The sequence below is a fragment of the Takifugu flavidus genome, chromosome 12, assembly GCF_003711565.1.
Source record: "Takifugu flavidus isolate HTHZ2018 chromosome 12, ASM371156v2, whole genome shotgun sequence".
NCBI classification, from domain to species: Eukaryota; Metazoa; Chordata; class Actinopteri; order Tetraodontiformes; family Tetraodontidae; genus Takifugu; species Takifugu flavidus.
In genome coordinates, this window is record NC_079531.1 from 5,193,129 (window position 1) to 5,447,589 (window position 254,461).

Sequence of the window (254,461 nt, forward strand, 5' to 3'; positions counted from 1 at the left end):
CTGCTAATAATAGGCTGTGCGGCTCAGTGAGAGTGGAAAGCAAATGTCTGTTTCACCGTGGCGCTTAAACGTGTCCATGATGACAGATACAGCCGCAGACGCGGCACGCCTGCATCGCCGCACGTGGTGCATTTCTTGTTCGTCTGCAGGAAAGGTTGATTTTTAAGTGTCTGGTGTGCTGCGAAGCAAAACTATAAAAAAAAGCAAGCTGCGTTCAAGGTGGCTCATGATTAAAATCAACATGTTGGTGGGGAGATGCCAAAAAAGCACTCTACTTACATAACTCTGATATTCCGCCCGCCTGTCTCCACTTGGACGACATGGAGCAGAAAATGAGCCGGCCTGGATGAGAGACAATAGAGACAGATGGAGCAAACGGGATGACAACTCAATCAGAGGCCCCCAGTTATTGATTCAGCTGAAATTGATTATGACTCTGAAATTATTTTCCAGTAAAATGGAAAAAGCAGCCAGAAGAAATGTACAGATTGGGTTGGGATGGATAAGGGCTCATTAGGTTCCAGTGTTGACATTGGTCCCGACACGGCTCACGCACAGCCATCCTGACCCAGAACCCTCCATCAACACGCGTGTAGCTGGTGATTCCTGCGTGTCCGTGTGTGGCTGGAGGCCTTCCTCACCCCGATGTGGCGACAGGAAGGAACTGAGGGAGGATCTTGAGGCTAAGCTAGCTAGAGTAGGAAAATGGTACTTGCAGGCAGTGGCAACAATGTGCATGATGGTGCAGAAATACGAATAATAGGTTAAAGGTGGGAAGAACCTGCAGGATACTGGATAATTTCTGCTTTCCTCTTTGAGCGTGACCTTAAAATCCAGATGTGGTTGATTTGTAGCTCTCTTTTTCCTGCAGGTGAGAACGTGAGTGTGACTGTCTGCCGGTCCCTGGATGCTGGCCCAGTGTCAGCTGGGCTCGACTCCAGCCCTCTCCGACGGTGCACAGGATAGGCTGCAGCGGCCGATAACGGCTGAATGACTGTCATGCTTTTAAATGAACTTGTCTTGTTTCTGCCAGGGAGGATTCGGATTATTCACCTGACAAAAACAAACAAACAAAACAACAACAACAAACTTTTGGAAGAAAGTGGGTTGTTTGCCTTCAAAAATGAGGGAAAGCACATCAGACGTTTCCTTCTTCCTTTCCCAGAAATGGAACAGAAGATATATTTTTGTTTGTTTTTAAATTCAATTTCCTATTTGCGTCTGCGGGAAAAGAAGTTAATCCTCATATTTTTGATGTCATGAGTCCGTGAATTAAGGAGAGGTGGTGTTTTTGTGTTTGTGTGACTCTGATAGGCTATAAACATGCTTTTACTTCCTGTTTACACAGACAGGGTGCAGTTCTCGCCACGGACCACAATGCAGTTCACTGCACCATTGCCATTTTTTTGGTATTTATCCCCTCACATCAGCCAGAGGGCTGAACGTCTCACTGGGATTAGCATCACGATTAGCACATATTAGCCTCTCCTGACCCCGTTCGTCCTAAACGGGGCACGTTTGTTATTGTGAGTGGCAGAGTTGACACCTCTCACCCCTCGGTCGGGGGCACCTGCCATGATGAATTCATGTATTTCGCGCCGCACACTGACAAAGGCTTTAGTGTTGTGTCAGAATACGGAGAGACTTTCGACCCGGTCTCTGTCAGCGCGGCGCTGAGTCAGGCTGCCAAGTGTCCCCTCGTGTCTCTGGTGTTTCAGTGGGGTGCGCTGATGTACGGACTCAGGACAAACTGGCTGCAGGAGGTTTCCCCTCTCCCATCACACCATTACTGTTTAGTTGGTTTAACCTCATTAATTTCTTAAGTCTCCCTGGAAACTCCCCGTGTGTTTGCTGCATTTCCCCGATACCAATAATAAACAGATGCTAATAATTTTAAATAATGGGTGATAATATGTGTCGATAATGAATGACAATGTGTCATCAAAGTCCTTGTTACGCAGGTGGGATTATTGCTTTTGAGGGTGTTGCATCAAAGTTTTAACTGCAATTTCATTTGAATTCAAAATGCACAAAATCTTGTATCAAACTGTTCCCAATGTTTTGATTACATCACCTTCACCAGCTTATCCTATTTAGAATCTGCTCAAAGACTACGAGTGATAAATTAATTCTGTTTCATGCACCCCAGGTTGAGAAAAGAAACAAAAAACAAACACAAAATGACAATATCTGAGGCCCCGTCTCCGTAATACGCGGCTGTCTATCTGCGCTCTGTCTCCGTGAGAGAGCAGGTGCTGTAAAATAAATGTTGAGTTATGTCGGCAGCGTGTATATAAGCTGATCAAAGGATTCCAGGCAGCTCGCTGGACTGTGTGCGTGTGCAGAACCAACACTTGTCTGTAAATGTCAGCTTCCCTCCCCTTGCCATAAATTAAAGACATCACCTTGCTTTCCCTGTGTCCTTGTGGGGAATGTCAGTGTGTGCATGCAAGTGTGTGTGTGTGTGTGTGTGTGTGTTTTGTGAGCCTGTTTGATCTGACAAGCTTGTGCTGAACCAACTGTGATGGCTGGAGGACAGAAGGAAAGCTGGACAGGATGAAGAGGTGGTGTCCATCTTAACCCTTTTGCTTTATAGTGTTGATTATAAGCACAGATAGATCTTTTTTCCCCCCTTCAGGATTGTCGGGGTCAGATGTTCTCAGCAAGGCTTGAGCATCACTTGTTGAGTATCATGTGTAACCATAACCCCAAACCCAACCCCAACCCTAATACTCATGCTAACCCTAACCCTATCCCTATCCTTAACCCTAAACCTTAACCCCTTAATCCTAACCCCTTAACCCTATCCCTATCCCTAACTCTAACCCTAAACCCTAACCTGTTAACCTAACCCTAATGCTAATGCTAACCCTAAATCCAGCCTATATTACAGCCAAGTGGCTCATTGTGACCACCAGGATATCCTGAATAGCTTCAGCCTTTATTGAAAAGGCCAAGAAATTAAAAGAAAATGCCACCATTCCGTCTGACCGAGCTCCATCATGTTGTGTTGAGGAGCCAAACGTGTCTGAGCTCTTGTGATCTATTCCGCCTTTTTTTGACTACATCACAGTCCTGTAACATCTGCCTGCTCCCGCTTACAGGAGGAAACTGTAATGATCTGTTTCACCTCAACTGGGTTTGAAGTTCTGCGGCTGTAATAATTCCTTCTTTTTTTTTTTAGATTTCAACTGTTGGACCCAGAACTGTTTGTCGGATAAAGGCGAGCTGCACCAAAGCCGGCTTTATAGCCGTATCTCTGCAGAATGAGATGAGAGACAACCCCCCCCCTGCTGGTTTTACATCTTATTTTTAACGGCGCGGGGAGAAGAACGCGCTCACGAGTCACCGCACCACCAGTCCCCTGTGTTTCCAGTGACACTCCCAGTGCTGCCGTGGTTTCCTGTCAGTGGAATGGGATGCCAGACTCTCCTTGATTCTTTGGTTCAAACACTGAAAAAAAACCCGCCTGCTTTTTTCCTCCCCCCTCACTTGAATAGATAAATAAATAAAGGTGCCACGTCACTCCCAACAACTTCATTACTCTGAGGTTAATGCATCGTCTGTCGCGCTAAATAAGAGCATATACATATAAAAGAAAACAAAATAAAGTGTTTAAATATGCGCAGGCTGAATAATACGACTTCATTACACAATGGAAACCAGCATAAACACTGGCCAACACAGGAACCTGGATAAATTAAGAAGTGATGAATAAATCCTTCTGTGACTGTCTTAAATGTGTTATTTTATCCCCCCAAAATGGTGTTCATCCTCACAGCATAAACATGGACCGGCAGTGTTTCCAGGGCCCCAGCTGTGGCCCCCGAGGGCCTTTCTCCTCTGGGTTGATGTTCATCACAACATTAGGATGGACTCCTACAGCACGTGGACCTGTGACGTCAGGAAGTGGCCCCACTAATTTTGGTATTGAAGATTTCATTTTGACCTTCTGATGGAGCTTCGGTCAACTCTCTCTTTGGATGAAATCCTCTACCCCCCCCACACACACACACACACATTCACCCATTTCTCATGACCTTATCATTAAAGGTCACCTCTGTTTGTTGCTTTACTGGGTTTTGTTCGCCTGAATCTCGGCTTCTTCTAATGAACTGCAGATCCTCGTTCACCGACTCTGGAGAGCTCCGAGCAGTTTTCCGTGACAGCTTGCATCGATTTTTCTGTTTCATATTTCCTCTGACTTGCCTGAATCACGTTATTTGGACCAATGAACCACATTTTAAGGTCATTTTTTCTGAACCCATCTTGCACTCATGTTATTTTTTCCAAAGATCCATCAAGATGATGTGGAAGCCACGTCAGGAAAGAAGTTTTTTATCTCTACTTTTACGCAGTGATGACTTGAAGCAGCTCCTTTTTTTTTTTTTTTTTTACAGGTAGTGACACCTGGCTAAAACGGGGAGGTGTCATCCGGCCGGGTGCTGGCAGGCCTCAGCTGCATCGGGCCTGTGAAATAAAATGGAGGACTTCAGTGACTCACCCCAGCTTTCCTGTCTTTGACGCGTTACAGCTGCAAGTTGTCAGAACTTGGCACCGCCGTCTTCATTTCGCTATTTCTTGCTCAGCACAGCTCGGGAATTTCACGTAATTCCGTTTTCTTGGCTTCTGGCTACATCCTCTGAGTCTGAACACAGCAGGAATCTGGTACGTATGTAGGTGGCGAACAGGCTTCCTGATATAGCATCACATGTTCCTCGCAGAGAGGGCGAGAAACATCAAATGGAGACAATATGCTTCCCCAACTGTGCGTTTTGTGGTTGTCTTTACATATTCATGTATATATAGTGCTGCGGTATATGTAAGTGTGGGTGTGTGTTTACCAGAAAGAGGCCTGGGGGGCCAGGGAGCGAGGCATATGGGCTTGAACCCGACCCGCACTCGTCCTGAAGCTTTCATCTGATGGAAGTGTGTGGATACGAGGGGACACGCTGGCGGCGTCCGCTTTAGAAGAGGCATCAAGCGCGTGCTCGCACCAGAGCGACCGAGGAGCAGCGGCGTCGGCGCCTTTGAGGAACCGTCGGCGGCGATCTGCTGGAGGTCATCCGAATTGTTCTCTCCGATTCTTTATTTAGTGCTGATGTTCTATTGCTGTGATCTTTGGAAACAGCGGCCGTGCAAACGAGCGCCGGGGCCGCCGGGACGTTCGCGGAACGCAACGTGATGATTGGACGCTGCTGGCCAACAGATCAGGCCCATCAGCCGCCACATGGCGTCCTTTATTGTGTTTCAAACAATGGCGTGCCGGGGCTCAGGGGAGCGTCCCGAGTGCCAGAAGTCTGTTATTTTTCCGCACTCACTGTAGACAGAAATGATCTCTAAGTGCAGAAAAGAACCATCTGAGAGGGGCTGCCGCTGGTCCGCCTCAAGGTGCGTCAGCGTCTTTCATTCGCTTTGTGCCAGAGAGACACTTTGTCAGCGAAGAGAGTGCCAGTCAAATTAAAGATCCGGTGTTATCTGACAGGGAAGGGGGGGCGGGGGTTGGGGTGGTGTGGGGGGTGGGGGGGATTCCCTACACAATAAAATAGCCCATCACTGCTAAAAGGGTCCGTGGTGAATAGCCTCCCGCGTCTCCCTGCAATGCAAACGTATCTGTAATAATGAAACTTCATTTATTCATGCAGCGCTAGTTGAGTGATGGTGGAGACGACTTTAACACCAAATGTCCAAATTAAATTATCTTTGGTTACATGTGTGTATTTTTCCACTGTATGTGGCTCCAGTTCTGAACCTTATTTTAAACTCTGAATAAAAAGACAATACCTTCATTTGTGTGGTCAGTGAGGGGAATTATTCCTTAATGTCCCGGAATGACCATTCCCCTCTACTGGTATGGGAAATTTAGGAATGGTTTATTTTTGTATTCAGAGAAGTTCCCTAGAAAGAAAAGCTGTTGTGTAGAGGAATCTCTCCTCTCACTGATCTGTCAGAGGAGTGATTAATTAAGAGTGAATGTGTGTGTGTGTTTGTGTGTGTGGGGTCGGGAGCGCTGCGCGTGCCATTAGCCTCCTGACTGGAGCGCCGATCCCTCCGGGAGAGGACAGGTTTCATGGCTGTTTCACACTCACAGGATGACTTCGCCGCTCATTAGGCCACCTTGATTGATCGCGTTCATCGCCGCCATCGATCAGAACCAAGAGAACCGGAGTTTCAAAAGCACAAAAGGGAAATACTGTAGCAACATTTACACTTCATACAAACCCGCTGGCCTGTACTTGGGACACGCTGCTCCTAATCTAAGATCACGTGTATTTGAACTGAAGCTTTTAATGGGCCTTTGGGCAAAATTAAGGTTTGCAAACATAAGGCCTATATTTGTCTTATTATTTTAACCCAGGATGTCCCGCTGGATTCCATTAGCTTTCAAAATTTAGATTTTTCCTCTTTAATAAAAGACCAAATCTCATCAGTAAAGGTCCTGCTTGGTGTTTTTAACAATAACAATTATGTAGAATTGTGATTCATGAGCAGGAACCCCCGGTCCCACCTGGAAAAAATTACCCTTCCATACTGTTATGGGTGAAAAAAATCACACCGGTTTATACTTTTATAAGATTTTTTTTACATAGTTTGTCCAACTTAAGGTCAAACATGAGAGGATAAGCGAGCCTCTAATCCACACAGGTGTCGGTGTGGCCTCGGGCTGCTCGAGAGCTCCAGGTTTAGTATGCAGACCAGCTGTTTGGCAGAAAAAGAGGGAGGGGGTTTAAGCTGCATAAATAGATCCAACATCATGGAGCCAGCTAATACAATGAAAAGGTCTTTTTCAGAAAGAAAAAGGTGATATTAGCTGTGCAATTGAGTGGGGAGCCTGGGAGCCGAGGAATTGCGAATAGCTGCTGCGCAATTGCTGTGGTAATTTGCAGCGTCTTTGTTCTCAATTGTCTCCCCAGTCCCTAGTCCCCCCCTTTTATATATATAAAGCTAAGATGCTGATGAAAGGTGGCTCCACCCATTCCAAGGATGGGATTTAACTCCATGTTCTTGCCCTGTACAGCGGCGGCGTGTTTAAACCCTTCACTTGAAGCTCACGTAGGTGCAAGGTGTCACCTCAAAGACACCACTGACACCTCACTCAGCCCCGAGAGGAAGCACCTTGGCAAGTGTGATGAAAGTTTGTGCGAAAAGTTACTAAGCACGCCCGAGTTTGCACTTTAATGTTTGGTGTGGAATGCTAAAAAAAGAGCCCATCATCAAGCAGAACTGGTTCCCCTAAATCAAAATCTTGTGATTTCCTCGCAAAAATCTGCGCGATCGAGGCCAAGACATTACAACATTAGAAATGCTGGGGTTTTTTCTTTTTAAGGAAAATAGCAAAATAATCTGCTTCTCGTGAGCCCATGCACAGATATTGCTGGCGAAAAGACCAGCTGGGCTGTCTGATTTTGTACCTGTTCAATTCTTTTTAGATATCAGAGCCAAAAACTGGCCACAAAACAATTACAGGGGTTTTTGAATACTCTGAGCGTGTTCATGGGTAGCGGTGCGCATGGAGACACAATGGGTGAAGGTTATCAACCGCAAGAGGGACGTTGAGATTAGCAGGAATATATTTTACAGCTTTAATAATTTTATTTTCAGCAAACAGTCACGCATCTCTTGCCCTTTGTTGGCTGGGGGCAGCGCGAAAACAGTGAAAAAGCAGAAGCTGGAATTACAAAACCTCTGTGTTTGAAGCCCTCGTCTTGCACACCGCAGAAAGGTTTAGGTCTGGAATGAAAACAGATGGCTGCGTTTCTGTTTTTCCCTTTGTCAACATGTAAAGAAAGGCCACTCAAGCGGTGCAGGTGATGGGTACACAGCAAGTTTAAAGCCGCTTTAGACTAAGAAGGTTGCATTTTCATTGCTGCTACGGGGCCAAAACACGATTTCATGTGAGCCATTAAATTTTATGGGCTTAAATGCATACATATTCCTTTTATTCCCCTCCAATGTTTATTCCAGCAGTAAATGCTTGCAAATGTTAACATATCTATTAGCAAATTAGCACCTTAGTAATGGCGCCACATATTTTTGGTTTCATTTAGCAGAATGGAAAAAAAGAACATTGATCACCCTTCACTGTTTGGGACGATCTAGAATGCTGACCTTGCTCAGGGCTTTTACAAAAACAGAAGAAAGAAAAAGGAAAACATTAGGAGGTGGCCGGTAAACGAGAGAGGCTAAAGCTGCTGGTGGCTCATAGATGAGCGTCCCATACCCGATGCTGGCACCGTTATCAGCTTAGAGATAATTACGTAGCACTCTCATCCATGCATGTAAGCACTCCTTTTGTGCTCATTTATCATTTAACAGAATTTTATGGAAAAAAGGTTTATGGAACACTAACTTTAAGATCAATTCCTATCATTGTGTGTGAAAAAGAAGGGGAAATAGAATTCATATTGCAAAGGCCTATTAATAATAATAATAATAGCCCGCAATATCTACAAATTCCAGCGACACTTTCATTAATATCACTTCAATGATTTATCGGACTGCAATGTATCACGCGTGGCATATTTGAAATTTCTTTTGGTCGGTATATGTTGAGTTCTGTTCTTTTTTCCCCATCGCACCCATAATTCACTTGTGTAGGAAGCGTATAGGTTAGCGGGATCTGATCAGGGGAGAAATTACAAAAATGCACACGGACAGGAGGGGGAAATGGAACGTAAAAAAGGCTGACCGAATCAATTCCTCGAGTAAGTGATGCTTTTTGCATTCGTCAAACAGGCCCGCGAAACCAGAACTGCAGGAACAAACAGGCTCCGAATGCAATGGTGGACATAGGAAGATATAGCTTTTAATGTCTTTATAAACATTTTGTACTGTTGTTTTTCCAATGATAACTTATTGAACAATGCAATTATGCGCCCCCCCCCAAAAAAAATAAATCAAAGGAGAACGTAAACAGTCTGCACACCAGAACATTAGCTAACTGATGAACCGCGTATTAACAAATGAATGCAAAAATATAAGGTGGAAAATATATGACCACATAAATCACTGTGAAATAAAAGAAGAAAAAGAAAAATTAAAGAGTCCTCCTGACATGAGGAGCCGAAAAACCCTGTTATCATCATCATCATCATCATCATCATCGATGTCACTGAAGTTTTTTTCTCATATTGATACAGTAAATGATTAATATCAGCACTGTAACAGGTTCTGCTCTCCATTATTACAGGTCAGGTCACCGAGTCACAAGCCATTGTAGCTATAGGTGTAACATTGGCCCAGAAGTCCAGCAAGATATCACATAAATGTCCATCCCATCATGTCACGGTTACTTCAGAGTCGATTGTCTTGTCTCCAGTCCTCGCCTATAAACAATATTGTGGTGTATTGTTTTTTTTTAAACAATTTTGGTGGGTCACTTCAGCTACACCAACGGTCCTTTTTCTGGTATTCGTCCTTTTAGTTGAAAAATAAATGTTCCTCACATTATCAATGAGGATCTCTGTCAGGAGGGGCCAGTTCACCGCGGCCTCGCTGGAAAGCTGAGGAAGCCCCGCTCCGTTTTTCACCTTTAAGGCTCCTGCAACGGGGTTCCACCGCTAGGTCCAGTTTGTGTCGTCAAAAGAAAGAAATTAAATCATATAAACAACATCTGACACAAGATATAGACAGACTCTTCAGTATTCACAGCTTGAGCTCCCAGAGACACCGAACAGTCTTCCGAGTAGATGTAAATAGCGTGCGGAGTCCTCGCCGCAGTGAAGTAATTAGCAGCTTAATGTTCAGTTGCACAAAGGGAGCGACATCATGGAAATGCAGACAGGATCCAAGTTCTGCATGGAACTGCAACACGGATGAGCAAGATAGTACCTGAAAACAGCATCATGTCAAGGATTGGATGTTTCAATTTGTGTTTGGCCTTTTTTTGCTCTGTATTAAACATTTGTTGCAGAGGATTTCCAATTTGCTCAAACAGTGGATAAACCAAATGTTCTACTTCTGAGGGCACAGGAAAGATCGATTCAAGACTGCGAGAGAAAGTTCTAAACTTGAAGGTTTTATATCAATTGCTAAAAACTGAAATATTAAAGCCGCGCTCGCCCCGGTTTGTCGATAGCGACGCTAGCTAGTTGGCAACTTTAATCCAGATTGCCTGGTCATCTTTTTCTCCCCTTAACTTCACCCAAAGCGGATGTTTTCAGTTCCTTTTGTAGCGCTTATGGAGATGAACTCAAAATGGCAGAAGTGGCAGTAGAAGCTCGGTATGTGTTAACTTTTCATCATCCCCCTTCAGTCCTTCTGATTCTTGTGCTGGGAGTCTTTAGATGTTTGATGCTTTGATGCCTGTTCGAGCCTGAACAGTAAAGGTCCCTACACAACATTTACACACTCACACACGCACATAAAAGACACAGGCCTTGTAGTGCAGGAGCAATAGAGGCTCTTATTTTTTTGGGTTTTAGCCTTTGCCAAACCCCCTACAGGTCAGCGGAGAATGCTGCCAATGTATGTCGTTATCAAGGCCACAAAGATGGCGTGGACGTGTAGTAAAGACTGAGATATGGCCGCCCTGTTGTTGGCTTGCTGAACCCCACTGGGGGGGCGCATAGTGGTCCGGGGAGCGCACTTGTGCTTCCTCCTTGTCACTGTGCCATCTGGAGAGGTGTGGTCATGTTTCCCTCCTTCTGTAAAATCGGAGGAAGAATTGTCCTTGTCTGCCATGACCTCCTTCGAGTGGTGGACTTCGTTGTCCTCCTTCCCCTTGCTCAATCTGTTCCGGGGCTTCGTGCAGTTCCGAGAACGGCTGGGCCTCGAGGGCTGGACTACGCTGGTCTGATCCCCGAAACCTATCACCACACCGCGATTCATAGACGGGTTCACGGTGCTGGATAAGTTATGAGTCTGGGCTCTGGACTCTGAATTCGGTGCAGTCGGTGAACAGTTGGGGAAGTCCTCCTTTCGCAGCTCCTTGAGATCTTTCCCGACCATATTAACTGGTGCCTGGCAACCCACCGAAGATGTGGAACCGCGGAAGCGTTTCAGCCATTCCCACAGCGACAGGGCCTTGCAATCACATGACCAAGGGTTGTCATTGAGACGCAGATATTCCAAGGCGGGCAACATGTCCAGGCACTGTCCGGACAGCTGTATCAGAGAGTTGTTGAACAAATAGAGGGTGGTGAGACGTTTGAGATCATGGAAGGCCAGGTGGTCCACCCACTCGATCTGGTTTTGATGAAGAAGCAACCGATCCAAAGCCCGAAGGCCTCTGAACGTGTTCTGATTGATGCTCCAAAGACGGTTTCCATGTAGGAAAAGATGGCTTAGGTTGTGGAGGTCCATGAAAATGTCATCCTGGAGAAACTTCAGATGATTTTCCTAAAAAGACACGGAGAGCACACAAGAAAACTATAACACAAACAAGTGTCCAAACTTGTTCATTAATCTGTGGACCTTTCAGTTGTCTACTGTACCTGCAAGTAGAGGTACTGCAGATTTCTGAGGCCTTGAAAGATGTTATTAGGAAGTGAACTCAGCCCACAACGGTAGAGATGAAGAGCATTAAGTCGAGCCAGCCCGTGAAAAGTGTCTTCGGCCAACGAGCGCAGGTGGCGGTTGTCCCCCAGGTCCAGGTCCTCAAGCAGAGTGAACCCATGAAAGGTGGAGGGTTCGATGTAGGTGATGTTGTTGGAGTAGATCCAGAGGATGACCGTGTCGGAGCTGAAGTGGCCTCGAAGTAAACGGTGGATCTTGTTGTTCTGTAAAAATATACGCTCGCTGTCCGGAGGGATGCCTTCAGGGACCGTCAGAAAGTTGTGGGCCTGGCACGAGACGGTGCTGGGCGCGGTGTAACAGATGCAGTGACGGGGGCAAGACCAAGACAACTCCAGCCCGCAGAGAACCAACAGGAACTCCAGCCCACAGCCTGCAGGGAGGACACACAACCAAAGGGATATTGTTGGGAGATGAATTAAAGATAAAACACAGACAAATTTCATCACGTCTCGATCAAACAGACTTTCCATCGTCGCTCTAACAAGTTTGGCTAACAGCATGTGGATTTTGTCGATAACATTTTCAGGCCAAGAGTTTGCTGAGGAGGGTCAAAAGTGACACCTGCTCAGCTGCATCACAAGTCAGATTAGAGCGTTTGATTAGATCGCGGTTGCTACGCCCTCATCTGGGACACATGTGCGGCAATTTCAAAAACAATCCTTTCGAGCAGGCCGTCGTCTTGAGGGAGATGTCCTATTAAGACCCTGATTCCACCTGTCTGCTGCCACCAATCTGCAGGTAGCATTGAGTTGGCGATCAATTTTTATAATGCTGCTAAACAGAGCGTGGCAAGCTTATTTAAACTTGTCGTTAGTGTCTCCGAGGCACTTTCTGATCCATGACACCGCTTCCTTCCTTCGTTGCCACATGAACACAAAGCCACGGCTCACCAGGAAAGTTGCATCGGAAGAACCCAGACTGGCAATTTATTATTCGTGGCGCAGTATTGTCTTAATTCACCGGCTCTGATCAATACGCCACCATTGCCTCCTAACTCACCTGGTAACTCTTTACCCTGGGTCTTTAGTATTGTAAATTCAGAAGACGTGCGCTTGTTTCCGACAGGGGACAGCTGCTTTTATCTTGTGTTATTTTTCGCCAAAACTGTGGCTAAGCTGTGGCACTCAGCGCACGACTCCTCCGACCTTTAACAGCAATTCTTGGTGTCGAGCTGCAGAACTATAGTATGGAATCGTGCATCACCCGAACAGGCGTGTGCTCTCCTGGGTACAGATCTAATCCAATTTGTTAAGCCTTGCCACTGGGCAACAATGCGTGCATCCTCCTCACCCTGAAACGTGTCACCAAATAAAGTGATTCATCACGGTTCAGCATTGTTCCCGACATCTGAATGGGAGAGCGTTGTGTACATGCATGTATTGTGTTTAAGACCACAAGAGCGCCTTTAATTTGTGTTTCCTTTAAGTGTGCACCATGCCCTGGGTTCTTCAATGCTGCAAACACGTCTATTAAGATCAAACAAGGATGCTGTTCCACTGTCAATGCTGATTTCATCTCAATTTTCTCTTTACTTGCCATATCCGATAATAATAATGATTAAAAAAACCCAAAAACACACAAGACACCACAGATGGCACTGGCTGGCTGAATAAATACAGAAAAGCCACTTTGCATTCCTCAGGAAAACAAAGGCTTTTTCACATTATCAGGCAAACAAAAAAGATAGGACAATAAATATTCTCAGCTTCTACTAAATGACTTTTGCATAAATGAGCAGCGATAAGATGGAGCTATTTTGATATTTAATATTAGTATTTTATCATGCAGTGGTTATCCTAGAGTTTAAGTCTAGCTCCAGGCTCTCTATGCGGATGGTCTCCCTGTGACTGAGTGGGTTTCCTTCAATCCGTTCCTTCTTCCTCGGAGAACAAAGGTGTTTGTGTGAGTCAGCCGATCGACCTGTCTAACCCACCTCTAGGTAAGACAGGAAGTAGATAACATGGAGTGAAAGTGAGAGAATCAAAATGAAAGTGCTGCTGAACTGAAGACCATTAGAATCATGTGCTGTTCATCAATCAATGAATCAATCTTTATTTATATAGCGTCTTTTACAATCAAAATTGTTTCTAGGCACTTTACAGAATCCCAGGGCCTGACCCCCAACAAGCAACAGTGGCAAAGAAAAACTCCCCTTTAACAGGAAGAAACCTTGAGCAGGACCAGGCTCATGTAGGGGGACCCTCCTGCTGATGGGGAGCTGGGAGGAGGGGTAGAGGAGAGAACACAATGATCTTCATCTCTCACTATTATAGTTGTCAGGTCAAAATTACAATAAGCTGCCTTAAAACGTTGAAAAAAACTTTTTTATATTTTTATTAAAACTTAACATGGTGTCATCAGCACGGTGCTGCTAAATGGTCTTGCAAAGCATTTATGGTGCAGCCTAATTTAACAAGCTAAACAATGTGGTTCAGTCTGGTGTCTGAGTGGTTGAGTCCGTCAATGAGAACGTTCACAAGCGTTCATGGGAGTGAGACGTACTTTAAGACAACGGAGATCTACTCCATCGTGCCCGCGGCAGGAGCTTTCAGCAGCATGAGGCTGGATTCAAGGTGTAAAATGGTTCTTTTTCTTCTCCGTGAACAAAATCTTGCCAATCAAGGCTTTGGAAGTCAAAGTGTAGCTGCTTATCAAATCCTCCAGTATCTCACATTCTCTCATTTGCATGCGGGTTCATTTGCATCTAGTTTTTCCACCGTTCTCCGGAGATGCGCTCACTTTTTCCAACCTGGCGTTAGACACGCATTCCACTGGAGGCCTTATCACCTGCCACTTTACTGATCACAGCAGCTGATATCTTCACAGTAACATGCTGCACGGACAGCTCTGGAACAAGAACACGTGTTTACAGGCTGAAACCACATGAATCAATGTGACAAGCCTGATTGTGTCGATCGGAGGGTGAGAAATAAGTGCAGGACAATGCAAGAACTGAATGTTTCCTAACTGTATTGTGCACTTATACAATGAGCCATTCTTCTCAGCCAGCCATTCTTTTAGTCTGTAAGTAGCGTTCTTGTACAGTATACCAATGGAACTATTGGCACAACAAAAGACTATGAAAATGGGATAATGGGTTTGGGGGGAAAAAAAATGCTATTTCTGGTTAGAGGTATTAACAAGGTTGTGTGACTTTTGCCCCCACAGACTTTCCTTTTTAACTGCAAATAAATAAATAAGTGAATAAAACATATTAGCCCGGATCTGCCGACAGCCTCAAAAGTGACTCAAATTCGCTGAATATTAGCGAGGCATAGTTCACACTGGGTCTACCCTCATGAATAACACATCTGTTCTAATAGAAGGAAATGCAGAGCTGCACGACCGTGCCCATCATTAGACTGGACAAACTCAATTTCCCACATCTCTCCAAAGACCCTAAGAAGCACCCTGGAGTTCTCGCTCCTGTTATTGGCTGGTTGATAATATTGCTTCCACTCATGCCCGGTGTTAAAGTTACGTATATTCTGCCTGTTTCTGGACTATCGACTGTTTTTCCGAGGATCATTATTTTGGAAGCAAATTTGCGAATGTGCAATCTAGTTGGTAAAACATTAAGTTATGGATTGTTAAGTTCTGATCCTTATGCGTAGGCATTTAAGAATGACTGTAAAATGTGTTAGTTCTATATATTTTTAATCTATAAAGGCAGGAAAATGCTTTAAATTCTGAATAGGTTGTAGGAAACTTAATTACAAGTGTAATTCAAGCCTCGTTCTAGAAAAGGAAATCAAAATAACCCTTTTTAATTAAAGTGAAGAAAAAAGGCACTTGTTCCTATAGGAAAAATAACATCGAAGCAGCTGCAATTCTCCTCAGGAATATACATTTAGGTGTTTATTTTGCCCGACTGCAGCAGAAGACAGTTCTGTTTGCCGGTTCTGCTGCAGGCGGTGTTGCCTCATAAGGTTGCCACACTATTCTTCCAGGGAATGAAGAGGGGAACAGGAATAGCAGGATAACATGAAAGCTCCTGTGATATTTCCTTGAGATGTTGGCGTCTCCGAAGATTAATATTCAACTTAGAAAACACCGGTTTTCATCATATACGTTAAAAACAAATGATGCTGCACAGGTGACACTGAAAATAACAGTTGCCATTTTTTCAAGCCTTTTGAGAGACGTTCACGCGTCATCTCATTACTTATTGTTAGGACACATCTTCTGATCTTAATTGTTGTTTCAGGCTTGTCTGTCTTGTCCCGTCCCTCCCTGCTCGTGTCAGTCTGAACCCTGATGACGCTCACGTGTCTCACCTGTGTCTCATTATCTCCTGGTGTATTTAAACCTGCTCATCTTTCCTTCTGGTGCTGGACTGCCATTTCTGAAGGTGTCCAGTCAGTTGCTCGCTCGCCATGTTGAGCAATGATGGTTTGAAGTTTCAACCTGGTTTCCAGTCTGCTGCTTCACATTTGTTGGCCTGTTTGGTTAAGAATGGTCCAAAACTGCACACTGATCATTTAGCACTTGGGTCCTGGTCCATGGCAGTGCAGCCTAACCCTCCTACACTGACTGAGAACCTGTCCCACAGTCAGTCCATCCGCCAACCCCAATTCCAGATCAATTCTGACGCTCAGTCCTCGAGTCCGTACCAGAACCAGTAGCAGCGTCTTTGTTGGGAACGGTCCTTGAAACTGGGGGTTTTAATGTGACTAAACTGTTCGTTCCTGCACAGCATGCGTGTGAAATCATCCACACGTCCTACAGATTAATCATGTTTGCGAGTTCTTTTTACAGCTTGGCTGTGCATTTCTGTTTATATAACTGCATCTCTGCCAGAGCAAACCCAACAAGCTTAACTTGACGGGAGCGGTGAAACAGAGACTGGTCAGGAGAGGCTGACGTGCAGATTGCCGCGTTATGATGGGGATTAATGGACCTGCCTGTCCCGCACATTAGCGATATCTATGTTTGCTGAGCGCGATACCACAGGAAATCGCACGCCGGTCCAACCTCTCAATAGTTTTTCAGCGTATTTCCAGTTCGGAGAGTGGCAGAATAAAAGAGACAAGTGGGGCGTTTTTCATCTGAACTGTGGAGATGGTTGCTGCTGCAGGAGGATGAATTTCTCTGGAGATCTGCGCAGCACAACGCTTAGAAAAGCTGCCAGAAAAGCAGAGTCACATGAACTCACAGGAACTTTTTTTAATAAGCGGCGCCATATGGAGCATATGCAAAATAACACCTACGGTTCGTCAGAAGAAAAGCGCGTTCCCTTCAAAGACGGAACCCACATGAAGGACATTGACAATCCAGACGGGCGGATGAGCCCATCTACAGATGTTTACTATCTCATTTTAATTAACCGATTTAATTGATGCGTAGCAGGTGCCAATTCCACTTGCTTAACTGGCACATCTGCACCTGCTGGTCTTTTACTTTCCACATTCTCGTGGCTCAGAGTGGATAGATTCTATAAGCCCCAAGTGCACGGAGAAGGAAGCACGCAAACAGACGCAGAGCGCCGCCACTCAGAACTGTTGAGAGCAACAATATCAGCTAGCGACTGCGTCCATTCATCACAACAGCACGAAGCCGAGCGATTCAAATATATTGCACCGCCTGTGGCAGCATCACAGTGCACTGAGAAAGCTGAACTCATAGCTCTGCAAACCCGTATGAATCCTCAGCGCTCCTTTATGTAATTTAGCGAGCGATAGAGAACATAAGAGGCTATTCTCTTCAGCGGAGTAGCTGATAATTATCGGTCATTGTTGCGAAGGCTTCCAACAATTCTTCACAGCCTGTTTTTCAGCATTCGAGAGCAGAGTCCTTTCCTCAGTTGGTGGTCCTTACATGCGTAGCAATCTGCTGGAATAGCAGCGGCAAATAGTCATTTTTGGACATTTATAGATTTAAAGTGTATGTGACGTGCTTGTTTAGGTACCTGGGCCCCATTAGCGTTCCCAGTATGCCGGAGAACATTGCAACTCTCCTCCATCGGTGGAAAAAGTTGAACCCTCACCGCCCAGCGACGCGAATCACACCCGCCCACATTCGGCCTCCCGTTTCCTGCAGCCGAGGTGCCTTTACGCTCTGCTGCCGAGCGCCGGGGCTGATTTCTTGTCCACCCGCCAACCCCAATCTGGGGTCTGGCAGTCTGGACATTTGACACTCTGCCTGGTCATGTGTCCTGTTCAGTCAAGCACCTGTATGTCAGAGAACTGTCCCAGTGACGAGAATGACTAAAAACAGTGAAATTTCCCCAGTGAGACAGCATATCAACAGTTGCAGAGCAAATGGCAAAATCGAGTCTGCTGTGCTGAACATTTACCGTGCGGGGAAATGATACGGTGAAGAGAAAAATAATCATACAATAGCGTCCTGATGGAATGCACAATCTGTCTCCATCTACTCTTCATTTTTATCTCGGCGCCGTGGACTGGTAACTGTCTGCTCAAACACATTATCTGCATAAGAATGGTCTAGGAAGAGTTCACTGCAGCTCACAAATGTGTTAGCATGAATAATTTACCAATATGATTTACAATTCTCATTATTTTCATGAAAAATATTGGATTGGTTTTGCCTCCCGCCATATTATTGTGTCGCCGCTGGGTTATCCACGGAGTCGTCGTCTTCCCATTGTCAACAGCCGGTGTTCTGCCAGCCCAGCTCCGGTTCAGCCACTTGAAGATTAAAATTGCATCGTGTTGACCCGTGTAGAAGTGACCACCCCCCCCCACCAACCTCAGCTAAAAACCGCAGCACGTTCTGGTGCAGAATAGACTATAAAGGCTTTTATCTATAAATGATTTACTGTAGAACCATCAGGTCACTACACACCTGTACCTGCGTTGAGAGGAAGGTATTTTCCGGTTCAGCAGTCTTTACCTTCCGCCACTCCGTGTTTTGCTTTAGACAAACTTTATGGCCCCCCCCCCATCCCCCGCTTACACATAATGGCCCACCCAAGATTCTGCGGATCATTTATTGATAACAGGTGGGAGTTTGGTGTTCTATGTGCCCACACACACATACTTGTGCAGCTATCTTTGTGGGGCATTTCCATCCACTTGTGTTCCTTCTGTCATTTGTAAGCTAACCTGAACAAATTAGAGTTGCTATGGTTAATTTTAATGCTTCAGAAGGGCAGGGGAGGGGGGGGGGGTAGACGCTGTTATGGAACAGCTTATTGGGTATTTAGAGCTACAGGGAAGCACAAACAAGCTGAGAGGGAAGCATCAGTGAGCTGGACTGGCCTGTATGGAGGTGCTGTGTAAATTATTATTAATAGGACTCTGGCACCCGTGGGCACAGTCACACATCTTTGGCCTAAGCCAGGCCAACGGCACAGACCGCAGGGTGGGAGCCTGAGCTGAGGACACTGATTTCACTTTAGTTCTTCGGTGAGGTTTTAAGAGGAGGAATTTGTGTGTTTTCAGTAAAAGCTGAGAGCTTTAACGTCGATCTCAATCTATTATCAAATGACAAAGCGGCCTATTATTCTGACGCCCACCAGCAAAACCGGCCCTCATGATCACAATTGTTCCTATTCTGTATGTTGAGTGACTGTTTGGGTGACAGCAGAGGGGAGAAAGTCTATGGTAATTTCAGCGGCACCTTTGCTGCCCCTGGCAAAGATCCGCACACTCCTTGAATATGAAATAAACCGCCGCCTTCTGCACTTTCAACTCGTGTTTTTCTTCAAGCCGCACAGTTCCGTCTTCATTCACTCGGTTTTGAGCTGCGGCATATGGTAACTTATCTTTCTTGTGCCACTTTTGTTCTCTGCAGTGAAGTGGAATTGCTCTTGAGCGACTGCTGTGACTCCATCAATTTGGGTAACAATTTACCAGCCTCTTTGAATTAACAGCCAATCAGTAAAAACTTACAACTTTTATCTTCCTGATGTGCCAAAACGCCTACATCCACCTTGTGGATCACTTTACTTTCATTCTTGAGACAAATGAAAGATTCATCGCTCATAATTGTCTTTTATCCCCAAAGGATGCTGACAGGTGGCTGAATCCCTTGAGCTACATATCTCGCGGTTTGCACACATTGTGGCTGTGCCTGCTCGCTCGACAACCCCGTTATTTGAAGTTCCTCTTTTGCTTTCCATTGTGAACATCGACCCTCTGGAGGCGAACCACACAAACTACTCATCTGGGTGAGTGGCTTCCCCTCCTTCTCAGCTGCTTGTCTGCATGCTAGCACCGCACGCTAGGAGTGCTCCCAACCCCCTCCCCTTACAGCCAAGTGCCTCGCTGCAGACAGTCATAGATAAGTGGTTTATTTTCCTCCCCCCCTTAGTGATGGCCTGAGACTAATCTTTATTGTGTGTAATGACTTGGCGTGATGAACTTGCGCCGTACGACCAAAGAAAGGGGATTCGGCTGAACTGCGGAAGTCACAAACAACAACATCTTTCTGACGGGGGCGGATGTTGGGCTCCATCTCGAGCTCAGTGATGAAACAGGATTCCCTCCGGCCACTCCCTCCATCTCTCCTTGAAGATGGATAACAAGTACAGCCAAGGACAGAGAGAGAGACAGAGAGAGAGAGAGAAGGATGCAGGTAGCATAAGAAGAGAAATTACACACAGAGCCGGAGAGATCTTTCGCTCCAAATTACAGTAGAATCTTTTGTAGACCCACAGCGTTTCTGTATGTCACTGCGCTAACATTAGCGCAGTAGCTACTGCTGAGATATGTAGAAGCCAATCGTGTGTTGCAGCTGACAGAAGAACAATCAGAGTGTGTGAACACGTCATTGTACACACAATCTTGTTTAAAAAGTGTGTGACAGCTATACGTGATCCGCTATGGCTCCGCCCCTAAGTGGTCTGGGCATTTGTCCTTCTGGGGCAATTTTGTAAAATCAATTCAGCGGTATGCATAGAGACCACTAAGCAATAAGTCTATGCAGCAGAAAGCCATCCTCCCCTCTGATTGGCTCAATAAAGAGATCATTGCTTTGCAAAGTCTCAAATATAACAGCGAGGATAAAGCGCCAACCAAAGTGTCCCATGAGTCAGGCTGACACAAGGCTGGTCAGCGGCGCGGCTCTCGCACAATCTGCATCAACAACGGCCGGAGAGAGCAGGAAATGTCCAAACACCTCGGGGCGTCTGCTACAGCACAAGAACCATTTTGCATTTAGCACCGAACAGACAGCTAAGTGGCAGAATTACGTAGACGGCGAGACTGGGAAAGGCAAACGCTGACTGACTGACTGACTGACTGACTGACTGACTGACTGACTGACTGACCACAGACTAAGTAAAGAGATGGGCCAAAAAAAGGAGAGCGGCCGCACTGCAACTGCACCTCAGGACACGTCACAGCCATTAATATCAGCTTGAGACTCGAACTACATTTGAAATAGTTTTGGAGAAATTAAGTATTTATTTTGGTAAATTCTCCAGCCGGAGCGTGCACTGTAGGACTCCTTCACAGCAGACTGACCAAGCCTCACGGAGCGCCCCTGACTTGCATATCTCCCGGATGGGGTTATTATCTTCACACCTCTCTGCTCTTGCCACAGCGGCAGGCATTGCCTCCACAGCAGCCGGCCTGCCCGTGCACACCTATGCAGCTCTGCCATTAGGACGCAGTGTTGTTGAAGTCAAACTGGGTCCCAGTCATCCGTGGGAGTCTGGAAAGCCCAAAGTTAAACACTGAAGTTTGCCTTTTGGTTAAAGTTGTGATCGCATGTTTACAAATTTGATGTCTGTATGAAATGAGACGGAATCCACTTTGCAGAGAGCAAATATGTAATAAAGTTGTGCAAAGGTGTGCGTTTGTGTTGTGTGTTTGTTCAGCCCTTTCCAAGTGAGTTGGGGATTGATAAATCTAGCTTTGTGCAGCCCGGCTTGTCTTTAGCATTAGTGAATGCATCAGCTGCTCACTTTATTAACTCTAGCAGAGACTCAAACACAACTGAGGCTTGAAATGAACTTTTATAGCTATTGGGAAATTTGTCTTGTGAAGTGCTGAATGATTTCAAACGCCCACGCTACAACAGTTTAGAGAAGTCTATCTCACAGTTGTGATTACATGAAAATGAGGTAGAGTGAAGAGGCTGTTTTTGTAGCACAAACGTGCTCACGGTGTCGGAAATATAACCGAATCTGACGCATTTTACAACCTTGTGTTTTAAATCCTCAGCTGACGCCTGCCCCAGGGTCATGATATGATGGCGTCCTGTTGTCCTCCCTGTAGCAGAGGCCGTGATCACTGAACAAGAGGCTTGGTTTCACAACATTTCCTAATTATTTCTGTGTAAACGTAGATGCTGCCTGTCCAACTATGGTCCTACCAGCTTCTGGTCACCTTATAAAGCATCATTATTCATTCATCTAATGGCATTAGCAGAAGATCCTGACAAAAGGTGATGCGAGACCAACATTAGATGGCAAAACATTGACTATGGAGTCTGAAAATAAAGTGCCGCTGCAACAAAAATGGATAATGCACTTGGTGCTGCCCTCGACTGAAGGAGAAAACATGGACTATTTTGCTTATCTTATTTCAGTTTAGGATATAGAGACAAGCGACAGAAGGGGAGTGGAGAATACTGATTTTCCTGCATTTTTCCTCCTTTTTTCCTGCCTCTGGCTCTGTCACACATGCCGTCTGCCGCCCAGCATGGGACTCTGGCTGATTGCTGCAGTTAGAAATAACAATAGAGGAAATGGAGGTGTATCTCTCTGAAGAGCAGCACAGACCGCATCATGGCTGCGGGGTTATGAAGTGAGTGCTTGTGATGTGCTGGCAGGACATGGCGCTGTAAAGTCTTTCGAAGGACTTTTACACCCCTCCTGCCCCACTGACATCAGGAAGACTGCGAAACTGAATGCAGAATTCATGTACATTGTGCTTTAAAACCTCATCCCGGGTCCTCATAGTCGCCAAATAAAACCGGTTATGGGGCATTTGGTGGACTCAGACACAGAAATGGACAAAGCTTGCTGCTTTCTGCAATTTTTGGATGACTTGTAATACAACGATCAGTTTCCATCAGCCTTCAATCTGACAATGGCGTCCCTGCCGTCCACCTTGATATATTCACTCTTTCCACCCTCCGTTTTGTCATATTCAGTGCACAGAGCTCACTAAATCCACTTTTGAAACTCCAGACTCTCTGTCTCCTCATCCTGTCATCACTGCCAGTAAATGGTGGCTTCACCACCACCATTAAAACGTAATAAAAGCACAAATGGGCCCATGGACAACAGAGGCTCATATTTCACCTCCCGTTGTGTATTTGGCCATAAAAAGACTATTTGTTCTCTGAGAATGTAGTATCCTCCTGAAGGATGGACACTTCTGAGGGGTGCCGAGGCATGGATGGCTCTTCACGATCAATGATTTCTCATTTCCCATTTGTGATATTGGAAGAAAATGTGGTTATTACATACAAACCAACTGTATACACATAAACACAAGGTTATTGTTCTCAGGCAAAGGTAATAAAGTTATCCTTAAGCTTATAATGCACAATAAAAATAAGGCCAAATTACCTTTTTTTAAAATTGTATATAGCTTTTAATTTTATAATTTCTTGATGGAAACAGTTTTGTTATGTAAAAAGTTGGTGCATAATAGTGTAATAAAGATTTTAGACCCTATGTTGTAAAAGGTTTGGCACTAGAATAAACACAGTCAGACAGGTGTCACGATGAACAGGAAAATGATTAAGCAGAGAATTGTGGGAAACTTTTGGAAATACAGCATCATTTCATGTGAGCTGCTTGGTCAGTGGGTTTACATTGCACCTAAAACTGAATTATAATGTTACTCTGGCTTAAAATGGAGTTTAAATGTGGACGTTAACATGTTAGCATGACTGAAATAATCAAGCTAACAGCTGGATGATGAGAAGAAAGCAGATCCACTCCTGTATGTATATAGACCAGCTGGACTGGAACAGGACCAGATGTTCTGCACATGTGCTAGTGCCAAATTCTGACCCATAAATGAACAGCTTAGACAGAAGAAGCTGGCTGTCATGTAGAAAACTGTTTGGGTTTTTTTGGACAGCGTATGTTGTCTCCTGAGCGAACTTGCTAGTTCACTACTGGCTATTTCTGTGTCAAAGATCAAAGGGAAATACTGGGAGAGAGTACATTTGAGTGTGTGTAAAGTGACGCTAACCTAATCATGACAAAATCAAGACTTTGGCTTTAAAGTGTTACTGCCACCTGCAACTTTTCACAGCTTCCCACAGCAGTTTATCTCTCTCACAATGCACAGCTTTTTCTGAGGTTCACTCGTTTCCAAACAAACAAACCCTACTTCCATTGTGCTGAAAAGAACAAGACTGATGTCCTTCTCGAAAGGACATTTTAGCTGCGATTTTCTGTTTAAAAGACCATTTCATGCCGTCTGCTCCTGCTGGAAAGAGGGCAGATAAGTGAAATAATGACCAACCAGCCATGCCTATTCAGTGCTTATAAACATCATGTAATAACTACACAGCATTGAGTCAACATAGTATACAGCTTTACCCCTCTCACTCTGCAAATCCTTGCTGGTCGCCATTGCTGGTAACCTTGCATGGTGCCATCTTGTGCTGCCAAAGATTGCATTGCATTTTTAATAATTTGAGGCTCAGTCAATCTCCTGTTTATCATCAGAAAAGCTCATTCAAGTCTGATATGCTAATTAATCCCCTTTAAATATTATGGCGACATCTGTCCAAACATCTCTCTCCATCTAACATTTGCTTTTTGTTTACATTTCAGAAAGATCCGAGGGCTCATTTGCACATTGACAAACACTCTGACTGATCTTTTCAAGAAAGCAGGAGAGCCAGGAACCTCATAAGTAATGTGCCTAAGACAGGCAAGCAAAGGAGATGGTGATGAGCAGAGTGCCGACAGAAGTCCAGATAAGACAGCAGAGTCTCAGCAGCAGCTTTTGTGATGGGAAAAGTTTTATTTGACTGAGCTGGCGGCTTCCAAAAACATAGCGCTGCACAGGACCAGCAAACTGTCTTCATTTTCCTTCACTTCTACATTGTGACCTGTCAATCACTGCTCATCCAAGACTTGTCAGATGCTTCCTCTAGCTTGATCCCGAGCCGAAGCCTCTGGTCACATCAATAATTCGTCAGGGTGGGGCTTTAGAAGATGTCAGACCTCACACGGGCCAGGTCCTCCTCTGACAGAAACGACAAGGCGACAAACGCGGCCCTTTGAAGCCATATTAGCCACACTGCCGTCCTCTGTGTCTTCTGTGCTTTTCATGCTTTTCCCAGGTTAATGTGCAATCACAAATTCAAGCTAATCACATCAGTAAGTGAATTTAGCCGTAATAAAGGAGGAACAGCAGGCAGCCTAAAAAAATCACCTTCATTTCTTATCGCATAATAGCCTGGATCTATGTGTCGCAATGCTCTGCAGCAGCTGCTACAGGTACATTTTGATGGATTTTTGCCGCTTGTGTTTGTCTCTTACTGCCCGGCTCGATGATGATGATGAAGTAAAATCATCTGCATTAACCGGCAGTCAGACAGCAGGACCATCAAGTGACGTTTGAGTGGAAAAACTGTGAATGGGTGACATTTTAAAAACTGGAATCATCCACATAATTGCCGCCTTCAAACGTGACAGACTATCATTTTGCCTGGATGGCGGCTCTCTCTCAAAAGGCGCTGTCATTTTCCCTCTTTTCTCTTTACGAGATAATGCGGCTCAAAAAGGAGCATATGCCATCCAAAATTGTTGGAAGGTAAAAAAAAAAACATTCACACATTTGCGGGATGATGAAAGGAACAAAATTCTATGTTACACAGTTTTATTTAAACCTAAATGAATCCTTGCAACCTTGTGAGGAGGCAATATGACTGCCGAAGGAGGCAAAGCAGTGGTTTTCAAACTGGGGGGCGGTTCCCCTGGTGGGACCAGGTGTCATGATAAGATGGACACGGGATTACAGCAAATGGCGCTAATTTTACTGCTGACCACTGTCAAAACGCCAACAAGGAGGGATTTTTTAAAAATGTGAAAAGGTTTGTGACAGGACGACCCACTAAATTCAAATAACCTGCAGCACAATGCTAGCAGAAATGCCCGATTAGCAATTCTAGCGAAAGAACGACCTTAAAAATAACGGTTCAGCACCACTGATGGCGAGGATCTCACACATTCATTGTATTTTTGACATGTTCATCAAGTGCCCGTGTACGTCCCGCTCATGGCGGGAACATGTGAGGGACACGTGGACGTTTTTTCTCCATCCGTGCCGCCCGACGTTAAAGCGGATTAGCCGGCTCCTCGCCAGGCGCCTTCGCAGCACTGGAATTTAGCGCAGTTTTACTGCATCAAAAAGCACGTTCTTTGTGGACAGATTTGTCAACTTTCAGATGAATATTTCATGGTGGCCGAGGGAGTCTCGTGGCAGAACTCGGGAGAACGTGTGATCCTCACTTTATTGGCGCGGCTGCAACGAGGAAATCTTATCTTGGGTCGAAGCGCTGGTGATTGTAAGTTTAGCGGCGGCGGCTGATTGACTGAGAGGAACATCACCCCTGTAATTTCGAGTAATTGCATGTTTCCCCTTTGCGTGTTTACACGTGTTGTGTTTAATTAAAGCCCGAACAATTAAATCATTTCCAGCTCTGTCATAATTAGACCACAGCGAGAATCTGAGCAACTGGAAGAGAGTTTTGGTTTTGTTTGCGAAAAAGAAGGCTGCATATTTCTTCTCTTGCTGCTTTCAACCGATGGGGACATGGAACCCGGTGAGTGAGCGACAGCCCCCTCATGTTTTTACTGCCCGTCTTTGGAGGAGGGGGATGGGATATTTAGTCCTGCCAGACATGTATGAACACATCTCGAGGACAGTCGTTTTAAAGAAAACTCCAATTAATTTCCTCTTTAATGAGCTCCCGTCACAGCGGATGTACTCTCCTCATCGCCGTTACTGGAGGGACAGCCGTCACGGAGCCGGGCCTGACTGGCAGCTTATGCAGACCTGCCCCCCTCCCCACCTTTCCAACTGACGGCAGGCTGTATAACCTGACAGCCAGAAAACAGCCTCCTGGACCACAGCTATGTTTGTATTTATGTGTTTCATTATATACAATATGCTTTCCAAATAAGCCAACACATAAAATCCAGTACTTTTTCATATTTATCGCATACGCTTTTCTTCCTCATTGGCTATTAAAGATGATTCAAGCGCTGTCTGACTATAATCTGTGACTATCCATTTTTTATTTCCACATGTGCTTCAAGCAGCGTACGAAGGCGATATTTTTTTTGGCTGAGTCTCAACTTCTCCATTTTCTTTTTTCTTTGATCATCACATGAAACAATTCTAATCTCTGAGTGCCACAGACATGAGCCCACCAAGGGTAATGCTGCCACCAAACAACAGATTTGAGCTTGTAGAAGCTTCAACTGGCACATAAGTATTGAGCAGTTATCAAATGAAATGTCAAACGCCGAGAATTCTCGGGGTGGATTTGGCTCTCGCCAGGCTCCTTTTGTGACCCGAGGTTAGCAGCAATATACGGGAAAAGTGGCTACAAAAGGCAAGCTATTAACCCAGCATTATGTTGCCAATTTATTGGTTTAAAGGTCGGTTTTTAAATGTGTTTCTGATTATGCAGGACGGGTTTCACACTGACTCTGTCAGACGCCCGACAAAGAAAGGCCAGTTGGAGAAGATGTAGAGAAACAGAGGAATTGAGAATTATTCCTCTGCACAGTTCTGTTCCTCAGATGAAAGATCGATCTGAATAAGATTGTTACGCAGAAAGAACACCATGGGAATGACTCCGCTCTGAATGTTGATGTTTCAGATGGAGGCGCCTGCCGGTTTCTCTTAAGAGCCTATAAACATTGTCTAACAAATGAGACGATAGAAACTGTGCTTTCACCCGCTTGTTCGGCCAGTCTGAATTTGACATTTGCTGAAATTTGACCCTCCAGTTCTACCTACTACGTAACAGCTGGTCCTAGGTCCCCTACAGGATGGAATAGGGCCCATGTCCATTAATATGGCAGAACTGGGTTTGCCACACACCAGCCAAATCCTGGATTCTAGTTTAACAGTGCAGTGAATAATCTAAAAGGGTGCCCGACGCTAGAAAGTAGATATTATATCAACTAAAAGGCATTTTACCACAGATAGTCTACTTGCATGTTCTGATCAGGTTATGCAGCGCTCTTGTCTATTCAAGCCTATTCAAGCGCGAGGTAAGTTGATTAACGTGCGTAAAATTGCCTAATTCTGCTGCGCGTACCATCATATTTATGTGATGCTCTGTGGAGATTTTGGTGCTCCTGGAGCCTTGTTTGTTGCTTTTGTTTTTTGCTGCCATTACATTGTGCTAGTGAGGCTGTGGGTATTTGTTTGTTTATAGGATTATATATCGTCATCACTTGGGGACTCTGGGTAATTATACAGTAGGGTGAACTGAAACTGTAATTGAAAAAGTGGTTACAGTCACAATTCCATGCCTAATCTTGTCAAAACTGTCGATTTCCAAATGCAAACCCCTAAAGATTGCTTTGCTAGCCTGCAACATTAGCATATAAGTATCTCCAGCGGTGTCTTACAGTGGATCTTGGCATACAACTGATTTCAGTTGTGATAATGAAGTCTGGAATTAGTAGGCAGGACCGTTTAGCTAAAATAAAAAGCCTTTTAGATCAAAGGGAAAATGACTTATATAGTTAATGTGCAGCCAGTGGTAGGAGGAAGAGGAATAATGTGCTCACTCTGTTTTTCTAGGGCTTCTTTTTCCTGCGGATGCATTATGGGCTGGCTGAACTAGCAGTAATCGTGGGAGGAAGAACTCAATGCACAGTTAGCAAACTGATGGGGAAACTAAACGAAGCTTCTTGAAGCGCCACATCATCGCAAACATTTTTCACTATCCCACCTTGTGAAGGGTAACCAAGAACTTTTGAGATCCTGGGAGCTTTATGGCAGCAGGAACTTTGTGCCTTGTTCTCCCCTCAATAATTCCTTGCGTGACGCTTGGCGCTTAAATGTTCAGGAACTTTAAAGCTACTGTTGTCCTTTTCAAACCTTGTAACATCGATGCCTTGTAACACTTTCCCCCGAGGCTAGCAGGAAGAGCAGGACAAATCCGCATTAAAAACAATTGCTGAGGGATCAGAGAGGTGAAAGTCTTCTGCCACAGGGTTGGACAGATAAAGCCCCCCCTCAATGAGAGGGCTAACTTCTGGATATGGCCCTGGGTCAAAGGCCAGAAATACTAGTGCCTGTGGATATTGGATTCTCCAGGAGTGAGAACAGTGTTGTATTGCGAGGCAATCCAGGGAAGGAGCTCAAACTTCATTTTTTTGATGGGATCAATACTGATCCGTGTGGACTAGCGTGGTTGGCGAGCTGGCGTCTATCCTAAAAGTCAACAACAGGAAATTCGTCCAGGGCGATAACGCAGTAGACGTTTGTCGAATTTAACCTCGGTTGATGGCAAAAACACAAACGTATCATCAAATTTATTAATATCACTGCAACTAGGTCAGGAGAGGTCCGTAGCGTTCTCATCGTCTCTGGAGGAAGGAACTCGCGCCAGATGACTTGAACACAGTGACCTTGAGAGAAAAGCTCGACAGAAAATGAAGACTGGCAGAAATATAATGAAGTGTTGGGAAATATTAAGTGCCATTTTCACCGACATTGGATTGCAGTTTAGAGGGGATATTATCCCACAATTGCCCACTGTAGCTTCCTCGATTGAGAAGTCAAAGTCACCTATAAGTGACACGGGGAGGAAAACAAATGGCTGGAGGGGATCTCGTAACCTTGTGACAGTCGCTAACTCCCTCCTTTGCTGTGATTTATGATAGCGGGGACACTGTTGCCGGCCATCATAGCAGACTTAAATTTAATCACCGGCAGAGGTGAAGCGCTCGTGCTACTGTATAATTGCCCCCGAGGCGGAGGTTTTATTTCACCTAATTTTTCATCAAATCTTATGTACTGGCAATACACACAACTCCGTCAATGAGATGGCGGGAACGCTGGTCCTTTATCTCAGACAGCCATTTTTCAGGCAGCCGTTTTTTTTCCCCGTGGCTTATATCCCCCCTTTCACTGGACCGAGATTGCTCCTCGATAACAATATTTTCAGTTCTCGGTCCTCTCCGGCAGGATAAAAAAAAAGCAGGCAATGTGAAAGATGTGTTTGAGTGCAGGGAAGGGTTTTCTTTATTTTTTTCTCTGTCCAGCTGTTTCATGAATGAGAAGAATGATGAGAGAGAATGATGCTGCATTCGAGAAGATAACACACTTAAAGGTTTGCTGCCGATGTCCTCTGCTGTGTGGAATTCTACAGGTTAGCTGGCTACTATTGATTACATCTTCTTAATAAAACGGATCTAACAGACAAAACAATCCATACTTGCAATTTAAAGTATACGAAGCATTTTTGATTCACTCTGCGTCTTGTGGATTTTCCCAATCCTGAATGAGAAATTCTCAGGAAATTATTGTTTTTTTAGGTTGTTTTTTTTAAAGGATAAAAGCACCTCGTGTTGGATGATGATGGATGCGGAATATTCGCATTCTCACCAGCCCTGCCAAAAAACTGACAACACAAAAACACGCCGGGCGTCAAAAACTCTTCAAAGCTAACTGGAGGGAAATGTCATCCAGAAAGAAAGAAGAGAAGAGAAACTTCTCTTTGTGCTCCCTGCTCCGTGTTTGGAAAAGCAGAATCAGTTCACACGGCGTGCAGACGATGAATCAAGTCGGCAGGTGGTCGTTTTGCCCTTTGATGCGCTGACGGTTTTTCCAAACGTTGCTCTGTTATTGCTATGTAACACAAATCAAATTGGGAGCCATTATGTTGGTAAAATTGAGGAAAAAGAGCATTTGACCACCTAGACTGTCTTGTATTGACTGTTATTAGCGTTAGCACGCACCAAACGACAGGTTGCTAGGCGAGGTATCGCCGATCTTGACCATTCGGAAGATTCTTCTCCTTGGGAAACTGCCAGCAAAGTTTCAACGCCGCCTGATTTAAGTAGGCTAGGAGCTAATTTCAGATTAAATTTGTAATCCTAATACTCCAAAGGCATGGAAGGATTTTTTTTTCCAAATTAGTTTTCCAGTTAAATAAGGATTGGGGACTTTGGTGGTAATAATAAAACTGTGCGACAGGGACTTGTGCTGGCCTGTTATACCTTCAAGACAGGATTGAATTGGGAGGAGCCCCCATGAGGGGAGGTGTCCGCGGTAACACATCTTAAAAGAAAAATGGGTTACACGACTTGACATTATCCTCTGCAGTGGCATTCAGGAACAGTCGGCCCTTTCATCCCATGGAACTCATCTTCACACAACTGCTTTCTGTCCCACTTGGGCAGCAACACAACACAGACGCGCCCACGTGCACACGCAGCTCTCCTCACTCCATGCGCAAGATTTCCTGATTCCCTCAGTTCTTAAAAAACTACAGCAAACACTCGCTCTTCATCTCCATTTATGTGCTACTAATGCACTTTGCATTAATGCTAATATTTGTGACGGACGGGAGCGACGTCTGGTGCTCTACCTGTCAGAGGGTGCACGATCGGAATAATTAGAGGGAGCAGAAGTCAGGAAGCACTGCTGAAGGTAGCTGGCATGGATGAAGACTAGACAGGTGCAGCTCAGCAGTTGTACCTGAGCACACAGAGGTGCTTTTGTTTCACCGTTAAAAATGCCTTCCCGGTAGTATCTGCGATAGTTTTATTGCTGATCCGGGAGAGTACCACGGATAATTATCGGATAATGATCCGCAAGTAAATGGAAATTCTCTTGTTTATGTTTTTTCTCCGCGTTCAACATCCCTGATCTTGACTCATGAAACTGTGCTGGATTAGCGCTTTATGACCCGTAATGTGGTTGTCGTGTTAGCCTGAGCCGTGCTTCCGTAGTCATACATTACTAACAAATCTCTGAGGAGTCAGGCACTGCGGCAAATCCCGGGAAGGCTGCAAAACTGATTCTGCATCCGTAGATTTGGAATAAACTTCCACCGTGACCTTTAGGTTATTGCAAAGCGTAAATCAGGAATCTCAAACAATTATTATGAGATACGGCTCTTCCCTCTCCCTTTTTTTCCCAATAAAATATCAATGTTTTAATGGGCACTTGGCAGTGACATTTGTTTAGCCGAAATATCACCATTGCGCAAAGGAAACCTTATAATCCGAGCGATACATCTTGATCTCATATGATCTTTGACACCGTCACCGTGGATCAGGCTAAACCTTTTCATCATTTAAAATGTCGCCATCATAATCAAACTCTCTGCATCTTGATATGTTCTCCATCAGCTGCAGGATGATGCAAAAAACCGCAGCGAGGAAAAGAATATTGCACTTCTGCGGGGCATCAGGTTGCTGCCGGGACATTGAGAAATGCCCTGTAAACATCTCAAGAGGAGATACAGTAAATGTTGCTAGCAGACAGATGATCTGTGGAATGGATAAGGGGGAGAGGGGAGCTGCATTGAAGAATATGATGAATGTGTTTTTCTCTCTGGATTTCGATCGTTAACGAGTGTTTTTAGGGTTTTTCCACTTCCCTCCCCTCTGATACATGACTTGGCAAATCCCTGGAGGGAGGAGGCCTTCAGAAAACTGACTGCAGCGCTACCCTAATGTCCAGAATGTCCGTCTTTAAATGGCTCGGGTAAAAACAACCCGATCGTTTGACGACATCTGTTCTGGTTCATTTTTCTAAAGTATGAGGCGTTCAGGAGAAAAACAAATGACACATCTACATAAACATTTTCCCATCTGCAATATTTGAGAGGTCATTTACAATTAAATAATGGTTCCTTCGTCTTCAGAGACTCTAAGTGGCATCCAGACTGAGCGATTGCCGGTCACCATAAATATTTATTTGTAGTAATGCTTCCCGGCGATTGATTTTCTGACAACTTATTTCTCAGGGACAACAGCAGACAGCTGGGGCGGCATTGTTAAACGTGGCGCTCTTGAATAATGTCTACCACGGCAACAAAGCCGTGACACGGGAGTCTCTCCGCTTGTTTATTTTATTTTTTTTACATGCTGCCGCCATTGTCCTCAGAATGCAGCAAAGCCAGCATGAAATTGCAGATGCATTACTCTGGCTAAATTACAGCCCACGGGCTCAACCGGCACTTCCCAAAATAGACGAGGGAAAGAGGGGGGGGGCAGTTACAGTTTTGCCATTCCGCGAAAGAAGCTGCTCACTCCATGTCAACAACCAACAACTCCTGCATGTTTGATATTTTATGAACAGATCAATAAAGCTTCCAGCTTATGTGTCTTTATTGACCTTTGCGAGCTTTTCGCGTGTAGATATTTGAGCAGAGGAGGGAAAACACGACTGGGAGCCTGAGTGCAGGTGCCGCACACCAGCCGTGCATCTGGGTTTTCGGAGGATTCACGGAGACGGAAACAGGCGCGCTCATATTATTCAATTATTATTATTCAATTATTTGAAAATCACTTTATCTCTGGATCTCACTTCTGCGGCTTCCTCTAACTTCCTCTCGCCTTACAGGAGCCATGCGGGGGCACAGTAGAGGCTCATTGAGACGTGATGGCTCTCTAAATGCACCACATGGCCACACCTACTAGCATTAAGCGTGCCATAATGTTTGAGCCTCCAACCTATATTTCCGTACATGTGTTGATTTCGCTGCTGCCAGGTTAAAAGAGGGGCTGTGACAGGTCCTGACAGTAAGATAGACAGGCCTAATGAGAGTTGGACAAGAGATGGATTTGGTTTAGTTAATTGAAGCATAAGACCTTAGAAGCTTTCAAATGATCCAGACTGTGCTCTGTTTAGCTCTTGCAACTATGTGCTCACCATCATCAACCTTGATATTTATGCAGTCTCTGTGTTTTAGTTGCTGCAGTGTTGAACAGCAAAGGACGCTCATCGCTTGCAGACTCTCTCGCGCTCACATAAACCCAACTGGGTTTTTTTTTTCGTGACAGGTCGATGAATCTTTTATGTGTTTATCCATTTTAATTTCGTGGCTGGTGCATAACCAGAGTGGTAGCGTGCTTGCATTAGCCCTGTGGTGGGGCAGGCCCGAGCTTGGACAGAGCGAAGCATCCCTTGTTTTTGCCATCCTCCGTCTATCATCATCCGTCCATCTGCCTCTGTCTCTTTACTAGCATTGTCTCTGTTCGTCTAGATCACTCCTCCCAGCAGCTGTCAGATAGGCCTTCTTGAGCCCCGGCGAACCTTTGTGATGTTCTCCTCTCAGTCAGCCCTACCTTCGATCCCTGCGTGAGAGTGTGTGTATATCTTTGCTGTCAGCGGGGCTCTTACGGTCTCTCCGGGGCTATCCATCAAGGTGGACTATCTTTGTGTCTCCGTCCATCTTTTTCACCCCGCATCTGAAGCGGCAGAAAATCTCGTCCTTCTCCTTGATGGCATGTTCGAGGCAGTCAGAGCCTCGACCCGGGGATCTCTGTCAGAGACTTTAGAGAACCTGTCTGGAGGAAGACGGCGAGGGGAAATTGACAAGGCATCGAAGAGGTTACGAATCCCCATAACAAGTCCTCTGTTGACAGTAAGCTCATCCCTCCAGCTCAGCGAGGACGGGGCGGATGGAAGGGATGGACGGGCTTCAGCTGTGGAGACTTTTGCTGGTGAAACAACACCAACTGGAGATAAAACGATGAAAAGGGACAAAAGCGCGAGCCTGCGGGGTTAATGAGTGTGTACAGCTGCGTGTTTGTGTTGATTTCTGCCCATGTGCGTCATGGAAAGACAAGGTGGGGGGGCATGATTAGCACAAGATGAGCACGCAGAGGGGAAAAGACAAGAAGTCATGTTGGACGACTCTATTTCAGCCTGAATGAGCACGGCGCTTCACAAACTGACCACTGAATCGACCTTTCTGGCACCTGTTTGTAGTTACGGCCCATTCCACCTGGAGACTGGTAAAACACTTATTCCCACTGCAGACCAAGGCCAATCGATTGCTGTGTTTGGGGCCAATTAACCTCTCACTGGAGTGGCAACAATGAGTTTACTGGTGTTGGCTTGCAGCACAGGAGCTCTGCAACCTTTTAGGTGTTGGCGCATTAATGCCAATAAAATGTGGCGACAATTTCAAACCTAACAACAGGATGAAAGATGAAGATCGTTCGCTGATGATTAAAGGGTGCAAATGAGTACAAACCTGCGATAATCCAGAGAAACACCTTGCTGAGGAAGTTTTACGGCTAGTCCCCAGAGTTATGGCATCCATTAGCTGCCAACCTCAGTTTTTTTTGTCCCTCGAGAAGATCACTCAAGTGTGCTAGCTCATTGAGATGCCATTAAAGGAGGAATCGGTCATTACTGGCCCAGCGTCAACCACGCTGAAGCACGCCGCCGCGCCTCAAAGGCTTGTCAGAATCAGTTTAGCATCCATGTTGATGCCTCAACCATATAGCTCTGTGAGTAATTGATGATGGAAGATGAAATGGGTACATATTGAAGGAAGCGATTAGCCTTTGAGTTTAATAAGAATAGGCTATATATGGGGCACAAATGACAGGGGAAGGGCAAATACGGTGGCAGGAAAGAGATATTTACAGTATTTTCATGCTGAAGGGGCTCCGAAGAGCAGAGTGATTGTAAAAGCACAAATTTCATGTTTGACACTGCAAAGTGTCCCAAAAATGTGAGTACGGATGTAATAGTGTGGTGAGCAGTCACTTGAGTTGAATTTAAGGGAGGCACTGCAGGCAGGAGCTGGTCTGCAGTCTTCTGTTTGATCTATTTGCAGAAGGCTGAATAAACTGGGCTGTTATTGATGCAATTAAAGTGTTGATTCTTCCGACTTTAGGAGAAAATCGGCAACGTGAGACAACTGCAAGAGCTACGGGTAACATTTATACAGAGGGGAATGAGGACACCCTGGGGGTTTCTGGGGGAGGGCGGGGGAAAGACTTATAGGTGTGGGAAAGAAAAGACGGAGAGACGAAGTGGAAGTGGGAGAAGTGGGATGCCGTCATTCCGCCTGAGAGGACAGGTGCGGACCATGATTAAGACCGAGTTTTTCCGGCAGCCATCTGGAAAGAGCCCTCACGTCAGCCGTGAGGGACGAGACGTTTGTAAGCGTCCCACGTGAGACCGTGCGCGGGCACGCACGTGTTCACACATTTCCTAAACAGGCAGCAGCGGCGCCGTTGGAGTGAAACTAACGGCCGTTGCATTCAAGGCTGGAGGGCTGCACGGGACGAATAATGAATGCAATAATATTTCCCTCCATTTTAGGTCTTCGCCCCTCACCGCTGGGGGGCTCATTCAGAATGGCCACACCGCTACGTCTCAAATCGGGTCTCTTCCAAAATGAGAACCTTTGTACTTTATGATATTTCATAACTCTTGTCTGTTTCAAGCGTCTGAGCCGTCCCAGATAAACCATCTAATCCTATTGTCTGATTGGAGACACCAAGGTCAATCCCAGGATGAACCGCGTCGGGGTCAAGAGTCTCGATGGCGTGAAGTCACTTCAAATGCAATTGCCCTACAGTCAGGTGGAGGAGGGGTGGGTAGGATGGCAAACAGTTCTTTTTACCCTCCCATTCACACACATACACACACTAATCCTTGGGTTCCATTAACGACGGAACACATTTGCTGACCCGTTAATCACCACATAATCGACATTTAAGTGGACACGATATTCTGACGGAGCGTGTGTCCAGTATTAAAGACCACCTTTGTTTCGATCTGTAAAGGCGCCACAAACATCAACGAAAATTGTTTTGCTGCAGCCTAAAAAGACACAAATAGTGACGCTAATGGCAGAGTGGGAAAAGTGCCATTAAAAATCCGAGCTGTACGTTCAGGTTAAAGCTTTATTCGAAACCCTGCTTCTATAATTAGGTTTCACTGGCTGCTGCTCCACCAATTAATGGAAAGCTCATCATCGCATCCACCTGAAAGGCTGCTCATGCAAGTCGCTGAGCCAGAGGACAACGATTCATCAGAAATGAATATTAAGCACTTGTGGGATAAACGATAGCTTAAAAAGAAACGATGAGACTTATGACTTTGGATGTTGGAGCAAACGAGCACACCTCCGCTCCTGATACTCCCACTGATGGACCTGCAGCGAGGTCTCTGTTCTCTCACTCAGCAGCCTTTTATTTGTGCCTGCAGATGCACTCAGGAAGGCATTATGTTTCCCACCGAGCAGGGTTTCACTTGTGCTTTTTCCTAGGTACACAGTGTGTGATAATGACATGCACATAATCCTGAATATCCCCGCGCTGCCCTGGTGGACACGTCACTTTTATCATTATTGTGAATAGATGAATAAATGTTCCTGCACACTGTAGATGGGACTGGCTGCTGCAGCTCTAAAGTCTTTTCCCCATTTTAAAAGAAATTGGTGTTGAAAACAGTTTAATTGATAATTATGAAATCTGTATTTCCTTGTTGCTGTGGGAAGCTAATGTGTTTAAGGAATCACATTATAAAATATCCTCATAACAATCATGCTCATTATTATCGCTTCTTATATAAGCTGTTATTCTCTTTAATGGTCTGCAGCGTGCACATGTGCTCGTTGGTCCATGTATTCCCTTGTGCACTCTGTTTCCAAATTTCTTGGTTCGATAATCACAAGGTAGCGCAGCAACATTTAACTGAAGTTAAGTATCACAAAGTACCCCGGATGAAAGAGCGGAGTCGTTCATCATGTGTTTATCTCTGACCTGTTTCACTGCTCCGTTCATTCCTGAAGCACCTCCTGTAACCTTAGAACCTCTCCGCCAGAGTGCGTCAACTTGCACGGGTCGGCTAATGGCCAGCCGTGCCCTCCTAATGCTCCAAACTGAGCCGCTCTCGTGTGCGCTGCGAGGGCACTCAGAAATCCAACCCCAGATCATATTTTCTACCAGTGCTCGCCTGAATAAATGAGCAGCGGCGAGTGCGGCCTCGGCGCCATGACAGGCTGAGCTTATTTGCTACAACCGTCGCCGAACCTCCCTCCGTCTGCCGTCAGCGTTGTTGGCCAGATAATTCGATCTTCTCAGGCTGGGAGATTCTCACTCCGGCCCACATTCATACAACTCTATTGCATCCAGAGCCGCTTGCCTTGAGTCAGTCCTACACGCTCGCAGGTGGGGTGTGCCGTTCAGTCGTAGCAGATGGGGGAGCGAGACAGACTGTGCTGATGCTCCACAGTCCCTAATCCTATTGGAGGAAAGGCCTGCTGTTTGTTTCCCCATGTTGGCTCTATCAGTCACACTTAGGTAAAGCCTGAGGGGAGGTAATATGGGGAGATTGGACCTGAGTGGCACAGAGAAGTTGCCAGGGCAGATGGGAGATGGCAGTGTAATACGGTGTGACGCACCACAGCCAGAGGTTCCGTTCACCGTGGATGGAGGCGTAACGGTAATGAAGAGAGATGATATTAATCTCACATGGAGAGGCAGGGAACACAGGCAGACGTTGATAAACATCATCCGGTGCGTGCTCATTCTGCACGGCCTCCACTTTTACACAGATGGGGGCAAACACTGAAGAATGGAACTCACAGGTATAGAGAACGAAGGGAATATGCTAACTTTATACATCCTCGGGTTCTGAAATGGTTTCTCATTGGCCCGTCGGACGCGATGGTCTCTGGGTCTAACGGTGGCTGGGATTACGCAACTCCAGTCGGTGGGAGGATTCCAGGCGCCTCTATATCCCAACACGCGGAATGTGTTCTGATAAAATATGCAGCGATAAATGTCCCAGCGAGTCAGAGATAATGCTCATGGCAGGCACATTAAGTGTGTGCGATCTATTTATCAAATCTGTCACCCTTTTTGTCTGGAGCATTTGAAATAAGCCGTAATAAAACTGACAGCCTGAGAGGACTTTTAACAATGCCTGTTATCTTGTTAAAAGATAAGCAAACACACCCAGCGGTTGAATCCTATCGGGCCTTATAATGAGAAATAAGAGGAAAGGAGAAAACAACAACTGATGCGAAGTCTGCATTTCCTCCATAGATCCGGAAGCTAATTAGCTCTGAGTGTCCCACAATATCTGGGAGAGAAATGATGGCGCTGTTTGTTGGTGAGGGGGTGGTGAGAGCAATCAATAATACCTTTTAGTCATGTTGCAAGGTGCAAATTACCGTTTGCAAGAGATCTATCTCCATAGTCGGCCAGCTCTTAAGTATCATAAAACAGCTCCCTTCTCTTATTTCAACCCTTAATGAAGATTTATGGCTGAAATCACAGATGATTTACATAAGGGTGGGGCGAGAGCGAAAGAGCAGGGGGAGCTTTAAGGTGTTCCGGCGACCTACCAAGCTTCATTAATGTATGCGCACGTGGAGGCGTTGAATAATCATGCGCAAATGATGATATATCAGAATCACGGAGCGCAACATTGACAATCATAATTGTGATGAATAGTCTCGCACCCCTGCAGACGGACAAGCGAAAGCGAGGCGCGGTTGTTATTTCGACGCGCGAAACGTCGATATTAAATCTGGGATCTGTGACCTCTTTAGCAGCACTTGGTGATCGCCAGCGCAGAAACCGACATCGGCTCGCCATTTTTATGTTGGTGTAGTGTGAAAAAGATGTTTTCTTTCAAGCTCCTGATGAAGCCACTCTCATCGGACTTTCAAAGGCCAAAGATGCAGGTGGATGTTTCACAGCCCGAAGCCTGAAAATCAAGAACTTCAGGTCCGCGCGGGGGCTCCTGTAGAGTTGCGTGACCCAGCACAGGTTACCTTTAATCATCGCTGATCCCTCCGTGCCATTCAGAAGCCCGCAGACCCCACCCCCCCACCCCCGAACCTCTTTGATATGGATAGGTGTGAAAGCGGCTCACGCCGCTGATCCCCGCCGCAACCGGTCTCACACTTCCAGCGATTTGCTGTGCAGTCGCAGGTTTTTGAATTGATTCCTTTGCTTTGCCCCATTGAATCGGCGTCTCGGAGTGCACGGCACTTCCTCTTTTTCTCCAAAACCGTTTCTATTAAATCCGATGGGAATCTAATACAGGAAAGCTAATGGGAATGTTTAGCGGGCGCCCGGCGGTTCTGCTCGATGGCAGATGGAAGCGGGGATGAGTTGATAGCTGGCTGTATTGTTTCACAAACCACCGGGACCGGGTCGCAGGTCAGACCTGTTCCCGACAGAGAAATAATTACAATACCTCCTTTTTATTCTCACGCCACATCTCAATCCTCCCGCCGCCGTACCTGAGCAGACCTCTCCAGGGCTGACTTTGGTGCACCTGAGCTCACATTTTGATTACACGCTCCGCGGTGCTTGACGTGTACGAGAGAAAGAGCCGTGCGGCTGGAGGTGGGGGATTGAGGCGGCTGTATGAATAATTAGACTATGCAGGCATTTGTGGGACTCGTGCACGTTGACCTTGCTTAAGCGCCCCAACTACACGGGCTTCTTTGCGCATTCATCACACCTTGTCCTCGCCGCCCTGGCACGTCTGGACACTCACAGCCGAGGCGCACGTTGCCATATCGCCGACTGATTCATTACCCGCATTCAAACGTGGACCGCCTCGACTAAAAACTCGCATTTCCTGGACACGCAAACACAAAACTGAGCTCTGAGTGAGCTTAAGCAGGTTAGTTCATCATCTCTGCTTAGTAATCCGTGATGCACAAGCAACCTCTGCCTACGCTGAACAAATCAGAATGCGAGGGCTTTCTGAGGCAAAAGGTCATCTGAAGGTCAACCTTCCCCTCACCAGGAAGGAATGAAAGCTATGAATTACTTATGATGTTGCTGCTGCGAAACCCATTCCCCACATTCTCATGCCAAAGCCGTCTCTTCCCCGTCTCTGAGTTTTTTAAAAGACAGCGCTTGGCGGTAGATGGGCCCGAACCTCGCCCGGCCCGGGTCAGCTGGTGGGCATGTTGACATGCAATTAAATGCAAACAGGAATGGCGCGTAAATATTTCATCGCTGACGTGAAAGGAAGCGCAGGACGGAAGCCGGCTCCATCACATATTCTGAGGGCTGAGGATGTTTTTGTGCGTGAGGAAGAGGCTGAATAAGGGATGTAAAAGGCAGGGTGGAGATTGATAGATAGCCTGGCCAAATGTGACAGGACAATGGAAAATGGGGAAAGTGAGCGTGAGCGTAAACAGAACGGACAAGTCAATATGTTACTGTTCTCTGACTTGGAAAAAAACAGACTTGTGGGTGCACGGACATCCTAGCTCAACTACATAGCATATAAAATAATAATATAAGAACCCCTATGGAGCTGATTAATATAGTGATATATGCAATATTAATCCACACGGTTGAAAATGAGTAAAAGGTTAATGAAATTAATTCTAAAACCAAATAAAAACTGGGCATACTTTGGGAACTTGTGTCAGCTTGTTGTAGGGAAAATGCTAAAGTAAATAGAGCGAAATGGTACAACATTAACAAGAACATGAGATAATACATTCAGAGTTTTTTTGGCAAAAGAAATTAATAAACTTTACAAAGCCATGTGTTGTTAGAAGAAGTTCCAGCTATTGCATAATTTGAATGGGCCTTGAAAATGAGAACAAAATGTTCAAACTCCAAACAAGTCTCTCCCTTCTCACATGTGAAAACATATTTCCTAAGTTCGTCTTCCAAGAGGAGACACGGAGAAATAAAGCCATAATTAATAACCGCCTGGAAAAATCCCCAGAGATCGTTGAGTTAACCGTGTGCCGAAATGTATCCTAGATTAGCTTCTCCAGAGACTGGTGTCTCCACGGTGGATGTCTGGTCCATTCCCACCCGGTTCTTCGTCTAAAACATTCATCATTCCTTATCTCTCCCCTTAGGTGCAAGCTTATCCTATGTCAGACACTCCAGCAGTGTGTGGTTGAATAATAGTAAGCTTTTTAATCACATTCAACAGTCTTTGGTCAATAAGCTAGGTCAAGAGCAAGGTGTGTGATTTAAAACCCAAGTTCTTTAACTCACTTAACCTTTGCCATGTTCTCCCATGGGCTTCGGGAACATTTTCCAAGTCCTTTAAGTTCTTGAATATTTCCACTATTATGCTCCAGAGCTTCTCGTTCTCTTCAGTAAATGCTACAGTAGACACTCCCCTCTCATCAGGGTCAACGTAGCATGCAGGACGGGTCTGGCTGTGGCACGTGGCTGCTGAAGTCAGAGCTCCCGTGTTCCGCGGTGACCAATGTGCACATTTTCCTCTGCCACGGCCGCTAATCTCGCGCCGCCATAAACAGATTTGTATCTTAAATGAGATCAATAGGGAACAAGATATACACGCAGATAAAAGTGCTCGCGACAGTGATTCTGCTGTTGTTGAGACAAACGAGGTCCTTCACGTCTATCAGTCTGGAAATTCATAGAACCACCTCCCCCTCAGCATGTATTCTTATTCCATTTGAAAATGCGTGCAAGCTAATGTTTAAAACAATGGAAATCCCCTTTTCTGTTAGCTTATCGCATCTTCTGGAGTCGTCTGAGGATGAACGGGCATTTGCATGTTGCGGAAGCAGCGAAAAGCTGAACTCTCTATTGACAAACCGATGAGTGCCCCCCCCATCAGGGAGAGTCCAGCTAATAGAATTAATTGCACTCCACATTCTGTTTGCATTTTCAATTGTTCCGCTTATTATGCACTCTATTACGCTCCCCGCTCATTAGTCTTAATTGAAGTAAATCTCAATAAATAAAAGTCAAACAAAACAAACAACAAATGCTCTTGTTTCACAGCAAACGTGGATGAGGATTTGTGTTTGACACATTAGATTTCCATGTTTATGGCTCATTTTTTGTTGTCATTATTAAACTGATATAACTGATTATTTGAAATTGAATTCTGCTAAAATTCGTATTCCCGAGGGTGAGTTTCCTTCCTGCTGCTGGGAGGAGGATCGGCCTCAGCGCTCAGCTCCATTTGGACCCGGATACATTTTTAAAGTTGGATGTAGCTCAAACTATCATGGGGGGATTTTCATGGACATGAGAAAGGGAGGTCGGCACCTATATTATCTTTCTAACTCCGGGGGCTTTTTGAAAGGATGTTGATTTGTTCCTGGTGGCATTACTGGATCAAGTATTCCACCAGACCTCACGTAAGGCAACACACAATGTGACTTGCTCCCTCCCAACTCCTAATAACTACTAGCCTGGCGCGAAAACTCCTGAATATTCAATGTTTTTCCTGTTCCCGTGTAACTGGCGCTTGTTTTCATGATGTTTTTATCCAAGCCCCTGATGGCCGCCCCCTCAGCATGTCAATATTACAAATATATGCGTGATGTCCAGTGTTTATTCTGTGTCTTGTGTTAGAGTCAGCGTCGTTTGGCCTCATGAAAGGGGCTCACAAAGCACACACGACACATCTACATGGTAGTCAGGGGAATGCGCTGGAAAGCAATCGACAACCTCTCGCTGGAAAAATGTATTTTGTTTTCTGTTTAAAGTGAGTAGTGTGTGTCTAAATGTGAAAATTAAAGTGACAGAATGAGACCATCATCAGAGGTACCAATCTTCTCCTCTGCCCCATCAGGCTAGCAAATCCACTGAGAGGCTGTAAGAGCATCGCTCGTGCTAAAAAATAATCAAACCTGAAATGGCTCCGCGGTTGAGGATCCCTGAGGAAGTGGAGCTAAAACGGCTGGAACGTGACATCGCGCAGGCACAGTCAAAACTGATTTAACAGCAGCTTTCAGAAGACAGGAAGGCCCAGCAATATTACAATCATGCCAGTCAGAGGTATCCAGTTACAAGAGTAATAACGCAGCCATATTGAAATCTGAATCACAGAATGTCCTATAATGTGAACAAAATGACTGCTACCTCCAGCCATTGTTCAATTAGGAGCCTATTTGAAAGGGATAATAAACCTTTCTTCTGAAGTTCAAGGGGGAGTCGAGTTCATTAGCAGCTTTGACAGAGTGGGTGGTGTAAATGAAACCTGAATTAGCAAGACACGAGCGAGCCCCCAGCAGGAATCAAAGGGGGCAGCTCTTTGGTTGAACACAATTACCAAGGTGGTGGGAGTTTCCACTCGGTCGAAAACAACCCACAAAGGTGAGTGAAAAAGATCTGAAAGGCTCAGGACAACAGAGTCAGGACTGGCACGTTATCAGTGGATGTAAAAAATACTAAACTGGAAATCACCTTTCAACTTGTAAGCAAGCATAAAAGGCCTGTAAAGAGTTTTTTAAGCCTGACCAAATTTAAAAACAAAAAAAGACTGCTCACAGGTGGTGATGAAAGGAACTACTTTATTTGCAGACATTTGTGATCAATTAAAAAAGCTAAAAAAAAAGAGAGCACAGATTGCCTGTCAGTTTGTGCAGAACACACAAGGTTTCAGTACTCGCTGGTGCACGAGACGGCTGAAAAAACCTGGGAAATCCTCCAAGACGTGCCATCGGGTCCAGTCTGGTAGAACCCAGCACAGCCTCAGCCTTAGAAGTCACTCAGTCTGTGTGTGAATATGCTCCAACTGGCGTCACTAGAAGGGGTCAGACGGTTCAAGGCTGCAGAAGAATTGATGTGTGCAAATCTTCACCTCAACCAACGTGTGTGCACTCCACCCCCCTCCTCCTCCCAACAAATGTCCTTCACTTCCTGTTATCCTACTGACTTGATGTTTCCTTGGAATACTGAAAAGGACTCCTTTGTGTCACCACTGGAGTTGATGTCTTGGCAACGTAGGAGCGAGAAAAGAGCGGAGAAATTGGGGGGTGGTGGTGGCGGGGGGGACGGCTCTGAACAAATGAGCCAATCCAAATGTCGACAGTAACGACTGGCCTGGAGGAGAAGCCATTTTAGGTTTTCTAGATGCGCGCGAGTTGGCGACGAGATTGATAACGACACGGAGGGAGCCCGTCCCATTACGGCTAAATGCCTCTATTTAAACACTCGCGCTGCTGCCAACGAGTGCCGAAGTTGAACAGAAGTTTCTTTTATTGATTTTCCTCACCTCCCAGGCAGCACTTCAGTTCACTTCAAAAAAGCAGCTCATAAAAACTTCAGATGGCTGTTTTAAATAACCGAGAACAGAGGATTTGTCGGCATCACTTCCCTATGCAAATGAATAACAACAGTAACCCCTTTATTGGGGATTTAAAGGCTCTCCCAGACAACCAGAAAAGAGCTGGTATGACGTCGTTATCGGGGAGCTGGTGGGTGATGGGTTAAGCTGAGAGCTGATCGTCGGCACGAAGCTGTGATTGTCATTTTTTTTGTGTCCCAAAACCCAACCGAATGTCAAGTCAATGACACACCAGCTCTCATCAGAGGTCATGGAAAGTTCAGGAGAAAGTTCAGGAAAGCATAGAAAGACCACTGTCCTCTGCAGCCTGATTAGAAGAACTCCTAAAATGCATCCAGCAATCTATCTGGAGGGGAGAAAAAAAACTTTCTGACCCTCAAAAGAAGAGAGGCCTCACGAATTTTCTGTATGAATGTGCCAAAGCATGGAAAATGCATAATCTCAATCCCCGGGGACAACATCTACATTTAAGGCTTTTCCTGCAAATAACCAGCTTTCTTTGGGCCCAATTACTATCTATTCATTGAACAAGGCCTGCGTGATTGATGTACTCTCACAGTGGGCGATCTGTGATTCAGAGCACTCAGTTTTGAGCATCATGTGCGCTCCACATGTACGTTAATGAGTCATGGTCATAATTAGGTCAATGAATTATTCATATTTTTTAGTTTTTCAACAGTTTATACCGGCGAATGATGCAGGCACCGAGCACACAAGAAGAGACTTTGTCGTTCAGTAAAGCCCTAAAATGACTGGCTGCAGATTTTCTTTCTAAAGCTGGTTAACCATTCGTTGTTCCGCTTAAAAACAGGCTACAGCTGTGACACATCTGTCCACATTGATGTGCTATAGTATGTAATAACAGTACGCAAATGCTGTGTTTGGAGCAAAACAATAGTTTTGTATCTCTGGCTATTGCTCTTTATGTTAGCTGGTCAAGTCCTGGTCTAATCCCTCATTTATTGCTGTGATAAGATACAACAGCAGGAGATCCACGGGCTTGAGTTGCAGAGATACTCAAAGATCATTTTTGACAATGGTAATCTCTCCTTCTGAAGACATAGACAAGAGCGCAATGGAGCATGTGCACCGAAACCCCCGTGCGCATGGACTGGCACCCTTTTTGTCTCATCTTTCTTCCACTTTGCCCTTTGCTCCTCTCATTTGCTGCTGTTACATTTCAATCCTCCACCTGTTTCTTCCTCAGGATGGAGAGCGGTGGGGAGAAAAGCTAAGCGATTACCGTTTGAAAGAGCCAATCCCTTGCATCATATCTCTCACAACCTTCTCTCCTTCCCCATTACTCTGTGGGAATCCATTTCTGCCTCCTCTTCACATGCAGCTCCTCTTTTCTCCATCTCTGCACCACTTGTATTTACTTCCCCTGTCTCCTATTGTTGTCTCGCTGCCTTTAATCCTACTCATCATCCCGCCGTTCCATGCAAGCTCTTTGTTCATGCATCCAGTCTGCGCAACTCAGGCAAACGTGCAAACCCTGATTTAAATGAAAAGCGACAGAAAACACAAATTAGGCAAGAAATTGTTGCGTTTTTTGGGAATCAACAGTATCTTTAGAGGCACCCTTGGAGTTTCTGTGTCTGGAGGATACTTCCAAGGGTGCGTCACGAGCGTGTGATGTTAGCTGCTCCAGGAGGCATTTCTTCTTGTCTTATCTGGCTGAGAGCTGGTGACTCCAGCAGAGAGCCGTAGCCCACCGCTCTGGCGGAAGAGGGCTAATCCATCCTCTCCCGGCCCACTCCAGTAAACACCACTTCTGCAAATCCATCCATGCATACCCAGCTGGACCAGTCGGCACCACGGGTTCACTTCATTCTGGAGGACGTCGGATCACCCCTTGTTAAAAGTGGAGGACAAAGCTGCTTTGGTCCGACGTTCACCACGTATGCGCCAAGGAGGCGTGAGGGGAAAAAAATGTTACATCCGTGGGAAATTGCGGACAGTTTGACCCAGTCACCAGCTGGAATTGGATCAAATTTCCCACCGGGAGACAGCAAAATAGGCTCCGCTTTAAAGGAACGGTTCAGCACAATATGGCATTACGGCCACAACCGGCGCGCTTTAAGGAGCTCCGCTGCAAGAGGGGCTGTTGATCGGGTGTATTTGGGTCATCGTATTAGAGCGATTTCTGTCACTGACGCGTGCATTTGCTTTGGTAAAATGCTTAGTTATATATTTTCTTTCTTATTTACAACTTGCCCCAGTGTGCCGAGCTCGGTGGTAAATTTTTTCTGTGGGGCGTGTGGAACGAAAACACTTTTAATTAAGAATCATTTTCCATCTTTTGTTTTTGCGGAGGGGGAAACGGACCTCCTTGAAATGCATGCCTTTGGGGTACAATTTAATTTAATAGACAGAGAGTGCATCTTGAATTAAAAAGTGTGCAGAACGTAGTCGAGTTGTTCCACAAGGAGGAGTCAGGCAACAGAAAAGAACATTTTTTTTCTTTTGGTTTATGGTTCTGTCATGCCGGATTACTTCCCCATGTGCTGCAGACGAGAGAATTATGGGAGCTTCCCTGCCCCGGCGGTGCAAACGAAGGCCGTTATCTGCTTAACTTGTTGCCATGAAACAGGGAAGGTCAGGGGGTAACATGGAATTCTGCCGCCAAGGCTTTGATGAAGAAATTAATCAGAATCGCTGCAGCTTTTGTGATATTTTTAACCGTAACAATTCCGCTGGCCACAAGGGGTTCATGTGAGGGTAGGTGGCGGCTAGTTGCGGGAAGAGAGTGGCTAATAGAAACTCATTAATGTGAGCTTTGCACATGTGCACTACGCTGCATGGATGGGTTGTGCTCCGCTTAATAATGGCCTTTGGAAAGGAATTCCAGACGGTTCTCCAATACAGATGGAACACATGATGTGACGTAACTTTATTTTCAAAATATGGGAATTACGCAACCAACAGCGAGTTCTTGGAAGTCACTGTTTAGAGGCGCTATTGGACTTGGGGTGACATAATAGTTTTACAGAGGTTATTACACAAAGTTAAAAAGATGTTTCACAGTCCAGAAATGTGCACATGCTGATTTAATATTCCATTTGAAATGCAGCCAAATGATATGAATAAAAGCACAGCAACTGAAAGTCTATAAAAATGTGCTACTGTGTCCATATTGTTATTGTTGAATTGGGAAAACCTCTGGCAAGGTCACGCCGTGCGCTTCATCTAGTGGCACAGATGTAAATGTAAAGACTGTCACTCGGAGCTGGATGAGCTCCAGCCGGGTCCATTAACTTTCTCCTGAACGTCTGAGGCCGCCCCGCACTTTAGCTACTCATCAATCTTTCAAAAAGCCGGACTGTTAAACGGCGAGATAGCTCTGGAGATGCGTCCAATGCGTCCAATGTCGCGCTTCGCGGCGCTGTAAATGGGCCCAGACCAGCTTCTCGGCGGACAGGCCGAAGCAGCTCCGTCTGTTGGCGTGTGACAAAAACCAGCTCGGATCAGCTCAACCAGTGCTCATACTAACGGATGCTAACAGAGGTCTGCGGTGAGCAGGGAGGGCCCGAGAACACCGATTTGCTCCCTGAGCGTGCGCCGTGCTTGGATTGGTTCTTCCTCTAGCTCGTATCCTCAGCTGTCAGAAGCTACAGTGAGACTAAGAACTTTCATTTTCAGGCCTCTTCTTTAGTCTAGTATGTATGTATGAAACGTAAAAATAAAGAAATGAAAGCGCGGCCCTCTGGTGTTGCTGTCAAGATCGACTAATGAGCATCAATTGTCATTCATGACTTTTTGCAAGTGCACAGATGTAGAGATTCTGGCCCCGCCAGACGAGCGCATACTCCAATTCACGGTGGGAGCCAGCACTTTATGTACCGCTGATCCTGTTTGTTTTGATGGAGTTAAGAGTCCCCGGGGCACAGAGGGAATATTGTGGGCAGTCGCTGTGCACAAATGATCTCAGCCTTGCTTTTTAGGCTGTTTTCAAACCATGAAAAAAAATCCAAACGTAAAGAGAGGGAGGGAGAGTTTACATGGCACCTGGTTTTTATGCCTTTAAACAACAACACACAAGCATTTCACAGCATTTTCCTGCACAGAAAAACCTGAAAATCCTTTTGCCTCCCTCAAAAAGATGGTCAGTTGTTGTGAGTAGTCTCCATTAACCTTTCGAGGGGAACTTATTGGAATCCATTTTTAATTCAATTAGCATCGACTCTGCGACATACTTGACTTTGCTCAATCGGCCGGCTGATTCACTCCGTCTTTTTTCTCCTTGAGTCAATAATTCTTTTGATTAGAGTTGGGTTTTTGAACAGGGAGATGTTGACCAGGTTGTAGTCGGCGCTGCGCCAACAAAGCACATCCAGGTGTCTAAACAGATGAAAAATGTTAAAGTACTACTAAGAAAGCAATGGTGAGATATAGATTGTACCTACCAAGTTGGTGTATGTTACTTAGCGTAAATCTTAAGCTGTTCCCTGTATAACCTCAAGAGAGCCGATGAAAACTGCAGGTATGTGTTAAACATGACTGAAGCCAGGTTGCTTGGCTGGCTTTAAAGTATTTTTTGCTGCTGTAATCAGCTTGGAAGGCAAGTGAAGCTACAACCAGCCACCACAATTGCAGCGAAATACCACAACTGCTCAGGCCGTTGGACAGCCTTTGAACCACCGGACCGTATAATGTACTGGTTCTGACATCCTCCGCATACATGTTTATGGAAAACATCCGTGGATCTGGAAGGAAATCTATTCCCTTGCGTTCTGCAGCTGCGTGATGCAGACAGACTTCCATTCACGTCCTCCACTCGGCCTGCCTCTCCTTTTCTTTCACAGCCTAGCAGACCCATCTGCTGACAGAAATGGGTTTATTGATTACTGATTAGTTCCCCTGATTTGTTTGTGGGCCTCAATTTTTACCCCCTCTGCCGCTGGAGCACTTCAATGACCCGGTGCTTGGATTCCAGTTGGCATTAAACGGGATGCCAGTTCCACAGGTTTTCCAAGGTTCTGGGAAAGCTGGTTAATATTCTAAGCAGCAACACTGAAGTGAAAATTCAAAAAATGGTTCATTTATCTTTCGCCTTATGGGAACAACCCCAAGGAAGCGGCGGGGAGGCATTTCAAGGCTTCTCTACGGTCATTTGCTAAAAAGCAAAATTGCTTCAAATCGTGTCCTGGGAAAATACGAGTAAATACGGTCGGTGCGAATTGGACCGTGACGGAAAAGTTGCGGTCGGATTTCACGGCGGTCGCACAAAGAAAGGAGCAGGGTTTTTAGCCCCCAGCCAAGGAAGGGTTCCAGGCATCATTTGAATCTGGTGATGAGAAAATGCAAATAGTTCATCTGAAGAGGGGCTTTTACGGGTGCTTGTAAAGGTTGGAATGAGCGCCGGCGAAGAACGGATGTCAAATTCTTTATACCTGCGCAAATGGCTTTAATGAAGTGAGGCAATTTCAAATTAATTTCAGGCGGGGGAGGAGATGCGAGGGGGGTGAGGGGGAGGCGAGGGAGGGAGGGGCGGGGGAGATAAACTGCTGAAAAGCACGGTTTAAAACAAAAAGATCATTTACAATCCGCTGCACAGCCAAGAAGGTCAATTTGATCATAACAACAGACAACTGTGTTTAATGATTTATCCGCTTAGGCTGATGCAGATCATTAGGTAGGAGCCCCGGTATCACCAAAGCAAGGCAAGCGTGAAGAACATCAGGGATTCTGTTGTCTTAAGCAAAACGGGCCGTTTCTCTGCAGGGCGCGAGTCGACGCAGAGATTTTTCGTGACGCAGGCTTCCTCTGTCACCTACGTCTGTTTATTTTCTCCATTACCTCAGAGGATATGTGCGCCCGCGGGACGCCGATTAGAATTTCTTGTTCGCCGTGATCGATCCAGGCGGGTCTGGGCAGCAGGTGGCGGGCTTCGAGGGAGAACCGGACCACGTGATATGCCGGATCACCGCTGGGACATCAGCAGCAGGACAAACATGCATATGGAGGGCGGAATTTGCGTATGGGTGTATGAGCACGACTGCGTGGGACAGCCAGACCGGGCCCGGGGCAGATGGGTAATTTGGGACAGCAGTTTGTGGAGACCGGCTGTGTTAGCAGAGGGGGTGGACTGGTCTGGGTGGCATGCAGCGCCACTGTACAGAGCGACGTGGGCGCGCTTGGAACGGCAACATCACGGGCTTCTCCCGTCTTTGATGCAGACGAGCGGGCGTAAACAGGCCTGGAAATGCAATGACATTTTAAATATTGATCATGCTTTGCTGCAGAGGGAGAACGCACAGGCTACAGACACAAAGACAGATGAAACGGAGAGAATGGTACAAGAAAATATCTGTCTTGAAGAAATCACCTGGGATCTCACAGAATAAACATGTTTTTTATAAGTTGAACTGCGCCTGGAAAATTCCAGGATTGCAGCAGGTGATGGTGCAATAACCAGAGTTATGAAGGCAAAAGCAGCATCAACTGGGACTAGATGGTTAGAAAACAAATTCAGCCAGTCCTACCAAGACATGGAGGTAGGGACAAATGAGCGTCATGGCACACGTGGCACCGGTAAGTATGATATTGTTGTGAGAACAATTAGCCCGATCTCCCACCCTCCACCAGCTAAGGTGTGAGGGTGGAGAGGGAAAGTTAGACTCCCAGCCAGGAGGGGGAGGAGGCGTCACGGGAAAAAATAAAAGCTGTGGACTTGTGGAGGGAAGTAATAAGAAAGAAAGCCAAGGCCTTCATTTTTGTTTTTCTTTGCCTCGCTCTAATTAGACAGGCCAGTGCGCGTTGAATCATAATGGCTGGGAAGGAGGAGATGAAGGAGATGGGGGTGGGGAGGGGGTAATACACTAACCTGGGACCAAGAAGGAAGCGGAAAACCAGATAAATAGTCTTTTCCTCCAATATGGGTGGAAGCTAAGCTGCAGTAGAGGGGTTTTAAGTCACGTATGTTTTCTGTTTCAGAGAAATGGCAACAAGCCCATTTAACCATTAAAGGATGGCTGATGTGAGTATTATAACTCACGCCAGGCACAACACTGTTGTCAGATCACAACCGAATGTTAGAGACCGACAAAGACGACTGACAGAAGTCATAAACAACGTCTCAGCTGAGCCTGGTGATCCATTAGGACCTGCGTGAGGATCAACAATAGACTGTGACAGAACCTCTGAATCCTTCGGCACGCGACTCCTTTGTAACTTCTTAATGAGCGACACCCACACGGTTCTTCAGCAGAACGCCAGCAAATGTGGCTGTCATCTATGACGGCTTTTAGCATAAATGCGGTACGAGGGAGACGTCTATATTTGTGAAACAAACCGCTCATCAGGATCTGACTGATTCATAACTCCACAGAAGACACCTTCCTGCGGGGCTTTAAACGTCTGCTTGATTTGTGCCACCGTCGCCCTGGACCGGACCGCTGATGAGCCAGTTGGTCTGTTTTTCTTCGGGAGAATGTTTCAAATAGTTTAATTAGGATAATAAATGGAAATAAAAACACACGGTTCCATATTTGAATTTAATTTATGCTGGTGTGTGTATTCGATGATTAAAAAAATACCCATCCTACTAGCAAAGTGAGGACATTTTGGCAGGTCCTCACAGCTTCAAAGGTCTGTTTGAGGGACTTGGTTAAAAGATTGAGGTCAAGGTTAGTTGTGACGGTTAGAGTAAGGAGCTGGAAAATCTTTTATGTCCTCACAAAGATAGCTATATGAGTGCCAGTGTGTGCGTTGGGTTATATTAAATGTGGGAAATCACGATATGTCCATGTTACAAGAATGATAGCATGAAAAGGGAGGGATGGAAAATATAGTTTCAGAAGTGCCTTACTTAAGGTATTTCTATCATTTAAAGTGCAACACTTGTTCTCTAATAGCAGAGCAAATGGAATTGCTTCAAAGAAAATGAACAGGTCCACCATTAAGGCTGCACAGTTCAGTCAGTCAATGTCAAAGTCAGCTTCTGAACCATTAACTCATAAATTTACACTGGAGGGAGAATTTCCACCACGCAGGAACTGTAATGAGTTTGTTTATTAGTCCACTTCCACTCTGCTCTCAATAGAACTGACATTTAATCTGACTTTAAATAACTCATGCTCAGTTGTTTCTTTTTGGCATTTTACAGTATTCACTTCATTTAGCATCTATTTTCTTGTATGATGGTGTGTGAAACCATGTCAGTAACCTGCACAATAGCCATTAATACCTTTGAAGGCCATGTTCTAGCGCAGTATCGAACAGGCTCGTCCATCATTGTTGTCTAAATCCTGCTCCTGAACGAAGCCTTACGAGCTTTAACACTGCTTAACACAAATTTCCTGGACATGTCCTCCCAGCCCTCCCAGTGTCGTGGCTACCGCGGATAATCCATCTGATTCAGGGCTCTTTTATTCAGCAGCTGTAATTAAATTTTGCAACGATCCGGGTGGTATAGTAGAGGGGGTCTGGACACTGAGTGGGACTGAAGTTCAGAGGAGCGGGACCTCAATAATGAAGCTTATTAGTTTAAAGCAAATTGCGCGCTGCCAGCCATTGCTATCGCCCTTTCTCCATGTAGCCACCAAATGACTTGACAGAAGACAATGATAAACAGTACTGTACACGGAAAAAGCCTGGTCTGAAATGAGACCCCGTGCCGAGATCCCTGGGACACAACACGTGTTTTTGTTTAATGAGGCAGCCAATTAGAATGTAATCGTGTGAGATTGTGTGCACGCAAGACTGTTAATTTCAATTACAGGGCATGCGGGTTTTCACCTGCACTGTCTCTTTCCTCCTTGGAGAACATTCCGGAGCTTCAGTAGTGAGACAGTGTTTACGTGGGAAGAAGATCAGCAGCACCGTGTCGAAGTTGCAACACTGTAAATGAGGAGAGAAACCCTTTTCGCCTCTTAGCCACAAGGCCTCTTCACGTGGATTTTCCCAAGATCTGCCTCTAGCTTTCACAGAGGGGATGCTCCGCCTCATCAGAGGGGGGGCCAGTGAGCATCTCAATGATGCTGCCACTATATAATGATGAAATTTGCCCTGAAGAAAATGAAATCAGATCTTTAAATCTCATTTCTGATCACTGCTCTGGTCTGTATTCACCTCCAAACGTTGGTTAGAAGAAGGCTGATCCTCGGGGATCAAGCTCCAACTGCTGCTCCTTAGCATTTACAAACATTATCAGTTCAGTTGAGGTGGTCCAAGCACCTGATGACAGCAGATCAAATGAGGCTTCATTGGGAGGGAGTGCATGATTATGTGAAGACTGACAAGGAGAAGTGCTTTAAAGTATATATTTTCACACCTGGAATGATGTGGGCTCCTTATCCCATTAGCTAAAATGGCTACTGGCGCTACTGCCTTCCAGGATAATTCACACCTCACTGGACCAGCTTTAACCGGCAGAACATCACAGTTCGGGTCCTCCAGGAGCAGACGCCGGGGGACAGTCAGACTCAGCATTCACCTTCCCGTGTCCTTTTCAATAACATTTTGTTTGTGCAGCAAGCATGTGCACACAGGCTCGATATTCCCGTCTTTCACCAAACGAGACGAAGGTGAACGCTGGCGAATAAAAGTTAAATTTAACTTCCCCGTCTTTCTAGGGACAGCCTGTCTTTTAGTCCTTACTCGCCTGTGACAGAAAGGGATGATAAGATTAATAGGGGGTGTCAGCGGCGTTTATTGCCGGCGTTACCGGGGATACAGGTGAGCGAGATCGGGGTTCTTCATTTGCTGCTGTTAATCATCTACAGTTACATGATGACAGGGAATCAAAGAAGGTAAACAGAGGATGTCACCGTATCCTCAGAAAAACAACCAGTTGGAGGAAACAACTACGGAAATGTTCCCGTAGTGGTGTCACGCCCCTTTAAAGTCGACATAGAGGGAGAATTAAATGCAGTGTGATCTGAAACTCCACTCAAGGATGGAGGCAAAATAGCAAGAGCATGCCCTGTAAAGGCAACGTCTGCTCGAGTGCAGAACCGTCAGTGTAATACCATCATTTCTGGCGACAGGGCGTCAGCTTAAAAGCAATGATATGGTGCGTCTCTGTTCATATTTCACAATTGGACGACGGCGTACCCAGAAAAAAAGGGGAAACAAAATCAATCAAATGAGCTTTTGCTTGTTAAGTGCGTGCCCCGTCTCCGGCTGAATGACAATGACAACACACATCCCATTGTGTATAAATGGGTGTGCGAGCGTGCCGTGAAACAAAAGGAAACCAGAGAAATTAATCAGGGAAATGAAAAGAAGCCTGTGCTGCCAGATAAGCCGCGCGGGTCCACGCGGCGAGGTATGAAACGGGACGGCGCTCGACCGACATGTGACAATCTGTCCGAGCGGCGTGCCGGCAGCTAAGGCCAGAGCGTCCCTGCATTGTTAATTCGGCGTCTTCCTGGCACCGTGGTGTTTGGCGTTCTCTGCATATGGGAATGCCAGGACAAGCAGGAGTCGGGAGACCCAGCGAGGAATGAATGAAAACATACTTTCAGAATGACTGTTATAGGGGGATATCTGGTGAGTCTACACCCGGATCCTGCCCAGATACAGGAGGGAGGCGGGGGTGCCATCATGGCAAACAAACTTAGAATACTTATTGTGACTCGATCTAATCTGCTTGTATCGTAAAATAAATCTCCATGTGCCCTTACATCCCCCCTCTGATGCACACATGTAGCTGGAGCACATCAAGCTAAAGGTGTTAGCATTATGATAAGAAAACCTTTGTGTCGTCTCCATGCTCGCCTGTGCAGAAGAACTGTGCGGTCAGAAATGGTCTCCTCAGCTTTCCTCAGCATGACGCTGCCTGCTTATCTTGATCACGACGTCTTTGCGGATACATAAAAAAAACACCACCCGGGCATGTTAACAAGGTCAGAGCCGTGATTTTTCACCTAAATTATACGCTGCAACGAGTAGCTCTGAATGCTGATAAATTAAAGTGCCCTTGAATCTGATTTTTTTTTGTTTCTATTCTGCTAACAACTAAGCCAAACACTTCAACTGGCTAGACATTCATTTCATAATCGACAGAAGCTTTGATTCTTGCTGCTGCTTGGTAAACGGCACGAGACAGATTAAATGTCTATATGAGGAGGGGGGGTGTAAAACTCTTCTATAGAGACTAACAGAGGCAAGGCAAACATGAGGACTTGGCTTAGCATAGGACACCCTTGTTTGATGGAAAATCCTTTATCACTCAGTTTAAACACCTCTGGTTGGTCATGGTTCTAATAGGGTGTAAGGTCAAATACATGACCTTCGCCCAGGACTGCTTGCTTCATTGTTACAACAATGAGCCTTCAGGTCCTCTAAATCGTGAATATACCGGCACTCACGGGGAGAAAAAATATTATTTCGTTGCTGCTTTGGCTGAAAAAAGGGAAAAAAAAGGAATTTTTCCATTCAACAGATACACAGAAAAGGTATTTAAGCACAAGAGAGCTGGAATCAGCCAAAGCGGCAGAACAAAACGTCAGAATTTCTTTTACTGCGTTTGCAGGTGACCTTGAATATATGCATAAATGTATGAACACACTGAGGTGATACAGACGCATTTACATTTACACATATTTACATTTAGATATGCTTAATGCAGTTTCCCAGTTTGGTGTTGATAGAGTAGATCTATTCTAATCTATTCTAATGGTCAAATCTGAACTTTTCTTTCAGGATGTAAATTCAGTGTTCTTTCTCAAGTGTCAATTAAACCATCCTGCATACTTTATAAAATATCCAAAACTTGAAACAAGAGCTTTTGTTGCCTCAGTCTTCACACTCCAGCGGTGAATGTTCAAGGCAGCATGTTCAGATTGCAATGCCAACGAGTCTCATAATTAATCTTTATCTCCAGTTCTGAATTAAAGCAGTTTATTACTATTAAAGGAATTCACTGAGACATTAGGCTGCACAGTTTCAAATACAAAACACACAAGATGCTTCCATGTTTTCAAGCTTCTCCCTTTGTCTTGTCCAACAACAGGCTCTTTGACTTTTTTTTCAAATTCTGTGTAAAACGTGACAAAAATGTGTATTCCTGCAGACTCCGGGTACCCCGAGGACGCTCGGACGCGCGCGTGTGCTCGATGTAAATAGTTGCAGATCTGGCTGTGTATTACAGCAAGTGCAGGATATGGTTGAGTGACCCCGGGGGGAGCTAGCCGAAGTGGTAAACTCCCACAAGAAATCCGACTTCGAGCAACGCCGTGTGGCCACGAAAACGAGAAATAGTAAAGGAAAGATAAAGATAGCAGGAGCGAAGCAGACGACAAAAGGTGATGTGATGTGATGTGATGTTGGAATACTGAGTAGCCGGCTCTGCTGCAGCAGCTTTACCTGTTTAAATCTGCCAAATCTGAACCGCCTTTGGTCAAACTACTGTTCGCCTGTTTCATCCCTAAGTGAGCAACAATGTTGCGTGAAGCGCTACGACGCCACGTGAACCCCCTTCGTGCTGAATCAGCTCTTTCGCTGGGAAAAATGTGCCCAACAGCATAATTCCGTTGCACAAGCGTTCCTGTATAATTTAAGCCGTGCGCAGATGCACGTAATGATTGTAACTTATGGCTATTCTTAGAGACAGCCGGTTCTGCTTATATAACTCCGTGATGCGGCTCTGTTTTCTGCTGTTCACACTTGACGTTTTTAAACATTTATTTAACAAGAGAAAGTTGACGGAGCATGGCGTAAGCTACACATATTTACACCCCAGACGCGAGGGGGGCTGCGCAATAGTTCATTAAGTCACTGGGCTGCTCCATCGATGACGTCTGAGCAGCAGATGGTCAGAAGAAGCTGGTTTCCTGATGTGTTTCTGCTCCGTTGTTCTGTTTGGACAGTCACTCTGGGCAGTTTTTTCACCGGTGTTTAAGGCCTGATACAGGCGCAACAAGGAAACTCCTAATGGTGTCAACTGGAACAATTCTCCCCCCCCCCTGTCCATTATCTCTATTGCATCATGTATGGAAGCATCTAAGGCTCAACAGAGTCGACATTCAGCCCACGACTGACTGCATTAACCTTGGTGCATCAAGTTGCAGTCTGGTGGGGGAGGGCTCTTCTATGATGCTGGAACTTTTGGTTTCTCCACGCACGCTTTTATTTTGAAAGAATGTGCATACAATATATAGAAAAGATTTATAATATAAGGCGTCTTGCAGAGAAGAATAGAATGGCTGTGTTTTCTGCGTGACAGCCCGCATTAGTACAGCAGCAGTGGTGGTGGACGTCTCTGCAGGCAGCTTTTAATGGTTTTTCAGACAACAATAGGAGGCTGAGAAGGTGGCCAGAAAATGTGAAGGGATAAAAGTCAGTCTGCATATAGAGTATTTGTGACTATTGTCAGTATATTTCACTCATGGTTGCATTTGTGTCAGTGCTTTTTTTTATTATTTTGGTTTTAATATCTTGTACTACTAACGTGTATGAGGTGGTTCAGGATGAAATAATGCACATAAAATGTTTTCACTGGAGTTGATTTTAATGTTCCACTTCTGTGTAACTGTATTTAGTGATGTAATTAGCTTAATATTGACACCTTTTATGCTTTTGGTAGGGTTTAACGCAACAGTTCCTCCCACTGACTAAAGAAAATAAATTGGAGCAGCCATCGCAAAAGTTCGAACACAGCTATAAGGATGCCGCCTCATTCATATGTGTTGTTTATGCCCATAACATGCGATAATACAAAGATTCTGGAGCCAAAAGCTGTGATTTGCTCCCTCAAATCTCCACCCACAGTGATGCAGCAGAGGTAAGCTGTACAGTCAGTAAAAGGGTGAACAGCCTCCAGGATGAGCAGCAAATCTAAACCTGCTCCAACAGACCCAGAGGCACTGGACACGAGGCCACGGCTGAAGAACACTCCCCTCCCTTCCCCTCCCCTCCCCTCCCCTCCCCTCCTCTCCTCTCCTCTCCTCTCCTCTCCTCTCCTCTCCTCTCCTCTCCTCTCCTCTCCTCTCCTCTCCTCTCCTCTCCTCTCCCTCCTCTCCTCTCCCCTCCCCTCCCCTCCTCTCCTCTCCTCTCCTTCTCCCTCTCCCTTCTACCTGGCCATGCAGCCACATTTATACTGCGCTTTTTTGTTTTGCTTTGTTTTCTTTTAGTAGCCTGGTTTGTTTCCATGCACCTATGACCTTGTGCATTGAAGGAATCGAGCATTTATCTCAATTATTTAAGTGGGCTCGGTCAGCTGTTGGAGGGGAAAATAGAAGATGATTAATTCATGTCAAAAACACAGAGGTTTGTAGACTGTGGGGGTCATTTTATTGATAGCATTAAGGTCATTCTTGTGTTTGTATCCCTATATCCGACACTACAACACGCCTAAATTGCAAAGGGGAAATCCTCTCCAAGAGGCTCTTTCTCCGTTAGACATCACTTCTGATGAAATGTTGTCGCTTCCACGTCTTTTCTGCCCATTTGCTGCCGACCCGCCTCATGTATTTTTACTTGAATTGCTGATTTCCCGCGGTGATTTCAGCCAGCTGCCAGAGAGGAAGCGGCGTGGCTTTGCTTCTCTTCAGGTGAGGGGACAATACAAAAAAATTCATAGCCAAATTCTTCACGTCTCTGCTCAGTATGATAAAACAGCTGTTTGTTTTTTGTTTTTGTTTACCAGGTTTTGCTTTTTAAGCGGGATTCTTCAAGTGTGAATATATGTTTATTATACGTTTAGTACACATTCTGAAGTGAGAGCTAATATCTAAATGACGTACACGTAAGACTTGAACACCATGTTGAATATCGAAAACGTCTGAAAGTTGCACGTTCCAAACAAAACGGAAGCATATTTGCATCTTGCTGACTTTGAATGAAATGTGATGTGTTTTGACGATGCGTCCCAACGCTGCTCTGGCATTTAAGGCAAGAGCGACACTGATTGGCCCTGTGGGGACAATTAAAGGTCAACATTTTTGCATTTTACAACTCGCAGGACGGGCCGCGTTTTCCCGATTGATCTGAGGGGGGCACCCAATCACTTTATGGGCCGTCTGAAGTCAACAATAAAAGTGCCTACCCAGAGGGCATTGCGCACTGTCAGCACTATGCGAGCGCTGTCCTCATTAGGTGCATTTTATGGTTTTGATGAAAGAAACAAAAAGCCATTTAAAGGAACAGAGCGGGTCATAAATCTAAGGACGGCTCTTCAAACTGCAGCGTGTTACACAGATGGCCTGGAATCGTTTATCACCTTCCTGATGACTTGGGTTTGTTTGCCGTGTTTTACCTCTGGCGGAGTCAGCCGTGTCATTTGTGTCCACTCTTTCCCCATCGCAGTGCAATTACAGTCAAGTGTACAGACATAAATCTCCTCCAATTAACGATGACAGTTGAGGGAAGTCAAGGCCCGTTTTCCTGCCGCGTCGTCTGTTTGGTGTGAGCAACAGTGGCGTGCGCCGCTTAAGATTTTAATGGCAGTCTATCAGAGAGACGGAGATACAACAGTGCCTGGGTGACAGGCAAGGATGACATACACTTTTATCTGCTCTAAATGGAATGCAAATCAACTGAGTCATCTGGATATGTTTTATTTTTGTTCATTTACATTCACAGGACTGTGAAGAAAACAACAAATGGCAGCGTTTTGTAAAGCCGCCACCAGTCTCTCACACCAATACAGCATTTCCTGTTTCTGATATAATCACATCATCAGGCCCAACCCACTAGAATATTCTAGAACTACTAGAATAGTTATATGTTCCACTCATAAAAGGATTATTAATATAGAATTACAATTCCGTTACTCTTTACCGGTAGGACAGTTTCTAAGACCTTGGAGTTCCCAGTGATTACTAAAGGAAACGGGAACTTCACCAGAAGCGCCACAGCTGAATCAGCCAGCCGAATGAAAGGAAAATCAAACATTTTCCACTTCACCTGATACCTTCCTCAGTCCAGCAAACACTGCACGCAAACAGAGAATATCAGTGTTTCTCCACACGTGTCCTCTACACAGAAGAGAGGTGGTTAAAATGGCCTCTCTGACCTCGAGAAAAAAAGAGACAGAGGTGGAAAAAAAGTCGTGACTTCACACGAAGGCCCCTGTCTGACTGACGGCCAGGACCACGACTACACCTCCCAAGGACGAGTGGCGTAACAAACCTATCTCTTGCACACACATCAGCCTATAATCCCATGAAACGTTTGCATATGTTACTAGGGATGCAGGATAAGGGAAGTGTTGAGCGGATAAGGATACCTTTAAAGTTTGGATGCAAAGACGGATCAGTATATGAAGTCATGTGACCTGACTGAGCTGTTGTTGAAACTTCTGCGCATCGCTCTGACAACTACAAACTTTTTCGGCGAGCTTTAGATCACTGTTTTTCATAAACCTGAAGCTTTATTGAACTGGGGATTTGTGGAAACCAGGTTAGGCTATCGCCGCCCATACAGCTCTATTTATTGCAGTGGTGATTACAATCTTTACATGCTTTGCTCAAAGTGGGCCAGCAGTTGTAATTCCCTTATTAATTCATTGTCTTCTTCCCCTCGGTAACACACACACGTTGAGATGGATTTCATAAAACCTCTTGCATCTTTTTGTCACTTCTCCCCATCTCTTTTTGGTGGTCATTTCCCATAAACCCTATGAAACCTGTCTCTGTCCCACTTCCACAGATTCCTGCAGCTCAGACACCCAGTGAGCCTGATTAGCAGCTTTCCACTCTGGTTCAAGAATAACATTAAAGATAATAAATGCACAGTGCTCACAGGAGGATACACACTCACATGCACCTCTCAAAGGCTCCTCTATAAATTCAAGTTCACAAACTCACAATTAAAGTCCCTTGCTGTGGAAGAATAACATGCTTTTAATTCTCTCTCTTCGCTTTTGCTCGGAGCTCCAGCGGGCCACAAGGCTGTAAGGATGCGGCGTGCTGATCATCAAGGTCTCTATTAAGTGCTTGCTGGACTGGGCTATGAACCCCAAAGGCCCAAAAGCTGCCAGGTTCCCACAGTTCTAAAGTGCAGTGCAGATTATATGCAACCCCCTCTGCACTGGCCCAAAGGCCTGATCAGATCATAAAAATCCAAAATCAGCCAGAACACCTTTGGACCCCAGTCTACTCAGTCAACATTTAAAGGTGAGCACGCTTGTCTTGAAACCTAAAGGGAGATGTTAATTGATGTCACTTGTGCTAGCAGCTTTTAAAGTAACTCAAGCCAGTCATATATGATCAATCCTTCGTCATCCATCCTGCCGATACTGAAGAGACTGTTTCTGGGTCAGGTCCCAGTGAAGAAACCAAATGAAAAGCCAGCCACCAAAAGGCTGAGCGGTTTCCATTCTTCAAAAAATAAACCAAACACACACACGCACACATGTGATTATAAATTCCCAGTGGTGCAAATATGAAAATGAAGACATTCCAGCGGTTCTGGAAGCTGTTTGTTTTTTAGGACCTCCTTCCTCTGGCTTTTCCTTTATTTTCCTTCCCACGACCCAAACCCCCCACCACTTTGAAGAAGTGCTGCACACAAGACAAAGTGGGGCGTTTGTAATCTTGCCCGGCGTCTGCTGGCCGACCTGTGCTCATCAATTCTGGCTACAGCAGGTGGCAAAGGGGCAGGGGGAGAACAGAAGCGGCGCCTCGCTCCTGGGTCACTTCATCATCACCCTGCACCAACCTACCACTGCATCTCTCACCTCTACTGCCTTCACATAGCTATAAATGTCAGTGGTGCCCCTTTTAAGGTCCATCTACACTCAGAACCAAACCCAATTGATTTGATACATGTGTCCACCATTGTGCTTCCCCCAGGGCCCCTTGGGCGCCACAATTTGCTTCAATAGGGTCACCTCTCAAGGAAACTTCAGTAATCGGCATAAATCATGGTTATTTTGACAGGTATGAGAAGAACGACGAACCCAAATCTCGCATTATTTTTTTTTTCTTTCCTTATTGAGAAACAGTGATATTTAGGTTTCCCTGCCCTCGATCTGGACAGGAGCTATTAAAACAGCCGACCCAAAGAACAGTGAAGCGGTGAATAAATCTCACCACAACAGCGATAAGAGACTGTTCCCACTAAAGATCTGCCATGCATGTGGCAGCTCCCATCGGGCCGCCGCTCATCTCCCCCACTTCTCTTCTCGCTGACATTTACTTACTGCCCGGCCGTGTCCCTTCCTAATATCTTTTGAAGAAACGTCCATCTGTCACTTTTTTATCTCTCTCATTCTCCTCAAGGGCGATGGGTATTTTTAAACCGAGCAGAACTTGCTCGTATCATTTTCCTTCTAGCTAAACAATGAAAAAAAAAACCCTCATAGATTTCTATTCTGTAACGCAATTGATTTGAACAGTGGGACTTTGTGAAGTGTAGCCTTAGTTATGTTCAAGGATTTCTACTTTCTTCTTAGATGGGTTTTTTGGACTGGCTTAACTTATACAAGAGGATTCTGCCAGAACACTGATAAAGGATGAACCAGCCTGGACATTAACCCCACTGAGTTTGTCAACAAATGGGACAGATCTACTGTCCACTGCCTTTGCTGGATCTGCAGGTGTCACAGGAGAACGTTAGTGTTGAAGTTAAGAGAGATGTGTTGATATAACTGCTGCAAAAGGTCGACATCATCTGATGTTCACATATTTGCCTAATCCTTTTCATTCATACATATTTATGTATATTTATATACAGTAAAACCAAGAGTGACCTGAATGTGTCGGGTTCAAACGTCACTTTGGATGTTAAGATGTAGGGCAAAAAGCAGAAGCTTGGAGACGCTTTAAGGGGGTGGCATCAGCCATCAGCCTTAATGGAGTCTGAGAGGCAGCCATGTACACGTCCTCGCTCTCTCCCTCCCTCCCTCGGTTGCCTAAACATACATTTTAGAGCCATTTGAAAATGCGGGCGGGGGCCAGAGAAGATAAGCGTCAGAAATATTCATTTTTACACCTGTATTGCAGCAAGAAATAACCCAACTGTCCACTTTTATAATTTAATACTGCCATAGCTTTCTCTAACTTAAGCCTAAACCCATTCGCTCCCCTCCTCCTGCATTAAAAAAAAACTGACACATCCGCCATCACCGTAATGATTCTGCATCCGTATCGTCCTTCCTTCTGCTTATGTGGAGGAAGAGGAAGCAGGCATTGTTTGGTATTGTTTGTGTTGGAGTGTTGTTTGGTGTCCTGGGTGCAGCTTGCAGCTCGAAATGAAAATAAACATATCAGCCTGGCTTTCTTCCTGGAGTACAGACATCAACTGCAAAGCCTCCACGGGGGGACGAAAAGGCAGAGAAAAGGAAAATTAGCTCTTTTTGTCACGACTGTGGCAGTCAAACAGCGAATTGTTTTCTTTCTGCCACACAAAACGGCTGCTTGTCTGAAGATTGCATATTGTTCCACTGTGCACAAACAGAGAGGGAGGCGGTTAACATCAGAAACTGAAAGCAGGTGACCTTATGTCAGTCCTGTGACATGCTGGGAGGTCTGAGGAGAATACTCTTGGTTAGTCGTGTTAAAATACCCGTGGTTGGTTATTATTCGCCTTTGATTTTCTACAGAAAATGGCCGCTGTGTGCAGCATTGCTCGCTCTGATGGAGGCAAAGCCAAAGATGACATGAATAGTTTATCATTCTTTGAAAATATTGGACATGCTTTCAGTTTAAGCTCTGAAGCTTAGCGTGCTCCTTCGGCAGGAATGTAGGATCGTATTCAGAGAGGCAGGGAGAAGAAGTCAAGGACAGAGGAGGAGGAGAAGGAGGATATTTTCACCACTTCTAATATGACGGCATCAAATTCACCGCGTAGACCTTTTCCGGGAAAATGTGCAGATGGAAAATTGAGCATAAACATGCACAATTAAAGATGTGCTGTGCAATCCTGCGTCACTTCTGTTGATGTTTGAAGTAAAAACCAAAAAAAACCCTCCCCCGTGTTTCCATAACTGTCACAGACGCGCTAATTTAAGGTGAAAGGTGAAATCCAGAGATTTCTTCCTCCCTTAGGTTTCCTAACGGTTAACATGTTATAATTGAAACACATTCCATGTTTGCTGTCAATAGATGAGAGAGTGCTGGGCAGGAAGCGGTAGGTTGCTGGTAAATGGTGGCGCAAATGCAACCAGAAAGATCTCAGGGGAGCTCCTTGAGTAGCCATGTTCCTGCAGCAGTCAGTGCAAAAGACCCTAATTTAAACCCAGCAGAGTAGAAATTAAAAAGTCTATGTAGAAAATCCTGCAAATGCCTGGCCAATTCTTGACAAAATGGCCACCCAATTGGTGAAATCTTGCTTTAAAACAGACCTGAAACCGACCTAAAAGTATATAAATTGCAACAATTTTAGATTCTGTCTGTGCAGAAAGCATAATCCCTCACACAGCGTGGCACTAGATGAAAAGGATTCCTCTCTACATACAACATACAGTGGAGGCAAAACGCTCGAGGCTGCAGCAGCAGTGGTGTCTGGGAAACGCAGTCTGGTTAATCACAGCAAGCTCCGAGCAAACACAAGAGCTGTTCTGGGTCAGATGGTTTACACATACTGCTGCGACAGATACAGAGCTGGCCCCACGCTGCTGCTGCAAAAAATACGTAAATAAAGTGTCACGATTAACTCCGCCGGAGTCCGGGTGAAGGAAACAGGAAGGTGTTCAGCATCGTGCCTCGGGCCAGAGCCATCATCAGAATGGAAGCTTCGACAAAAACAAGAAAACCTTGGCTGGAGGCGTGCATACATTTACTCAGTGTCCAACAATTAGCAGAAACAAAGCTGAAGGCGTTGAGGTGGCGCAGCGCTGCCGCGGCACCGAGACGGGTGTTTCTGCGACTGTGATGGCGGATCACACCCCTCCACGAGATGGATGCAGAGGGACGAGTTGCTGGCAGATGTGCTGTGCAGCAGGGACACAGGTGCAGACCAATTTAATGAGCAAAGGAGGCCGCACGGACTAAAATCCCTCATCTGTTGCCGGCACCTATGATTAATCCATTTTGGGGTCACTTCTGCTTTATATGCCCCCACCTCCTTGACTAACCGGATTTCAAATCTGGCCATATGGAGCTCAAAGCGAGAAGGTGAAGCCTTGAGCTCTGACCTGTTGAAAAGGAACCGATGCTGGATTAATCCCTACCAGCGCCGGTTGGGGTGATTATACAAATGCAGCCGATCACTAGTCCTGCAGGCAGCTGTAGGCTTGTATCTTTCAAAGATGAATACTGTTTATACATGTATGAGGAAAAATAAAGACAGAGCTGTACTGAATCCACCTCCCTGAGTGTATCATCCATAAACCAGCACAGTTAGCTTTAAACTTTTATTACATCAACATCATTGCTCAAAAGCAGTGCCTCCATCGCCCAGGAATCGATACAGCAGCTTTTTCATAACACTGTTAGTGGACGTCGTCTAGTTTTGTGTTTGCTATTTATGTCCCCGTGCAGGAGGAGTCCTCCCCAAACGGCCAGTGAACAAACAAGATGTGAAAATTGCAGACTGAGGTCATATAAATTTGCAGGCCCGTGTTCGGTTTTCCGTCCTCATAAATTGAGGATGGTCTAAATGATTTGCTTGACACTTTTGCCACATGCGTCTACAGTATTTTCTCACCTCCAGCACCTGGAAACAGAAGCCCAGAAATCTGATCGCGATTCGTGTGCAACGAATGTCAGTGAGGCGCGTGCTGATTATCAGACTGGTGGCCTCTGCGGACTGGAAAACGCAGCCCTGAATGCCGAAGAGGGAGGGTGACACGAGTGCACTTGAGTGGCAACGTTCAGGCCGGTTGATGTGAGTGCACATCCCTGCGGATGTCCCCTCAGAAGCTAAGAAAGACATTAGGAGATTCATAAAGGGACCTGTATGTCATATGGCCCGCTCTTTAATCAAAGTGAACTTCTCATTACATCTCGACAAGGTTTCCAGATGCTTTCAGATGCTGACGTGCACCTACGTGGGTGCGTTAGCCGACTCTCCATGTACAAGTTGTTTTTGTTCTGTTCTGATTTACTAAATATGTCCAGAACAGGAGTCTTAAAAAGGACACAGCTCCATCATCTTTCCAAAAGGGTGAGTAGTGGGCTTTTGGACACGAATGAAAAAGAACCCACACACAATTCCTCCTCCTTTTGAAGCCCCGCTCCACTTGTTTAGCTGCTACGCTAGGTTTGTACAGCAAACACACTTGTGGGTTGGGGTGGGGTGCATGTGGGAGATGGCGCATGGGCACGGACAGATGAAAGGTTCTTGTGCCCTGCTGGTGACAACGGCGCTCCCAGATCTCCGCTTTGATGGCTGCACCCTGTCGTCAGCACCTGCCTCATCCGGCTAAAGCCTCTTGGCGGTCTTGATCGGGCGAGCTCTATCAGCTCTCTCTCTCTCCCTCTCTCTCCATCCCTCACTTAAACATCAGGTGCTGTGCTGTTTTCCACCCCAGCCTCAGCTTTATGTGGCTCCTTTTACAACGAACCCATCAGACACTGCAGATATGTGAGAGTATAATGGCGGCGAGCGGAGCTGGGCAAAATTTGGTCAGCATTGATTACAATGGCATTGAAACCGGAGCCTGCTGCCTCTTCGTTATCGCAGTCATTTATCAACTTCACATCTTCGGTCTTGGGTCAGGATGTGCACGTAGATTCGCTGGATGATCGCCATATTCATAATTATATCAACTGAAGTGACAAACACAAAGCATTCCACAGTTTTACTGGAAGAGTTTGCAAAACACTTTTTAGCACCGCCCGCTGTAAATGCGGGAGGTCACGAGGCTCCTTTGTGGAAGCAAAATTGGCCTTTAAGACCTTTTTAAAAGCTGGAATGCGGCCACTCTCCGGGAGCGGTCGATAAGATTCGGGATCGCGCAGATGAATCGGCCTTGATGGGATGTGCAGAGTTATGAGAGGAGACACAGCGGGTCTATCCGGGGAAATGAGAGAGGAGAGTGGCTTTCACCACTCTCTGCATCAGACCTCCAAGAGAACGGAGAATTCACCACGGATGGGCCGGCTGCACCTCGATGATCCTCGCCTTTCCACCACTGTGATGAAACCAACACACACGCACAAGAAACAGGGCCAACGAAGAGGCCCTGAAGCCCCCACCAACCATGGGGCTTTACCCCAGAACAACTGAGGGAGATCTGACCAAAAATAGTTTCACTGTCAACATACATTTACAGTAAAATGGTTTAAACTGGTGATCCAGTCCAGTTAGCAAAGGACAGTTAGTCTCCATGTACACGCACATATATCAGTGGAAAGGGTGGAAAGAAAAATCTAATTTGAGTCACTTGGGAATGAGACTCAATGACGCTGTTACATAATGTATCTCTTAAATAGACTAGTGTGACTCACATCATAGAAATTCATTCCAATTTCTGCAGCTGCAAATTAAATTCAGGATTGTATCGAGCTATTTTTAATAGCCTTTGAGGTGCCGCGCGGTCTGACCCGTAGTTATATCACAGAGCTAATAATTCTTACACTCCAAGTCAAAGCATGAAATCTTTAACACTGAACTACTGAGGGAAATGAATTTGAGCAAAATATGTTGGAGATTTGTACTGTCTCATGAATAGAACCCTTTTTTTATCAAACCGATTGGGTGTGTTTTAGGCAGTCGTGTTTTGGATTGAGCTCACTATTTCCGATCAATAGTTAAATCAGTGTTGCAGTTTGGAGGCAGATGCTTATTTGTTTGTTTGTTGGGGTTTTCGGTAGCCTCTGATTGGTCTGTTCTGCTGCCAGGTGGCTTCAGAGCAGCGATCGCACCGCCGTTGCAAATACGCAACAAACAGCTGCAGCATTCCGCTACAGTGGATCCGGCGAAGACAAAAGTCTGCCCGGAGGCTTTAAAATACGTGTTTGAATCAACATCTCCACCACCTACACAAGCCGCCTGGTTCGCAAATAAAGCTTGAGGATACGCTAATGAATAAATCAGTTGTTCAAACCGCAGCGTAGCTTCTTACATTTAAGTCAAGGTTCAAGCTACAAGGATTTTATTTGCCATTCGCACCGAATCTAAGCCGCCTAGGCACATCGGAATCCTTGTGCAGGTGCTCAGAGTCCAGGTTAAGAAGAAGGGACACATATAAAGTAAATGTCAGAGGAAAATGTTGTACGAGGAGATAAATATTGTGAGGGGAAATTCTGTATTGCACATAACGCAGATCATTTTTTCCTTGTGTCATGGAAAAGAGCTACTGAAGTATCGTGTGTTGTGTGTGAGTAGCTGTCCCCTATGTTGTCTGTGTCTGAATAGGGGAGGGCTGGGTTGGTGGGGGGTGGGGGGGTCTCTGGTGATTCTTTCCGACTTCGCTGCATGTACACAGTCCACAGATGGAAGTTGAGACCTTGTGATTTTCTCGGCGGTCTTTGCGGCCCTTTGAAAAGCTTTCTTCTCTGTCTGTGTGGTGTAGCAGGCTGTTGCCTGTGGAGACACCCCTACGTAGCAGTTCTTTATAGGCCCGGGTCAGAGGGCACAGACGAGTCCAGCCTTCCTGAGCAGTCTGATCAATTGAAGACCCTGCTGGGTTGTCCCCCTCCCGACTGTGGCAGGCATTTTCAAAGTCTGGCTCAGGTCCGATGTCAACTGTAGTCCCGGGAATGTGCGGTTGTCAGCCTTCTCCACCTTGGCCCCTTTGATGGTGAGGGGCTGCAGAGGGCAGGATTCCTACTGTGATTTCTTTTAGGTGGGTTTTTTATATATTGTGGCTGAGGTTCTTTTCCTCCCCATAAGACAGGATGTCACTTATTGTTTTCCTGCAGCCGCCCCCTACTAATGAGGCCCAGGATGGTGGTGCTGTCCTGGGTGGAGACACAGTCGTGTGTGTACAGGGTAAAGAGTTTGGGGCTGAGACAGCAGCCCTGCGGTGCTCCAGTGCTCACTGTGAGCTCGGCAGACACCCGCCTTCCCACCCTCACCACCTGCGGCCTTCCAGTCCGGAAGTCCAGAATCCAATTACAGATGGGTTTTACATTTCTTAAATTCAACTTTATGAGCGAATTGAAGTCAATAAGAATGTCTAGTGCATACATAATGTAGCAATAACAATGAAAAGAAAGGGGGAAAAAAAGAGAGATTTTCTGTTTGTTCGGCCTCCATCAAATGGGATTTTATGTTGCCTTCTGCTCCCATTTTGTATTTCCTTCAAAACATTCCCCCTTGATGTGCGAGCCAGACAGTGCAGTCAGCAGAAGAAAGCGTATTTGCAGAACGCCGCTATTCAGCTTCGGTAATTAATGTCAACGGCCCGCAACGCGCGTGTGCAAATAAAGAAAAACGCAGAGCTGCAAAAGTGAACGAATCTTTCAGGTTATCATTAGCCCCCCCACCGCACTTCACGGGCCAGAGGAGAGGCGCTGTGTTTCAGATGTGGCCTGCTGGGCGGGTGCACATGTGCGAGCGCCGGCCGCTAATGTCAGCGGCGTGGAGGCTTGTTGTCTTTGAATGGCTGAAGAGGACATGAAAGGGCTCCGTCTCCTCCATGCCCGGCCCAGCCTGTTACCTCTGTCCACCTTCTCTCCCAGCATAATCCAGTGACGTGCATGCGCTCCCTCCTCTGTGGCGCTCTTATCCGTGCACACAGTGCCGTATTGACATGCACGGGCCATACGGCTCTCTCGTCTTTAAAAGGAAAATGGATTTTGCTGGAGCGGTGAAGCACTTTTGGTGTGCTGAATGTCCCACAGGGATTCTGAATGGATAGATCTTTGCTCTGGCAGGTATAAAGGAAAGACTCCCCCACGTGCGCACACACACAACACGCACAACACAAAACTTGCAACTTTCTTTCCAAACATACAAAGGCCCACGGAGGACGAACATTCGGACAAAAACAGAAATATATATATATCTCTATTGCGCATCTTAACTAAAAGTATTTTAACTAATGTGAGCATGTTGTCCTGAAATTCCAGCTGTTGCTCAGGTGTGTAATGTTCCAGATTTAGAAATCCTCGACATTCAATTTGTTTAATATAAATTCAGGCAGTCCCGATGATCCCTGACCAGATCCAGGAGGTTTAAATTGGATCCCTGAATGTCTCACATTGTGCGGATAATTGATTCCGAGCAACACCGAGTCTCAGGAAGTTGAAATTGGATCTGGATTCATCTGCAGTTGTCTGAGCCAAACTTGAGTTTGCGGGAATACAAAAGTATTTACCTCAAATACGAGTCAGTAAAGTGCTCAAGATGCAATGAAAGCTAAATAGGAGCAGTGCAGCAGGGAGGAGCAAAGCTGAACTTAGCTTAGCATAGCTTAGCATAGGTTAGCATAGCTGCACTGCTCAACACGATACAGATGCCATTTACAGCTATGGCATATGTTCTGAGCATTTATCTCTCTGATGTAAATTACAAGGAAGAGGAAGGAAAATATAAAAAAAGAGGTGAGCGAAGATTTATCCTCTGTTTAAAAGCACTCCCTCACCCACTCCTCTTTTGGTGAATAAGTCCTGTTTTTTGGTGATTGATTAAAACCGTGAGAGGTCCAAAACTGTATTCTGACACATTGAAAAGCAGCTCTGACCCAACGGTCTCCATCAAAAACACAAGCCATAGTGCGGTTTCTCAAGCTACTCAAGAATCAATCGAGCATTTCTCAATATTATGGAAAAACGCAGCCAAGTGAGCAGAGATTTGTCTCTTTTCCACGTGTTCTGGGATGTGCTACTACATTAGGTTTCTCTTCTTTTCGAGAGTCAATTTCAGCTGCTCAATTATTCTGTCACTCAATAGACAACAGCATTAGTGTGTGTAAGACGTGACTTCATGCTAAATTTCATTCACGCCGTGAATGGGTGTCTTTTTAAAATTAATTCATTTTTTTACAGTAGCATTAGCAACCGTAGCAGCAACCTCAGTGTCAGGGAGGAGATTAGCAGGGTGCCGGTCATTTGTAGCCCAAAATGAGATAAACCATTGCTGGGCTTTGAGCAGTGACAGCTGATGTGTCTCATGGACTAAAATCGTGGCATCGATGGATCATTTTTGCCCCGTGGTTTTATATTTTGCACCTCTGTGGGTGCAGGTGTTTTACAGTCAGGAATTCCAGTTTATTTCAGCAAGATGATGAAAATTGGTGATAACACGCACGCACAATTAATTCCAAACCCCTTGTGTAATCTATTCTATCGCAATGTTGTTGTGATTCTGCATTAAGGATTTAGGAGAGATAAATCAATCAAAACGTATCAAAGGTGAAAGCCGTGATCAATTTCACTGACTGGATTATTGTTCCGGCTCCACATTGGACCTTCACAAAACCGTTTTCAACATCGTACTCTCATTTTAACAGGTTTTAGAAGTTTATTTTAGACAAATGTGGAGGCATATGGAAGCTTTAGCCACTAAAGCATCGGATAGATGAGATAATAGTCTCGTTTCATATGCGTTGCACAAAACAACTACAGTCAGATGTATTTAACGACAAAATTGATTAAATTCAAGGAGCCAAAGCTTTTCAAGGACATAATAAACGTTCCGATGGCTCATTTACAGTATACCCATGGTTAGTTGTGATGTATACCATTCAGTGGTGGTGCACGTAATAGCCTCTTATTTGCATGCAAAACTAGCAGACGACATATTCACGCTGTGGACAACAACATCTCTGTGCTTTAGAAGTGACGGGTAGACAGGAAAATGTTGGAGGCAAAGTAGCTGCGTGGATAAAATAAATGAGAGGATTCCATCTGCCGACCAGGGCGCAGATGGTGCGATACAGCCAGAGGATTTTGTTTGCGTTGGAAACTTAATCAAGTCGTTGATCTGACCCTGACAATGACCCCGACTGACGGTTGTAGGAACAAGTGACTAATGGCTCGGTTGTGTTGGTGCGTGGTAATCTAGCTTCAGCGGTAAACAAATGGAATCAAACACAGTTACAGCGCACGAGAACTTCGTGACAACTTGTTCGGGTTCCACTCGTAGATACACAAGGTAAAGTGAAACGAAAGCAACCGAGCGCTAATATTTTCTTTGCGCTATTGTGCACATATGGAGGAAAGTGTTAGGTGGCAACCTTAAAATGCTCAGACCACCGACACTCACCTACAGATTCATCCCCATCAACCAGGAAAAGAGAACCGAGGACACTTCTGAGGACACCCAAACCATGCTAACTGTCCTGCTCCGAACAGGTAATTTTCTTAAACTCCTCCCGCAGGTAGAGCGAGCGTCCTACCTCATCCACAATTATCTCCCCCCAGCTCCATATCCATTGTGATTTTACGGCCTAAAGAGGTATAAGTTGGGCTCATCGCTCCTGAAAATTCATTTCAATTTAGCGGGTAAGCTGAAATCAGATATGACTACGTGCGATCGGGCCCGTGAGCAGTGGTAATTAAGGCTCAGCGGGAGCTGCGGCGGTGGAGGAAAGTGAGGTCTCTTCAGGCAGGCTGCAATCAGCATCCTCACACGTGGCCCCGCCGGTCTCTCTCTGTACCGCCCAGGATTCGGAGCTTCGGGCCGGTCACCTTTATTATCGTCTTCCTAATTGGGAAAACACACTTTTTACTGCCTGGGTAATGAATTTATATCTTGTCCAACAACGAGTTATTTTCAATTACTGCGCTGAGCCGACTCACACGTGAGTAAATTCAATAAACGAGCAGTTTATAAAATGGCTGGCTGATGTGTTTTACCCTGTTAATTTGGGGTTTAAAAAAAAAGCTTTCTGTGCTCATGTTGGTACATTTGGCCAGTTAATACAAGAGAGGCTGACAGAAGGTATTTCAAAAATGAAGTCTTGAAAAAAAGATGCTCAAAACCGTCCCTAAACTGCCCTCCGCCACGATGGGGGCTTTGAAATCATAGATTTCACGAAGCCATTAGGCCAAAAGTGTGCCCGTGGGACTAAACACCACTTCGGGGACATTTAACACTAGTTGGGCTGTTGTAGACGCTCGACCCAAAACAGCAGGATCTGCCCTCGCCGACCAGAAAAAAGGATTTCCCTGCAATCGCAGCTTTTAGAGTTTTGCAGCGTTGCTTTCCTGTTGTTAACTGTTGGTTATCCACGAATCCATCCCAGAGGATAACATCCAGACATGGGGAGAACATGTAAACTCCGCAGATAAAAGGCTTATATCAAAACCGCAGCCTCCTAGCTGTCAGTGCCCGCAATTCTATTTTTTTTCATTCGTCACTTTTGTTTCTATTTTAATACTTGTCTTTACCCACCTCCTGTTTCTTTAATCTCTCCTCTCTATCCAGTTCTAACACATCCAGCTTTCAGTGCTGTTTCTCTTTCCATCTCCCACTTTCTGGTTTATCCCCTGGGGGCTGAACTCACTATAAATAGCACTGAAGAAGGGTGACAGGACAAAAAGTAAAGCCTGCACGACAAGATTCTAATTCTGAGGAGCCGACATGGTCGCCTGTTGCAGGGCAGAGTCGCACACTTTCACCGCTCTTCACAGATCCCAACGTCACACACACACACACACACACACACACACACACACACACACACACACACACACACACACACACACACACACACACACACACAGCTGAGCCTCCCACCCAAACCCCCTGAAGGCAGCCTGCGCCAGAGCCCTCCCATTTTAACCTGGGCGGGTTGGATAATGTGAACTTGGAGCTTTAAATTCACAATTATGACACACAAGAGACCTTTTAAAGAGAAAGGAAAAGGCGTTACCACCCTAGTGCACGAACCACAAACATGTTTACTTTATTGGATATTTATCTCACGAGAACAGACGTTTTGGGTTTTTCTTTTCCCCCTGTCCCTACAGCAAGAATTCTGCTGTTTCATGGGAAAAGCTATTTGAAATGTAACACGCAGTGAAGCAAGAGTAAAGTGGCAGACAGTGGTGATTATGTCTGCAGGTCAGCGCAGCAGGGAAAGAAACTTTTTTCAATCACTTGGACACAGATCAAGAGCGGGGCGAGCCTGCATTTCTTGCCTTGAAATTAATTGGTTTCATTTTCTACTGGGGGCGCTGGGGGTTGGGGGGGGGGGGGGGGGGAGTGGAAGGGTTACCAAAGGGGGGGTGTCTCACTGTTTGTGCGCAGTCGCAGTAAATGAGGCAATGCTGGGTCGCAACACGTTTATTTGTTTTTTCCTTGACCTCCATTGCCCTTGTGGCGTGACGGGGAGGCTGCGAACGGGCGAAGGCAGCGTACGCCCCCGGGTGAGGGGTCTGGATTCTCCGAGCGATGGGAGTTCGGTACCATGTTCAAAGGTCCCCTACAGACTAGTTACGGTGTCACTTAATCACAATATCACAGCAATGGTGGCTGATAGTGATAATTGTTCATGGGTTCGATCTGCTTCAGAAACAATGGAGATTGAAACAGACACTGTATCAATAAGGCTGAACTGAACTAAACAGGCGGTCGATACCAACCTGTCTATCAATAATGTGCAGCCACATGACTTAAGAAAGGCTGAAATGCAGTGAGGACAGTTTGATTGTTTGAATTTAGCAATAATGGCCAGTCAGTAAATAGCCAGCTTAATGTCCATTCATCTCTTGGTTGTCATGGCAATAGATTTTCAAGGGACTTTTTGATCACGCATCCCTATTTATATGTATTTCATAATGATGACCTATAATTAAATAGGTAGAAATGCAGCGGTTTGGTCTGACTAAACATTTATGATGTTATTTCTGATGATATTTTATTATGTAGTGAATTTATGGTGAGGGAGACCTCGCAGATTCTTTGACAGTAAGAAATCAGGAGGAAAAACGGGATGAAATGAGCATGTTTAGGAACATTAGTGGCAACAAAATTCACGAATCCATTCATTCAAGAATCCACTTTTCAAAACAATGTTTCAGGTTTTATCATTTTATCTGTAAATTGCTGCTTTTTCTGGTTAGATGCGGTCATATTTTAGTCAGAATGGCTCAAAGTGCTCAAAGCCCACATTCTGGGCTCTGTGCAACTGTTCTGACTTTTGGGTTCAGGCATTTGTTTTTCTCCTTCAGTGCAGCTGTTTTAAATAAAGCTTCTGCTCCTACTGCAGGAGAAAAAGCACCAAACACAAAAGCTTTGCAGTAAAAATCTGCAGACCTGCAGCAAGTAGGTATCATTCAGAAGAAAACAGTCAAAATGTATTTGGGATCTGCTTATTCCGTGTCTGTGCAGCTATATCAAGTCATCTATACAAGCTAAATAGTCACAACATGGGCAGTAAACACAAAAACACACATTCCAACCCAAACCTTAAAACCATGTCCATCAACCTGTTCTCATTTCCCCAAAATGTCCTCACTTTGCTAGTAGAATTAGGATTTTGGTCCTCAGTATGTAGGAAGTACAAGAACACACATATACACACAAACACAAACACACACACACCCTCCAGCTGGGGAAAGGACACGGCAGTGTAATGCATCAAGCCTGCTGGCATGGCCTTTTCACACTGTAGCTGCTGTAGGTCTCTCATCGCCCACATTTCTTTCATGTGCGCTGGCAATATTTCCACACTCAATGGCTCAGATATAGGCTGCAGAAATGTTGCAGTCCTCAAGGACCGGGAGGTAGACTCTCACACAGGGTGGCTTTCTCTGCCACCGGGTTAAAGAGGAAACGGTGAGTCACGATGAGAGGAGAGGAGAGGACGGCTGAGGGGCAGTGCTCGTGCGTTAATGCTGTGAGATGTGAGACGTATTAGCTTCCGTTTCAACGTGTGCTGAAGTCATTTCATTGGCATCGGCGTGTTTTAGCTGTTACTTGAGGATTCTTCCCACTCCTAATGTGCCAAACCTTCACTTCTAATGACCTTGCATCTATTTTAAGTTATTCCAAGAAGGAAAAATAAAATCTATTTTCTTCCCTCAAGTCATACTATTCATAGACATCCCGTATTTGTGTAATTTTATATTCCATTTATTTTTATCGGCATGCCAACATCACCCAGAGACCGAAATAAAAAAGCAGACATCTGATAAAGAGAACACAAGGAGACGTCCCGTGTTTCATATCCACAGACCATCCTCCTTGAGGGTCGTCTGGACTACTGAAAGCAGGACTGTCTTACTGCTGTGTCTTTCATGGCCGCCACACATCGCCTCCCACGATGTCGTAGACAGACACGTAGTTGGCCACCATGCTCGCCATCTGCTCTCTTACACCCGACAGACTAAATGCTTCAACAGGGTCGACAATCAGTCCAGTTTATTCGAGCAGTCGGAGGGAGGTGAGGGCACGGCAGCCTCCCTTTAAGAGCGTTAACGCCTGTTTTTAACGCCGTAACCTTAATTAAATGACCTCTGGGAACTCGGGACTGGCGCTGATATTCATAAAATTTAAATCGCTCAAAACCCTGCAAGGTCAATGCTAAAAGCAAGCAGGTTCCAGGAGCTTCCCCAGCACCCGTCCTTGAGCGGGGGTGCGCTCAAAAAGTGTTGCGATATATGTAAATTTGAGGGGGCACTCTACTTTTGCTAATCCTGCTCAGTTTTGTAAACAAATTTTCAGACATGTGGCGCGGCATGTGGTGGGAATCAAATCTGTCCTTTATTAAAAAGCAACGATGCAATTTCTGACACTCCCACTGAAGAGCTGCTCTCAACTTCCCCAAGTCACTGACTCAGCTGCAACCTACACTGAAACTTTTATAAAGGGCACTTATGCTCCCAGTGACTGTCCAAGCTCCAGTGGACAACGCGTTCCCGGCATGGACGCAGACATCGGGCAGCTTGGCTTGTAAGCTGGGTTCAATCTGCTGATTCCACAACACAGAGCTGCAGCCTCTGTGCTGTCTGGGATGCTAGAGCAGGCTAATAGATGTGTTATTAATCTTCTCTTACCTTTTTATTGTGAAAGTACCACCACTTACACTACTGACTGAACCAATAAATTGGTAATAAATTGGTTGAAAGTTAATTCCAGCATAGTTTTATGAAATGTAATAAAATAAAATGTCTAGGATTACTGCTAAATGTAATCAAGTACTCGAACTACTAGTGTGGTTGTGATATGTATTATTACTCCTCTTTAGCATAACCTTGTAAAACGCAGTGATTATTACTAAGCTTATTGCCACTACTTATTACATTTAACTACAAGGTAGTAAAAAAGAATTAATTGTACTGATGACTATTGATGAGTACTCCAATATCATATTTCAATTTAATAAATTGTATCTAAGCAATCGCTAGCAATCAGTAGTACTTGGTTTAATATTTTGTAAAAGAAGTACAAAAGAAGGTAATTACTTTATAGCAATAAATAGTACTTAGTAATGTAACTCTGCAAGGGAAAAGTGGGTAGAAGAAGGGTGGATTAAGTAATCATAACTACTTAATTACTGTGAGCAATTAGAAATTTCCCTTGAAAAATAGTTGTAAATAAAATTCTTCTTAATTACAAAGTGCACGGTTGTAAAAATAAAAGATACTAACCTGTTGTTGTTGTTTTAACACACGCCTGCATGTCGGAGGAGAGTGAATTCAGCAGTGCTGCAGTTTCTAATGGGACACGTCGGAATATAAAAACATAAGATTGGCCCGACAAAGTCAGAGCTTAAGATAATGTCTGTGTCCTTCACGACAGGCTGTGAATGCTGATTGGCTACTGAAGTATTTATCAGCGGTGAATGCAGGTTGCTTGTAAAGGTCATGACCTCATGGAATTACAAGCGCTACAATTGAGTAGCTGATCTATGGGAATCCTCAAGGAGTGTTTTCCTGAAAGCCGGAGGAGGGAAGGTTATTGACAAAAATATTGCCTGACTATACGACTCCCATCAGACGGAAAGCTTTGATGCTACGCACATAACCTTTTACGAGAATCTCTCAAACTAGAGAGAAGGCGGCGGGCGTTCTGACGACGCCAGCAATCTAATACCAGTCAGAAGCGCTTTGCTTACGTTTCAAAGGGGCCATATAGATTTCTGTGCAACGATTCTGATCAAATTTGCAATGCTGGGCTTTTAAAAACTGCACAGCTAAAGGCAACCCTGAGGAAAAACAATATAAATTTGTTGTTTTTGTGGAACAAAATAGAGGGAAACCAGATATTTATCCAGGAAAAGCTATTTTAGCTGCTACTTTACAACAAAAAAAGGAATAAGAAGTAAAAGGTAACTGATGCATCTGCAGTGATTTACTGAATATGGCACACTCCAACGTACCCGCTCTGCTCTTCAACACTTGATCACACCCCGCATCTCTGCCACAGACACAACAGGATTCTGGGAGAAGCTATGATGCAAAGTCTCCGCAGCCTTCGCTTATAAATCACAGCGTTCCTGCAAACTGACACATCACTTGCTAACAGCCCAGCGCCAAGCCTTTATTCATCACACAGCTTCCATTACTCCTTTATGGCCCCCCAGTGTCGCATCTGTGGCTAAAAATGGACATTTGATCTCATGGACAGCAACAATTGGACAGTACATCTGCAACAAGAGGCCACTTGACTTTGGATCCTCTCTCATCTGCCACGGTTCCATGGCTTCTGAGAGCCCATATTTTTGTTTTATCTGTTTTACACGCCCATCGTCCGTTGTTAAAGTCGACTGAACAACCCGCCAGACTTTTTTTTGGCTTGTTTTATAAAGGCATCATGTCAGTACAGGACAAATTCTGAGTTCAAGCAGGAAAGTTTGTAGACAGAAATGTTGATTAAACTTTGACCTCTGGCAAGTCATGAAGAACGGAAAGTTTTGGCAGTGAACCCATCTGACACAACACAGTTTTAATATTCTCCCCAATGCTGCACTGAATGCGGCGATTATGCTGGTTCTTTTTTTTCTTTTTTCGGTCTTGGTTTAGTGAGGAAGCACATTTTAAAATAGAAGCAGCTGCCAGATTCAGAAATAGAAACGCTTTTTTACGCCGATGGAACATCCTGAAATGCTTCCCAACACCTAAAAAAAAAACCTTCTTTGTGGATCAAACACCGCGAAAAACTTCAATGAGAAAGTTTGTTTCTTTCAAACGCTTGTCTGGTTGAATCTCAGCGGATTCCAATGTACAATTCAATACCACAATTTACTATATATAATATAGGAATGGAATAATATCATCCGGGAGGGATTTGGAAAAATTTCTCCATCTCCACAGATGCTATATAGATGCACAGGGTGAGGGTTATTCAAATAGTTCAACATCTTTCTTTAACATATAGAACATACTGGCACACATGACAGGCCTCGTTGGTCTCAGCTAATAGGCTTCCCCTCTGTATCCTGAAAATCTGTATTAATAGGAAATCATGAATTAATAGGACATCGTGTATTAATAGGAAATGTCTGTTTGTGTATCAGTAATTCCATGTAAACATAAAATTGCATTCTGCCACTGGCCTCCCCCATTCACAACAGAAAGGATGCATTTTAAAAGGTGATTATCCACATATTGAGTCTGGCTTTATGACACTCACGGTGGAGTGCGTTTGATTGTGCAATTCTATTATTAAGTGGAACAGACACATGCGCATGCACGCACGCACACTCGGATTTGCATGCGAGCGACGAATCGACAGCACGAAGGGAAGAATAGAGACCTCGTTCATCTTCCTGAGCGGCTGTAGCTTCGTGTGTGCACGCAACTGCACGTCTAAACATGCATATCATTGTTCATATAGCCCACCCGGAGTGAGACAGGGACACAGGAAAGCAATACACACAGCACAAGGACACACACACACACACACACACACACACAGCAGTGTGTAGCTGGGAAGAAGAGGAAATCATATGCAAAGATATCCAATACCACACTGCAGAGTCTTTCTTGCAGGTGCATGACATTGAGCTCTTTATCACTGGAGTCAAACCAACATGTTTTCTTCTCTCTTTAAAGTGGGACAATTGATGGTGCAGAGGAGAGACACAAGGAACGACATACGGAGGGAGAGAATGCCAAAGCAAGGAGCCAGGAGCTGGAAGGTAGTTGCTAAACCTGGGGGGGGGGGAGGGCACTCAAGCAGGGGTTGAAGTATGTCAGCGAGACTGCACAAGCCTGCTGGTCCTGCACCATCCTAATGCCACACCCTCTTAAAATCACCTCTGCTCCAATCACACTCGGTACTCAGGAAGCAAGTCTGATTACAGGCTGCCTCACTGCGGACACAAGCAGCCCTGGAGGGGCGCTTGGGTCTCTGGATTTTATAGCCGCGCTCCGATTTAAGCATCCCTCTGATGGTAGAGCTCAGCATTCCCTGCACCAACAGCGCAGAGTTCCAGCAGAACAGAGTTTTTCGAAGCATGCAGACAAACCACTTGATACGTGCCGCACGGTTCCGCTTTGAACGTAAATCCTGCAAGTGTCTGTGTTACTAAGGATGCATTCTGACTGTCACTCAAAGTAATGAAGCCACCGGCTACCCCCACAGCAAGTGAGAAGCATCTGACGATAGCAAAGAGCTCAAAACGCCATCTTTTATTACATCCCGAACACGAGTGCATGATGAGGCGTGGCACAGGAGGGTGCTGGCACGGCCATGAGTCTTTTAATAAGCCTGCAAAAACCCAGTCATTAGGTTGCTAACTCCCTACTTCAGCTGCCATAACAACCACTAACCCTTTATTACTCCCCCAGTATGTCTCATAGAGAAGGTCTGCTGCTTATCATTTTGCACATATAAATCAGAATAAACCAATCAAAGTCCACCTACTGTTTCTGTGAACTACTATTCATAAGATCTAATACTGACACTATGTTGACAATGATTTTTTTTAAAATATTTCCCATAAACATACAGTGTAAACGAGGAACAGTAACATGAAAAGCAGAAAGACGCCCCACATCACGGTAGAAGGGCATTAGCTGCTGTGTGTATCAATACAAGCTCAATAGGTTAGTCCACAGGTCAATACCAATAAAGCCTTACAACTGGCTTCTGTCGGCAATATCGATGCCTCTGATGTGTACGTTTGTTTTGTTTTTTTGTTTTAATATTTAAAAGAATCAGCGTCATGTCCCATGCAAAGATCATTTTTGCCCAACGTGCATGACGTCAAATCCACCTGCAGGGTCTGTGAGCCAGTTACACATGCACTTTCTGTCAGGAAGAATCTAATTTGAACATATCTTTGATCTTGTAAAGGGTGAATTGTGGGAGTAATTGACATAAACGTTCGTGTTTCGGTGTTTGAACATTTCAGTGTTTCTGAATTGATCCACAGTGATTTAAATTTACTAATCCAACATTTTTCCCACAGGTGAGTCACTGGAAACAGGAGGGACTTCTTGTTTATTGGAACACATAACGAACACACTATTGTAATACATTCTAAGCGAGGTGTGACATTCAAAGGCCAATAACTGGTTTATTATAACCGCTGAACAACTCAGTATGATGGACGATTCATTAAACTTTATGTAGCCACCATCCTGCAGCGGCTTCTGTCAGCAGGGGACCCGCTATAAAAATACCGGCAGCAGATCATCTTCTGATTGGTTATCACATGTTCATCCACGCACACACTTTTAAATGAATGGAGACATTCATGCACAGCAGACAGGCCTCCCACTGTGCAAGTAGTGAAGGGGGCGGGGCAGAGCGTACACCCATGCAGCCCAGTGACGAATGATAGCAAATGTATCCTTGTGTGTAAATCACTGTCCGATGTGTCTCCCCTGCACAGGAAATACAAACTCAAGATCGGCAGGCAGAAAATGTAGCTTAGATTCAAGAATTCAGGCTTAATTTTCAAAGGAATATTTGGTAATCGTCACTTTGGGGTTCTTACAGAAGTCCGCAGTCATAGTCGTGCAATATTAATGTGCTTCATATCCCGTCTTTGGATTTTGTTGCTGTTGTTTTTAATAAAAGGGGGTTGGTTGCGTCACAGTAATTCAGAGCGCTTTCTCCTGGCCCGATGCAAGCTGTTGAGCTCATTAAATGAATATACTGGAGCCTGCCACGGGCCTGCACGGGACAGAAATCTCCGTTCGGAGGAAAATGTGCTCGGAATAAAGGCTGGAGAAGACATAAGCATTCCCCGGGTGTCGCTCAGCCAGTGACACAGAGAAGAAAACAGCTGCCTCTGGAAGTTCTTGGCAACCCGGTCCTCTCAGTTATGTTGGTACAGGAAAAAAAAGCCTTCTTCAGTCATCCGTAGCCCGGCCTTGTCCTGCTTTTCATATCTTCCCTTATCCTGCTCTCCATGGAGCCCTTCTTTCTGCACAAGCCTATTAGAGTGCACATTCAACCAATGCCACATTAAAATCCCCACAACCCAGTGCCCGTGGACTCGATGAAGATCCCACTTTTTATCAAACAGTTTGCTCCATCATAGGCAGCACACCATATTAAAATCCCCCCCCCCCCCCAGATGAGGCACAAAAGCATCCTTGACCAGTGCTTTGTAGTGACTGGTGTGTCATCTGTGTATCAGCCAGAAACAGAGGAGGGAGAGGATGATGAGGATGAGGCGGCGACAGTCAAATACATGGTAATATCGCATCAATTTTTCATTTCCCAGCAGCTGTTTTCATAACCTTTTCTCCGAGCTGCCGCTCCACCTTCTGCCGTGTGGCACATCCAGCTTGGCTGCCGCAGAGTAGCAGCAAAGGTGGCACCGTTGGCCGCGGGGGCAGATGAACCGTGCCTGCGATGGAGGCGTTCACCTCTTGGGTCTTATTTTACATTTGAGAAGACGAAGGAGGCGTGCTGGATGCCCCTGGCAGGTTTGTCTTGGAGGGAGACAGGATGCTTATCCCTGGAGAAACTGCCCAACCCTCTGTGCCAATTTGGGTCCTGTTGCTGGTGCATGATGGGAAAGAAAAACATCCCTCCCTCCCTTTTCTATCCCCTGTGAAAAGCACCCTGACCTGAATTCAGATTCAGATGAATAATATCGAGTAGATGGGGCAGACACGACTTTTTGTATTTATCATATCAAATTTCGTTCTTAGCCATCCAAGGTGAGATTTTAGTGGCTTGAGGACGGCAGCTCGATGCTCTCTCTGTACGGACCGGGTGTGAAAACTCTAGAAAACAGGCGGCGAGCGCCGAGAAGACAGAGGGGAGAAACAAGCAAAATGTGACTGCGCAGTTGAGAGCTGCAGCCCCAGATTCACAGTCATACAGGGAATCACAACACTTTTTAATAATTCAGGACGAACAGTGAAGGCGAGGCGGGAGGGATGGGGGGGGGGACTTGCAGCAGACTAAGAAGGCCCATGAAAATGACAGGGAGGAAAAGAATTTAACAACACGCCTCTCACAAGAGTTTAAATTCTGGAGATGCGCTAAGATGGTGCTTTACATCAGCGCAGAGAGCGCGATCTCTTCTAGCGGAGAAAATCAATGTGCTGCTTGTTATTTATGACCTTCGCTTGCTCAGATATTTTCTAGCAACCGTCGACCTGGTCAAGAGGTTTTTTTCACATGCAGCCATGTTTACATATGCGGGGAATATTACCTTGCCGGCCTATAAATGAACAATTATAAACATGTCGTTAAATTGACTCTTTTGCAGTCAGGCGCCTTTTAAGGACTAAGGTGAACGTTTTACTCCTCGTTGACTGATAAAAATTACGCTTTCTGTCAAATGGATGCACAGCTTTGACCTGGCTGTAGCCACAACTCACTGTGTTCTACTGTCTTTCATTTCCTGTCGCCGCCAACGAAGAAGTGGAAAAACAAAACAAACACCTAATTATTCTGACTCGTGTGAGTCTTTCTGACTAACAATCCCAATTTGCATTTTTTATTCATTTGGAGATCGCACACGTGGTGGTTGCCGCCAGAAGGGCTCGTAGGGGTGGAAGTATCGCTTGGAGACTTGATAATATTGTTGATGTTTCCAAAGAAAAAGAGCCACTGACTGCACTTAAGTCTATTCTAGGAGGAAATTGCAAATTTAACATGGCTGCTCCCGTCTGCTTCTTACAGAGCCTTCATGGTGACTGCAGATGGTCTGTGCTCTGGAGCAGGAAGTGTTTACTGGAGGCTTGAACATGCTGAGCTGCGGGATCAGAGAACCGGCGCTGAGAGGTCACAGCTTTTTATGTCCCGACATGCTCTTTAGGGAATGCCATTTTACCTAAACACAGAGGCAAACACCCCCACGTGAACACACAGGCACGCACTCGCCGCTCCTGAGGCATGTCTTATTAATCACAACCAAACAAAATGGAGAGAATTGAAATAAACACAGCAGAACCCTTGACTGCAGGGGAAAGGCACAGACCTGGCTGTGAATCAGCACCAGTCCAGATGATGCTGCACAAGCAGGGAGGCTGGAAACAATGTCAGAGGCTGCTTTAATCATCAGATTTCTGAGCCCAGTATTAAGACGGTGAAATGGACCCTTTGAAGAAGCTTGTTTTTTTGTTTTCCATGCTCAAAAGTGCCTTCATGAGCTTCCCACGTGCACACACAACCATGTGTGCGTGCACATCTGTATCCATGTCCCCCGAGCCGCTTCCACAGAGGGGAGCATTTGGGCTCAGCAGGTAACATCATCAGAGCGGTGTAAGAGACAAGGTACACCATGCAGAGATGAGAAATCCACTAAATTGCACGTGTGTGCGCATGTGTGTGAAGTGTTGACAGATAGGACTGTGGGCACGTCTTCCTCACGCTGGCACATCATGTAACTTGTGCTGCAGAGAGATTCTGGGACAAGAATGAGGTTTCCATCATAAAAAGGTGTTAATTTCAAAGGTTTTTCCACAGATGTGCTCTTTTGAAGGTGAGGAGGACGCTCTGCGACACTTTCCAGCTCCTCCTCAGTAAAGATTATTATCAGAATTTGATTTAATTAAAGAAAGAAAACTTGGTTAGTTGAATGCTCCCGGGTTACAGACAATGAATCAGCAGATATCTTTGTGGAAGTGTGGAGTGAAAATCCTTTTAAATTGTGTGCTTTGAGATTAACAAAGAGTGGTTCAGTGTCGGGGAACTGGGCCCTTGGTCTCTGCAGGGCAACAATAAAGTCTAAAGTTGAGCAGCTGAACTACTTGAATAACACCGTCCCTTCCCTCCGTACCTCTTTGTTTGTATCCGTGACTCCTTTGTCTTTGAGAGATGAGCGAAATACTCATCACAACAGCGTAAATCAATAGGGATGAAAGTGAGGATCTTATTGTGGCCTCAACACATGAGCAGATTTCTGGGAGTAAAGGTGTGCAAATGAGCGCCACACATCACGTGACACCTTCTCTGGGCTGTTGTTTTGCTCCTTTAAATAATTGACAAGCCTCTGTCTGAGAAGACGGGGACAAATCTACAGGCCGGAGGTGTTTTCAGCACCAAACGCTATCAATTCTGCAACACTACATTGTTACTGCCACGGCAGTTCATAAATCCATAACCTCCGCTCAAAAACTGCCACTATTAACAACAGAAAAAGCTTTTTGTTTTTGTTTTTTGAATTGCTTTTTTCGCTGTTCAACAAGCTGGCAGAGAGTGACTGGGTAATATTTACCCTCTGGTTTATATTTCATTTCTGAACAACACTCTAAAGGCTTACAAGATCATTTACTTTTTTTGTTATTTGTCTCCTTTATTGATCTAATGTAATGTGAAAAACGGGATTTATTCTGAATCATCCGCTAACCGAAGGGAGGCTAACTGCCAGATTTTAAGATAGCTAATTAACAGTAAAAAACAGGTGACTTTTTCTATGAAGACACAGTTAAAACACAGTCCACCACAAATAACATTAGATGCATTAGCATGATTGTGGACATTGTAGGCTGTTCACAGCCATCTGTGGGATGGAAAGAAAGAATCTTGTTTTATATGTGTTGGAGCTGTCAAGGGTGCCCACATGGCTTAGACAGTGATCTTATACTGGACTGCTAAGGGAACAGAGCCATGTGGCAGCGTTCAGTGTCAGACTGTTCTCCCCACACTCCTGGGAATTTCGAAGGCTGTGACTGAAGACCTTGACTGGGAGCAGAAGCTACAAGATGCAGCAAACATGGCAGAGACTATCTATTAGCCTGACAGCTTTTTTTCCCCCCTCCCTGCCTCTTTTCAGTTTTGTTGAGTGCGGCAGGATGCAACTCTCTCCTCAAGGTACCTTGCAACTGCAGCAGATGGGTGGAATCCACGGTTTCCGCCCACCCGATGCAGGAAAAAAAAGAGACAGTTTTTCCATATTGCTCACTGTTAAAACGCTATCCGAAAAGTTTGCCAGCATTCCCAAAGCTAGAGTGCTCGTGTAATACTGTGTTGCGATCGTCGAGAACAGGGTGAGCGACAGACTTTCAGCACGGAAGCAATTTTATTTTAAAATCGGGGAGGGACATGAATGAGTGACATATAAATCACAGTGTTCTATAATTCATGAGCAATAGCTTTAAAAACAGCCAGTAAACACGTGTGTGTCTGATAAGTACTGCAGTTTTCAGCACAAGATATTGCTGGATTCACTTATGATGAGTCCTGTTGGGCGAGTCTGAGCCCTATGTCCAAGGCCACAGTCACCTCATCACGATAAGGTTCTGGGTTCGAGTCCTGCTTGGACCACTTAAATGGGCTTGGGTTAAATGGGTTCGTCTGAGTCTGTGTGGATTTTCTCCAGGTTAATTAGAGCAACTAATAATCATTTTCTATAGCAAATCAAATGTTTTTTCATTAGGGAAGACATTAAAAATGTCAGTGTGCTATATAAATAGTGGTCGGCGCATTTTTTAGAATTACGCCATTAATATGCAAATGACAATTCTCTGTCGCATAATGATTTTAGATCTTTTTTTCCCCTCTATAGACGTATCTCTGGCATCCAGGGGGTTAAGAAATATCTGCAGTGGGACTCGTTTCAGGGGAAAAGGGGGCAGAACTCTCAATGGCAGGAAGGGCAGATGCCCAGGTGCTGTTGTAGCTGAATCGCTGTCCTCAGCACACAAAAGGCAATGTCGCCCGGGGATGATGGCTTTGGGAGGAGGGGGGAGCTGACAGAGAAACACAGGAGCACCTGGGATTGCTGTCATCATTCCTCCAGATCTCCAGACACCATACCTGCCTTCCAAGAGCCGAGCCATTCTCTTCGACTTTGACCTTTAAACTCCAATTAGCCACTTAATCGCAAATTAATTATTAATGTTAAGAAAGCCATCGGGGCTGGGTTGTTTTTTTTTTAAATTTTCGTCACCGTTGCGCTCATTATCATCCACTAATGGCCGCCCTTGCCTCTCATTTCCACAACAAAAGGTAGAAGATATGACATTTGTGGGAGAGTCGGGTGATTTCCCTTCGCACGCTCTTTAAATTGTTACCTCCGCTTTCGGGCCCCGACGCCTTCGGAATGTAATCACGGCAATTTCTCTTCAGGCTTCATTAAGAAGAGTGTCCTCAGTGGCAGGAGACCAGCCCGTCCACTTCTGAGCGCAGTAGTTCGGAGGGTAAGACCATGCCAGAGGATTTCACACAGAATTGGCCACTAAACTGGCCGCGTTTGCATTTGAATAACCTCCGCTGGCGAAAGATTATGTTTCCAGAAGTGGGTTGCTGTAACAAACGTGACTCAGCTGTGCAATTATTGGGGGAGATATCTCGTCTTTTGACTCAAAGAAAAGTTTGATTCATTACAGCGGCCTGTATTTAGTTTTGACTGTTTATTATTTCCAGGCTTAGTGAGAAACCTCAGACAGACTGACTCCTCAGACAGCGGCTGAGCAGGAGCTGAAATGCTATCCTCTGCTCAGATTTGCTTTGTATATTTCAGGTGGCTTAAAAAGATTAAGGGATCAGTTTGAGATTTTTCTCCCCCCCTTCCCTCGTCGCGTTATCCTCTTCGAACTTTGTCAAACCCTCCGCCGTCAGTCCACACCTCTCACCCGCACGGATACGCCAGCTGGAAAGTCGAGAGGGAGCGATAGCGGAAGGCCGGCGCCGTGAGAGGATTAAGAAGATGAAGGAAGGAAGTGGGGAATTTTTGAGCCTTCGACTCAATCGCTTCCTGGGAATTGACAATAGCAGAAAGTCGGAAATTTATTATGGCGAAAGATGAGCGCTCATTGTCTGAAATCATCTCCGCAGCATCTGCTGGTCCCTTCCGTTTGTTAATATGATCAGCACTCTGCTTCGTAATCATCACGATGGCACTGAGAGATCCTGAGCTCTGGGTAAAAACGTCTTCCCGAGTGGGGCCTTTCAAACATCTGTGGTTGTGAGATACTGCGGGGAGCTGAAGTGAAGCTCTATTGGCTCAAGAGCTTCTTGTAAACCACAAACACACGTCCGTGAGATGCGCCCAGCACAAGAGGGCCGCCCAGAATTTAATGCTACAAATGACAACAACATGAGCAATTTAACACAATCAAGCTAATTGGGATTATACACAAGTTAGTACCTGACACTGCTCCACAGGAAAGAAGAGTTCATAAGAGAAACAATTTGATCCAGCAGTGACTTTTTGATACATGGAGGCACACACACACACACACACACACACACACACACACACACACCACACACACACACACACACACACACATTTCCGGTTTGTTGGTAAGTTGCGTGAAGACAAGTCGATGAGCATTCATGTACGTCTGTACGAGGCATTGAAGCGGAGCGAAACACACTAATTTGTTTCGGGGGACCCCCGAGGAACGATTTTTCCGATGGCTTCAACCAAAAAGGAAATTCCCTGTATATTGCCCATCACTGTGGCCACCACCTTGTAGGGACAGTGAGTCCGGTAGAGTATCAATTCCACTCCGTGCTGCAGAAAAGCAGCAAATATCTGCGTGCATGTAACATTTTAGGGAGATTCGATGTGTTTATTTAAATTACGAGGTGGATTTGAGTAAGCGAGGCGATGAAAAGTGGAACCGCTGAGCACTCTACAGCACCCACCAACAGCGGGTCACGTGGAAAGCAAAATTAAAGCAGGAAAAAAAGAGGAAAAAACGGTCCAACCGCCAAGTAACCCCAAAGGAGAGCGGAAGTAGCTAAAGCTGCAGTTGTATCGTTCGCTAGCCCCCAGTAACGTGTGACCCCAGCATTGTCTCTGCGCTCTTCATCTGCTGGAAATTCAGCCTTTCCATCTCAGGGCTGCTCTGACGGATCATCCCATGTGCCCACTCCATGGCCGACTGGTTTACACAGAAAAGGGAAAGATAGCCAAGGCGAAGACAGATGTACTGATACCGAAGCGGCGACAGTGATGGAGGGTGGATCCATAAAGGCGCGCTCACCACGGCTGCTGTTTAGGCTACAGCAAAGCACGTTTTAGGTGCAGAGGCGGCGACGCAATCTGACTGTTCAAACAAAGATTTGAGGCTGGTGTTTTCTCACCCATGCTGCAAACATCCAGACTTATTTAGCGATAGCGTGGACACAACAGTGCCCGGTCGCGGCGTTTGTGTACACGCTCGTGTCCTACGAATAAAGATATCAGCCGCCGGCAGACCGGACGTGAACCCAAAGGCCATCACGACATCTACACCTGTCTACACCTCATTATCATGGTAATTACAGCCGCCACCTTGTCTCGCTCTGAGATTAAACTTCGACTCGCTTCCAGCGCCCCTCGGCGACGCCGTTTGCACCTCCGCGCATTTGTGAATGGCAGATCTGACACAGCATGTGTCGTGCCGATGAATCAGCGCGTTATTTTAGGTGCAAACACAAATTTGGAATTCACGGGAGAACTTCTGCGCCGTGGCTGCCAACACCGATGCATCTCTGCCTCGCCGCCGCACTCCGGGAGATGTCGGCATACTAAGCACCTCTGGCTCACCGGTGAAATCTATACTTTGAAGTTGTTTGTCTCGAATTAAATGATTTTCTGCCGGGCGCTATACGACGAGGGCCATAGATGCACATGTGAAAAACTTTGGACTCGTCAGGAAGCATTGATAAAAACCAAGTGTCGACGGCGTGTTACAAATTAGCGATGGGGGAAACCATTCTCCAGGCCGCTAAATCCATATTGACGCTTCTGGATCACCTCAAGGAGGACAGGCCTAAGACAATGTAGACATTTTGCTCCGGGGAAAAAACTGGTAAGGATGTGGGATTAAATAGGCCCCGTCGCTGCAGGGGTCTATCTACACTGTTTAAACAACAATAATCGATCGGATGGCAGCAAGAAAAAAAGCATGTTGACTTTCTCTGCTCCTGAGACGCGCAGTAGAGACGCTCACTCGTGCACGCTAAACAGTTGCCTTTTCACAAGGGAGGCTACCTTTAGGCGAAATAAACTGAGCAGCGAGGGTCTCGCAGACCCCACGGAGCACGCATATGTGTTTGTTCTCACGATGTGAGGCAGGCAGCCTCTGTAAAATGGTGTCCGGGAGGCTCCGGGGTGTCACCGTAGGGGGCCTCGGCAAAAATGAAGAGCATTTTAATTTCACTATTATTTGACTCCAGTGATAACAGCACAGTGGGGGCATGTATCACCCTGTTATCTATTCTCATTAGAGGCTTTTACCCTCTGCTGTCACTGAAGCCAAGAGAGGCATCACGGGACCCCCACAAGATAAGAGCGTACTGAGGGTGAGATGATTTCAAAAGTTGAAACAGCGCTCCCCTTTTCATCCCATATGAAGTGCCAAAGGTCTTAGAATTGTGCAGCGGGGGGTAGAGTAACCCTGTGAACCGCGGTTCGGTCCATCACATTCAGATACTGTCACGCAGCCAATAATAATGCTCCAGCAGAGATAGCCTGGTGACCCGGGTACAATTCATAAACTGCAGTGCGGCATCAGCTGGATTAATCTCGCAGTCTTCCCGCTGTATTCCGATGAATATTTAAGTACCGCAAACCCTCCGCGTCTGCTGGGCAAATTAAAGATGCGCTCCAAATGACGCATCGTGGAATGTGTGCACATTTGCAGGTCGATACGAACCGTGATTAGGAATTTGAACATTTCTTTGATGATCGTTCAGAGACGCAAGCTTCGGCAGCAGGAAATCAGCATTACGCGTGTTATCGCACTTCAGTGATCAGGGTTTTCGTGTTTGTTTAATAATAAATAATAAATAAGTCTTACTCACCCCATTTGAACATTTTGTAGATCTAAGTGTATTTCGTCCTCCTTCCTCTGAGAATCATGTATTCTTATATTCCAGACTTCCAACTTGAGCGCTTCAGTTTTGAAGTTGATCCGGAGCTGCTGTTAGTTTTTTTTTCTGTTTTCGGTCCGTGGTGTGTCAGTTGTCACTTCTTGGGTTTTTGCATCCGATCCACTCGAGTCGCGTTCAACACAGACACCGAACAAGAACCTCCGCTCAGTTTTGCACAAAGTGCCGCGCACCTCGCAGCCACGCCGAGCGGGGAAGCGATGCTGCAATCTTGTCGAAGCAAACGCGCAAAAATCATCTCCTTAGTCCGAAATGGTGATAACTCCCGCACGCAAGTCCGACCCGAGCCCGGCTGGTCAGACGCTTCTGCGCGTTAATGACAGTATGGGCTGCACATCGGTCCTGGTAGGCAAGGCGATGTTGCGCACAATCACCCCAAAAAGAGAGTGAAAAAGATATAAACCGCAGATGTTTAGGCTACATTCAGGTGACTATTCATTTCTTTTTTTCCTTTTTGGGTTTCGGAGCCTTTCAAAATCGCATCGTATTCGTTAATATCTCTAATTAACATAAGTTATTTGGATTCACGTTCCTCCTCTGATGTAGGATTAGAAACGCGGACTCCTCAAATCCTCCTTAATAATGTTGACTTTGAAGCTTTCGGTTCCCTTTAAATCCCCCCTTTTTCCTGCACTCCGCTCCTTTCGCAATTGTTACATTTCTGTGATCTTGTCTGAGGAGATCTCTCTGCTTTCCACCTATAGATCAGAGCTGCGTTCGTGCACTTGGTGATGGAGAAAGTACGCTGCAGGCAACTCAAGGGCGTAGATTTGCTTTGGAAAAGTGGCGGGGACGTTTGTTTGAGGAGACCTGAATGAAGGCGCGCCGCGTCGCGGTGCTCGACACGCCTACTACATGAGACACATGTCGCAAAGCAATTTACATCAGTCTTATCAGCTGGAGCTGTCAAAATAAATCACCCAATCGAGGCATCATGTTCTGTCACAGTTAGTGAGGTAGGGTATTTTCATCATAATGATTAACGCCATTCAAGAAAACAAGAAGCATTAAAATCTGTGACGTGGATTGATCTGACAAAATTAGAGAGCTTTGGCTCACATCCTGCTTCCTTCACCTCTGCAGACTACACATTTCTGCTCCATTTTGTTTTGATTAAGGAGGCTGTAACCACCGCAATCAACAGTATTAAATCGGTAAAAATCAGTATATTTTCTTTAAGAATTCTTATTGACCTAAATACAAAATCTTTACCTCGTCTAGAGTGAGACTTCCCGGATTCTCACACTTTTAATGACACTTATTTTTCTTACTTTTTTATTGCGCAACGTGTTCCTTCGTATTCTACGTACCAATATATTGATATTTTGCTTTGTCATACTCCTTATTAACACTGCGGCAGTCATAGATCGCAGCTCGAGCTGTCAAGTTTTTAAGAGGTATTTTGGCTGTTTTGGTTTGCGATTTTTAACTCATTTCCATTTTAATCCCGTCCATGCTTATGCATATCGATTAGATCGGTGCTCGGCTTCTCTCCCCTGAAGTCTGCAGTTGATTAGTTTTCACTTCTCTTCCCCACATGTTTGGAGTTGAAGTGCCGAAACATGGCGGCGCCCTCGACTGATGTCCAAATTGTTCCTGCCAAGAAGCCTACAGGTAAACGTTCAACCCCATAGTTTAATAATCTCTTGCAGCCATATGATTTTGTCGCTTTATGGAGCGGCATTATTTAGCCATTAACGACAACGTTAGCTGAAATTCAGGTTTAGCTGAGCTAGCCCAGTCACACCACCATTGTTTTGGCGTTGACAAGCTGTCAAACTCCATTTAAGAAATTGTTAAGGACTTAACTATTAGTGATTGCAGTCAGACACCTTGGGAAGTATGAGAGTAACCTGGGATTTTTCACTGAATTCAGCGACGCACTCGCTAAAGTTAGGTGTTTATTTAGGGAGAACATTTTTTATGTCATCACTAAAACAGCACAAGCAACAGATAAATCACTGCTGATCACGCTGTTTTCTTTATGGATTATAATTTATTTATATAAGTTTTAAATGTTATGATCTAGCTGTGTGTATTTATTCAACTCAGATTCTAACTTAGATCTTTTGTTAAAAATAGGAAAACTATACATTTGTAAGTACTGTATAGCAAATATTGAAACTCTTGGCCTTGTTCTGATCGGCGTCCTATTTTTGTGGTTGACCACCTGAGAAAATGGATTTTATTTAAAGATGTTTCAGGGTCTGGGAAAATAATAGTTTAACTAACAGTTCTATGTTCTTAATTGATGAATTATTTAACGATGGAAACAATAATTGAAGGTTGCTATATGTGTCATAGCGTCACCTTGATGAAAGTGAAAAGATGGATGCATGCGCACATCTTTAAAAAACAGTTTTTCTCTGAAACAAATTGTGATTAAAATAGTTTTGTCTTTATGGCACAATATGAGATTTTCCCAGCCAAAAGATAACCTTAGCCAAATCTCCATAAAAGCTGTCAGCATTTTCTAGAAAATGTAAAAAGTTAGACATTTCTTTAGGGACAGACTTGTCATGTCCATTTTGGTGATGACTTCTTTAAGCTAAAGTTTAAGGGCTGCTTTATAGGTTTTACACTTTCACACTTTGTTGGAATCTTTAAAAAACTTACATTTGGCCCATCCCTGTGGAGGTGGGAGAGATATTTGGACAGTTTGAAAGATCAAACTGACATGCCTGAACTTTATAGTCCGTCTCCACATTCTGTAGAACATACCTGAAGCTCATTATAAAGCAGGAGTCCAGCATCATTCAGCACCAAGTGATGTACAGACAGATTCTACTGAACGCCTTCACCTCTGAACATGCCGTTACAGTTGTTCCTTTGACGTGACCTTCCTGCTTCCTGTGTTCATTTGCGAAAAGCTCAATCAATCATTTCACTTCCTGTCCAGTTCGCGGACCGCGCCGGGTAGCCAATCAAATCCCGGATGAAATCCTGCAGGACCCGGAGTTACAGGAGGCGATCAAAGCTCTGCCTGCAAATTACAACTTTGAGATCCACAAGACGGTTTGGCGGGTGAGACAAGCCAACTCTAAGCGAGGTGAGTGAGGTCTCATTCCAATATCACTGAATATCAAGCATCCCGATCACTGTGTGACTGATTTCAAGTTTGAGACACGTGTTTATTATGTTTTATACAAAATCCACACTAGTTTTATGCAATTTTTTAACTACAAAACTTGTCGACTCAGTAATGGGTTGGGGTAAGGAGTTGAGGACCTGAGGACATTGAGGTGTGGTTGAGGTGTATTTGCTGCTTTAAGGGTAGAATGATGACTACTGTTATATTTACAGTATTTCACTACATTCCCTGTCCCAGCCGATATGCTCAGTGTTGTCCTTCACCCCGACCCCCCCATCCCCGTCCCCACCACCACCACCAACCGATGTAATGAGATTTGTGCCCTTGGCTGTAATCAAATGTCAGCCACCAGCCCGAAAGGAAAAAAATAAGTCCTTCGCTAATTTAAATGTCAAAGTGTGTAGTTGTTCAGTCATTCTTGTCCTGGGTGGACCTATGCAGATGGCATGACGATTGAATGTGTCTGTGTGGAATGGGAGCCTTGCTGTCTTTCTGTTGACTTCTTTCTTTTAAAATATCAGAGCTTTTCCGTCTCTCACTGTCACTTCAGCAACACAACTCACCTGCTGCTGCACTGTTTCGCACCTCTCCTTTCTGTCCATCTGCTCTGTCATTTCATTTGCCTGAAGTTATAAATAGTGGGACGGTTTTTCTTTGTATGTGTGTGTGTGTGTGTGTGTGTGTTTGCCCTTTTCTTTGAGTCTGCACTGATTGCAGCTCTTTCGACGTGCTGCTCAGCTCTGACCTTCAGAGGAGCAGCCTGCTGCAGCCCGTCTCCCGTCTTGATTACCGTCACAAGTTCTCCTTAGAAAATACAATGGAGCTAATTAAATTTGATGATAAGAACTAACTTAATCCTTGTATTTTCGCAGAGGTTCTTCCTTTGAAAGCTTTTGATGATTGGTAAATACTTTATTTTTAATCAGATTGATGATGATGGGGGGGGGGAATGAGGGGGAAAAATTGTCATTCTCCTCTACTTTTAACTGCATATTGTCCATAGTTTGGTTAAAAAAATCTTTTTGAGTAAAAGAAAAGCTTTATGTTTTTTGCTCAGAAAGCTGATTGTTAGGTTTCATGGATATAGTTTCCTGTTTGTTTTCCTTCCTGGGTTATTAAGATTTTGTCTGGACAGTTTCTGCAGACTTTCACACCACTGCTAATCCTATTTCTTGTAGAATTAGATAAGATTGAGATGGTAATAAAGCTAATGAGACCATTACAGTCTATAATTATTTTATGGTTGTATTGACCAAAATTAAATGTGTTGTTTTTACCTAAATTCAGACAATTAAAAGGCTACAAAAATTAGCTTTCTCTTTAGATGTTCCTCTGACCTTCTGCACTTCTAAAGCTTTTAGTTTCTGTACTTTTTCATTTCCACAACCACATACACGAAGAGGCAATTGGTTAAAATAGAGATACGGGACATTTACGCGATGGTTGAGCTGTAAATTTCCAGAAACCTCAATCTTAAATCTAATTGTACATATCCAGCCACAGAGAACTGTCTCCATTAAACATGTATTGAAGCTAACTAAAACTAAACTGCAGTACCGGTACTTTCTTTCTGGTGAGCTGAAAACTAGATTTCTAGCACTTCAGAATAACGAACCATCCATTTTTTATATCTCTTGCAGCTCTTCCTTCTCTTTGATTTGCTCAAGTGTTCCCACCTAGAATCTGCTGGTTGTTTGTTTAAACTGATGACTGACAGTTCAGACTGTGAGATCTCTCCCACAAAGGAACAACCCTTCATTTCTTAAACTTTTGCAACCTTCATCAGTGAAGTATTCTGTTTTTAATGCGACTTGGAGATGTCGAGCTAGAATGGATTCCACCGGGACTCCTTTAGCTTGTTTCAATGGTTCGTTGAAGAGATTAAGACAATTTTGGAGCCCACAACCCAAGTGCTGGCTGGAGGACCTTGTTCTGATTACAATTGATTTAGACGCGCTATTCAGTGAAAATATCGCATCCCTTCCCTCCGCGTGCGTCAGCAACAGATGGAGAAGTTTCTCACTTCCGTCAGCCGCAGCAGCGGTGTGCTCCGACACCTTATTCTGTTAATAAACTTGCCCTTTTCTGGGTAATGACCTGTCTCTCACTGTCTGCACGAGTGCTCGGTGATCCCCTAACCTTTCATCAGTAGGAAACGCTTGTGCTCCCCACATCTATCACTCCATCTCATGACCATCCTCGCTAGCCTTTTGTCCGACTCCTATCTCATTGCTTGGTGCTTTCTGGCGCTGCTGTCTCAGAATGGTTTCAGACTCAGCCATGTGTAAATATGTCTGCTGCATGGACTGTCCACGAATTCCGAGGGTTCACAACAGCATCGATTTTTATTTTTTCGACTTAAGGTGTGATTCAATTTGACTGAGAGAAAACGTCACCATCGATCGAAGCCCATGCCCACGTTTGTCTCTGTCCACAAAAGATTGATTTGATTTTTGTCCGTTTCATTTCTGTGTCGTTAATAGCATTGATCAAGGGCAAAAACATTCAATTTTTCCTGCAACAGAGAAACTACAAGCTTTGTCTTCTGGTTTTCTGCTTTTGTTTATCCAAATTGCATCTCCTCGAGCACCCTAAAAGCTGCTTTGCACCCTTTCACAATTCACACATCCATGCAAGGAGTCATTCGCTTATAGAAGTGTTATTTTTCTCGCTTCTTGTGATGTTTTCTTTTCCCGGGCTAGGTTTTGTGTTGCCAGTTTAACTTACAACATATATTCACCATTAATTACCTGCAGGATAAGATCACAAGTGTTTTTTGTGTCAATATGATGCTCATACACAATGTTAATACTGAATATGTGTACCCTAATCTAAAGTGTGTGGAGATCATAATGTCCAATGCATAGACAGTAATTATGGACTTATCCCTGGTGAAAGCTTGGATAATGGTGTAATAAGTGTTACCAGCTTGGTAACTGCTTGGAAAGAAGAACTCTTAATGCAGTGCTGCCACCGTATCCTCTCAAGGAGGGCCAGTGCTTGATTTTGATTTGAAAGCAGTAGCATCACTTTTTCCATGTTGAATTTTCATCTTTGAACTCTGGGGATCTCTCTCCCTCTCTCTGTTCTTCAATTACAGAGAGAAAGTCCTCTCACAGCTGGTGACAGGCATGTGGACAGACAGAATAAAGAGAGTTTAATGTCTCTGTACAAGCCACGAGCTGTAGAGCCAGACCTCTGGTGATTGGTTTGGACTATATTTCCAACAGTCTGTCACTTGCTAAAATGAGCCAACAGTACTGCAGTGGCAGATGGGAAATTGCCAAGAAATGTAACTTTCAGCTGTCGGCAGAGCACTGCGGAGCAGTGGCGGGGCCTACAGTATGTGTGGTCAGTCATATTGTCCAGGATTTATTAAATAACATATTTCAGTCACTTCCATGTAACTTCCGCTGCTGTCTTTCTCCCTTCAGTGGCTCTGCAGCTTCCAGAAGGCCTACAGATGTTCGCCTGTGTCATCGCTGACATCATTGAAAGGTACAGTGAGTGAAAGAGCAACTTTTCTTCACAAAGCACCTCAGAGTGTGGGAGTGTGCAGCAGGTACAGACGGAGAACCAGAGCTTCTCCTAATTCTCTGCCTTTGGCTCAAACCGAGAATCCGCAGCAGCGAGAGACGATTACGGTGTTTTGAGAGGGAGCGGTTATCTCATTTTCTTTGCTCTTTGCATGAGGGAAGAGATATCACTCCTGTTAATTACGTCTCATTTGATTCCGCATGTGCTCTATTAAACACGGGTGCTCGATCCCTTTTTGTTCTACAGAGAGACTCGTTGCAGCGTTCGTCTTCTCCAAAGCTAATGGCTTGTCTCTGTAATACACTGTGGTTTGAACCGCGTGCTAGAAGAAAAAAAAAAAGATTCTGGATGTGGAGTTTTTGGAAGCGAAGCTTCAGCTGAAGTTCAAGTATTTTGGCTTTTGTATTATTTTCACCTTCAGTTGACTGTTTTTCACACCGTGGGAGGATTTTGTTTTCCTTCATGAAATGCTCTTAAATTCTTGGGAAATGATTTTTAATAATTCCTCATCTGATGAAGAATAGTCAAATAATAGCCTCTCAAGATAGGAGGAAAAAATCGGCCTGTCTTGCTCCCTCTTTCTTCTCCTTGTTACCAGTATTTTCACCAGCAGTGTGAAGCCTCCATAATCTCTTGATCTCTCTGTCAGTCTCTTTACAGTCATTCCTTTTTTTTTATAATCACAACAAGATGATGGAGGGGAGTCTTGATGAGGTCTGGTCTTATCTTGGTCCTGCTATCAGTTTTGGCCATTTGCTGCAAAGCTCTTTAAACCGCACGCCATCACACTTCCCATTTCTGTCTTCGACTTGTCCATCACAGAGTCGACCTAATCAGCCGCATCTCGGCTAACGACAGCAATTAGCGAACGCTAATTGGTTGCCTCACCACCATCTTTGCCCTCTAATGCTCATTTTGCTTTATTTTTTTTATTTTTTTTTTTTTTCAAATTCTTCATTACCCACGTGTTGTCCCCCATTGCTTGCAGCAGAGAGGATGTTTCCCTTCATTAGGTCCTGCTAGATTGCTTTGCTGGAGCTATTTCACCGCTGACAGAAATGTTGGGAACCGATAATCTGCAGACTTTGTCTCATAGCCACAGCAGAGCGCAACGAGGTGAGACGAAGAGCCGATGGACAGAAAGGTCATGTGTTTTACAGAAACAGAGTTTAGGTTATCTTCTCTTTTGGATTAAGATTATTTCTAGTGTACTAAGTGTATTCGTCTACAATGTCTCAATACAGGTCAGTGAATAAACAAAAGCAGCCAATTTGTGTTGGGATTAGGCAACCCCTTGTTAAATTCTTTGGTTGCTTTTTTTTTTTAACCCTGCTAATGGTCAGCATCCCATAAATGTGCTGTAAATGTAGCTTTAACTTTATATTAAAACAAATGTTGCCACAGCTAAATGACATTTACGAGCTCTGTAAAAAGGATTATTTATTCTACCCTTACACCCATCCATTATTTAAATGTTGCTTATTTTTAATCGGGGTCAGTATTTAATTCATCTTCAGACCAACTTATCGAAAAGAAACCCAAGAAAATTCAGGGGAACAAAAGCACCGATTCAACATAAGTAGGACATTCTATAACGACACACCCAGTCTGAGTTCATGCAGTTGTCATGGCAAAGTTCTCTCACCAGATGGGACTAATCATTGGAGAGAAACCAGGATTTTTTTTTTCTCCAAGCTTTTTAATCTACCAAAAACCGGGAAAACTCAAGTATTTCATGCACGATTTGTGAATTTGAGAGCAATTTGTTACTGCACCAAGCAAGTTAGTTGCTGAGGAGATTAAAATGTCACTGGTACATCCATCCTAATGTGGATGGAGCATGAGAACGCTGGGCTGAGACTGGAGAGGGTGATTGACAGTAACCTTTGGGTGTTTGGCTCAGCGGACGGTTGACCTCGTGTCACAGGAGCTTATGCTGAGGGTTATCGGAGATCTCGGAGGCTGGGTGGCTCATCCGTCACCATCACTGCCGTAGCACCTTAGACTCAGGAGACGGGGCTGAGGTCCACATCAAACTGGGGATAAAAGGACTGAGCTGGCTTCAGTGGAGGGAGCTTGAAAAAGACTTAAAGAGGAGAATTATGCCTGTGTACTCACAATGCGCACCCCACACACACGCTACAGACATGTTACTCTTAAGATGTAGCAAGACCTCAAATGATTGTGTCTGTCGCCCTAAAAGAACTGACATATCCACACTTTTAGGAATTCTCCATTGTTGTTTGTACCAGGCAGTTTCAGCCTTTGCTACCGTGACACACTACTTACGTGGATGATGTAGCTGTTTTCATCTGTCTCACACACACACACACACACACACACACACACACACACACACACACACACACACACACACACACACACACACACACACACACACACACACACACACACGCACACACTGTTAAAAAAGCAAGCACAATTAGGGAGTGCAGGATAACCTCTCTCACGCTCTTATATAACAGCAACTGGGTGATATTCCAGCAGATGTTGCAGGCTGAAAGCCTTAGTGCTCTCCGAAGGAAGACCTCTCGTTAGATTCCGTTGACTTCTGCCTGCAGTCCAAAAAAGACATGTAGACATGTGTAACCCAGTCCATTTATTCCCCATCTTGCTCGATTCTCTGCTTGCCATTTCATTCTTCACTCTCCCGGTGTTGTCATTGTGATGTGAATTCAAGATGGATGCAGGTAAACAAAGATGGTGGGAAGGAAAACAAAAGAATAAAGGGAAGAGGCAGTGATGCATACCTCGCCAGTGCAGCTGATGTTTTATCGTCTTTGATGCCGCGCCAGCTGTCTCGTTTGAGCTTTGAAAGATACTTTTATAAAGTTACTTCAGTCTTCACGGCTGCTGCTTTGGTGACAGCGGATGAATATGAAGAGAGGAGCAGACGGCGGGGTGTGTGGGACCGTCGCCATGTCCTAATCCCGAGGACAGCACCGGCATTAAGTGTAACATCTCTGTTCTCTTGGCACCAAAGCAAACCGTGAACCTCGACAGGGAGATGTTGGCCTTTAATCTAATCCATGGGCTCGCGCCACAGCTGTTGGTGGTCGAATTACAAATTTGCCACACAAAGCTGGCCACGGGGTTCCTCTGACTGCATGTAGACCAAGGTAGTTGTGGACAAAACGAGAAAACTCAATGCAGGTGTGCATCGTGTTTTCTTTGGCCTGTCGATTACTGGATTTAAGGATTTGTCTGTTTGGCTGGAATGGATCCTTCAACATTGTTGTAAGAGTAGAATTGACTCACAAAAACAACTATCGTCACCTTTCCACCAATATTTCCAGGAACCTTTAATACCCGGGTAAACAAGTTCCCGGAAATGTGTTCAGACAGCTGCTGACGTGTGGGGGGGTGGTAAAAGATCCTACAAGGAGCTCAAGATCTTGCTTAAGTTTCTTCAAATTATTTGGGAATTTGTTCTGCATTTGTTCTATATTTGTCAGCTATTTTCCCACTGACCCACGAGCTTCTTCCTTGGCATGTATACTTAGGAGCGGTTCCTGTCCATATTCTCCTCGCAGGTTCTTTTCTTCATTTTCCAAACATTTAAATCACAAACGAAGTGAAGCACATTGAAATGAGGTGAAGGCTGCCAGTGCATTCCAACAATCGGTGTAATTCAGGGCGTAGCTTCCCCCCTGGGAAGTTTCAGGGGACCCAGAGCCTCCTACTAGGTACTTTTTATGCAGACACCAGGGTACCTAGGTAAAATAAAGAGATGCATCCTTCAAACCCACCACAGGAACCTTTGAAATTACCCAGAAATAATAAACTGTTGAGTCATTACCGTGCTGCCTCACTCCAAATCCACCCTACTTACACCAAATATGGAGACCTTGGCCATTATTTAATGTTTGGAAACACAGGGTCCAACGATGAACGAGGAACAACCGAGGTTAGGAACAAAGTTCCTGATTAATTTGATGATGTTGTAATGGTTTGATATCAGATGTAATGGAACAAGAAGAGACCAGAGCCCCAGAGGTGGGATGTATATATAGGTGAGCTATGGGTGGTAGAGATCCACACTGATATTCCACCTGCGCTGGACTCCTTGACGTCACAAACATTCCTAGATTAGAACCCAACACCTCCGTCATTCACCGCTTGCATTATTGTCCCTATAAAATACCAGTTCCCAGATATCCTTGAGTCCTCTGCCTATTTATGATTAATATAGAAATGAGAGCAGGAAGGAAGCTTTCCTAAAAAAGGTCCTCATGGCTAAAAATAGAACAGTGACTAAGCCTGCAGAGATGACAAAACCAGCCCCGGCAGAGAATGTATACTGTGATTAGTCTGGGTTTTGCAATGCGTAGCAAGCAGAGATTGTCGTCTTAAATGGTGTTTATCGGTCACAGACGGAGGGCTGAGGGGGTAACATCTGATCACCGTCGTCGGCTGCTATTAATATGCGAAAAGAACCTTTTTCACTAAAGAAATAGTCATTTTGTCTGCTTGTTTTGAGCTTGCCAGCAGTTTCTCCAATTGTGACAGCATTTACGCTAACGGTCTGAACTAAAACAGCACTTCTGGCGTCATTCTCGCAGTATTATAGCCAACTTGAATACGTGCGCTCCAATTTGGCTACAAGAATTCACCTGATTTGGCATTATCTCTCCCTAAAGGCAGTTCACACTTTCCCTCTTTTGTTTGGCCTCCAAATCACATCTTCCCCTTTGTCAACTTGTTAAAGCTTGTTACCAAGGCCTCAGAGCAGCCACACCTGCCTCAGGTAGGAGTCAGCTGTGTGGCTGCAGAGGGACTGTAAAGGTTCTACTACAGCAGCACCACATTTGGATGGTTTTCTTGTATTTTTTTTATCCACCCTGACGTGCCAGATATACGTCACACTGGAGCGTTGCTGAAAAAGTAGCTTAAACACATGCAAAGTTAGCACAAGAAGTTAGCTTCAAGTTAGCCCCGTTAACCCCAAGTGTCGGGACGACACCAGAGCAAAGAAGATAAGCCTGCGAATAACAGAAATGGTCTCCAGAGATCCGCTCCCAATAAGCCTGGTGGAAGGAGAAAGCTTCTGCAGTCTAATGGAGTTCATAAAGGTAAATAAAGTACTTGAGCACTGAAATGAGTGAAAATGCCCAGATTTAATTGGAATAACTCCCAGCCTATGGGAAGGATTGGGGGAATATTACTGCTGGCGGGAAAAGTTTCCTGATATCTTTATCCCTCCTTTGTAAGCCTTCACAGGTTGACGCTTTGCAGATTTACTAAAATAGGCTGATGCCTTGTTCATGGACATCCACAGAATGGGATATATGTTCACGATTGTTGAGAAGACACCAATAGAAGTGTTTTCCGACTTTCCACACGGAAGGACGGTGAGGCTGTAGTTCAGATTTTTAATCGTCTCTTTTAAAAAAATGTATATTTCTACAAAGAAAGACCACAGAGTTGAGCACCGGAGGTATGGCTGCCAGGAAAAGAGCAGGACTCAGTCAGGGCCGATCAGGAGAGAGTGCTGGCGAGGAGGCAGGCAGCGTCGTGCTCACAGTTCCATCTTTCCGGAGGTGGTTGTGCATGCGTGAGTCAACCACGCGTGTGCTGAAGACTCGCCTCGCGAACCTGCGCTTTTATGGGTCGCAGTTTCCTTTCTCTGTTCGTCGTGCCTCAGAAAAAAAACAAACTGTCAACCCGTCCACGAGATGGCTCAGCCCGCGTCAGACGAGCCCACGGCCTCGCGGAGTAAATGTCAGCTCCGCCATTGGCAGGAAGCCCGGTACAGGCCTCCGACACCCCGTCTCCCTCACGCGCCGTCACCACGCGGCCCCCACAGCGCAGCCGAGCTCTCACAACAGATCCAGATAAGCGAACAAGCGATTGTCTGCGGGGCCGTGCCTTTGCATGAAATGAAAACCCTCGGATTTGCTCATGTTTTCCTTTTCTCCGTGATGTCCCTTCTGCCGTGCACAGATACAGAGACCTGCTAGCAGTGAAAACGGCAGGTGGGAAAGATTCCCCCTCCCAACTTTGAATCTGTTTGAACTTGAGCGTTAGGCCGCATCATTTCTGTGCCATTTACATAAAATCGGCAAGTAAATTCGGGCTCAGCCAGCTCTCGATCCGTCTTTCGTGTTCAGTTTTCTCCACGCCGTCTTTGCTCTTCATATCCCGATTCATGTGTTGGGGATAAGGGGTAGCGAGGGGGGGAGGAGTCCCAGGGAGATCTCATGGTTATATGAGGGAGCTTCACCTGAGCCGATGCCGGCCGCCTCTCGGCGATAAGCTGACAGAGATGCTGTCACAGGTGAATTTAATTTTAGGATCAGGAATTGCTCCGGGAGGCTGTGAAGTGAGCGCCCCCACACCTTCACCCCGTTCACCTTGCAGTCGGAGGAAACGCAGAGATATCCAAACGGTTCCGTCTTCCCTAATCACAGCTCATCTAAGGGGACATGTACGGGCCGAGTGGACGTCCTAATACATGCTGGCAGCGTGTAATGTGATGTGTCGGGAGATAGCACCGCGCTGGCGTCAGGGGCTGCAATGAAAGTACAATTCCCAGATACGGAGAGGCTTCGGCTGCGTTATTTACGCGGGATTTGACTTTTGATGTCAAATTAAGAGTAATGGTAGAAAATTAAAGCTTTCTGCGTAATACTTTTGTTTTTATAAAGCAGTCACGTACACAATCCTGTCGGCAGTGCTGAGCGATAGAGGCTTTTTTGTGCACGGCCTATCCTGCAACTGAGCTCACTCGAGCCTGCGCATTCATGCTGGGACCTCTGGAATCTGTACATCCTGCAAAGAATTAACAGAAAAATGTTTTTCAGGCACTCTGCCAGCAGTCGAAGGACACGCATGACAGGTTGGCACATTGCTCTAATGGGAAAGAGAACAAACACGGTGCGAAAGCTTTGAATTTGAACTACAACACTTTAGTTTCCCAACAGCCAGCGATATGAATAAACGTTCAGCCACGGACCTGCCCCCGCAAGCTCCATCAAAAAACAATAATGAATAACACCGACGATGACAGGGGGGCGAGGAGAGAGTGGCAGGGAATGGAGAGAGGCCTCGGGGGCTGAAAGACGGCGAGATTACATCAAACATGCAGGGAAATAATTTCCATTGACGGCAGTTTGGTATCGATGCTAGTTTAAATCAAGTTTACGGGAGTGTTTCCGTTTAAAGTTGGATTATTATCGCGGTTTGATGAGCGTACATTAAGCGGGAGAGAATAAAGGAAGAATTAAACGTCTCAAACCCGGGCTCGAAGAGAGCTTTGTTCCTCTATTCTTGTCGCGGCTCAATCCCACTTAATACCTCCGTTATCTGTCCTCTCTGGTCCCTTATCTCACTTCCTGTCTTTACACACTCGCTGATCAGATAAGCGCAGCATCAGACTTGATTTAGGCATCCATGTTTTTTGTTAGAGACGCGGCGATTAGATCGCTTCCTGGTCGTAGGACCGGCTCCCTGTGCTCACCTCCTGCAGCAGCATCAGTACAGCTGCAGTTTTTGCCCTGTTGCTGTTTTGTTTAGCAACTTGGATCGCGGCCCTTTTAGCATGCCCCCGCAATGGCGTGCATTTGTTGGGTCTATCTTGATAAAGCCGCTGGCTTTTCTGTAATGACCTAGGGCTCAGGCTTTTGAATAACTGCCATGACAAATAGATGAGACGCTCGCACAAATAACACTAATGATCTTGTTTTTTTTGGTGTGTGTGTGTGTGGGGGGGGGGGTTAAAGGATTATCTAACGCATTAGCCAAAACATCTGTCTGAGCATCAGCGCCTCGTGTCTCCCCGTGCACGCGCTCCTGGCAGATGTTCAGCTGCTGCAGTTAAACTGTCATATTTTACAGGAGGGTTTTAGCTCCCAGATTTTCTGGGTGACAGACAAGCATCCCAGAATTCCTGCGTCAATGTGATTAAAAATTTAGCGTACAGGTCTGGAAGTGTCGCTGACTTAAAGTGCAGCGCACGCGGGGCGACAGGAGGGCGTTTAATCTTCCTGCCCGGTCCCCTCGTGCCAAATTTATGTTTGGAGTCCACCAGTTTGTCAGGATGCCTTTTGTTATGTGTACAGAAGGCAGATTATAGAGATCAGATTTGGACATTTTTCAAATCCGACAGCGATCAGTCATCTGTCAGAAGTAAAACCCCCGGACGCGTACATCATTTTCCTCCCCTGACGATTTCTTTCTTTTATCACTGCATTGAAACCATGACAAGAGCTGTGATTTCAAATTTCCAATTCTCCTGTCTTCAGCTCCCTCCCCACATATCATCTTTCCTTCCATTTACAGCTCATTTAGTGGGGAAATAATAGCCCGTACCTTTGGGAATCTCCTCTTTTTCAGAGCCGGATTACTCCGCCACACGTGAAAGTCCACTTAAAGATTAGAGGGGAAAAAAATCCAACTTGCATGCAAGCATCGATTTGCGCAGGCCATGACAACTGGGGAACGAGCACCTTGGCAACCCCCTCGTCACCTTGTTTCCCATTAGACCACCCTGCTGCCTTTGCTGTTCAGACACCTCAAAATCTCGGCTTTAAGATAAAAGCACAAAATAGTGGAATTGTTCGTACAGGTCAATAAAACAAAGCATTTAACTTTGGCCTGTTTTTGACACATCATTGTTTAATACGAGCTCTAATGCTAATAGCTCCTCACAGGCTTAATAGTAGGATATTGAGAGGAACATAAACCACAGCCTGCATGCTGATCACAGGTAATAACATGGTTGACACCAGCTTGTATTGATAGAGACAGATATACTGTGTCTTTATCAAATATGGCAACAGTCTGTCTGGTATAGTTTATTTGATTTGATCTTTGCAAGTCGGAATCTTGTTAAAAATAACGACTGTGCAGCCCTTGAACACAAAGCAAACACACAGCTGAGGCACACGGGCTCCCCTGCTGTGGGTTAACGCCTCTATAACCCACTTTTACAGAAAGCCATTTCACCCTGGCCAATTTGCCCTCGTCGCATTTCACTTTTCCAGCCAGCTGTGCAGCAGCAGCACCGGTGCGGACCCAGACAGTCATGGTGAAATAACACAGTTTAGGCTGTCTGGACGGGACAGAGCTGCGACCTTTTGACCTACCCTGGAGGAATCCACACATGGTCACTGCTGCCAGTCAGAACTGACTTTGTAGGTCCAGAAGATCCAACAGAACTGCTTTTTTTTTTTTAGCCACAGACACATTTCAGCCGCGGCTCATAAAAAGGAAACGGAACATTTTATCATTCCACACATTATTTTCCCTCTGTGGGTTCTCATTAGCATATTTGCAGTAGGGAAATTAGTTTTTGAAAGTTCATCACGCTCCTCACAATGCAGACCCAAATAAATGCAGTCCTGTTTTACTTCACACACTCTTTTTAATTAAGTTGTGGACACGTAGGCGCTGTGTGAAGCGAGTTAATGCACGCGGCTCGCTTCTTCACAGGAAGACAGGTGATAAGACAAATTATGTCAGTGGAAAATAACTGGTAAAAACGAGTGTTTGAGCATTTCTATTTACCGTAATTTCTAGACTACAGAGCGCACCTGATTAAAAGCCGCATAATCTAATTTTAGAAAGAAAATCAATTTTGTACTTATACAAGCCGCACCGGATTTTAAGCCGCAGGTATCCCCCGTAGTAATATGAAAAATTAGAACATTCAGTACCGGTAGATGTTTTTATTACCGTAAGAGACGAGTCACTGACGAGTGACCAACAGACAGGTAAGAAACAACAGCCACTCTTTGCACTTGTATGTTTAAACAGAGGCCTTGAATCCAATTTTTATCACGTTAGGATTTTTTAACTTTTCTTTTAATTTAATCCGTTTAGCAATATAAACAAATATATTCTACCGGTAAATACTTTTTTTTCCTAACGGTGTCTGTAACGCAGCTACCTTGAAATATACGTTTGTATCAGCTACACACAAATTACGTTGTTTATGCTTTTTTACTCAAACAATGAACAATCTAAAACTCTGCTGCTCTTTGTGTGTTGACCCAGTCTTCCAGAACGTTTTCATGCTCGGGCCACCTGCGAGGTTTACGTCTAAAAGCTTTTGTCGTCTTTTTGCTTTGGATCAGTTCTTTATGCTGGCGTGCGCCAAGAAAAAAAACATAAATAAGCCGCACCGTAGAATAAGCTGCAGTGTTTAAAGTGTAGGAAAAAAGTAGCGGCTTATAGTCCGGAAATTACGGTAATTTTATTGACACTCGGTACAGGAGTGACAAAATATTTTTTTTTTTTTTTTTTAAAAGAGATGAGATAAAATATTAATTTGAGGACTGCACGTAAGGCCTCGCTTTTTTCTAGCAAGGAGTAACACACAAATACATTTCTAATTAGTCAATTTTTGGTGCACGCATTCTCTCAATTGGCCCAACAATGTGTAAGGCACAACAAAAGGTTATGACTTCTGAACTATTATGGGTCCTCCTCAAGGATTAGCTTCCAGCATGAAATATGGACGGTGGGATTCTTGTGGTAGACAGACCTTAATTTTATTGCCTGTTTAGATAGTAAAAGCCTTGATTGCATCGAGAAGCTGACAAGAAACATTTAAGTACTTGTACACTGAGATTACAAGGCATAAATGACAAAATGAGGCAGGTATAAAACCTACCACGTGTTAAACTAAGCTCAGCAGAGTCTGGCCTTGATTTTATTTGTAATTAATTATAATATGAAAGATGATTTTTCAAAATAAGGTACAGGAAGGTAAATGATAAGGCATTGTTGCACAGCTGTCATGTCTCCGTCCAGCATTATAAATGAGCCATTTTTACAAACTCTTTGAATCCACATAAGCTCTTTATACTGTTACTGTTTTCTCAAGCTGATCTAAGCCCCAGAGTAAAACGTGTCAGAGTGAAAATTACCAGCCATGTCCCAACCCTCGCCGACAGCTGTGGGCGGCTAAATTTAGACCGATATTAGCAGAGAGTGCCTAAATGCTTCTGCCAGGGAGAATCCGAGGGTTGATGTTGAGGTTGCAGGATCTGCAACCCGACAACTTCCTGTTTAAGGAATCCTTATCCGTTAGACGAGGACCTCCTCTTTTTAATGAGCACGGGATTGTGTCGCAGCTCAGCAGCGCAGACGCAGGAATAAACGTGTTCACGTCCCAAAGATTCACATCGGCTGGCGGTTTCTCACACATATTGAGCCATACGCTAAAGAGCTAATTAACAGCGGCCCTTAAAGCTTCTCTGACATCTTAATTAGATCTTAATGACATTTTAGTGGGCTGAGCTGAGCAACACGGATGAGGTAAAAATTGGTGCTGATATGAGGGGAAACGGGAGAGCGACTGGTGTCGCAGACGAGCGCTGAGCTTTGTTTACCACATATCGGGACATATTAGCTGTTAGAAGGGTTTGATTAATCCTGCTTCGCTCCATTGATCATTTCATTCCTTTTCATAGCCTGATTTAGGACCATGTGTATAAATATGCTATTAATAATTACTCTGATCCTATCTCCAGTGGAATACTTAATCGAATTTATAGCATTTATTCCTATGAACTTTCACTGTATTCACTTTAGAAATGCCTGGACCGAGCAGCACTGATACGAGGATAAATCGACGGCCGATCAGATAACATAATCTCCTTAGTTTTGTGTTTTGCACTGCAGATTCTGAGCGCACCAAGATTATGTTGCTAAATAGTTCATCAAGTGGGCAGAACTAGAAATGGACGCACCCCTGAAAATCAGCAGCCTGACAGGGAAAGCGATTGATTCACGTTTCAAAAGCAAATATTTATATCCCAGATTAGCCGTCACTCTGGGCTCAGCTGACCGATTTCCAGTTTAGAGCGGCCGTTAGGGGAGCGGGGATAAGAGGAGGAGGAAAAGCTGAGATTACATCAGAGAAAACACGGAGAAAAGGCTAAATAGGAATTTCGTCTGAAGCCCCTTGTGGGGAGGAGAGTGAGGACTAGACCATGTTGAAAGATCGGGCAGCGGGAGACGTATTATGGAGGGCGTTGTTTGCCATAGATACCACTCCGCGTGCGGCCGCATTCATCGTTTCCCAGCTACGCGCCTCATCGCTATTCTGCCCCTTCTGTCTAGCCTAAATCTGTCAGATTACAGCCACAAATACACGGGAACAACAACGATTTACAACCACCCCCTCGTCTCCCCGTGGCTCTCCTCAACAAAACCTCCAGCTGCTCATCTTTTTCTTCTTTATCTGTTTCCTTTGTGGGTAGACTTTGCATTTTATTTGCCTGTGAATGTCAATAAAAGGAGGGAAGAAAGGGGTGGCCTTTATTTAATAGGATGTAGAATTTGTTCCTACAGATCTGAGTGGATGGATCACAGATTTTTCCGCCCAGGGGGCTTTCAAATACTGTATCTAATTTCATATTCTGCCGCAACGCTGGAATTCATTTCAGGGCTACAGGTGCTAACCGGGGCTACCAGCGCTAGCTCGCATCATCGGTTTCTCCTTCCCTTCCGCGCAGCCTTCTGTCTGGTCGAGCGGCGACCTATTGTGGCTCGTCTGGCAGGGCTTTAACTGCCAGACAGCTTGTGCCACCCCTGGGCCTTTCACTGGTGGTGATGGGGAGCAAACGAGCTGCGCCGGGTCGCTCCGGCCCGCCGCCAGTCGGTCCCTGACTGACATCGCTGTCAGATGGGAGCGAGCATTCTGTCTCCATCTGAAGCAGCTAGAACTGATCTGATCCCCCTCATCACCAGACTTTATGTGTTGATCACGTCGTGGGTCATTTTAAGCCTTGGCTTTGTGTTTTCCAGGTTCACAGACGCCGACACCATCGTGATGGGGGACGTGACGTACGGCGCCTGCTGCGTGGACGACTTCACCGCCAGAGCCCTGGGAGCCGACTTCATGGTCCACTATGGCCACAGTTGTCTCGGTGAGTGTCCTTTAAGTCGTGAGATGTGAATGAGAAACGGACTTGGAGGAGCCCAGTTTGAAGCTGTTGCTCTGGAACACACAGCAGACCTTTGGAGCCTGGACAGCATATTTACAGGGCGGATCAATGGAGGACATGCATTAGGGTCGCACTTTGGAAAGCTCGCGCAGCTCTTGAGAACGTCCGCCCCACCCGTCTGCTAGAACATGAGAGGAAATGCTAAATCAATAGTTCTGATGCATCTCTGGCAGAACGGCCTCACTTCTCCCAAATACCAGCACCGACCAACAGAATTTTAATACTTTTAACAAGCTGGTTTCTTTGTCTGTGCGTCTCCTGCACAAGTTTGAACTCGGAGGAAGCTGAAGGAGATTTGACATAATCGTGGCTGAGGATTCCATTCTGAAGAGATTTAATTTTAAATCCACTAATGGTTGTATGTTCCTGACCTTTAGCGCTCTGGCACGGGAACATCAGTGGGTGACGAACCGGCAGGAGATTAAAGGAACTCCACGTGCGTCCACGTGCACTGTCATGTCCTCTTTCATGTCCTTTCATACTCAAAAGGATGTCAGCATCTTTAGAAATCTTTTTGCTTTTTCAGCGTCAATACATGTTGGACTTTTATAGGACATTGTTATTATTTATGCTTTATATATATATATATTATATATATATATATATATAATATATATATATATATATATAATATATATATATATATGTATATATATGTATATATATATATGTATATGTACATATATATGTATGTATATATATATAATTCCAGCGTTGCGGCAGAATATGAAATTAGATACAGTATTTGAAAGCCCCCTGGGCGGAAAAATCTGTGATCCATCCACTCAGATCTGTAGGAACAAATTCTACATCCTATTAAATAAAGGCCACCTCTTTCTTCCCTCCTTTTATATATATATATATATATATATATATCTGATGTGTGTATATATATATGTATGTATATGTGTATATATATATATATGTATATATGTATATGTATATATATATATTAAATGTTTGGCCTTCATCAAAGCAAGTTGGGCAAATTGACAATGCAAAAAGCAATCATTGTTTTCATTTATTCCACAATCTTTAATAAAATGTGTGACAGGAGTTCTATCTCCACTTAGCACACAGGCCTATGTTGTTAATATTTATTGAAGATTTTATATCAAGAACATTGCAGCTTAGCTTTCAAAATAACACTCCAAAAGCAACAAAGAGAAACCCAAACTGCGGCGCTGTAAATAACGCTGCGTGTGTGTTTACATGGGTGGCAGCAAGCAGCTTGTCTCGCTGACCCTGGCTCAGAAACACAGGCTGAAATCACTGACGGTCGAGCGAGTCCCGTCCTTCTCATCGCCCGGGGGCCCTAATTGCCGCCGCCACTCGGGCTATCGCGCTAATGTAAACGCTGATCAATGTTGCTTCGTAATGCCCTTTGTGGTTTGGCCACGGATCAAGCGAACAGCTGTTTTTCCTTTAACTCCTTCCACTCCTAACAGAACTTGAACCCACGGCGTTTTAAACTCAACATGTGGCCTGTGGCAGAACCACCTTTACAAACCCCCCCGCCGGCTTCCCTCTCTACCCATTAATCACTGCTTCTGCCAGTTAATTGACAGCCGGGCCCCCACACCGCCACCCCCCCACACACACGCAGAGTATCCAATTACTTTCACCACTCTTCCTTTTACTGCCCTTTATTATGTAGTACATTATTAGCTCACCTGCTGCCGCCCCCCCCATCCAGCAGCCGTATTGCATTTCCCCCCAGCCTACTGTCACAAGAATTTCTAATTTTGCCTTCTTACATTCTGTCTCCTTCCTTCTCCACGCTCTCCGTGCTCGCTGCTGCTCACTTCTTCCCAGTGTTGCAGGATTCTGCCCCCACAGTTGTCATCGAAAAATAGTCCCCGCTGTCCTCTTCGTCAAATTCGAAGTCATCGGGAAGACTTATTCCTGTGATCATCACTACTCACCTTTCCCCTCATTTCCTTCTTCTGCTTTTTCCGGTGGCTAAGTCGCTGCGTCTCCAGCTGCCTCAGCTGCGTAGTAAATTGAGTGTGAAATTAATGGCATTAATAGCATTCGCACGTGTCCCTCTGCTTCTCAATAATTTAAACCTTTGCATCCACTTCTCCTCCCTGAGACTTTAGTTCAAACTGGCCGCATAAAACTTTATGTGCGTCTGTATGTGTGTGCAACATGTTTCAGGCACCATTATCTTTATAACAATGGGACTCTCTCATCTTTGGGTCTCTGCAGTCCCCATCGATTCCACAGAAGGCATCAAGATGCTCTACGTGTTCGTGGACATCCAGGTGGACAACGCACACTTCCTGGACACGGTCAAGTTCAACTTCACTACAGGACAGTCGATGGCACTGGTCAGCACGGTCCAGTTCGCAGCGGCGCTGCAGGTGATCGTGTTGTTTCAGAGCCGGCTAAATGAACTGAGGCCTAACCCTCCTGTACATTTCTACTGCACGCTTTCAGTCCATGTTTAGGCTCAGCTCCCGTGTGGGTTTCAGCATTTATTTTAGATATGAAAGCAGATTTGATCTCACAAGGCTTCTCGGTTCAGCGTCGTACACATGCGTGCTCCTTACATAAGCAGCGGCGGCTCTGCAGCATTAAGCATGTACATTTTTATTTTTTATTTTTATTGGGCCGGTTGCTGTTCTATAATACATTCTGATGCTTTCACCACGTCAGAACAACACGGTTGTTCACTCATGCAGCTGCTGTTATTTTTATGCTGCACTCACCTCATGTGGGTCACCTTTCATGTTGCTGCGTTCGAGTGCACCCGTATGCGTGTGCGCTTATAAATATGATATAAATCTCTGCGCATAGGCTTGCAGAGGTCAGATTGCATGGGCGAGAGACGCGGAGAGTTCACCCGTTCCCCCTACAGACTGGTCTTAAATTAGCCTCAGAACGTTGAGCTGACCGGTTCACCACCTCGTCACACAAGCGTCTCCATTAGAAACTCTGCTGCTCCATTCAGGACTAAAGTGCACGTTTTCTATTTCAACTCTTCTGACCTTTTGTTACATTTTGATCTCACTGTCAATCGCGTTTCTTCGCCACTGCATGAAAATTTAGTAGATTTAGTAGATTCTGTCCCGATTGCCTTTGTGCCTCTGCGTCTTCCTGCTTGCCTTCCTATAAAGACAGAGATCAGGGGGATTTCTCTTAAGTACACATGTTTTATAGAAGAAATGGGGCTAACTGTGTCTGCAGAGCTCCAGACTCCCCCACACCTTTAAAACACAAAGGCCCCCCGGGACACTGACACCAATAAACGTCTGTACACCACTTAGAGATATAAAATAGACATGGCTCACGCCTCCTGATGCAGGTTTAACCTTTTCAGGTTTAAGCTTTATAATCTGGCCACCAGCATTTTTTTTGACTGAATCGATAGCGATGTAGCCACCAGCATGCTAACAAACAAAACTCAAACGTCAATATTTATACTTTATTCATTTTCTTCCCATTTTAAAGCAAGTAAAACTATTTTATGAAGGATTTAAATGTCAAATTAATAAGAAGTCTCTTAAAATTTTCAGAAGATTAATCCTAACCCCCCCACCATGCATAATAACATCTTTAATAGAGATTTAACAGGCCATTAAGAAAAGTGAAGCTACATTTTATGGATGTGCAATCACGATAATGATGAAGGAAAAAGTTCTGATCGCAGTTTAATGGTGGAAATGGCAGAAGATTAAAGTCAAAAGCAGATTGAAACTCTTTTTGGTTTGGTTTTGGCACATCTTGCAGCAGTTGTACAAACAAACGGATTCTTCATCGCGCTCACGATTCCTCTCTGCCTCCTTCCTTACTGCAGGCTGTGAGCGCCGCTCTCACCGCAGAATACGACGTGCTGGTCCCGCAGTGTCGACCTCTGTCGCCAGGAGAGATTTTGGGTTGCACCTCTCCGCGTTTGGACCGCCGAGTTGACGCCATCATGTGAGAACGCTCGTCCTCTCCCTGCCCCTCTTTGCTCCTGCTCATTTAAAGAGAAACAGGCCACCAGGCACCACCCAGCCTTCCCCCTTCCCGACCTGTCTGTCCTCCGCCGCCGTAATTAGCCCTGAACTTGTTACGCTCATCGACGTGAGGAATTGTCGTTATGACGATATGTCACCCCGCATCAAGCGACAGTAGCCATGATGTGGGGGAATGATTAGCAATCGATCTGGTTGATTATTTGAAGTCAGACAGCCTGTCAACAGCCTGTCAAAGCAGCGAGACAGTGCAGTGAGGTGTCTAATTACAGATTGTTAGCGTGCTGTCACCCATTTCCGTTTGTGTTGTTATTTTCTGCTTTATTCTCCTGGAAAACAATCTCTGAAGCTTCGTGTGTCCCGGGAGACTCTCTACACTGCTTTTACATTAACACAGACACCGTTGAAGACTCATTAAACCAGCTCGTCGGCATGATGAGGCCGGTGCTACAGCAGAGTAGCAGATCAGGCACAGCCGCCCGTGTCTGTAGGAACTACAGTGGAGCGGATCTCAACACCAAGCTGATTGAAGTAATTCCCCTGGTATGATGATCAGGAGGTGCATCACCAGGTTAAAACTGATCCACGTAGATCAGTGGTCAGACCCCTCAGTGCAGGGGATTAAAATGTCTGCAGAAGGACATGTGCCACTGTGTGCACAAGGCAGGCCCTTTTGGAGGGAAATGCAAATGCACTCATGTAAATGCATGTTTTTGTGCATGTGATAGAAGGAGAAGGTTGAGGACGTGCTTCACTTGCTAATCTCCTGTGTTTCCTTTGATGTTTAAAGGTTTTTTTTGGGCGCGGAGGGGGTGACGTGAAAGAGAATCGATTAGGCTGCCTGAGAGTTGGCACTTTTCTCTCTTTCTTTCACTTTCTCCGTCTCTCAGGGCGACGCGCGCTCAATACAAATGAGTCGCACGCGGGCGTGGCTGGAATTTTACTCCGTCTTTGAATCAGAAACGCAAATGGCCCAAAAAAACATCCTTCATGCTCCAGCCGTAACCTCAGTAGCAGGAAAACGCAGCCATTTTAGAGCTTTTTTTTTACAGTTTAATGGTAGGCGTCTGTGTGATTGTGAAAGATAGCAAAAAATAGTTGAAAGAAATGAAAATTTGAAGTAGAAAGTGGCTAATATTAATAAAGCAAAGAGGATGAAGACTCTTATGTCTGAATTCAGCCTAGTGCCACTGAGGTTGTGGATGCTGCGTTTGCTTTATTCTTGCTCTTCTGTCAAGGTTTTGAACCAAGGCTGTCTTCTTTATCCACTATTGCACTAGCTCCATCTGCTATTAGCCGCGGCTAAAGTCACAGCTAAGTCTGGCTATTGTGCAAGAGGCAGCAAGAACGTGAGTATTTAACAAGCTGCTCATGTCGCGACGCTGCCGGTGGTATTAGCCTCGATACGGTGATGATACTCAGTAATAGCTGTCATTCTTTGCAAAGATGTAAACTGAAGGCAGGCACAGATTCATGATCCTCTGAGCTTTAGAACACGTCAACCTCCCGCTAAATTTACCAACTTCAGAACAGAACACGCGTCTTTCCTGCCTGCTGAGTATCAGACTGGAATTAGCATCATTGAGAAGTTCCGAACAGCTGTTCCAGCGATTATTAGCTGTCACCCTGGCAACGGGAAGATCAGTGTGTCTGCTTTGCTACATTTTTTTTCTCCTGGCTGCAGCTTCTCAGCCCTGCAGAAACGTGGCTACCTTTTGTAAACGTCTTTCAGATGACCTCAAATTCCTTAATTGTTTAAATTTTAGACAATATATAACAATAAGCAATATGTGATGATGTCCATCTGCTTTCAAAGGGTAAACTGAAATTTACCACTCAGCTTTGTGCCCCACTGGAGTTAAATTTATTCCAACTTTTCAGTTGAAGACTTTTTTTTCAGGTTAGGGTCTGACCTGTTAGGAAATTAGGAAAGGGGAGCAATATCCAGCTATTTACCTTAGCTTTGAGCTTTTTCTGCGAGGTGAAGGAGCTGTGATCTGTAAGACCTTGAGTCGCAGCTCGGGGCTTTAGAAATCTGAAAAGCACACTGAAAAATGCTCTTTGTAATGATCGACACCCCATTTCTACCAGCCGCCCTTTCACCACATCAGTCGCAAAAGAGCAGTATAAAGATGTAAGGTAATGGATGGGAATGCAAAGATGTGCCACATTAGCATTTAAAGCAGATGGCTTTTAAAAGAACGGGAGAAAATGGACGATTATGGTATGGAAACAGAATCGTAACGTTCACAAAGTGCCGTTGATGGTGGCTGGAGTGTTAATGTCTTCTTGTTTGAACCGAGAACACGGTGATAGGAGGGCTTTCAGCTGCTTTACTCCGTCCCTCCCCAGGTAGTCTCGGTGGTTAAAGGCTCACCTCCTGCTCCAAAAGCTGCTCTGTTGCAGTCTAATTGCAGGCGCTGTCTTATTTAGGCCTACAGGGACCCTTTAGTGGGGGATCCTGAACTGTGCTCCCTCACATTGCAGCAGGAGCCTCCTCAAACTGACCCCCGCAAGGGGCTTTTTATCAACTGTCGCCACTACGAGCCTTTATGCACTCTAGCTTTGCAAACCTGTCTGTACTGTGGTCCCAACACGGACCCCAGGTTAATGGAAGGGGCGTCCATTCTCTGAGAACAGCCCAGTGCCGTCGTCGGAGTCAGAAACGCCACTAGAGGAGGCAGGAAACAGACCCCACCGTTTGGTCCTTTTGGTTGGGTTTTCTTTAAAAGACAGCTGGAAGGAGGGCTGGACGAGGAGATAAGCCAGAGTTTCTGATCGCAGTGCATTTTATTTAAATCGCCTAATGCTTTGAATGCTTTGATGTGTGTCCGCAGATACCTGGGAGATGGAAGATTTCACCTGGAGTCAATTATGATCGCTAACCCGGAGATTCCTGCCTACAGGTATCGTCAAACTAAATGGCAGGTTGTCTTCCGCAGTGTTCTTCCAGCCCCGCGCCTTTCACATCAAAAATTCACTGGCGGCCGCAGTCGGTTATCTCGTCAGCAGCGCCGCGATAAGATCGCGCGAGCTCCGCTTTGATGAGGCGGCGTTTGTATTCGGAGCGATGCAGCCCTGTTCTACCAGTACGTGGCGCCAAACAGATCACAGGTTGCTCTCATAAACAAGATCCTAATCTCATCGTAAAGCTCTTGTACCACAGAAAAGGAGATTAGATGTTGAGAAATGCGCTAACTTCTGCTGCACCTGATAACTTTCAACTGGCGCTTTTATCTTTTGTGGCGTTTCTGTCTCAAAGTTAAAATGAGGTAACAGGTTTAATAGATTTCAAAGAGGGGTAATTAAGCTGGAATTAGTATATTATTTTAACGTACTTTTGAGCACTGGTTTGGTCAAAGTTGCTGGAAAATGTTGGGATAACAATGGGATTAAAAATGGTCCTAAAGCTGACTGGACCGTGTTTCCTGACAGATACGACCCGTACAGTAAAGTGTTCACCAGGGAGTACTACGACCACGACGCCATGCGCGCTCTGAGGCTGAAAGCTATCGACCAGGCTCGACTGGCCCAGACGTGGGGCCTGATCTTGGGCACGCTGGGCCGGCAGGGCAGCCCCAAAGTCCTGGAGGTAAATTTGCATCTGCATCCGGGCTTTTTCACGCCCTGAGACTCCACCATATTTACAACAATTACACACCTCTCGAAGCTTCGGGACGCTCTTATTTTGAAGCCGATTAAAACAGACGTGTTCGGCATTTCCCCGCCACAAACAGAATAAATAAGTAATTGGAAGAAACAAATAAACAGTTGCCGCTAATTATCAGTATGAATCCAGGCTTAGATAATTAAATTACGTACTATATTTTTAAATGGAAAGTCCCCACGTCGTGTGTGTGCCGCGCAGCCGTACCCACTCTGAGTGAGGATTAAGTCATTTGTAAGACGGCGCGAGTGCACGCTCTGTTAAGTGTGGACACTTGTGAGAAACTGTTTGCAAGTCCGAGTTGTTATCCATTAGCAGCGCACACACGGGCCTGCGGAGGGTTATTATTCGATGGACTGACGAGCCCCATGTGGGCACGCCTGACCCCCAGCCACTCCCCGCTTTCCCTGTTCTCATGACCTTTCACCTGCTTTTCTCATGCTAACAGCATTTCTGGTCTATATGTGGTTTTATTACAAAAAGGTAACGCAACATTGCTCGAAATTTCCCCATTTTGCCATGGCCATAAATTTGAGAATGACACATTCTGCAGTCTTCTGTAGAGAGTCGAAGGTATAAAGGTGGGTCAGCCTCTCACATCAAGGAGCAGAACTGTCTCTGACGTGTCTCATAATGGGAATACAAGTGTGTGTGTGTGTGTGGGGGGGGGGGGGGGCATTAACAAACTGACCCTGACTTAAAGCCGCGTCGTTCACCTTTCTCTCCGCAGCACTTAGAATCCAGGCTGCAGTCTCTGGGCAAGTCCTTCACCCGAGTGCTCCTGTCAGAGATTTTCCCCAGCAAACTGGATCTGATGCCAGACGTTGACGCGTGAGTATGTTCATCTGTCGCTCCGTCCGTCCGTCCGTCCGTCCAGCGAAACACAAACTTGCATCTGGAACAATGAAAAATCCATATTGATTCAAGCGCATTGACAAACTAACACGCCTTTGTTGCAATCAGCGATATTTCCGAAGCGCTCCCGTCTTTCACGAGTCAGCGAAATCTGCGACGAGAGCTAATTATCAGTCAATACGATTTCCTCAGTCCTGTAACACACTGAATGATTTATTTTTTCGACTGCTCACTTCCATTTGGTCATTTATTTTTTGTATTTTAGTCTTTTTCGTACCTGCCTCTGATGCACTGAAGGATCTTGTCCTTGGATCTTTTCTTAATAATATAAATGAAATAACATTTTAGGCTATAATGAAGCTTGAGTCTTTTATCCAGAAGGAGAGAGGTGAAGTTGCGCAAGGGGTTAGTGACACACACAGACACTCTCCCTCTGATTGGCCTCCCACTGTAGAGTAATAAGAGGTGTGATATGTGAGGGAGGAGTGGGTGAGAGAAGGACAGAAGGTCCGGGAGAGATTGAGAGCGAGCTGGAGAGATGCAGAGGTAGCTGAGTGGGATGGGTTTTTTTCCCTCTTCTCTTCAGGCTGAAATACCAATGCAACTCCAAAATTATGTAAGTCGGGCACGATTCATCCAACCCAACCAAAACAAAGCTGCAGACCAGACCTGAATGTATGTTTGTGTAAAGGAAACAGGCCTCTTGTGACAGCTGGAAATCCGACAGGAGCGCTCGATTTCATTTGATAAGCAGTTTGTGTAGGTTTCAGGATGACGACTTGGTGAAGAATATGTTTAAATAAAGCCCAGCATTAGCTTTTTTAAAAAGAATTACAGCTATTTCTGCACATACGGCTCCATTCTCAGAGGCCCAGGAGTAATTGGACGATTAACCGTCACGTCATTTAATGGCCAGCTGTGGTCTATTCCCTCATTATTCCCTGACTATTCAGGCTGATAAAGGTCCTGCAAACCAAAGGAGGATGTCCAATCACAGCCTGGTATAAAAGTCTGTATCAAATCTTGAAGAAGCCTTTTTTAAAGGAGCAAACTGTGGCCGTCGGGTTCTGCTGTGGGTGGCGGTGGGTTTTATTTCATTTAATAAATCATTTAATTCCTAAATTAATGAAACTGTTGATGATTATACATGTGCATGGCCGATTAAGGCCAACATTTATACATTTGCACTATTCATTAAAAGCTAAATCTTTGGAAAAGTCACTTCATCCTTCATTTAAACTGGCCAAAATAAATGTGCAAAACAAAAGCTAGAACAAGAACTGGCTGATTCGTTATGTTCAGACCTTTAATCCTTGTTTATTGATGCAGACTCAGAAATAGCCCAACTGTGAGGTCATTAAAGGGAGCTCTGACTCCCTCACAACAGTGTTTGGATCATTTGTCATAACTACGTCGGCCTCTGGATCTCCTTGGCCTCTCTATATATATTTTTCAGCTGCTTTTTATTTTAAAAAAAATCTCTGCAGAAAATTCTGCAGCAGTCAAGAAAGGGAGCAAACAAGGCGGCAGGATGAAGCAGCGACGAGGCTGCTCGAGGATGCATTAGCCCTCCCTCAGGCTCTCTGTCATCAGACACACACATATGAAGAAAACGAGCCATTAGCATATGCTCTTAAGTGTGTAATTAGGCTGTCCCTAAGCAGATTTTAAACTCTACAGATATCACTCCGCCACACACACACACACACACACACACACACCACACACACACACACACACACACACACACACACACACACACACACACACACTCCTCTCTGCTGGGCTGCAAAAGCAAAACAGCCTTCTATTATCTGACTGCCATTCATTAATTGAAATGAAAGTACTTGTTTAATTCAGCTAAGATGTGCGTTTCAGCCGTTTTCTCTGTCCCGCCGCTCGGGGAAGTTAAACGCCCCGGCTTTTCAAGCTCCCCGAGCGTAGCCGCGGAGGAGCCATGCAGGTGGAGGTCCTCCTAACAGTGTCAGAGGTGTAATGGGCCGCGGCAGGAAACGCTGCGCGCCAGGACTGGAGCTCACGGTGCATAATTTAAAATGCCACAGTCCCCAAGAGGCCGGCATTCCGCTTCTCTAATCCACTGACGTCTTTGTGTTTAAGCAACTCTGCTTTCTACTACAAAAGCAGAGACTTCAGTTCATCTTTGTTTCTGAATAAATGCGAGGGAGGCTCCACGCCCCCTCCTCCGACTCTGTTTTGGTTTCACTGCACTGCATCATATCATCCGTGCAGACTGGATTCACGGTCCAACAAAGCCTGGAAGTAGAGGCTCCGCTATTGCTAATGCTAACGCCACAGATGACACCATGTATCATTCAGCATTAGCAGATCTTCCGCGTGCCGATCAGCTAGCGGCTCCTTAGAGGGGATCCTCGCTGCTTTACTTTCATGCTCTTTGTCTGACTTTCCTCCCAGACCCTGGTTTCAAAGCCAGCCCCGAGGATTTAGCTGAGGAGTCTCGGTCTGCGTATTAATCAGCCTTCCCTTTTAAACCCCTCCCAGTGTTCTTTTAAGCTCATTACGCACGTACAGACACATACAGCCGAATGTGAACCGGAGCAGTTTCGCTCCATTTGCATTGTGTTTGACAAAGTTGCACTAGCTCGCTCAAAGGTCAAATTATTGACTTTTTTTCTTTCAACTCGGCAAGCCTAAAGAGATCTCAACGCAAATATCTGACTCAGGAAATTAGGAAGGGTGAATTAAATTTCAGGAGGGGGTGGGGGGGTACTGATGGAAAGCACTGGTGACAGGAAGCAGCGTGGAGCAGCTCCGCCGTGGAGAAAAGTGCTCCTAAATTGTCGAATAAACCCCAGACGTGGAATTTTTTTGCCGCAGTTGTCAAAACCCAAACATCCGTCGTAGCCGATTACAACAGAACCGAATCCGTCCCCGTCTCTCTCTCTGTAAAAGGGTTTATTTTTGTTGATGTTTCCCGCCTCTGACGTTATCTGCGCGGCGTCTCTCCGCACCCCAGCCCGCTTCCAGTCGGTCAATATTTCAGACGGAGCTCCATCAGGATCAGGGGACAAGGACGAGATGGAGCCGCAGATTGCATTGATCTGCGAAAGCTAACCTCCGTCACCTCGGCCACTTCTCCCCGTCTCCATTTTCACATTGTGTGTGTTTGTTTTCCTCTCCCTCCAGCTGTTTACTCTCACATTCGTGCCCTCCCCTCGTCCCTCTTTCATACATTTTCCAGAGTAAACACTTTTCTCCCTGCCAATCTTCCCAGCGACTCCTGCCTCTCTTCTCACTCGTCTCATACCCCCCCCTCCCTTCGGTGTCCTTCCCTCCTCTCACCCCTCTCTCCCATCCCCAGCTCTATTTTTCACAGCCCGCCCTGCCTCACCCCTCTCCACCACCCTGTCTGCCTGCTATGTAGGCTACCTCCGTGGAGACCAGGCTGGTGCAGGTTTTTTTTTTTTTTTTAATTCACACTCACCTCTCTTCTGCCTTTAATTTCACCGTGTTTCCTTGTTTTTCCGAGTCTGTTCAGGTCTTTGCCTTTGTTTTTCTCCCCTGATCACAGCTTCTCTGTTACTGCCTGCTCGCATTCAGACGGTGTCGCCTGGCCGTGTTCAGCGCTGTTAAAAATCAGGCAGAGCTCCTCAGCAGATGCTGGAGATCAGCTGGAGGCGGGCAGCAGTTGTCTCGTGCTTCTGCAGATGTGCCTCACCTTTATAATTGGACCTTGGACTCCCGTCGCCTCTGCCCGCCGCTATCCGGTCTCTCACCTCTTTCCCCTCCGTCCTGAATGGGATTGTCTGTTTTACAGGTGGATCCAGATAGCTTGTCCACGTCTGTCTATCGATTGGGGCACAGCCTTCTCCAAGCCCTTGTTGTCCCCCTACGAGGTAAACGCGCAGCTCTCAACACGTTTAAACAATATCCCCGCTCTGCTAGGCGATGCTCATAGATTACAGAGAGACCTTTAATTAGGCTTAATGAAGGCCTCTGTGTGTTTGTGAACCTATCGAGGCCTGCCACTAATGCTCCATCTTCCATTCCCTTTATTTTTACTGCATGGCATTCCAACACACAAGCATCAACATCAGCAGAGGATCAGCCCCCCCTACTGGCCACAGTTATGCACGACACATCCTGCTTTCAATATACACTGGTTTTATTTATTTATTCTGAAGAGGTAAATTGGACCAAAAGCCCATGAAGATCCAAACCAAGCCTCTTAGATTTGCTATGGGTTTTTTTTCCAGGTGATTATGTAACTTTTTCAGATGGTATTTGATGTGGACTTCCATGGGAATCGGCTATAAGGTGGTTTTCCTCCCATAATGGTGAACCGCTTGTGCTGCTTTAGAAGGAGCCATTAAATGTTCACCTGACAAGGAAATCTTTTACTTTTTGCTTATGTTGAACTATTCCTGCTTGGAAACAGTGTTGTTTAATTCATTAGGATCTGTATCTATAGGTGCATTTGTGATTCAGCCCAGCTAATAGTGATGAGGGTTACATCTCCCACAAACCACACAGGACTTTCTCCTCCGTGGCATCTACAATGAAGATGAAGGGGAAGTAGACGGGAGGGTATAGTGAGTGGGGGGTGGAAGGGTGGGCATTTATTTTCAGTGTGCCTCATGTTATATTTATACTCAATAAGACACACTTGGCTTTTCTGTCGGTGCAGGGATTAGCAGCAGACGCTAGCTCGCAGAGAAGCGTGGTGGGAGGGGGTAAAAGCTGAATCTGAGCCTGGTGGAATAAGGGCAGAGGAGAGGTGGTCGGGATGGAAACGCTGAGTTTTTGGGTTGTGGGACTTGGTGAAGAAATTGTAGGTTAATTTCATCCCAGATGAATTTTGGGATGAAATGACTGCAGCGACAGCAGCCTCTTGTAGATCCACATATGGTTTATGAGTGCTGGACACCCAAAACACACCCGTGTCGCTTATTTTTAGAATTTTGATTGAAAGTAAAGTATGTAGCATCTTTGAATTAGTGTAAATATGGTGAGGTCGTATTCAGTTTGAGACAAATGAATGTTGATTAATTTATTCTGAAACGATCTGCTGCTGCTGTCAGAATCAGTGTTTGGAGACATTTTCCCTCCATATGGAGCGCTCCACATCATCAGGCCAGCTCTTTTCGCCCCTCCTTTAACAGATGTTTGGTGCTCTGACAATAGAGCCTGACAGTGACGACCCCTGCCTGTCTGCCAGACTGAATAAACTTACACCTGTCATCAAGTTCTCATCGCTGTTTTCCTCTGTTTAGCCACAAACTATAAGTTAAAGGACGGAAGAAGCATCACTTTAACACATTGTGCCAACAGACACCATTGTCTTTTCTATTTTTGTTTCGTATTACTTGTGAATCTCCTCCTTCTTTTCTCTTAGGCAGCTGTGGCGTTGCAGGAGGTAGACTGGAAGGAGGTCTACCCCATGGACTTCTACTCCAATCAAAGCCTGGGGCCGTGGGCACCCAACCATCCTGTCAACCAGCCTGCACGGCCGACTCGGAGACAGGTGAGTGAGGGCTGCTGATAAGGAGTGAATGGGACTGGAATTGAGAGGAGAGGGTGAGAAAATGAGAAAATAATATCTGTTCCGTTTGAGACTTTGAACAAGGTGTCTCCACAGTGCCACCCAGTGGCGTTTTGGTGGCACGACATGTAGGCATGGTCTGCTCTGTGAAAGGCGTGTCTATGACCTTGATTACCTTTCGTAAGAATGGGATCGGTTGTGCTTGTTTATGATGCAACAGCTCTTTTTGATGCCTGTCATTGGTGTGATCACTATCCCACTGACCTGCCTGCAGAAACAAAGCACAGAAGCAGCACTTGCCATCAAGGAATGTTCGCAGAGCAAGTGCGCCCCCTGTGGCTGCGACGGGAAGTGACGCATCGTGACTGTTGTGCAGCGCCCCTCTGCCTCAGCTCACCGACACGGGGAAGGTCAGACCAACCAAGGGAGGACACACACTAGTCCACGCAGTCCGTGTGCGGCCACAGCTAAATCCAGATGAGCTCTCGGCCCCTTAAATGGATCACCAGCTATATATAATCCCTCATTTCACCACACAGCAGATCAAACCAAATTCAGTGCTCTCATTCACGTCCCTCCACATGCGTTCTCAGAATGCACGCAGCCGCCGTTTATGTGTCGAATTCCTGCAGAGAGGAGGCTCTAGGTTACACACAAATGAGTTCTTCCCACACAAAGCAAACTTGCGGGTCTTTCTGTAATGCTTTTGTGATGGCAGATTAGAACTGTAATTGTTAATTTTGAGATGACCTTGAGGACGTTATGTGGAATTAGAGGGGCTCGCTAATGTGGGCGGCTTTAATCAACCGAGATCCTCTTGACGTTGGATGAAACAGCTTTTCAGACACAATCCCTTTGACGGCGAGGGACGCGTTGTGCTGAAGAACGCAAGATGAAAATTCCTATTTTTCCTGTTCATTTCCAAAGCTTCCGTCCGTCTTGACGGCGCGTTTTTACAGCTTTATTGATGTGCGGGCCGCTCCAGTCACGACTGTTTTCTCTCTCCTCGTTATTTATCTATGAAGGAATCTGTCAGAGCCTAAATAAATAAATAAACACGCTGCTACTCAGTTGATTGGCAGCGAGGCACCTTTGCTCTGACTTATCCCCACAACCTTTCTTTCACCGCCTTGCAGCACGCCGTCTCAGTCGGTTTCCGTGCTTCTGGGAATTCTTCTCCTTGAATGGTTTTTTTTTTTGGGTCTGATCACTCCCGTTTTACATCGCCGTTTCTCCCCGGCAACAGAGACCGGCGTGATGCAGCTCGACACGCCAGATGTCCGTTTTTCTCATGTGCCTCACGTGTTCCTTCAGCGAAGAGCGTCAGTAGGTGCTAGATGGCGGCGTGCGTTGCTTGGCAGTCGGGAATAAATTATTAGGCAGCAGAACTCCTTCTGAGCTGATGTTGAATTGTTTTCTTGGATTCAAACCATCAGGGAGATGCGGCTTTTCTTCATTTAATGTGTGCACGTTTGGAAGTCACGGCCTAAATATTTCTAATTACTGATCTTCGAAAAGTCACCTCACAACAGGAGACGGTCCCTTCAGATGTGATTCACAGTGCGCCGCAAGATCAGGCAACAGCTTTGGCATTTTAGATACTTGCAATATATTTTTGTTTTTTCCACTCACAAATGTTCCATTATTGTGAATGATGTTCTTAAAATGACAGTCTTTCTTTGTAAAATTGAAATTAAAATGAAATTTCTGCTGTTTCTTTTTTTGGTGAAAATGCCTTGTTTTTTTTCTTCGCATCAAATCAGGTCAGCAAGTTCCATCATTTGTAACCACATCACCATGGTAACAGCAGGGAAATGATACAATTGATGCAACAAATGTAACGTTTATCTTGATCTGCAGCATTTCTTAGCCCTCTTCAGCAAAACTTTGATGTTTTCTGAAAGGATGTAAACTCAGATAGATTTTTCTGAATCTTCCTAAAACTGTGATGTTTGATGGAGTTGTATTTAGGTACCTAATTTTATAATTCCAGGAACTGAAAGTCTCATCCATGTTTGTTTAATTTGACCGTGCTTACCGCTTTGTGCCCACTAGGTGGCACTGTTTGCAGGTCATTTTTCATGTCACGGCAGTGCGTAATTATGCAGCGTAACTTTCTCTTTCCACATGTTTTCAGAATCCAGCTTCACACGCATCCATCCTTTATCTGTTTACCATGTCTTATTTGCTCTTTAGACCTTTTATTTTTATTTTTAACACATTTGTAGTGTGTGTCAGATCTCCGCCTGCGTCGTTTCGAACCATCCAAAGGTCACAGGTGGATTTAGTAGATGTTTCCTAAAATTTTGCCTTTCATAAAATTGCCTGCACATACATCATTTTGAGCGTCTTAAGCCGTTTTAGTTCCTGGTAAATGATGAGTCATGGCAGAAACCTTTTTTTGTGAACGCATTATCACGTTTTAAAATAGCCCTTTGATGATGTGTTTGTTCGAGCATTTCTTGAAATCTGCAAATGCACCATTCTGACTCATTTGGAAAGAGAGAAATCTGGGAACATATTGTTCATCACTGTTTGTCTTTCTTCAGTAGCCCCGAATTCCATTCAAAGTCAGTAATTTGGTGTGATTACCTGGACCAGGAAGTGCCAGAAATGCTGCCCATCGGGTGAAAAAGGGTTCAGGAAAACAGTTCTGCTTCTCATTGTTTTATTTTACTTCTTCTTGAGCTCATTGGGTGAACGTGAGGATTATATATTAGATTTCATCGATTCCATTTGTCGTTTAAGCTTAAAGACTCGGGCGACTAAGGGACGTCGGCCGGGCTGTAGCCGCCATCCTCGCCTCCTTAAATGATTCCAATAGAGGGTCGATACACCTGATGTAAAAATGAGCCAAAGTGACAGTTCTGAGAAGAAACCCGGTTCCTCAAAGTTCTTAGCCATTTAACGAGCGGTTGATCTGAACCTGGAGTGATCACGTCTTTAGGCTGCTGCCTCTGTGTGGGAGAGAAGCAGCCCGGGCGGCCAAACAACACTGCACACGGAAAATCATTAAGAGGTTGGCGAAGTCTTAAGTGTGAAAAAAAGAGATGGAGAGAGAGGAGAAAGTTCTGTAAAGAGATGACCAATCGTGCGTGGGAGGTCAGCCCGGCCCTGGTCATCGGCGTTACATTTCATATCGCAGGAGAAAGCCCAGACTGAAAGGTCAGCATCTGAAGGGCCCGTTGCTCTGAGCCAAGATGATGGTTTTTCTCTCCAGAACTTCAGACGCTTGAGTGCTAACGAACATCTTTGTCAAACCAAACCTTCGGGTTAATCGGTTATCGTGTGAAAAATGAAGTCAGTGCACCAGAATGTTCCGCATCTCAAAGTGTTTATTGTCATTTGCACGCTCTCGCTTCCCCTTCAGGGAGGCTTTCTTCCTCAGCTTCACTCTGAACAGACCATCATGTCCCACCCAAAGATACAAAGAGTCTGGAGCGCTCTCGCTGGATTCATCTGTGAGATCTGACACATTAAGCAGGGGTGGAATTCAGAGGAAAGCAGTTTCGGGATGTCCTGAACCAACAAATGAGTCTTTTCAGACATCGAGTCCTGCGTCTTTGTCCTCCTGGAACGGGTGGAGCTCTTCGATGATGTCGGCGTGTTTTTTGCATCCCTGGAGTGTCAGAAATGCCTCCTCCTGCGAGCTCACGTGTGTTGGGTTCAGAGAGTTCAGTTACATGTATCTTTAGTCAACCCAGACTCACTACGCAGCTACAATCAATAAAAAAATAAAGAATCTTCACACGTTACCTTGATTAATGAAGCCTTTCTCTGGCCAGCGTCTCACCAGTTGTGTCTTTTGCCCCCTAGCGACCATGGCTGTAGACTGTTACCACTGGTGCAGTTGCTACAGTAACAATCTAATGCCACGGTAACCATGGAGACAGCTGCGGAAATATGATTGGCTGCGGTCGGCGCTGACGTTGGCGGGCGTTTGTGTTGCTGATGCAGCCTTCAGTAATGCTGCTGGGGGGGGCGGGGGGGTACAGTAGAGCAGCGTCTCGTCCCTGCTGAACTGTCACAGGGGCAGAGGTTTGTCAGGCGTCAGTAGCCATGACTGTAGACTGTTACTGTACTTGGGAGCGGTTTTAGCAGTAAGCAGTCTAGAGCCAAGGTGTTGATGCGCTGACCTCAGTGGTGAGTCGGCCTGCTGAGAGAGCACAGGAGGGGGTCACGGCGTGCGTGCACAAGGTCACGCGGGCCTTAAATCTTTACACGTGTTGTCAAGGAGAGAGGTGTGCGCGCAGAGCACCCGCCGATACCCGCGCGTGCTGCACAGCCGCTAGCCAAACGGTGTCCGGAGCCGTGACACAGCTCCCAGGGTGACGCGCTCTCCCCCACCCACGGCCTCCACGCCGCTTCCATTGCCCACTTGTTGTGTTTGTTGTATCGATTTACATGCCGATTATCTGTGAGTCAGCCACAGGATACGGGCAAAACGGGAGCTGCGGGCGCTTTGGTGGCTTATGCAAGCTGAAGTGAGTAACTGTGGCGCTGACGTCAACAGTCGCACAATTTGCGATCTCGGTTGTTTTAGTGATTTCTGTAGGAAGGGAAAAGACAAAGGGTGGCTCGCGGGCGTCCCGGAATGCCCTAAACCTGTTGCTTGGTGGCGATTGTGTCCTTGTCTGCTGGTCTTCCAGGCAGTTTATCTGTCTCTTGTCTCTGTCCAGGGTCCTGAAGGACTGACCCACAGTCCTGACCCAGATTCTCCCCCTGCTGTCCTAATTATCTTTCCAGCGGCACCCTTTTGGGGTTATCTTTGTGCCTTTCCGTTTGGTTTCCCCCACACGCGCAGGTCAAAAAGGATCAAATATTCACATTCTGCTGAAGGACCAGATCACCTGAAACCTGTTCTAGCTGTTCCATTTGATTCAATATGAGTGATGACCGTGTGACAAGGTCAGAGATCTCTAGCTTCAGGTTGTGACATCGAAATGCAGGCGCGAGCGTCACCGCGCGCCCTCAGGACCGCGGACAGCGCCGCACCGCTCGGACGGCAGAACGCGTGCGTAAAAGTACCGGTTTGGGTACTTTTGTGATATTCTAATTGTTATTCTAGTCATAACGTCCTTTCAGGAGTCACACTGGGGACCTTTCATCGCATCCCCAGGCCTTTCCAACGCCCCCCAAACCCACCCCCCGTCAGATTTCCCCCCACTCCCGACGCGTGGGGACACATAGCAATGAAGCGCGTACGCGCCCGGCTGTGCCTTTAAAGCCTCCGGACGTGTGATTGGAAGTCGTCGACTTGTGCGCAGGAATGACGCAAACTTGACTTCATCTCAGGAGCGCGTCACGATGTTTCAGCGATAAGACGAGACCGAGAAGCGACCTTCGAATACACAAATACTCGACCGTTCTTACACCCAGTATTATTTTCCCGCGTTTCGATTTGGGGGATTTGCCCCCCTGCCACTTAATGTTTCGCCACTAGCTTCGTATCTCGGCTGGTATCACGGCCTGGACCAGAGCGCCCAGAACACACTGCCCTGCCCCGGTCGCGTTAAAGCGTTACGCAGCCCCCGAACCACCGCAAGCGGCGGACCCCCACAAGTCAAGAAAACCGACAAGCAGGTCGTGACTGACTCCTGCTGTCCGTGGCTGCAGCCTGGTTAACATTCGGTCAGCGCAGCCTCCACCCTCCACCCTCCGAGACACGCTCCCCCCCCCCCCTCCACAGTTGTCACTGCCCATGTGCGCCAAAGTGACTCACACTGCAGTAACTTGGAGCTTCTGTCTTCTACCGTAGATTCTCCCAATGTCACGCAGGGGGAAAAAATATCCAATATCTCGCGTTGATTTACCGAAACTGGCTCCTCTTGTAATTTGGTGCGCGCACGGATCATCGCGGATCGAACCGAAAGATTAAATGTAAGTTTGGGAAAAAATAAATAGACGGCGCAGTGAAAAGGGAAGGGAAACTCACCTGCTCTTGCGCTTCATCCGCTGCTGAGGCGTCTTCATTAGTCTTCAAATGAAGAATTTTAATTGGGTGGGGGGAGGAGGGGGCTCAAATTCAAACTTAATTCATTTGGTCGCCGCCTTTCCCTCCCGAATCTGCCAAATGAGCCCAGGTTGGCGCGTCACTTTCATCAAAAGGTTGAGGATTCGTGCTCCCAACCTGCCCTGTCGCTCCTGCGCCTCGACGTCTCGTGAAATTCAGCGGGTCGTCCCGGCGATGCGCTCTTATAGAGCCGCCGTAGTACTAGTAATGGAGATGGGAGGGGACACTCATTCATTCAGAAGCATCACCTCCATGGGCCATCTACGTGCGCTCTTACGTCATCAAGGAAACGTAGTCAGCACGAGGACACTCAGGGTTCCGCGAGCGCAGGAAAGAGGAAGAGGGTGGGGGATGGTGGGAGTGTGACGTAGTCATGGGATAATCTTTGACTTTTTAGTGTTTATTTGTCCAAGTTTATTGTCTGCGGGCGCTCAAACTTCTCCGCAAACAGAAATCTTCTCTTTCATTTCTGGTTTGATTTTTTTTTTCCCTTTTAATTATCACTTTTCTGTGACACAGAAGCCCTGAATGAGGGCGCTCATTAGTCATGTCCCAAAATGTTGGTCCATATTTCCCACAATGCAACTGGTGACTCCTCATCATAATCTCAGCTACTGTTCAGAAAGAAACTTTTTGCAGCCCACCTGTAAATGTGACGTTACACCTCGTTAGAAAGAATCTTTGGGCGTCCGAGAGGGCAAATCCAAATTTGTATGTATGGATTTTTGCCCTCAGCGAAAGTTTTGACCTCTTCAAGCTTATTAAATGTTTCTCCTCATCGACAGGGAAGCCTGGAGTGAAAAAACGAATTAAAATCGAACTGGAATCCATCAGGTCAGGAATTTTAGCATCTGGGTTATTCCCACCTGTCAGAACTGGTTAAAACCAAAAACATGAGACATCTTCTAGTAGATCAATCAGAACGCAGGTCCTGGAAGGCCTCGTGGTGTTGGGTTTTACTTTGCTACCATTATAACCAGCAGATCACACACACCAACTCCACATAAAAGTTTAATGGAATCTGTAACACGTACTGAATCGTTGTCAACTTAAAGGTGAGGCAACACTTTTCTGAATCAGCGGAATCTTTTTTTTTTTTTTGATGTTCGTAGTCTCAAGGATCTACAGTCGCACACGTCAGCCTCCACAGCCGACCGATGTGAGTCAGAACAGAGGCCTCCTGGGAAATGTCTGTGTGTTACGTGCGTGTGTGTTGCCCACCTGAGTCTTAATGTGGACCCAGTAGGGCGACCCTTAACCCCAACCCTCTGTTTGACCCCACCTCGGCTTCTCTTCTTCACTGTTTTGCATCTTACAAGTGGGAAGATGGCAGATAGCAGAAAAGGGAGGAGCAGCGGGGGATTCGGATGTTAGCGGCGTTTCAAGGAAGTGCTGAGGGCCTCCGGGGAACGAGAGCATCCACATATGCACGGTTCCAATCAACCGCTCGCCTAATTAAGTCTGTGACGGCGCGCAGCCCCCCCCCCCCATTTGTCCTGGAAACGCGTGAAAAGATTCCGCCATTGACGTATTCGCTCTCGTAACATGAAATACGAGATACATCACGTCAGTGGGAGCGAAAGAGTCTCAGCACAGCACACAGTTGAAGGCTGATGTCCCCCCTCCCACCCCGATTCTTTACCCTAAGGCTGTGTTTTGAAGTCTTTGCCTCACATTCCATCACCCCCATCTCTCCCCGCTTCACCATCTCAAACCACCTTTAAAAAAAACAAAAACCCACACATGCATTCTGAGGCAGTTTCATGTGTCAGAGATGTGTGGAGACCCCTTTAGATGTGCACCATTGGTATTCTACACCTGTAACCCCCCCCCCCCCCACCCCCCCCCCCCCCACCTCCATTATTCCCCCATCCCCAACACATTTCATACTAACACCCAAAAATTCAATTCTCTCTTAGTTGACTGTGAAACCAGGCTCAATATTCACCTGTACACCCCCTCACACACACTAATCTGCATCATCACCCTTCTTTAACCCCCCACCCCCACCCCCACCCGCACATATTCTCCTCATTTCTGTCCCTCATTCTTCCAGTTTTGTCTTGTGCTGGGGGGGGGCACGATGAGGCACCTGATGCATATTCATTTAGGGCTCCCCTTTGCCATCGGCACCTCCCCACTCCAGGGGACTACGCCAGCACTCATGAAAGTTTTATCACCCATCTCTGGCTTCGCCATCATTAAATAAGAGAGCGGGGGGGGGGGGGGGGAGATTCTGATCAGGTTCTAGACCTTCCGGTATCTGGTGACTCATCTGGACCAGGTCGACGCTCTGACTCAGCTGCTGATCACGATCCAGAAATCCAGAAGAGTCGCTAGCGAGATTTCGCATTTGCGCCCCCCGACGTCGTTTCTCTGGTAGACATCTGCGGGATGGGGGGGTCATCGGTCATCTTTGAAGTGATCCTGTCTGTCAGTGGAGGAGGGAGGAGTTCTGGAGAGACAGGAAGTCATCCTGGAAAATGAAAAATTCCTTCCTAAAGCTCAGCTTGTTGCCCTCCGGCTCATATTAATGATGCAATGTTAATGTTTCTATCAGTCGGCCCCACTAACCCGCCAAAGCTCTCAGTAGCAGCTGTTGTATAACATACGTGCACGTTACATAAATGTATCCTCATGTCAGACGGAGTTAACAGGCTTGTTCTCTTAAATTTTCGGTCCCAAGGAGCGCTGCGATACTTCAGCTATTCCAGTCTCTGCTCCACCCCCAGTCTTCAGCTCCTCATCCATCCTTCCCTGAGTTGTCCACACACACCACACATGACTCATCCAGATGACTCAACCCTACCCCACCCTCCTCTCTCCCCCCACTACACACACACACACACACACACACGCACACACATCTTTGTATTATCTCTCCCTGTTAACCTTGACAGAGAAACACAGAGAGGTGCTGGTATTGTAAGATGGAGCCGGAGATCTGCAGCAACCTCCATGTTTTATATGCTGTAGGACCACCCCCCCCTTTTTTTTTTCTTTATTAATAAATCTCTTGAAATCGGCATAACATATACCACACGCCCCTGCTATGGAGACGACAAATCGCTCTGCGTTTTACCAACTTTCAGATTCAGGGCTCTCTTCTCTGCGCTAAATGTTGGCGGATGGAGACACCAAAGGTGCCATTTTCTTTCGCTGTATGTGCGTGAAATTGCAGATTTGAAATGGGCACAATTATGCACTTTTACTTTTGCGCAGTGGGTAAGAGACGAAACAATATCCCCATCAACACTATTGTCACCTAGTCGGAGAGTGCTTAAAATTAAAGTCACATCTAGCTATTTTTCCACCATTTGGTTTTTAATTAAATTAGATCTTTAAACAGAGAGACTTAATACACTTGGATATCTGCGCTTAAGTGTAAAAATAAATGAGCAAAGAGAAACTCGTCTTGTTCCCAGTCCACTGGCATTCCAGGCCGCACCATCTCAGACGCGTCAACATGCTCTGCATGTTCTTACACTCACCCGCCAGCAGATGTCAGTGTTGGGCTGGTTAAGCTTCCAGGCAGCTCCAGTTTAATCACCCATCCGCCGGCGGGGCTGGGCCTCTCCGAGCTGACGCTGGGTCACAGGCGTGTTACAACCGCTTCAACACGGCTCTGACAAACACTGAGTGACACTTACACTTACAGGCTGTTTAGATGATTTCAAACTAAACTGTCTTTAGGCTGTGGAGGGATACGCCTGGAACGCCTGATGCATAGGAATCTTTGATCTATTATGTATTCATTTTCCACGGGGAAGAGAATTCAGACCAGCGGTCTTGTTTCATACCGCTTATCTTTTCTTGGGAAGTGGGCCTGATGTCTGCTGTCATCCTTTGAAAGTGTCCGATCTCTGTCATGTCCCATTTATAATTCACCACAATGGTGAACAAATGGGATTCATGCATCCTTAAAATCTCAGCATTCCCAGTCTGCATGTGCACTGGAAGCTCTCCAGTGGATCCATTTTTAATGACACATATTGCAGGTGTGTCTTGCACCATGCGTACAGCTGCAGATTCTTGTATCAGGCCCCTTGATCCAAAGGTTTTATTACATTTATAAATTCTTGTAAGAATAATCCTAGTGAATCCTAATGATTCTAGATTAATCTCTCAGCCTTACATCCGCGGGGCTAGGGCATAGGAACATTCACCTACATTCACCCCCAGAGGGATTCAAACCTAAAACCTTCTTGTTGTGCTGTAAAGGGCCATCTACTTTAGCATACATTAGCATTTAGCTACTGCCACCTGCTAACTGGTCGAATCAGACAAGTAAACCAGGGAATTGTGTTATTTACATAAAGGATATTGCTGGCCATGATCCCTGCACCGTATAATAACATATAAATTAATAAAAAGCTGAGGTCAAGTTCCGGTCAGTGACCTCTGTGGCCCTGTTGGATCATGTTACTGGATCATGTGACACAATCCCACATGCTACAAAAAAGACAGCAGATTGAGGCTAGAGTGACTCCGAAGCCTCGAGACAGTGAAGGGCTGCCGCTGTGTCCGAGTCGTGCACTGTGCACAGGCACGTGCCATATGTACGCCCTTGCGGTCTGGCCCAAGTCACGTCCTCCAGTGTGACGCTTGTGGGAATGAGGCGAGTGCGGCGAAGCCCAGCTCATAAAACTTTGCTCCCTGGCACTATCCTGCTTCCCCTACAGACGGGGAACCAGTGACCACACAGGCGGTCAAAACCAGGAGCTTCCTTCTACAGCTGCATTTTCCACACGTGGGGGTCAGGACCTTTCGGCTATTGGCAACAGCGGCTTCGTCTCTGAGAGCGGTTTCACTTCAGCTTAGCAGAGGACGTCTGACTTCTTATGCAAGATGCATTCACGAGCGGCTCTAAATGATCCAAACGTGTCGCCTTCTTTAACATTAGAGTCTAAAAACGGAATTTCTGCCTCCTTATTGGATCCTGAAATTCCTGGAAAAGTCCAATTTTGGAGCAGCCCCTGACTAACGTGAACTTAAAATCCAAGATGGCCGCCGTTCCTCCCGTAAGGGGTTGGTAGCAGCTAGCATCTCTAGAGACAGTAACAGAGGCTTTTCTGGGGGGCAAAACATGATTGTGAGCTAATATCTAACTTCCATGATTCCGGATCATGGTTGCGAGCACCATGCCAAATACCCCCTCCACAACATGTGGCATTAAAGTCCTCGGTGTGCTCAGAAGTAGCCACAAATGCAACATGAGAAAGTTCACACTGAAGTAAACGTAACTGAAAGCTTGTGGCTCTCAGCTGACCTCTGGTTCATTTCGAAGTAGCAGAAGTGACGCTGTGGTTTTCTGTTTGTGTTCCGATACAAACCAGTGAGGGTGGAAGTGCCTGTGCCCCGTCAGTGCACCCCCGCGTTTTTAACACGTGCGCGCTATTGCTCTTCCTTTCTCAGAGGCGTCACAAAAAATAAGACGGGGGGGGGGGGTTGCTGAAATAAATCAGTGGTTGTTGGGTGTTTTTCCACCACAGGAGTCAATCATTCCTGTCATCTCTCTCTCTGTCCAGTGTAAAGATGCTAAATCTAGACGCTCCCTTCTTTGTGCGCCTTTTTTGTGAGCGTGCCAGGGCAGAAGACGTAGCCGCCGCCGGCTCCAGTGTCCCGACCTCAGTTAGATGGCTCCATCCGGGTGCCCTCAAACTCTTGGCAGGCTCCCTCCCTGCCAGTAAATGTCACTGTCCTTCCTGGGAAGATATACAAACCTGCAGCCGTCTGCCAAGTGACATTATCTTAAATCAGCGGCGCTATCTTCTCATACCTTCTGTGTGTGTGTGTGTGTGTGTGTGTGTGTGTGCGTGCAGGATGTGGCGAGGACTCTTCACTCTATAAGCATTTCTATATTCTTGTGTCTCACATCCAGCTTCCGTGTACCCAGCCACCATCCGCCACAGCAAGCGTGCCTCTTTCCTCTTTAGGGAGGAATCTCTTTTACGTAACCTCTAGTTGATCGGAGCGGGAGCTGGGACACAGTGTGGGTACCACTGGAACCAGTTTGGCATTAGGTAATCAGCTTAACACCTTCCGCCATGCGCCGAAATATAAATTAAGCTGCCCACAACGCGGCCTCCTCTTTTTTCTCCTACTCTCCCACGTCCCTGCGGAAGTTTTTCCGCTTTTATTAGGCGTTTGGCAACGATCTTCCCATCAGCTCAAACGTGCAAAACTGTCCTTGTTTGATGACCTGAATAGAGCTGCAACTAACCCGGTTGAACCAGGCAGCTGTCGTGTTGCTTTAAGGCCTCTTGATCTGGTTTATTCACCTCTTTCCACGCCTCGGTGTTTTCCTTGACTGTGAACTGTGCTCACACTTCCTATAGGCTACATGCACACAGGTCACACGCTCACATTTTTGCTGCATGTAATCCTCCAGTACAATGCAGTCCGACATCAGGGAGACACATGTGTTTCTGCTAAGATGCCCCCCCCCTCCCTTTTCACTCCGCTCGCCATTCCAGACGCAGCGATTGAGTCTTGAATGGATGTATGGATGTGATTGTGACGGGCTGTCAGGGGTCCGGGGCCAGATGCGTCAGATCGAGGTGTACGAATGCCAAAGCAGCTGCTCTTGGCACAACCTGAGTTTGGGGGGGGGGGGGGGGGGGGGGGGTCTTTTTTTAAAGAAGACTTTATCCTAAATGCATAATGGACAGACGGGGGAGGGGGACGAGAGGACCTGGATCACGATTTTTGGCCCGTGAGATTAAAACAATTGTCAGCCTGCGCACGTTTATCAGAGAGACGGCTGGACTCAGGAGGAAAAGCCTTCAAACGGTACCAGCGAAGGAGGCTGATCTGGAAAAACACATCCACATGCTCGCGGACGGACAGCGCGTTACAGCCCAAATGGACGATTCGATTTGCACTTTAAAAACAACAGAGGCAGTCCAAACATGTAAAAGAAAAGTTCGAGCGAGGACGACGATGTTGTGCACTCCGACACGTACCGCTTGTCCGAGGGCTGCAGGTGTCAGGGGGGGTGAAAACCACAGGAAAAGCCGTGATGTCATGTCTGTGGTGCTTCTTTCCTTCACAACCAGGTCAAGCCTTGTCAGATTTCTGAAACCAAAAGCTGCATCTATCTTTAACTGAAGTCATTTGGGGAGGACAGATTGTCTATTATATTATTACTATTATTATTATATTACATTATCAACACAGGAAGGTGGAAACGTTGCCTTCTTTCCCCCATCTGTGTTCTAAACGTGCAGGGGAGACGATGTCACCGGTGCGCCGCCGTGATCGGCGTGGCCGGCCGCCCTGGAAGATGATGATCACCATCGTGACTCACCAGAGGAGAGAGGGAGAGAGAGGCGGTGCGAGCCATGGGTGTCGGTGGGCAGAGAAAAGAGAAAAGAAAGCTGCACCTTGGCAGCTGTTGCCAGGGTTACCGTCTCTCTTCAGCGGCGGCAGACACATAGAAACAAGGACAGGACGCTCAACAATACCTACCTGTTGGACATGAGGGGAAGAAGGTACATAAATGCCTCCTGACGTGTCGGTGCTCCCACTTTAACGTCTGGCTTTCCACCTGTCATGACTCTCCGAGTCTTTCAACACCCCTTCAAAATATTCCCAAATAAAAGAAAGGATGCAATGTGGTTCTGGTCAACCTTCTCACGGACGCACCTGCAGAGGTTGGGAGTCTGTTTGGACGGGGAGTCGGCCAAGGACGTCAGAGGAATGCCGTCAGGCTCAGCAGAAGCCAGAGGTTCTTCCCAACGTGATTAAATCTTGAAACTCCGCTGGATCCCGATTTCTTTTGCCTGACGTGAGCACGTAAACAGCGTGCACATGTGGCACCGAAAGGGACATGTGATCACGTGCTCCGCCAGCACTTTGGTGCCATCCATAGGTCCGATTTCAAGCACTTCCTGCTGTGTTTGCAAGAACTTTTATAATAACTGATGAAACAATTCAAAGGAAAGACCTTGATGTGTTGGATCTTTTCATGAAATAGAGTTGAGTGTGTGTGTGTGTGTGTGTGTGTGTGTGTGTGTGTGTGTGTGTGTGTGTGTGTGTGTGCCCGCGCCCACGTCTCCCTCCAAAGGTAGCACTTAACCTAATGGGGATTAGCGTTTGACTGGGGGATAAACAACCTCGCCACTTGTGTTAGCTGAAGTGCCAGACCTGCTCGAGGTCGTCCCTTTAAAAAAAAGAAAAGAAAAGCTCACAAGTGAGTGTGTATAATCTATAGAAAACACTCTTATAGTGTGTTGATACTGAAGGTGATTTATAGGAGGCTCCACAGAGGCTACTGTGTACTATTGTTTTAATCCAGCCTGCTCCGGGTCACTGCTTTGTTGAGGTCTTTTAAAATAACTGTTGAAGTTAAAGGCAGCCATTAACTCTTGACTGATGGCTGCATCTTCGTGCCCTCGGCCACTTTTTTCTTAACTGTCTCCGGCTGCTGTTGCTCCTCTCCTCACAGATTAACCTTCATGTGCTGAGGAGTCGGTCGGAAGTTAAAGAACCAGGTTGGTCTCATTTCCACTGACCTTCCCGACTGCATTCAAAGCGCCTCTTCAACCCATCAAACCCAGGCCTCTGTTCTGACCACTGGAAACAGCCGTATTCCTCATCCAAAATGTGTTTTCCTTTAACATGTCCGACCGTTTGGATAAACGATCCGGACCTTCCTGACATGTAGGCTTTGGGATCTTGGGATGTATACATCTTTGTCTGCAGACGTGTCAAACGATTGCACCACCCTTATCCTGGAGGTTTAAAAGTGCGCGGCACGTCATAAATATGAAGGCCTAATCTCCGTCTCAAACCCCGTGAAAAATTTATGGCGCAGGAGGCTTGGATGGATGAGGACGTGCACGCGGGCCGGCATCATTGCCAGCGTTGTTTGTTTTACAGCAGACAAAATGGGACGGTATCTGCACAGTATAAATCAGTTAGTAGCCCAGCTCGATTCACACGGGCCCGGAGGAATCTGACTTTTGTTCTGACTCACATTATGGCCGAGTCTTTCCAACATTCCTCCAAATTTGTGCGAGCGAGTTTTGAACACATTTAGGCTGAAGACCTGTGGCTATATATATATTAAAAATTGCCTTATTTGATGTATTATTTTAAGACTCACCCTCATATAATAACTGTCAGAACAAAGGGGCTTGACCGTCCCTTCCCTGCTTTTGCTAATTGTGCCTCTTGAGACGTCATCACACATGCGGGTGTCGGGTTGTGTAAACGACCGGAAGTGCAGTTCAAAGGGCTGTCAGCAGGGGGCACACTCTTCCTGTGGAGGAGGAGAAAGTTGATCTGGTGTCGCTGGCTGCCTTTTTGCAGTATCTGCCACTGACACACTGACTCTTAAACACAGCGTCGGTTTCTCTTTTTCTTTCTTTCTGCCTTCTTATCAGATCTTCCCGGCTCTCTTTGTTGCTTCTCTTCCTTTCATCCTCTCTCGTTCCTCATCAGCCTGGGTGTGCGTTTGTGTGCGTGTGTGTTCTATCGAGTCTCAGTGACATTGCCTGGGAGATAACCAATCACAAGACATGAGCAGAGTCCAGAGAGGGCTCAGGGGCCATGAGAAACACTCGCCCACCCCTCCGCTGAGCTAGCGCTGCTCTCACCCCTGCCGACGCTCCAACACAATGTGTCACATGTGCTTAACACAAACAGAAGCGTGCACGCGCACACACTTCTTTCAGATACGTCAAACTCTTTTGAAATGCTTTTGTCTAAAGCAATATCAGGCTTTATTTTTTTTCACCATAGCCAAGGGTCAAAAGGTCACAGCTAAGCACCATGAAAAAAAGTCTGATAATGCAAATAAGACAAATGTGTCCCTTTGCCCCAGGGATCGACTTCCCCATCTCAGCCCAACTGTGCACCTTCACCACAGACTTATGTATCACGTGTGTGTTTCCCCGCAGCGACAAGGGTCAAGCCTCGGCACCGGCTTACTTCGTTCTGATTATAACAGGTTTGATGCGTGCCCACTTGCAGAGGCACACACGTCTCCATTGTCTTCATCTGGTTACCCAACAGGCAGAAACAACAGCCCTCTGTGGGCCAACAGTCTTCTCATATGAGCTTCCTTGAGGTTGTTACGGTTATGGGGTTAAGCAGGGATTGGTGAGACCGGTTAACTTATGGGTGTGTGTCCCTTTCGGTCCCAGTAGGCCTTCCCTCCCTTTTCTTTTACATGGCCATTTTATTTTATTGAACACTAATAAAAGATGTAGCGCACCTGAATATTCATGCACGCCATGACCTGTTTTTAGCATAAAGCGACACAGCCAGTGGATGTGTGCGAATGCCATGACCTGTATGTGAACCTTCATCTCAGGGCACTGGTGTTTCAAGAATGCTGCCACACCAAGCAGAAGTGAAACTTGTGGGTTTGTGACTTTGTGTCAGTCTTGTGTGTGAGTGTGTGAATGTGTGTGTATTTCTAAACATGCGGCTGCACATGTCTGTTCGTACCCGCACTCACACAGACAGCCAATGCTGCACCTCTGACACCCGCCTCTCTTTTTGTTCTCCAAATCTCTCTCATTTTCTGCCTCTGTGGCAGACGAGTTCAGTTCCGTGCGGTCGCGCTTACGCACATTTTTGTAATCACTTTGGGTCTGAGAATCCGACGCACCAGAATTCACAGACACGGCGGGGCAAGTCGGCACGTACGCAGCTCGACTAGCACACGTATGCTCTCTTTGCCCCATTGCTTTTGTTTCCCCTTTCACATGAGACGCCACGGGAGGCGAGCGTCCGATGTTGCATTCACACAAAACACTTTTACCCAACTGCTCACGAACAGAAAGGGGAAGAGAGTAATAACCGGAGGGCTAAATGATTTTCATGAAAATTTGTTTCCAGTCTCCTAGAAAATCTTGTGAGTCAGTTACTGGTTTTGCTTGAGTCATTTGACAAGCGTCAAGGTTCAACTGATCCAACTGATCTACAAAAAAAAAACACGATTACGTTCTTGCGAAGCTATTCTGACCATTGTGAGCAAACTGCCTTTTGAATATGCAGTATTTATATATAATATTTGAGCCTGTCGGTGCTGTGGTTCATCCTGCCACCTCACAGCAGGAAGATCCTGTGGGAGAACGAGCCAAGAGAGCAGCAATGGTTAATCATATGCAACTTCCTGGGTGGATACCCAGGAAGTTGCTGGCAAAGCCGTGGGTGGATACCCAGGAAGTTGCATATGACCCCCCCCTTACCCCCTGCAGGCCCCCGCAGGCCCCATGTGACCACAAAACAGTGGTGTAGCAATTAGCACAGTCGCTAACCCCTCTGGCTCAATCTTCTAAGTGGAGGTTGCATGTTCTTCCCCTTGCGGGGCTTTTTCCAGGTCCTCTGCTCCCAGAGTCCAAAAAAACATGCACACCAGGTTCACTGGAAACTCCAGCATGGATTTATAGGCCATACATGATGTCTACATACGCCATCCATCTCTGTGCCACATTTAATCACTGTAATGAAAATATGAAAACAAAGGTATTCGGACCAGATATCGAAGGCCTTGAATTGACAGGCCGGGTATTTACTTCTCAGGGAAAGCACAGCTGAGAGTGATTCAGCCACTGATGGAGTTTCCAGCGATCGGCCTGCTCAGTTTTCCACGGCTTTGCCAGCAACCACCAACCCCTCTCTCTTTTCTGGCATCCGAGCCAACTGAGCGCGGCCAGAATTAGGCCAAGTGCGGCAACATGGGGATCAGAGTCCTCCACAGGAACTGGTGCGTGGGTGGCAGTGCCAGGGGAGTTTTTGAAAAGAGGAGGGGAAAAAAGGATGGGGGGGGGTCACAGAAGTGGGAGAGGAAGATTTACCAGTAAGTCGGGTCTAGCGTGATGTGATTCAGACTCCAGTAATGGGGGGGGCGGTGGGCAAGAGGGCAAAAAAAGGATGCAGAGGGGGGCTGGCGAGGCCTGAGTGGAAAGAGGGCCTGTGTGCTGCGGAGACGGAGGAGGAGAGGTGGAGGGGATGACAAAGCAGGGAGAAGTGGACAGATTACAGACACCAGCGTCCAGGCCCAGAGCACAGGAAGTCATTCATATCAGGAAGCGCTTGCCAGCCCCCCCGTGTCCACACACACGGCTCCCCGAGGTTGGACGATCCCATGAAAGAGGAGCCGCCTGGACACACAGCGTTGGACAGGACACGACGTCCCCACACGCCAACGGCGGCATCGAGAGTTCGGCAACGCTGCCGATGGCTGAACAAAGACTTTGTGACTCTTTGTGACACACACACACACACACACACACACACACACATGCTAAGCCCCTCTCTTAAGCCCATTTCCTCTGTACAGGGCATGGGAACTCCCCTGATCTCTCTCCTCCCACTTTCTTCCTCCACATCATCCCCTGTCCTCTCGCTCACCCTCCCTCCTCTCGTCCACTCTCCATCCATCTCTCTTCCCTCTTTTTTTTAACCTCTCTCCATCACATCCTCACATTGTCCTGCCCTCGCTCGGTCACTCTCTCTGGTCCCCCCCCCCTCCTGGTCCTCCTGTCCTCCTCCTGCGCTCCTTTCTTCCAATGCCTTCTCCCCTCATTCTGTTTTATTTCCTGCCTACATCTGTGCCCAATTTATTCCGAGCACGGTCTGTGTTTTTTCCTGATAATTTGTTTTTGATTCCTCAGAATTAGAAAAGCATTGTGTGCACTTTCACTACGGCAACCGCACACACACACACACAGAGACAAGCGCGTGCACACACATGCATCCGCGCACATGTATGCACACATTTTTATTGTATTATTCTATAAAAGTTCCTATAAATCACTGGTTATTAATCGGCCCCAGACGGCCACCCCCCCCACACACACCCCCCTCGCTCCCCCTCTCCCTCTCTGCACAAACACAGACCAGATGCATAGGAAATGGGATGGCAAAAAGGGCACCCAAGAGACAAGCTGCATTTTTTTTCCTCTTTTCTCCCCTTCTCCTCCTCCTCCTCCTCCTCCTTCCTCCCTGAGAATGTCCATTTATGCAGCCGTGCCCAAAACAAGGCCCAAACTTTCAGATGGAAGTTTCAAAGTGACGAATCGCAATAAAAATAAAAAAATACAACGGATCAATGAATGCAGCTGATGGTTTGTTGCAGCCTCGTCGTTACTTTACATGTCCGGCCGAGCACCTTGTCCTATATTTTTACGGAACTCTTTTAATTGCTTCGCCACATTCTGGTGCGCGCTGCTATATCGTGCACAGATCTTGCACCTGTGCAGCAAGAATGATTGTAAAAGTGGTTTCTTGTCTGCCTGAGACATCTGTGGGCCCCCAAACCGACTCCTGTCTGCGTGACAGCGCTGGTTTCCCCTCCTCTCCTGTTAGCAGCCTTCCCTCATCGCGCTGCAGCGGAGCAGAAGCTCGGCACACCTGTGCACGGCGGAGAGGGGCAGGGAACCACCGGAGAGAGGGATTTGGGCGGAGTGAGTGAATTACGGAGCGGCTTTGAAGACGGAGGAAGCAAGGGATGTGGCTGTAATGGAAGAGAATGGATTCATCCCAGGCGCTGGGAGCCTGGGTGATGTGAGGAGGCTGGAGAGACGTGTGTGCAGAGTGCAGGCAGAAAATGTGAGAAATGTGCATGTTGGCTGGTTTGTCCGGCACGCAGGGACGGCCTGCGGAGTTCTGCCAAGAGAAATATGGCGCTGTGTTCCTTGCAAGAGATATAGGGGTGAGAGGAGAGAAGGGGCAAAAGACAGAGAGAGAGGGATGAATGTGTGCGTTTGTGGTTTCCGTGTGTGTGTGTGTGTGCGCGCGTGTGTGTGAGGGAGGTGTTTTTGGACAGGCCAGACAAAAGGTTCCCAGGGGCATTTCTCAGTCAAGAGACCTTGTGGGGAAACACATTCGCTCATGAAATATACCCTCCTTGGTCTTATGGTTAATAAACGTATATTATGTGCTATTCCGCTCCGCGTTTAGGTTTATTTTACGTGTTCCGAAAAAGATAAAATCTTAAGCTGTCCATTGAGATGCACGGAGCTGTCAAACCCGTAATGTTCTTTCGGGACGAGATAGGACGATAAGGACGAGGGAGTGAGCCAAAGCCAAGTCCCAGATGTCCACTTTCAGCTGTCCTGGATGACCAGCGGCTCGCCTGCCAACACTCGACTGAGTATCCCCACATCACTACAAATATGTAAATATGTTGACTTGGAAGGATGTCCTCTTCTGGTCCGACCTTGTAGCACTTTTGGAGAGAAGCAAGACAGTGGAGAGGAGAGAAAACAGCTCCAGAGCTCCATATAAGGTCCTGCTTTGGGCTCCAACACCAACTTCTCATCATTTTCTGCACTGCTGAGCTGTTACACAACTCGGGTAACGCGTACAGGAACCCTAACAGTCAACATTTGCTGCTTTTATACACACCTTTCAAACCGAGCGATGAGATCTGGAGCTCAGATCAAAATGGAGCCTTTGAATAGGGAACATTTTGTTGCAGGTGCTTTTATTTCTGCTCAGTTTTTTGATAGTTTTCTAATTATAATTGTAGGATTTCAATTTCCCCTTAAACTTCAACCTAAAGTAATGCACAGATATCCCAATCAAACACAACATAGAAAATTTTAAAGTTGGAATCTTATCTTCGAGGGTCTAAGGAGGCGGACGGGGGACAAAACCGGTTAAACCAGGTTATTTCCTTAATAAGTGCCCCAATGAATAACTCCAGGTTGGATGTTTGTTGTAGATTTATTTAAGATGGGAATGGCAATGGGATTTAAAATTGTGCTAATTGCCCAGTCTAACAAAAGTTGAATTCAAGGCTGTTTGGCCCTCTCTGGCTTCCGTAGCAACATGGTGGAGCACGGAGAGGGAGCGCCACTTCCTATCCTTATTAATATCCTACTTTAAACAGTGCAAAAATGCACCAATCGCTGTTTCAATCTCAGGCTACAGTTGCTAATCACATTTGTGGACCTTTCAAATGTGCTATTTTTGATTTTGGCGTCCCCGTGTGATGACATTGGACGTGACGCCCGCCAGCGAGGGAGCTGGTCATCGCCGGTTGTGTCACCATGCGCGTCCTGGTCCTGGCGTCCTGTGACAGACGGGTTTCAGAGCAGTCACCACCTCCCAGGCTGGGACGTGGAGCATAGAGCGAGACGGTTGCTCATCTCTGTAGCGGCACCTCCCCACAGTCAATCCTCCTGAACTCTCAGTGCCCTTTCAGACCCAGATGATTAAAAAGAGGAAAGAGAAGACAGAGAAAGACAGAAACCTCACTCATTCTCAGTTTCCAGGAGAGTACCTCTTTACTTGGTATGTGTGGTTGTTTGACTGGGTACGTGTGTGTGTGTGTTTATTGGGGGTATTCATTCAGGCCTTTCTGGCTTGTGGGTATTTTCTTGTGGTTTGGGTCTCGGTGAAGAGCGAGGGTGAGGGTGGCGGAACACCATGGCTGCCACAGTGCCACAGACATACTGGCACCACTAAGTTCCTCTTTCCAACATACAGAACCGCCACATTCTGTGTTTGTGCTGTTGGGGGGAGGGTTGTGTGTGTGTGTGCGTGCGTGCGTGTGTATGTGTGCGTGCATGTTTTGACATCTCAGTTTAGAAACCGATGTGCTCTTTGCAGTTATTGAATATAAATGTTTCTTTAAGACCCCCACATCAGTGTATTTGGAATGCATTGTGAAGATGGTGGTGTGTGTGTGTGTGTGTGGTGTGTGTGTGTGTGTGTGTGTTGTGTGTGTGTGTGTGTGTGTGTGTGTATGTGTGTGCGTGTATGTTGGGGGGGGGTAATTTGATGACAATGAACTGCAGCATTGAGGTAAATACAGGTGAAGAGGTTACCCATTTACCCTTAAGTTATTTTACAGATACTATGGGTATTTGCCAGCTCTTTATCTTTTCCTCCCACTCAGTGTTCCGATGTGTGTGTGTGTGTGTGTGTGTGTGTGTGTGTGTGTGTGTGTGTGTGTGTGTGTCTCCAATCTCCATCCCTCCCTGGGGCTGGCAGCGGTGTCTGGGCACTCGTTTTACTGTTGGCCCTGAACCCAGCAGGATGTGGAGATCAGTGCTTCAGCGTGTGTTTGTGTGTGTGTGTGTGCGTGTGTGTGTGTGTGTGTGCGTGCATGAACACAGGCATGTGCTTCTTCTGCACCCCCCCCCCCCCCCTTCCATTTTTCTGATTTTGCGTCTTGGCTGACTTTTTTACCTCTCGAAGAATTTGGAAGGGCTGTGAGTTTTTTTCCTCCTGCATGACTCTCAGCAGCACTCCCTCTCTCACTCTGCTCCTCTGTTGTTCTCTCACTCCCTCTCACCCTGCGTCTGCTGTGGCTCCGCGCTAATAGATTTCATATGTTGCTGCAGCTGACATCAGTCCTAAACTATTCTACATGTGATCTGCGATATTTCCTCAGGAAATCTGTCAGATGGCTATTAAAGGCCAATAAAATAAACCTCAATTATTGTCATCTTCACCTTTCTGTCCTTTGTATTTATCTCTTTTTATGCCTTAGACTGTTGTGCTGCTCTGGTTCTATTATTATCTCTCCTGCTTCGTAAATAGGCTTTATGAATTCCTCCCATTCATAAGAAAGAGCGCCTGTCCGACTGCAGACAGGTTGCAAATGTGTGAGCTACTGGGGAGGGGGGGGTCTTTCCTGCTCAGTTTTATCTTGTCTTTCATTCACTGAGGTTGATCATTGGAAAATAACCCCAGCGTACGACTGTTAGTGCTAGTGTTCCTAATAATGTATCGTGTTCAACCCTTTTTTTTTTCTTCATCCGGTTTTCGCATCGTATCCGTGGAAACTTCCAGGTCTTGGCGACGATTTCAAATAAAGTGCTGCGGCTTTGCTGTAACCCAGTAATGAGCGACCCAGCGGAAGGTCATTTGACACACTAAACCTGCGTGTCTTGTTTTTCCTCTTCCTCCTCGCCGTTCCCTCCATTCCCCATCGGCCCGTGTCAGCACGCGGCCTGACGGAAACAAGCCGCCATTTTCCCGCCTCCTCCTTCTCCCTTCAAGTCCTATGCCATACGTTAGCGTCGGGGTGCGACGGGCCGGCGTGCCTGGAGCTGCCTCAACACGAGACAGCGGTGGACGCACTACCTTATAAAGACAGGTATTCGCGCTTAGCATAAAGCGCTACTGCACTGTGTAAAAGGAGACAGACCCCATCGAAGTGATACAGTAAAAGTCACCGTTTTGAACGGGCGCCATGGTGTGACTGAGCGCGCTCGGGTCGTGCCGCGGCGGTGGTGAAGCTAACCACCGCCACCGTCCTGTGGCGTTTAAGCGTTGACGAGGACGCGCCCACGCTCAGAGGGCCTAGTTCCCTTTTTCCTCTCAGAAAAGACATGAGCCGCTTCCCCGAAAAAAACGGGCTTTGGATGCGAAGAAGCGTCGTGGTAGACCCGTCTCACCGTAGACTTATTGCGACAAGAGCAGAGTTGCGCGTCTGTGTGCGATACATCAGCGTTGCCGTTTGTTTTCCCTCTCTGTCACTGCCCGGAACAGCAGTGATGGAAAACAAACACATCAGCACTTGGCATTCTGAACTTTTAAATTGCCCTCCCTTCATCTCTCCCTCCTCTCTCTTCCCTTTCATCCCTCTCCCAGCAGTGTACTTATTCGGGTCTTTCTCGGGTCCCCTGACTCCAGGGCCCATAACTCACCCCGGAGCACCAACATCCACTCCCACCTCTTGCTTTACTTTACCCAGATGCTAAAGAAGGAATGGGGCAAATACTTTAATACGCAATTTGGTGTAGGGACCGGCGGCGACGCTAGAAGGTGGTGCGGTAGAAGCAGAAGCCGGAGAGCAGATGGGAGATGCTTCTCTAACGTCTTCTCCGCCTGTCTGTGTTGAATTTATGTGTTTGTTTGTGCCTGGAGCCTCAACGTTGTCACTTCTGTAACGTCTTCCATATTTCCTGTTGTCACCAGCAACAGCTCGCTGCCATCTCTTTGTCTCCCCGTCACCGCCACTCTACCGTATCCCCTCATCTACCAACGCCTCTCTCAATCACGTTATAATTACAGAAGTATGTGTTAACTGCACACTCAGTGATGCATGGGCTCTTCTGCTTCCAAGTTATGACTGCAGTTTGGGGGTTGGAGCTGGAATTTGGATTGGATACGTCCCCAGTGTGCTTGATGGGATTCAGGTATACATCGCGAACTACACATGGTTTTATTTGTTTTGTGCGTACAGTCTTGTGTAGTGTAGCTGGCCTGTTGCTAACTGGAACATAAAGGAAACAGATAGAGACATTATATCTGCCTTGTATCATATGCTAACAAAATACCAATAGTATTTCCAGGTCGCTGATGACGTATCCAACATAAAAACTGGCAACAGGGTTGCGCATCAACGTCTGTTGCCTGCATTATTTTGAATGCTGAATGTCCACGTCATCTCTGTAAAACTTAAAGTGTAATCACCCCCCCACCCCAGATAAATAAATAGCATGATCGTCTGTAAAAAGGAGGCAGCCGTACAGCAGAAGGAGAGAGTTTTATCGCGTTAGTGGCGGGTAAACAATCTAAAATAAAAAAAATCCGCCTGCAGAGACAAAAGCATCAGCGTGACAACATTTATGATGTTTCTGGAAAAGCAATGCCAGTGGGTGGGTGGGTGGGTGGGGGGGATCTGTCTGTTACGGATCCACACAAAAATGTCTGAATATGAGGGAATTCAGCTTGTGAAATGTGACCCGCCTGCGCTTTTATACTCAACCGATTGCAAACACCCGATTAACAAGAAACTGGTGTGAGTCGATTCCAGGGAAAAAAAAAAAGTTAGCTGCGATGTTCCGCGAGAGGGAGGATGCGGTCGGGGGGGCCTCTTGCTTCACTTTCCGCCAACGCTCACCGGCGTACGGGCACGGCGCCGTCATAGCGACCGAGCGCTGTAAAACAAAGGGAGTGTTTGGAGAATGGGTATGCGCTGCGTTGCTGTAAAACAGTGTGACTGAGAGGTTAGATACCATATGGCAATGAAGTCATCTGGTCTGGCCGTTCTCTGGAAGCCCCACCCGAGCCCCTATGAGACACAGGGTGCAGAGACCAAACGGGGGGATGGGGGGGGGGGGTGGATAAATAAAATAATCGATTATGATAACCACCATCTAAATCAAATCCCTTCCCCTCTTCCGTCCTCCCCTGCTGCACTCCCTCCACACTCCCTCACCTCTCCTGCTTATTCCACCCTACCCCAGGGTATTCTGCTTTCTTGGCAGGACGCTCGAGCGAGCCACCTGCAGACCCCCTCCCCCCTTCAATCGCACATATTCACACACAACAAAAGTCTCTCGGATCAGCCAGAAGACAAAAACCCACCTACGTTCCCATACGTGTGTGTATTTGTGTGTGTGTGTGTGTGTGTGTGTGTCCCCTTGAGATGCTCTTAACTCCGTTCCAAGATGTGGAATTGTACACGTGTAGTTTTTTTTTTTTTTATCAGCGCATCAGAGCCAGGCTACATACTTCTTTTTTTTGCGCAATTTTTTCCTTTGAATAATTCCCCTCCGTTCAGACACACAGTCCATCTGTCATGCATTCAGACCCGGGAAAACAAGTGCAGCTACCTCTGACATGAAAGAGGCACATCTGAGTCTGCCCTCCAGCGCATTAAAACGTCCCCCTCTGAGACAAAACGGGATTTTCCCTCGTATTCTTTTTACGCCGCCCTATTTCTTACCCCTTCCTTTGAATGTTTTACAGCCACTTTCTGCTAACCCTGCCAGCCATTTCCAAGTGGAAACCTAGCCGTATTGTACCGAGATCTGTTTGGCTAGCAAGTGTGAGAGGAGCTTTGATTCTGAACTTCTCCGGGTTTTCCGAGATGATTCCACGTCGTGACCTGTGGTATCCACCCTGCCATAAGTGCATTAACGCTCCTCCGTCCTTGTGACAAATGTGCAAAATCTGCACCAAGCTAGGAGGAAAATAAGCAGAAACGCCAACAGAAGACGTTCCAGGTCTGAAATGTTTAAATTCCAGGCCGTCTTCTCCCACAGGACCCCTACCTGAACACGTCGTAAACGGGCCTGCGTTGACTTACCCCGGGTCACGGGAACGAAGTGACTCGACTTAGCAAAAAAAGGCATCGCGGAGAGTCCGAGCTGATTGGGCCTTTGCTGGATCCGATCGCGCCAGATCCGTCTGGCGTGCATAGCGCAGTGTCGCAGGTCGCGGGGCTGACACGTCTGTGTTTGACTGATTATAAACCAGCGGTCACTGGGTTGTCTCAGCGTTCCCTTTACAGCCCGGGACAGACGCGCCGGCTGGTGGTTGGGCTCATCCAGCGGAGTTATAGCTCATCCTGGCCGACTGCCTCGCCTGAATGGGCGCCCGGGTTAGAGGAGATGTATACAGACGGCAGCGGCTCACCTTTATTGTGTTTACTCTGGTGTCAAGCTGCTCTTAGGTATTACTGAGAAGTCATCAAGGGAACAGTTTACACTTCCATTTATCTGGGTGTTTTAATGTAAGAGCGAGTGGCGATTCATGCCGTGCGCGCACGAACAGTAGGACCAGTATCGTTTAGCCTCCTAAATAGGAAGATTTGTTCTTAATATGCATTTTTGGACACGGCTCTCCACCGGATCTCGGTCACGGCTGCTTTTGGAGGTTTCACACAGGTTAACAAATTTAAATATAGTAAGAAGTTCAGTGTCAGAGATTTAGCATTTTTATTGAGCTGATGTCAGTGACCAACGTTTAGAAAGTGCAGTCATGCGATGCTAAGTCTACGATGTAGTTAGCGTAGCTCCATGCATGCTAATTACCCGTTTTAACCGCCTGGAGCATCTGCAGGGAATACTTTGCAACATGCTGCCGTGTTGTCAGAAACAATTAGAAATTGCCACCTCGGCGACGCTGGCATCAGATGCGTCGCTAAACGCCAGATGTTATTGCGCTACCTTCGATGTTGGAATGTGCTGTCTTCCTAAACAAATGACAGCTACGACCATCGGTCGATTTTGTCTTCCACAATTGAGAAAATCGTAAACACACTCTGGGATTTTGGCTAAAAACTCTCTGGTCTAAACGTAGAACGTGAACCTCTGGGGGGTCGTGTTACTGTAATTCAAGGATTGTAATTAGAAAAGGGTTATTACGCTTATATGGTGACATTATCTGAATACGTCACGACTGAATACGAATAAACACACAAGAGTGTTGTTATTAAAAGAAATAATGATAAATGACACTCAACACTGCCCCTTCATGGCTAGATTGGATTTTTCTTGATTTCAAACACCATAGAAATGCAGAGTTTTGCAGCTTTATCCTTCATTCTGTCCTCTGCTGTTTGTCTCTTGCTGCATCGTTTGCTAACCGTCTCACCATGCGGGTCTGGACAGGCATGTCCAGAGGACAGTGGGCTCTGGGACGGGAGCAGGCTCCATCACTTGTGTGTCCCACAGGGGAGAGGATAGAATGCTACAGCGGCTGCTTACATATGGAAGAGAGCTGAAGCGCTCCAAAGTAGCGTGATGACGGCATCTGCTAATGTCATCCCCGCCAGGCCCACGGCCGGGAGCGGGGCTTCCCAGTGGATCCCTGCTCCATTCAGGAAGACGCTGGATTTTCCAGGTCTGGGTGTTCATACAGTTTTTTTTGCACTAACTGGCCGTCAGCTCCGGAGTTGCTTTTCTAATCCTCAAGAGTGAGTAATCACGCTGTGATTTTCGAGCTTCACCTAGCTCTGCAAACTGGTGCAGTCCACCAAACACACACTCGCACACGCACGTGCACACAGAACCAGAAGTAGTGATGCAACACGCACGGCGAAAGCAGAGCCTTGGGAACTGGTGTCACTGAAACTGCAGCCCTGCGTCTTACATCCTCTTCTGTCCTGAATGTGCGCTGGTTTTTAGTCAGCAGGTCACAGAGTTTCAGTAGGGACGCAAGCGGTCCAGCGGCCCCCGGTCGAGAGCAGAGAGCGCGGCGACGGGAAGAACGCCGCCACTTTTCTTTCTACGGAACGCGCAAAATCACTGAGTCAACGCTCTGACTGGAAGAGTGGACGAACGCCGGGGCGTGTGACAAGCGGAGGGAGTTTCTGCTGCCTCCTTTACTGTCATGTTTACCACATGACCGTGACAGAGTGTTAGCTTCTGAGCCTGTGCAGGTGCACACAATCACATGTTGACTCACCCATAAAACCTCAGATGTTGACCTCGGTTTCCATCACAGTATGTTTGTCTGCTAGCTACGCAGACGAGCCATTCCGGTTGCATTAGGAGGATTTCTTTAAAAAGAACAACAAAGAACAGCCCATTACATGTTGCGCAACGAAATACATAGATATTACAATCACTTACCAGAACTGGCATTACCCAACGATGTATCAGCATGATTCAGACGTGATGCAGCTTCTCGGATTTCAGGGCCTAAAACCAGGCAGAGAGACGACAGTCGGAAAAAAACGTCGGAATTTTGAGCGCGTGAGTACGAAAGCCTGATGTAGGACTGCGGGACAAACAATTATCAGCCCCCCCCCCCCCCCCCCCCCCCAACTCTTTACATCTGTGTCGCATCATAAAGGGACATTTCTGTGTGAGGTCAGATGGCCGCAAATCTGAGGAAGCGAACATTCGACGCGACGCCACGCGGCAGCTGGAAGAGGGAGCCCTCGTTTCCGGGTTCGATCGTCAGCCGCGAGGCTTGAAATTCAGGCAAATGCGACGGTTGGGCTGTGATGCGTAGGTGTGAGCCAAGCGTGCGTCCGTCGTGGGTGGGTTGAAGTGGCCAGCCTGCTCATCTGAGGCTGTACATAATTACGCAACCTTTCAGACTAAACAATTAATAGATATTTCCTTCTATTTTTGGTTATCTTTCACTGAAACCCATGAGCAACATGCAGATTCAGCATGGGGTGTGTGTGTGTGTGTGTGTGTGTATGCGCGTGGGCATGGGTGTGTTTTTGCCTGTAAGAGGCCCTGTGAGTGGGAGAGCCAGGATCTGCTGGGACTCACAGCTGCTTCGTGGTGCCGTTCCAGGAAGAGCTGTTGGATTTGTTCGTGTTTACTGGCAGCCAGTTTGTGTGCCTGTGCGCGTGCACGTGCGCGCGTGCGTGTTTGTGTGTCTCAGCTCAGATGTGCGGGTGTCGGTCCAGTGGCGTTGATCTCCTCAGCCTCTCTGAGCAGCACCGGGCGTACCTGCAGCACCTTCGTTAGGACGCAGCTGCCATGATGGGAGGTGATGATTTACGTCAGCTTATCGTCACCCTCACAGCTGCCTTTAGATCTCACCTCGCAGACACTCTAAAACTGGAGTTGTGCTCACTCATCTGCTCTTTCAATCTCTAGTTCATCAAAAGATCAAATGATAGAATGAAACATCAAACATGCTGCGTTTTCTGTGTGTTTAGGTCGTTTCTGCAGCGCCAAGCTCTTGAACGCAGCACTGTTGGTTTCCTTCAACTCAAGTAAATTGACTAAAATGCTGTGAAAATCAGGAATCATTCAGATCAGGCAGGCTGATTTCTCCTGGTATGAATTGTTGTTCATGGGAGAACTGTTGAATGGCACCAGGGATGCCGGAACCTGCTCATGCAGATTCCTTTTTTGTTTAATTCGGCATGATGTTCACAGACTGATATCTTTCAGTTCCAGCCTCCTAATTTCCAGATCATTTATATGAATAATGTTTCGCACCGAGGGAGTCGCCTTAAATGCGTTGTCGACTTCAACGCTGCTCAAAGAGTGAAAAAGCGGACCGGATTTATACGTCAAGTTAACAGCAACTCCAATGAGACTTGGCAAATTGTGTAAATCTAAGTTTTAAAACCAGATATTTTCTGTTAAAGCCTGAGCAAAATGCCTTCTCTTACAATAAGTATGAAATATAAGTTAAAAACACGTTAAAGCCAGGCTCGTTCCAGGACTTCTTCTAGCTACATATATCAGGGTGACAGAGGGTTGTGTAAATAATCCACTGAACATATGCCTGCAGTAGAAGAGCTGTGAATCTATCATGACACTGTAAGTCCACTTAGTTACTCTTCATCCCCTCATGGGTCTTGTCACATTCAGAAGGAGCAGAGCAACAGACTAAACATGGTAAGACTGGCCTTTCTCTGCAGCTCAGAGGTGTCTGGACCAGGTGCAGCCAACATGCATGCGTGCGTGTGTGCGTGTGCGCGTGTGCGTTGCACTCGTTCAGGTGATGAGCGAGAGAGGACTTGATAGCTACCAGGACATGAAGGCAGTTTGAAGTGAGCGGGTCCGACGCGTTCGCCATCAATTTGGTTCTCATGGAATGTTTCTCTTCACTTTCTGCCTGTGTTTTCTCTCAGTTTCATGTTCAAAGGAATTTCCCTTGAAACCTTCTGTGTTGCACCAAAAACCCCTAATGTGTGTGTGTGTGTGTGTGTGTGCGTGTGTGAGGGAGAGAGGGAGAGAGAGATTGGTCCTTGAAGTGTGTTAAAATAAGTTAGTAAGTGATCATTCACAGGAACCCGGCTGCAACAGTTGGGACGGATTAAAGCTAGTTTATAAAATAATTCCAAATATTTTTTTAAGTTCACCAAAGCTTTGCCATTGGTTGTCAACACAGTCCTCCCCATCGGCCGGCTCGGCATTACTCAAAAGAAAGGAAATTGATTATTATCGCGCAGAATATACACAAGTTCCCCAAAAACGAGAACGTGAAAATGCGGAAAGTCGGTCTGAGCGTCGCTGTTGGTGAAACCGGCTGTTTTTCTAAATCAGTTGTTTGACGTTCAAGCCCAGATTTTAGGGATCTCGACACCAGATCCCCTGTTTTCCTTCCTGATTTGATTAATTACGGCGATGCAGGATGAAGACAGTGACGGTGCAGTGAAATAAACGCGCATTAACGAGCCTCATCTCTGTCCACATTCAGTCCAAACAAAGCCCCACGTTCAGGTTTCAGGACAAGTGGTTATTTCTCGCTAACATAATAATCCAAAGACCCACTTTCATTTGAGCTCTGGCAGTGAAATGTGACGGACTTTTGCGGGTCTCGGGGCGTGAAACCTTCTCTATGTTCTTTGCGAAACACTGCTGCCATTTTTAGGTTTGCTTTCCGAGCTTTTTTCGTTGCTGCTCAGTTTCGCTGCAATAAAATGGAGGCTCAAAGACCTCACAAGTGAACACAAACATGGCTGCGTGAGCGCCCTCCTCGCGCTCGCGTCGGGGCTCTGCGAGATCCAGATTACACGAAGATAAGGCCGGCAGAGCTGTCCGCGGCCCGGCGTCCCACGTGGACCTCTGTGAAGGAAGCAGGGGGAAAGAATGGGCGCAGCGGCCGGACTCAGCTGTGTGTACGTTCAGCGGGGTTCAGAAAAAAAAAAAAAAGCAGCCGTGCACGTACCCCCCCCCCCCACCCGCCCGCTCCCCTCTCTCCCTCCTTGGCTCCGCTGGCCAGCGCCACTCTGTGCGTCTCAGGGCAGATTTCTCTCACAGTTGGGAGTGCTGGGTTGTGTGGCGGCCTGTTTATACTGGAGCGTGGACTTCCTAGTGGCAGCCTGCACCTATCTAAACATCCCCCCCGGCCACTGCTCTGTGTTCCCGGCCTCGCACAGCCCCCCCTTCCCTCCCTCCTCCCGCCTCATCTCCAACCGGCTGCTCTGCCTCACACCCTCTTTCCTACTTTATCACTCCTTCAACTCACTGTCCAATCTTCTCCTCTACGTTCCCTCTCTTCCCCGTGCCCCGTCTTTTCTTCTCCTCCCTGGACTGGGTTTTTTCTCACGGCTCCTCCTGCACTTTCACCCCTGACTCCGTCCTCACGTGGATGAGAGCAAAAGCAGGACGGTGTGGTTGAGGAAAGAAGCCTTCCAAGCTCATTCACAGGAGATTACACAGTGCAAAACAATGGCTATACAGTTGGGTTTGGTTGGTCTGAACGAAAAATAACTTCAACGCGTTTCTGAGTGTTGGGAATCATTTTGCTCTTTCCGTGCACGCTGCACCAGCACACTACTGGCCCACACTAGGGTATGTCGACCCAGTTAGTAGCAGTTCTGGTGCACAGTGTGTTAATACTCTCGCTCTGTGGGCCTATTTCCTCATTAGCTTTAGCATAAATGTTATTGTGGGTAATTTGTCTTTAAAAAGTGTCGTTATTAAGTCTGAATCATAACACGAAGCCAGTTAAACCCATGAGATGTGACCAGAGGGGAATGCATCTTCTCGCTATGAAAGCCAAGTGCAAAACTACCAAGATAATCTGTAGTTGCTGCCTCTTTGTTTGTTTGTACGATTATCATCTCATGTCCAAAAGTGCAGCAGCAGGATATCTGGTGTAACACAATAGCTGGATCCGTTCCCCGGGGAGCTCCGCTCTGCTCTCGGCACTAACACCGCAGGAGCGTCCAGCTCTGGAACGCTCGCGCCGAGACAAACTGAGACTACTGGTGTTTATGCGGCTCGGGCAACTGGTTGCGCTCCCACTGTTTCCAGCTTCTGCACTGGTGAGCCCCTTATCTCAGTCATGGCTTCACGCTGTTGAAGTATTAGCTCTCTCGGGGGACGCCTCCTGTTGAGGGCTGTTTGGACGACGTGAGCTGTGCAGATTGAATGATTCGTCGTGGTGTAGTTAGTCTGAGGTGAAGCATGCAAACGGCTGCGAATTCCGCGGGGACGTGTGTGCATGTTCGCGATCACCCCCGAGTGATGAATGTGCGTGTGAAGCCGAGAGCTGGAGCTGAGGTCTTGGCGAGAGCAGGGCCAGAGAAAGCCTCAGTGAAAGCGTGCCCCCGCTGACAGATGAATTGCCCTAATTAGAAACCCATAACATCCTGCCACATGGCCGCCTTATCCCCAACACACTTCCTGCTCTGGGCCAGGCTGACGACAGCCAGCCCCGCTCCTTCCGTCACTCAGAGCGAGGGAACGAATCCTCCAACAAGTTTGGTGTCTCCTCCGGCAGATGTCCTAGGCAGTCATATCTGTCAGTACCCCCCCTTTTTTTCTGCTTGGACCATATGTGTGTGTGTGTGTGAGAGAGAGAGAGCGAGAGAGATCCAACCCCTTTGTGTCTGGGGTCTTGCTCAGCTGGCTCTGTCTCTGTCTCTATCACTTCCTCTGTTTTTGCCACTCTCAATCACACCACCACTCTATGCCTGCGACTTGCCCCATCTCCCCCCTCCTCCCCCCCCCCCCGCCCAAATTGTGTCAGGATGAGGGGGGACAGAGCCGAGTTGAGGCAGTCCAGAGACCCAGCGGAAGGTAATACAGTTGATATTAGAGGCCGCTGCCACGGTTCTCCAGCGAGGAGAGCTCCTCCATGGCAGGAGCCCTGATGCCAGCTTAGATATACAACAGACCAGGAGGCAATCTGCTCTGCACATCAAGCAGGTCATAACAGAGATCCATGACCCATTAAAAACATTATGCAAAGCTTAATGGCCCTGCTGGACTATCTCTGTCCTTTAATGAGGTGAAGTGTGTCTGGCGAGTGCTGCGCCGCTCCTGCAGTTACCAGCCGCTCAACTGGTTTTACAGCTCGCCACTCTCTTCACGCTGGGTTAATAACTTTGCATTTTCTATGATCACATAGCGCTTCGTTGCGTAAAAAAATGTGCAGGTGCGTTCTGATTCCTGTCCTGCTTGCATTCTTCTTAATGTGCTAGCAGCGCGGCGCTAAAAGAGATGCGCCCCCCCACTGCACGCCGCTAGATGACAGCTTGCTGGTCCAGTGCTGGCACAGACTGTCAACCAAGGTCAGCCCAGGCAAAGGTTTCCACTCTGCCATTGTTTGGGGAAACAATGACCTAAACCGGTGCAGATCTTTCCGAATCACTGGAATTGGCATCACAGTCGTGGGCTTTCGTTGTGTATTTTAGGACCAAAAACCAGACCAGGAAAAAAAAAAGACCCTAAATCCATTAAATGTCATCTGGCCTGCACAGACACACTCCCGTGATGCGTCGTATTAGCATCCGCAGAGCAGATTTACAGATGGCGCATCGATATGAGAGCGTATTTCAGAGCAGTGACAATATTTGTGTTGAGTGTTTTGATGTGTTTTAAAAAGATAATCAAGCACACATAAACCAGAGCAGCGTGCGCATGCTGACAGGGTAACAGAGGCGGACTTATGGCTTCATGTTTGAGGTATGCAGCCTTACATGTGTGTCAGTCAAAGAATAAGCAGGCAACAGAGAAGGGAAAAGTGGGACAGGGAAGGTTTTCGGGGGGAAAGAGCCACGAAACAATGCTGCTGCGAGCAGCTGTGGCACTCCCAGATCTCCCCCCTGATTGCTTTCAGCTGGTACTTGAACCCTGGGCCTTTTGGGTTTTGGAGGCCGGCCCAGACCCCACAATCCCCCCAGCGCCCCATCCAGCTGCCTGACCCCTCCCTGACCCCATAGCGAGGATAGGAAAATACGAGCGGTGCCAAGCCAGAGAGACTCTTTTATTTTGCCTGCTGGCATCCTGCCGGTGACCAGGGCTTACATAATGGGAAACATAGCAAGACCCAGAAGAAAGTACTCCCCTACCCCCGTGCATCCCCCTTTTTCCTCACTGATCAATCCTCCCATTTCTACCTCATATCCTTTCCCTTCTTCTTCATTTCTTTTCCCACTTAGCTACCCCCCCCTCACCCCCTTCTCCATCCTCTTCCTTCCATGTGCACTCTGTCTCCCCTCCTGTTTGTGATATATTTTTTCGGGCCCACTCGCCCGGGCATATTTATTACAGACAGCCCTGACACAATCCTGAAGCCGAGCCACCGGCCGTGCAGCGGCGCAGGGCGCACGCACAGACACGCATGTGGGGGCGCGTGAGTGCACACTCTGGTCGTGGGATATCCAGCAGCACGGACAACAGCAAAAATGAAAGGGATCATTTAATTTATTGATTTATTGATTTAACGTAGGGTGTTTTGTCCAACTATCTACTCAAATAGTCACCAGTGCATGTTTGCGACACCACTGCCATTAATGCTATAAAGGTTGAATTAGCGTTAGCGTTACCGTCATACCTACCTACTGTGGAGGTGGAGATAGCTTGAGGTTTCAAAAATGAGGATAAATGATGGTTGGATTCATGTTTGCTTTCATGGTAAATTATCAATGATTAGGCAAATTTTCTGTTAGCAAGATGATAGCAGGCATTTAAGCTAATGGTAGGGCAGCACCTAGGGCAGTGTTAAGGTTGGGGTGGATTTATATTTGATGTGAGAATTTTCCATTTGAAAAACCACAGCCAGGCAGGTGCTGGAGCTCCTGACCACGAAGCGACGTGTCCTCTGCGTCATCTTTGAAAGAAACAAATGAAGTAACTGGATTAATAAAGCCAATTTCACTCCTTCCTTCACGCTGAGGCAACATCTGCTGAAATGGTCCAATCAGCTGAATGAGCAAAGCTCATGCGTGTGATTGATGCTAGCTAAAACACATCTGCTCGCATTAGCCGTGATAGACAGCAGTTTCTTTCGCATGATTAGAAAGTCCATTTGTGTCCTTACATCAACTTTTAACAAATGTGTAAATGTGCCCCGTGTTTATGCCTCTTTTTCAAGTCCCTATTTTCCACGAACCACAGGCAGCTAGTTAGATATATAGCCGATGAAATCCCCATTCTGGCTCTCAGCGCTGGCTTTTCCTCCAACTGGCTGAATGTGTAATCGATACCAGAACTATTCCTATTGCTTAATGTGAGCAGTGAGTCAGGGGTGATAATTAGGGTAATAACACAGCATTGTTTGTTTTTTACTTTGAAATGAAGGTTTGCTGACCTTCAGGCTTCTTTAACACCTGTGTCCTCTTCTCTACATGTGCACTCCAAAGGGGAAGTTCAGCCGCTCCATTAGGTTGTAAAAGAGCAGAGGAGCCATGAATCCACACAAAACCAACTGAAAACTGTCCACAACTAAAAATGCCACCATATATTTATGAACTGTGAAAAGTTTTGGCCTTTCGGGTTGGAAAATATGGCCTGCAGCCACAGACTGGCTGGGGGAGTCAGGGTGTACTGAGATGTGGAATCCACTGCTGATTTGGGTTATTTTGATTGGATTTGTTGGCACGGAGATTTAAAAAGTGGCCAGCCTCATCCTATGACTTGTTGAGCGCTTTGTTAGCAACGGCAGCCCAAACTGCCAAGGCTGCTAGTAAACACCAACCCTCCAGTGGGCTCCTCGTAAATATGGCTTTATCTTTTTTCCTTACTGTTCCCTTCTCCTTCCCTTCCTTCACCTTCTCCTCACCCCATTCTCCATTACCTCCTTCTCGCCGTTCTCCTTTTTGTCTCTTACTTCGCGCAACAAATCCTCATTCCTGGGAAGGTCTCGGCAGAGCGGAATAAGATTAAGTCATGGATGGCTGTTGAGGGAAAACGCTGACCTTCTCTCCTCCCTTTTGCTCTTTCCTTCATTTTTCAGTCTCTCTTTGTTGGCAGTTTTCTCCCCTCAGCGCTCCTTTTATTCTCACTCTCCAGAATCGCCCCCAGTCTTCCAGATTGTAATAATAGTAATAACGATAATAACGGCGATGGGCCTTGTGACGGTGATGTAAAGAAACATAATATTAGAATAACAAACACTCTCTCTAACCAATGGCCATCCTCTGACCTCTGTGGACGTGAGCGTACATGGAAGTGTGCAGATGTGCTTCTGAAATCTCGGATGTGTGTGTGTGTGTGTGTATGTGTGCGCGCGTGCTGACGAAAAAAGAAAAGATAGAGAAAGACAGCGAGGGAGAGGGAGTTTGCTGGCATGCTGTATATACGGTCACTTCCTCTCCAGTTTAAACAGAGCAGGCTGTGCTGGCAACCTTCGCTCCCTCCTCCAAATGGTTTGCATCATGTTTAAACCCCCCTGCCATCACCCTTCTCTCTCCCTTTTCCCCTCTTTCTCTCTTCCTTACGCTATAAATCATCAAAATCCCAAACTTTTTTGTGCTGCCTGGGGGAAAAAAAACTGGACAGCTCTTTACTGTCTCCCTCCAGAAGGGCATAGGAAAAGGCTGTAAAAGCGTCTTTCGACTTCAAACGCTGCTCTTTCCAAACTTCCCTCCGTCCCGCCGACCTCCGGCTCCTCTCTTGTCCCCACCGGCTCCTCAGCGTGGACTTCCGTCCTCATCAAGTGGAGAATGAAGGTCAGCGTGTCTGGACAGAACCTCGTGGAAGCTCTGATGGGACGAGTGAAGCGTGAGCCACGTTTACGGCGACGCCTGAGTTCACAAACCTACAATTTTCATACGGCACCAGTGTGGAAGCAAAGCTCAGCTCTGGATCAGAATATCAGATCGTGGATCAAGTGATTCTGTTAGGGTGTTCTCATCTTTTCACACTGTCTGTGAAGGGTTTTCTCTCCTTTAGGCTCCGCATCTGCAGGCTGGAGACCACAAACTGAACAGCATCCGTTCATTTAAATGAGAACAGTCCGGTGTCGTGGAGGTTCTGGGTCACCCCCACGAACAGACACGTTCTTCTGATCAAATCAACGATCTGTTAGCCAACTAAATGGTTATTATTAAAGCTGTTTAAAGATGTTTAAAGGCTTCTCAGGCATTCAAAGGGGACAGAAAAGAGTCAAGGCTAAAAACCACCGACAGTATAGCATGTTGCGCACCTGCACACAAATCTATTTCCTCTCGTATCGCCGACCACAGCGATCTCTCACATCTTTCCCACAGCCGCGCTGTTAATCAGAATCCAGTGATCTCTAAAGCACTCTTGTATGTTTCCTCTTGATTATGCTGTTTCCTTTTCTCTTCTCCTGATTCGGACTCCTGCCCAAAAGGTTTAGGATCCAAATCAGTCTCATCAGGCTCAAGCTGCGTTTTTTGCATAACCGCCCATAAAATAACCCAGAAATGCAGTTGATGATGTGCCAAAATGGACGAATCCGGAGGATTAAAGCCTCGACTTGTCAGTTCCTGGCCCATTATATCATTTTCCTTTGATTTCCTCCCTTTTGTACTTATATTCAACCAGGTACGTGTGATTAATGTTTGATGGTGCGCTGGAGTGTGTCTATGTTGAGCGCACATCTGCGCGCATGTGTGAGCTGAAGTTGGCATCACTTAAGTCATTAAACTTGGCTGTCCCTGCGCAGACCCTTTGCTTTATTTAGTCATGAAGGGGATCTCTCCAAAGCCTGAGGAGAAGCCATAAATCAGCACAAATATTTTGCGCATCGCCTTGCTGACTGGCACACACACACACACACACACACACACACACCACACACACACACACACACACACACACACACACACTGCAGACAGACAGACTACATGGGTGGGCACACATTACTGTCAGCTTCAGAGATGGAACTGATGGAACTGATAAAAGAAGGCCCACAGCGCTGCAGATAAGGAGCCACGGTGAGGGCAGCCGTCTTCAAACAGAGGCGCACATGAACGCGGACGCACCCGCCCCCTGGGTGTTGGCTCTCTGCTCCATCTGAGCAGATCATATTTCAACACCTCACCTCCAGATAAAGATGCTTATTGAGGGCTTTAAAGTCTGTCTGCTGAGCTCAGGTTTGTGCTTCAGGTCACTGAAACCCACTAGCTGGGTTTCCATTACAGCTTTTCGCAAATTAAAAGAGATCTTCCTGAAATTTGGATAAAGCACAATTGCTCTTTGTGCGTGTTTCCATTGAAGGGCGTTTAGGGCGCGAGATTCTTGTTTTCCGCTCTAAGAAATAAGGACAACATTCAAAAACCTGTTGTGTGTTCGTACGGCGGTGGTTATGTTAGCAGCAGTTGCCTGTTAAATACTGTAAATATTGTGGTTTATGATTGCTAATAAAATTTGGGGCCTCCTCGCTCCATATGTAGTGCACTGCCATACTGTCTCATAGATAACTGGTCACATGACTGCTTACGTCAAGTCCTGTGTCACGTACATTTTCTGCACGTTTGCGACATGAAATGTCTGAAATTTCTCCTCATGAGAGCGCAACAAAACTTCGAGCGCTATTTGAGAGGTTTTCTAAATTTCGAGTATTATTGGGCTATTTATGTTTGGCACATTTCTACGGGTAATGGAAACCCAGCTAGTGTCAACAACTCCTCGTTCCTGTGACCCATTAAGAAAAAATGAGTTCTTTGGAATGGATTCACGCTAATAAATTAGGAAGGAATTAACATGGTGAGCCGGAGTGCTAAAAGAGGAATAAGGACACACTGATTTCCATTTCAAAGGAGTTGTGGTGCCCTGCGAGCATAGCTCCTTTGAATTAATTTCTCACTCGGCAAAACTGGACTTGGATCAAACACCTCTTTGTGTCCCGAACCCACAATTTTAGAGGTCGACCCATCATCAGAGGTGGGGTTTCAAGTGACAGGTGCGCGAATGTTCCATGAATGTTATTTTGGATTGTGTGAACTTCAGAAGGATGATAGGTTGTCCTGTAAAATATAAGATCTCCCTAAAAAAACCTGGTTGATCCACCTTTTCTATAAAAAAAAAGAACTACAATACCCATAATCCTGGACTATTGTAGCATTTTCGTCCTCATTTCCACCCACTCATGCAGAAAAACATTCTTAGAACTTGTGACGCATCCAGAAACCACATTCATAAACCTGCTGCTGTGGCTGACTAATTTTAAAAGCTGTATGCCTCATTAAGTCCAGTGTGTTCTGACACAAACAGAAACATCTCCTTGCGACGTTCTTAAACACCGATTAATATGCTGGTGCGCGTGTGCTATGCTTATTTGTATTTCTTTGCCAGATTCATGACAATGGAAGAATGTGTGCTTTGCGAGGCTAAAGTTTGGATTTAGTGAAACTCTGGCACTAAACTTGTCTGGTTTCCCTGTGAACTACAGGTGCTTCACATTAGAGCTCGTAAAACTTTAAAAATTATGGCCACAATTTGTTAAAGTGGGAGGGAAGGGTGAGGGGGCTACATACAAGAGCCGAGTTTGGACACAGCATCGTGGGGCTTCATGTGCAGCCTGGTGGGCCTGTGCTGTTTCCCCTGAACACTTCATCATTCCAGTCATTGACCAGGAAGGCATTATTGTTTTCCAAATGTGCTTGTGTGTGTTTTTTGCATGCTAGCTGGCACAGTCCTTGTGTGTGTGCCATGCATGCTGAGGAAGGCTGAGGAGGGTCACAGGGCCACAGGGTCGTTGAGAGTGCACCATGTAGAGAGGAAACAGGCCTTAGTCTCAGAAAGGCTGGCAACTTCCTGTTCTGAGGCGAGGGTATACAGAGGACACTGTCTTAGCTCTGGATACCCAGTTAGCAAGTTTACTGTGTAATTCAATCAGAATTACTTCATTAATACCCTAATACCTTACCCTAACAGGGAAAGGGTGGAGGCTCTAACTAGGACAGCACTTACTTTATCACCCTGCCAGATTTTGAAATTAAAAACCAGTTTTACCGTTGTGTCTATTATTTCTACTGTTTGTGCAGGAAATCAATGCTTAAGCTCCTTTTTCAAGACGCAGCCATGCAGTTTAGGACGTGGCAGAACAGACAGCACCCTCCTCTGTTCTTGACAGGGTAGAAGTCAAAGACACACCACTGGTGCATCTCTACTGCTGAGTTAGGCATTGGAATGGACTTTTATTTACCCTATTTCTGTGCATTTGGCCTAAATTAGAGGTTAAACCTGAAATGGTTGGACATATTTCCCACTCAGCAGAGCCGTTACCCTCGCTCTGGCTGCAGGAGGTGTTGTTTCAATTGGATTCCAGCATGACCAGAGAAAAGACCGGCCTGTTCATGGGCGCAGCAGGTATGTGGAGTTGTTCGACGGGGTAAAACCAATTTTGGATGACGGTCAGGGCACATGTGAGGGTTCACAGAGTTGAGGATTAGGCAAGACTTGATGCGCTGCAGCACTCTGGATGAGCCCCAAGTGTTAAAGTGGGAATGCAACCCAACCTCCAGACTAAACATTCATCTGGGACAATTTTTAAAAACCTGGATCATGTTCAGGATGACACTCTTTCTCCTTTCCTGCCAGTATTTTTTATTTCAGTTGAATTTTATGTTATCAGTATAGCAGCTCTGTGATCAACTTGATATCAAATCTTTCATATTGCTGTTGCCATGGAAACGCTATTTCATTCTAAATTGTCTAACATGCAGTTTTTGACAATGGAAAGCATCTCCGGTATGATCAGATTTAAATTTATGCTTTTAGAAACACATTAGAAAGTGGTACTGTAATTAAACGTTATAAAACGGACGGAGTTGGAGCCATTGCTGGATGGAACTGTGCACGTACACATCCTAACCGAGTCACATCTATCTGTAGTTGTTGCAGAAACTGCCACAGCTGCTTATCTGCCTCATCGCTGTCAGTCCTTTATCAGCGTGATCATGTCCTCTGTGACTAAAACCACCATTTATAACATTTAGCAGATAGTGAACGCGTAACCTTTTGACTTTTAACTCTCACCATCGAGCTCAAGCGCACGTACCCGCCTTTTATCTGTTGTTGTTCGCTGAGCAGCACAGACAGCAATATTCGGCAGGTTCCAGCCGCTCTCTTTGAGCGACGTGCTGCTCAGGATTTGGTGCTGGTGCCGGATGACATCACTCGGCACCGCCGGGTGTTAGCGCTGACCCGCGTTTTACAAAAGCCTCTCTTGGTTCGGAGCGGCGTCTGCACTTCTTCCAAACGCGCCGCTGAAAAGTCCAAGTCAGAGGCGAGAGACTGTCAGGTTTTCAGCGGATTCTTCCGGACCAACCCGTGTTCCAGGTGCTTGACTGACACCTCTTTATTTGCATTTTTAAGCTTTGCTGGTTTAAAAGCAGCCACGGGCGTTGAAAATATAGCATGAAGTGACGTGTGTGCCTGCAGACATTCACCTGCTTCAAGTCACTGTGAGGAATATAGGCACCTTTTTGACCTTTGACCCAACCGTGACACAATATTCACCCTGCGTCGATTTTTAAGCACCATTTAAAGGATTTCTCTGTACTTTACTGCATTTATTTTACCTTCCACCCTTGCAAGCTGTTCAGGACCTGCTGCAGACGCGTGCACGTGTCAACACGCTGGTGTGTTTGGTGTCTGCCCCGGCAGCAACGCTAGCAATGTACGGGTTGGTCATTTTAGTGCCCTCTAGCAAGATCAGACGAGATCAAGATCAGGCAAATTTCTGACAAGGAGGAAACCGTCACTGACACCATCACCTGATCTGTGTGTGTGTGTGTGTGTGTGTGTGTGTGTGTGTGTGTGTGTGTGTAATGTTGAAAGGTGCAGCAAAGCAACCACCTGATATCAAACACTATTCAGGAGGGCTCAGTGTGATGAGCTCAGCTGCTCCCCCAGCTTCCAGTGACGCCTCCCACCTCCCACCAAGAGAGTGTCGTCAAAAATCAGTGGCTGGAAATCTTTGTTTGGGTTCAGCACCAGGGGGGTGGGGGGGGACACCAGGGGGACAAGAAACAGCTGAGGAAACAATTATTTCTGACCAATGAGCGACAAGAGATAGAGCTGTGGCATTACGAGGTAATTAAGCTATAAATTGTCATCCATGGAGGGTGCAGAGAAGATGAACTGGGGAGGAAGCTGGGAGATATGGAAACAGAAAACATGATGAAATAAATCTTTGACATGTTTGGCAGCCCTAAGGGTCTCCGTCCGCCCACTTACACCTGAGCCAGAAATACAGTTTGGGGCTGGCGGGCAGCTGCTTGGCTCAAGTGTTTCCTGCAGGGCCCACGGACACCAGGAACTGCTGCTGGCCCTCAGCCTTCGGGGGTGGAAAGTCTATGTCGTAGGCTGCGCTCCCACCTCCCTCCTCCTGGCCTGGGAACGGAAGTAGCCAGCCGCCAGGGAAAACAAGCAGACAATCAGGTAGGGCCCGAGCCGCAGCCAGAGAAAGAGAGGATAGGAGGGGGGGCGGGGCCGCGAGGTACGTCAAAGCCCCGAAAGACTCAAATGAAGCTCAAGGAAAAGGGATGGAGGTTTTTGTTTATGTGTTTGTGCGAGCGTTTCCTCATCCATCAAAGAAAGTGAAAGGATGTGTGTGTGTGTTTTCATACAGCCCAGCACGCATGTGCATGTTCTCGTCCACGTAGATTAATTAGAAGCAAAACAGGGCGAGGATGTTTTGGATGTGTGCGGTTTGCGTCTGGTTAGTGACAGCAGCCGGCAGGGGCCAGGCTGGGCTCAGGGCAGGGTGGGATAGGTGGGTCAGAGCTTTCAAAGAGCGTTTGAGTACTTCAGGGAATTTTCCCTTTAAAGGCAAATGTTTTGAACAGGGCCTGATGTTAATTAAAGGCAAGAAGAGACAAGTTTTGAACTCCGTGGTGCGTTTGTTTCTGTACCTTTACTTATTTGCAGTTACAGAACATTAGAACTGCCACAACAAGTGTTCCAGAGATCAGACCCAGTCGTCACACCAATAAATCCCAAACTGTGATTAGCATTTTGCTAATGGGGCCTCTTCTGGAGGATCGATGATCCCTTCAGTGGCACTAAACTGTCAATTCTGTCACACGGACCTTCTAATCTTCCAAACGGCGGTCTTGTTTTTGTGAAAACATAATATTTCATGTGCTGTTTAATACAGCAAACTGTTATTTCGGCCACTGTTAGCTAATATATATATTTTTTCTTTAATAATTAACATAACAGATAACTAGACACAATGATCTGGATTCCATTACGTTATTCTGAGGTGGCCCAACAAGGCAGACCATGCTCGAGAGCTCTTTATGCTTTATTTGGCCATAAATATGTCACTTGCTTCCTCTCAGTAGTGATATTGCTTTTAAGACATCAGTGAATGTACTTCATAATCCAATGCTCGTCATAAATTGAGAATCGGAGGGGTTGGTTTATAAAGCTCGCAGGAAAGTCCGTGGTTTTACGAGCCAAAGGGACTGATACATGGTGACACCTGATACCAGCGAACTCGGCTTCGCTTTCCCACCTTGGCTCCTTTGGTCGGCACCTGTTTTCATGAGCGAGCGTAATCAAATCAGCCGCGTCTGGTTTAAATCAGCTGTCTTTTTTTCATTCCGAGGTGTTTCAGAGGCAGGTTTTACAATTACAGTGCAGCTTTTTTTAATCAAAATCGATTCACCGAAATATATGTGTGATGAAGTGACCTCGTTGTCTGCAATAGCTCGATTGCAGCATTTCACATCCTCGCTGAGATGCTTGTTGGTACGTGCTCCACTGAGGGTCCCGGGTCACAGTGGGGCTGAAGCCGAGCTGAGAAAGGGGAAGGCAGAGGAGATGGACACGACATCCCCAGCTGGCCCGTGACATCATTCCAACAGGGACAGGAAGTGAGGGAGTTGGGAGGCTGGGGTAAAGTTGGTGACCGTCTGGGTCTCTTGGAGCTCCAGCTGGGCAAACCAGACAACACCCCCCTTCACCTCCAGGCGGTCACCCCCATTTTCCACTTCTTTAAACTACCTGTCCTCTCTGACTCACACACTTGCCATGTGATGCCATGTGTTTCCTCAAGCATTCTTCTCTTCATCTAGCCTCTCTTTTATGTGTGTGTGCGCCTCTGTGTTTATGTTTGTGCGTGCGTCTGGACCTCATCCGCTCACTTTGACCTCACATTTCCATTGAATGTGATCAAGCAGGCCCCCCACTGTCCTACACGCTGTCAGAAATATACAGAACATGAGCAGAAACACAGATATTCACTTTTTTTTTTTTTTTTTTTTACTAAAGATAAGAGTAAATCCCCCAGAAGAATAACTTAGTTGCATTCAGGAAGCCTGAACTGGAGCTCTAACTTAAGTTTTCAGAACAGATATGCAGTCTTGACTTGATTTACATGGAATCATATGCGCATAAGCTTGTGTTTAGAGGCTGATGCAATGCTAAAACAACACAGTTGGCATTATGAGAACAACAGCAAATGTTCTCATTTTGGAGACAACAAGCAGATAACCCTTTTTTGTGGGGGGGTGGGGGGGGGGTTGTGATCGAGGCCTCTCACAGAGCCCAGAACATCCGCTAGATATTATTCTGCAAGGGAGACTGCGAGCGAGTCGGCTGCCAGTCACTCTGTTGGCCGTTGGTCTGCACATCTCCACTCCGAATGTGAAACACATGTTAATGTGTGGGTGGGAGTCAAGAGAATAGAGGAGAGGGTATCCATGTCTTAATATGAAAACGCCCATGTCTGTCCATCTGCAGGAACATTTAATAAGGCTTGCACACCAACAGATTTTTTTTCCATCCCCCTGCGTCTCTCATTCTGCAGCCTCACACTTTCCTTATCTCTGACCGCTTTGTAGAAAAAGGTCTCCCCGCGTCCGTGTGTCCCAGAGTCCGTTTCCAAATATGTAACATGGAATAAACTCAGTGGGTTGACTTCTCTGTTGTGCATCTTCAACCTTGTGTGCTTCACAGTTCAGACCGAAGTAAGGATATGGAAGTGTTTTTGAATCTAGGCACTGTATCACCCCCCAGCCCCCCCTCAAGTGCTCTATTATATGTGTCTTAGGGCTGTGCAGAACTTTTATAATGTCTGGCAGAGTGTGTAGAGAGACTGCAGATGGCAGGAGCAAGAGAGAACAGGAGGCAGGGAGAAGGGGCAGGAGGGAGAGGTGTGTGGTTGCATTAATACGGTCTGCGATTCTCGTTAGCGCTAATCAGGGGCTTCCTGTCCTGGGAGGAGCATGAGTTCACCTTCCCAAGTACCCCAGCACAACACACATACAGCAGAGACGCATGGACACATGCACACTGACTGTCGGAGAACAATACACACCCCCACACACAAACACACACGCAATTCCGACCTTCCATTTCTGTTTCTCTGTTTCTGCTCCCTCACTCTGACCTGACATTTGTTTGCCTGGCTCCACATACGCTGAAACCGGCCATAAAATAAGTTGGAAGGAACCGCGAGCATCTGAAAGCGGAGCTTTTTCCACTCTCGGGGGGTGACTTACCATATGCTCAAAGTCATGTGAGACTGCCGTAAAGAGTTTACTCTCCCTCAGAATGGACGCCGTCCCAACATGAACTCCGAAAGGGTCATGAACTCAGCAGCGCGGTTTCGGAGGGAGAACTGGCATTCAGGGCGGAGACCGGCGAAGACGGGTTGGTTGGCACGACAATCCGTGGTGCAGATCACATCCTGGAATGTGGAACATAATGAATCACTTGTGAGCTGTTAATCATTTGCTGACACTGGCATATTACAGGGAAAAAAAAGTACCTAAGCCTGACAGGAATCAAGTCATCTGCATGTGTGCAAAGCGTGTAATACCATCTGTGAGCGTTTAGCAGCTCAGAGCCTGTGTGGTCATGATGGCATGTGGAATTTCTGGGCAATATGTTGACCACAGAAACAATAGAAATCAAATTCCACAATGAAAATGTCATGAGTGCCCTCACCCCTTTTCCTCTCTCTCCTCCCATCTCTTCCTTTCCTTTCTTCCAAGTTTGAAAGAGCCCAGGGGTAATATAAATTAATATATTGAAGATGTGGAAATCAGATATTGAAATCTTTGCCCTCCGCCTCCTCCTGCTTCTCCCTTAACCCCCAACCCCAGCCCCATAAAGAAAGCTAGAGTGACTGAAGGAAGCTGTAGACTTTTCGCAATGCTCCTTTGACATTAAACCTTTTTTTCCCTCCTCTGCTCCTTTCTAGCTGATAGCCTTCTTAAAACTCCGCCATCATCACCACCACCCTCTTTTTTAAAAATAAAAAAAATTCTCTTTCCTTCCACACCTTCCCACCCTATGCTGAACCCTGGCCAGCCAGAACAGATGTGCTGCCTGAACAGATGTGAAACAGAAAGACACAGATGATGAGGACAGAGGGAGAGAGGACAGAGAGAGGCCACCTCCTGCGGCGAATGAAGGCCGAAACGGAGGAGGGAGACGGGAGAAGCAGAAAGACAGTTCCACAGGGAAGATAGGAGAGATAACGACGGGGCAAGAATAACATGTCTGTAATCAAATATGAATGGGAAAACATACAGTCTAATTTGTTTCCATTGAGACGCTGGCTGCCCTTGATACAGACCACCTACTCGGACCACACAAGACCCCAGAGTGGTCAGTCTTCACGTGTCCCCAGATTCACTACATCTGTACTTTGATGCCTCTTTTCACACCTTCAACCACAACCGAAGTCCAAAATAAGAACCGAACCCTCGAAAAGCACCTAAAAAGAAAAAGGAAAGAGAGAGAAAATGGTGTTGGGTTCAGTCGGGAGGTTAGTGGAGTCCACATGTATCCAGGCTTTTCCCTGGGCAGAACTGATTTATGTAGCAGCTCAGAGCCGTAAGCCCCGGGTCTGCACTCACATCATACTCCTGGGGGCTGTCTGATTAGAGATGGGGGAGAGAAACCATGCACTCACACGCCCCGCCATTTGGTTTTCATTACACACATGTACAGTACATGCACACGCCCAGAACGCACTCGCACCCCGACACATGCACGCTTACACACAGATGCAGAAACTTGTGCAATCTCAAACGTGCACTGCCATCCCTGAATTGTATGTATGTGGTGCGTTGACAGGATGTTGCAATGCTTGAATTAAATTGGCAAAATAACTTAATGAAGCAGAACTTCTCACTAGCCCTAAATCCAAGTTCACCTTGTCATCCCCGTTCTCCATCTCATTGTTTTTTTTTGTCTTTTACAGCACCGCATAAAACAGTAAAAGGCCTTTTGCATTTATCTCCTACTTTTGTGGCTTATATAGTTGCTTTGTTGGGTACCATCCAGGTAATGTTACAAGAAAAGTTCATTTCCGTGCATTTTGGGGGGAAAAAAACCTGTCTGGGTACAGGATGATACCCCATGCTGTTTAACAGCAAGTGCTAATATGAGAGGACTGTAAACACTCGGCTGTAATCACAGGCTGCAGCATGTGGCGGCTTGACCGCAGTGAAATGAGGGGATTCATGTTATAGGTCGAACCAAAGAGCCAAAAGGGACACAGAGACTAATTGATAACAGATAATGTTGATTTTAACAGCTGATAAATGCTTGACAACAGCATTTAAACCGAAACAGAGCGTGTGCGAGTCATTAAAGGCTCTTTATGGATCGCGCACCATTTGCAGCGCATTGTTAAAACCTTGTTAAAAACTGTAGCCACACCGTTGCTTAAACAGTGCCGCGCTGCGGGGTGACCAGCGAGTGCCCTCGGCCCCTTCTGGAGTTGCGATCGTTCCTTAGCGGAGGGATCGCATCCTCGCAGACGGCCTCCAGACGCTTCCGCTGTTCGCTCCTTCCCCGACACTTCACCCTGAGTGACATTAAGCTCCCGCAATAGGCGGAAAGGCATCACACGCGCACAGCCTTGTCGTGCCGTGCCCCGCGAGCAGGTCATAGACATGACGCGGGAGCTCTGATGGGTAAACCAGATGCACACGTAGACAAACACAGCTACAGCCACACCAGCCTCTTATAGATGCATACAATGAGGACATACATCACAGCTGCAGTCCAATGGGACATGTCAGTAAATGAGGTCAGATAGGTTCTGCCATTGATTCATCGGCCATTTTTATGCATGTGGTTACGTTCAAAATCCTAAAAATGTTGATAGATGATTACTTAAATGCTCTTAAAAAGTAACATTGTTGCGTCTGTTTGGAGTTTCTGAGTTCAGTTGAAGGCTCTGCCTTTACTATGCAGAATAAACCCTCCCAAACTCTCCACAACCATGACAGAATGGTGCACAGCAATGGACTGGAAGCACTGGGATGGATGGATGGATGGATGGATGGATGGATGGATGGATGGATGGATGGATGGATGGATGGATGGATGGATGGAAGGAATGATTGACAATTATATCATATCTGTGTCTCAAAGCGAATTTCAAGTCAGTTTTTTAAAGTTTTCCTCACAATTCCAGTGATCTTTCCCCAGGTCATGTGACCAGACCCTGAACAGGGTTAACTGTAAAGACCACACCTTCATCACCGGTTTGTCATGTGACCGACGTGTATCTCTATGGATTTCACAAAAAAATAAAATGAAATTAAAAAAAAAGCCAACAGCAACAGTTTAGTCAAAGTTTAACCACAGTTTTAGGACCTGCTGAGACAGAACTAAGAATCTCCTCTCTCAAAGTTCTTAAAATTCGAAAAAGTTACTGCAGTGATGCAGAAAGAGGCAGGAATGTCTGATAGGTTCCTGCCAGAACTTTATCAATATTTGTATAGACTTTGTTTACAGACATTTACAGTCCTCCTAATCCACACAAACACATGCAATCCATCAGATAGCCCATTTACGCGCTGTGTAAATGATTGTACAATGTAATTAGCGACAGCTACAGCAAAATGAAATCAAAAGGTTGCATCACGCTTTAGTGATCGTGCTTAAATGGGAGTACTACGATGGACATAATGGAGACGGATCAGGCTCCCCCTCCCCCTCGTTCTCCCTCTAAGTGGGTGTCGCTGTCTGACAGGAAGTATAGTTCAGAATACTGCGTGCGTGCGTGTGTGTGGCCCGGTCCACACCAGCCGGTCAAGGCTGCGCAGCCTGCAGGAAATGACCCAAAACATGACACGGAGATTTAACCCCACGCGTCCCGTGGCGTCGTCCCCTCTCTGCTGTTAGCACCACAACCGTCCTCACCTCCGCCAGTTGCGTGTCTGTAAAAATCAGCAGCGTTTCATCGGGGGAAAGGACTTTTTTTCCCCCCGTGACTAACGGCGGTTAGACGCTGACGTAACCTTTGGAGCTGGTGGAGCTGTATACGTGATCACCCAAATACACGTAAGAATATTTGAAATAGCTGAGCGGAGGTGCTCTAAATTTAGCCCGCCTTTGACTTTCCCATCGCCCCCCTCCCAACACTTTGGTCTTCCAGTCTGAAACAATGGACCCCCTATGTCCCAGCACAATCCACCCGGCAACCACACACACACACACACACACACAGACACACACTCAGACGAGACGTAGCATATCTAATAATGTCAAAGTGTGTGTGTGTGTGTGTGTGCTCTTGAACTTGCTCTGGCCTCTGGAGCCTCATAAGGAAGAGCCAAAGGTTTAGCAGCGCCTATACTCACCCCACAGCGTCGTTTCTTGCGGCGATGGGGACGCTCGGCCGACAGGAAGTCGCTCTCGAGGGGGGGGGGGGGGGCGAAGAGATTCTCAGATGGCGGACCCTGACTGACGTTATGGGGGCAGAACTATGCCATTAGAGTGTGATATTTATGGACAGGATATCTCTGCCTGTCCGTAGACACGTTTACATCAGTCTTGTCCAACTCGGGCTGACCCGTTAACTCATCAGGTTACGTAAGCAGCCCTGTGAATGTGCAGAGGACACAATGCACCCGATTTGTGTGTATCTGTCTGTGCTCCTTCATCCTGCTGCCACTTCGTAAGGGCACGGCCGTCTACAGTAGCGCACAAACAGGAGTTGATGGGGTGATTCTGAGGTTCATCCTGTTTTGGTGTGTGGCTGCAACCTTGAAACATGTCATTTTCCTGAAGTGTCTTAGTAAAAAACAGATGGTTGTTATCATCAGCGTTTGTGAGGAAGCCTTGCTGGCAGCTCATTAGTTCATCCCGACTTTCCTGCTCTCTCCTCGCCTCCTTGTCCTCTCCTGTCAGCTGGCAGTGAAGCTGAACAAAAGATGTTCCACAGAATTAATAGCTTAAACATCTGAAATCTATTTTACTTTCTGTCGGGATTATAAAGCTGTTGCAGCCCTTCCTTTTTACACAGAGCAGAGCAGGTAAGGTTGAGCTGCAAGAGAAGGGCAGATGAGAGACTAGAGACAAAGATGGGAGGTGTTTATTGCTTAAAGATTCACACCATAACTTTTCTTGTTTTAATTAAGTGTAGGATTCTGTGATAAATGGAGAAGAAGAAAATGTTTTTCTTCTAAGAGCACCAGCTCCATCCAAAGATTTCTTTAGATTACTAATCAGGCACTGATAAGAAGTCATACAAGAACTAACTCAGCTCTTTCTTCAGGGTGATGTGTAAACCACAGAAAAAGCAACTGCAGGTTACATAAATGTGTAATCAGGCCGAACAAATGTCACGTGAAACACCAGCAATCACTTTTAAAGGTTCCGAACAGTTTATACACTTAAATAAAGCTGACATCCCTTCTTAGCCATAAACCAGTTTGCCACCCATAACCACTGCTGAAGGTTAGCGCTTCAGTTAGCATCCTACTTTTAACACTTTCTATTTTAATTTTTTTTGTTTTAGCATCACAGTAGTGAAACCAGGGAAATGTATTTAAAGGAAAGCGGATCTCAGGGAAGCTTCCTAATTCCCATCACTGCTCGGTGTGAAGTCCCCCATGATCTCGGACCAGTACGGTCCCGAAGTCCCTCCAGTTCACCTTGTGGTAGCCCCTGAACACTTCACCAGTGCTGGTAGAAATCCCCTAAATTTCACCATCGTCCAGTTTTGGGCTCTTTCAGTCTTTAGCATAAGTTAATTTCTTGACTATGGACTAAAAAAGCAATCAGATCAGCTATTGAACTATAGTTTAAAGGTTTGGGAAATCCTATTACTCTACAAAGGACCTCTTAAAATGTTTTCATTTTGCTCCTAATGTGATATTAAACAGTAAATAAAACCCAATGCCAGCCTTTCGGGCTCTAAAGTGCAAATGAAACTGCAGTTCTCTGGGTTTGTCCGCCATGAGTTCCTAATAACTGTCCCCTCTGCAGCCTCGGGCGTGTTTTTTTATAGGATGCTCTTGTCCGTTACCACTCCAGTCTGCCTTTGCCTCTTTTTTTTTGGTTTCACTGTAATGTGTGCGTATGTTTGTGTGTCTAAAGGTTGTGTCCATCTCGCCGTGGCAGCGTTCCAGTAAAGCTAAGCCTGTGAGGGGTCTCTGTCTCACATCCCTCTTCAATCAAACACAAACACACACGTCCGGCCAGCCTGGCCCACGCTATCTTTCCCTGCCTCCCAGTGCCAGATGCACACACCCTGTGCTCTCCTCCTCCTCTTCCAGCATTCCTTCCCTGCCTCCTCTCCCTCTCCTCTGCTTACCCCCACCCCGCCCCCGCCCTCCGGTTCAGCACCCCTGCACATCACATTGTCTCCCGCCTCTTCATCTCTCCCCACTTCCTGTGTCCTGTACTTGTGCCCCCTACAGCCCCCCCCCCCTTCCTAGTCCTGTTTCTCCGGGCTACTCTCCCGCCTCTGGACGTGACTGCGAGCACAGATAACGGGGCGGCTGCCAGCAAACTGGGGCAGAACTGACTGAAGATGTGCGTCCGTGACTCTCGACCAGACATAGCAACACAGAGGGAGACGCGGCTTCACCGGTAACCATTCGGTCATCAAACACTAAATTAAAGGTCATTGTTCTGAAGAATCTGCTCACACCCTGCTGATGCTAAACATGTTCAACATAACATGCTAGTTTTCAAGCTGCCTTGACCTGAATAAATTCAGACTTGTAATCTTCAACCGCAATGAATTATTATTAGAGTGATTCATGAAGATTATGGACTATAATGATATATTATGTTAATTGGAGAGTTAAATTGAATTAAGTTATTGTTTTAAACTGTTATGTTAATATTGATGTAGCCATAAAATAATAATCCTAATTCCAGCCAATTATCCATTTCCCCATCTGTGAAATACAATTGCATCATTAAAATTTCTGAATTCCTTTCATTCAGTGAAATCTAAGTAAAATAAATCGCGGGACATCTGCACGTTGATTCTGAAGAGAATGCGGGTGGCGAGCGGTTCAGCCAAATAATGATGAAAGAATGAGATTTTGGAATGGGCCAAATCAAAAACTTGACCTTTAGAACTTGTTGTTCATGCAAGGAAACCAATCAACAAGCCTGAATTAAAGCTGCTGAGCACCAAGAACTGGCATAAGAGTTTCTCCAAACAAGATTTGCACAACTAATCAACATTTCCTGGAAACACTTAGTTGCAGTTATTGCTTCACGTGGCGGTCACACCAGAGCTGAACACAAAGCTCTACGCGCTTTTACCACCGAGAGAACTGCTGATGGATCATTTGACTCCATATGTAAATATTATTTGTGTGGATTTGTGTAAAAATGGAACTGAGGTCACATTGTAAGCATGTGATTCAGAGAAAGAAAGAGGAGTTGGGGGTGTGAAAGAAAGACTGAAGGAAACAAGTTGCAGCTGGTACAGGAAGTGCGCCTGGTGCCAGTGGAGGGCATGAGAGCGATCACCAGCGTTCTCACAGGAAACACCACAGCTTCATACACGTGGTGCAGCGCAGCCTCGCTGTCCAGACATGTCAAAGTATGTGTGTGTGTGCGTGCATGTGTGTGTATGTTTCCAAGTGGTTATCAGAAGTTGGAGACAGAAGAAGTTGGGCCATCCCTCTCTTTGTGTTTACTCTCAGTCTAAACAGCAGACCAGCCACTGAGGCTAATGGGGTCCTAATCTACAGCTGGACGACACACACATGTTGTCCTCCGAGCTTCCCAAACAGCCAGTAACCCCTCCGTGCCACATGACAGAATACCACAACAATGTATGTCTTTTTTTCCCATGTGACTATGTAATTGGAGCATGTAGAAACCGCAACGTTTCAACATCTTTCCAGATACATGTTGGCGGACGATGGTTTCAGAGAACATTCTTTTTTTTGGGGGTTTTGTTTTTTACACAAACATGGTGTCTCACAGAAGGACGGATGGACAGAAGACGCCGGGGATTGAACTAACAACCTACCGAAACATACAGCTTCGCCTAGAGTCGGCCACGTTTTCGTAGCTGTTCTTTGTTGTCGAGGGTGGAAGGGGGGAATTACATCGAGATGAAAATGTGACTAAATTGATGCACAGTGTAAAGGCGTGATCGAGTGAGCACTCTCACTCACGCTCTCACTCAGACAGTAGGTGGCACGCAAAAACACCTTCGCTTTTTTCTTCCTGTTTTACATGTCATTTACTGGCTCTTGATCATCCACTGTGCACATGCACAGACACATGCAAAGTGAGCGTGATGCAGCACCATCAGGCGGAACTGAAGCTACAATCACACACACACACAATCACACGTACACACACACACACACAGAGTATGTTGTGCCCACGTTCACCTTTCGCTCTCACAAGTGTGATGTTGAATGAGATCAGCTTCCGGGTTCCAGCCACAGATGTGGTGGTCCCGCCCTCACACCTTGTGTCAGAGGCAGAACACACCTCAGAGCTCATGTTCTCACATGAGCTCACACTTAAGAAACAGGCCCCGATCTAAAGGTGCTCTGAAGGTATTTTTACTCTTTGTATTGTGAGTGCTTGTTGCATGAAACGCATGGCTGTGCGCGCACGCGTGCATTTCTTTAATTCCTCCAGCCTTGTTTGGCCCCTGCGCTACTCTGTGCTGGACGTACCTGACGTAAAAAAGTCCCCGTTTCAGCTGGTTCTGCGTGTGTACTTCCCCACCGATGCTTCCAGTATCTGTGAATGGCAAATTCATTAAACTTTTACAACGGTGCCTGTTATCACCACGTGGGCCAGTATGAAACACACCAGTTTTCTGGGAAGTGTTCCTTCATAATTGTGGTCAGGGCAGGTTATTCTGTAGGTGGTTGGGGAATCCTGAGATACTCGAGGCTGCGCCTTTCTTTCTTTTGCAAACCGCACATGTTGCTGCAAAACCTTTATTTCCCCGATAATGCAAAGTGTGTGTATGCATTGTGTGAGCGGAGAGGAACAGGATGGGTGGACATTTTAGGGCAGGTGCCCACATGTTAGTCAATCTTCAGGCAGGATATTGCACTGGCAGCGACACAAACACACATATTGCCCACAATATACACCTAATTTGTCACTTGGGCCCCGGCGGGGGCTGAAGCAATGCTTCCCTCCTTGTACTTATGAACCCACTCTGCTTCTCATACCAAACAGCACTTAGCAACCTTTAAACCCCATTTCTGCGATTCTGTTTGTTATCAAATGAAAAGTTGGACAACTATATATGGTATAACCTGCCAGTAAAAACAGACAAACACTCCCTTTAGTCCGAAGTTTCAGGGTCTCTACATCTTAGGGAGATAATTACAGTAACTTTCCTTCCAGATTCCTCCATAAGAGTTGGCCTCTGCAGATGTTCTAACATCTAGACCACCTATACAACGAGTGATTTGTTGGTTCTATCCATAAGGAGCCCGTTATCAATCGTTTAGTCTTGTTAGATTTAATGCGAAAAGTTCCTCTTATTCTGCTGTCATCAACATTTATAAGAGGTAAATTGACCGCCTCCATTTTTGGAGCTCAAGTCCCAAGAGTATGGACCTTCTGCCTGTGACATCACGCCTGTTTCGCCATTGTCCCTTCAGATCCACATCAGAACAGGGAGGGCTCGTATGAAAGCCCGACATAATTGACTGGTTTAGACAAGATTATCTTTAGAATATCATTAGTTCCGTGCCCCCATTTTAGGGCATTAAAAACCCTTTTATTTACACCCTCAGGACAGCAGGTGAACCACACCTGGAATGTGACCTTGACTCCCAGTTAACTCCGTTCCCTCTCCTCCACAGGGCTTGGCTTTTTCTATCTGTTTTAAGTCATCCAATGCAGACCTCGGCACAACACCAGTGTATCACTGGGGAGTCGTGTTGGGAAACAAAGTGAGGGAAAGGAGGAGAGGCAGCGCAGTACCATATGTGGGCGAGAAACATGTTCTCATAAAAGCTGTTTTTCTTTTGTTTCAGCTGTGTAGCCCCACCTAAATGAGGACAGGGAGCGAGGGAGCTCACTGGACAGGAGAGGTAGATGGGGGATTCAAAGAAGAATTGGGCATAATGCGCTCTGGGCAGTCCCCAAACCAGCTGTTTTCCATTCGGTGGGAGTCCAAGCTGTGAAATGTAGCAGGGCTGGGATAGAAAGAGCTCAGGAAAAGCAGTGAAGATGAGGAGAAGCCTGTAAAGCGTGGCGTGAGAGAGAATGTGTGGACGTGGAGGCGATGATTCGTTCGTGACCTCTTGCTTTACTTTCACACACTGTATTAAAACATAATTACAGCAAAAATACAAAAACACCTGCTGCTTCAGTACGAACATAAACAGAGATTAACGCACCTCCCGGGGTCTTTCGTTAGCGTTGACAGGACAGGAACTGGAGGGGCGTGTGTGTCTCCATCCGACAGAGTTTAAATGGGTCAGCTCTCATCCTTCTCATGTCCTCTCGAGATGTCTTCCACGCTGGACAAGCGTTATCCACATTTTAACATTTTACCAAGATATTTTTCAATTCTGGGGGAAAGCTCCGGAATGTTAAACAGAATGTGTGCGCTGAGGTCAGGGGGAGGGGGGCCGACAGTTGGTGGGGTGAGCTGTCACTGTCCCCACACGTCACTGGGCTGAATCTGGACACCAGCAGAGTGACACCAGTCACTCCTTGGCTATTTATTACGTGATGCGTTCAGGGTCCAGGGAGCTCACCTGCTGTAGCTCAGCTTCAGCAGTCAGGTGTGTGATGTCTGGGTTGCCAACGATTAGATTCACATTAATATTGTTCAGCATTTTCCAAATGTCTACTTTCTCCTCGCATCAGCAGCTCGCGTCACTTTTTTGGGGGCGAAGAACAGTTTTTCCACCTTTTAAAAAAAAGCGCATTTGTGCTTTGTGCTGACTTCTAATCATCTCTTATCGCTCCTAATTCATTAACGACGTGCAATCCATCATCTAGTCTGACCTTTTCTATGTTTCCACATTAAATAAATGAATAAATAAGCTGACATTATAGCCTGATTGAGTGATATACTAAACATTACTAAGTCACGTTTATCACTGCAACATGACCGAGACGCCGGGCTGAATAAACTGGAGCTTTGGAGGAGAGCGTGAAACCATGAATAACGTGTTTCACCCCCTGTTCAAATGGCAGAAGTTGTTCCGCGTCCTTCATTACAGCGGGCGAATACGGCGAGCTCCTGAATGTTGACGATTTACAGCACCTGAGAGGAGAAATGCTAATTTGTTCAATGTCAGGAGGGATTTCATATTAAACATCTGGAAGGCGGCTTCCAGCATCCTGGTGATAATAAGGAAACTTTAGGACTCTGCATCTGTGTGTGTGTGTGTGTGTGTGTGTGTGTGTGTGTGTGTGTTGCTGGTTTTCCTCCTGTTGACAGAATAATGGATCTGTTCATTGTTGCATGCGGACTGTGTGTGATGTATGAGATTCATTTGAAATTCTCTGTCTTAAATGAGGCACTCACTTGTCTCCATATGGGCGAGTGCGGACTTAAAGGCAAATGGATCATAGCAAAGTTGTGCTTTTTTGTGGTCTTGCTCGCTGCTAAATGGTCTTGATCGTGGTATTTTGTGTCACTCTTTCTTTTCATTGAACGCTAGTCTCGCATCAGGCGCAATAAATGTCTCAAAAATGTGAATAGTTGGAGGCTTTAGGGTGAAAATGAATCATTTTGGTGATCATTTTTGTTTTCTTGAACAACATATATTACATTTTATAATAATCTGTGTTTTGTGACTCTGTGGCAAAGTGCTGGGCACGATAGATCAGAAAAAAAAAACAGTCCTTGAGATTTTGTTATGCAATTTATTTTATTGCCAAGTAGATTTTGAGTATAGCAACAAACAGAGGGGGGAAATTGACACAATTCACATTGGCTTTTAAAAATAAAAGCCTTATCAACATGATTTAATCAGGACACCATAATTAAATGAAATTTTAAAAAAAGAAACGGTTTAAAATTTACATAAAAATGAACTATAAAACATTTTTGACATGCAATAAATACATTCATTTCACTAAAGCAAAAGAAAGATCAATATTGACAGGAAATGCAGATAGAGAGAGAAAAAAAATACTGTTTGGTTTCATGTATTGCTTTCAGTATTGTGATATCAACCACAGAATACTGGACGTTGCTGGTGTTTCTTGAACGCTGCTTCATGCTCAGTGGCGTAAAAATAAGTAAACAAACCATCGAATCACTGAAAATATGCACTGCCCTGTACGTGTCCCCTCACGTGAACCACCTCCGAACCTCACGGTCTTCATCAAACCACCGCGTCTGCCTCCTGTGTGTGTGTTTGTGTGTGTGTGCAAGTTTGGCACGAGTTTCAGCAAAGCGTTGGGCTGAAGCCGTCAGCGGGATCTTTTTTTTTTCATTTCTTTAATAATGGCTTTCCCTACGAGAAGTGACACTCCAAACAGAGCGAGGCAGGCTAATTAAATCTGACCTAATCTGGAGGCGCAATCTGCCATCCAGCTGTGTGTGCGTGCGTGTACATGTGTGTGTGTGTGTGTGGGTGTCTACGCGAGGGTGTGTGCATCAGAGACTTTCACTCTTCCAAATTCCTGCTTGTTTTCCTCCCGCTTGTCTTTGAGTTCACACCCCTGCAGCCGATATTTGCAAATTGCAGCTAAAAGGCTTCGACTCACAAACGTTTAGTCTGCTTTATATGCCTTCGGAGCAGAGACGGCGAGACGGATCCAAGCAGACGGAGACGACACGAGCAGCCAGAAACCCCTTCCCCATCTAACTACAAAGGGCCTCCTGTAGAGCAGCTGCTGATTGGGCGATAATTGTTGGGCCTGGAAAAGGGATGATGCCTCTTACGGGCACGCTGACACACGTATTTACATGGGGAAATAAAACCTGCCGCAATTCAACCACAAAGAGGGGGAAACATTTCCTAAAAGGTGGAAATGAGACACAACGCAGCGAGGAATAAAAGGCACGTCGAAGCCGTCGGCCGGGCTGTGACACTCGCGGCGTTTCTCCCCCCAGTTCTGCTTCTTCTCCTCTCAGCTAGTTTCTCTTTCTTGTTCTTTCCACCTCAGTGCATGACTTGGCCGGCGCGGCCCAGGCTCGGCTCAGTTGTGCAATTTCATACATGTTTACTTTGCTGGCATCTCTCTGAGCATATTTTCCCCGCTTCAACATTTCCCCTGACATTATTCTGCATTTCCTCCACTCTGATATGCCGCGTTTCATCTCCCCTTTGTGAGGGCGGAATGTCGGGACGCCGCGGGCCCCCCCGCCGTCCATGTTTTAAGGTGTGCCACGGGGTTCAGTTTTGGAAATCGATCAGAGATGGAAGAAAAAGAAAGTAGCGAACCGCGTAAACATTTAGACAACTGTCTTCTGCAGCATGAAAAGCAGCTGGAAGTAAGTGGATCGCGGGGGTGGAGGGGGGCGAGGGAGGGGGGAGGCCGCAGGGGCGGCGGGTCAGCGGTTTGCATCGAGTGTGAGAAGGGACAGGGAGAGAGGTGAGTTGGGAAACAGCGCAGGAGTGGGGAGGACGGATCCTTTGATTTCTAGAGGATCATAAACGTAATAAAAACACAATACAATGATTTTTCCAGAAAAGTGCAATTCGGTGGGGGGGGGGGGGGGGGGGGCAGCTGCTTGTCATAAAAACTCTAAAACTGTAAATCTCTGGCGCTGCACTGAGAGAAAGGCACTGAGGAGGGACAGAATTCCGGATTACTAATTCAATTATTGCTAAGTCATCAGCCCTGGGTGCAGAAAAGGCACATTTGTAGAGCGACTGGAGAGGCAGGTCTGAACGGTTCGCTGGTGGAGATTATTTGAGGCTAGCTTACATTTCACGAGCTCTCGTAAAAAACAAAATATGTACACTGGACAGTTGTGGCGTGTCAGCCTTGTGCTTTCCGGATAAACCACGTGGATAATGGCTTTCGCAGCGAGGCAGATGCAGAGAGCGACGAAGCGACCTGCAGAAAAACGCAAAGACGGCGGTGGGTTTTTCTGTTTTCGAGCGTCTGCTAAGTGCTTCAGTCATCCTGGCGCACGTCGCAAAACACAATAAATGTCAACCATCGGAATGACTGTAGATCAGGAACCTTCAGGCTGTCAGGGGGTCAAAGGTGATCCCGGCCCCTGCAGCTGCTGGTGGAAAGCTTAAAGGTGTACGCCTGGTTTTTATTTATTTCTTTTTTAAATGCTTCAACTCTTTGGAAATGATCAAGATCATTTTTTCTACCTCTGTTTTGTTAGTGTTATAAAATTTATGGCCTTTACTGTAATAACATTCGAAAGGGATGAAAAGGACTAAAAAAGATAAAGTGCTCATATAAATGCTAATACAATTTTTTCGTCTGCACTATTTTAATTTTTGGATTTTTTTTAGGGGGGGTTAAAAAATGCTGACATCATCACCAATTGTGCTAATTGAACGCCATTTTTTTTCTCCCTGTAATTTTTTTTTTTTTTTAAAGTTCAGAAAAAAAAAGATTTAATTTCAGGTAAAACGTCCCTTCGCCACCACACTGAGCTTTTTTCTTTTTTTTTTAAATTCACAAAGAGCCCAAGGGGGAAGGAAAAGAGAAGATACAGCGTGTGTGTTTTCTGAATGGAGGGTTTCAGAAGTACGGACATGCTTTCTTGCAGAGACAATGGCTCGGGTCCACCCCGCTGCGTTCTCCCTGCTCCTCGCCCTCCCCGTTCGCCATCTCTCTATCTCCCCCTGAGCAGAAACACACGGCACATCCTGCTCGAAACAACACCCCCAGCCAAAAGTTCACTTCCTGCGCCCCGGCTCCTCTCCTTCGCACCGACCCTATTCCCAAGACGTGCCATGACAGCCCACCTTACAATGAAGCGGCCCTGGGACGCTCCAGCGGCTCCAGGAGCGGTTAAAACATCCCGCTGACCTCCACTCTGTCTGACACTCTCAAGCTGGAAGCCGTTTTTAAACCGTGCACGCACAGAACGCTTCTGCCGCTATCTTTGCTCTTCCCTCCTGCTCAGATTCAGAGTGACAGTGAAAACACTTGTGAAAACATGCGCGTGTTGTTTTAATGATGGGGCAGGGAAGAGGAGATTTTTATTTGAGCTCGTCGGAGGGAGCGAAGGGCTCCGAAATTCCCACGGCCGACATCCGTCCGTTCTTGCTCTTTAAACACGTACGCGCATCTGCTTGCAGCCCATAATCTCTCCTCGAAGCTTAGCAACGGTGCCGAAAACTTGAAGCGACTCGAAACTTCTGCCTCACCCCACCCCCACTGTTTAAAATTCACCTAAGGAGAAAACAACCTTCTAGCGGCTGAAACCGAGCGCCGACGCCATGTTTGCCGAAGCCGGTGGTTGAGGAGTGCACAGGTGAACAGCCAGATAAGATGCTACCAAAACGGCTTTGCCTTGGGTTATAGTAACGACATTGGTCAGAGCATCACAAGCCTCTTGGAGGACATCACAATAGATAACGTATACCGCGTAGTAAAAAATAAAAAAGAAAGAAAGAAAGGGAAGCAATTAATATCACGTTATTTCTCCATCATACAACTGTAACAAGAGATATATAAACACAGAAAAACCACAGGTTTAACAAGACAAACTTGTCCTGGCAATACAAAAAAGTGTGTGTAGGTGAGTGCATGTATGTGTGTGTGTGTTGGCATTGTTATTCAAAGTTTTAGTAAAGCTTAGCATCCCCACGCTGGGTTCAGTCCTGAGGTAAGCACCTGTTTCACGTGCGCCGTTGAAAAGTTTTTCGATTAAGTAAAGAAAAGTGACGCGGTTGATATGACTGTATGCTACAGAAAGGAAGCCCTTGAGTTACGCTTTTAAAAGGAAGATCCCAAAAGTCAGGCACATATTTGTCGTATTTTTAAGTCGGTGACTATCACAGTGTATTTATGGCTTCAGTCTTCACATTCACCCACTGAGGTTGGCGTTGGCACTATAGTGGTCAGAGCATTAAAGACCAGTAAAAGTGGTTAAAGGGACAAAAATAAAAATAAAGAAAGGTCAGCTTTTTCTGAACAAACACTGAAATGCAAAAAAATGTGCCGTTTACCCACAACCTTTAAGTGCTCTTTTGTTTTTAAGCTGCTGGTCAGCCAACACAGAAATCTGTCTCTTTTTTTTCCCCCCGAGGAAGTCTGGGATTTCAGTTGCTCTCTTTTCTGAATTTTCTCACAATAAAATCAAATAGAATTTTAATTGGCGGGCTGCTAAGGGAGTGCTGGCACGCGTGAGATGGGACATTGTGCCTGCGAGTGGTCTAACTTGTCTTAGAGAAAGTGAGATCTGAAAGGGGATTAGCGAGGCGCAGCAGCTGGGAGCGTGCAGCTCGCCCTCTGGCTTCCAGGGAAGAGCCGCAAACCCCTTCTTATGTTCATATCTCTGACAGATTAGCAGCTCACTGCGTGGGGGCGTGAGTGCTGAACATGGGGCTCGCTTTGGCTTGATAGCGCTAACGTGGAGCGCAGACGGCTAACGCGCAGAGGTCAGACGAGGGGGGTCGGACGCGGAGACACAACGCAGCAGAATTAATCACAGCGCAGCTACGTGCAGAATTCCCTCTTCACACTAAATGACAGATTTCTGTGTCGTTGCTCCTGACCTGAGCTCCTCTGCTCAGCCAAATCCACCATTGTAAATATTACACAACGTTAGCGGCAACACCCAAAAGCTTTTTGCCACTTGCGAGATGAAGCTACGCTCATCGCGGACAGAAATTAGTGTGTCATCGGTTGGATATTTACAATCGGGTCCCAGTTGTGAGATCACAGGGCTGCGTTCACTGCGTCGCAATAACAGGGGAGGAAGTTTTAGCTCAAGAGTGGTTAGCTAGATTAAGCTACAATTACTGTCACATCATATAAGCCTTCACACAAATTGGCAGGGGAGGGGTCTACTCTGAAACACAAAAAGAGACTTCACCAGACATTCTGCAGCGATTCTTCATATCATTCAGTAATTTCTTTGCAACTTTGAAGCATTAATAGCATTTGGAGAAGCTGGAGGGCGAGATTCATCAATTATCCAGTACCCCAAAAGCAGAAATAAAACAACAATGGTTTTTTTTTTTTTTTAAAAACTCCTCCCCTTACTTTCACTCCAGAAGACTTGGCTAATACATCTGCTGAATGTCCCTCTTGGGTCTGGACTAAAACCCAGAATCTTGTCCTTGTGTGCTTTTTTTTGTACACATCTGTGCACAGGTTTGGGGTCAGATTGCAAAGTTTCCTTGCAACAGTTGCTCTTTGGGTTTCACCATAACACAAAAATAAATAAAACAAATTTGATTTGGTTTTCAATTTGTCACTTTGGCTCAACGACTGTACTTTTTTTGCATACCCGGTCCATAAATACTATAGTTCTTCGAGCGAGTGTCCCTTGGTCACAGAATAACACAGAGCTCCTTTATGAAGGAGAACTTTAAGATACACTGAATGCATAGAAAAAGGCACTTACAGTCTACACACTTTGGTGTGCGTCAACAGACCAAATCCCATTTTTGGTCTGAGTCCGAGGTGCAGAGGAGATACTGGTTTGAGGTGAGCCCCTTTTAAATACTGCAAGCTGTGTGTGTATTGATGACTGCTGTTCATGCCGGATAGGAGGCCTTAGCTGGGGGAGTAGCGGTCGATGGTGTGGCCTTCAGCCAGAGCCTGTGGCGGTGGGGGCAGGGGGTGCCCCATGATCTCCATCTTGTCGTGGGTGAGGCCCAGGTGTTCAGAGGCCAGTTTGGAAAGTGGATAGAGGCTTTCTATGGCTTTCGCGTCCGCCACCAGTTGCTGCTGGGCTTGGATGAGGAGCTCGTTGGCCTTCTCCTGCTTCAGGCCCAGGTGCTCCGCTGTGTATTTACTCAGGGGGTAGATGCCCTCGGCAAAGTCCAGCTTCAGCTTGCCGTCCGAGGTCAGGCCCCCTCCGCTCCCTCCGCTGCTGTGCATCTTCATGTGGCTGATGAGGTTGCGTTGCTGGGCGAACTTTCCTCCGCACACCTGACACTCATACGGCTTCTCTCCCGAGTGGATGCGCATGTGCTCGGTGAGGCGGTACTGCCGGGTGAAGCGCATGCCGCAGGAGTCGCAGGCGAAGGGTTTGAGGCCGAGGTGGCTGCGCATGTGGCGCGTCATGGTGCCGCGCTGCGTGAACTTCTTGCCGCAGATGCTGCAGGGGTACGGCCGGGTCAGCCAGTGGGTCTTTTCGTGCTGACGCAGAGTGGCCGGATCTTTGTAGGATTTGTCGCAGGAAGAACAGCGGTAGGGTCGGATCATCTCCCCGATGCCGCCGGAATTCAGCTCCTCCCTGGACTTGGTCTCCAGGTGGGACAGGCTGTTCAAGCTGCTGCTGCTGTTCAGGCCCCCGTAACCGTTCGTGTTGCTGCTGGTGTTTTTGCCGCCGTTGTTGTTGCCGTTTCCGATCTCCCCACCCGAGTTGCTGTACAGCTCCTCTTCCGTGTGCGTCTCCACGTGTGCATTGAGCTGCTCTGAACTGGGGAAGCCTTTGTCACAGGGAATGCAGACATACAGATTGTCTCCGAAGCTCTCGGGCTCATAGGGCATGTGGAACCTCCCCATCGATCCAGGAGGGGAAGGGCGCCCTTCGCTGCTGCCTGTCTCCTCTGTCCCGGACCCGCTTTTGTCGTCCACACCTTCGCTCTCCTCCCCGGGCTTGTGGTGGTTATTATGTTGGTCGCCATTTTCACCTCCTTCTTCCTCCTCGTCCTCATCGTCGTCCTCAGCTGGGTAGGAGAGCGGCTCGTGCTTCACCCAGCGGTAAATCTCTTTGCCCACGTTGCCACCCTCTGTGGGCGTGTCAGGGCTCGCGGGGCACGGGTAACGATCTGTACCCTGGGAGCCTGAGCGGTGCAGATGGGGCAGGTGTGGGCCAAGAGGCTGATTGAGATGTGGAAAAGGGGGAGGGGTGAGAGCACTCGCCTGGTCGCTGGACTCCATTTTCTCTGAATGAAAGACCCTCCCATTTGTCCCCTGCAGCGGACTGGTACGGTCACTCAGGGTACCGTCGCGCTCCTCATCATTGTGGGCGTTTGCCAGATGGGAGAGAGAGGAGCTGTGCTGCGTCTGAGAGTTGGGGCTCTTCTTCGAGAGATCAAGGCCATAGTTGGGGGAGCGGTTTCTCTCAGAGAGGGTGGGCCGCCCCAGCTGGGCGGCCAGAGCTGGCTGCAGGGACGGAAACACCTGAGAGCCCTGGGTGGATGTGGGAGCGTACAGCTCCCCTGCGTGGAGGGCCAGTCGATGGGGAACCAGCTCCTCGAGCGGTGGTGCTCGGTTTGTGTGGCTGTTCAGAATTCCACCTGGAGGGCAAGGCTGGATGACGGGAGTAGAGACCCTGCATCTGCCGACTGCTAAACCCATACTGGTGGGTCCCAACTTTGGGTATGGCAGAAAAGCGGGACTTTGGCGTGGAGGGTATTTGCAATTTCTTTTCAACTTCTTTTTGCACAAAGCCACTAAATCAAGTAGCTGAAGGTAGCTGGCCGCCGCCAAGACGGCTCCGAGATTGGGCTCAGTGGGAGAGGTGGGGTCTCCGTCGCTCAGGCGGCCTGTGTAGATGTAGTCCAAAATGACCCGGAAGATCCCCGGACTGACCATTTCATGGTCGAGGTTGATGAGATTGTCGTGGACCACCAGAGATTTCAAGTAGAGGCTGCTGGCAGCCAGAATGTTCTTATGAGCTCTGAAGAGGGCGTTCTGGACCACAATGATAACGTCACACAGGAAACCCTTGGTCCTCTGGCTGTTGAGCTGCAGGAGGAGATCCCTAGCGTGACTTGGAACTTCCATGGCACCCAGCATCGTCTTCAATCTGCCACCTACAACAACAGACATCTGTCAAACGGCGTGTGGCAGCCAGCTTTTCAGCGCACAAATCCAAGAAATTCGAAAATGACACACAAAAACAGCTTTAAATGATATACGTTTGTTGTAAAAATCAAATAAACGAATCTTTAATGAGGGGAAAAAAGGCTAAATTAAACAGCTGATTAAATTTGCCCTGATTTCACTCTGATGTGCTAGTTTCCTTTTATTAGAACAAACACAAATAGCACATCTTGATCAATCTGACACATGGGAAGTGCAGCTGGTTACTCAATAAGTGAACTTTTGCTAAAGGTGAGGGGTCACAGTGGTTTTCTCATTATCAGAAGCTGGGCTCATTCACTTCCTCCAGCCCGAGCTGAGGAGGCCTGAATTTAGAGAAGAGGTGACGGGCGATTTCTAAGTACTGTCTTCCTGATAAAGTACGCTCGAAGGCGCCCTGGTGTGCAGACGTTTAAACAAGCCGCTGGACGAATGTATCACGAGCGTGATGAACCGCAGGTATAAACCTGTGGGAGGAGAACACATCCTAAAAGAGGTCGCTCTTTCAGTTCCCCCCCTTTTTCCTGCCCGGTCATATAAGGAACACTGGGAAGAGACTGAGAATCAGGCCTACGCGGTTTGGTGCGTTGGGTTGAAATGCCTTCCGGGGATCCAAACCCATTCCGAACCTCACCCACGCTGCAATATTAACACTAATTGTTTCATCAAGTCTAATATAAACTATGTCGGCTGCATGCCTGAAGCGCCACGTATTGTTCAACCAGTGGCATCTGGGGATAGTTTACTTGCAAGATTAAATGTCTCAAAACGTCCCTAAGGGCTTACTCATAGTGATGGGAAACAAGCAACTAAATAAATATCTTGTCATCCATCTGATCATGCTCTTCCTGACACCATTCCGTTCACTTCTTGTTTATTTCATCGGGCCCGAGGACGGGGCGCGAGAAAAAGGGAAGCGCGAGTCTAATTTTTAAAAAGAAAATACCTTGAGAAATATTTTCAAGGAAATGTGGGGAATTCTAAATTTCAAAAAAAAAAAAAAAAGAAGAAGAGAGCAGTGACGTTGCAGCCCTGCAGGCAGCACTAAAGCCTGGATGAAAAGAGGTGTCTATGTCAGACTCAGTGGCGTTTACGCTCCATCACGTCCCCAGTTGTCATTTAAAGTCTTTCCACTTCTGGCTTCTCTCTGGCTTTGATTACCGAACGCTCACATTTTACGATAAATCTCAACATCGGTCAGATCAAACATGTTTGGATATTAGTGCGCCGTGAGCCAAGCGGTTTCCACACGTTGTTCGACTCTTGCAGACGCTCCATTCCACGAGGCTGCGCCCGGCCTGCTGATTCTCTGTGTGTCTGAAAGCGTGCACACGCACGCACGCACGCACGCACACACGCACACACCTTCTCTGGATTTTGTCCACACGTGATTGCAAATTGCAATTATTGGTGTAGCATTAAACCCTGATTTAGGCTCTTAGACGCAAAGGAATAAAATTAAATATAGCAGGGGGGAAAAAACAAAATGCTCTCGCAGGGTTCAGCCTCTGTGCACCTGCAACAAAGCGCGCACGCTTACATAGAAAAAACAACAAAACCAAAAAAAAACAGCGAGTGTGTTTCGCCCTTTGAGTTTCCCACGTAGGCGAGTCTGTCGCTGCGACTAGAGGAATTGAGAAGTTAACTTGGACTATAAAAAGAGAGGAGATGTGATCAAAAGAGTAAATCTGGACAGCAGATCAGCGCGCGGCCGCACAGGCATTAAGAGGAGCCTGCTGCGCTAATGCAAACACAACCAAAGACCGCGTTACGGTTTGATTTGCTGTTTCGCGTGAAGTCACTTTTGCAGGCTGCACAGTCAGCAGGGAAACAGTCAGACCAGTCCTTCTTTTGAAAGGCCTTTTTTATGATCAACAACACGCTAATGGTCATGTTTGCTGCCTTCTTCGCACTGGCGTTGCTTTTGAAGCATATTTTCCTACCAAAGTGAAGCACAGAGCATTTGTACCATTTCTCTTTAACGACCCGGAGGTCAGACCGTTCACCAATGTTCACATTCAGCAAGGAAATGCTGCAGCGGCGTCAGTTGACATGCATGAAAAGGTATTTTGCCGTCACTTCAGATAACCTTTCTCTCTCTTTTTCAATTTAATTTCAGTATTTGTGACATCCAAGCAGTGGCTGAACATGGACACTTTTATATCCCAGTAAGCAGAAGTAAACCATGAAGCACTAACAGATCAATAAATCAGGGCAGCATGCAATTTCTTGTGGGCATGTTTAAAAATAACTGGCACTTAATGAGGCATTTTAGACACACAGCAGCTTAGTTTGGGCTCAAAATGAGTCCAATTAAAGCAAAGATTTTAAGATAAAACGTTTACTGAAACAGGTTTTTGTTTGTTTGTTTTTTACCTCTATCAGAACTCCAGTAGATATTCCTCTGCAGGTCCTATGGTGACCTTTACGCTCTTCTAAAAACGCAGCATTTGGATATTTCTGGTCGCCATGAGACGTTCGCCTCGCGTTTTTCACACTTTTTGCAGCGTCAAGTTGCCGTTAAATGTCGTGGAGAGGAGGAGGGTGACGGGATCTCAACTGTTTCACTTTTCACTCACTGTTACAGTAAACGGAACGTTTTCGTTTGAAAAAAAAAACAAAAAAACATAGGCATAATCGAGACCCCCCCCCCCAGCAAAAAAAAAAATACGGCAGGAAGTAGACATTTCCACCCCAGTCGGTGTATAGGTGGGTCAGACAGCTGTCAACAGAAGCATCTCTGGCGTAAATTTGAAAACCGTACTCTCAAATCCCCTCAAATAATCCTGGAACTCATCCTCTTTTTACCCAGTTTGGGTTATTAGGCCTGTACGCGCCCCATTGCGCACGATGAAAGCTCAAGTTTAGATTTCAAACCTAATATTTGTTTTACTGGATTAGGTTGAAACCTGAAAGGAGACTAAAAACTGTCCGGCATGAGTGGAGGAAAGTGCGTAAAAAAGATTCAATGTGATAAAGGAAAGAAGCGTGATCACGCTCGGATTAAGGCGGCTTTTGAAAACACACTTTTGGAGCTAAAACGCTCGCGGTAGCATCAAATGCAGGGAAGGGTCCCGCACGCACAAACCAACCTAAAGTCATTCCAATCGATTTAAATGAAATGGGAACGTGGCTGCGCGGAGCCTCCCAGCCGATACCAGGTTCACCCCGAAACGGTTCAAAATGCAGCGAAATGCGGACACGATCGTGCGCACGCTCGCCGTGTTTCGCGGATAAACCCAGAAATGTCACCATCCCCGTTAGTTCGCAGCCTCCTGGCTCTTACCTGCATACCCGATGTCTTCTGCCATCCGATCTAAGTCTCCCTTAATGATCATCTCGGCAGTCTCCAGAAGTCATATCTGACGCTTCACTTTTGAACTGCCAGCCTCCAAAAAACCATGCCAGTTTTCCGTGCGCGTCTGCCAGCGCTTTTTTTATGATTATTAATTGATATGAATTTCTTGTCGCTCCTTCGGTCCGTCCTCCCACCCACTTTCCTCCCTCTCCCTCTCTTTCTCTGCCCCTCTGCCCCTCCTCTCCGTCCTTTTTCTCATCCCCTCCTATGAAAAAAAAAATACGTGCTTAGAGCTGCATCAGTTTCCTCTTATTTTTTCTTTTCGTTTTTTCTATTTTCCTCCCCAACTAATTTCCTTAGCTATTTTTGAGTCAGACCAATAACGCGCACCGGGATGATAATGCAGCCTCTATGCGCCATAAGTGTTTTAGCGCCCCGTGTGATGTCAGTCTATAATAAAACTAAAAGGTAACATCGAGGGCAGGAACTTTAAGTGACCTCGACATGAAATTCTCAACACATCGTCTTAAAGAGACATGCAGCCGCTGTATACATGTAGGTACACAGGCGCGGTGCGCGTTCGTGTCTGGGGAAACTTGGGGGGGAAAAAGGTTTAATGCTGAAAATCCGCAAAGACTGAAATTAGAGAGTCTTAAAAAATGAAAAATATACAGATATTAGTTGAATAAATCCAGAATTGTTGATGCTATTGGTGGATTTTTAGAAATTGGGACCGTAGTTCTCCTTAACATCTTCACTTAGGGGCTACAATTAGCTAAGTGGAGGTCACGTAAACCACTTTAACAGCCCTCACACACACACACACACACACACACACACACACACACACACCAGTACACCTGCTGTGCCTGAAGAAAGGGAAAATTTTGCAATGGGAAATGCAAAAAACACAGCAAACAAGAACTATTTTATGATTATAACAACGCTCCCAGCATTTTATTTATTTATTTTTTGCATTTTTTAAACTCTTTTTTTTTTCCATTATCCGCCGTGTTTCACACGTTTTGTCTCTCAAAGTCGCGGTCAGACACCTATCAAAATGAAAGCTCAAAAGCCAATTTTCCCCCCGCTTTAATGCTCAGATTATCAATTATTATTAGTTTATCAAATTTTACGTTAAAACTCGAAAGCTCTTAAAACGTTTAATCTGTCGATGCCTTTTAATATCAAACAATGATTGATGAACGCAAGTTTTATAGCCGCTGGGAGCCGATGTGTGCCAGAGGAGCTTTTTTTTCCTTTTTTTATCGGATGCGTCCATGTGATCCAGATGTTTGTAGTCTGTCACTGAGAGCCGCATCAGTTCAAACTGAACACCCACTCGAAGCTGAAGGAAACGCATGTGCTGCACTAAAAAGCTGCTAAAGGATGTCATGCGCGCCTTTCCGCGGTGTCAACAGGCTCACCTCGGACTCATGTCTGGTGCTCACGGCGCACGTCTGCTCTCCTCTCCTCTCCGTCAGTCCCACACCAGGAGCTCCGCGCGTAGCTCCAGCTCCCGTTCTCCCTGTCACCCACCAGAATAGCCCGTATATGCGTTTGATGAGACGGCTGACACTTCACATTGTGCCGGGGTCCGCTCGCTCCGATCCCGCCGGTGGAGAGTTTACGCGCACAGCGACACCCAACGGCGCGCACCGCGGCAGCGGGTCACAGTGGGCTCATCAGGGGGGGAAATGATGCTGATAAGATGGAAATTGGAGGGGGAAAGTTAAATAATTGAGACCTTTTTATAATATGTTTACCACGACGTTTTAAAACAAATATGTATATATATATCATCCAGGTTTATTTGAATTATTTTTAATTATGGCCCTTTTTTTAGAGCGAATGTTCCTTTAAAAAATCAAATTATTCAGAGTAGTCTTCAACCTTAAAGAGAGGATATTCAGTTACAGATGACATTTGTATTTTACAAAGCAGCAAAATATAGTGAGAATGTTGAGAACATTTGCAGAAACTGCGGCCAATGTTTATGAGAGGTTCCTCCTCGAGAGGTGAAGGCCAAGATGTTTTGTGCGTGAAGCAAAACTGAGAGTCAAATGAAGCAAACAAACACACCCCGCAGAGGACACAAATTAATCTAATAAGGGCTGAGTGACACTGGAGGAGTAAATATTAATAGTGTTGTTTGTACCGAAGTATATATTGTTTGCAATGACGCAGAAAAATACTTGATCACCAACATGACATCAAAACAATACAACGTCTCCAAACTTTCCATTCGTTGCAGAACTTGTTGCTCCAATCGCGACGCACTCGTCTTTGTTATTTATTCAGCAGGAAGAGCCCGTTTTGCATTCTTACAATATGTCTCTTCAAATATTTCCAGAGTCATCCCTGGGCCTTCGAAACGGCGCAGATTGAAATCAATCAAAGTAATTATTTCTCCATCGCCGAGGTCACGATATAGACAATGGACGCGGTCCAACGAACACAGTGCGCAGCAGGCTTGGGTGTTTGTTTTGATCACAACAGCAGCTGTCATTCTCATAAAGCGTCCACGCTCTTTTCCTCTTTAAATCACCAGCGTCTGAGGCGCAGGGCCCTTGTTCGCTGCAGAGGTCCGAGCGGGCCCGGGACCGCGGTGGGCGGCATTGTCTGCGACTTCCAGGTTCCGCCGATGAACTGGCGATAACCTCGGTGACAGAGATAGGCAGCGCAGTGCGGGGGGGAGGATAGGTCGTGTCGAGGAAGTGAGAGGATGTTTCGATTCAGGTTCCAAAATAGTTTTATTCCACGTTTTTAAATTTGCGTGCCAGGTGGAGGAGGGGGAAAAAAGCCTCCAGCCCATGACTGGTTCTGGTTCTGGGAGTCATGAAACGGGATTTAGCTCATTTAAAGTATCACATTCAAATGTGTGTCACAGTTTCTGAGCTGTTGTGTAGATTGTAGTTTATGTTCCCCTGCAAAGGGACTTTGAAGCAGAAGAAAGAAGCGTTTTCCTGCATCAGCAGTGATTTCTATCAGGGAAAATGATTCATTCAGTTGACAGCAGCTTTTCTTTCAGTCCTGGTGCTGAGCTGGGTGGAAAACGTGCTTCATTAATGTACAATTGGGCATCCAAGTTAGTTTGAGGGGTTCAAAAAAAGGAGATAGAGAAAAACAAAACAATGGAAGGCAGAGTGACTGGATTTCAGTCTGGTTCTGCGTCTTTGGGTACAGCTGCATGCAGACTTTATCTGACTAATCAATCAGCCTCCGGGGCCTCGTGCAGGACATTTAACTTCAGCCTGTCAAAATATAATTTAACACACCATAATCTATAGCAGAGAAAACCCCAAATGCTGAACTCTTAATGAACCGGAGTGGAGGGGGAAAAAAGCCTCAAAATTGCTTGTTGTAAGCAATCATTCAATTAAAGCTGTGGGAGCTGAGTCCCAGTCACAGCGCGGGGAGCCCATCCCAAATGTGCTCTCCTCCAAACACCCAGGCTCGGAGCAGATAAGGCGGCCCGGACGGCTGAAATGGGCCCTCAGCCTGTAAATCAAACACCTTTCTGGCCATTCCTCCTCGTGTGACCGCCGCAGGTTTTGATATGTGACATATATCTTGCAGAAGCATTGTGGGTTGGAGGCGGCGAGCGGTCGTAGCCAGATTTCCAGACATCTGCGAGCGGATATTTTGCAGGGTCACCTCATGTTTGAAGCACCTTGTTCCAATTAGCTTCTCAGAAGGGAATATTGCAATCACCTTATTATTGTTGCTGGGGTGTTGTCAGCCAGCAGAGAGCTGGAACCAGAAACAAAAAAGACTTTCTCTGCAGTAAAGCACCCGAGTGTGACGTTCCGGGTTTATTTCATTCATGATTCATCCCTTCACTCCTCTCGGAACGTCGCGGCACACATGCACGCACCGCTCTCGCTCCAGATTCCCTCCTCACCGCTGGAAATTGAATGGTAGGCTCACGCGGGCCGCTTTAATTCAACCTAATGAGCAGCTTTGCGACAGTTTTAGGGCAAAGGCGTGGAGGCCATTAGAAATGTGAGCAAATTTAAAGGGAGAATAATTGTGAACGAAACTTCTAGTTCGAGGAACTCTCGCATCTGGTTTTTTTTTTTCAACGTGATCCGAATATCTTTGGCTTTGTTTCCTGACAGTTGGATTATTATTATTTCTAGAAGTATTTTGGGGAGAAGCCAGGCGAGCTCCATGCTCCTCCGTCCAGTTTTTATGCTAAGCTATGCTAATGGTGCTACCTTTGACCCAGCCACTGTTTTCAAAACCACTGGAAAGCAAAGTGTACAACAATGATCATGTGATCCATCCTGATGGCCACCCCATGCTGGAACAGAGGCTTCGGCACTCCAGACCACAAGTGCTATCCACGAATATCTCCAAAAACATAACAAAGGGACCAAGCTAGCGATCTGGAAGAGGCTCCTAAACGTCCCAGAACCCAAAACCAACTGTGTTCAGAGGACAGGAGACAGCAGGGAACCTCATCCCACCCCTGAAGCCCAAACCCACCATCTCAGAAATCTTAAATATCTGTTGTCAACGTCCTCTTTGCCTCAGGAAGTGTGCTCAGGTCCCCTGACGTCGTCCCGACAGGTCGGAGCAGCTTTTGGCAGCAGGTTAGACGTCATAGATACCTACACACTTGTGACCTTTGACCCCTTACCCGAGGGAAACGGCCAACAGCGGCCCAAATCCCCGCAAGACTCTCCAGCTTAGGAGCGATTTGCTCCGTGCTCGCCGTTATTTATCAGCGTGCTTTATTAGTTTAGTCCCGCTGACTCTTGGACAACAGCGAGGATCTACGACTGTTTTAACTGTGTGTGCAAACATGTGTTTGTGCGAGGGCCAGCGCAGACCTGCGCCTGTGCGGCACATGGCGCTCGCCGCTCCTCACTCTCTCCTCATTTGCCTCACACAGTTCAGCCCCCCTCCCCTCCCCTCCCCTCCACCCACCTCCCCGCGTCCTCTCCACCTTCCAGTCGCAGGAGGAAGAGCTCCGCTCTTGTTTTCCGCCTCCGCCGCTTCTCCGCTCTCCCTCTCCTTTCGCTCTCCGCTGACTAAATCGCTTTTCCGGCTCGATGCTGCTGAAAACCATATGGCGTGTGACATCACCGGGACAGGAAGCGAGGAGAGGGGAATGGTAGAGAGTGGGGTGGCGTCGGCAGGGGGTGGGGGTGGGGGGGGAGAGATTGGCTTGCCAGGTTTCTGTGCGGTGATGTCAGCAGAAAAGCACTCTGGGAGGCCCGCTGGGGGGGTGAGAGCAGAGCAGGTTGGAAACTATATCCCTTCCTTTCAGATTTCACTCCCACCTGGATAATCAGGGACTGATGGAGGGCGAGTGCAGAGGCAGCACGCACCTCGACGGTGATTTGTTAAAGGTCGCGTTCCCCTTTTTTTTGAGGGGGAGGGGGGGTTACGTTGGAGCGCAGGTGCTGGATAACACCTCGGCCTTAAAATCATCACAGGAGCCTCTGTCCAAATGTTTGAGCATCATTCCAGCCGCGCTGTAAACTCCTGCGGATCATCCAACGGCCTCTTCCTGCAGTTGCTGGCAGTCCCAATCTGGTCACCAGGCCTTCTGTCTGTCAAGCCCCCCCCCCCCCCCCCCCTCTCTTGTTCTCTGGGTGAACTCTCCAGCTTTGTTGTGAGATTCTGGTCTCCATACCATCAGTGTCAACCCTTCCAGCGCTCTATCAGCACACATAAACACTGGGTTAGTCACTCACGGAGTCGCCATCCCTCCCCATCACACGCTCAAGTCCCCCTCCTCTGAGGAGAGCCTGCAGCTGCGGGTTTGGAGCCGATCTCCACGCACCCCATCGCTGCCCCCTCTCTCGAGCTCCCCGGCGGCTCCTCCGGGGACACACCGCCTCAGCCAGGCCCCAGGAATTAGGGAGTCGGGACCAGGCTGAGGGGAGGGGGGAAAGGGGAGCGAGGGAGGGATGGAAGGATAACAGAAAGGAAAAACAGCTTTCTGAATGCAAATGTGTTATTAGGCAGGAGCCACAAGGACAACCCGGTGTGAGGTGTTCCCCAAAGCCATCGGTGCCCACGTTGACATTTGGTTCTAGCGGAGGCACGTCGTTGGGACAGCCATGTCACGTTCTTCTCCGTCATGCTCGCCCCACGCCGAGCCTTGCCAGAATCCGCTCCTGTCAACGTGGAGCTCCGCTCAAAGCGGCAGATTCTCCATCTGCAGGTCTGCAGCGAATTGTTGGCGGAGAAGCTGCGCGTGACTCGGCTTCTTCTTCACACAGATGGCTGAATCCATTTATCATAGTAGCAATGGAGGCATCCAGGGCTCCTCTTGGACCGCCTTCGACTCCAGAGCTGAATTTCAACCCCTTTAGATTTGTGTCCGTTTTCTTCTGTTTTTAGTCGTTTATTAGCTGTATAACTGCACATTATTTCTGTAAGCAAATGCGCAGCTTTAAAAAATAAATAGATTTACATGAACCGAATGCTCCGTTCAGCCAATACAGAAGGACTCGCTGTGGATCTGAAGGAGGTCGGATTTCTAAATGGGTGAAGCGCAGAAAATAGATTTAAAACGGACAAATTATCTCGGCGCGCATGCGTCTTTTATCAGAATTAATACGTCCACAGAATTAATACGTTCAGACATGGAAATCCCCCCTTTAGAAGAGTTCATCCCTGACAAGAGCTCATCGGGTCCTGGATGCTTCCTGTTATGAATTAACCCCTGGCTTTTTCTGGTAGCCTGCCTCAAAACTTCCAGGATGTTTGGGCGTGTGTGAAGCCAAAGCCTGACGCGCTCGCCTCCCCTCGCTTGCAGGCCTGGTTTGCGTGCACTCGGGCCTGGTTTTCTCTCCCTCCTCACCCTCACCACCCTCTGCTTTATGGGCTGCGGTGCGGTGACCTCCTCCTCACCTCGGTGCCACCCAGCCGGTGAAGGATTCAGGCGCGCACGGCCTCTGCCAAAACCCCACAGCACCACATCTGCAATCCATAAACGCCAGCCACTCTCGCTCTGTTCCCTCGCCCACACTGCCTGTGACTCCCCCCCCCTCCTCTAGTTTAACTTCTAAAGTCTTTGCATCCCCTCTTTTCCGTCCATCCCTTCTTCCTCGCCGCTGGTTTTATTCATGAATCCATCACTTCCTCGCTGGATCCCTTCGCTCTCCCGTTTCTTCGCCCGCATCCAGTGGAAAAAGCTCTCACCCATTATGTCTTCAGTGGGAGCCAAGCGAGCGCGGCGGCAATGGAGTGGGAACCGCAGGACATTTCTGATGCAACCGGCGCTCAGTCACCAGCGCTACCGTCTCCCGACCGTGACCTCCTGCCAACCATGGGATCCGTTGGTCCCGCCGCAGCTGAGAGCTCATCTGTTTCAAATTGATAGTGTCGGAGGGGGGAATGGTGCACACATCTACCATGTTTGTCCATCTGTTACCTAAGACCACTCCATCGAGGGGGTATTAAATTCTCTCTCCCCTCGCCATGAACCTCTGGCCAACGCTGCAGAGTGCCCCCCCCACCCCCTCCCCATAACTAGATGTATTCAACACATCCCTGTGCCCTTAAAACACGGGGGGAAAGGAAATGGAAGGGAATAAATTGAGTGTTATAACAAATTGTCCAGAGCTCCCATGCAGCTTGCCCCCGATGGGCAATAGAGGCATTACTCTTTTTCGATTGTATTATCATTTTTCATTCCAACCTTTTCTCACTCTAATCAAATCGAAATGCGCACGCTGAACTTTTGCTCCGCTTCGTTTTCTTGGCCCACGCGCTCCCCTCCATCCTAAAGTCTTCACCTTCTTTCCCAGGCAGTATTGGCATGTCTCCGCAGTCCCAGCACAACTGAGCGATGATTCATGTGGATGCGCGCACGCCAGATCAGTTTTATGATGAACGTTACGATTCCTACATCTGTTTTCTTATGCGGGGAAGCAGGAGGTCATTGGCGACGCGGACGGAGGTGTTCCAGCCTCGCGTCGGAGGTGAGGGCGCTCTGACAGGGAAAAGGGGATTTAGGTCGTTCCAAATTTGCCATGGTGATGAATCTGGGCCATTAAATATATACATATATTTTTTTTTCCCCAAGTATCAAAGTGTTTTTTTGGGGGGGCGGGGGTGTTATTGTGTCTCGCTTGTGCAACTTTATCTAGTTCCTACATGTAATCATTTAGTCTCTCTGCGCGGCTTGAGTGGCAGCGTATGAATTACGCAGAGGAATATTATTCACCTGCCGGTTACCGTGGAAACAGCAGTTGTTATCCATTCACAAAGTGTTGCACGACCATACACAGTCCTGGTTCTGAAACAGGGTTTTGGGGAGAATAAAGTGAAATATTTATTCATTGCCGCCACCTAGTGGCCAAAGACAGCAATGGCAATATCACGATTTCCGAGCAGATTTTTTTCAGATATTTTGTTGCCACCCATTTGCAAATCAGTTCAGTCAAAACATGCCCTAACTTCTTGTTCTCCATTATTCCATGTCCAGGTCATCCAGCTCGACAGTCCCTTCTTTCTTGACCCAGGGCAGAGGTGAGGGTACGTAGGGGTCATATGTCCAACGGGGATACACCCGCTTGTATAAATTCATCAGGACTGTGTCTTGAGAGCGTAGCTGGCTGTCGAAAACACACTTCATGTGTCCGTGTGTACCTGAAAAAATACGATACAGTCAGAATTCACTTATTAGATTTATCCCAGGTTTTTTCTCTCCAATTTTCTCACCCAATGCCTCCTTGATGTGGCCTCTGCGACCCCACTTAGTTTTCAGTTCTACTGGCTTGAACCACAAAATATCATCTGACAAAGGAAGAAAAAAAAGGGCATTAAATTCCAGAATAGTCAAACTTTATTGCCATCTTCTTCAAAGCATCTCACCTCTGTTGAAGAACATGTAACGGACGACGGCGGAGCGGCGGTTGATTTTGAACGGGTGTCCGCTGAGTACAATCCTCTTCAACATCACGCGCTGAGGATCACAACTGAGCAGACTACCTGTAGCCACCAGGTCCTGGATGCCTGGAAAGATGCAGAAACCCAAATCAAGGCTCTGAGACAACAGAAGTGCACGAATCCTAAATCAAGCTAAACCGGATGAGATGCTTTTATCCTACCATCACTCCTTTGCTTGAAGAGCAGGACTCCAGCTGGAGAGAAGGTAATAGGAGCATACACTGACACCACGGTGGGGGCGTCTGGTCTGAGGAAGCGCTCCATCTTATGTTTGTCCGCTGTAGAAAGGCAGAGTTGCGCCTTAATGCGTGCTCTTATTGTAAAGGTCGGATTAGGGGATACGACGGAGCACCTGTGGTGTGCTGAGAGAAGATGGGCGAAGCGCGGAACCTCCGGAACCCACAGTGAAACACCAGCTCCTCTTTAGACTTGATGGGTTCTGTATTGCTGGGGTGTCTCCTCACCAAGACGTGCATCACAGACATCTGTTTACAAAAAGGGAAAGGTGTTGAAAACATCGACACCAACCAGCTGGTGGAGTCGGTGTGACTCGGCGTCACACTCACAGACCTTCTGCTCATGAGGTAGGAGAGACACGAGGGTCAAAGGTCTGCCCGCCTGCACGCTATCCATCACAGAGGAGGGTACGTCCATGATGTGGAGGGTGACGTACCAGCCCACCTGAAACACAAACAGTCTTTTATACACGTGTAATAGATGCAGGGTTACGCGTTGCCTTTTTTTCCCCTCTCACCATGGCGCCGTCCTCCTCGGCCGCAGCCTCGGCCAGAATGCGACGGCGAGTGCGTTCAAAGTTTTGGAACTGGAAGATGCGGGAATAGTTCTGCGGCAGGTTCTCCATGGGGTCCCAGGGTGAGGTGCGGAAACTTTTCAGGCCTCTGTAACGTTGGAACCTAAAGCCCATAGAAGAGTTACAGGACCAGTCCAGATATTTCTGACCCCGCCCTGAGCTGCAGCGGGACTCACCTGATCCTGGCTGCCGCGTCGATGGGCGTGTCCACCTCATCGGGGAACATTTCATTGGCCCGAGCCTCGCGATAACGCCTCAGGCCTTCTTCCTCTGCTGCTTCGTCCATGTGCTCATCGTAGCGCTGATCTGCTCCCGTTCGCTCTGTGGGGCAAACCTCTTCTTCTTCTTCCTCCTCCTCCTCTTCCTCCCCCTCTGAGGTCTGGCCAGAGCACAAGGGAGGACGATTAGCATCTAGCTTTCCTGGAGCATCTGCTTCCTTTTCTTATTATTTCCAGGGTGACTGTTAATGATCACGTCCACAGACATTCACCTCACCAGTTTCTGCAAATGCATCTTTCTTTAGTTGATATCTGAGGAACTCAACCATCAAAGATGACAACTTATAGATCTATATTTACTGAAAAACCAGACCTATGAAGGGAAAACACTCAACATGGGGCTGAATCACAACCTCTCCAACACCCCTGCTGCAATAACAATAATCATTATCATTTGAAGTGCTCTTTTCCCCATTGTTATCCTCTCAGATATATTCCTGTGCACTACCATCAACATCAAACACGTTATTAACAATTACTGGTCGTAATGAACCCTTTCATAGAGAGAGTTTCCCCAGTTTCTTTCAAGCAGGGTTTGAAATAAATAAATGGTCCGCCCCTCCCTACGTCCAGACGGGAAGTTCTGTTCTCGGGACAGGAAGACGGGAGGCTTCTCTCGGGACTCCTGCTCCAAACACTATTGTTGTGGTGAGCAGCCTGGCACTACACGCCAGAGACAGACAGTGAAAAAACAAACTTTGCCTCTCAGATATGAGATGCACAGACGGTGGGTCACGTATGCAGCTCCAGACTCCACAAACAGGCCCGACTCCACATTTTAATGCTAAAATTTTGAACATTAAACAACAAAAATTCTTCAAAAGCCTACAGCATACACAGGGCAGCAGAGAGGATGAGCCAAATGTAATCGAACAATGTTATTTGGCAACAGAAACCCTCCCACTTTTAGAAGCCCGGAGAATATAATTACACCAAGGATGATGATGGTGCAGCAGCAGCTATTCTCCCATCAGATGCTACTAAGTTTAGCAATAAAAAACCAAAGTACCTGAGAACAAATATCCTCATCCTCGTCATCCATGGCCTCATCCAGCATCTCATCGTCATCATCCTCTTCCTCCTCACTGCTTTCTTCCTTCAACTCTCCGTTGTCGTCTTCATCAACGATCCACGTGGCCTGGTAATCTGATGTTCCTTTAGGGACCTTCATGACTCGTTTGTTCTTCCTGGCCTCTGTAGGATAAAAAGAGCTGAACAGCGGTCTCGGTTTCTGTGGTTTAGGTCGGCCTAACGCAGGCAAGCGTTTTAAATTTTAAAAAATGCTGAAGTTGTAGACTGTGTGTCTGCACCTTCGGCCTCCAGCAGCTCCGATTCTGTCGGCCACGTCTGTTCTCCTTCCATGGGATCGACCTCGGCCTCAGCCTGCAGGCTCTCCCGAGTAGTCGGATCCGCCTTCATGAGCACCCGTACCGGAGCCTCATTGTCGCCTCCGTCCTGAAGGTAACACAGATGCCGCTTATTTTACCATGACTCGCACATGGAAATCACATCGTTCATGAACACAAGCTTCATCATTTGATTGTTGCCATTTCTGAACAGTTAAAGTTAAAAGTGTGAAGGTTTGAGCACCTACTTGCATGTCAACATCTCCTCCCCTGCCTGATTTATTTGATCTGCCTGTTGCCAAGTTGAGGGGCAGCGGGTCTGACGGAGCATCAATCTGGCTGAGCTGAAAGTCTCCGTGACCGCTGATGTGCACCAGTCTGTCCACCCGTAGAGGGCGCCCACGGACATACCCGGACACGCACAGAGTGCCGAGGCCACTGGGACCACCACCGGACCCCTCACTGTGGTCGCTGGGGGTGAATGTGACACACTGAGCCAGGAGATGGGAACGTCTGGACCGGAAACCGAGCTTCCTCTGTTTCTGGCTGCCCAGGTGTCTGAGGAGGAGAGTTGCGTCTTGATCCGAATCAAGCGGGAAGAGACGGGTGTCGGGAAAGCGGACCTCGACGATCTTTGAGAGGGCTCTCCGGGCCTCCACCCTCTTCTTCACAGGGAGGTCAGACACACCAAGACACACCAGTGCTACGCAGGATAAGAACAGACAATAAAGAACATCGCCACACATCTTAGTATTGTGGTCCAAAGGAGGGAAGCAAGTTGCAGTCAAGGTTATACCCACCGTGGCTGGGGAGGCCCTGAGCAAAAAGGCAAGAGAGACAGTAGTCTCCGTAATCGTCCCAACCTTCAGCAGCATCCAGCACAAACAGGAGGCTGTCTGCAATCTTTGCCATATCCAGTAAGGAGTGCATGTCAGCTGATTAAGACCAGTCACCAGGACACGACACCATAACAAACACAAAAAAGGGAGGCGTTGTAATTCAGAGGACCGTCTCGATGTTCGTGTTACGCCTCTGCGCGAGTGCAGCTTACCCGTGTCCTGGTGTAGGAAGGTGAACCGCTGTTTGAAACGTGGCAGAATCAGCCCAAAACTGTCACCGAGTCCACTGACACACTGCTCCTGGTGCACGATGCCCCCAACGGTCTCCCGACGAAGCATTTTGGTAACACTGCTGGCGTCCGCGTCCGTGTGGAGGGACACCACGGCGACCAAGTGAGGAGGACCATCCCTGCCGCCCAGACGTCTTTTTTCTGTCAGGATCTGAAAAGAGAATAGCTGTTTTGCCAAGTGGGAATTCAAAGAGCATTTTTTTTTTTTTTGCATTTTTTCCCCTGTAAAATGAAAGAAACTTTTTATACCATGTCTTTTTTATTCCTGCGGAGCTGATTGGCTTTGTTCCTTCTGTCAATCTTCTTTTGTTCTTTCCTCTGTTTTTTAGTGAGGGCTGTCACTGACACTCTCCCTTTGAGAGAATCACAAGAAATGTTCGTTCGTGGAGTTTTAAATCCCAGTTGAGTTTAATATTCAATGTTGCACATTTTTATACTACTCCTAAATCGTCTATATCAAAACTCTGGGCGTATGTGTCAGCATATTACACGATATTAAAACAGAAAATAACATTATGAATTAAATGTATTATAGGAATGCTTATTTTAACACAAACTAGATCTTTTTTTATTTAGGATGAGGGTTCTGATTGATCCGTAAGGTTTAAATAGTCGTATCAACAGCAGAAGAGGAATAAGACCGTTATGTAGACTTGACATGTTCCACAAGACGTTACTATGAAGTGACAGTACCCTGAATAGACTAGAAACACGTGCAATTGCAAAGATGAGACAAACCAAAAGTGCCACCTTAAACATCACTGCAACCCTGAATGCACCTTACCTTTATTCTCTCTTTCAACTTCCCCTTTGGTTCGGTGTTTGCCATGTTTGTGGACTTTATTTTTCTGTTTATAGGCGCCGGGTCTGTGGCCCTGTTGTTTTTCCTCCGTCGCAGCCATGTTTAACCACGTGGGAGAGCGAAGTGGCTTAACTTCCGCGTTGGCGTGACGTCACGCCAGAAACGCGTCGCCGGACCTTCCGGAAAACTTTTACTCTTCAAGATAAAAGCCTATGTTGTGTTTTTTTGTTTCCCTTTTTTTTAAAGTTTAAATACACAAGTATTCGAATGAAATGGGTAATGGGTACAAATATTGCAAGCACGCACATGCAAATTATTGATGTAATAAATGGCAATACGTATATTTAATATTTACTTACAAAATACTTAGAACGTTTTGAATAAAACACATGAATCTGTTTGTTTCTCCAGCGAAAACAGCCAAAGAGAATCACGAATCAGAGGTGTTAAAGCGCCGCTTAGCGACCGATCAGTAGAAATGAGAATCGATTTCCGTCAGAAGATAACAGAAGTTGTTTGTGAGAAGTGCGTGCGTGATGTCACTGCACCCATGGCCTGTTGTAATATTCCACATGCACGCATTTCCCCCAGAAAAATCGCCTTCACCGTCGAACAGAGCCTCGAACCTGTGGTTTTAAAACGTACGTGTCTCTCATGTAAAGCCAGTCGTGACGTAATAAACACAGAACAATCAAAACCCGCAGTTTTACCGCAAAGGGGATTAAAATGAATCTGACATATAATCAGAAGTAAGTGTGAAAGCCACTAAACGGCGATTAAAGCAACATGTGCAGTACTAAACTCCCACATGCTTATCATATTTCAATGTGCGCGGGTTTTATGGGAATATTTGGAATAAGTTCGGCCGTGACGCGGCGGTTTAATGGCGATGTCCCCGCCTCTGGATGGTTTTTGGGTCAGGGAGAGTTTACTGTACCCGTGCAGGGCGGAACTGTAATGTCGTAGGAAGACGGACACTTTCGGGCGCAGCTACCGCTTTTTAGCCGCCGAGTTCTCAACAAACTGCCCGTCACCGCCAAGTAAAACTCCCCGGCCCCACCGAACGACACCGCGGCCGTCGTTTGCGGGTATTCGGGAGGCGTTTGAACTTCCCTCACATTCTCCACGACGTATTTTTTCGCGAAGGGAGGCGGCGGTGGAGCGCACGGCAGCCATCTTTGGAGCAGCCTGGGAGTGGGATTCGACTGCTCTGGCACCCCGGACACTCCGAGGGTGGAGATTTTCTTTTAAAAAAAAAGAGGAGAAAAAAAAGCCTATAACAATTTCATGAACCTCTCGGTTACAATCGACTGACAGCATCGGGGCACCGGAGGGTTCGACCCAGCCAGTGACATTGATCGGCGGGGATGAATCCCGGAAAACAGTTTTACGATTGGAAACTGTTTTGAAACGCACGACAGTGAGTCCAGTGAAACCTGGCCTGTCAAGAGAGAAGGGTGAGTTCCAGCTAACTGGCTAAGCTAACGTAGCAAACATTACAGTGGTTTCCTCGCGAATCCAACTGGTTTACTCGGGTGTTTTTGCATTTCTTCTTAGTTCCTGTCGTTTCCGAAGCGACCTGCTCACGCAAACAAGCTGTAAATAGTCGCTGGTGGGATTTATCCTATGACACGTAACTTAGCTAAGATGTTTAGCTGTTAGTCAATGGTTAGATCACTGGTTGGATTTCTTTACATTTCAGACGTGGCTGTTTTGAATTACTCGTGACAGCGGGGATATCCACTAGCTCCTGTCATGTCCCATAAAAACTCTTTATGTTATGACCTTTTATTTTCGATCTTGGAGAAGTATTGCCACCCAAAGTTGAACTGGATGGAATCGAACGCAGCCCATAAGGCGAGGCTGCTAGCAGAAGGAGAACCTTTCCTCACTTTAAAGAAGCTCTTATTTACCCTCAAAGTCGAAAGCACCAGCTACGACGTCAGATTATCAGATAAGTTATGGGGTTGTTAGTCTGAACCCCCCCCAAAAAAAAAAACTGGAATGTTGAGGGCCTATTTTGTACCAGCATTGGCTTGAATGGGGAGGCCAATACAAATTAAATGGAGACATTTACTGACACATTTCAGATCTGCCAAGTGTTGGCATTTGAATCCCACTTGGGTTCATGCAGTGTGTGTTTCATATTTGAATCTGCCAGGGTGTCTGAAGGTACGTGCACGTATGAAAGCCATTTCATTTAAGTCCACACACGTTGCTGAGGGGGGAAATCTCAGCAGGGCCCCTTCCCACCTCCCTATAGCAGTGTGAACAGGAAATGCAGAGCAGTGAGGACATACATTGGGAATTTCGGCCCTCCAGCTTTGTTGTCCTGTCCTGCTGCATTCTTGTGAATGTGTGTGTGCATGCTGGTTGGAAAGGCAAAGGTGTTTTACGAGCGTATCGGTTATTGTTGCTCCCTTTTGTGCTCACGTGCGTGTCCCCCCCCTCCCTCCGGTTTAAATCGCCGCCGTGAGATATGACAACAAGGCTCATTCATGGGCAACAATGGCAATAAAGAGGCACAGTCTCTCATGGTAATGAGGCTTTATTTCAGAGCTGTGGCTGCATCTCTGCGGAATGGTGAGCTGTTCAGGACCTCTGGGAGACAAATGTGTGCTTGAACTGTTTCTCCCAGGCTGGCGAAGAGGTCTTGTGACTCGCGTCAACTCGGTATCTGATCATCTGAACCAATCAGGCTCTATTGAGTTTCCCCACTGAGCTGTGAGCCACTTCCTTAGTGTTTGGGGATATAGATACAGTATATAAACCCACTGTCTGGCAGAAGCAGCGTGAGAAATCGCACCTGGACCTTGCAAGCACTCTTAGAAAAGTTACATGGACAATGTTTGGTATGTTTGAGAAGATGTGTTTACTGAACTCTTACAGGTTTAACAAGTAGTCCCATCACTGGAATGCTTTGTTTCAGCTGGACGTCCCCCACAGTGAAGCGGTTAGATCTGAGTTTCTGTCTTCCAGTTGGACATATTTGGCTGTATCCTCATGACAGCTGCCGTGCCCGTTCCTGGCGGCATCGTAACTATGGCAACGGGAGACCTAACTCAGACATCTTCTCACCATTTGAAGCTGATGTCATGATTTGCGTAGCTCTCTCTTCCTAACCTAAAGAGGCCCCAGGACAGTGTGTGAGGAATACTTCTGACAGAGGTTTTTCTTACCTCATAGGGATGATAAATCATGACTAAAGTTGACTGGAGACTCTGAAATGTCCACATTTACGTCCCAAACTCCCCCAAAACTCTTAGAACTGTTTGTTCTTCAGAAAAATGTAAAGTGACACAGTAAAAAGAGGAAGTGCAAGAATATACTGAATTTTCTGTCTTTGTCTTTCAGCTGAACACATATGAGACACTTGTCCTGCAGATGAGCCATCGGTGGGGGCTTTGGAGTCGCTGTCGCAGACCCAGATAGTTCCTGGCGGCAGCGACATCCCCCCCCCGCTCCCCATTATGCCCAACAGCAGTCGGGCGGGGAGCCTGAAGGACCCCGAAATCGCCGACCTCTTCTTTAAGGAGGACCCAGAAAAGCTCTTCACTGACCTTCGTGAGATCGGACATGGCAGCTTTGGCGCTGTTTATTTTGTAAGTGAATTTATATTAAAAATAAAGATCCGCGTCATCATTTCATTAAGAAATAAAGCTCACAGCGATGCGCTCCGCCCGCCAGGCACGAAATGGGCGGACAAATGAGGTGGTGGCCATCAAGAAGATGTCTTACAGTGGGAAGCAGTCCAACGAGGTGATGTCGGCTCTCAAGAACCTCAATAACATGAGCCGCTGAGGCTTTTCACCTGTTTTCTGTTGCTGTTGCACCATCTGCCGTCCTCAGAATTTCACTGTTTTCACAGAAATGGCAAGACATCATCAAAGAAGTCAAATACCTGCAGAAAATCCAACACCCAAACTGCATAGAGTACAAAGGATGTTATCTACGGGAGCACACTGCTTGGGTAAAAGTGTAAACCACGGTGACCACCGTTATTAGCACTGTAAATAAATGCTAAATCATGAAACAAACCTTTTGTCTGCAGCTGGTCATGGAATATTGCCTTGGTTCTGCTTCGGATCTGTTAGAAGGTGAGTTGCGAGGTTTTGTTTGGTTCTTAAACTGTTTGTGAAGCGGCGAGATGAAACACTGCGGCTTTTTCTCAATTCACACCCCCGCCTTTGAACGTTTCTGCCTCCAGTTCACAAGAAACCGCTGCAAGAAGTTGAAATCGCCGCCATTACTCACGGCGCTCTGCAAGGGTTGGCTTACTTACACTCCCATAACATGATTCACCGGTGAGTGTTTCAGGTCCGGGGGGGGGGTGTCTGGTGCTCCTCTGGGTTGTTTGTGAGTCTTTGAAATGATATTTTTCCCTCATGTTTGACAGTGATGTCAAGGCAGGGAATGTCTTGCTAACGGAGCCAGGGCAGGTCAAACTAGCAGATTTTGGTTCAGCATCCATCGCCTGTCCGGCAAACTCCTTCGTCGGGACGCCATATTGGTACCTTCCATAAACCTTCAGATATTAGAATTCTGATTCGCTCATCTTAATGGAATGTCTCTGTTTTGTCAGGATGGCCCCAGAAGTCATTCTAGCCATGGACGAGGGTCAGTATGAAGGAAAGGTAGACATCTGGTCTTTGGGAATCACCTGCATTGAATTAGGTGCATAACATTTATCTTGTTCATGCCTCCGCAGCATTATTGTGGGGCTACACGGGTTAATCATCTTGTTTTCTTTTCATTTTTCCCGTTTGGCAGCTGAGAGGAAGCCTCCACTGTTCAACATGAATGCGATGAGTGCCTTATACCATATAGCACAGAACGAGAGCCCTATGCTGCAGTCTATTGAATGGTGAGCTTTCAGGTCTGTGCTCTTTGTTTAATCGCCTGAATCACAATTTCTTTATTTGTGTTTTTTTTAATTTTCCTTCGCCAGGACGGATTATTTTAGAAACTTTGTAGATTCTTGCCTTCAGAAAATTCCTCAGGACAGACCAAACTCTGAAGAGCTGTTGAAGGTGAATAAACAGTTGCGCTTCATTCCTGTAGCGGTAACTCGGCTATTGACTTGTCTTTTCCGTGCATTTCCCTCAGCACGCGTTTGTCCAACGCGAACGACCAGAGTCGGTGCTGGTTGATCTCATCAATCGGACGAAAGATGCCGTGCGCGAGCTGGACAATCTTCAGTATCGCAAAATGAAGAAGATCTTGTTTCAGGAAGCTCATAACGGCCCGACAACTGAGGCACAAGATGAAGAGGAGGTCTGTCTCATGACCGGCTGCTAGCACTTTTCCCCACTCTTTGTCCATTTTTGCCACATCCAGATGGAAAAGAGTGATACAGCGCTGTGTTATGAGAGACCTTATGAATGTCTGTCGTGCCTGATGGGTTTTTTAGGAGCCGGAACACGTTGTTGGCAGGACTGGTACAGTGAACAGCGCAGGAAGCAACCAGTCCATACCCAGTATGTCAATCAGCGCCAGCTCCCAGAGCAGTTCCGTCAACAGTCTGACGGACGCGTGCGACGACAAGAGCGAGGCGGACATGGAGGGCGACCACACGGTTATGTCCGTCATACACCTCAAGCCGGTACGACGTCCCAGCTAAAGGCGTTTTAACACGCGTTGTGCTACTGCTCACACGTTCTGTCTGCCTTTCAGGAGGAACGGACGAATGACGAGGAGACGGAACCCAACAACCGGCCGACGGAGCCTCAGTCCCAACCAGCGCAAACTCCACGACCCAAGCGCAACCGCGAGCATTTTGCTACGATACGCACGGCCTCAGTGGTAATAACACACTTCATAAATGACTCATTAGATGTTTATTTAAAGGAGAAAAATGATTATACAGATGTTTAACCGAATTTTTCCCCCCCGTTTCTTTTCCAGCTCACCCGCCAGATAAAAGAACACGAGCAGGATTCCGAGTTAAGGGAGCAGATATTAGGGTACAAGCGGATGAGGCGGCAGCACCAGAAACAGCTGATGGCTCTGGAAAACAAGCTGAAGGCGGAGATGGACGAGCACAGGCTGCGTCTGGACAAGGAGCTGGAGAACCAGAGGAACACTTTTGCCCAAGAGATGGACAAACTGATAAAGAAGCACCAGGCAGCCATGGAGAAATATGTTAGTTTTCCTTCATATCTGAGCCCTCTTTTTTTCTTTTGTCTTGGCCAGAACCAGGTGCTAACTGTGTGTGACTCTCTTACAGGCAAAAACATTCAGCAACGATGAAAAGAAGTTCCAACAGCACATTCAGAGTCAGCAGAAGAAGGAACTAAACAGTTTCCTTGAATCTCAGAAGCGGGAGTACAAGCTGCGTAAGGAACAACTCAAAGAGGTAGGTCATTGCTGAAGATGGTGTCGACTCATTGGCTAATGGAGGTCCGCAGTCACGATTGTCTCTGCTGTTTTCCAATTAGGAGCTGAACGAAAACCAGTCAACTCCCAAGAAAGAAAAGCAGGAGTGGTTTTCGAAGCAGAAGGAGAACTTCCAACACTACCAAGCAGAGGAGGAGGCCAACCTACAGCGCAGGCAGAGACAGTATCTGGAACTGGAGTGTCGCAGGTTCAAACGGAGGATCCTGATCGCTCGCCACAACATCGAGCAGGATTTAGTTCGAGAGGTGGGAGCGCGTCTAATTCTGTGTCGCTGGGCTGAAGCTTTCGAGAAAAGCGCCTTTTAAAAAAAATCATTTCCTGTCCGCGTACTTAGGAGCTGAACAAGCGTCAGACCCAGAAGGATTTGGAACACGCCATGTTGCTCCGGCACCACGAATCTATGCAAGAGCTGGAGTTCCGCCAGCTCAACAACATCCAAAAGACGCGGACCGAGCTGGTCCGTCTGCAGCACCAGACCGAGCTCACCAACCAGCAGGAGTACAACAAGAGGAGGGAGCGGGAACTCAGACGCAAGCATGCCATGGAGGTTCGCCAGCAGCCCAAGAGTCTGAAGGTGAGAGCCAGGCCTGCCTCTACACGTCGCTAAAATTAGCATTCAAATGACGCTAATCCCAGTCACAACATGTCGGCTGTGAGCTGTAGAATTTGCCCACGATGAGGTTTTATGTCTGTTTATGACGGGAAAGAAAGATGCAGATTGTTTCCTTGTTTCTTTAGTCCAAAGAGCTACAGATCAAGAAGCAGTTTCAGGATACTTGCAAGATCCAGACCAGGCAGTATAAAGCACTGAGAAACCAGCTGTTGGAGACCACGCCAAAGTCGGAGCACAAGGCTGTCCTCAAACGGATGAAGCAGGAGCAGCACCGCAAACTCGCCATCTTGGCCGAGCAATACGACCACTCCATCAATGAGATGCTGTCAACTCAGGCGGTGAGCGTAGAATTAACCCTTAGCAGCTCCACTAGAATTTGGCCAGACGTCATTATTGCGCAATACCCACCTCCAGGCTTTGCTGAAGGCTCAGCCCTAATCTGGGTGTGAGAGAGAACCGAAAGCTTCGGAGCTCCACAACAGGATTTGTGATGTGTTTTTTTTTCTCTGCAGCTACGTCTGGATGAGACTCAGGAGGCTCAGTGCCAAGCCCTACGAATGCAACTCCAGCAGGAGCTGGAACTCCTCAACGCCTACCAGAGCAAGATCAAGATGCAGACGGATGCTCAGCACGATCGCGAAAGGAAGGAGCTGGAGCAGAGGGTGTCGCTCCGGAGGGCCCTGCTGGAACATAAGGTCAGAAAAAGGATTTTCTCTTTAGCATCAGTGGTAACGTAGAGCTCTGTCCAGGCTTTGGACGGGGAAGAATCCATGACACAGCTTCCTGTTTCCCCTCTTATGTCTTCACAGTTCCTCCTGTTATTTTATGGCTTTTAAAGCTACTTGCTAATCTGTGGCATTGATGTATAATCGAGGATTTTTGGGTCCTTTAGATCGAAGAGGAGATGATGTCCTTGCAAAACGAACGGCTGGCGCGAATCCAGAGCCTGCTGGAGCGTCAGGCCCGAGAAGTTGAAGCTTTTGGTTCGGAGAGCATCCGTCTGGGCTTCAGCAACATGGTGCTATCAAATATCTCCCCGGAGGCCCTGAGCCACAGCTTTCCTGGGGCCACGGGTGGGTGGAGTCCTCATCAGCAACAATCTGGGAGCCCTCAGGGGCCACGCTGGGGCAGCAGCATTCTGAGCGCAGGGTCAAGCCACCATTATCACTCCAGTCCAGGAGGGCCATCTATGCAGCAAGGCTGGGGCCCGGGCATGCAGGGAGACGGGGGCCCGTCACCGTTGGGCCATCCGTCGGCAGTGTCCCGCCTCAGCGGCGGTTTACAGAACAGCCCTCAAGCGATGGGACGGACGCCCACGGGAGCGCGCAGCGAGCAGGGCATGAGCAGGAGTACGAGCGTCACCTCTCAGATATCTAACGGATCCCACCTCTCCTACACATAGATGCCCCATCAGCCCAAGCATCAGAGGTCGTCGGCGAAGAGGTAGAGTCTGTCGACCAGGCGCCGTCTCCAGCGGACGCGTGGACGCGTGACGGAACAAATGTCGCTCAGGTCAAAAGGACTGAGAGCTGCAGTCCACCCTCACAGCAGTTCACCGGCACACGCGCAGATCCCGGAATTAGTGTTATATAAGCAGTTTGTGTGTCAAAAGAGAATATTAGCATTTGTTTTTATTTACAGCTTTGTTCCAGTTCTAAACACACGTTTCGTGCTATACACCGCCATTGCTTTCATTTTGCACAAAGAACACTGTTTTGAAAAACAAGACAAATTTTTTTTCCCCACAGGTCGTTAACTATGTCCTCAGAAATGTGGTCTCGAACAATCTCGGCGAGTTCAGTTTTATTTAGCTCACCTTTTCCTTCTGCAAGCCGCTGACAGCAGACCGCACCAGAGATGCGCTGTCATCGCGCTGCCAGCCTGCTGTAATGGTCATTTTGCTAAATTCGGCGGCGCCCTGTCGTCACTTCTCTACGTTCCGTGTTTGTTAGTCAGCCGCTGTGAGACTTTCAGAGGTCGGAGCCAAATAAACCAATATGCTAAGCTTAGAAACAGTGCCTTTAGCATCACAGCACAACTTGGTCTCAGATGTTTAATGTTTCTAATATTTTTGGTTTTATCCAACTGATGCTCGTGTGTACAGATCAAAAGAGTTTCTAAATACTTTTCATAGGTTCCTATACGTTAAAAAAGTTGGTTCAAGTCTCATAATCATGTATATAAAGGGGGTTTTTGGTGGTACTTGCACATGTGACAGCTGATGTCTGTTTAGATGGACGGAAGAAATCAAGATTTGTTTGCCTTCAGAATCAATCCTCATATTGATCTATTGTCTTTTACTAGTGCCTTTAAAAAAACGCTGCCTTTTTAAAGCACTTTATTCAAATTGTGTTGTTGTTTTTCACGAGGCATCCTGGAGATGAGCGTCTGGTCGGTACGCGCCGTCAGAGAGGAAAGAAGCAAAGGCGCTTTTTTCTCTTTCGTTCCGAGCGGAGAGCGTGCCAAGCGTTTCTCTCAATGCATTTTCCCGCGTTCCTGCAGCTCCTTCCCTGGCGCCGTTGCTCGTCGCCTCTTCGTGTTTTGCCAATTTTTGCTTGAATTCTGGACGTAAGGACGCTGCCCTCAGTCTCGTGGGCCTCTGCTGACGTTAGTCCTTTACACCCGGGAGGGTACATTAGCATCATCGCCTTGACCATGACAGCAGGTTGGCACTCCTGAGAAAATAACAGAGCCATTGGACCACTCAGAACCTGAGGAGAGTCATCGGATCTAGCATTAACACCATGAAACGCCCTCAATAAAACACAAGGCTTGAAGCACTTAGGTTTCCCTTTGATGGTCGGAACAGATCTTTAGATCAGACCCTTTAGTTTTGTGGTTGGAGTCCTGCAACTGGCATCTGTTCAAGTTTTATTCACCGGTTTAAGAGTTTTACACATTTACGTTGAGAATTTTTACACTTTGAAAAAGGCTTTTAAGAGAAAAGTTCACACCCCCCCCCCCCCCCCCCAATCCCAGAGCTGGAGTCGACCCTTGTTCATATGTGTATATTTTATTAAAGAAAACATTTAAAGACCTAACTCATATTATAAGAAAATAATTTTTTAAACTAACTTTATTTAACTTGCTGACCACACTGTTATCAAAGCCTTCACTCTCAAAGCTCATCAGATTGTGTGTTTGCGTGCACGGATTTGTGTTTGCCACCTCTTCTACGTGCCAAGTAACGAGCCCGCCAGCCGCCTCCTCGGCATCACCCACCACCACAGCCTTCCTTCCCCCTTTTCCACTTTGATTCTGCCACTTTTTACTGAGGCTGGTTTCTTTTACGAATGTCACGGCGTGATAGATGCTGGGGTCTTTTTCTCAAGTGGGATTTAAATTTTCCGCGTGTACATACTAATCCCACCCAGAGAGATGGCGTTAATATCATGATACATGGTTTGGCCCCAGAACTACTTCCTTGTTTTATTGCCAGCTTACAAAAGTTCTATTCATTTGTTTTCCTGTTTGTTGACCTGTGTTAAAGAAAAGGGGAATGTTTTTGTCGTGATTGGAGTCTAACCTGTAGTCGGCAGCGAAGGGTTTGAATGTTAGTCCGGTCAGGCCTCACATACATGCCAACCTAAAGTTTGTATGCACAAGTTTTCTTTCTTTTTTTCTCGCTCACTTTTATGTTCACTGTAGTGTGTGATGATGTCTAGATATTTTCAATCATTGTGAGTCATAGGATTGTTCCATCAGCTCAGACCCCCCCCCCCCCCCACCTTTGAATTCTGATGTCAATTTTTGTTGTTTCTGACTGAACTGTGGGACTGGCCGAGTTCTTCCTCCGGCCAGATGCGATGCCAAGCCCCTCCCGTACCGCTGCATCCTTTAGGCCGCATCTTCACCGGGCAGACGGCCTAAAATGCAGGGACTATTATAAATAAAGCACGTTGGTTCTGGCGACAGGAAAAAGATGGTGTGCGGGAGGCATATCGTGAAGAGATCACATTTCTTTGAAGATGTCAGTATTCCTCTTTGGCACATTACCACTACAACTCATAACCTGCATTATAGTGTATAGATGGGTGAACCTGTTATTGAATGTCAGAGAGACTTCAGAGATGGTAAAGTACTAATGGTGGATTTAAAGTGTGTATAAAGGTTCATAAAGAAGAATTTTAAAAAAAAATAGGATCAAATTTACTATTTTGATTGTATTATATTTACCATTGTGTTGGAAGAGGGATATTGAATCAGCTGTAATAAAGTAATTTTAGTATACATGGTCTTGTGACTTTTTTTGTTCTTTTATCTTTGTGTCTGGATAATAATTACTGTTCATTTCAATCTTTAAACAAAAATTATTTAAAATAGCCGATCTCAGGATTAGAGTTTGAATTTATTGAATTTATCTCGCTCCTATGAAACTAAAGTGAACTCCCCACTCATTGGTTGGTAATTTATTTGCCAATCCTGTAGGCGTCGCTCGTGAGTAAAATACGGGAATAGTAATTGTTGATTCACTTCCGGGTCGTAGACACATACTACCGGGTTAAAAATAACTTCGATCGTATTCTAGTTGACGTTAAAATGAATTACTCCATGTAGCTTTATTTTAAGCAAAAAGTTTGCTTTATTCGATTTGATGCAGTTTTTCTGACTAAATTTCTATTAATTTTGATTTTCCTGCCATAAATATGGCTCCAACGATTCAGACACAAGCCCAGCGTGAAGAGGGTCACAGGTAACGTTAGTTGTTTTTCTGGTTTATGAACTTGAATTATTGTCTTCTTTGGACACATTGTCGCAATATTTTTAGTTTAAAACCACAATAGCAGCCAAGATAATCAACCTTGCGATTAGATCGGTCAGGTCAACTATGTGCAATGTTAGCTGGCTATGCATGTTAGCTCGCTACGCAAACTAGCGTGTATTATATTAATTAATTAACTTTGTTTTGCTTCATGAAGCAGAGCTAATTTTTCTGTTTAATGAAAAGTAACGTACTTAGGAAAAGCAAAGCAGGTGGATCCAATTTAGATTTTCTAATGTAAATTGTGAGTTACCTCATAGCTGAGGAGGATTTTGTTTTGCCTTTCAGTAGACCAACTTCACATAGAACTATCCCAGAAAGGTAAGTAGAGTTATCACCATGATGCATGCATCCATTAACTACTGTGTAAAGTAATTAATGTGGTGGTATTATTAGTATTAAGGCATGTCTGGTTTCACAAATCATGTATGTACTGTGTGTGTGTCCAGGTCAGGGGTGGTGTGTCGTGTGAAGTACTGCAACAGCCTCCCTGACATCCCTTTTGATCCGAAGTTTATCACCTACCCGTTTGACCAGCACAGGTAACGCTCAGGCTTCTGCAGTCACTGAAAACATAGTAGAACAAACGTGCACAAAGCTTGACTTTAAAATGCCATCATCATGCTTGCAGGTTTGTTCAGTATAAAGCCACTTCTCTGGAGAAGCAGCACAAGCATGACCTTTTAAGTGAGCCAGACCTCGGGGTCACGATTGATCTCATCAACCCAGACACCTATCGAATAGACCCCAATGGTAAGTGAAGTTTCACCAGCTCCAGCTGTCATTTCACTGCCGTTCAACAGTCGGGACAGGTTTTTTTTATTTTTTATCCCAAGGTTGTTCTTAAAAGCGTAGACCCCTTCTCATTATACAGATGCTTGTATTGCCTGAAGAACTTTAACTGTCTTTTAAAGCAAACTGTGCCTAAACAAAATAAATTTAGTGAAGCACCATTTAGCATTGTAAGCATTGGTGTAATTAATCTTTTTCAGTGCTGCTGGATCCCGCTGATGAAAAGCTGTTGGAAGAAGACATCCAGGCCCCCTCCAGTTCAAAGAGGTAGGACTACCACCTTGTCAGTTTTACGTGATTATGGGTTGATATGGAGTTTCTTGTAAAGTTTTCTTTATCTTTTTAAGATCCCAGCAGCATGCCAAAGTGGTCCCGTGGATGAGAAAGACAGAATATATTTCAACTGAGTTTAACAGATATGGTGTTTCCAATGAGAAAGTGGAAGTCAAGTAAGTTACTGCAGCTAAGAATAATCTACAAATGTGTTGTTTAGTAAACCACAATGCAATTTAGATATTTGTTGTTTTTAGGATTGGTGTGTCCGTCAAACAGCAGTTCACAGAAGAAGAAATCTACAAGGACAGAGACAGTCAGATCTCTGCGATCGAGAAGACGTTTGAGGATGCTCAGAAATCGGTGAATATGCGTTACGAGTTGACCGTTGACCTCAGCGTCCTTTGCTGCTTTGGCTGTCTAAAATGGTCAGATGGCAGATGCAAATCCACACATGAACCCAAATGCAAATGTAACATTTGTTAGCCAGTTGAAAAGTGAGCCTTCCCTTATTCAATTCAATTCAATTCAATCTTTATTTATATGGCACTTTTCATACACTGGGTAGCACAAAGTGCCTCACAAAGGATAAAAACAACAAAGAGAATCAAGAAAAAGGACACACACACAGATACACATGCATACACACACACAAACAAGCTGAGACATGGCTGGGCACCGAGACCTGAGGCGAAGGAGACGCCACCTTTGGGGGCCCACCAGGCTGAGGGAGATCACGGTCCGTGACCACAGGTGGTACCGCCACAAAGACCACCCAGACCCGGACAGACCGGAGGCTCCTCACCAAGGCACAGAGCCCGCTAACCACCCAGGCCAGAGCCGTCCACGGGACAGCACCCCCAGCGGTAGACCGGAAACATCTCCCAGCCTGGCAGGCCCCCATGAGGAAACACTGGAGCTAAAAACTGAAGGACTAAAACAGTAAATGGGATAAAAGGTGTAAAAGCTAAAAACTGAAAAACTAAGAACTGAGGGAGTAAAACAGTAAAAGTATCAAGTAAAATAAGGATAAGACATAAAAAAAAAAGCATAAGAACATAAAAATCTCCAATCTTATCTCCAGATCACGCAGCACTACAGTAAACCCCGTGTCACACCAGTGGAGGTGTTACCCGTGTTCCCTGACTTTAAGGTAAACTATTATTTCAGTCCGACTTTTTTAGGGTTTCTGCAAATTATTTAGCAGGAAAAACTCGCATAATAAATGTGGATGTGCGGTTAAAAACTGTTAACTTTGAAATGTCTAATTATGGTACTGCTTTTCATTTCACTCTTCTTTCATATCACCTCCCTTCTTAACCAGATGTGGATCAATCCATGTGCTCAAGTCATTTTTGACTCTGACCCTGCACCCAAGGACATATCGGGACCAGCTGGAGTGGAAATGATGTCTCAGGCCATGATCAGGTGTCTGTCGTGTGCAGTTGTATCGAAGCACAGCCGGCTGCATAAATACTATTAACACATCTGTTCTTTACAGAGGAATGATGGATGAGGAAGGAAACCAGTTCGTGGCTTATTTCCTGCCGAATGAAGACACACTTCGCAAGCGCAAGAGAGACTTTGAGGAGGGGATGGATTACATGCCTGAAGATCTGTAATTAAGGCTTTTGCTAAATTCAGCAGAGACCCTGCTGCATTGTTTAGCTTGTTTACCCATGGAGGGGTTATTGAGTTTTATTGTTGTGACTTAGGTACGATTACAAGATCGCAAGAGAGTACAACTGGAACGTGAAGAACAAAGCCAGCAAGGGTTATGAGGAGAACTACTTCTTCATCTTTAGAGATGGAGATGGCGTGTACTACAATGAGCTCGAGACGAGGTGAGACCATGAAGAGAGAAGGAGCTAACGCAGCTGCGGCGTCCCGCGTGACACCTGTTCTTGTTTCCTTCAGAGTGCGTCTGAGCAAGAGAAGAGCCAAGGCTGGAACCCAGTCGACCACAAACGCCGTGCTGGTGTGTAAACACAGAGACATGAACGAGAAGGAGCTGGAGGCCCAGGTGAGTGCAACGGATACGTCACGGAGTATTTGCTGTTACAGCCAACTGTTGTGATGGCGTGCATCCTCGTTATTGAGGATTTATACAGGTGCCCTGCTGACCGTTTTGCTCCTGTTGTGTTTATTAGGAAGCCCGTAAAGCTCAGCTGGAGAACCACGAGCCAGAAGACGAAGAGGAAGATATGGACATGGATAAAGACATCCAGGAATCTGGTTAGATTTTTAACCTTCCTTCATTTTTTTCCCAATATTCCTTTTAAGCTTGTAAAGTTTTGGAGTGCACCTGTAAAAGCTTTTTTGGCGTTTCAGGCGACGATGAGGAGAAGGGCAGCGGCAGCGAAGCAGAAAACTCCGGCAGTGAATCGGAGAGGGAAGACGAAGATCGGGAACAGAGGGAAGAGGACGACGAGGACCGAGGGAAGCGCAGGCGGAAGGCGAGTGGCAGCGGGAGCGAGAGCGGCGAGGAGCGGACCAGAGAAATGCGAGACGAGATCTTCGGAAGCGACGACGATGACGACGACAGCGACAACGAGCAAAAGAACTCGGGCAGAAGCAGCGGGGAGGAGGGCAGCGGAAGCGAGGACGAAGGCGGGAACAGAGGAGGCAGCAGGAGCCGCAGCGCCTCCCCGGCGCACAGCGACCGCAGCAGCGGGCACTCGGAGAGGGGTCAGAGTGGAAGCGGCAGCGAGAGGGCGTCGGACTCCAGCGACGCAAGTGACAGTGAATAAGATTTGTTGCGAGGACAAAATGACCATTAAGCTTTGGTGTAGGTTTGTCTTCATACCACCGCAGCGGGGCTCTGACCCTGACCCCCGACCCCCGACATCAGCTCAGTCTGGGCCTGTTGTTGCGAAATCAAAGAATGACCTTTGTTTCTGGAACAAGGACAACTCCTTTCTAAACTGTTTTAATAGTGGATTGAACCTTAGTCGTCTTATGTACAGTAGTCTGTTATTGTCTGTGACATTAATTACAAAATGCCACTTTATTCTCTTTTGACGCCTATGTTACTGCTTTAAACAGGTAATAAAACATCAGTCGTTACTGGCTGCGTTCTTTACTTTAACATATCTACAGTTTAGTGGTTTAAACCCAAAAGCCTAAAATAAATGCTGAGTTTGGCTTTTAAATAGAAAATAATTCAATATCAACACAGATGACATTCACAAGGATTTGCTTCATGGTTTCAATCCACGAGCCACATGCATGATTAAAAATGAGTGTCAACTAGACAGAAATGCACCGGAAAGCCATAAATCGAGGCTGGCATTCCCAAAAGAAGGGAAATATTCTTTGTCTTCCTGCGAAGAATTCCTCTACAGCTTGTCTCAACCTGTCACATTTACACAGTTGCTTCTGATCTCCTTCCCATCGACAGCAGCTTATAATGACTCCGAGAGAAAACCTTCTGAGCTCCTATCAGATTTAATGAGAACAAATTTAATTGTAGTGAGGATGAACAAATTCAGTTAAAAATTAGTTTATAAATATCACAATAACACCTTCCCAAAGAGGTGCTATATAGAACATAATAATCAGTCAAGCTGAACAGTTCATTTAAACACCTTTACATTAAATACAGTATATGAAAGTTTAAACAATTACCATTGTTAGTTTAGTGCAACTTCACATGCATGAGTAACAGAATGAGAGAAAAATTACTTAGAAGACTTCAAATTAGCACAAATGTGTAATATTGCAAAAGCTAACCTCTTCACGACGATGTCTTTTATCAGCGATTGTATTATTTTTCAGATAGTGGGCGGGGCCAGGTGACGTACAGCGTTTGCGTATGACGTCGCATGCACGTCTTACGTCAACTCAAAAATCGAAGTAGATTTCTCCAGGCGTACACGTTATTTTCTGCATTTGCAATAAACATTTTGTACATACGTTCCTAAATATGGCTTGTTTGGAACCACATGATCTTGCTGCTGAACGGGAATGGCCTTAAGGAATATTTCGTATGGGATCGGAATCTACGCTTCTCTCAGCTAAGCTAACGTTATTGCATCTATTAGCGAAACTTGCTACCTAAGAAGCTAGCGCTAGCAGTTCTGCTAGCCAGTCCTACCCTACCGTCGAGCTTCCGTGCATTAGCATTATAGCACATCTAGCTAACTACTTGCAACTGGAAAAGGTAAACAGCACATCCAAACACTATATTTGACTTACTATCCCTGTAGCTAGCTGTTCACTAGGCTACACCCTGCGACCTAAACTGGGGTTTGTCCTCCTTGGCCGCACCGTGAAGTACGAAGCGGCAGTTCAGCTGGGTTCATGAAAAGAATAGAAATCCAGAGCCCCTTGTCGCCAACTAAGCAAAAACAGGGACTTGGTAAATGAAGCGACCTAAAGCTTTGTGAATAACTGTTAAGCAACAGTGTTAAAATGGTTGATCGTTTCGCAGGGCAAGAATTGCGACATTTAATGGGAAAACCCTTGTGGGCGCATTCGTATGATTGGATTAAATGTGACTCCTGGACGAGACAGGCATTTTTTGAAACTGTCATATCGTTGTGTTGGACCTTCCAAAGCAGTCAGTTGAGAGGATTCCATCCAAAATTGTGACAGGTTGTTGGCGACCTCTGAGAGGCCCCGGTTGCTTTGGTCACGTGGTTATTTTCCTGTTTGCTGGGTTCTGTTTTGGAAGCAAAAACCCAGAGAACCAAACTCGTTTGCAGCTAAATGTGTGCTTCCCCCACCCAACCCTGCTTCTTGCTGCATGTGTTGCAGAATGATTGTGTTCCATATTTTGGCTAGTGGAAGCACTATGACTTGCCTTGTGTCTGAACAGTTCTATATAAATAAACTTTCCTTTTGTAAATAAGTTGTGCTGTAATGACTGCTGCTAATGATTCAAGTAACATGTGTAAGGTGAAGCCTCTGTGATTTGGATTGCTGGTTTGACTTCAAATATGAATGTAAGGTGTGTTTGCAGTGCAGGTTTTTCAGGAACGTCCAGACCATATATGGACTTTGATTTAATATTCACAATACACTATGCTAGCACTGAAACTCCACATGCACGGTACTTGACAGAGCTGCTATTTGCATATCTTCTTATACTTGGAAACGTTTTTGAATTCTTTTATCTGTTTCGGTGTTTCTCTTACTAGGATACACATGATGGGACCCTGATCATGTCAAACGGTCTAAAGCCTGTTTGTGTCGTTAGCCACTGGTATTGACAAGCTCTCAACATCACTTCACAAGACATCTTCCTGACAACCAAAACGGCACTCCTGTTTGCACTTCCATCTCCCTGTGAACCATGTGAGGGGCCCCTGCTCCAGTCTGAGAGGACCTCAGGACAGTCAGGAAACCAGACCGGTTGTTGTGGGGGGGCATGACTGACCTCGTCTCTGCCTAAAAGAGCAGTCTTAGCAGCACCGCCTCCTCCGCATCCAAGACATTATTGTTCTCCTTCCCGAGGAGGCGCGCCATGATGTTCAGAGACCAGGTGGGCGTCCTCACAGACTGGTTTAAGGGCTGGAATGAGTGCGAGCAGACGGTGGCGCTGTTGTCCCTCTTGAAGAGGGTCTCCCGCACCCAGGCTCGCTTCTTGCACATCTGCCTGGAACATTGGCTGGCAGACTGCACAGAGATCCACATCCTAGAAGCCGAGGCCAACAATGCAGGTAGATTCAAGTATTATTGAATATTCACGGCCGTCAAACACTGCTCGGGATATTTATTTACGAATGGATACGTCCTCCCTCTCCTCCCTCTCCTCAGCAATCGTCAGCCAGTGGCACCAGGAGCCGAAGGAGAAAGTTGTGTCTCTGCTCCTGTCCCACCTGCCTCTGCTGCAGCCCCGCAACAGCGAAGCCAAATGCGAGTACATGAAGCTGCTCCAGAAAGTGTTGAGTCACACCATCGACAGTAGCCTGTTTGTGGAGGAAAGCAGGCAGCTGCTGTCCTACGCCCTCATCCACCCCGCCACCACGCTAGACGACCGCACCTCTCTGGCCATGTGGCTGAGCCACCTGGAAGATCACCTGTCTGGCGGCTACGCCCCCCGGGCCCCCTCGAGCCCCTACCACCCGCACCAGGGTTCGGACGAATGGCACACTTCTGCAGAGGCCCTGGATCCTGGAAATGCCTGGAATGAAAAATCCCGCACGTCTCCAGTTGGCCAGAACGGACACATGACGTTCCTCGGCGGAATGTCGTCCCCGATCAACAGCAATAACGCAGGTAACCTTCGCCGCAGACAGGAAGTAGTTTGGCTTTTTGCGTACAGTCCTTAAAAGTCTGCTATTTTCCTTCCCGTACAGGTCTGGGTGGGCAGATGCAGCCCAGCCCCGTGAAGAAGTCCACAATTCCCTCCGGTCTTCAAGCGTGCGGCTCCGACTGGGGCAGCCAGGACGACGGGGGAAGCCGGCAGAACTTCGCCTCAACGGATCACGCGCCTCTTTCCCCCCAGAGCAGCATCGCGTCGTCGGGCAGCGAGCAGACGGAGGAACAGGGCTCCGCCCGCAACACATTCCAGGAGGACGGCAGTGGCATGAAAGGTCAGGGGTCATCGCCTGAGCGAACCGGGAGCTTGCCCTGATATTTGGCGCCGGACGCAGCTTTGTTGCAACGCACGCGTTAACACCTGCGTTTCTATCCTAGATGTTCCCGCTTGGCTGAAAAGTCTCCGGCTTCATAAGTACGCGTTGCTTTTCTCCCAGATGACCTACGAGGAGATGATGATCCTCACAGAGCAGCACCTGGAGTCGCAGGTTTCTGAACTTCTGCTGCAGACGTTGTCATAGCTGTCATTTCTCACCTGTCAGCGATGCGTTGGGTCACACCGGCCCGTGGCTTTCATGTGGCAGGGACGTTTGCTTCACTGCTTGATCCCGCCTACTTTCCTTTTAGAACGTCACGAAAGGAGCGCGGCACAAGATCGCCTTGAGCATCCAGAAGCTGCGAGAGAGGCCGAGTGTGCTCAAGTCTCTAGAAAAGGTGGCTAAACTCATTTTCAATTCCACGTATGACCTTGTCGACGGCAGCTCGACACCGTCTTTGTAGCAACAGCTATTGTGCTGGTTGGCATGGAAACAGGTAGACGGGAATTATTAGACAGTTTAAAAGTCTTTTAATCACAACAGTCATCTGGTTGGAAAACTGAACACATGTTAAAGCAAATGCTAGGAAATATTTTAATTGTTGACTATATTTTTACAGCCCCGACAGGTGATAATTTGCTTGTTTGTTGCCAAACTGCTGACTGGCGCTAATTCTGTAGCATTCGATAGCTGCTGTACACAGCAGAGATGATGACGGGCAGCTAATGGGGCTCGTTTAGCTGTTTACGTCTAACTCGCTCCAGCGGCCCCATTAGGCGACTCAGCCGTGGGTTTTTTTGTAGGCTGAAACCTCGCAGCACATCTCTCCCAGACTCATGTTCTCATTTCCTGTCAGGATATTTTGGAAGGGGGAAACCTAAGAAATGCCCTTCAAGAGCTCCAGCAGATCATCATCACACCCATCAAGGCCTTTACCCCCCCCAGTGCAGGACAGAACGCCCCAGACCCGAACGCCAGTCAAGAGTCGGCGCCCTCCTCTTTAGAAGTTACAAAAACGGGAGCGGATAAGGAGCCAGCCTCAGAGGGCTTCCAACCCCAAACCCCACCTCCCTGTGATGGAGACTCCTCGGCCACACCCATCTCAGAGGAGGACATAGCCGGGCAGTTCACCCGGGTCATGGGGAAAGGTGGCAGCTTCCTTCTAGACTCATGAATAGACAGTTTTACACCTGACAAGCTAAAGTACATTTAAAAAAACAAAAACCAACAGTTATTAATTAACGTAACCTCTTCCAGATGTGTGATGTGGCAGGATTAACACGCGTAAGTCTTCTTTCAGTCTGCACTCAGCTGTTGGTGTCGCGGCCAGATGAGGAGAACATCAACTGTTACCTTCAGCTCATTGAGAAGTGTCTGACCCACGAGGTGAATATTCTGCCTCCCAATAACCTCCCACAAATATAAAAGTATAAAAATGAAACCACAAACTCCAGAGGCGTCTCATCAGCTCTCGCCGGGTGTCTCTGAGTTCTTCCTGTCTGTTTCAGGCCTTCTCAGAGACTCACAAGAAAAGGTTGGTCTCCTGGAAGCAGCAGGTCCTCAAACTGCTCCGCCTGTTCCCCCGGAAAGCAATGCTGGACATGCCTGTTTATCGCCAGAAAGGGTAGAACGGCGCCGCCACACTTTCTCGTCTTGACGGGGAGCGTCTCTCAGGGTGCAGCGCTTTCACGTGTCATTGCTCTGACAGTGTTCCTCTGTTTTTGTTTGATGCACCAGCTGGACTTACGGGTCCAACTCCCTCCCCACAGCGGGTTCTGTGAGCGGAGGCCTAGCGCGGCGGGGTCAGAGGCAGTTCCCCATGCCCCCCCGCGGTCTCCCGGCCGGGCGCATCGGTCTCGTGAGTCCCAGCGGAATCGGAGGAGCGTCTCCGCGCCACACGCTCACCAGTCCTGTGATGGCAGGACAGGGACGACAAGTCAGTGTTTGGAATATTTCTATTGTACAGTGGGACCTCTACTTACCAAATTAATTGGTTCCGGAAGTTGTTTCGTAACCTGAAAATTACATAAGTAGAGACGCGTTTTCCATGTAAATGCCCTAATCCGTTCCAAGCCCCCAAAAATTCGGACATAATTTTTTTTATAAATCATAAAAATGCATCAAAACATGTAACAAATTCATGTTACAATTAGGTTACCGCACAATAAATGTAGGAATTCAGTGCAAGGCTTTTTCAGGAACAAAATTAACTTTATTACAGGCTAATCTTACATTAGCCGTCATTACTAGCAACGAACGTTAACACTTATGGTAACAACGCCATCTAATCAACAAACATTCGAACACCCACAATAAATCCCGAAGACTACGAAGGCGACGCTGGGATACACACAAACTTGTACATATTGACGTCCTTCCTAGCCAATGGGATGACAGGAAGATGCTAGGCGATAGCCAATGGCAGAGCAGCTACAAGCACGTTTGCGTTCGCTAAACTGCGAGTAGCAGCGGTAGCGTATTTTTGCCTTTCGTATCCTGAAATTTCTTTCGTAACGAGGAAATATTTTCCCATCGAGACGTGTCGTAACCTGAAAATTCCGCATGTAGAGACGTTCGTAAGTAGAGGTCCCACTGGAACTGATATTGACGCTTTTATCTGCTGTCTTTAAACAACCATTCGTCCTAAAACAAAAGCAGTTTTATTACAGATATCAGTTTAAAAACGACTCACTAGAGGCTGGGCTATGTAGTAGCCAATAGGGGATTATCCCTGGTTAAGTGGCATTTGCTAAAAAAAACGCTTTCTTTTTCTAGAGCCTGTGGTTCGCCAACCCTGGAGGCAGTAACAGCATGCCCAGTCAGAGTCGCAGCTCCGTGCAGCGGACCCACTCCCTCCCCGTGCACACGTCCCCTCAAACCATGCTCATGTTCCAGCAACAAGGTGTGACAGGAGGTTCAGCCTCCGCTGCCTATCTTTCATCCACACCACGACTTTATACGCCGCCTCGATCCGCTACAGCAGGTTCTGTACACGTTTTAGAAGTGAATGAATTGAAATCAGGCAGATGTTTGTTCAGATGTGGAGAACCCAGATGTGCTCCAGTCAACCTTGCCCTACATGCATGCATTTTCCGCAGCCTCTCCAGTGGGCCGGACTCGTAGCCCTGCAGATTCATCTGGAATGCTGCTGCTGTTTGCAGTAGTCGTTCTAGGACAGAGGACATATATCAGGCTGATTTATGCCGTCAGATATCTTTAGTTTCAGACTCAGCGTCCTCCGTGCAGCATGAATAATACAGCATAAATGTTTCCATCGTAATCAGTTCTGTCTGAAAGACCTTCACAAGGTCATGCAACAATAGCCCGAAATGTGGCTGTTGGAAGTTACCGTGCTGCGCGGTCCATGCTAACTTAGCCTGTTAGCTCCTCAGTTTCGGCTCGCCGCTATTTCGAAGGTGTGACCTCAAAACAACATCCGCGTGCTCATAACCTGAAGCCAATATTGGACCTGAGGCTGAAGCTGCAGCGTGTTGACGTGCACGATCACCTCTTGTGCCCGACAGCGCCGGTGGGGGCTGGTTTGGTGGGACTTAAACAGTTCCTGTGTTTGACGGCTGCGTCGCCTCCTCGTTAGCGAGGGTTCAGCGTGTGTGACAGCCAAGCGTGGGTTGGTCGCTAAAGGCAGCGTCTCCTGCCAGAACCCAGATTAAAGATGATTATGATGCTCGTTTGGTGGTTTAATCAACCGCAGGATTTAAAAAAAAAATCAAATTATAGGAGATTGAATACGTTTTTTTTCTTTTTCTGTAGAATGCCAAGTTCCAGGTTCTGACCCAGAAATCAACCCTACGCTGGAGTCCCTGTGCCTCAGCATGACAGAGCATGCCTTAGGCGGTGAGTGTCCTCAGCAGTGAGGAAATAAAGGCAGCACCGCTGCAGGAGCCCGTTTTTACGCAGCTTGTTGCCTTTTTTCTACATTCCCGTTGGATTCGTTAGTGTCGGATCTCCTGAAAGGCCGCAGGGTCTGAAACGCGCCGCCTTCCGTGGCGCGCGTGTCTCCGCTGACCTGAAACCTCCTTTCCGCTCTCCTCCTCAGATGGAACAGATCGAACATCGACAATATGAGCCGGAGAAAGAGAAACGCACGCTTCAGTCGGAGGCCTGTTAAGTTCTTCATCACCCAACACAAAGATATTTGGATGTTTGATGTCAGGCCAAGCAGTCACTACAAAATGACAAAAAAAACATGTATATGTCCTCTAATATTTTTGTACTTTATTATATACGACTAAATTTATTAAAAGTGAGATACAGATGATTATTATATTCCAGCGAAGAGGAGAGGAGAAGGCAAACGGCTGCGTGTCACCTGCAGGACTGTGACACGGGGGTTTGCAGAGGTTTGCTGTGATCTGAGAGAAACGGTGGATTTGGTGCTCAATTTAAAGGGTTCTGCTCTTCTTTCCCTCTCGTCTCGGAGCCGGGCCGGCCGCCGCGGCGCCCTTCCCCGCACCACTCGATACGGCACTTTTACCAAATCCAACCTGACAGTTGCCGCCGCTCTGCGATTGGCGCCAGCACGCACTAAAGTTCCACGGGCAGAGACCAAACTGTCCAGAGGCGTAAAGAGGCGATTGTCTTCATCTAAATGTCTACGAAGCCAAAGAGAAGGCGGTTCGCTCCAGGAGGACGCCCGACTCGCCGGCGCTCCAGAGAATTTACTCCCGCCTCCGTTTATTTTACGCCGCGCTACGTAAATGATGATGAATCTCACTTTGTGCCGAAGGAAGCCCCGCGAGGGCCGGGCGAGATTCGCCGAGGTTTGGCGTCGAGCGCGAGGAGACGCCTAATGAAAGCAACGTGGGCCCTCCGGCCTCCTCACGATTGGCTCCAGAAAAGGACTCGATCTTTCTCATAAACGCTCCGACGCCCCCGCCACCCCACCACCCGGCCTCGTGGCGGCCCTACTTCCTCACGGCCAAAGCGATGATTTAATGAATCATGGTGCTCCAACGTGTTTTGTTGTTTTCCTTCCCCTCCCGTTTGTGTCTTCTCGGAACAAAAAACCTACCGTAGTTTCAGTGTTGAGCGGCGGCAGAGGTGCATGTAGGTGTCTTAACTTTTGTATCACTATTGGTTGCATTTTGAGGCAGGGATATCATTCACTATTATTATTATTTTTCAGCAGAGCCATGGGAGGTCTGTTTAGTAAAAGGTGGCTATTTACAGATACCGTTTCTGTTTTGATGCTTATTTTCTATAACTGCATGTTTTGCCCCACTAATACAGCACTGTTGTAGGTAGGGGACAGGGTGGTCGATGGTCACCAACAGACTGAGAGCGGAAGAAGTAACGCATGTCGTATCGCCTAAATGTCACTGTTTACGTCTACCTGAGATAAAGCCCACTTCCTGTCATGTGATGTCTTGAATGCTCTGCGCGCACCACATTAAAGAACTGACGACTTCCTCGCACCTGAGCCGGCTTAGTGGAACCGGAACGGACAGGTTCTGATGGACGGGATCAGTCAGGTGGCGCTTGGACCAGGGATAGTCATTGATTTCTTCAGAGCAGGCTCTTGGATAGATCTGACTTACTCCAAAGCATCGCTCTCATGGCCGAAAGAAGGTCCTTTAAGACTCGGCGACCCTATTTTTAACCGTTTAGTTTAAATTTTTACTGACTGTTATGTTACAAATGGCTCCCCCCCCCCTTTTCATAACCCAGGTTGGCTTTGGACCGCCTGCATTGCTGACGATAGACGCGTCCCGAGCGTGCAGCAGGCACTGACAAAGCTCCTCTCAGCCACAAACGATGCGATTATGGGAAAACCAAACACTAATGACAGGCCAAGGATCATGTTTACTCTGTGTTTACATTCCACTGATGCATGACATATGTTGGGATATGCACTTCATCAATTCTATAGTGGGAGTGTGTGTTTTTTTGTTTTTTTTTAATACAGACCATCCACTTGATAGGAGGTTAAAAAGCCTGTATCTTACAGCAATTTGAAAACAAATGATGTGGCAGGTTTGGTTATTAAATTCACAAGGCTGGCTGTAGGCTACTTTGCATGTCTTTGTCTTGTACAATTTCTACTCCCGATGACTTCCCCCAGACATTTTCTAATATTTTCTGAACACTTTACATCCCTTGGTTACCTTTTCTACTGTCATTCAATGTGTGAGTGGTCTGAGATGCAGCATCCGTCGGATCATTGACAGTCCAAATAAAGAGGTTCAGTTCTTTTAAAACATCATTTTATGACTTGTGTGTTCATTGATGTTCTTCCGAATAGTCGCATTATATCAAAATTGTGAAAAAACAACAACAATAAAACAAATGTCAGAGACGCTCCAATTTTGTTTTACTTCCGGGTTACGCGAGTTTCACAGCTCATTTGTTTAGCTAGCATGCTACAGGAGCCACTGTTGCTAGCTATCTTTTGCCACCGTCATTAGTTTATCCAACAAGAAACGGAAGCTTTTTTAGTTTTTATCAACAAATGTGACAGCAACTGCTGAGGTATGTTCACATTTTGCCCCGAGTGCTAATGAGTTGGAATAAACGCCGCTATGAAGACAGGGGAACCTTTTCTGAGATATTAACATAAATTTAGTAGCTAGCTTGCTGCCCTGTTAACCTGGTGTAGCACCAACAATTATGTTGCCAACGACAGTAGCAGCTAGCTACTGTAACAGGTTTAAAAGTGTGCGCGTCACTTTAACTGGATAACAGTCATCGAAGTGAACTAAACAATTAACATCCTTAAAGTTAAAGAAGGCTAGCTTGGTAGAAAGTGTTGGAATTATCTTTTTGGCCAGTAACTTTCTTTCGATGTCAAACCCGGTCACATATTTTCGACACAGCGATTCTTTCTCAAGGCCAAATCTTTTTGTTCTAATGTTTGTTTATTTGTTTGTTTGTTTTTCTAAAACTTGCGACTGTTGGACTTCGAAACTTAAACTTTGCATTAACTTTTTTTAAACGCGTCCCAGTAGAATCAAAACGGCGCAGAAAAGTGGAACAAAACGGAGCTGAAACAGCAAAAAAAGAGAGAAACAGCATTTTTAGGCAAACATTTCCACTCTTCAGACGGTTGCAGACCACATAGATTACTACAACTTTTGTCAGAATAAAATTATGCTGCTTATGTGAAATGTGCTTTTTAAGATGTGCACCTGTGGTCTTCCACATGCATGAATATGTAGAAAGTCCTATGTATTATAAAGTGCTTCGTTCCAACTCTCTTTTCCGTGTTTTACAGGGTTTTTAACGTACGCGGCGATGCGCGCTCCACATCAGTGACATGAGAGGTAGACAGGAAACATCCCTCCAGGAGTTGCAAGTCATCCTCAATCCGCAAGGAGTGTTGCAACCGTCTCGCTGCGTCGTCCATCATGTCGTTACCGAAAGAGACGGGCAACAGAGATGAGGTTCCGGACAGAGGCGCCCGGCCCAAGGTGAGGCAGAGCCGCTCGGAAGAGAGACGCGACGCAGGCAGAGGACGGAAGAGCAGCAGGGGGAAGAAAAAGGGCTCTGCTTCCAACGCGGCGGCGGCTGAGAGGCCCGCCAGCGATGGCTTCGAGTACGGCGAGTTATTGGGTGACCTCCACACAAGGGACCAGTCCTCTTCCTCTCCTCTGAAGGAGAACTGGAGAGGGTTCGATGCAGCCACCTCATTACCTGGACCCGAACAGGTGACGTCCAGGCTGGGACTGGGACCATTTAGCTCCAGTATGGAGCCGTCTGCGCCCAGCGAGAGGGAGAGCAGAGGGTCAAACAGCAATCGCACTCTCCGACAGAAGATCCAAGATGCAATGGGGCAATGTTTCCCTATAAAAACGCACGCTGCGGCGGCGCCAGCGACTCCCCAGGCGCTCGCTCCATCAGCCGCCTCCGCCTCCTCGAGGCGCAAGATCCACCTCAGTGAGCTGATGTTGGACGACTGCCCGTTCCCCGCGGGCTCCGAGCTCGCTCAGAAGTGGTATCTGATTAAGCAGCACACAGCCCCCATTACCCAGCCTCCCGTGCTGGACTCCCCAGCAGGGCCCAGCACCCCCGTCTCGTCCCTGCCGACCGCCGTGGACGACGTGGACGACAGGCTGCGGGAGCGACGGCGCATTAGCATCGAACAAGGCGTGGAGCCCCCTCCCAACGCGGAGATCCACACGTTCGAGGTGACGGCCCAAATCAACCCCCTGTACAAGCACGGGCCCAAGCTCGCTCACGGCATGAACGAGCTGGCGGGGCCCGACGCCGCCCCCCTCCCCCTCCCCCTCCCCCTCCCCCAGCAGCAGGAGCTCCTGCTCCAGCGGCAGCAGCAGCACCAGCTCTTGCTGCAGAGGTGCTTGGACACGCTGGACGAGGTGGTGGCCTCGGCGTCCTTCCACGCGTGCAGCGCTAATTCTGACGCCCAGCCGGACGCAGAGCTGGCGGCGAGCGGCACGCCGCCCAGGGCCGACCCCCTGCAGGCGGAGCATCTGAAGCCGCAGCACGGCTACCGCGTCCACACTCAGATCGACTACATTCACTGTTTGGTCCCCGACCTGCTGCAGATCAGCAGCCTCCCGTATTACTGGGGGGTGATGGACCGCTACGAGGCGGAGACGCTGCTGGAGGGGAAGCCGGAAGGCACCTTCCTCCTGCGCGACTCCGCCCAGGAAGACTACCTCTTCTCCGTCAGCTTCCGCCGCTACGGCCGCTCGCTGCACGCGCGCATCGAGCAGTGGAACCACAACTTCAGCTTCGACGTGCACGACCCCAGCGTCTTCCACGCGCCCACCGTCACGGGGCTGCTGGAGCACTACAAGGACCCCAACTCGTGCATGTTCTTCGAGCCGCTGCTGTCCAACCCCATCCACCGCAAGCAGCCCTTCCAGCTGCAGCACATCTGCCGGGCGGTGATCAGCAGCCGCACCACCTACGACGGCATCAACGTGCTGCCCATTCCAAACGTTCTGAAAAAGCACCTTAAAGAATACCACTACAAACAGAGGGTGCGGGTCCGGCGGATGGACGCCTGACAGGAAGCCGCACGCACCCAGAGCTCGCTACTTTTCTAACCACCGCGCGTTTCCGCTCCGACGCCACTGTACTAATTTATTGTGTTCCTGCTGTAACGGCCGTACTAAACCACCCAGAAGTGTATCGTGTAGTCCCGCAGCTCCTTCTGCTGAAATAAACAGTTATTTAAATACGCCGCTCCGACGCCTCACCTGTTTTTCCAAGCGCGCCTTAATTTTCCGCGGATGGGAATGGGCTTCCCGGCGTGAGCGGAGATGATTGTAATGGCTGCTCATCCCCGGCGTGCTGAGAGGCTTCAGGAAGGACGGCTTTGTCTCCTCATTACCGAGGCAGCACGGTGCGTCGTGTGCTGTAGTAATCAGGTTTTTTTTTTGGGGGGGGGGCTTTTTTATTAAAAGGAAGATGGAATCCTGACTGGGGTGGTTGCGTAAATACACCGACTGAGGGTAAGAGGGGTGGAGGCCCGGGTCGGGAAATATGACGGTGCATAAACGGGAACAGCTTTGCCACCTTTAGAACCGTTACCCCTGGGGGGGGGGGGGGGGGGGCTTCATGGTAAAGCACCTAACTGCCACATAATGATAAACGGGGCAGATGAGCAGCAAGAGAAGATCATTAAAGTTCAAGTCCTCCGACGCATATTAATGCTGACTGTTGACCCCTGCCAGCCCATAAATATGGAGTCGTATTTAAGTACTTGCAACACTGTAAACATTCCTCAAATCTAAATAATGAATAAACATGTCACAACATTAACATATCAGCAAAAAAAAAACCCTCCTAAAAGTTTGGGCTCAGGCAGAATTCTGCTCTGATTATTTAGCTGCTCGGTGATTAGTTGCGCGGGGTCAGTCGCTTTAATGTGACGCGTTAACGGCCTGAGCGTGCACAACGACCCCCCCCCCCCCCCCCACACACACACACACACACACACACGCGCGCACACACCTCGAGATGAGTGATTGGATATGCGGGATGCAAATCGTGCGTGACAAGCCAGCCGCTCGCTAATGAAGCTGTTGGAATTTGAATTGCACCTTCCGAGGGGACGCAGAGCCGCGACCTTTGGCCGCCGTCAAACCCAGGCCTGCGAAGGGCCCCCGGAAGCTTTCTCCTAATTTAACACTTTGTTTTCAGTCGTCTTTCACATCCGGCAGCCCCCTGCTGTGCTCCATGGAGCACAGCAGGGGGCTGCAAAGAGCTTCGCTGCGCTCTGCAGCCTGCGCGCCCCGCGGCCTGAACATGGCCGCTGGGGCGCTCATCTTGCAGGTATTCCAGGCCTTCCCCGGGGATGGGGAAGATGACTTCTCTCCGCTCGGATCCTCCGGTCCAGAGGGAGAGCAGGCTCATACGAAGAGAAAGCTGATTGGCCACACGTGCTTAGCGTGTTTGTGTCTGTTGGCCGCCGTCTTTTTTTTCTTCCTCCCGCCGAGGGAAGAGATTTTCCTCTCAGCCTAATCTTCACAGCCGAGCAGCGCGGGGTGAAGAACAGGCCCGGACCTCTTGTAACACCTGGGGACGATTACTTTTCCAAATAATCTGCTCGGGTTGGCACAGAAGAGGCTGAAAAGGTGACAGACTCCTCGCGTGTGTGCGTATTCTTGTGCTTGCTGTGTACTGAGCACTAAAACACTCATTCTACTAGCAAAGAGGGGACATTTTTGGGAAATGGGGACATTTTAACTGGGCTCCGAGGCACCAAAGGACAGTTTGAGGGGTAAAGCCTTGGATTTAGGGGTGCGGTAAGAAGAAGGGGAGGATGGTTAGGACTGGGAGAATGTATTATTCCTATGAAGGTCCTCACATGGATAGGAGTACAAGGATGTGTGTGTGTGTGTGCTCGCATGGAAATCGGCTGTCATTAGATGCACAATGTATGTAGGTCATTAATTCAGAGGAGGGTGTATCTAACTGATTTCAGATCCTCGCAAGATGCACACGGGATGAGATTCCTCTCAACCGACTGTGAGGGGGGGGGGGACGTGTTTTCGAGAGAGCGCCGCAGCTCAGAAGGAGAGAGATTTACGGCCAGCGAAGGAACGCGGCTGCAGCTCAGCCTTGAATATCATCGCAGCCTCCTCGCCTGTTCACAGCCGAACCCTCCTGGTCCAAACCACGCGAATGATTCTGGGTTATTAAAGTTTCCCCCTCCCCACGTTGGCATGCTTACAGCTGATGTTTTGTTTCCCTGGCAGCCAGCCTCCTGACAGCCTAATATCCCTTCCCCCCCCCCCCCATCCTGTTTAAACTCCGAACGCACGTCTGCTCTCAACCCGTAAGAGGCCGATGCCGAAAAGGCACCTGTGTTCTAATTTCCGAGGAGCTGTTTTTTTTCCCTCTCCCCGCCGCCTCTGTTCTTCACCCTCCTCCACGGTGACAGGGTTCTGATGGAATAATGGGGGGGTGGGTGGGGGGGTGCTATACCTAAGCCGGTGGAAACAACACAATTTGATGGAATCGCAGGCTGAGTGACACGCACGTTGTGCGCTGTAAGTCATTAACCGGCAGCCTGGGAACGATGCCAGGGTCCACGTTAGCCTGGGAATGAGGCCTTTTCTCCAGGAGCCACCTTATCGGTCTATAATATGATATTATTTTAGTGCACGTGATCATCCTGGTGCACGACGAGGACGTTCTCCTGCCTTTGTTTGTTTTACCAGCAACCCATTAATTAAATTGAGCTTTTGCCACGGGTGGCGGGAAACACATGCATCATGTGCAAAAGGTCTAAAACACATGTAATTGCATGAATGATGAATTATGGCCCATAACTTCTGTCCTCTGTGGCTAATTACGCCGCTGCGTTTATCAGCGCGTCACGCCGAAAATGTACAAATGAGATAAGGACGCGGCCGCCTCTGAAATAGATCCGTCTAACTGAAGTTTGGAGCCGGAATCTTTGAAATAATTGGTGCATTTGTCATGTTTTGCTGCGGCTAGCCGAGCATCTCGTCATAATTAGGCTCCGCCAGACGGGGACAAACGGAGAAAAGGAGGTAGAGGTCACGATTGAGAGCGATTTCACCACCTACACGGTGGATGTTTGTCATCCCACCCCCTAAAATCACTAATGTACATGTCGTATTTACATCCCAGCGCTTTCACGGCGATGTGATAATGTCCTCTCAGCAGGATGCCCCCCCACCGTCTCAGGAAGTAGCCGCGGCGCCTTTGAAATGCAGATCGCCTGGTGTGTCTGCTGAAGTATCCTCGGGCATCGCTCCGAAGCCGGCGGGCACCATTTTGATGCCGTGACGCCATCAGTGCTCCAATGAAGCGCCTTATATAACGAGCGACGGGTAAGGTGCGCTAACACGTGCGTGTTTGGGTTTCAGTGGTTAGCATGCGCCTCTTAACATGACATCATTGTTCCTGTGATTAGCTTTTATTGAGAGGTATAATCAAAAGACGGACAAATGAGCACAACGCGTTATTAACAGCCCTCCATCATCAGATAAATCCGTCCAATGTGTGTGTGTGTGTGTGGGGGGGGGGGGGTGGCATTTTCGGGGAATCTTTTTGTTCATGGAAAACACGTCTCCACTTGCCTCCTGGTCCTCCAGATAGCATTTCTCCCTCCGGCTGATTTCATTCCATTTCCACTTTTTGCTCTTTTTGTGTTACATTGAGGGTTTTTTTTTCTAGATGTTTCCAGTGTGACTTTTATCTCTAATGATCCTCTTTCACCACGACTTCCTCCAGCTTTTTGGATTTTTTGGGCCTTTTTTAGCTCCTTTTTTTGATGTTTTAAGATTGTTGTCTAATTGTTGTTTCCCATCATGCAGTTCGTCCTTCAGATATTTGGCTTATGTTTCACATCTCAGTCCAGGAGCTCCTCTCTCACCTTCTCTTCATCCTCCAACTCGCCTTCCTTATTTCCTGTGGCCTCGAAAAAATAAAAGGATGATGACTCCGTTTCCATTATTAGTTCAGACCCAAAATCCTGTGTTTTTTTCCCTTTTATTGACAATATCAGTTAATTAATAACACACATTACCTCCACACGGCACCTGCTCACGCTGTTTAAAGGCTGAAGTTAGCTGTAAAAGTTCTTTTAGACAGCGATTTAATGTTCTCCATAGGAAGCCTATTTGTCCCGCAACAACCATTCAATAACAAGGAAGCATTCAAACAACATTTTTATAGATGTATGAGCTCTTTTTTGGACGTCCAAACCGCATCAAATTTACATAATTGCAAAGAAGAGACGGCGTGAATGTAAAACAGGCGTTTTCAGATGCCGACATCACAGCAGCGACGGCTGCAAGAGGCAAAGGAGGAAACGTAAAGCAACATTTCACTCGGATTAAACAAATATTACAGCGACGGTTACGTGTCCATCTGGAACCCGAACAAAAGAATAAAATAAATCACAGCAAGGTGTTCTTACAGACCAAACAACAAAAGACAAACAGCAAAAAACAGCCGCTCTGTTGGAGCCCTTGTTTTGGCTCAACTTAGACCTACAACACAATCAATAAAGTAAGACCTCTGAGCTGATGGAGGCGAGTAAGTGGTGTTTTCAACATATCATTTATTTTAAATAAGAACACGCTGAGACAGATTTCATATTCTGTGAAATTTTAATGGCCGGTGCAGCGTGAGCACCAATTCTTGATTTATTCACAGAGATTTCGAATCATTTTTGAAGCAAACACGGGTGTCATGTACCATCGCGGAAGAGTCATTTGTAAATAAAGTCAATATATGTTCAAATTGATGATTACCTTGGACCAAAAAACACCACCCACAGGGAGGAGAACAGAAATCTGGACATGTGAGCTGCATTTTCAGAGAAAGTGTGCTGCAGTGAAGTGGTTCCAGACTGGTTGTACCCTCCAGTGAGTGGATAAGGTTGCTCAAAGGCGGCTTGACTGATAACCACCAACCTTATCAGACACAGCTCGACACGTACTCCCCCCATAACCCGTGTACACAGAGGCCGGAAAACAGTGGCGTCTCCCCCCTCTGCGGGGAGACAGAATATTGAATGATGTTGTTAGCTTGTCGGCTCCTCGCTTTCGCCTCCATCTGACGCCGAAATACAGAAGCTACAAAAACGCACGACACATAAACGCCACAGCAGACAGACGCCTCACGTTTTTCCTTCACAGTTTAGCATCTGCCCGTTAATACCCGATCGAACTCGAATTCAGTGCCGAAGCGGATGCGAAGAGCACAAATTCATTTGGGTTTAAATCAGTTGAAGGAAGATCTCTGTCGGAGGACGTGTCGGCCGGTTCCCGGAGGATTTCTGGGCTTTTCCACGGCAGGAGGAAGATTCACTGAGGGGGACTGGAACCTCGGGAAGCAACAAAGCAGAATCTAATGTCACACTGTAAAAAGCGCAGTTTAGAGGACAAAATTCCATTCCCAAGTATATAAAGAAGATTTTTATCTGATTTTACTCCGCAGGAAAGGAAAGCTCGGAACCTTTTCAGTCCAGAAAAACCCATAAATGGCGGCGGTGAGGCCTGAGAAATGTTATTTCTACCCTCCAATATTTCCTTGTTGTCATTTGCCTTTTTCTTCCCGACGTAAACTAGAAGAAGGTAACCTGGTGGGGTGCAGCATGGTTCTGTGGTCAAACTGTGCTGTCTGACATTTGGGTTCTGATCTGACGGGCAGAACGCAGCTCTAATTCAGTGCAACAAAGGCAATATCAACGTGCAGCCATGATCCAGCCTGGTTGGCTGCTGGCTGGTGCAGAACATTATCACTGAGTCTTTTACTGTGTTCTGCAGAGACTTAATGGTTTATTCGCCTGTGCTATTGATTGTTGTTCAGCATAATGGAGTGTTAAATAGAATCTGAGTTAGCTGGCAGAATAAAGCATCGGCCTTACACTTGAGAGCCACGACTCTAAAATTTTACACGGACAAATGGCGGCGTTGCTCTTATTATGTTCTGGACCATGGGCCCGGTTCAGCAGTTTTCTCACTGCTGTGGTCAGACAAGACCGGTGGCGACAAATGTTCTTTTACTGCGTTTCAAATGATCCGTTCCTGAGCACTTGTGAAGCTCAGATGTGCCCATTCACACTGTCGCCAGCTTTGTTTTTTCGACATTCCCACAGTGGATGTATCCAAGTCTACCGGCGCTGGGCATTTTCCTGGATAAATAATGCATCTTCAGAGGGAAAGTGGCAGGAAAACCACATTCTTATGCTACCCTGAGTGGGAGTGACCTTTTTATACTAAAGTTTTTTACCATGTAGTTTCAAAATGTGCTCTATTATTTCCAGGTGACTTTCCACCTAAAAAGTCTCAGCTGCATGCTAGCTTCCCTCCTTACGGCATTCACCTGCACCCAAACGCGGAACGCCGTTCTCGGCACTTCAATTCCGAGGTCAGAGAGGTGAGTAAATAGTGCGATAAAACGCAATTATAAAAAATGCCTTCACGAGTTCCCTTCAGAACATTTCTGATAGAAAAAGAAAAAGAAAAGTCCAGCGCCAGAGGAAAGCATCGTCTGCTTATGTCTTCACCAGAGAGAATGATGTAGTTTTATTACTTTACACTCAAACAGAACATCAATCGGCATTAATTATTTACAGGTTCACGATGGTCAGAATGTTATAAAGTCCTCTGGAGCAGCATCCTCAGCACGACCTCAAAGGATCGGCAGATTACTGCATCGCATTATTAGCTGTATACGTTATGTTCGAGGACGACAAACCTTTTGTCAAACTAAATTACATTTTCCCAGAAATCAAAGGAGTTGTGATTGCTGCGGCGACGGGGGACACGTGTTCAGAGGCGCCGTCACGCTCCCGCGATTTTATTGCTAGATAATAAGGTGTAAAAAGTGGTTCTCTGCAAATACGCACACTTCTATTCATTTACCCAGAAGAAGACGTAGGAGACGCAGTTTTTAATAAAACGCCCAATATTGCGAACAGAAAATGCACAAAATTAAGGTTCACTGTTTACTACGACCTTTATTGACATCAAACACGGCAGGCGTAACTTTTCACACCCCCACGTGTGCAGTCTCTGACAGAAAGCAGACAGTTTGTTGCAGTTCATGCAGGTTTAAATTTGAGACCTGTTGCCGGCGACAACGGTACCGAACCCCTGGATCTGATGAACCGGTCTCGCCGCTGAGGAAGACGGCTGTGAAGCCTCTCAATCATGGCGGGCTCCCAGGGCCTCGCGGGACATTAATCTCCAGCACAGCGGCACACAAAGCGAGTGCCATGATGGGTTTGGGATGGACGGACCTTGTCGTCCGCTCTTCCCCTCTCCTCCGCTCTCACTCTCAAACGTCAGCTTTTGCTCGTGTTGTTTTGGGTTTCTCAGGTATTGCGTGTTGACCTCTGACCCCACTGACCCATTCAGCTTTAGTTCTGCATCTTCACTAGGAGCAGGAGGGTATGAGCCTGGTCCTGCTCAAGGGTTCTTCCTGTTAAAAGGGAGGTATTTTTCCCAGCAGAGCGACACTCCGGCAGACGCTTTAAAACAAACGTTAATTGAAATGTTGAGATAAGGCTCAATTCCAGCTGTTTGATTTGTGAAAAATATAGAAGGGGCCTTGAACCGTCATCAAAGTGATATTTTGGACACTGCTGCTAGGTTTGTTTTTTTCGGTCCAGGATTAAACGCGGGAATGTCTACAAACCTGAGCTCCGACCCGCTGTGGAGGTGTTTTCAGTCCAGCTCAATATTTCCCTCAGAGCTTATCTCCAAACACTTCAACTTTTCCGTGTAGCGGCGGTGTGAAGGTCGCCGTTATCTGGCTGCTTGTGCCCAAAGTGTCCGATAGATTCAAATATTGTGTCAACTTCCAGCCTCGCCGGGACGGGAAGGGCGAGGGATGACAATTAAGGCCTGATTGGAGCGAATCATCCGCACTTCTCCTTATTTTCCTAAATCTGGCATCGATGTGGTGAATAAGCGTGTGCACGCGTCCGTGCCACAAGACCTCTCCGTGTGATGACAGTCTGAAGAGTTACAAACCAATTACGCCTGCCGGGGCACTTCTGTGACGCACGGGTGAACCCTTCCCTCAGTTAATCAGATAAGATGACATTTTGATGCAGTAGTTTCACTTCTCTGACTGGTGTGAAGCTGCCTGAAAGCAGCCTCCTAATCAGAACTTTGTGTCCTTCAAAAGTAGACGGAGACGCGTCCGACACCCTGTCATGCCTTTGGTCGTCTATTTGCATTTGATACGATATATATTATTGCGGCTTCCTTCCTGTGAATGCTAATCTATCTGCGCGGTTCATACAAATGATTGCACATCATTTTTAATTTGCCAATAATATGTTGCACCGCCGCCGGGAGGCATTAACGGTCCCAGTAAGATGGTACTTTAATTAACAGTCGTGTCTGTTTATTACATGTGTCATAATGCGCAGGAATGAGAGCTCACTGCTCGTCTGTCCTCGGTGATGATCTTTAAAACCCGGATCGGGTTCAACGGGAAGGATGGGTTAAACTCTGTCCAGATCCTGGCCACTTTCATTATCTTGGACAGCAAGGAGGCTCTGGGTTTCAGCTGCAGTCACGAGGCAGCAGCAGCAATCAGGAGCTCTGCTCTCACTCTTGTCCAGTAATTAAGAGGGAGAAGGGAGAGAAACGCCGCCATTCAACCTTCCCGTGTTTTTTTAGGGCGCGTGCTTCCAGTATTTAATAAATAAAGCTTGAGCAAAATTCTAACATAAGATCCATTTCCGTTCGAGAGAGCGAGTTGTGAGGTTTTGCTGCTTATCTGCAGCGCCGATGATTCTGCATGCCAACCGCGATGCCTGGCTCGGCGCCCTTCGCCGCGTGCACTGAGGGAATCCCAAATTCCAGCCGTTAAAGCACAGGAAGCTGTGACCTCCTTTGAAAGGCTATGAATCATCCTGTTATCTGCAGCTCCGCGGCGGCGGTGGCGGCGGCGGGGGGGGGGGGTTGGAGGGGTGGCCGGGGAATCTTTCCTGGCATGATAGAGCGTCCGGCGAGAAAGCCGCGGCCTTTTTCAGGTCGGACACGCCAGCCGCTTCACGCAAAAGAGGCGGACAGGAGGCCGAATGACGTAAAGATCGAGACTGTTTTCAGCCGGCTGTTCGCCAGGCCGAAGGAAGGAAGCGCGCGGTCGTTAGCATGCATGCTGTGATGTGTGTCTAGTCAAATTACCTCTTGGCTCCGGCGCCACGACAGCTGATTAAACGCAGGAGATCCCGCTTGGACTGATTCTCTCTTAATTGTCGGTCAGAGTCATCTTACGCGGTCTCAAAAGGAGGGACTCTGCGCACCCGGAAACCCAAAGACTTCTATGAAAATGTCAATTAAAGGAGAACTTTTGCAGCTCCTGGAGGGGAACTCTCTGGGATCCATTAGTGCTTCCATCTCCTCGCCGCAGCCTCATACCGGTGGGCTGGTTCACTTTGTTTGTGCTCTCCGTGTCCTCCAACGTTCCTCTGGATAGAACAGGATTTACAGTGCAGAACGCCTCCGAGTAAACACAGTTACCTGCAAAATGAATTATAGGGTATAGCTTTTTATTTTTTCGCAGCTCCAAGTTAATCCAGTTTTCCAGGTGAGTTAGGCCTCCAAACAGCCGAGACAGTTGATTGATTAAAAGAGATGTTTGTGCTCCTGGTTTTAATCAGCGTGCAGGAACATGATGTTTTCAAAGGTCACTTTCCCACCCCGGGCAGACATAATGGATATGTCACTTCTGTCTGTTTTTTCTGTCGCTATGAATAGAATTCCTCCGAGTATCCGCCACAAATCATTTCTGAATTCCTGAGCATGAAATTATGTTTTCTCTCCTGCGGAAACTTCTGCTCCGTCCTCCCGAGCACCACGAATCAAGGCTGCCGCCTGTTACTGGGCGACGTGCACCCTGGACAGGTCACAGCACACCCGATGGAAATTTAGAAGTACCGGAAGTACCGACTGAAAACCCACACAATCCAGGGGAGAACATGCAAAGTCTGCAATTGGTCCAGGATTAAACCAACAACCTTCTTGCTAAAAGTTGCTGCACTTAATTTACAAAATTAGTAAAAAGAAAGTATTCCCTTTTTTCCATTTTGTGGTCGGAAATCATCTGCACAAAACGCATCCCAATAGGAGCCCTGTGGAAAGACAGCCAACATCCCTCCACAGGCAGTTGTTCTCAGGCCTAATGCCAAATTGAATTCAGCAAAAATGGGTTTAAGCTGGCCTTGTGCCAGAACTGCGAGTAAATCTAGCTTCTTCCACATTACGATGTTATCCTGGCTGGATTCGATACGGCTGCTGTGGCGTAATCATGACTGTTAAGAATGATACAGAAGATTTTGGATCAAATGGCTGCTGAAGAACGATATCTACATGCTCGCCTCTGTCACCTTAAGATTAGATTTTCCTTTTTTATCTTAATGACTATGAACATTCCACCAGACCTTTCTAATTGACACAGAAAGAAAAAGATAACCTTTTAGAGAGCGCAGGGTATGAGGTCATTCGTCCTCACATTAGCATTTTCAACAGCCCTTAAACTTGCGTTAGCATATAGCTTCGAATGGCATAGACTAGCGTACCGAATACCTGCGCAATTTCTTCCAATGCTAATTAATTCACTCCGAGACGAGAACCTCCACAGCCTGCTTGTGCTCCTTTCCCTCTCCTTTGATCAGCGGTCTCTCAGTGGGAGGGAAAGCCAAACGCATTACCGCAAATCCCCCAGAATGCACTCCTGTTCCATTCTCCAGAAGTGAATATTTGCTACGCTTAAAGCAAAGGTTCAAGTGAAGCGCCTGACACAGGGACGGAGCTTTCGGCCTGGTCCTGGCGTGCGTCAAACTCCCCCACAACGCGGCCCAACCGCTGCTGAAATAATTATCACCTGACATCGGCTCGCTCTGCGTGCAACCTAAAATAATCTCTAGAGAATACTGTCAACACATCGCGCTAATACAGTGTTCTGGCAGGGACAAGTGCGATGCTGCTCACGTAAGCGTGTTATTAGATATCAAAACTGCAGTTTGTATATTAGTAATGACGGGGAAGATCAGGCATTTCTCTTTCGCTGTAACGTTAAGCGTATTTTCCCCTCACACTTGCACGCCCAAGAGTGAACTCTAGCAAGTGTATTTTACATGTAATTAATAAGAAAGGAACCCGGAGCGCCGACTTGCATTGACAGGCTGTGGGGTGTAAACTGTCAATAGACACTCGAAAGATTCTGGAATGTTGCCAGACAGCTGCAGGGAATGGCAGCGCCTGGTCCACGCCGCTGAGTCAGTGGCACCGGAGCCTCCAGTCCAGACCTTGTGTCATTCTCATTTAATACTTATATTAAAGTGATTACACGCACAACCCTTTTGTAAAGTTCACGCTATTGTTATTGCAACTTTAACGCGCTCGCCCCTCAGGAAATTAAGCGGCTGATGTTAACCTTTGGTGGGATAAAGATAAATCCCCGACTCAGGAAATTCTCCATTCCTTGAGGACATCTGAAGTGGAATAAACCGATTTAAGATGCCGGAGTTGTGCGAAAATACCAAAGTGATGCCGCCAGTTTAACGATTCCAAATCACTTTCTCCTTTTTTGCTCAAATGAAAGTCCATTCTCAAAGTATTATCGCAGTAATGCTTTTGCCATTATTTCTGCCTATTATTGTGGGATGCCGCAAAATAAGTGCTTTTATCTAATTTGCTGTGCTGATCCAAAAGTTCACCTCTGCATTAATGTTAAGTCCAACCATCGCTCGTCATTTCAGACAACCAAAGAACTAATTAAAGGAATTTGAAGTTTTTCGGTAATGCACATCAACAAGCAGCCCAACGTGTTTCGGGCGCACTAATTAAAGCTGGTCTTTCAAGAGAAACAAAAGAACGACAGCGGCATAAAAGCAAAGTGAAGTGCACCTGTGGGAGTCGCTTAAGTGTCCCCTGACACGCTGTCAGCAGCTTGTTGCTTAATGCGCAGCCGCTCGGCCCGTCGCTCTGTTGCCAGTCACAAAGGAAGGCAGACAGCTCGGGCCCAGCCGGACACGGGTCTGGAAAAGCCTACCACTGGTACTGTCACTGTCATGGTACCACTGGACTGTCACTATTTTGCTTGTTATTTGGATATGTGCATTCCTTCCCCCTGAATCCGACAGCCTCCAAATGGCAACAATTGTTGAACCTGGGAAGCTTCTGTCACCTCTGACAGCTATTTTCCCCAGTTATCGGCCTGGAACTTTTTCCATAAATCCTGCTCAGCTCTTACAGGTTTTTCCACGATCGCAGTGATTTATTAGCATTCATTAAACTGTGTGGAAGGAGTTCTGTGTGAATACCAACCAATGGGATGGTTTAGATAAATGCAAGCATGCCTGAGGATTTATGCCTCCAATGGTGCATTTCAGGTTAAAAGCACTGAATAATAGGCTCCTTTGCTGCATGTCAGACTAAAAGGCTACAGAACCTAGTTGGGGGTGTTTTCAGCAGAGTAAATCTGACAATAGTTGGAATAAAAAGCTGCTTGCAAATGCATCACTTAAAAAGGAGGAGGTCCAGCTGGAGGAGGGTGCAGACACTTACTCCAAAAACTCCTGAAGATGGCGGCCTGCGGGGCCTGATAAGCCGAGTCCAGCGGCACCTTCACTATCTCCATGAGCCGTGCTACTGTGGCCCCCAGATATCAGTCTGATAAACACGGAAAAGGCTGAGTGGAGGAGAAAAGAAGAACATCGTCCGTGATATAGTGTGTCTCCCCTACCGCCGCCGTCACGCTTTAAGATGCAGCGCAGAGAGAGTTGCTCTGCCTCTGCAACAAGTCTCATGACAGGTGTGAGGACGAGACTGTCAGATGTTGACACGGAGGAACCAACAGGGACTCTCCACAAGAGGACCGGACCTGAATATGAACAAGCAGCTGCTGTGAATGGCAGAAACAATAAGCATAAAGACTCTGTCTGCAACTTTAATTACAGCCAGACATTACTTATTAATGAAGAACCACGGGCAAAAAAAAATGAAATCATCTTATAATGGAAGGGGGGGTGGCTGCTGCCAAACTCTGATTTTAACACGGCCTGCAGGATACAGCCAACATTTGATAAGGTTGAGCCTTTGATGGCGTCAATAGAGTCAAATACGAGCTTTTCTTCCCGGGTTAAATGGGGACGAACAGGATGAATCTCTGCTCCGTAACCACCCCCCCGTCCTTCACCCCTTTTTGTCGTTTTACGAGGCGTCACGCAGCTGACAAGATGCTTCAACTTCTACACCAGATGCGAAGCTTTAGGGCAGAAATGAAATTCAGCTTCATTTATAATGTCTGTTAAGAGAAACGCTCTTTTAACAGGAGGAAACCTTGAGCAGGACCGAGCTGGTATGAAAAGGGGGGCGGGGGGGAGGGTTAACTATGCCAGTGTTTCTTGAGACAAATTTTATTTAAGAGGGTCAATTAGTGCTTCTGGCCATGTGCATGTTGAGCTTGGGGTGTTGAACTTAGGGGATGATGACAGAGAAACCTGGCAGTGCTCCAGAAATGTCCCAGCCAAGTCCCCTAAATACCAAAAGGTATCGTTCCCATACCGGGAGTCGAACCCGGGCCGCCTGGGTGAAAACCAGGAATCCTGACCGCTAGACCATATGGGACACTGACTGGGGGGGACAAAGGTCTTCTGTCTCCACACATGAACGCGTTTCTATAGGCTCTCATTTCTCAAGACGTGTGATTTGTTGACAAAATTCCTGGAACGACTGTGCTGAAGAACAAAGGCGTCTAGTAAAAGATTTAGCAGATGTTAATAATATTTCATCAAAGGGGCACGAATGAATATTTATCTGCCGCACATTAATAAATTACAACAGCATTTGCACATTAACCGTCACTCCAGCTGCAAACGGCCTCGTACCTGCATCTTTATAGGCGCAGGTTCAGTCAGACATTTGTATTGTTCCTTTCCTTATCTTAAAACATTCTTTTTCCGCTGTTCTGGCTGTTCGCAGCCAAGCTGCCAACTGATCCTGTCAGCCACTTCAAATTGTGCCTCATCCCATCAAGACAGCACAGAGCAAAAATGTGCAGACTGAAATAAACATGTGACACACACACACACACACACCGACAGCAGTTTTGGTTCATCTAGGAAGAATTTAGAGTAAGTTGCTGAGTTTTGGTGAGAAAAGGCTTTAAAGATTTAACGCCCAAAAACATGAAACATATTTAAATAATCAATAGCACGGTCTCTTCTTCAGGGACCTAGTTGAAGATAATAAACCGTGGCGCTGCGGCGGAGGGAATGTGCTCATCATGCATGGATGAGAAGCCCCTGCATTCAATATTGCGATTTAAACATTAATGCTGTCGTCCTTGGCTGCACCGTGATAGGTGACACATGTTAAGGTAATGATGCGACCATTCGTGCAGCTTGTCCGCGTCTAAATAAACTAGCCTTCAATGTCTAAACGCTTTTTCAGCCCCGGGAACTGAAATGACATGTCGCATTTTCTATCAACGCAATCAGATCTTAGGCAGAGAGATTGGAAAAACTTATTTCACCCTCGTTTTGATGGGGATGGGGTTTCCGGCCCCCCTGCGTTTCGGCGGGTGAATCAGGGATGCTGGTGTTGCACAAGATGAGCCCAGAAACGGGACCAGAAGGACGAGGGCGTTTGATCTCAATCTGTTCGAATAAGTGCGGTCGCGCATCCCCGCGTCTGCTATCGGCGCGGAGAATCAAATGAGATCTACAAAGCCTGGCGAGGCTGATGCGCTCGAACCATCAGCCGGGTCCAGCGAGATATCATTTACGTTGCTCTGGTGTCGGGAGATGGATGAGACCGATAGCTGATCGCCTGCGTTCCTTTTATTCTCTGTGCTTTTTACACTCTTGCATTAACAGCAGCATTAACAAGATAACATTTGGCGGGTCAGAACGTTCAGAACTTAACACACCCTAAGACTGTCGCCACATAACAGCAGCCGGCTGGTACGCGCTAGCCCGGAGCGTTAGCACAGCAACAAATGTATTGTCTTGAGAGTTTTTGTTTCATGAAAAATGGAATATGTGGGCGGCCGGGAAAAAAACTTTTTTGGGGGAAAGGATGGTACACAATCAATCTTAGCCATCGCTTTCTCCCCAATGGTGAGATCATAATCCCTCTTAGTCAGTTTTTGGTGGAGGATTTTCCGCCTACCAGAGTGTATTTGGAGCTCCCCGCATTGTCTCATTTGCCCATTCAGCACAAATGTTACCTTTAGGATTTTGTTTTTATATGCTGCTTTCCAACTGTAAAGTCTCCAAATATGTTTCTAGCTCTTCGTCCATGAATGCAGTTTGTTTGATGAAAAGGTCCCCGTGTCTGTTGCTCCCAGTGTGGTCCTGCATTGAGATTCCAGTGTTGTAAAAGCGGCGAGCAGAGATAACAAGCGCTCTCCTTCTAATCTCACTAAGTGTGTTGGAGACAGAGACTAAAAAAAGACATCTCAACAAGGTTGCCGGATCCATCAGCTGTTTCCTTTATGCAGTATTTGTCTGCATCTTTTTTCGGCGCGGCGCTTTTTTAATAACACAGGATATAGAAACTGTTCGGCGCCGTCCCTTTCAAACCCCGTAACAAGAAGTAAATTAGATTTTGTGCAGCAAAAATTTAAATAACTCTGCCGTCAAGAGAAAGTGCAACACGCTGCTTTTCCCTCCCCCCCCTTAACAAGCAAAATTAAATCATCCCCTGTTGGCGCGACACACTCACTGCTGCAGGAGGCTTCACTTTTGTCTTTATTTTTGACATTTTCGAAATTCAGGTCACATCCCAGCAGAGAGCATCTGAAATGGATGACCATACGATGTTGTCTGCGCTGATTAACTGCACTGCTATTAGGTGATTGCTGTGGCTGAGAAGATGCAGGGAGAGGAAGATGTCATACCTGCCGCTGGGCTCATTTAACCCCGCTGTCACTTCTTCTTCTGCTGGTAATGACGTCCCTGTTCCTCCGCTGTTTTCTTGACAAGTCAATGTAGTTCAGTGGCTGTACTTGCAAATTAAGAGTTCAGAAATGTCTCGAGCACTGCTCAACTAATGTTTAATGAGATAAAAACAGATCAGAGCTGATCTTATAATCAAATAGTTAGAATAAATATTGGCTAGATTAATGTTTCCCTATTAGGAAGGAACCCCTGGTTACATGAGAGGGTGTCTATTTCACAAAGAGGTTATTCATAAGAAAGAAAATATAGACCCTAAGCTCCTTAATTCAAGATTTAACCTCATCATTATGAGTGAATGAACTTTCAGTACTGAAGGTTAAATATTCATTAGAGAAGAGCATATTCCCCCAGATAGATGAATGGGCAGGGGGGTTTTAATAATGCCTATTTAACTGTCGTTGTATTGAAAGAATGGACAGCACAGCTTTTTCCAGCCGTGGCTGACATGAATTTGGATGATTTTCATGTCTCAAAAAAGAAAAACAGTGTGTCTCATGCTTAAGAGGTATCCAAGCGCTTAATTAATTTGTTCAAGACGATAACGAACAGTTACACCGAGCTTACAAAGACTGGAAATCAAGAAATGAAGCTGTGATTGAATGTGTTCGTCAAATTAACCCAAGGTGGGATGGAACCAAGTGGAGTCGAGTCATGGAAGGTTACTAATCTTGCATTGGGGCCTTGATTAATTCCTAGTCTATTTAGACCTTCTGCATTGTGAAAAAGCTCAAAGATGAATCAAAATATGAGCGTTTCCATCAGCAAATCCTTAAACGAGCACCTTAAAGTAAAGTCTCCTGAGATCCGTTTCAAGATGCAGCACATTGGTGAGTGTTTTTGCACATTTCCATGGGTGCACCCTGACTGACAGTCTTATCATCGCCGTTGATAACAGATAAAGTAGTACTCTCAGGCCCTCACTGCAAATCTGCTGCTCCCTCATCCATTAATGCAAGCACACAAACACAGCGGTTGCTTTTAGAAGTAATTAGGACTGCGGCTTGATCAGATAAACGCTCGTCTGCACGAAGCGTCTGAATCTGCTCATCTTGGGAGAATATCCAAAGTGGGTGAAATGAGGAGACGGATAAGCCAGCTTGTTTACCAGGCAGAGGAGACGCCGTCGTCTATTTATGCCAGCCAGGGCACTCTGAAAACCCCGGAGCAATGCAGAGGGGGAGCGGGAGGGGGCAGAGGGAAAGCAGTTGTTTGACAGTGATTATCCTTTCTTAAGTAGAGGGGGTGTTAGCATTACAACACTTTCACTGAAGCCAGTCAGAGCCCTCTCACAGCTCCACTGTCTTCTGTTTGGGGGGGGGGGGGGGGGGTCGTCTGACATTCACACAATCCCTTTTGACAAATTGAGGCCAGTGGGAAATAAAGTTGCAGTGGTGGGTGCAGAGCAGCGGAGTGAGTCTTCGGTGACCTCACGCTGTCCACACTCGCACTCCAGAAACTCATTTAGCGCGTTCCGTTTCCGACTTCGCCCCCGCCTCCCTGCCGGCCCTGGATTACAATCAGGGTGAGTCAAGGAGCCGTCCCGACCTACCAGAGTTCCACTTTATTATTTATCATTTCAACAAGTCGACATCAGCACCCTGCCGGGGAATGCGAGTCCTTGGCAGCCCAATGTGTGTGGTGCAATGTTAATCCTCCGTGACAGCTCATTGTGAATCAGAATCTTGCTCTGAAATCAGGTCCATGAACAGTAATTACATGCAGAGCCGCCAGTAGGTGACACATGTTCCTCGTGGGCAGATTGCCCCCCAATTACAGGGAGAGCTGTTTGAAAAACCTCAGTGATGCTGATGATGAGTGCGAAGCATCTTCGAAATTCTGATCCTGCCATCTATTTAAGTGTAGCTGTGATTATTTTACTTTTTTCCTAACAGTTCACACGCCCAGAGGTACTTAAGAGTCTTCCTAGTTCGCCTGGAAGTGGAGGAAACCGGAGTACCTAGAGAAAAGTGATGCCGGAACAGAGAGCATGCAAATCTGTGACCATTACAGCAACAATTATTAAGTTGTATTGAAGTCTGTCTTTTCCGGGCTACTGTAGAAGCATGGTGGAGTAAGATTCTCCACCTGAGGAGGGGGGCCTCCAGGCAGGACCACCCGCTTGGCACCCCTACTTTGGTGCCTGAGCCTCCGAGTAAATGGGAATATGAGTGCACTCAAACGCTGACAACCTAGTTGGAATGCGGCCTCCATTTAACCCTGCTACGAACGCGATGGCTGTCTCAGTGGGGGGAGAGCAGAGCGTGATATCAGGTCATCGGGAGTTTGCAATACTCTCCTGGGTGAAGCCGAGACGGCAGCGGAGGTTCGCCGTCGGGTTCCACTCGGCCTCGGGAGACATGAGAGGCCACGCGTTGGCCAGGGTCAGGTCCCCCTGCCTGATGAAAGTGATCCTATTAATATTGTAATCCTAAGTGAATAGGAACTGTTATTATGCTAATATTATTCTACATTATAAAAGGTTATCTTTTTGACTATTGAACACTTAAATGGGAATAGGGTGAGCGTTCGCTGGAAGAGTCACAGTCACAATGTGCTCAACCTGACAGGGTGACGAAACCCTTGACAGGGTGAAGAAAGTCTTAATGTGCCCAAGTGAAACCTGAGACAACCTGAGAGAATTTAATAAAAAATCTGTAATATCAACTTCCTTTTGTCATTGGATCTGTAAATTGGTAAATATTTGCCGTTTCACTGCAATTTTATGTCTTTCCAAGGAAAAATGATTTTCTTTCTAACTATTTATTGTTCAGTCGATATTTTTATTATTTTTTTTAGAATGTTTGTTTTTAACTTTAAAATCTTTCCTGAAAACGTCTGTTGGTTAATAAGCAGCCAGCGAAGGGAGAAGGTTCATCGATTCAACTGCTCGGATCATTAATTTGGGCTGTTTGTGTCCACAGTTCTTAATTTATTTATTTTTGTTCCGTTTAAGAGAAAATTCTCAGAGGGGCGAGAATTCCTGCCAGCCTGGAGGAGAAGCACCAGCACACGATTTCCTCGACTCTTCCTGGACTCTTCTGGAGCCTCTTCAGGGATGATGCAGCGATCAAACATATTTTATTAAATAGAGATGTCAAAGGTTTCAAGAGCACACGCCAGCAAAGT

At 46.6% G+C, this 254,461-nt stretch overlaps 8 protein-coding genes, 3 long non-coding RNA genes and 1 other non-coding gene across 18 annotated transcripts; 5 read left to right on the plus strand and 7 right to left on the minus strand.

Annotated features, from left to right (window-relative positions):
- Positions 1-8,784: 8,784 nt before the first annotated feature.
- rtn4rl1b (reticulon 4 receptor-like 1b) lies at positions 8,785-92,107 on the minus strand. Its single transcript, XM_057049251.1, has 3 exons — positions 91,302-92,107; positions 11,436-11,887; positions 8,785-11,340 (listed from the first exon to the last, which is right to left on the minus strand). The coding sequence occupies exons 1-3, from the start codon at positions 91,312-91,314 to the stop codon at positions 10,447-10,449; spliced, it is 1,359 nt and encodes a 452-aa protein (XP_056905231.1). The 5' UTR covers positions 91,315-92,107; the 3' UTR covers positions 8,785-10,446.
- LOC130534750 (uncharacterized) lies at positions 71,690-73,864 on the minus strand. The gene is made up of 2 exons (XR_008952961.1): positions 73,590-73,864; positions 71,690-72,899 (listed from the first exon to the last, which is right to left on the minus strand). It is a non-coding gene; the product is annotated as an uncharacterized LOC130534750 (long non-coding RNA).
- A 98-nt stretch (positions 92,108-92,205) lies between the features above and the next one.
- Positions 92,206-126,730, plus strand: dph1 (diphthamide biosynthesis 1). 2 transcript variants are annotated; one of them, XM_057049253.1, is made up of 13 exons: positions 92,206-92,344; positions 92,936-93,002; positions 94,288-94,437; positions 97,914-97,977; positions 110,794-110,915; positions 113,205-113,359; positions 114,796-114,917; positions 117,793-117,861; positions 118,391-118,547; positions 119,353-119,453; positions 123,274-123,352; positions 124,852-124,980; positions 125,273-126,730. In XM_057049253.1, the coding sequence occupies exons 2-13, from the start codon at positions 92,951-92,953 to the stop codon at positions 125,351-125,353; spliced, it is 1,281 nt and encodes a 426-aa protein (XP_056905233.1). In that variant the 5' UTR covers positions 92,206-92,344; positions 92,936-92,950; the 3' UTR covers positions 125,354-126,730. The 2 variants fall into 2 exon arrangements, with proteins under 2 accessions (XP_056905233.1, XP_056905232.1); XM_057049252.1 differs by lacking the exon at positions 92,206-92,344 and adding an exon at positions 92,417-92,542.
- A 1,585-nt stretch (positions 126,731-128,315) lies between these two features.
- Positions 128,316-131,178, minus strand: LOC130534751 (uncharacterized). The gene is made up of 2 exons (XR_008952962.1): positions 130,934-131,178; positions 128,316-129,154 (listed from the first exon to the last, which is right to left on the minus strand). It is a non-coding gene; the product is annotated as an uncharacterized LOC130534751 (long non-coding RNA).
- A 51,193-nt stretch (positions 131,179-182,371) lies between these two features.
- Positions 182,372-195,334, minus strand: hic1 (hypermethylated in cancer 1). 3 transcript variants are annotated; one of them, XM_057049424.1, is made up of 2 exons: positions 195,166-195,334; positions 182,372-190,391 (listed from the first exon to the last, which is right to left on the minus strand). In XM_057049424.1, the coding sequence occupies exon 2, from the start codon at positions 190,372-190,374 to the stop codon at positions 188,179-188,181; it is 2,196 nt and encodes a 731-aa protein (XP_056905404.1). In that variant the 5' UTR covers positions 190,375-190,391; positions 195,166-195,334; the 3' UTR covers positions 182,372-188,178. The 3 variants fall into 3 exon arrangements, with proteins under 3 accessions (XP_056905404.1, XP_056905403.1, XP_056905405.1); XM_057049423.1 differs by lacking the exon at positions 195,166-195,334 and adding an exon at positions 193,727-193,921; XM_057049425.1 differs by lacking the exon at positions 195,166-195,334 and adding an exon at positions 192,817-193,068.
- A 6,678-nt stretch (positions 195,335-202,012) lies between these two features.
- On the minus strand, positions 202,013-207,787 carry tsr1 (TSR1 ribosome maturation factor). 2 transcript variants are annotated; one of them, XM_057049227.1, is made up of 15 exons: positions 207,003-207,787; positions 206,468-206,571; positions 206,141-206,369; positions 205,890-206,024; positions 205,338-205,792; positions 205,054-205,198; positions 204,753-204,937; positions 203,642-203,844; positions 203,409-203,568; positions 203,225-203,335; positions 203,007-203,139; positions 202,816-202,932; positions 202,580-202,720; positions 202,427-202,501; positions 202,013-202,354 (listed from the first exon to the last, which is right to left on the minus strand). In XM_057049227.1, exons 1-15 carry the CDS (start codon positions 207,118-207,120, stop codon positions 202,176-202,178), a joined length of 2,490 nt encoding a protein of 829 aa, XP_056905207.1. In that variant the 5' UTR covers positions 207,121-207,787; the 3' UTR covers positions 202,013-202,175. The 2 variants fall into 2 exon arrangements, with proteins under 2 accessions (XP_056905207.1, XP_056905206.1); XM_057049226.1 differs by having other exon boundaries at positions 206,141-206,384.
- A 198-nt stretch (positions 207,788-207,985) lies between these two features.
- Positions 207,986-218,259, plus strand: taok1a (TAO kinase 1a). Its single transcript, XM_057049225.1, has 20 exons — positions 207,986-208,477; positions 210,375-210,622; positions 210,708-210,779; positions 210,889-210,990; positions 211,072-211,117; positions 211,228-211,324; positions 211,417-211,530; positions 211,603-211,694; positions 211,791-211,884; positions 211,969-212,050; positions 212,127-212,294; positions 212,431-212,622; positions 212,694-212,822; positions 212,925-213,161; positions 213,247-213,375; positions 213,458-213,661; positions 213,751-213,990; positions 214,155-214,367; positions 214,542-214,724; positions 214,922-218,259. Exons 2-20 carry the CDS (start codon positions 210,491-210,493, stop codon positions 215,429-215,431), a joined length of 3,036 nt encoding a protein of 1,011 aa, XP_056905205.1. The 5' UTR covers positions 207,986-208,477; positions 210,375-210,490; the 3' UTR covers positions 215,432-218,259.
- A 225-nt stretch (positions 218,260-218,484) lies between these two features.
- paf1 (PAF1 homolog, Paf1/RNA polymerase II complex component) lies at positions 218,485-222,922 on the plus strand. Of its 2 annotated transcripts, none has more exons than XM_057049190.1 (14): positions 218,485-218,722; positions 219,080-219,112; positions 219,241-219,333; positions 219,423-219,544; positions 219,784-219,850; positions 219,931-220,032; positions 220,114-220,219; positions 220,941-221,009; positions 221,181-221,284; positions 221,358-221,474; positions 221,572-221,700; positions 221,774-221,879; positions 222,007-222,091; positions 222,188-222,922. In XM_057049190.1, the coding sequence occupies exons 1-14, from the start codon at positions 218,676-218,678 to the stop codon at positions 222,604-222,606; spliced, it is 1,599 nt and encodes a 532-aa protein (XP_056905170.1). In that variant the 5' UTR covers positions 218,485-218,675; the 3' UTR covers positions 222,607-222,922. The 2 variants fall into 2 exon arrangements, with proteins under 2 accessions (XP_056905170.1, XP_056905171.1); XM_057049191.1 differs by having other exon boundaries at positions 218,501-218,722; positions 219,083-219,112.
- On the minus strand, positions 222,731-223,618 carry LOC130534716 (uncharacterized). Its single transcript, XR_008952958.1, has 2 exons — positions 223,484-223,618; positions 222,731-223,294 (listed from the first exon to the last, which is right to left on the minus strand). It is a non-coding gene; the product is annotated as an uncharacterized LOC130534716 (long non-coding RNA).
- A 92-nt stretch (positions 223,619-223,710) lies between these two features.
- LOC130534713 (protein Smaug homolog 2) lies at positions 223,711-232,658 on the plus strand. Of its 2 annotated transcripts, XR_008952957.1 has the most exons (14): positions 223,711-224,018; positions 224,998-225,519; positions 225,617-226,078; positions 226,159-226,395; positions 226,499-226,608; positions 226,748-226,834; positions 227,294-227,585; positions 227,738-227,823; positions 227,946-228,061; positions 228,175-228,373; positions 229,213-229,339; positions 230,209-230,292; positions 230,495-232,026; positions 232,126-232,658. XR_008952957.1 is itself a non-coding variant. In XM_057049187.1 (13 exons), exons 2-13 carry the CDS (start codon positions 225,324-225,326, stop codon positions 230,521-230,523), a joined length of 2,025 nt encoding a protein of 674 aa, XP_056905167.1. In that variant the 5' UTR covers positions 223,711-224,018; positions 224,998-225,323; the 3' UTR covers positions 230,524-232,658. The 2 variants fall into 2 exon arrangements, 1 of the variants encoding a protein (XP_056905167.1); XM_057049187.1 differs by having other exon boundaries at positions 230,495-232,658.
- Positions 232,659-232,788: 130 nt separating this feature from the next.
- Positions 232,789-235,600, plus strand: socs9 (suppressor of cytokine signaling 9). The gene is made up of 2 exons (XM_057049189.1): positions 232,789-232,926; positions 233,669-235,600. The coding sequence occupies exon 2, from the start codon at positions 233,802-233,804 to the stop codon at positions 235,425-235,427; it is 1,626 nt and encodes a 541-aa protein (XP_056905169.1). The 5' UTR covers positions 232,789-232,926; positions 233,669-233,801; the 3' UTR covers positions 235,428-235,600.
- Positions 235,601-248,927: 13,327 nt separating this feature from the next.
- trnae-uuc (transfer RNA glutamic acid (anticodon UUC)) lies at positions 248,928-248,999 on the minus strand. Its single transcript has one exon. It is a non-coding gene; the product is annotated as a tRNA-Glu (tRNA).
- Between the last annotated feature and the right edge of the window lie 5,462 nt (positions 249,000-254,461).

Bases quoted from the DNA above. Each gene is read 5' to 3' on its own strand.
- hic1 (XM_057049423.1), bottom strand. From the start codon at position 193,778: ATGATCATTAAGGGAGACTTAGATCGGATGGCAGAAGACATCGGGTAT. The intron at 190,392-193,726 runs GTAAGAGCCAGG...CTGTTGTTGTAG, and splicing joins AGAAGACATCGGGTATGCAG to GTGGCAGATTGAAGACGATG.
- taok1a (XM_057049225.1), top strand. From the start codon at position 210,491: ATGCCCAACAGCAGTCGGGCGGGGAGCCTGAAGGACCCCGAAATCGCC. The intron at 211,885-211,968 runs GTGAGCTTTCAG...TTCCTTCGCCAG, and splicing joins ATGCTGCAGTCTATTGAATG to GACGGATTATTTTAGAAACT. The intron at 213,376-213,457 runs GTAGGTCATTGC...TTTTCCAATTAG, and splicing joins GTAAGGAACAACTCAAAGAG to GAGCTGAACGAAAACCAGTC.
- LOC130534713 (XM_057049187.1), top strand. From the start codon at position 225,324: ATGATGTTCAGAGACCAGGTGGGCGTCCTCACAGACTGGTTTAAGGGC. The intron at 227,586-227,737 runs GTGGCAGCTTCC...GTCTTCTTTCAG, and splicing joins CACCCGGGTCATGGGGAAAG to TCTGCACTCAGCTGTTGGTG. The intron at 230,293-230,494 runs GTGAGTGTCCTC...TCTCCTCCTCAG, and splicing joins GACAGAGCATGCCTTAGGCG to ATGGAACAGATCGAACATCG.
- tsr1 (XM_057049226.1), bottom strand. From the start codon at position 207,120: ATGGCTGCGACGGAGGAAAAACAACAGGGCCACAGACCCGGCGCCTAT. The intron at 205,199-205,337 runs GTAGGTGCTCAA...TGTTACCTTCAG, and splicing joins GAGGAGATGTTGACATGCAA to GACGGAGGCGACAATGAGGC. The intron at 202,721-202,815 runs GTAGGATAAAAG...GCATCTTTCCAG, and splicing joins CTTCAAGCAAAGGAGTGATG to GCATCCAGGACCTGGTGGCT.
- paf1 (XM_057049190.1), top strand. From the start codon at position 218,676: ATGGCTCCAACGATTCAGACACAAGCCCAGCGTGAAGAGGGTCACAG. The intron at 220,220-220,940 runs GTGAATATGCGT...TCTTATCTCCAG, and splicing joins TTGAGGATGCTCAGAAATCG to ATCACGCAGCACTACAGTAA. The intron at 221,010-221,180 runs GTAAACTATTAT...CTTCTTAACCAG, and splicing joins CCGTGTTCCCTGACTTTAAG to ATGTGGATCAATCCATGTGC.
- rtn4rl1b (XM_057049251.1), bottom strand. The intron at 11,341-11,435 runs GTACAGTAGACA...GTGTCTTTTTAG, and splicing joins TGCAGTACCTCTACTTGCAG to GAAAATCATCTGAAGTTTCT.
- socs9 (XM_057049189.1), top strand. From the start codon at position 233,802: ATGTCGTTACCGAAAGAGACGGGCAACAGAGATGAGGTTCCGGACAGA.
- dph1 (XM_057049253.1), top strand. From the start codon at position 92,951: ATGGCGGCGCCCTCGACTGATGTCCAAATTGTTCCTGCCAAGAAGCCT. The intron at 117,862-118,390 runs GTATCGTCAAAC...GTTTCCTGACAG, and splicing joins CCGGAGATTCCTGCCTACAG to ATACGACCCGTACAGTAAAG. The intron at 118,548-119,352 runs GTAAATTTGCAT...TTCTCTCCGCAG, and splicing joins GCAGCCCCAAAGTCCTGGAG to CACTTAGAATCCAGGCTGCA.